This window comes from Trichoplusia ni, chromosome 8, assembly GCF_003590095.1.
Source record: "Trichoplusia ni isolate ovarian cell line Hi5 chromosome 8, tn1, whole genome shotgun sequence".
NCBI classification, from domain to species: domain Eukaryota; kingdom Metazoa; phylum Arthropoda; class Insecta; order Lepidoptera; family Noctuidae; genus Trichoplusia; species Trichoplusia ni.
In genome coordinates, this window is record NC_039485.1 from 14,786,801 (window position 1) to 15,020,821 (window position 234,021).

General features: G+C 36.1%; 18 protein-coding genes and 2 long non-coding RNA genes across 31 annotated transcripts; 8 read left to right on the plus strand and 12 right to left on the minus strand.

The window, feature by feature from the left end:
* Positions 1-12,160: 12,160 nt before the first annotated feature.
* LOC113496717 (cilia- and flagella-associated protein 161-like) lies at positions 12,161-14,171 on the minus strand. The gene is made up of 6 exons (XM_026876031.1): positions 14,006-14,171; positions 13,765-13,927; positions 13,182-13,420; positions 12,720-12,878; positions 12,420-12,509; positions 12,161-12,341 (listed from the first exon to the last, which is right to left on the minus strand). The coding sequence occupies exons 1-6, from the start codon at positions 14,090-14,092 to the stop codon at positions 12,246-12,248; spliced, it is 834 nt and encodes a 277-aa protein (XP_026731832.1). The 5' UTR covers positions 14,093-14,171; the 3' UTR covers positions 12,161-12,245.
* Positions 14,172-15,113: 942 nt separating this feature from the next.
* On the minus strand, positions 15,114-17,861 carry LOC113496508 (cilia- and flagella-associated protein 161). The gene is made up of 8 exons (XM_026875746.1): positions 17,707-17,861; positions 17,377-17,466; positions 17,149-17,221; positions 16,869-17,031; positions 16,409-16,493; positions 16,004-16,162; positions 15,597-15,686; positions 15,114-15,287 (listed from the first exon to the last, which is right to left on the minus strand). Exons 1-8 carry the CDS (start codon positions 17,764-17,766, stop codon positions 15,183-15,185), a joined length of 825 nt encoding a protein of 274 aa, XP_026731547.1. The 5' UTR covers positions 17,767-17,861; the 3' UTR covers positions 15,114-15,182.
* A 2,184-nt stretch (positions 17,862-20,045) lies between these two features.
* Positions 20,046-21,615, plus strand: LOC113496507 (cartilage-associated protein-like). The gene has a single exon (XM_026875745.1). The coding sequence runs from the start codon at positions 20,256-20,258 to the stop codon at positions 21,378-21,380; it is 1,125 nt and encodes a 374-aa protein (XP_026731546.1). The 5' UTR covers positions 20,046-20,255; the 3' UTR covers positions 21,381-21,615.
* A 1,495-nt stretch (positions 21,616-23,110) lies between these two features.
* On the plus strand, positions 23,111-28,871 carry LOC113496506 (zinc finger protein 532-like). The gene is made up of 3 exons (XM_026875743.1): positions 23,111-23,223; positions 24,138-24,284; positions 25,470-28,871. Exons 2-3 carry the CDS (start codon positions 24,160-24,162, stop codon positions 27,343-27,345), a joined length of 2,001 nt encoding a protein of 666 aa, XP_026731544.1. The 5' UTR covers positions 23,111-23,223; positions 24,138-24,159; the 3' UTR covers positions 27,346-28,871.
* A 257-nt stretch (positions 28,872-29,128) lies between these two features.
* On the minus strand, positions 29,129-31,872 carry LOC113496509 (E3 ubiquitin-protein ligase AIRP1-like). Its single transcript, XM_026875747.1, has 3 exons — positions 31,312-31,872; positions 31,084-31,232; positions 29,129-30,839 (listed from the first exon to the last, which is right to left on the minus strand). The coding sequence occupies exons 1-3, from the start codon at positions 31,424-31,426 to the stop codon at positions 30,612-30,614; spliced, it is 492 nt and encodes a 163-aa protein (XP_026731548.1). The 5' UTR covers positions 31,427-31,872; the 3' UTR covers positions 29,129-30,611.
* A 683-nt stretch (positions 31,873-32,555) lies between these two features.
* Positions 32,556-44,989, plus strand: LOC113496563 (patj homolog). The gene is made up of 17 exons (XM_026875822.1): positions 32,556-32,785; positions 32,871-32,961; positions 33,284-33,440; positions 33,591-33,763; positions 33,926-34,055; positions 35,678-35,790; positions 36,161-36,312; positions 38,194-38,342; positions 38,441-38,518; positions 38,909-39,110; positions 39,516-39,686; positions 40,143-40,294; positions 40,896-41,081; positions 41,406-41,554; positions 42,003-42,138; positions 42,502-42,668; positions 43,050-44,989. The coding sequence occupies exons 2-17, from the start codon at positions 32,872-32,874 to the stop codon at positions 43,197-43,199; spliced, it is 2,355 nt and encodes a 784-aa protein (XP_026731623.1). The 5' UTR covers positions 32,556-32,785; position 32,871; the 3' UTR covers positions 43,200-44,989.
* Positions 37,043-37,638, minus strand: LOC113496564. Its single transcript, XR_003400833.1, has 2 exons — positions 37,401-37,638; positions 37,043-37,300 (listed from the first exon to the last, which is right to left on the minus strand). It is a non-coding gene; the product is annotated as an uncharacterized LOC113496564 (long non-coding RNA).
* Positions 44,990-45,169: 180 nt separating the features above from the next.
* Positions 45,170-64,709, minus strand: LOC113496566 (long-chain-fatty-acid--CoA ligase ACSBG2-like). 4 transcript variants are annotated; one of them, XM_026875824.1, is made up of 16 exons: positions 64,575-64,709; positions 55,567-55,663; positions 54,490-54,694; positions 53,946-54,080; positions 52,659-52,860; positions 52,295-52,396; positions 51,148-51,297; positions 50,609-50,718; positions 49,816-49,956; positions 49,436-49,501; positions 47,951-48,169; positions 46,887-47,121; positions 46,469-46,609; positions 45,974-46,099; positions 45,612-45,732; positions 45,170-45,413 (listed from the first exon to the last, which is right to left on the minus strand). In XM_026875824.1, the coding sequence occupies exons 1-16, from the start codon at positions 64,605-64,607 to the stop codon at positions 45,337-45,339; spliced, it is 2,160 nt and encodes a 719-aa protein (XP_026731625.1). In that variant the 5' UTR covers positions 64,608-64,709; the 3' UTR covers positions 45,170-45,336. The 4 variants fall into 4 exon arrangements, with proteins under 4 accessions (XP_026731625.1, XP_026731628.1, XP_026731629.1 ...); XM_026875827.1 differs by lacking the exon at positions 64,575-64,709 and adding an exon at positions 64,113-64,368; XM_026875828.1 differs by lacking the exon at positions 64,575-64,709 and adding an exon at positions 61,768-61,840.
* Positions 64,710-68,657: 3,948 nt separating this feature from the next.
* LOC113496568 (Golgi phosphoprotein 3 homolog sauron) lies at positions 68,658-72,940 on the plus strand. The gene is made up of 5 exons (XM_026875829.1): positions 68,658-68,980; positions 69,068-69,215; positions 69,688-69,786; positions 70,297-70,472; positions 70,846-72,940. The coding sequence occupies exons 1-5, from the start codon at positions 68,795-68,797 to the stop codon at positions 71,092-71,094; spliced, it is 858 nt and encodes a 285-aa protein (XP_026731630.1). The 5' UTR covers positions 68,658-68,794; the 3' UTR covers positions 71,095-72,940.
* A 2,165-nt stretch (positions 72,941-75,105) lies between these two features.
* Positions 75,106-98,881, minus strand: LOC113496565 (C-Maf-inducing protein-like). Its single transcript, XM_026875823.1, has 14 exons — positions 97,770-98,881; positions 90,225-90,455; positions 81,731-81,859; positions 81,318-81,368; positions 81,143-81,214; positions 80,969-81,058; positions 79,418-79,656; positions 78,622-78,840; positions 78,179-78,449; positions 77,991-78,089; positions 77,748-77,903; positions 77,436-77,591; positions 77,044-77,188; positions 75,106-76,918 (listed from the first exon to the last, which is right to left on the minus strand). Exons 1-14 carry the CDS (start codon positions 98,430-98,432, stop codon positions 76,794-76,796), a joined length of 2,646 nt encoding a protein of 881 aa, XP_026731624.1. The 5' UTR covers positions 98,433-98,881; the 3' UTR covers positions 75,106-76,793.
* Positions 98,882-100,381: 1,500 nt separating this feature from the next.
* Positions 100,382-103,306, plus strand: LOC113496561 (phenoloxidase-activating factor 2-like). The gene is made up of 6 exons (XM_026875820.1): positions 100,382-101,376; positions 101,539-101,688; positions 101,769-101,866; positions 101,952-102,212; positions 102,571-102,772; positions 103,074-103,306. The coding sequence occupies exons 1-6, from the start codon at positions 100,639-100,641 to the stop codon at positions 103,233-103,235; spliced, it is 1,611 nt and encodes a 536-aa protein (XP_026731621.1). The 5' UTR covers positions 100,382-100,638; the 3' UTR covers positions 103,236-103,306.
* Positions 103,307-103,367: 61 nt separating this feature from the next.
* Positions 103,368-122,714, minus strand: LOC113496560 (zinc finger protein 423 homolog). The gene is made up of 8 exons (XM_026875818.1): positions 122,083-122,714; positions 113,238-113,455; positions 107,334-107,476; positions 106,205-106,412; positions 105,444-106,079; positions 105,066-105,359; positions 104,559-104,891; positions 103,368-104,420 (listed from the first exon to the last, which is right to left on the minus strand). The coding sequence occupies exons 1-8, from the start codon at positions 122,183-122,185 to the stop codon at positions 103,605-103,607; spliced, it is 2,751 nt and encodes a 916-aa protein (XP_026731619.1). The 5' UTR covers positions 122,186-122,714; the 3' UTR covers positions 103,368-103,604.
* An 18,126-nt stretch (positions 122,715-140,840) lies between these two features.
* Positions 140,841-160,467, minus strand: LOC113496794 (acidic leucine-rich nuclear phosphoprotein 32 family member B-like). Its single transcript, XM_026876117.1, has 4 exons — positions 160,428-160,467; positions 150,832-151,014; positions 148,300-148,362; positions 140,841-142,297 (listed from the first exon to the last, which is right to left on the minus strand). Exons 1-4 carry the CDS (start codon positions 160,465-160,467, stop codon positions 142,200-142,202), a joined length of 384 nt encoding a protein of 127 aa, XP_026731918.1. The 3' UTR covers positions 140,841-142,199.
* A 2,318-nt stretch (positions 160,468-162,785) lies between these two features.
* Positions 162,786-166,008, plus strand: LOC113496888 (F-box/LRR-repeat protein 14-like). Its single transcript, XM_026876273.1, has 3 exons — positions 162,786-162,955; positions 163,331-165,067; positions 165,207-166,008. The coding sequence occupies exons 1-3, from the start codon at positions 162,938-162,940 to the stop codon at positions 165,450-165,452; spliced, it is 2,001 nt and encodes a 666-aa protein (XP_026732074.1). The 5' UTR covers positions 162,786-162,937; the 3' UTR covers positions 165,453-166,008.
* A 137-nt stretch (positions 166,009-166,145) lies between these two features.
* Positions 166,146-175,607, minus strand: LOC113496886 (heat shock factor protein). Of its 8 annotated transcripts, XM_026876264.1 has the most exons (11): positions 175,355-175,606; positions 174,248-174,706; positions 173,692-173,895; positions 173,281-173,479; positions 172,600-173,206; positions 172,231-172,299; positions 171,695-171,800; positions 170,817-170,888; positions 170,445-170,523; positions 169,312-169,389; positions 166,146-168,633 (listed from the first exon to the last, which is right to left on the minus strand). In XM_026876264.1, exons 1-11 carry the CDS (start codon positions 175,457-175,459, stop codon positions 168,461-168,463), a joined length of 2,151 nt encoding a protein of 716 aa, XP_026732065.1. In that variant the 5' UTR covers positions 175,460-175,606; the 3' UTR covers positions 166,146-168,460. The 8 variants fall into 8 exon arrangements, with proteins under 8 accessions (XP_026732065.1, XP_026732066.1, XP_026732068.1 ...); XM_026876265.1 differs by lacking the exon at positions 172,231-172,299 and having other exon boundaries at positions 175,355-175,607; XM_026876267.1 differs by lacking the exon at positions 169,312-169,389.
* Positions 175,608-176,168: 561 nt separating this feature from the next.
* On the plus strand, positions 176,169-179,512 carry LOC113496889 (probable very-long-chain enoyl-CoA reductase art-1). Its single transcript, XM_026876274.1, has 5 exons — positions 176,169-176,419; positions 176,496-176,854; positions 176,980-177,196; positions 178,342-178,534; positions 179,086-179,512. The coding sequence occupies exons 1-5, from the start codon at positions 176,414-176,416 to the stop codon at positions 179,211-179,213; spliced, it is 903 nt and encodes a 300-aa protein (XP_026732075.1). The 5' UTR covers positions 176,169-176,413; the 3' UTR covers positions 179,214-179,512.
* Positions 179,513-179,557: 45 nt separating this feature from the next.
* LOC113496885 (cilia- and flagella-associated protein 57) lies at positions 179,558-187,852 on the minus strand. 2 transcript variants are annotated; one of them, XM_026876263.1, is made up of 22 exons: positions 187,669-187,852; positions 187,111-187,260; positions 186,689-186,968; positions 186,483-186,599; positions 186,131-186,288; positions 185,718-185,836; positions 185,535-185,640; positions 185,290-185,431; positions 184,986-185,190; positions 184,536-184,753; positions 184,204-184,352; positions 183,721-184,135; positions 183,238-183,378; positions 183,012-183,152; positions 182,780-182,923; positions 182,129-182,360; positions 181,707-181,900; positions 181,527-181,623; positions 180,865-181,034; positions 180,514-180,693; positions 180,028-180,222; positions 179,558-179,730 (listed from the first exon to the last, which is right to left on the minus strand). In XM_026876263.1, exons 1-22 carry the CDS (start codon positions 187,731-187,733, stop codon positions 179,611-179,613), a joined length of 3,738 nt encoding a protein of 1,245 aa, XP_026732064.1. In that variant the 5' UTR covers positions 187,734-187,852; the 3' UTR covers positions 179,558-179,610. The 2 variants fall into 2 exon arrangements, with proteins under 2 accessions (XP_026732064.1, XP_026732063.1); XM_026876262.1 differs by lacking the exon at positions 181,527-181,623 and adding an exon at positions 181,268-181,364 and having other exon boundaries at positions 187,669-187,850.
* A 4,532-nt stretch (positions 187,853-192,384) lies between these two features.
* Positions 192,385-212,693, plus strand: LOC113497037. Its single transcript, XM_026876473.1, has 5 exons — positions 192,385-192,812; positions 209,158-209,276; positions 209,530-209,671; positions 210,370-210,544; positions 210,837-212,693. Exons 1-5 carry the CDS (start codon positions 192,637-192,639, stop codon positions 211,680-211,682), a joined length of 1,458 nt encoding a protein of 485 aa, XP_026732274.1. The 5' UTR covers positions 192,385-192,636; the 3' UTR covers positions 211,683-212,693.
* Positions 204,615-206,186, minus strand: LOC113497038. The gene is made up of 3 exons (XR_003400865.1): positions 206,146-206,186; positions 205,833-206,038; positions 204,615-205,316 (listed from the first exon to the last, which is right to left on the minus strand). It is a non-coding gene; the product is annotated as an uncharacterized LOC113497038 (long non-coding RNA).
* Positions 212,694-212,740: 47 nt separating the features above from the next.
* Positions 212,741-219,769, minus strand: LOC113497036 (HEAT repeat-containing protein 3). The gene is made up of 8 exons (XM_026876472.1): positions 219,569-219,769; positions 219,128-219,379; positions 218,748-218,853; positions 218,124-218,639; positions 217,816-218,047; positions 217,258-217,525; positions 213,186-213,485; positions 212,741-212,944 (listed from the first exon to the last, which is right to left on the minus strand). Exons 1-8 carry the CDS (start codon positions 219,701-219,703, stop codon positions 212,834-212,836), a joined length of 1,920 nt encoding a protein of 639 aa, XP_026732273.1. The 5' UTR covers positions 219,704-219,769; the 3' UTR covers positions 212,741-212,833.
* Between the last annotated feature and the right edge of the window lie 14,252 nt (positions 219,770-234,021).

The window sequence follows — 234,021 nt, forward strand, 5'->3', positions numbered from 1 at the left end:
TGTGAGTTTTATAATCATCATTAAGATCGTTGTCTGTGCGCGTGCTGTTTAATTAATGGTATCAACAACTGTGTCTCTATTAAATACACAATCAGAGCAAATAGAGAAATGGAGTTGATATCGTGAGCGACGCGCGACGTTTAGCGTTTAATGTTTGCCGTGCATCTATCGCTCTCAACTATCATGTTCGATTTCATAGATATTTACCGACAATATGAATAATTCAGACGGATAGCGGCGTGAAAGAGTCTCAAAGGAAATACGAGCACCTACAGAGTTTAAAATAGACGTTGCTGTCTGTTGAGCTTCGCTTCAACGTCTCGGTCTGCTACATTTTCAAGCAAAGAAGGTTCATGCACAGTGCATACTTATATATGTTTTCTATACTTATCATTCATATTGATAACGATTTAGTTTACAAAATTTATGTAAACTTAGCATTTACTTCTAACGGTAGAGACAGATAAATTAATTTCAATTTCCTCCCTATTAAAAACTTGCGAAACCTCATTAGAGAATTGTCGATCAGTCAAAATTCTCAGTTTCTTGTTCAGGCTAACTGCAGAGGTGCGGTATTGATTCAATATAAAAAATAAATACTTTAATCATGTTGAGGTTCACTACTTTTGGGGTGGTAATGATAAATGCATCGCAATATAAGCAAAAATTATCAATTACGATCGTGTGAACATCTTTATACTCTTGAGTTTAGAAAAAAATGGATTCGACATTAAAAAAATAAAAAAGAGTTTTGCTTGCGACGGACATATTGCAAAAGTTTCTTCAAATCAGTCAACTTCTCTTTCCAAGAGCGAGCTAAGTCTCATTCAAGCCACGTAGTGCAGCTTTCATTCAAATGGACGTGTCGAGTTATCGCGGCATTTCAAATACTTTATCACGGAGTAGATCTGTTAAACCTTTCTGTAAATAGATTGATGATATTAAGGAAATACATCGCTGTACTAAACGATAAGGTAACCAACAAGCTCGTGAGATATAATCCTCTTAAAGTATTGATCCATATACTGAGAAAGGATGGAGTGAAGTAAAAAAAAACAAATTCGTGGGAAAACGTAGATTCCTACGTAACTACAGTCACACAACCGCTTATAAAGCGTGACGTCATCGTATCAAGGTGACTGTATAAATCAAATTAATTTGAAGAAAATACCGAATAAAAAAAAACATAGTCTAACATAATACTTTCAAGTAAACGTCACACACGTTCGCATGTCCCTGTCAGGACCAACCTAAGACTGTAACCAACATCCAGGCGAGCGACGTAGAGAGCAACAGCTAATCATATAGGTATAAACTATGGTATAATTTTAAACTTAAATTACAGACATTGGTAAAATAGCAAATTTGACACGGCTTTAACCCATATGTTACAATTTAAATGGCTTATGGTGAGCAATCCACTTCTGTTGCTGACTGTATTTGCATACATTAAGCGAAGATTAATAAGAGTCGTTAAGCTTATAGAACCCTGAAAAGCCTTATATAGAGACTTGGAAAATCAATATGTGTACTCACATTGAATGTGCTGAGTAGAGCACACATATTGTTATTTAAAGGGGATTCTGATGAGCTAATGAGTCCACGACAGTCCCTTGGGGGATCTGGCTACGAGATCTGATTATCCTGGTGGACTTCGTAAGGAAACCCTATAAAAGTATTAAAGCAATGGTTGTAATGAAATTGGTGTGTTTTTGGATTCCCCGACCATTTTGAAAACGGACCGTTACGTGTCCACTGTCCATCTTTCGCCAAGTTGTACTTCAGGAACCGTTATAGCTAGACAATTGAAATTTATACAGACGACAAGATATTTTGATTTGTATTGTGGCAAGAAATAATAAAACTCTAAATCCAGGTCAAGCAAAGATAGGTGCGGGTATAATTTGAAACTTAAACAATTTCATTACAAAATTTAGTAGATACAAAATACAAGTACATATAATGTACAAGTACTACCACAAACAGCAACATCTATTCATTTTATCGCAAACGCTTGGCTTCACACTAATCGTGATTACTTTTAACCGTCGTTTTAATGTACAGCTACACACACGCACATGATAATTCACGTGAAACTTAATTTACAATAGTGTCTCCACAATAGGAACATTCCGTAAAGCTGGCTTGATTAATTTAATTGCTGGCACCGCAGTAATGCGCCCAAACTATTACAACACACGCAACGCAACACACGAGTGCGAAGTCAGTATTACTTGAAACTAAATATTAGCTTTAATTCCCTCCGGCATAACAATCAAATATTTTTTTTAGCACTTGGAAAATTTGATGGCCGATTTTGTCAGACTGCCGTAATATTGTGACTTAATTTATAGCTTATTCAAGTTTTCTCGTAATTGAAAACTATTGGGTATAAAAATACAATTGAAAGTAGAGATTTTGTGCTTTTTCGTAATACAAGAGACTATCATCTTCTGCTGCAAATTACAGTGAAGGAAACTTGCACGTACCGTCACTTTCACGTACAAAAAACCTTGAAGTTTTATGAAAATGTCTTAAAGCTTAACAACTGAAACTGCTGAAACAAATGTATAAAACTTAAGTACCCATGTATATCATATTCAGTATGCATCAATAAGAAATAATTCTGTTTTTGTATTTATATTTGAAAAATTCCAAGCAATACTTTAATTTCTATTCCTAGAAAACAATTTAGTAAATTAAAACTTATTAAAAATACTTTGATCTTTGGTAATTACTACATTTAATTATTTACATGTTTACACGCTAAATATACAATGGCAAGCTTGTCCGCACAAACCACTTGTTGTGATTACAATATTACACCGCTCTCACCCGCAACGAACCTCCATTTTTATTACATATTGCTCAACGCCGACGTAACGCACATGGCAACTCGTACATTACAAAACCATTATGATATATGACCACTAAGCTAAGGGTAACGCTTCACCACAATCACCCCATCGCATGTCGTAATAAGTTTAAGCATTTTATGGTTATATGGCATCAGATAGTACTTGAAAACAGTGGTACGAAATGTAAACCCTAAATCTTGTTAAATTTATCCACTCTCCCGGTCAACAGGTCTCCAGAGCTGAAAGTTACACACTAAAGGCTCGATTTACACATGGATACCTGCGACTTTAAATAAAGTCGGTAACAGTTACAAAGTGGAAGAGCCAAGAATATTAAATTCGCTAGCATTTTAATCGCAACTTCAATAATCCACTGCTTGTTATTCTAATTAAATAACAGTAAACTTATATTGCCATATTAATGTTTGTTTTTTTTTTGTTTTGTGTTGCCAAAGGGCGCCTGTCAGCTGAGAATGGCGTTTCTATATAAGATTATAGGCTCTTTCCCGTGATTCCCCTCGGCTAGCGATCTTTTTAATTATTTTTACTCAGCTCCCCGCCGAGTTGGGAGACGGAGGAGCGATGGAGTGATCCTCTACAACGAACCGTTTTAGGAAACCGGTTCTTTATTAAATATGTAGCCAAGTTCTGCACTGAGAACTATGAATGAACCCGCTAAGATAGTCATTTTAAAATTGACTAAATTTCAATTATTTAAACGAGTAGAATGATATGTTTTCCATACAACTTCTAACCACTTTCTACCTATACTCGTACCTACAGAAAATCCTATACTGACTAACACCTGAATTATTTGACTCAAATGGCCTTTACTATGGTATCCGTCAAACATAAAGCTATTAATGGCAAAAACAAAAACACTTTTGACTTAGTAATGTGTAAAGAAAAGCAAGAGAATTATGACATTAATCGAAGGTTTGATTTTGGCTTTCATTCCGTTCCGAATGATACAATCAATTACTTATCCCTCTCTTTGTTCAGCACAGTCGCAACCCCGCGTGTATCGGCAATGTTTGACACAACGTGTATAATTTACGAGTGTCACACACGTTGAGAAGGGAGCTTGGGTTGGATGACATTCATCACGCCACGCGCTCGTCACACGTACATACAGCTGTAAATCAGAGCAATGACGTCACGTATTTGTTTAAAATTCAATCGTTTCAAACGGTCGTGTTCACATTTAATCTTTTTACTCCATGGAAATTTTACTGTACTGCGTATAGATGGTATCGTAGCTATATACCCGCAGGGACATAAAGGGAACAATGAAAATGTAAAGGAAGATAATATTGCTTTGAATAACAGGTGAATATCCCACTTAGTTATATTCTATTGCTAGCATCAAAACAATTTTCTCAATAACGGTTAAATAGCCAAAAATGCGAAATGTGTTATTGCTCGTCTTATAACCCTAAAATGCAAATCGAATCTATTTTCGCATGGGGGAATGTTTGCGTGTGGAAGTCTGAAATAAGCTTAGCGGAAAGTACGAAATTGGCTTGGATATGTCGATATTATTTAATGTAGCGTACCCCCGAGCTTGTTTGTCGAGTGGAAAATATTTATTACAGTTTACCTCAACTAAAGTATTTTCATCTGTTTTTCTTACAGAAAAGACACGCCCAAATTTTACGACACTTATTTGTTTTAGTCACACAGAAAGAGTAAAGGTATAAAATATTTAATTTAACATGCTTAGGAGGTATTCAGCTTCTATGGCGACCTTATTAACGTCAATAACTATTCTAATAATTAACCTTGTTTCAGGAATATCAATATTATGGCCTATGCTCTATCAAGACACCTTGTAGAAAACTAAACACACAGTGATGAGAGATTGTTATAACACATACAAATACTGTTGGCACAAAAAGACACACACCTGTCTAAAAAGTTCACTTGTTTATAATGAAGACCTGACTTGAACTCAGTTCAAAGTCAATTTGCATAAAAGGCGCGGAAATGAATAATATCGTTGATATTGAGAAACTTGGGAGGCAATGTTTTGAGCTACGCACACAGCTAATAACATCCGACAAGACGTTCGATATTTGCAATAGTGACAGGGTTGACAACGAATGAACTTGAAGGTATTAATCTGCTAAGAAAATAAATACTAACTTTTTTCAAAGTTTCTAATACGGTTCAGTCGTCTCAGTAACGTTGTTGCAATACAAATCGAATAAGTTGAATACAAAGTTTAATTATTAAATTTACTGCGCCGAACAATGTATGAACTAAGTATTAGAAACTGTACCATTAATAAAAGTTTCTCTATCAAATTATATCCGTACTCGTGTCACAACCCTACTACACAAGATCGTAACAGTTCGCTGTTTGCCAGAGGCTTCGCTCTCTTCCCTTCTATAATATGGCTCCTAATGCAAATATTTTGAAACTGAGCCATACGATTCAATAACATTCCCTAAATTAAATCCATTACTAATGAAATTTTCTTATATTAATCTAACTGAAGTAATTGAATAAGAAGATAAAACCTATGCATACAATATTACAAAGAATCACCGCTGTTTACGTTTGCACTCTGGGGAAATAATGATCGGAAAAACTGTCGGCAATCTCGCTCAATCTCTGTTATGTTGGGGCGCTTCAGCTACAGTTCACGTTTCCAACAAATTAATACAAGATGAGATCGTTTGAATGGTAAATGTTTCTAAGATAGGCACAAACAAATTCTCAGGATACATTGGCTTTAAAAGTAAATGACTTTATATAATCGTGCCCGTGATGGTAGTATTATGACGAAATATAGGAAGTTTCCCGTTGAAACCTCTTCTTAACGTGCGCTTAATTGCCTAATACTACTGCCGAGAAATTCAAGCTGAAGTTATCTCTGCGAAGCTTGATGTGGACGTTGAAAGGCATTCCTCATCCTCGTGTATGTCGGTACCTACACGCTAATGTTCGCAGACTTGTCTAATTTCGCTCTGCCTCACTTTGTTTTGCGTAACGCTCAGTAATTCTACTGAATATAAATGAAGTTTCCCTTGTTCTATGAATAACATTTTCTAAGAGCGCAATTTACATTTTATTTAAAGCTGTTGCTATGTATTGTATTCTAATATGGAACAACATTTTTAGTAGGAAGGGTGTGTAACCGCGATTTCTATAAACCTTGGTAAGTTGCTACGAAAGCACAAGCTCTCGCTGAGAGCAAAAATTACTGTTCTGAGTAATGCGCTGCTTTATTAACAGCTGAAAATATTGCTGAGTAGGGCGAGTGGTGAAGTGAACACGCCCATGATAAAACCGACAAGATTACCTGTGACATTTTTGAGGAAAATAATAAGAAGACATTTATCTTAGTAATGGTAGGAAAATGTGTTCTGCAAATTTCAAGAGGTACTTACCGTCGCGAGGCATATTTTGATTTTTACGAATATAAATGAACTTATATTAAATAAAAAATCAAATGAACTACATTCAAGGATAAATATGTACATTATAAGCCCATTGTCTATTTTGTACAGTCTAATAAATGTTTATCTGTTTAGTCGTTTCCGTTTATTTAATCCACCTGTTATTACTTTTCGTCGCATTAAATTCACTGAGTTCATTACCCTCATTGTCTTCAGAATACTTCGTCTTAGATGGATATTATAACTTTCTCTCGGGATAGGGAACAAAGTAAACGCCCGAACAATGTTGTGCCACGTGGCTAGGAGACCGCGTAATAAGTTTTAATGACGTCTAAAATTACTCTAAAGATGATCACCTGCATGCAAATTATGGTCGCGTTATTCAGTCATTTGAATTTTTATTTCAAAGGTCCTTCGTAAATTCTTATTCGAGGGGTGTACCTACTCAAATTTCCATCATGAAAAGGGAAAGTTAAAATATTTCTTTGCTTAGAGATAAATTAATTTTGTGTTTTAATGCTACGTCGTTTTTAGGTTTCGAAGTGGTTTGAAGTGTTGGTAATCCTGTTAGTAATTTACATATTTAGATAAAGTCTTTATGTGTGTTTGCATATACATAATTATAAGCGAATATTTAATTAAGAATGCTTGTTTGATTGTTACTTAGTACAAAGAAAATTAAGTTCTACTTAAACTTTTTTTGATCTCGATTACAGTCGGTCCACAATATTAATTAAATGGGAAGTAAAAAGATAATTGAGACCCTGTCGGGCACAGCCGAGAACGAAAAACATAAAACGGAAAACGAAGAATACCTACTGGTTTTCTTAAGAATAAACGTATATGTTTTCATAGAAAAGTTTGGTTTTCATAATAACCAGAATTCTCGACATGATAGGGGCTTATCAAATGTCGTAGACCAAAGACTATTAAAATACTCTGGTTTTGAAGAAAACTTACGGGTTCATCCAAGGTGTCAGCTACCTCCGTACCAAATTTCATCGAAATTGATCAAGCCGTTTGGACGTCAAGAGGTAACAAACACACACATACACTCAAATATTCTTATCATAATATAAGTATGATAATGGTAGCCTTAGACGTAACAATATAAATAATATCAGACTGTAAATAGTGTTGTATTTTAGTTTCAAAAAATATTTATACTCGTATTATACTTACTTAACGTGAATGCTATTAATATGTAGATATTATAACACCAGCACGATGCACTGGAACCAAGTAATGACTATTGTAATTGTAAAAAAAAACCTTCACTATTTTCAGTGCGTCTACAAACAAATGTTATTGTAAAACTCGATACTATGAATTATTCACGTGGGAAAGGTTACAGGGAACGAACAACTGAAACAACCAACGACTCTGAACAAAAACTTTACGGTTTCACTGAAGTCTAGAATCGAATCGAATAAACGAAATTCTTGGTACTCAAACTTTGATACATTACTCTGTTAATTAAAATCGTATCAAAGAAAATAGATGTCAAAAGTTATTACAGGGGGGATCAGAGAATTCGTATTTCTATTTTCAGTCAGTTTCGTTTTGACTTTTCAGTTTCACTAACTGAAATAGGCGAAGGTTGTGTAATAAATAAGGTATCTATGATTAAATATGAATAAGATAATATAATTTATGCTACGTTAGATGCCTCCCACTCGCGTCTGCCTTCAGAAAGCTGTAATGTTGAAAAATCAAGAGAAAACAATTATTTTCCAGTTTCATATTCCCGACACGTGTGTTTCAATCCATTTTTATTAACATATCTTAACATTTAATAAGACGGAACGAGGTACTTACGATTCGAGAATAAACATTTTATGTCACCGTTAATGTGCAAAGGGCAATAAGATAACCCAAACAGAGGCTTGACTGCTGTCGTTATGTGTACTTTAGAGAGCAGTGGGCATACCCCCATCTCCTAAGGTAAATGAGGAAGAGAGATGCCGCTCTACGCCGTGTATTGCACCATCCCGCTTTCACAACTGCTACAGTTTTGTTTTAAGAGGTTATGGTAGACCTCCAGTATCTGTTCTAGAACACCATGACGACTTTACTAATGTCGAAATTTCTAATAATTCAGCCATTCCAGAGCTTGTTGGTACATCTAAGAGTAACAGATCAATAATTTGAATTCGTCAAATACAACGCTTCTGCATAAAATATAGTAATTTGGCAATATGAATATTCAATATTTTTGGAAAGGTTTACAATCATACTTATTTCTATACATACTTATTATTTAGAGATATGAATGATATATTCAATGCCCCAAAATCTCAAAAAAAAAGGCTTTAATTTGATTTGATTCGACAGATGTTAAATAAATGAATGTCGATTTTCACTTTACTGTAACATATTATAGATGTACACGATTTGTCTGCAGCTGTCAACCAATGATCCGTGGATGAAGTGCTCTGTCGCCAATCGTCGCGATAAACCTTTGTTCTCGCGACGAGTTTTTAGAATTATTATCAAGGCTATTGTGTACGTTAATGAACGACATTCGCTGAAAACTGCCTGAACGGAGATTTCCGACTCTGCCGAGGTGAATATTAACGATAATTACAACTCTCTGGTGAGCGACGAAAGCGTCATAAGCACTTAGCTATCAATCAAGCGAACGCTCAACGCGATAATATTGTTATTTAAATTGGACAAATATCTTTTAAATGTCCTGAATTTTGTAAATTATAGCCAAATATTCTTGACATTTAACAAGCTTAATAAGATGATGGAAAATCTAATAACATTATCTAACCCGAGTTTAATAAAGCACAAATACCTATATATACCCCAACCATACCTTGTTAGATCAAACACTATATACTTGCTAGTCGTATCTCAGAAATTCTAGGAACAATATAAATCCATGAGATTATTATTACTAAGACCGTTTCTCGGAAAACTGGGTTTATTTCATGTGTTACGTTAAATAAGAAACTTTCACGTACCTACTAAAAATCACTTCTTATATGTAGGTACAACATGTACGGTTCTAATAAATTCGGAGAATTCTGAAATCGAGACAGTGTTCTGTTCTAGATTAAATTAATATAAATTATATTGTAAACATAAACAGTCAGAGGAGATAAATAATTGCAATGTATTGAAAAAAAAGAACGGAAAATCAGTTACTAATAAAAATAAAACATTGTCTTAGCGGCACGTAAACGGTATGTATTGTGAACATTACGCACGATAAAATAAGACAAAGCGCCCTATACCTAAACAAAGTGAAAAGTCAGCTACATTTGGGGTTGGTTATTGTAGTGTACCATAATTCAGTTGGAGGGTAGATAACTTCCAACGGTAAATATACTCGAGGGCCAGATACCGCCGCGGCTGCGAGACAAATGAAATAATCTTTGATAAAACTCGCTTGTTTCTGTTTGGGATTACACTTCTTCTCGCCAGCTCAAAATATTAATAACGTAAATTAAACGAAATTATTTATGTACGTTAATATAACTTTAGACAGGTTTAATCAACACAACGTTTTTATACGTATTTTGCTGTTGGTGAAATTAATATAATATGTTTAAAGATTTTAAACTAAAAACGGATTACATAAATATGCTCATTCAAAATAGAGCCAACGTGCTTTCGTACGTAAATGAACTACACTTGTTCCTACATTTCATTCACAACTGTCTGACTTGGAAAACATGTTCGCTATTATACTTTGAGTCCATACCGTAGTAATACCATTATAACTGATACGAAATAGGAGACAGCCCACTCAAACGAGTCGATTGTGAGTGCCGAGTATTCTCGAGAGGGTATCGTCACAAAGGGCATGTAATGTGTACAAGCAAACGGCGCAACAGTCGCGCCGCGCGCTGGGCGCGACGTGCCTTGCATGCTACCTGACTGACCTGGCAGGCCGCCGGCCGCCGGCCGCCCGGATGCGAGAACGTGGCGCCGCTCTTAAAGGAGATTAGTTTTCACTCCCCCTTTGCCTTTTCACGGCGCAGATAAGCACCTGCAACAAAAAGCTTTGCGGCTACTTACAAGCCTTCAACGCCATACCACAAAATCGTACACGACTCGGCTCACAATCTCCGTAAATAATGTGACAATAACGTAATAATTAGCAACGTATGTCGTAACTGCATTGAGTTCATTACGAATTCCGCATGCGTAAACTTACAACGCTACGTGGAGGCAGACTAATTAAATTTTCATAATACCTCAAACTCTTCTGCTCGACTTAACTAAATGAAGTTGTGCAGACTGTCGCCACATACAGATCCCTAATAATGTTTTATTTAATGAATACCATTAGGTTCTATTCACACAATATTTAAAGTAAAAGAAATCGAGTGATTTAAGGTTATGTAAAGTCTGATTGAATGATATCCTTTCCATCAAAACAATTTAATAAATCCTAGTCAAAATATTGGGATAAACATATATTTTATATAAATAAGACGGACTAAACCTACCTCGTAACTTATTCAAATGACATGTGGATGGGATAATGTATAAAAATATCGTTCGACGCTCTCCGATAAGCCTATTTTATAGATACCCTTCCAAATTTTATATCCCTTTCGACGACGTGTTTATCTTATACAAAGAATAAGACGAATAAGAGATACTAAACTGATTTTCAATAGAAGCTGAAGAGAATGGTCCTACTGAGGATTACAAGGTTCTTTCTCAACAGCTATCTATAGGTGGAATCTACAAAGTTAAAATAACAATCTCACTACGTAATAATTGTGTAATGGTTTATGCTCCACTGGTTGACGACCGAGCACTAACATCTATCAGCTTGTCACCCTTCAAGTTTATACTCTACTTAACTTTAAGAAGTTTTTAATGGTCCATCCCTCGGTACCAACGTAGCAGAGACAACACGATATCCAACTCTCGTGACATTTCAATACTAGTCAATTAAAAACATCCAACAGTAGAATACCAGACATGTAAAAATCAAGAAAGAAAATTTTATTCTTGGGATCAATTACGAACTCAACAGTCAAGTGAAAAGTAAATAACCTTTAGACTAGATAATGAAAAGAAATACGGATAGGGCTCAATGAACGAGTCGTTTTTTTTTTATGAAAACTTCAGCCATGTCCCACCGTTCAATAGAGCTTGGAATTCATTGAAATACGCTCATTATTGGAAGAGTGCACTTTATAAATTCACCGTCGTAACAGAATCTGAAGGAAGCAACGACTATTCCAATCTATTGGTGTATTTGATCTGCATTATTTATCAGTCTGGCGTGGAGGTCATTTATGCTTTTTTATTTTTAAGTAGGGGGATATTTATAGCGTTGGTTATCTTTATGTGGTCCAAGCTCTCGAGTTGTATATACTTTTACTTCCTTAGAACCTCTGAATGAAATTTGTAGACAAGGTATCTACTAGGGACATAATTTTTGCACATTAAACACAAGCAGACATGCCAGCAATAGAAAAGCACTTAGTTCAGACAAATCGTCTTAAAAATGGTTTAGCTACTAAAAAGTAGTATTTGCTTTAAACACAGATATCTCCAATATTCATGACAGTGGTATTTTGGAGCGATTCTTATAACGAAGGGTATGACTTATTCATGTTCTGGAAGGTAGACGCAATAAGTTCGAAGACTTCAGATGGCGAGCCGTATAATAAACGAGACAATAACGATCGCGGAGTGTCCATGACGACTACCCGTACCACTGATCATGCTCAGGGGGTATACCGACTCCTCACGTAGTGGACGTGCAACTGTTGAAAAGAGACAGAACACTACATGGCGTAGAGCGGTGTCTCCCTTCCACAATGTCAACAGTCTTAGTTTAAAAGATCTGTCAAAATCTAATACAGCATACAATAAAGTATAAAAATAATAATTTAAACGACGAACCTTAGATACAAATAATGTTCTCAACATAATTTATTTCAATTTAAAATACACGAGTAATTTCTAAAAAGTTTGTTTAAAATTTCATTTTGCAAACATCAAATTAAAGTGTGGCAATCGGTGTGTAGATTTGCCAAATATTATTCGGAAGTTCTCGTCCGTAAATGTCGAGGCAAGTCTTCAAATTAGGTGCTGCAAACTGTAATTAAATGCAAATCGTTATTTCCAAATATTCCTTTTCATGTCATACACAAATTTAACAACATTTACAACTCACTTTTCCATAAAAGCCCATAGCCCAACCGCTAAGGTTAATACCTAAATTAAGATTTGTCGCACAATGATTTATTACGACATCTGTGTTGACCTGAAAATAAAGACGTTACGTTAATTGAATTCCAACTCCGAGGATTCCGTATTTAATATCAAAGGAATATTATTTCAGAATTATTCTTAGTAGGTATCTTAACCTTGTAATACATTATTTACCACGAAAATTATTCGATCAAATAACTGTAATTATGTAAGTTTGTACTTGTGAAATTAATTCATGTTATAAAAGATTTTATATTTTTACCGTAATAGGCATTCCCTCCTGCTCGAACCTCGTGATATCGGGACGCTGGATGGGCAATACTCTCCAGCGGGTATTGGAAACAAAATGCTTGCTCAGATATAGAGGGAACATGTCACACAACCCCGGGATAGGGTTTGGATCATACCGTATATATAAAGGCTGAAAGACAACGCACATTTCACAAAAAAAACCTGCGTATCAGGTATATAAGGAGGGACAGAGCTTATTGACATGAATGGAATTTTCGTCCCTCACAATGTATAGTTCCTTTTTTCAAGATTAAATTTTTCCGGATCCTAGCAATTTTGTTTTCCTTATGTTTTGTTATCCTATGTTCTCTCTTATTGGATAAGCTGATTTTCATGGCGCAAAATGGAGTGTTTGTTAAAAATTCAACGAAATAAATGGTTTAAGTAACAATGACTCAAGATCTCATCTAAAAACGCACTTCTAAATATTAACCTGTTTATTGATGGACGATGATAATGTTAGAAGAAATTCTTGATTATATTTTAAAGGTTCCCCATCTCTGTTGCAGTAGTCGGCGCTAGTGATGACGAAAGTATGTCGTTCTGCCGCTTTTTGATTTGGGAGTCCAACGACCGAACAACCGTCTTCTAGTTCTTGCGAATACGTGATGTCATTTGAGGAAATCCTGCCACCCAACATAAGTCCCATCTTGCCTTCAGGTGGATCGTTTGCTAAAATCACAATGTAAAAGGTACGTGTAACAGTTCTTATGCGTTCATAGCAACATGCATAAGCGGGTACACATGTATATATTAACAGTATCATTCCCTTGTGTGTGGGAATATTTCGTCTCGCACTTCTGTTCATTAAATGTTTAGGCATAATCTTGTACCTGACTCATACTATGTACAATGTACTGTACCTACTTGTAAGTGTAGAATTGTTGTTATACTGTAAGCTACACTCTTTCTTGCATTCAAACCTATTAAACGGTTTTATGAGGCTTATATTTTTATGTTATACCTTACTAGGAAAGACTTCTGAATTAAATTGAATAACTAAGATATTTTTGTACCTGGCACATGTGGTGCATACAAAGCTATTTTAGCACCGAAAGGAATACTGCCTGAAGATTGTGTGAGAACAGTCGGCTTGCATAGATTTTCCGTCATTTTACGGAACCTAGCTAGCATAAGATCACCTTTTTTCATTTGTTCCAAGAATTTGTTTAACTTGTACTGTAAGTGTAAATAAATAAACGTTAATTATCGAACCCAAATAAGCAAAACACATAGGGTCAACAATACCCAAGTTACCTCCTCCAATGTAGCTGCTTCATACCAGTTCCCCAAACGAACTCTGTTGCAATATACAATACCTTTATCATCTTCTCTCTTCAACATACTTGTAAATAAATTATAACGAACACGAACGTAAAACTCCAAAGATCTTTCAAAATCAAACAACAATGACACAACAACGGAAAGTCATAGACTATCTAGATGTGGGCTACAAATAACGCATAAAGGTAGTCAATAATGAGGTTGTCCGATCAAGTGGCTTGAACATGTACATTTTCGCTTAGTATAATCCAATTCTTCCGAAGCTTGTTTCTGATACAACTGGGAAACAGGTGAACGAAATTGCCATTTAGGAAATGTTAATACACTTGTCAATGGAAGGTAACGATAACGTTGGCAACGCAAAGCATGTACTTGCGGCCGACGGGAAAAGACCCCAATTTCTACCATAATCGCGTCATTACTTTGTTTAAAACAGTTATCTATCCCTCTACCTTCTTCTGTATTATAAACACAATCGTTGCATTTTACATTTTCCCTCAAATGATACCGCTGTGTTACTTTTTACGAGCATCATAAAATTAAGCACGAGGAAACAATCCGTTTATGTGTATAATATATGAATAAACGCAAAAACGTGAACTAGGTGGAATGGGATGATGAAAATTTTGGAATGTAATACGAAAAAGCACATGTAATTAAACTTACTAGAAATTTTGAATCGATATACAGTTTTTGAACGCTAGTCTCGAAACACAATTCGATTACTTTCCCTCGTTTTCACTAACCTAACTGAATTTTTATCTGGCACGGACCTGGACCAGATATCTTATTACCTTCATTTATTAATCTAAGCTTAACCCGTTTACGTCAGTGTAGACGACAAAGAGACGATAGAGCCACTAACAAATACTAAAGTAGAGAGACTCAACTATTAGGTACACCTGGAGCAGGGTCCGAGATAATTAATTCACTTAAAACGAAAGGTAAATTAAATTAAACAGAAGTGTGCTAGCAACTATTTAATTAAAACAGAAGCGTAAATATAAAAAACTCTACAGGAAATATTAAAACCAACGAGTATTAAATTAAAAAAAGAACGTAACTTATATCCAATATAAAAAAAATAGATTTTTTACCGAAAAAATAAAACTGAATGTAGAAAATGCTGAAACGCAGGCATTTTTATATTTCAGTCTTTTGTCTTCGTCTCAACGTCGCTGACCAGAGTGAATACGTTTTCAGCGGTAAATCTTCCGTGAAGGTCTATGTAGTTTCGGCAAGTGACACCACACTCCTGCGTGATTAAAAATAAAAATGTATGTAAATCCTTTGACTTCTAACAAAATTTATCGTAATCAGACTATGTTTGATTTAGCGTTTGGAAGATTATAATTCAAAGTGAAAACTTGCTGACTTTGCTCTACATATATGTGATACGGCTAATTCTTCTCCTGAAAATTGGAAATTGGCTTCTTATAACTTTTTATTGTTTAAGAACTCAAAAGTTTCTGTATAATAAAAACAAAAGGACCCTGAAACTATTACACCTCCTCTTCAGGGCAGTCATGTAATTCGAAAATGAAACCCGTAGTCTTTTACTCACAGGTCCAAAGAATGTTTGCATCCAATTTTGATTCATAACACACAAACTCTTGTCTGCGACACAATTTTTTATAATAAGTCTGGCGCCAGTCTGAAAGTATAGCCCACAAGTATAACTGAATGGATATCAAGGAACATAAAAAGGCTAAATTTACTAAAAAATGTTTGAATAAAAAGAAGGAAATAGTTAATGAGTTAAACGATAAGGACGATGACTTGGTTACCTCTATTTAATCCGACAATTAGATAAAAAAATCGTGGATATTTCATTTTGCAAAAAAAAAACAGAAAATAAACATCGATCATAATCTACTCAAGAGACATTTAAATGCAATGTCATCATCCCTGTTGCTTTGAAAATGTATATTGAAGTGTCCAAAATTATTAATCTATGTTTTCGACCAATACCTTAACAGGGCTGCCCAGCATTTCAAGACGGTCACATGGCAGCAGGGGGACGGTTGTAAAGCGACAGTTGCTGTCTTTGACGGCACTCAGGCGTATCGGCATGCGCTCCGAGGGAGCTGGCGTACAGGACGGCGTGTACCGAACATACAGAGGTACTGCCTGAAAATTTATATAACACCATTTGCCAAAATTTAGCGACAAATATCACTAGACACGAAACTTCTAGCACTCATAGGTACTTACTTACCTTACAACAAATTAATTCCCAACCGCTAGCTTAAAAAACAAAATTGAAAATAAAGAGAAACAATTATTCACAAAACGAATAAAAACAAGAGGATTCCGTTCATACTACATCAAGCTTAAAAACCCTTAGGATAACTTAACAAATGAAATAAAATTAACCGTAGGATCTCCATAATTCTCAGCTCTTAACAGGAACTCATCACCGTAATCCATTTTCTCGCCGCGAATGCTTTCATCCTTAGCACTGTAAACAAACCGAAAGCAAAGTAAAATAAAACGGTTCGTATAATAATACAACAGACGCATATGGGTGTACTAGCTTACGCTTTTTACTCTTGAAACAATGACGCACTAGTTTTATGGACTGAAGTTACCTAAAAAAGTGAAATCTCTACAACCTTACTTTTGGATTCTGGGCCTGAGGTCAACTGTCACCTTTTAGTAGGTATTCCACTTGTGAACACAGACGACGCTCTACGCTGTGTCATGCTCTGTCACTCTATCGCAATTGCAATATATAACTCTCATTCGATGCTTACGTTTAATATTTATCTTACAACTAAGGACTTTGCAGCATTTTCAAATAATTGAAAAAATGTATTCTTAAATAATAGTCTACCTGATTATTACGAATGTATTTCGACAGCAAGGAGTGGTGATCGGTGACAGCGTCATTAGACAACCATCTGATATATTCTGCATGTAATCCACTTGTCGTTCTCTCACCAAAATGGACATTGCCAAGCCATACTGTCTCTTTCCATCGACAATCTGCGCTTTCGCTAATAAAATAAATATTAAGTACCTCTATTATCTATCTAAAACCAAAATATACTTGTTGAATAGCTATAACAAATGAACTTAGAGATCTATTTAATCAAAAGATTTCCTAATGGTACCTGGCATATCAGACGCGACTAATTGTACGTTAAATCCATACAAAACGTAAGTACCGCTAATTGCGAGAGGTCTCTGAAAAACATTGAACATTTTGAATTTACGATCCAAATATAATGTGTTATGATTAAAGCTGTAACTGCCATTTGAGAAGGAAATTAAGAAATCAAAACTGATAAATGAATCGTTTACCAACATTTGTTGAGTATTATTATTTTAGTAGATAATACCTCCTTTAGTAAATTGCTAAATAAAGTCCTTGACCTCTGAAGCAATAATTCACGCCGGTCACGTTTTCTTAAAAATAATTTGAATTCGTACTACAACAGAAACGTTAGCTATTAATATATAAGTCAGTTAATATAATAAAGGTACATAATATACACAAATTTACATAGGCCGTTGATAAGTTAATTATTACACTGTATTTGAACACAAATAAGTACTAAGATTAAATTATTTTAATAATGTTATTTTCGCCTTTTCTTAAAACTTTCAAGTTAGATACTTCTACTCTGTTTTTGTATTCCTAGGTTTTATTAGATAGATAGGTAACCCACCTCATTTTTTAGCCTTTCCTCACTCCAATTTCCAATGAGGACGGAATTATTGTAAGTCATTGTAAATAATAGAATTTTTCAACAGATCTATTCCTGAATTTACTATTGTATCATTTTCTTGGAAATCGTGTATTGTCATTCGGTTGTCAATTCAAGCCACCAGAGATACTAACCTTAAGCTATGCACCTCTTAGGCGTGGATAAAAGGTTGTATTAAAATAAAAAACTTAAGTAATATTTTATTGATTATGCTAGATCCATTGCCCAAATTCCCCTTTTTACAATTGCCGATGGATTTGACTCTACTCGTATTCTTCTAATCATTTTTCCAGCATAATAATTTTAGATGTACCTACGTATATTGTACGTGCTAGAAAATACTTAGAAAAATACCTCCGAATAGTGTTATTTTAATCCAATTTCCATTCCTTCATTGTCAATTATAAATAGCGGGATTTACCTAGGCTCAGTCGATTCGTATTGCTTTAGAATGTCTATAAAAACACAGCACTACCCTGCAGAGATGTGACCATAATAAACGAATAATACTGCCGTGCCTCATTATATATACCTATGATGTTTTAATAGTTATATTTACCCTTTTGTAGAAGCCTCGAAAATTACTTTTCGACTTGTAGGTACATATTAGAGGACCACGATGTCAACGAGGACCTTCATGTTCAATAATTTAACGGTAATTAGTAAGTAAGCAGATATGAACCAGCACAGAGCTATGAAGCACTAAAATAATTATTAGAAAATTATAGACTTCCATTCTATAAATAAAGTACCTACATTCAACAGGATCAAAATCACTAAGTAGGCAGTATCTAACATACAACAAAATAAATTTATTATAGGTAAAAGAAGAAGGTATTATTAGGTATAATCTAAAGCGAACTCCTTAAACTGTTTATAGTCAAATAAATAGCTAAAGTATCCCAATCCAGGTACAACAACAAACAAAGCAATATTTAATAACTAAGATACTCTCAACGCCACCTGTCTACAGAAATACTTCACTATTATCGTTATGGGGTCAATCTGTGAAAGTTAACATTTTCAGCAAGTACCTAGCTGAAAGCGACGACAGTGTTCTTTCAGTAGAACAGATGTCGTATCAGGAATTATTATCGCAAATCGTCACTAGTCTAAGGAGTTCTCGAACTTGTGGAAGTTACAATTTTTTTTTGTGAGTCTGTAGTTATTCAGAGCTTTACAAAATTGACCTTATGAACTTAATTATATATTTAAATTCTCATAACATAACATAGATAACAATTGTTAACTACACTGATAATAGCTATGACATACTTTTTAATTGTTCATGTTTAGAGTCTGACATACGAAACATGAGCCTGGAAAAAAGCGGCAAATTCAAAAAATCCAGCGCTGGTATCACTGTGTATAGTAAGAAAAATACATTTTGATATTTGATTTTACATCATGGATTAATAAATTATGGACAAATATTATTGTTGTTTTATATCATACGATTTTTAATGGCTCAACCGTTTTAAACATAGTATTTTTGTGTATATAATATCTACCCATTACTGTCCCACTGCAGGGCAAGGGCCTCTTCTCAGAATGAGGAGGGTCATTTTTGTATATAAGCATTCTGCAATTGTGAGGAGAAATAAATAAACATAGTTATTATAACATTATTTATTGTGATTCGTAATCAAAATCGGAATCTAAAAAACTACTTCAAGAGATTCGTCACTATCACTACTATCATCTTTTACATTTATAGTAAAACTTTCCAGTTGCGTTTCAAGAATGTTATCTTTTTCAATGTAGTTATTTTCGATTTTTATGACGTGTTCTATACAATTATTCCATTCTGCAACAAAAAAAAATATTATAAAATTATTAAAAAAATGTTAACATCTATATTTTCGGTTCCTGAAGAAATGCGAAAATATATAAAACATGGAATACATTTTCATAGATAACGAGATAAATGTTTCATGCAAATATGAATATGTAATAGGATTAAGCAAAGGATCAAGATAAACGTGTCGTGCTTACCAATGGCTTGCAAGATTGTAACCAAACATTGTTCTTTTACATTGAAAATCTGTTCATTGTCTTTATTTTTCACATCAAATTTATTAATCATATTGAATATTAGCTTTCTAGCCTCATTCTTAGTAGGAGTCTTCATATTTAATGGTTTAAAATAATTTCGCAGCAAAAAAGTAAACACGTTTTATGCAAATGACAATTCATGTACTGACATTTGACATATATTTTGGTGTGGCTATATGAAGAATGTCTAAAAATTGTCTAGCTCATGTTTTGCGTGTCAGACTCTAGCTACATACTAACGATCTGACATCATTCATCAAACAATTTGTGTGGTGCGTGGTGTGTGTTTTACTGTTGTGTTTTGTCTATGCTCATTTTAAATTGTCATTATTGTCAACGTTGCCGGTTGCCCTACAAACTACAACGAAAGTTAATTTTAAGGAAAGTAACACGAATTAACCACCATTAAGAAATCAGACTACATACCCTTGACGGTAAAAACATCGCTTAACAGAATGGCACCTAAAATACATTTTTTGTTAATAGTGCTTATTTCTTTTCAAAAGTTTGGCGACTGCCAAAAACCAGTTTCTCTGGATAAAATTTACCAACAAGGAGTCAAGGCCTACTCAGATGATAAATGGTCCAGGTGTATTGAGAAGTTTGAAGAAACCTTACATCTTTACAAACTATACAAATCTGTTGTTATAAATTGTAGGTTAAGGTGTAGCTCTGAAAAATACGAGTCTCAAGTTGACGAAAATATTGATGACCTACAAATATTTGAAAAGTACTTTAACAAAAGAGACTGTCTAAATAAATGTCAGGATAAAGAATTTCATGGTGTGAATCTAAACAAAACATTAGATGACTCTATTTTGCATGATTTGCAAGCAAAAAGGCCTTATGAATATCTTCATATATGTTATTTCCAAATGCACATGTTCCAGAAAGCTGCTTCTTCTGCATTTACATTTCTAATGGCTAATCCTGATGATGAGACAATGAAATCAAATGTACAGTACTACTTGGAGCAGCCCGAAGTTGATAAGAATGAGGTCATGGATATGGAAAGTGATGATTATGTAGTACAATATAATATAGCAAGAAAATCATACAACCTCAACAATTGGGCAGAAACTGTAGCTAGTTTTGAAGAAGTCTTAAAAGATTACTTTTCATCAGAGAACAACTGTCGAGTAGAATGTGAACGCCAGCCTGGTCAAGAATGGTCAACTGAATTTGTTATAACCATTTCTAACAACATTGCATCACTTCTACACTGTAGACAACAATGCCAAGACAAACTACAGAGTATGAATTATAATTCAGGAATTGAATTTATTGCTGATGTACTTAATTATCTACAAGTAGCCTATTATCACCTTGAAAAGCATGATGATGCGGCACAAGCTGTAGAAAGCTATTTGGCTCTTATCCCGAATGATGAAGACATGTTAGAAAATCTTAAACTGTTTTACAATCATGTCAACAAAGAATCTTTTACACAGAGATCTGAAGTAATACATTACAAGAAACGTGATGAATATGAAAAGAAACTGCTTAATATTTTTCATCAGGGAAATAAACATGACATTGATTTTAACTCCATTCTTAGCACTTATAAGTTTTTGAAATAGTGAGATATAACTAAAGTTCCTTAATATTTTTTAAGTCAAATGTTTTTGATACATTTACATTTTATAACATTTTTTCTAATTTTAACTTTGTAAAAGTTAAGGATAGTACAATATTTAAAGGAATCTAAATAGTACAACAGGTGCTATGAGCTAATGTAAGCTAAGAATAATGCTAACATTTACTAAAAGAGGTGCCATATAATTATATTTACCTACTTACTGTGTTAAAACCAAAGATTTTTTTTACATTTAATAAATTTTTACGTTTTAGAATGCATATTATTTCATGACATTACTCTGTTTCTTTTGTTCTGTTTCTGTTGGAAATAATATTGGATTAAAACTTGATTTTCTTATCCATATTATATAGATGAAGGTTGAAGCTATAAAAATATTTTTTTCGGTGTTGAAATATGTCTGCATCAAGATTCTTTAGCTGGTGGAGAGCATCTTAAATTATTTACAGATAGATACCTAAAATACAAATTCGACACGCGTAGGAGCACGTTAAGAGTTAACAGAGAGTGAGCCACTGGGCTTCATTCCGCAAAACAAAGCCCATTATACTTCGCTGAACCATATCCTCAGTATTGTGGAACGAATCCACTTCATAACTTTAAAATGAAAGACATTTTAATGTTCTTAAAACAATAATCTTGCGTTATAAACATAATTTCGCTCATGTAGCTGGTGAAGCACTACGTAATCGGTCCTTGGACAGACAGATATTACTTTTATAAGGACTAACTTAATTTCTTTCCATCTAACTTATTAATATGAAAGATGTCTCCACGCTTCGGTACATAGATTTGAGTACCCCTTTGTACAGAAAACGGTTCAAATCTATCAATAGTAGGTAATCGTCAGAAACGAAATTTCAGGTCAATTTCTTTTGTTAGACCCTTATTAATATTCGTAATGTAACATTATTCCAGAATGTCAACTATATCAATACAAGTTTTTATCAAAATGGGTTTATCCGTTTGAGCAGAACATTTTCATCTTTATAAGGCTTCAGGCTGGTGTAATAAAAATGATATGGCAACATTTTCCATAACTTCGTATTCAAAACAATAGGCCTCATACCCCAACCACGAAATGCGTATAAGCTACCTACTATAGCACTGATAGTCGAGTGGTTTAGGTCACCACGCCAAACCCTCGGTGCGCAGTTTAGATCCCCGCGCAGGGGCAAACGTTATGACATGTGAACCACGAATGCTTGTGCTGAAACTTGATTTTGTGGTAACTTGAATATTTGTGAATTCCCGTGACATAAGGGTTCATTTTATGAGTGCTTATGCGGAGTCTTTTTTAAACTAAGCCTTAAAAGCATATAAACGATTCTTTATCGTTTTCCCTGGTAGATGCCCCATCGCATTATAGATTAAAGTTCTCAACAAGACCTCTGCGTGTTGGACCTGTGGCCCCGTAATTTTTCAAAACGGAATAAAATCTCAATTTTTACATAAGAAAATTCAGATGGATTAGTGAGTGAAGTTAAAATATTGTATGTAAGAACAAAGTAGCATAACCTGTATAAAAAGCGGAACATTCTCATTCCAACTACATTTATACGTTTTAAGTCATGCATCTACGAAGCAGTTTAATTGTTTTCTGTTGATATTCATATTACCCTCTTACAAATCGATACTAGTATGAAAATTGAAAACTGTTTTTTTCCAACACTGGCTACACTAAAACTTTTTAGATGCTGGCGATACTTTGTGAAATTCATCCTTAGAACTCGTCAGAGGGCGTTTTAATTCGTTCTGTCAGTCAAGTTAGTCGTGAAATAAAATGATCATTCGTGATGAAAGACGAATAATATTTCTGGATTAAAGTAAGCAACTTTGATTTTCTTTTCTAGTAATAGTAACACTTTAACCATCATACGTTTTAAATCACTTCCGAAACTTCAACAATCAACTTAGAACCGCGTAACCACGTAGTGCATGTATTGCCATGTTACTTTAAGTAGGACCTAATTATATTCAACTACTGCGTCTAAATTTCATTATACATAGCTATTTACTTATTTAATTTAATTATTAATGGCAATGAAATCCCCTGGTTATCTAAACTTGTAAACAATATTCGATAAAGTTTTGAATTATCCTTAAATGTAATGAATAAACAATGTTTTTGTTATTTACTTATAGAATTAACTTTCACGATGTTGAATCAAGATACATAATGTTTTTTTTAAGTAATGATACAATACCAGCTTATTTAAAAGCCGGTTTATTTATGACAGCTTCTGTAAAAGCATTTCAAACTTGTTGCTTGAATAGACTGAAAGCAGTGAAACTTACTGCTTGAAATTGATAGATATAATATAATAGGTAGTTAATAATGGTGGTAGTAGTTAGTAGGTAATATGTAGTGTTTTGTAAAATTTATCATAGTAACTATAACTATTCGCTATAAAATAATTCAATCTAAATCGCAGAGAGCACCTTAAGTACAAATCTAAGTTAACTCTAGTCTGAAATCTACTAAGTTTCATTGTTACACACTGTACCTATAATGTTTTACAGGCATTAAAATCTTCTTTCAAAACATTTTGAATAATCATTCTGTACACAGTTACCTTGAAATATCTGATATTGATTTTAACAATTCGTTGTTTGACTCTTTTTGGTGAATTTAGGCTACCATTCGACCATTTAGACATTTACTTCAATGGTCCATATTTGTGTAAAAGTGCCAGATATTTGTCAGAAATTAAATTGTTGTATTTGTATTTTTTTTCAGATTTTCATCAGAAAAGATTACCATGGAGATTGTTAATGATAAATTCAGCATTAAAAATATTCTGTTTACTAAGGCTCTGCCAAATTATATTATACCAACACCGGTGAATGGCCACAAAGTATTTACATGTACTGATTGTGGGGACAAGTAAGTTAAAATAAGTAATTATGTAATATATTTCATATGAAGATAATTTTAGTAATCGAATATCACTCTCAATTAGTAAGTTAACGGACTAGTTGTGGCCTACACTTACAAAGTAATTTTACAGATTTTATGTCTGCCCGTGACCATGTTACTTGCATTGGTGTCGAAACGTCGGGAACTAAAATCTAAAATTAAACCGCGATAAAATCCGTAAAAGTATATTTTAATGTCTAACATTCGCGTAAACCTGAGAAACCACTGATAATGTTTTCTTGTTACTGCTCTTAGAAAAAAGTAGAAGAATCTACGTCCCATTTTATTTTTCATACAACGCCATCTAGTGTCGAACTAAGCAAAGCTTGTATTATAAGTACTAGACAACTGATAAATATATATATATACTTGTAAATACTTACATATTATACATAAATTAAACGCTAACAAAGAAAAAATGATCGTGCTCATCACAAAACCATTTGTCCTGGGTTGGAATCGAACCCTCGACTTCTGGTATTGCAGTCAGGGCCACTAACCACTAGACCAACAAGCCAGATATGTTTAAATCACGTAGGTCCTGTATTGTTATATCCGTCTTGCGCGAAAATAACTACTGATAATTAAGATAATTTTGTGTTATTTTTACCTGCCGCCTAGTTTATTGAATATAGCTGTTGCCCGCGACTTCGTCGCCGTGGGAAGAAGATATAAGTTATGATTTATACCTGCTCTGTATTTTTTTACATTTTCCATTGTATCTTCGCTCCTATTAGTCGCAGCGTGATGGTTTATAGCCTAAAGCCTTCCTCGATGAATGGTCTATTCAACACAAAAACATTTTTTTTAATTTGGACCAGTAGCTCCTGAGATTAGCGCGTTCAAACAAACAAACAAACTCAGCTTTATATATTAGTATAGATTAAGTGCTAAATTACAGATGACAGAGTTATGAATTACCTAGCTGAACCAGCAAATGTTGTCTTGCCATACTATTGAGTTCTAGGGAATAACAAAAAAAAGGCAGTATGAAAAAATATGTTTTCTAATTCTCAGACCTACCGAATATGTACCCAAAATTTCATCAATCGGGCCGCGAGAATTCTATAATTATATTAGATGCAATTGCCAAAAATAAATTTGTATGTGTACTTTTACGCATTCAATTTACCGTCGTTTTGTTTTTTTCAGATTTGTGTTCGAGTCCAGTTTCAAAGACCACATCAGTCGCAAATCTATGCAAATTTCATATATGTGTCGGTATTGTAATCAGTTTCGAATATTCTATAACAGATGCAATCTATTGTTTCATATAAGGTCACATGTGTTTAAAACTGCTACAATCAACGTAACCGACTTAAAAGTCGAACCGCTGCCTCTAAGTTTTTTCAACAAATATAATGATATCATAAACCGAACTCCAGCCACGAGTTTGAAATCCCCTCCACCTGTAGCGACATTGGCAACTAATTTGAGAGAAAAAATCACTGAAATCCAAACAACACTATCTCCGACAAGGCCGTATTGCTTCGAATGTAAAAGTAATTTAACTCAAACTGGTATTGGATACAAAGACCGCGCTACTCATTTTATGCAATATACCAATGAGGTTTATTCATGTCCTGTATGTTTATTCGCTTTGCCAAGCATTTGTGCCCTAAAGACACACTTGCGCCTGCATTTAAGATGTCCACCCTTTTTCTGCCCAGAGTGTGGAATCGAAATGACTGCCAAAAACATTAATTATCCATACCATCACGATTGTGAAGGTTTTAAAATGATGAGGGCAACAGCTAGAATAAGTTGTGCTGCGGGCAAATGTCGCAACTATCATCCGAATGATTTAAAAGATCACATGATTGAGTTTCATATGAAAAAAGTGTATAAATGTCCGTTATGCGTCGTCGCATGTTTCAGTGATAAAACAATGCAAAGACATTTAAGAACGCATAAGTCAACAGCTGCAACGAAAGCGCTTGTATTTTACCAATGTGAATTATGCCCTGGAAAATTTGTTATGCAAAATCACACTGATGTGCTTTTGAAAAACCATTTAACCCACAGTCAATATCCTTGTTGGCCTTGTGGAAGTAATTTCAAAGATGTGGCTGGCTTACTGTATCACTTCAAAAGGAAGCATAATAAACACGATTTAATAAGAAATGCATTAACCAATGTACTGTCTGAATATGAAATGTTTTCATCCAAACCAAGGAAAATTTATCGCGTAGTGAAAAGGTGTGACCAATGTCAGAGAGACTTTACGTATAAATGTAAATACGAAGGAATACATAATTTGCCTAACGAATGCCCATTTCAATGTTCATCCAACATGGAATTACACCGATTAGACGTTAGAGTAGATAAAGCGAATAGCAGTACTAAGATCACATGTCACCTGTGTAAGATGATAATCTCCCAAGATTGGTCAGAGGTAAAAAAACATTATGCAGTGATGCATAAAGAACATAAATGCTTGGACCCAAAAATAGTTCTAAAAAGGGTGAATCTGGAAAAATACGACTCTAACAAGATTGTATCCAAACCTAACATGAAAATAATTAGTAAAAAAATATGTAAGAAGAGTAAAAAGATGAAAAGAATTAAACCTAACCAATCGTTTGTTGACCTAGTTGATGTTTCTCTTGACAGTAATACGCAAGTCCTGAATACGGAATATGTATGTAACATATGTGAAGATAGTTTTGAAAATAAAATAGCTCTAGAAAAACATATGTCATTTCATAAGGATCCTTGCATGGCTTATCAATGCATGGAGTGCGGCCAGAGTTTTGTTGTGAAACCATCATTTTCTAAACATTTGTTATTAGAACATGGAATAAAAGATACTGAAAATTATATCACTACAAAACAATGCTACAATGAAAACGCTCTCATGAAATATCAATCGGACATAGTGACATCGATGGAGCCACTTGGTGAAAATCAATGTAAAATATGTCGGGAAGAGTTTCAAAACCCAGAGGACTTAGAAAAACATTTTCGTGTACATGGAATGGCGTTTTTAATGAAAAATACATTGAATAAGAATCAAACTATTTCTTGATTTTGAATAATCTGTAACGCATGTTTGCAATTTATTTGGGTTTTTTAGTACCTGCTATTTATCTCACTGTTTATGGGTTGGCATAAATGGTGAGATAAATTCCTTATCATTGTAAGCTCATGTTGGCCCACAGTTGGTCAAGTTATCGACATAATACTAATGGGCATGCCTGTTGACATGCCAAAATTAGAGATGAGAATTGTGGCTATCCGAAAGAAAGAGAAGAAACGCAGTTTCGGTCTATCTTTATTTCTTTAAATTTATATTCCGTGCTTGACATGAAAACTTGAGGAGCTCGTGGCTAAGCTATAACCGCATAAGTGATTCGATCACAGGTTAAGCTATGCTTGACGCGGTTGGTTCGTGGATGGGTGACCATCTTTGTCATAACGAGTTCCTCCGTGTTTCGGAAGGCACGTTAAGTTGTGGGTCCCGGCTGTTAATCCTACATCTTTGACAGTCGTTACAGATAGTCAGAAGCTGAAAAAGTCTGACAGCCAGTCTTACCAAGGGGTATCATGTTGCTCAGGTAACTGGGTTGAGGAGGTCAGATAGGCAGTCGCTCCTTGTAAAACACTGGTACTTAGCTGAAACCGGTTAGACTGGTAGCCGACCCCAACATAGTTGGGAAAAGGCTACGCCGATGATGCTTGACATGAAAACTGAGCGCCAATCATCTATGACGAAAGAGATAGCGCTAGACCGAAAGCATAGGTCATCTCTCTCACCCTTTTCAAACCAAATAAAGTCCATTAGTATATATTATGTCGATGGTCAAAGTTCTCTCTTTTCTTTTCTAAAGCTATCGATTATTTTTTGTGTATTTAATTTAGTTTTAAGAACCGTACATGGGATATGCTTAGTCTGTGTACCCGACATTACAAGAAAACTTTTTTTTCCTGAAATGGCTCGTTTATTTCCATTTAAAACGAATCTCGGTCAGGGCCAATAAATACTTAGGTATACCGTTTTAAATACTAGATTGCAACATAACTGTGTAGATCACGTGTAGATAGATAATATTACGACGCAGGACGTATTTGGATTTCCTATGACTACCTGTCACCTAATTTCACCTAAAGTACTTTGTGCACGACTCCTCAAAAAGGATGTAATATTTTCAAGGTTAATCTATGCAAGTAGCGTGTTACTACATCTACCATCATTTTGTATGTAAGAATGCTTACTACTATATTCATTTTTTAATAAAACATCTGCTATAAGAAGTCATTTTCCGGAGGATAGTCGTGTTTTACATCCTTTACTATGTGTCTTGAAAGCTGAGCTGCTGCAATTGTATGGATTGAAATTTTTAAGGTTAGATATACCTAGTTCTATTTGTACCAAATTAATATGTACTTAGATAATAAGCGATTCTATGTTTACTTGTGACTGATTATATAATATAATGTACATACTTGTTAATAGACAAATGTTTATTTGATTAATCTTAAGAAAACTTAACTCTTCTCACACATGTGAAAAAAGTGCTAAATATTTTATTACATGAGTGTGTTTTCCAGCTACATTTTGTTTTATTTTCAACACGACATCCAATAGCTTACTATTAAAAATTCTTGGGGTAGTGGTTGTTCGGTCCCCTACTACATCATTTGTTGAGATTTGACCACATATAGGTCTATATTTTGATTTGAATTAAACAACAGTGGATTGAAATTCAATTTTGTAATGTCTTTTATACAGCTATGTCAGGTTATAGACTTCGTAAATTTAGTAGTTGCAATAAAAAGGATTAAAAAGGATTCTGAAATAACAACATTCATACATTTATATTATCGTTTTTATTAGAATTCCAGACATCGAAGATTATTTACAAAACAAGAGGCAAGTAATGACGAAACTTATAAAAAACACTTAGTACACAGTTATTGAAACAACTTAAGAATACTTAAATTTAAGTTGAAGAGGTTTAAAGACTAGCCAACTGAAAAAAGAAGATTTTTATAGTGTTTAAAGTTGTATCATAACATACTTTTAAATAATCTTTGCTTTAGGTCATTGCGCAATGGTAAATTATATATTAATTGAATCTTGGTCATTTCGTATTTTTCATAAATTATTTAATGAGGCTGGTACAACAATGGCAAATTACGTAAGTTGTTCCAGACATGTTTACGTAATTCCTGTCATTGAGCTAAAACAACCATGAAGTAATTGATCATATAAAATAGACATACTTTTAAATAACACATTGAAAGATTTATAAGTAATTTGATTCCACACTGGTTACCTTTTACCAGATTATGTTTATCTAGTAATAGGTAACTAGTGTGAAGTTAAGGATAAAATAATAGTTAAACTGCAGTGAAGAAAGATAGTTCAGAAACCCAGATACCGATGTTTCACAAAGTGGACAGTAAGTGTAAGTATAAGATTGGGAATCAGAATCTCACAAAAAACAAGAATTTAATTTCATAAATATGGAAGTCTCAAAAGTCAGTAGAGAAAATGTAAATGTTAGGGTTTGTTCTACACATTTGACCATTAAATAAAAATTGAGTGCTACTCTAATAGCACTGTGTCAATTTATTGCCGAAGTAGTTACATTTGAAAGTGAATACCACAATGAGAGCAATACAGTAGGTAGAATTTCACTGAATATTTCATGAATGGAAGCAGACTTTGAAATTTACATTTGGCATTTTTTTTCTGCCAAAACCATTGGTATATTATACAAATCCAAATAAAAATTGACCATCACTGGTCAACCATATTCATTAACAGGTACACAAAATTAAATATTAGACTACTGTACTTCCTGAATGATAGATAATATTAAATGTTATGTAAAATTCATTTCAATAATAGTTACTTTTTTAGTTACTACATTAACTAATATCTATTACATTAAATGACTTTTATCCATCTGTTAACTTGTTAAAGCTAAAATGATCTAGATGTATAAATAATCTCAAGGTACATTATTTCGAGCATAAACAACATCCTAGTGGGCGGAGCTGCTTAAACTTAAGTTACATGTAATCCTTAAACTATTATCACTGTTAGATTGTATGTATAACATCACACCATGTTCCCAGAACGGATAGGCGGAAGTGTTTTGTTTACCCACATATATCAGTTGAATCATTAATGTTTGAGCAGAATAAAATTTGTAATAGGACATTGTTGCTTTAACTTACCAATGATACATAACACGCACAGAAACATTACAGACAATCATCATATCATTTACAATAAAATCTCATAAACATTAACAATAAAATTATACAAAGATGCAAAAAGATTCATTCTTTACTTAAATAAAGGGGGTGGTATGCACTACTTCCCTTTAACACTTGTCTACAAGTGGGACACTTTTTCTCAAGTTTTAGGTACTCTTGAAGACATTTCATACAGTAGACATGGCCACATTTTGTTGATGCTAGAGGATTTTTACCTAGCTCATCCCAACATATGGGACAACCACCAAACTTCTTTCCTGGTTTTGCAGCAAGTGGTGATGGTGAAGTACTCTGAAACAAGGTATTAGTTAGCATTGCGATTACTTTCATTTATTTTTATGTTAATCAGCACAATAATATTAAGAGACTTGATAAATAATTGAATTTTTAAACCAAAAAATTCCATGTGTAGTTAGATATCACAAATCTTTCAACAGATTAGCATTTTGGCTTAAACAATATAGTATCTAGATGATATACCATCCAGTGGTTTAATTTAAATTACTGGACTTTTCTAAATATTTAAGTTATTTACCTTTCTTTTTGGTGTTCTTTTCTTAAGCTTTGGCTTCTTACGACTAGGACTGGGAGTGTCTGGTATTACAGCAGGCACTCGCAAAGTTGGTTTCACATTAGCTGTTCTTGGTAAAATGCATGGGGAGTCAATTGAACCATCAGCTTCAACTGTAAAGATAATGTATCTATAATTAAATATAATCACAATGGAAAACTTATTTCATTAAGAAACCAGGTCTCAACTTACTGCAGAAAGAGTCATCTGTATCCAAGTCAATTATCATATTTGATGAACAACAATGGTTTGACCTCGCCAAAGTGAAAGAATTAGTCAAGTCAATAATGTCGTCTGATTTAGACATTTTTCAGCTGTTTGTTATTAGATTCTGCTGAAGATATTATGCCTCAATGTTGCAAAGTAAACTTAAATGCAATTTTATGCACCAATCTCAGAATGTGTACCGTAATATTATAAAGGTCGCGGGTAATACATTCTACAATAAGTTTACAACGGCCTTAGCAGTAATTAATGTAACAACTACCCTACGGAAAATTAGTTTTAATAGTCAATACGTTAATTGAATTCCACAATGGGAACTAAGTGGCAGGTACATTAGGATATGCAATAGCTTTGGAGTATTGTGGACGCTGTCGGGCATAACAAAATTAACAATTAATTAAAATAAACGTTTAAACTTTTTAAATAAGTATGTGATTTATATTTTGAATTTTTGACAACAACGATTTCGCGTCACGGTTCACCAGGTCAACTAGGTACGCCACTTTACGGTTCACCTACAAAGGCCACACTCCACAGACTATGCAATATATAGAGAATTCTATTTTTTTTGCTGGCATGTGAAATATCTTCGTACCTTAGCTTCGTACTGATTATTTTGAGCATACAAGATGAAAAAAATATGTTTATAACATTAAATAAATAAATAAATGCGGACAACATCACATACATTGTTCTGAACCCAAAGTAAGCGTGAAGCACTTGTGTTATGGAATTCAGATACAACGAAGGTACCACAAATACCCAGACCCGAGACAATCTAGAAATGTTAATTTTTACATTGACCCGACCGGGGATCGAACCCGGGACCTCAGAGCTAGCGACACCTTGAAACCGGTGCGTACGCCACTCGACCACGGAGGTCGTCACATTCAAATAACATTACCGTAAATATTCTGTCCGGTACAGACAGTGCTTTTAATTTTACTGTCTTTAGTTTGGAAGGAACGTTGTAAGTGTTGTAACGTTGTTTGCTATGATTGTTATGCCACAAAGGTCACCAATAGTCACCATTTAGGTGACAGAAAAAACATGTTTTGGAGCCTAGCATAAACAAAGACATTATATACTCTAGTAGAGTATAATGTCTTTGAGCATAAAATAATATGGGTCAAAAGTTTGGGCAGTCTGCATAATTATATTGATTATGCCATTCTGTGTAGTCTGTATACCTACTTTTTTATTAAAAATTTGTTTGGTTGGTATTTAGGATGTGAAGTGTAATGTCAGTCAGTAAAATCTGACATTTCCTTAATCTTCTTTGAGTAAATATTATTGCAATAAATAAAGGACAATTTATAGAAATAATCAAAGTATTGCAATCATTTTGGTTTTTGACATTTACAAATTCGGCATCGCTTTATTAATTGTAAAGTTAGGCATCAAATAATAATTGTGAAGAGCGCCTGGTGTATATTGACAAGTATGTTCAATGTTATCATACTTTCTGTTTTTTTAGATATTGTTAGTCATTAATTTTACATTTATTCCTATAATTTATTTTCTAGAATGCATCTTGGGGTAAATATATCGAATGCTTTGCAACAATTAGAGAGTGTAAAAGCAGCTGTAGATCAGAGTGATGACCCAAAGTTAAAGGTAAGTAAATTAGTAGAAATTATTTTAAAACCCTTTATAATTACAAAGGAATGCAACGAATGTTGATGGACATGTTTAAAAAATGAACAGAATTATCTTTTAATATGTTTAAATAGGTTTGAAGTATAAAAATATTTGCAAGGTTCAAATTTAATTTACATATTTAGTTTTCAATTATACCAAATCTGTTCCTCTTCCTCTGCATTAAGATACCGAAATAATTACTAAGTAATAGGCACTGCACCTGTTGTTTCAAAACACTTTCCTAGAAGCAAGCATTATAAATAGCAGCAGTTAGTTTTTTCCTATAATTTCTTTGCAGGCTGCAACAAATGATGATCTAAACATGCTGATTAATTTATTGGAAAGTCCTATACTTAAAAGTATAGCTACTTTACAAGATTCAGTGGGAATGCTAGCTACTCAGGTTGCACACCACCCATCAATTATTCCTGGCGACTTTGATATAACACCAGCAGGTAATTTATAACTGTTTTTATCTATCTAAGTTTGTGATATACAAAATCTTAAACAAAATAATTAAAAGAAAAATATATCTCTGATATGTTTTATTGAACTATTTAAATTTAAGGTTACTTAGTAGAAATATATTTTTTTGTTGTTTCTAGGTGACCTAGCTCTTCAAGCTCGGAATTTGTATGGAGGCCATGAAGGTGAGGAAGAGCAGCGGGTTCCCCAGGTGTCCCCACCACACAGCCTGGAGTTTGGTTCCAGTTCTGACAATGAAAGGATTCTAGGTCTTGATAGTGGCTCTGTTGACTCTAATATGTCTCCTAAAATGGTAATTTTATGTCACTGATATTTTCATTATTACCTTCATAAGTCACCTGTGTGATAACAATGTTTATGTCACTTTAAAGATTTTTGAAGAAGTTATTAAAAGAAACAATTTGTGCATTGTTGATCATTGACAGAATTTATAATTTTATCTTAAACTTTGCAGAACCATGGTTTGCTTGATTTGTCAAGGGCTGATGAAACTCTTGGATCAATGTCTCACAGTATTGTAGGGAGTGACTGGGCGCAAGTTGAAATCATCAACTTAGTTAATGATGGCACTGGATTAGGTTTTGGTAAATATTTTAATCAACCTATTAATGTGGTATGCATATTAATGTATAAGTATTTATACCAGGGACCGGACAACCCCACTTTAGAGTTAAGCCGTTTGACAGGGTAACCCGTACACGGGGTAACTCATATCGCAGTGTTACATTTTGTTCGAGTTACATCCTCGAAACCCAGCGAAATGGTTAACACCTTCATTATGGTAACCACGTGAAGGGGTTAACCCCTTCAATAACTTAACCCTTTGAAGTGGTTACCTTCACGAAAGGCTTTTATTCGTGTTACCCTGAATTACCCACTAAACTTGAGCTGCATACTTGCACCCTAGCGGCCCCTCATTGCTTACTAAGACTACAACTGATTTTCTTCTATCGCCGAGGCGTCGCGCCGCGACTCGCGCCTCTCGGACAAACTACCTACGCGCGAAACGTCGCGTCATGTCAGCATGATAAGAAAACCAGCCATATAGGTAACTAGCTGTTGCCCGCGACTTCGTCCGCGTGGTTAGAAGATATAAGTTAGGAATATTTGAACGAATGCCCTCGAAGATTAATATTTTTCCCCGTATTTGCCACATTTTCCATTAAATCTTCGCTCCTATTCGTTGCCGCGTAATTTTATATACCTAGCCTTAAACCTTCCTCAATTATTGGTCTATTGAACACAAAATGAGATAGAATTTTTAGATGAAATTATTTATAATAATTTAAAAAAATCGAATACAAGTTTTTTTTCATTTTTTGCATTTTCTGAGAAGATTTGACGGGTGAATTTTCGATTGAAAATTAGAGTGTTTTTTTATATTAATTCAAAATAAGGTGAAAAAATAAATATTTTTAATCAAATACATTACAGCGTATTTGGGACACAACCAGATAAAAATAAAAAACCACAATCTTGGTTTTTTGGATTTTTCACAAAAAATTTGAGGTTATGTGAAAAAAATGTAAACACAAAAGTTTTAGATCTTTTTATTTCCTACAACTTTGCCATTAGACTTTTTTCGATACGAATTTTAGTTTTGCCGGAAATCAAGAAAAACTTTTTACTCTTCAAACGTCACTCCCACCCCCTTCCCGACCTCAGATCGCCCGTAAATTATTTTTCCTTTCATATTTATAATATTCCCCTCCTTTTCTAATGGGTTTCATCCTACTATTTTTTTTTCGGTTTTAAAAATTATCGACCCTGGTCTACAAGTATAGACACGAAAAATATATATTACAACGTTTGAAATGTGCGACAAGCAAAATTAAACTGTAAGATCATATCCACAATGATTTTTATTCCATGTTTACAAGTCGCTCGGTAAATGCAACAATGTCGCCGCTGGGCGGTAAGATGTCACGTGCGCTCGTGGTTATACTATTTTCAAACTAATGTCTATGATAAAGAGTGCATATTACACTGTCTTACGTTGGATTGGGTTACCCTGTTACAGTGTTACAGGGTAGTGAAAGGGTAACCTGTTCAGAACAGGGTTCCAGTAATCCGTTCGAAGGTGTAACATATGTCATAGGGTTTTTTCTTGAAGCGCTTAAAAAAACCCCTTCAAAAACCCTTTCAATGAGTATCCGGCCGGTCCCTGATTTATACAAGGAGTACTCATTAATATGACGTGTTGTAGGTATAATTGGGGCAAGGACAAGTGGTGTTATAGTTAAAACCATACTAGCTGGAGGAGTTGCTGACAGAGATGGTCGTCTCAAATCTGGAGATCATATCTTGCAAATTGGAGATGTAAGTCTACTATTGTAAATTATTCTTTTTGTTTGGTGAACTAAAATCTGAGATAAAATGTACTTTTGCCAGCTACCTTTTTTTGCCAGCCTACCTAGCTACCTTTTTTGTTAGTGATGATAATTTGTATATACTCCGCTTATGTGATACGCGTTAATATAGTAAATAAGAAAGGCTTTGGGTGTTTTGATTTTTAAAACTGCAGGATTCATGATTGAGAAAATTTTATTACAAAAAATTGGTTGGTACCACTCCACCAGCGAATAAGGCCGTAGGCTTCAGCTAGCATATTTTCAAGTTTATCTGGAAACACCGCGACATTTAGCTTGGTTTCCTTGGTTGGAAGTGTAACCGGTGTGTGTGTGTGCAGGCGCACCTGATGGAGATGGGCTCGGAACAGGTGGCGGGCGTGCTGCGCGCGTCGGGGTCGCGCGTGCGCCTGGTGGTGGCGCGCGCCGCCGACCCCGCCGCGCCGCCGCCCCCGCCGCGCGCCGCGCCGCCCGCGCCGCTCGTGCCCGCCAGGTACGACACACAGACTACACATACACTCAACCAGCGGCGGCATAACCCATTGCGAGGCCCCGTGCGATGCTACGATGTACTTGCTACTTCAAAAAAACAAACAAGCTTTTTTTTTTTTAGATAGTCTTACTTATGAATTTGTTAACTAACTAACTTTATTCGAATTTGCCGTTAATGGACCAAATAATAGACATTATCGTTGGCTAATAGTCGTCTTGCCGAATCGTCCCATTGTATCCACCGTAGATTTTACATATAAATTTGCTCTCAACATAAAAACTTCTTACACGATAAGTTAACTCTTAATCCCGATGATGATCTATATTCACGAGACATAATAAACACGACCTTACTGTTTTCTACTGCGCTATTGTATTTATATACTAGCTGACCCGGCGAACTTCGTACCGCCTTAGCGTAGCTTTGATGCACTACTTTATTTTGTATAGTTGACCTATCTTAGGTATGCGTACCTATTCAATTTAAACTGGAATCTATAATATCCTCCATATATAAATTAATCCCTATTTCCCTGGTCTCGCCATATCTGAAAAGGACCTAATTTTATTAAATACAAAACAAAATATATATTTTCATAATAGTGTTTAGAGAATAGTTGTTCTGCCAACATTCTGTGCATTTCCATCATCAGTAATGGCATCCCGAAGATGAATGTATTCCTCGGAACGGAGTTTTGCCTGGTTCAACCTGATAAATGTCAATCGTTCAGTTTCAACTTTCACATTTTATAATTTTTTGAAAATAATACAAATAGTAAACCTATACAAATTTCGCATATCCTATTATAACTGAATGCAGCTCTGTGGGGATTAAACACAACATTTCTATGTTGATTTCGATTCCGTTGAAGTTCATTTCGCGCTTCGCGTTGCTCATCAGTTTGATTTGCTCGTAGATTTCTTTGACTTGCCGTATTTTGAGTTCTGCGGCCTAAATTTGTACGTTTGGTTGGTGGCATTGTTAAAAACTGAAAATAAAAAGCTCTCATATATTTTCTGTATAACCAAATTGTAATATTATGTAGTCACCAAAAGTTACCAAAAATCGATATGAAGCTGTCAACTTACCGTAATTAACAAACAAAAAGCTTCTTAGTCTTTATAACAAAACAAACTTTATCAAAAACTTAGAAAGCGGTTATGGATGTGATGCCACAGATTACCACAGTCTTTTTTTTTTTAACTGGCTTGGCTGTTCAGCCATTCGCCAATGACGCCAATGTCAAGTTAGGGAAACAGATACTACCACAGATTACTAAATAGGATATGCGAAATTTGTATAGGTTTACTATTTGTATTATTTTCAAAAAATTATAAAATAGTGCAATAGAATTTAATTAAGTAACCACGTTTCCGAACAAACGATGCTCTTTTAATATAGTCTATGGCTGTGAATGACGTTGACATTCGTAAAAAAAAATAATAAATGACATTCACAAAAATGACAATAGACGTAACGCGCGTTTTTTAAAATATGCAAAATTAAATGTATACTTTTCAATATCTCTGAGAGATTTTTTTCCGTAAGAACCATCCTTGGACTTCCACAAACATTTAAAAAAAAGAATTATCGAAATCGGTTCAGCAGTTCACACGTGATGCCATGACAACGCGAAACGGGTTTCATTTTTATATATATAGATTATGACGCAATGTGTTTATTCAAACTTTCCTTTTAATTACTTTTCCAAACAATCCTATGGAAAACACGAAAAACTGAATCAACACTTATTGTTAAGATGATGAAAATATGGGAGGATTTTTTTTTTGTTAAATTGCCCATAGTTGATTAATCAAATTTAAATTATCATGACAGTCCAATTTTGTATGTAAAGATATTAAAACTTTGCTTCATTCTTAGATTACTATCCGATCCTGAGGCGCTGGACCGCTACCTTTTGGACGCAGGCTTCGAGCAAGTGTTCCACACTCAACCAACACCGCTGGCTCACAACTCCAACGTATCCAGATTTGTGTTTGACCGCTCCATGACACCACCACCCGACACTGGTAAGATGATCATGACTTCACAGTTCACATAATTATCTGTACGAAATTATTATGATTGGTAATAAAACTTTACTTATACTGTGTTCTTATAACCGTAGATGCAGAATCGCCTGAGGTCGACAGATTTACGGTACAGTTGAAAAAAGACGAAAATGGTCTCGGAATAACAATAGCAGGTAATTTCCTAGATGTACATATTTGCAGAATGCTATAAAATAGCTGGTTCTGTTCTTCGCTCAATGAAATCGTTAAAATTAACTTATTTCCCTAGTCAGCTAACAGTGACAGATGTAAAGATTAAGTAGTCAATGAACGAGTCTGTTGTAACCAAGGTAATAGCCGTCACATAATTTACAAGGTTTAGGTAAAATATCAATAACATCTCAATACAAAACCTTACTATGCACCGGTGAATATAAGACTGCTCACCTGTTTACAATCACATTCCCAACTCCATAAAATAGAAACAAAGAAACATTTCTCACAACTTTAGGTATAGCAGTAAGGGCCACTAAACCAGGGCCAGTCAAAAATAAACATACATTGTATTCTACTGTAATTTGTAGGCTACGTATGCGAGAAGGAGGAGCTGTCAGGTATATTCGTGAAGTCTGTGACGCCGGGCAGCGCGGCGGCGCTCAGCGGCAAGGTGCGCGTCAACGACCGCATCGTGGCGGTGGACGGCGCCTCGCTCGCCGGCAAGTCCAACCAGAGGGCCGTCGACGCGCTCAAGCAGAGCGGCAATGTAGTCACTCTGGAGCTAGAAAGGTACTACTACGTCTACGATCAATGATTGCTTCATTTTTGACCTCGACGCAAAAAAACGCGTGTTTTAAGTGAACCGTGTGTGTCTCTATTTGGCATCGTAGCTCTGGAGTGGATGAAACGATTTAGATTTTTTCGTTTTTTTATTACTTGTTAGTGTTCTTGGTTAAGTCTGATGAAAATTCAAAATGGCTTCCACAAAATGGTGGCAGAGTAAATGATTTTCATACCTTTCCAAATATGGATATCACACAACACAGTAGAATAATTTGTAAAAAAATATACTCTATGCTAAATGTTCATTGGTAATAAATGAACGAGTTTGATACGTCGTTAGAAGTGAAGCGATCGAAGCGACCTCTATACGTAACATTTAATAATTTAGTTTTCTTGTCTTGCTTGTCACAGGTATCTCCGCGGTCCGAAGTTCGAGCAGCTGCAGCAGGCGATAGCGGCGGGCGAGTCTGCCGCGGCCGCGGCGCCGCCACACAACCCCTTCCTGCATATGCATCGGCCCGACTCGCTCACCTCACCTGAGCTTGACATACAGATGACGCCAATGACGCCCATACACAACTCGTGAGTAACTAAACACGAAAATCGCAACTATGAAATATTGCTTTTTTAGTATCCCAACGCTGCATGGTAGAATCTTATTCGTTTGTCTCTAGTTTCTTTTTCTGTTTTAAACGTATGGCCTAAAATGTAAGCTGATGACTGCACGGATAGCCGAGTAGTCGAGGTCACCACGCCAAACCCAATGTGCGCGTCGTGTCGCGGGTTCGATCCCCGCCTAGGATTGTGTGATCCACGAATGCTTGTCCTGAGTCTGAGTGTCTTTGTACATGTGATTTGTATTTTTGTGAAACCCCCGCCACACAAGGATTAAATTCCTTAATGCGGGGGAGTCCTTCTTTTAATATTAGTACAAAGCCAACTGGACCAAGAATTTCAAGAAGGTGAATCCCCAAAATCCGTATTCAATGCGATATCACATAACAAACTTTACCAATAAGTTTTCGACGATTATACCAGTATTGCCGCGGAGAGTGCAGTAGAGGAAGTGGTGAGTGGGTCTCCGCCGCCGCCGCCCGTACCGGCCGCGCCGCGCCCGCAGCCCGCCTTCGAGATGCCGCGCACGCAGGAACAGAAGGACGCCATCAAGAGGAAGTGGCAGGCTATACTGGGTAAAACTGGAATAAAAACTATTCAATTATTAGAAATAAAATCCGTTCATTTCCTAGCTGGTTTTACGAAATTAAAAGAGTCTCGTATTAATGGGCTAAATCAGATTGTAGCAGCTGCTGTTGTTGGCTCTGTTGTTATTGCGGCAGCAGAAATACGTGACAAACAGACGGACAGCGTGCACGTTGTGATGTGTGTGCTTTGCGTGAATTATTCGCTTGTAACCGGTGGGGATCGTACAACCATTTTTTTTTGGTATGACGGGTAATCCTTATGGACATCCGCTCCGTCAGAGGAGGGAACGGGTAGTGTCAGACTCTTACTGACTAAACCTAGCCGCCGGTGGCGTCAGCCGCACTGCACACCAGTACATTACAACGCGTGCCACCCGCGGGCACTCGCCGCTTGCGTCCGCCGTGATCCGGCGGCTCGCTTTCGCGTTTGTGTGTAGAGGCCTACTCATATAGTGTTTAAACGAATTCTGATCGGGTTTACATCACGACGCACGCTTTGTATTATGTATAGCCTATCTAACATTTTCCAAGCCAGTACTTTTTTACAAATGTTGTTTAAAATACAAGTTTGTTGTTTTGCGTATCGCAGGTTCGGACGTGGAGATCGTGGTGGGCGTGGTGGTCCGCGGCGGCGGCGGGCTGGGCATCTCGCTGGAGGGCACCGTGGACGTGGAGGGCGGGCGCGAGGTGCGGCCGCACCACTACGTGCGCAGCGTGCTGCCCGAGGGGCCCGTGGGCCGCGCCAGGGTGCACCGCCCCGGGGACGAGCTGCTCGGTGCGTACGTCACGGCCATGGCCACCACCATGAGATCGGAAGTCGTTGAAACGGGCTTCTGTATGCCGAAGTGTGGACAGATAGTGTCTAGGCCTAACACTGCAGTGCCGACGTGCAGACTATGCACATGATGCATGAAAGTAGAAAGTGGTTACGATTTTATTTCTCATGATAAATAGCATCTGCTGTAGCTGAATTTTAAGATCACTTTAAGGTTTTTTTATTGTCCCTGCTTCACCCGACTAATCCAACTTTAAAGCTAATTTTAGTCTTGAAATCTGATAATATTACAAAATATTTAATGTTTACCTATAATTTCCGTAGAGGTGAACGGTCACCGGCTGCTGGGCATGAACCACTTGGAGGTGGTGTCGATCCTAAAGGAGTTGTCTAGTGAGGTGTGCATGGTGTGCGCGCGGCCGCGCCCCGCACCCCCTATCGACCTCGCGCCGCCCGCCGCCACGCTGGTCAAGGTATGTTTTTAACCTAACCTTTAATATTAGCTAACTTTAAAAATATGGGTTTTACCATTGCATGTTTTTTCAATGTTACTTTACACGCCTTTGTATGCAGGTATCGCCTCGATAAACGATTTTCGAGATTTAAGATATCTTTTTACACATGGTGCAAATTTTCTAAAGATCTATTTATTCTTCGATTTGTTCTGTTCTTTTTATGGAGAAAATAATAATTTGAAGTAAGAAAATAATGTGTAATAATAAAAATATTTTCTTTTTTTAAACTACTACTAATAACTGTTCGTTGACTTATAAGCACTCCCCTTGTGGACGATTTGTGCCCCAATCCAGCTCGGGAAGTTCACGGTTCGGAAATCAATCGAATAATTTGTCATTTCATCATTGCCTTGACCCATCCCAAATTATTGTCTTAATGATTCAACATCTTTAAATATTCTTCTAGGCTAAATCTGATGGAAGCTTAGCTGGGGCTGGCGCCGAAGAGGGTGGGTCTCTATCTGCGGGAGGCAAAGTGCGCTCGCGCAGTCTAGAGCCTTTAACGGGATTGGCTATGTGGTCGTCCGAGCCACAAATTATAGGTAAGTACTAAATACTGATTCAGCGTGCGTGTATAACACAGAAACTAAGATTATCTGTCGATGTACCTATCTGTGCGGTAGACCAAATCATCAATGAAAAATCGGCGTCCGAATCTTATGAGTAAAATAAGCTGCTAACTATAATAATCTGTCATTCTTCTCATCTTAATTAATTATTTTCTTAAAAATCTTCAAATCTTTCATTCTCTTTAATAAATAAGAACAAGCTAAATGCTTCCAATTGCAATTCCAATTCCAAAGTTCAAAAATTGAAAATTCTCAATACAGTCTATAATCTGTCCTGGAAATCTTGGTATTGTGGACTCATCAAGAAGAAGTTTAATTGATACTCGTGTGGTACAGAGCTGGTGAAGGGTGAGCGTGGTCTCGGGTTCTCGATCCTGGACTACCAGGACCCGCTGCGGCCGTCGCACACGCTGGTGGTGATCCGCTCGCTGGTGCCCGGCGGCGTGGCGCAGCAGGACGGCAGGCTCATACCCGGGGACAGACTGCTCTTCGTTAATGATCAGGTCAGATATTATTTTCATTCTTTTAGTCTTTAATTTATGACATACTTATTTTAGTGCTGTTTTGATGTAAAAAATAAAACATATGTAGGGATGAAAAGACTAGGTGATAAACTGAGTGAGAGCGGGATAGTGTGAGAGAGAAGGAAAAATTGGGAAGAAATGGCGGAAAACGAATAGGAAAAAAGACGTATAAAGAATTTAAGGAATTGTTTTATAATTGATTTACGAAAATAAACGCATCTACGAGATTATTTAATTTCTGCTTGGTTATGATCTGCCGGGCCTATTTTGTCCGAAACAGAATTGTTTCAAGATTTTAGAAATAGAATTTAGCTTATGAAATTAACATCGATTTATTTCCATTCCTCTCTATGTACATAGAACTTGGAAGACGCAAGCCTCGAGCAAGCTGTAGCAGCATTGAAAGGCGCCCCGCGTGGCGTGGTCCGCATCGGCGTGGCCAAGCCGCTGCCGCTGGCCGACGCCCCGCCGCCGCTGCCGCCCACCGCGCCGCCCACTACACAACCCTAGGTAACCACTGCGCTATACACCGAGCGGGACTAGGCTGCTGTGTCTAAGGGGGAAAGGGTACGAGAGGAACTTACCCTTACCTACCAGGACTTACCCAAGGTGGCAGGCTCCTGGTTCCACACGGTCTATACTCGCAAATATCCCAAAACACACCTAACAACAGACTAAGTACTAAAACCATTCCTTGAATACATTCCATTGTAACCGTTGGTGATGTTGTATAAGTACTTTCCTATTTTTTTTCTTTATTTTTTATGAACGGTGAACATTTTGTCACCGATTGACGACTAATTATAATTGTGAAACTAAACAATCTGTCTTATTGTGCTTGTAATCTAAGACCCGGTCATGCACTTGAAGTTATAGAGTAGGAGGGATGAATAGTTACTAATTTTGTATAGCAATCCTACCGTTCATGGTATCGTGTGGGTTTATTTTTACATAAATACAGTTTCTATAAAGGTCATCAAAAACGATTAGCTTATTCTGCATTCTTATCTTGTAAATCCTATACAAAATTTTCTTTGCACTCTGTTTGATGGTGTACGAATAAAATCTCCTTTGACGTATATTTCGCATTTAATTGTACTTAGTATTCAGACGTTTGTGTGATGGTTTTATTATATATTCAATATTCTAGTACCTTTTAGCTGTTATTCAAACACTAATTTGTTGTAACAGCCGTTTGTGAACGAACGAGAATGAATTTTATGAATTAGTAAGTATTATTTTAAATGTTCAAACCTATCCTAATATTGACAATAGGGATTATGGCAGTGTAGAAAATAGTCCATCAGTTGGATAATAAAAACATAAAACATTTGTATTTTTTGTCGAATTAAGAAAAAGCCTTAACCAATAAGTGAGAATTCATAACTATGAAAAGTCCTGAATATGACACCAGGCAATGGACACTATAGGGTTTAGGTCTTTTAATCATTTCTATAATCGCTTAAATTTCATATTTTATTTACAAGCAACGATCTATAATTTAAATATGCAATAATCGATCTATTTGTGTAGAAAAATAACATTTTTATTGTACTTAATTACTTTAGGATTTCTAAACTGTGTATTTCCCGGTATTAATAGTAATTCGGCAATATTATTTTATCAAATAATAACAAGAATTTAATTTTATGTGATATCAGACAGATAAAAATAATAATGTTTAATAATGTTTGTTTAATAGCTAATGAAAATGAATTAAATGAAATAATATATAAAAAATGAGTTTGTACAGTAACAATTACTTGGCAACATTTTAATCGAATTTTTCAAACTAGTAACGTACGTGCCAAAATATAAAAAAAAAACATTTAAAAAACCTGACTTAAATAATGAAATCGTGACAATATTCTATAATACTGTGTGTTAGCTCTATTCAGTAATGGGTGCAAGTGTTGAATAAGTGAGGTGCGTTTTCTTTAACTCATGACTTATGTTTAAACTATAAAAGTAATAATTTATCAAATTCAGCTTTATTTCAAGTTTGAAAATAACGATATAAGTTTCGTGTCAATCCTTTTAGGTCAATTGTATTCTTAGTATCCCATTTTTTAAAAATACTACTAAAAAGTCTTTTTGTGCAAATTTAAACTTTTTGATTTGAGATCCTTTATATCTTTTTGGATAAAAAGAGTACTTATTTGTAGTGATTTTTTTGTTTATGGTAAGGGCTAACCCTATATCTTCAGGTTTAAATTAATCTGTTACACGTATTATAAGTAAATTGAATTTAATAATTTAATGTAATTTAAGATTATGATAAAATGTGTCTCACTGCAAAATGTTTATGAAATATATCAGAGTAATAGTATTTGTCGTTCATGTTAAATTGTTATCTTCCTTTAAATACATTTATTGTTCCAACAATCATAATATTACTCCTATATTTTGTATTATCATTAAGGGTCAAAATAAAACCTATATGTATAAATAAAGTTGTTTTTTCTTTTATTAAAACCACGTTTGATTTTATAAAATATATTTTTTGTAACAAAAATATAACCTATATACACCTTTCCGTAAAGTACTATCAATCACATTGATTCCGCGCTAGTCCCTAGTTGAGCAATAACAAATTAAGTTAACAATTATTTTCGTTGTCCCACGCCCTAATCTCTAAGCTTAAGTTTTAATCTTTATAAAAGTCTTCTATGATGTCTTTGTACTTCTCGTAGACTACGTTTCTCTTGATTTTCAATGTGGGTCCTGTAATAAAACAACAACAAGAATTTTAGTTTAGCTGAACTAGTAATTTTTCTTAAAGAAAAACAATGATCACCAATTTATGGTAAGCCCATATCTATCGGGACTATTGGGCTGCCAATGAAGGCTTATGGCAAGAAAAATATTAATTACGATATTTTTTCTATACGTTATGAAGGTTTGTGAAAAAAGTCAACATACCTAATTCTCCGGAGTTGACTGAGAAGTCTGAGGGCAGGATTGCGAATTTCTGGATCTTCTGTGCGTTCGATATGGCGTGCTTGTTGGCGCGAGCTAGGCCCTCTTCAATAGCTTTGTAAATCTGATCAAAAAAGTAAAACGATTTAGTATAGGACTGGTCTTTGTATATCATTTAATTTTGTCAGCCGACCGAACTGACCGGTTCTTCATCCATGGTATCATACAGAGGTGAATTCCCTTGGTAAATGTAATGTGTAATCCTGACATTTGTTCTCAAGGAGTCGAAGGTGTTTTTGTGAAATATTGAATTTTCCCAGAATATTAGTAAAAAATAATATAATTAGCAAAGTATGTCGACTTACCAAGGGGTCCTTCGTGCTCACGATTTGGCTGACTTTGGTAGCAGTGCTGCCGAGGCTGGCCACCCATTTACACGTCTCACTTTCAAGGTCGTCCAGTGGATCTCCAGTTTCCGAATTGACTTTAGACTGATGGATAAAAATAAATATTTTAATATTTTGGTTTATGATAAAGATCCAGAGTTACATGGCGTAAAGTCATGTCAATTCGATTTGTGAAGATTCTACCTTCAACTCGCCAGGTTGGATATAGGCAGTACCGTATTAAGTCGCGAGCCCTGTAGCAAATTCAACCAACGGGGCCTTTGATTTATTTGAGTTCTCAAATTTACCTGTTAGTTTTGCTGTCATACCAACTTCTGTATAGTGCAGTTTAAGAAGTACAAGCAATAACTTATATGGGCAACACTCATGCGTTGGAGCACGGGGCCCTCATATTGGCGGGGCGCGGTTATACGACATATACTTACGACAAATCGTACGAATAAGAAATCTCACCTTAAGCGTAAGCAGTATAGAGAGGAATTTGCGTCGGTCACCGATAAGCACCGCGTAGCCAACGTGCAGTAGCTCAGCCTGCACCGTCTGTTCGATCAGTACTGGGGCTACATTCTCACCGCCTGCCGTGATCAAAAGTTCCTGAAAAACAAACGATAAAAATCAAAATTAGGCATGACGCTTGTTGGTCCGAATGTTATCTAGCCATGTCTTTTCAGATAAGTGTATTCCCTTAACAAGAAACGTTGACTAAGAACAGCGTACAAGTAACCTTATTCTGAATTAAAGCCTTTAACGGCAACTGGAAACTGACTAAGGATAATCAAGCTCGCCTTTCTATTATTCGACAAGATATACCTAGCAGGGTTCTATTACTGTATATTTTTTCTTAACAAAAATAGTTGTCGAAATAGTTCACCTTTATTCTTCCAGTAATGTACAAGAGGTTGTTGCTATCCACCCTGCCGATGTCTCCAGAGTGCAACCATCCTTCATCGTCGATAGCCTCGTTAGTCTTAGCCTCGTCGTTCAGATATCCCATGAATACGTGGCGCCCGCGCATCATGATCTCTCCGGGACCGTTAGGGCTGGTCGAACCACCGAACATGGTCTCCGTGCCGTCAAGTAAAGCCCCGGCGGAGTCCAACGAAAATCTGAAGGAAAACAAGCACTTTAAAAACACTTTCGGTTTAGGTTTTCTGATCTGATTCTTTTTAAGCGACTTCTAGAAAATGAGGTTCTGAGTTCGATTATTTGTATGCATGTTAGTCCGCGATTATCTCGCGTTTGGCTGAAGCAATTTGGATGCGGTTTTCAGGAAGGTATTTACGAAATCAATTTCAAATATCAGTGTTTTAAGGCAATGAAGATTTTTAAGTAGGTACTTAAGGTAGCTACATTTGTATTTTAATTTTAAGAAAGATCCCCTATCTTTAATCTGAATTATTTACAACGGTCTTATTCGACAATTAAGCAGATACTCTTAATCTTCACGGTATTATTACTACAGTAGGTACTAATCATAAATTTTTGATAACATCAAAATGATCGAATAAAAAATAAAAAGATATGAATAATTTTGAATCTTGATAAAACTACTTTTATATCTCTATACTTTTTTATTATACACAATTAAAGCCGTATAATAAATTATTCTAGTGAATACTAGAATCAAGATATAAACATGATTATGTAATTAATGCATCAATATTTTGTATACAATATTGCATGGCTTCAAGACGTAAAAAAAAATATTGTTAGTATTGTATGTATTGCCATAAGCAAAATTCGTTTACGCAAAACGCACATTACTAAGAGATTATCCGCTGGATACAATAAAGCCCTATTGCTTTACTTAATTTTGATTAAGTTCAGAATAAAACTAACTAATAAATTTTAAATCTATTTTATAGGAATCTTAAGTAGGTAATGATGTTGTTTATATATATATGCGAATAAATCCCTTAATTCAGGTTTACTTACTTGGGGTATATGCTGAGTGTATGGGCACCAGAAGCCTCACTCATGCCGAATGCATCGACAATGGGTATGTCGAGAGAAAGGAAGAATTTCTTGATGTCAGGAGAGAGCGGAGCCGCGGCCGTCACGAAGGTCGTGCACTGGTCTAGTCCCAGAGAGTCGTGGACCTTTTTGAACACCAGCCTTTTTGCCATGTTGTAGCCGAAAGCTGAACCATCCACCCTGCCGACACGAGATTAATTGAAATAAACACAAATATTCCTAGGGTTTGTAGTTTTTTGTTCAGATTTGTGTGGGGTTGAATGCAAGGAAGTAAGTGTTTTAATGAACTATAATTGGTTTTTAAAGATTTAATTCTGCTTGATTGGCACTTTTGTAGAATCGCTAACCGCGATACAAAATAATAATGTTCAATAAAAGTGCCAAATATTACGGTACAAAGTGTAGCTGTTAGAAGTTAAATGGTTAAAAGGTATATTCGTTTTACAATTTATATTTGGTTCATCATTAAATCTATAATTGGATGTCAACGTTTATACAAACAAAATATTGTTCCATATCCGTTTTTAAATGAGTCATTTAAAATAATATCTAGGTTGGCTTACATTATTAGTGTGATTGTATAGCGTTTAGTGTATTTACACAAATAATTATAAGTCATGCCGGTGTATTTATCTTTAATTGAATTTGCTCTGTTCATCAACAATAGTTAAGTCAAGGACGTTTACATAATAAGGTATTATACAAGGCTGGGTCGCTCTAGACAATGGGTAACTACAACTACAAACTACTTAATTTTTATTACGTTCTTCAAGTGTTGATCAATTAGATAATAACTAAGGATTCACTGCATACCTATGAATAGGGTGTAAGAACTCAGCAATTTTACACAACTCATAATTTTGATGAGGAAATAGAACACAATTGAGCTCCAGTATTAAACTAGCCTTAGGGGCAATGACAAGGCATGTTGCAAACGAAGTTTGAAAACAGACTGGTCATTTTGATGACATAACTGTTTATTAACATGCGTTGGTTAATGTGAAAAGAATATCCTACGGAAAAAACCAAGTGTATAATCGTGTAACAAAATATGTAGGTATAAATAATGATACGGACTATTTATTACTTTGATAAAATTCTGAGTAATCTAGCCAAACGAATGTTATGAGTATAAAATAGTTTAAAAACGTGAATATTACATAAATATGCGAAGTGAACTTTGTGCTATTCAATGGATTTAATTACGTATTTCAACTACAAAATGAAACTTATTAACATACGCTAATTTCTGATTTAAACTAATGACTATCGAACTAAAAATACTTAAAAATGTTATGTGCGGAATAATAACAGTGTTTGCATTCTCCAAAGGCTAAATCGTATCTAATTTGAAATCAAACATGCTAATAGTTTTCTCAAACTCAAAACTAGGTGCTAAATACATAAGGTAGCATGCTGCAAGCTCGGGGGTCATTCCTTACATACCAAAATTGTATCATTTCATCGATCGTGAAGTCAATTGGCAGACTGTACATACCGCTCGATAGCGCACTGATTCAAAAATCATTTTATTAACATCAATCTATACCTACATTAGCATATTAAAAGCTGTCCCAAGATTATTAATGGCCATTTTCACTATCCGTTCTATCGTTGGGTATGGCTACTAGAGACAGAATTTTGACATAATTTTGAAAAAATTAAATAACTAGTATCCTAATAGCATTTAAATATGCGCACCTTAAAGCAAACAGCGTCGGATTGTTACTCAGACTTGCTTTAGCATCATAAATATCTAAATAATACCTATAGTTTAAAAACTGTAATATATATCAAAATAAAAAAAAAATAAGTTTTGGGCTTACCCATTAATCCTGGCTTGATGGTACTTGAGACCTTTGTCTTTAGCGCATAAAGCGATTCTTTTCTTGATAGCGCCGCTGGACGCGCCTACAGCCATGATCTTTTCATACATTTTCTCCCACACACGTGGAACGCCCAAGAATCTGGAAATAAGAAGAAGAATTCATTCAGATGCTTTATTGTAAAAAAAAATTGTATAAAATGTTAATATGACGTAGATAATGTAAATATATACCTATTTAGAAACCAATTTACAAACTTTTTGTTGAAATTGCGGCATGATTGTATTGTAATTTTATGTCAACTAGTTTCTCAGTGATCCGTCTACAATATTTGAAGGTCTACGATGTAATTTCGGAGGTATTAAAGTACCGGTAGATGTTATCATGTAATGACATGCTATGGAGCGTGTCGTCCCCAAATATTTACGATAACATTTAAATAATTTCAGCATTCAATTCTGTTTATACTCCTTCACTAGACCGTAAATCTAATTAACTTAGTACGGATGTATTGTTTCGTATAAATCATTTGGGTTCGTAATAAAATGTTATTGGTAGTAAATTTTTACTTTGCATTCCTGTAGACAATGTTTACAATGAAATCAAGATATTTTTAGGGAATACTGAAGATTTTACTAACGCGACTACATGAAAATTAAAAATATCTACTGTTATCAATTCTGTCGTTTCTTTCCTATCCGTAGCGTCAGAAAGGGACGACAACAGATATGAACAAACTTTGGAATTTCGAACTGTACCGAATAGTGCTTATTTAATATTTGGGTCACGTTACCTGGTGGGCCTGACTTCCTTCAGCGTCTCTACGATGCTGCCTTTAAGTGCATCCGGTTGCGCGAAGAACACTGGGATTGCGTTTGATAGAGTTGTGTAGATGTCCACCACCTGTTAAATAAAGTACCAAATATTTATTAGCATAATTATTATTAAAGTATCTAACCATCTATTCGGAACTATTAAAAAATGATAATTTTTTAAGTAAGATGATTATTGCCTAAGTCTATGATTAACCAAGTTTTATATCCGGGTCAGTTTTTTGTCTTTGTTTTAGCTTATAGACCACCCACCACAAAGATAAAGTCGCTACATAAAAAACGATAATTGGTTTAAGTGGTTCCTAAGATTCACGTGGAAATAATCGTCCTGTACATTCGTACATTAGAACTAATGAACTACTTAATATAATCATTGTTTAATGTAGGTATTAAAAGGATAAGGGTGATCTTAATTCTTGATTATTCTCTATCAGTCAACCATAACCAAATGATTGGGCATTGTAGCAAGTTCCAGTTGCTTTAGTTTTAGCATACAGACCTGAGCAGCCACGTGGCTGAGTGGTAAGAAGGAGATGATGCGGTCCTGCGCGGGCTTCAGGTCGCTGACTCGCTCGCTGATTGAGAAGGCGTCCCACGTCAGGCTGTCATGTGACAGCATCACCGCCTTCGGAGGACCCACTGTACCGGACTATGGACAACAGATGAATTATCAGCAGACATACACAAAAAGCCAGTCCTACTAATATTACGAACACGAAAGTTTGTATGTATGGATGTTTGGATGTTTGTTCCTCTTTGACGCACGACAGAACGGATTTAGACGATCTCAGATGCTTTATAACCAGGATTAAAACTTAGGTAATTTTTTTCCCGATTTCATTTTCCCATAGGATCATTTCGATTTGCAGCGGGCGGGCCCGCATACTATTTGCTATCTAGTTACATTCATGATAATTTAGGTACTTGTAGAGATGACACACTATCACTCGGAAATTTACGAAATTCCCATTATCAGATCAAACAGGATCTCCGACTAAAAAGTACCGTATTATCAATCGGTATCCAACCTAACCTATCAGTATTAATTGCAAACGTTATTATCTTAATAACACAAACACGTTAGGTATTTACGTCATGCATTTTATTTTGACTTAATAGATAGACATATAGATAATATTGGTAACTAAATCTGTCATGACTACAAGCAGATACAAATTGACTCAAACTTGCAGTGATAACAGCTGCCCATGTGGCATTACGAAGCACTTTTGATGGAGATCGAGAGGTTCTTATATATTAAGGTATTTACGTGAGAAACAGTATCTTTATTACTCATAACAGCAATTAACTCAAGCAAACTCTATGTCAAAACTAGTTTTCCCAAACTAAAAGATTTATAGATAATCATTTGGTGTTATTTCTGAGAATAGAAAGGACAGCATCTAAAATATCCAAAATCAACCTTTTTTATTCGGGCCAGAACATAATCCAGTTATACATTTCAGCCATATTGTCGAGAGCTGCACGCAAAAATTATTCTGGGGTCTTAATTATAATGGAATGGTAGTCGAATTCAAAATAGTTCGCATTCAATTTGCAACTTCAGGTGAGAACCTAACAAAGGCCCGGCGTGGTCACAGGTTGCAGGTGCAAACATTTTTACTAAAAAAAAAAGTAAAACTTACAGTGTAGACCAAGGTGCAGCACTCGTTGACGGATATACTCTTCAGGATGTTGTTCAGTTGCGTGTCGGGCTCTTTTTGACCCATTTCCAATAACTGATCCCACTACAACAACAAAACGCATTATTTTAATTATAGTAGCTTCCATACATTATCACCGTGGCCCCATTATATTTGAGAAAGCTGTGCCCCAATTCCGCCAATTACAATTGCTGATGATTGAATGGAAATTTGACTTAAATTAAGTTATTCGTATTGTCCGAAGCATTTTGGGAGGAAGAGAATGAATTTCGTCAATTGTATATAGTGGAATTAGAGGCCTGTACTATATCCACTTCTATAATTGTTAGGTTGGTAGAATTCTTACACTGTATACTCCAGGGACGGAGGTGTCGACATTCCCTTCCCATTGCACGAGCGCCTTCAGATGTGGCAACTTGTGGCGGATGGATAGGATTTTGTCTAGCTGCTTCTTGTCCTGCACGGCGCAGATGTTGGCGCGAGACGATGTGAGGCAGTGGTAACAAGCGTCTGCCGAATTCGTCGTGTAGATACCAGCCGCGTAACCACTGAGGACGATCACAGTTAAGTAAAATGTTTTTTTTTTAACAATAGTAACATATCACTGACCTCAAATAAAAAAAGTACTGAGCTAAACTTGATGAAATAATAAATACTTGACCAAATGAATGATTCATGTTCACAGAAAAAGAACGAAGAAAATTGGTCTATCCCGTCCGAAGTTAGGAGGTAACAAAAAAACCACATACAGACGAATTAAAAACCTCTTCCATTTTCAAGTCGGTTGAAAAAATACATAATTATCACTTTTTGACCTATCACTATCATTATGTTTTATTAGAAGTTCGTGATAATTAACGTCCCACTAGACGTCGCAAGGAAAGAATCTGCGAAGATTTTTTTATTTATTCATTCGGCATCCCCACTCTTTGAAGGGGATGCTAAATCATTGCAAAAATACAATATAAGTATTTAGGACCATGTAGTAATTTGTTTACTGCTTTTATATGTGGATGAACGAAACAACCTCTAAAAGAAATAGACGCAAAGACATCGATATTGATCCGGTTATGAAATAGTAATATCGAATAATGGCAGCAATAAACACGGGTGTTTTATATTTTCTTATCAAGCGAATATTGTAATGTCAAAGCTGATTTACAACAAAATGTAATCTTTTAACCCAGTTGGTATATGTAGTAGATACGCAATACGCGTCTATAAGTATTCAATTGAATAAAAAACAGTTGTGAAACAATAGGATTGTATTCGTTCTAATCACGTGTAAAGATCGTAATCATTGAATTAGTTTACTAGTGTCAGGGCAGTTATAAAAAAAACTTGTATTACATGGTTACCTTCGTAATCGCATTACCATATATAGGTACCATAAATTTTTCAGCTCACATCAAAAATTGCGTATGATAGTATTTTAACAACTTTATTTATTCCTCAATAATTTCTTGAATAAAAAATATAACTCCAGTTGCATTATAATAATATAGAGTGATTTTTTTTCCTTGTAAATGAAATACCTTATCTTATAATTTGTATCTACTAGACGGATGTTTTTTTCAATATCAGATTATCTTTTGATTGCGGCTAAATTTATACATATAAAGTGAGGACTCACCCTGCATGTATAGCTGCCAGGTCGGCGACAAACCATTGCTCCGAGTTGAAACCGAGAATGCATACCGAGTGGTATCTCTCTAGACCCAGTTTCAGGAAACCTTTCGCGACTGTGCGCACGCGCTCTTGGTACTGTCTAAAATAGAAAATATTTTATTAATCCATGACTAATTCCGATAAGTTACTAATTTAGGAAAAAATGACTAATCTTATGACAAATTCACACCTGTGATAATAACAAAAATTGTTTTATGTGACTCAAGATTAAGGAATCAAGGAGAAGGAAAACCGTTTAAATGCTAATGCACGCCACAAAACGTTCAATTGATAATCAAGTTTGTAATCCTCGAGATTAGTATCCCTCTGTGATATCAATAACTTTTAGGCAGGAAAACACGTTCAAGGAAGTCTACAGTCTTAATCATGCTCGTTGTACGTTAATTGGAAACTTGTATATTTAGTGAATCATACATACATGCACTCTTATCAAATTCCGATATATCGTTTATTTTTGAGTAGAGATATCTCGTTCGTTGTAAACTTACTTGTAGGTTATTTTGTGCCATTTTCCGTCAGCTTTTTTTGTGGCTAGCGCTGTGGCGTCGGGGTATCTGGCGACAGTCCTGTTGAGCAGGCCAGGCACTGAGATGGGGGGCTCCGAGGCTACACCTCGCGCCGCTACTCTTAACTTCACATGGCCACCGGGTACACACGACGTGTAATTTTCCACCGGTATTACTTGGTCCGGTCCTGAAAGTATATTTACAAGGTAATGCCATGCTTATATTATGTAAACATCGATCAGAGAATTATGTGCAACGCACACGTGCTCAGTACCTACATACGTGTAATATTAGTTTATTTGTAAATCACCTCATTCATGACTTGTTCTTAAATGCATTCTTTCTCAGTATATAATGTAGATTGAACTTGTTTCGTCACAATTTCCGAAGGGCAGGCAAATAATCGTTGTGGCCAATTGTTATTGTGTAGCTATTTATAAAATTACTTGTTATAATTAAATGATCGTCTTTCCTTGACGACAACATTGGACTCGTTTGCCTATTATCTACATTTAAACTAGCGTAAAACTTAATCATGGTTGTTAATGAATCATTATATCAATAAATCAGTGATTATTATCATCTCATTAGCGATAATTATTAGACACCGAAAAATTTCCTCGATAAGGCGGGCAGACCATGATACAATGCGTAGACTAGTATTTACGATTATAATAGCAGATGTTATTGAAACACTATTTACGGCAGAAGCCGGCTGCTTACCGCATTTCGGATAATCAGTCATTATGGCAAGATTTCTTGCAATAAATTGCCAGAACATGAAATTCAAAATAATAGTGCATTTTGTTTTTAAATGCCGACAACATCACATACATTGTTCCGAACCCAAAGTAAGTTACTAAAGCACTTGTGTTATGGAATTCAGATACAACGAAGGTACCACAAACACCCAACCCCGAGAGAATGTAGAAATGTGAATTTTTACATTGACTCGACCGGGGATCGAACCCGGGACCTCAGAGCAAGCGACACCTTGAAACCGGTGCGTACGCCACTCGACCACGGAGATTTAAAACATAAATAAGAATGAATATTTACCATTCATGTATTTTTCATGACTAATTCCATTGGGTACTTGCATTTTACTAACTTTAACTATTTCTTCGCCGTTTTCCACGATGACTGTCGTGTTGTTCTGAAAAAAGAATACCTAATTGATTAATTTGCCAACACGATCAGATACACTAATTACGGGAAAGATGTTAGAACAATTTAGAATATGATAAATTGTAAAATAAATAATAAAATCGATTGATTATACCGGCGATGACCTCGATAGATCAGACGTCAAAACTTGATAATTTTAAGCTTATACAACCTATGATGAATGTATTAAAACTAGCATCAATTGTTTGTCATTTCGAGCGTCTAAATCTGTAAACTCATGACAGGTATTTATATTTCCAAGATTTATAAAATATAATACAAGGTAAAATATAGGACGGAGTAACCTCGGGACGCTAAGATACAAACGTCTGTACTATATCACAAGGGGGCTAATTTTGATGTTAAAAGTTTCGATTTCGTTAGCGACAGAAATCCTGTAATTTCCTCCTTAACATTTTGGCAGACCAATGACGCGTTCATTGATGTGCTTATTGAAATACAATTTGATTCTGTCTCCTTATTCGATTTTAGACTTATTGCCTCTAATTTTATGTAATATTTTTTTTTTTAGGAGTCGGTTACAAACATACATACAGCCTACAAGTGATGCGAATTAAAGCGTGGTTTAAACTGTAAATATCTATCAAAACTGAAGTTCATGGTATGCGATAAAATGCAGCTACTGTGAGACCCTCCATTGTTGATAAAATATTATAGTTCTGTACCCTAAACATTGCATATTTTGAAGTTCTTAGGTAATAATTAAATACATTTGCAGAAACAATGGTCCCTGTTCACGTCAGTTGGAATGTTACTAACAAAATAAAAAATAGAGAAATAGCAAACTGGACACCTTTTTTAATAATAAAATACCTCGCACGTTTATTTTACGTTTATTCGTGTGAACGATAAATTATAATCTTTTTATATGATAATGATCAATCCACCGTTATCGAAATTCTTTACTTCAGCCGAATAATTTTAATTAGGGGTTTTTCTTGGTTTTGGTCTCTTTCTTTTGGTCAATACTTTTTTTCCTGTAGCTGTTTTTAATGAGCGTTTTAGCTATATCACGATGTTTCATGTGCCACCTGTCAAGTTTGTTAAATTTTGATAAGGAAATTAACCTCACTTAGTTCATTCACTCGATCAAAGCCCTTCGAATAAATTAACTATTTTTTATTCATGAAATATTAAAGGATTAAAAAGTTTTACACATTAAAATACTGATCTGTGTTTTTATTCTCGGCTTATTTTATTTGGGAAGTTTGTCGAATGTAGAGTCATTTGAATCAGAATTCGATGGATGTAACTTCCTACTTAGATAATATTTAGTTGTTTATAATAAGAAATAAATAAATGTTTTATTTCATATCAAAGTGTATTGTTATTCATAATAAAGCGCTTTCGATTTCGGAATTATCTCTACATAACGACTTAAAACGTAAACTAGGTGTTATGAGGCAGCTGTTTATAAACAATTACTTAACGAAAAGAGTAAACAATGTGGGTTTTGTATAGTTATTATAATAACAGTTGTATCACAAACGATGCAGGTGTATCAAACGAAAACATATTGTGCTAAAACATGTGTGAAAGTAGATAATAAAGGACATTAAAAACGTAACCACAATACAATGACGGTCTTTACACTGGACCTGTATTAATAGCCGTATTAATGTCTTGATGGTACTGCTTTATAATAAGAAATAAATACTATAATATTTATACCTAAGAAAATTATATTCATGGACTCGTATCTGGGTCCCGATTCCGCTATTTACAATGCCCGTTAAATAAATGGCACTTGGATTATATTTGACACTATTCCTATTCTCCTATGCATTTTGCCAACTTTGCAGATTTGGGGCCTGGATAAGAGATACATTTTAGAAGAAGAAATAACAAATATTTTGATCCTCATTACTTAAAATATTATTGTTTCTAAGTAGGCATATTTGTACTGCAACTAAATTAACAAAATAAATAAATAAGTAAGCCTTTATTGTTGTTCTAAAAATTAACAACACACGTTCCTGATTATAAATAATATTTCAAAAAACACATCGCTACACGATCAGTATCACTTCAAAGCTCATCTTCAGATAAAGGCTTCTAAAACTTAAACCAAGGTATCTAACATACAAAAACTAATTATACGGTTCTAGAATCAAGTTTTAAAAAAGAGAACTAAACAACCTTTTTTGTGTACTTGTAGTAATCGGGGGGCCAACTGCCACTATTCCGGGTGTGCGAGAGAGATGCCACTACGCAGTGTATTGCGTTGTCACGCTTCCTCAAACATATTAATATTACTTTAAGACATGGTGGTACAGTCTCTGGGCCCCAATTCTGCTACTTAATCGGGGCCCTGAAGTACGCAATGTTATATGTAAAACGTATTTTGTGGCATAAGTACGTATAATTTAGCTAGGTATTAACATTTTAATACCAACGTAATCTAAATGATTATATTTTAGCTTTTAATGACGTAGGTGTCGCTTAAGATACCGAAATGAATGAAACTCAAAAAAATTGATCGGATGACTTGGAGCGAATTGAAAACGTAGATTAAAATAATAAATCAATCAAAACATTATCTTAGATGAATGAAAATTTATCAAAAAAGTTATCTCTGTGCCTAAAAAGGCTTACTTTTATTTAGTAATTTTGTTTTCGTTTTGTTTGGCTAGGTTCGTTAGCAGTTTATATTTTGTGTCTAATTTTGTCTCCAAAAAATGTTTCCTCAATTTATTGCTGAGGTCCGCAATTTTCGTAAAGTTTGTCTCGTTTTACGAAACACAAATTTAAGGAAGACTTGTTCATGGAAACAAACAGGAGAACAGCATTTACATTTTCTGATTTTGTTGCTTAAATCTGTTCTTCTTGTCGTACGTTATCAAAAACCATGTAGTATAGTACATTTTATACCCAGTTATACTATGAACCTACGCTGTTGCAAGCCGCATCAATTACAATCAGGTAGGTATTTACATACCTACTAAACATTTTTGGGTCGGTTCAAGACCCGCCAAATGGTTGTTAATTATTTAATTATGTATTTCCTTTCCATACGTTATTTCAGGCATGCTATTCTATATTAAGACAGTCATTCTGAGTGATAAAAACTCTAAGGTGACTGGCACAATTTACATCGGAAGGTTAAATTCTTAATTTAGCTGTCTTGGATTTCGATTCCTAAGTTTAAAATGTTGCAAGCCAGATTTAACAACTTACATGAAGCACATGAAGACTTTAGTGTAATTGGCAAATGTACTAATATTCTGCGCACATCGATATTTATTTTTAATACTTATTTACATGCGTGGCAATAATAACACTGAAACAAATAGCATATTGTGCTAATGGATGCAAGAATGTATTTGCTTTTTTTTATTTAGTTCGCTGTCTTCACCCGTCCTAATTAAGGAAAGATTGAGAAGAGAGAGGGAAACCATGAAGGGATTGCTTCCAGCTGGTTTTTATGTAATTGTTATAAATAAGGCTCTTATTTTCAATTACTTCGAAATACAATACAACACAACAATAGCTATTGAAATCATGAAAGAGCGAAAACATTAGACTATTAATAAGCACGTTTTCGTAATGTATAGAAATTAACTATTAGAATTGGCTTTTTTATTCAAATTTTGTTCATACGTAATTTATATTTAGCTAAATAGCTAAGAAGATTATATTAATATTAGAAGTATTTATAGTATTATTATATTTAGGTTCACCTAAATATCGCAGGCGCTTAATGTTATGTCAAAGAGCAATAAATTCATAGATTTGCTACGATTTATCACAATTTCTATCTCTGATAAATCCATCGTACAACTTTAAAGGGGCCAATCTTTTGTGAGAAATTTACACGTTTTATTCTTAATGTTTACTTGCAATATAAAGCATTTATTTTTTATTTATTAGTAAAGCCGAATACTGAACCTCGATCCATTTTATGTCGACTCTATGTGTCATGCTGATTGTATGAAAATATCAAGTTGTTGAAAAATTGGATCTTAATTTGGAATCGAGATTTTCTTCCAACTCATGAATGTAGAGTAGAAAACTAAGAAATTAGTGCCTTTTCACTCACCTGTACAAGTATAGCCAGTAACAAAATTTAAATGCAAATTTTAGGTCGTCAGTTACCATTACGCTATTAAGTAAGACGTTTTCTGTCCTGTATAGTACGCAGAGCCCTTCGCGATTCGAGCCCTAAGCGATTCGAGTATATACTTAGTATAATACATTCTTCTTTTGTTTAGTAGAATTGGACGGCACAAAGTCCAATGAAAAACGTTGATAAATTGACAGTGATACAAAAAAATATACTGTACAAATTCAGATTATCTTATCAAATAACAAGTCTTGCCTCTTACCTAACATTGTTACCGGCGCTATGACTTTCAATTTCAGAACAAGGCTGAAATCACTGTATTATAATAAATACAGATTTTCAAGAAAACTGAAACTTTATATATTTCTAGCCTTTATATATTTCAGTGATTCTGTGACCTTAACTCCAGTATTTTTTAACTGAATATTTCCAAGTTTCAATTGTTCTATTTTAAAAACTTTTTTTAGAATTAACTTTATGGTTTAGCGTTCGTCATGATGACGACAATAAATACTTAAACGATGATCCTTTATCGTACGCATCGAAGATATCTAAGTCAATTGAATCCAAATCTGAAATGAATCATTAAGGAAACATCGATGGATAGGTACGGTAACAAGTATTAAGTATGAATAATGGAGCGTCGTTTGTTTTATGTGGAATAGTGCAACCAGAAGATAACTAAATTACCTATCATAATCGATATCAAAATAGATTAAATTCTATACTGAATAATAAACCTTGCGATATTTGATGTATGCGTCAGTGATTAGTCTTAATAGATGAATATCTGAAACAATGCGTATATAATGATATCACTTTCTGGAATAGCCGAAACGCTTCATGGTGACAAAGGTATGTTTGAATGAAGAAATAATCCGTAATTCATCACGGTAGGCTGCGCTTAAGACGGAAACAGTCCATTGAAGCAGCACGAACTTTCAGATAGGTGCCCATTATTTTTACACACCAACTGTGGCCGCACTTTGTACTTTTAATATCGATGTGACAATGGACTTTGAATTATGTAGAGTATCGTAAACCGATCTAAATTAAAAAAAAAATGATATTACCTTGCCGTTACCAACCTACTTTTCTTCTTTTATTTATGCCCAAACTTTCTCGGTACAGGGCAACGGCCTCCCTTCGTTCATTCTTAAACTCATTAGAGCTACTCTTTAGAACTTTTTACAAGCAATCAGATATTATCACATACCATTAAAAAACAATGGTTGCAAGTGATACAACTAGGTGCAGTAAAACTTTGTAGACCTGATCAAATAAAAGTAGAGTCTTAAAAACTGTTGAAAACATTGACAAATTGTAGAGAGCTATATTAGACAGACAAAAGAAAAAATAAATATAATTTTTCATAATATATGCCAGTACTGGTATTTATTTGCATGATAAATTTTTCATGGAATAATAATAAAATTTTGACAGCTTAAAATTAAGTAGGTACAAATAACGTCTCTCTCTTTTTTAAGGTGGCGATATTTGTCAGTTGTATACAGATTTATTATTCGTAAAGCCATGAAGGTGTCAGTAAGTACTTAGTTCGGCACAAAGTAAGACAAGATACCCGTAATAAAAATATATAAAATTATACAATAACTAAGTGTCATTAAGTGATTAAGTGTTATGTTAGACCGCACCTGCTTATTAGCAATGTATTTTCACATTTTCTTTTATATTTATTCGTGATTTGTAAGGTCCTTAAATCCTGAGCTGATATGTTCTGATATTTGAACGCGACGATTTTTTATAATCTCATTAAATCATTCAAACGATCAACGAAGAGCTCTTTTAAGAAGTTTAACGGATACAATTAACTTAAACAGCAACGATTTACAAAGGATAAGCCTTTTATCTATGACGAATTCAAAACATTTGGATCTATTATTTTCTATGATTAGATTGTTTACACATCATAGATAATTAAAAAACAAACATTCACTTTTTAAACCAAATGAATAATCATTATTAATTTGGCAGAGAAAGACGCTTACCTATTAAGCTGGCACCGTCCCGGCTATTCCAACAAAAACTAAACGATTTTACTGATCATTAGCATTAACCCGAAACACGCTATTGATAACCACATTCAATAAATTCGCAACTATACTAATCCTTACGTAACGTACCAGTTTCGTTGATTAGATAAACTAATGCAGGTGATAATTTCGATCCGACTTAATCATAGAGCCGTGGATTTGTTTTCAATGCATTAATCGCATTGATAATCGTATTAATCACTTGTATATATCCGTAAAATCGACATTTATATTTCAAAGAATAAATATCTACTAGGTATGATTACTTTTTATAACGGAAATCTAATATTTGTTGCGTCCTTGACATTCAACTCAGCCGCCAATATCCGACGATGCAGACATTTACAAATAATGGGCAAAAGACGTGTGCAGGGTTTTAAGAAGACGTATCATGTGCATGGCAGAAGAAATGGCCTGTTTAAAGAATTCACATTCACATTTCATACAGTCTCTTTAAGTGTATGAATGGAATTTGGTAAACATATCGAGCGATAACTAGGTATTTCAAGAATATCAAACATCACATCTCTACTTTGTACGTTTCTTCTTACTTCTAGATTTGTCTTTGAGACAAATGAGGGTTGCAACTTCTTCTAGAATTTGTGTTAAACTACATCGCAAGTGTCAGGTCTATTGGGACAGAGATTAAATTAGGAACGACTCCGAATTTGATACGAAATTGATATCAGCAACTTTTGAAAATGAACCATATTAAAATTAAAATTATAGTTATGAGTAAGTATTTCACGTTTTCTTTTACAATACTTGTGTATTTATTTTTGGTGTATGTGTAAGCATCTGTTCGAAAGAAATAATGATAAAACACGGATATACTTATTTGTTCCGAAACGTGTGACCGTCACTATCTTATCAGACAAAGATAAATTACAAAATGTTGAGCGCCATTTCGTTTTTAATTATTTTAACAATATTTTAGAATAAATAAAATATTTTTTTGTTTGTAATTAATTTGCATTAAGCAACCAAAAAGTTCGTAATGATAGTAAACTTCGATTTTAGTTATTTTAGTTTTCTCCACTTGAAATGAATACACATTTATAAATATTGACTCTAGCGATAGCTGAACATCATTAAGAATGTTAGTAACAGATGCGCTTATTAAGAATGTAAAAAAATAACCTTATCAAATACTTATTTTAATTTCTGTTGTTTTGAGACGGATAAGATTGTTCACGCGCAACCCAAATGACTCTACCTTATACCTTATATTCTCAATAATTCTCTTTTTTAACTCCCTACGCAAAACAACGGGTGTTATAATTTTGACGTGTCCGTCTGTCTATCTGTCTGCGATCTTGTTTTATATGAAAGGTGAAATGTTTGGTGAAACTTGGAAAGAACAACCGAATGTTTGCACATTTTTTTTTCGGCGAAGAAATAGTTAAGCGAGATAATTTAGCTGACTTATTGAGAGTTAATCCAGGTTTATAAATATTATAGTAACCCCTGTGTATACATGCTACGCTGATAACAGAGCGATAATGAGAACAGTTATCACTTATCAGCAATGGCGTGATACAGGAACGTAGGCTTGGCCGCGTGAAATGTTAAGTTTTAATCATACTGTGAACATGTGAACTGAGGGCATCAAATAGAAAAACATTTACATAAATGAGACGTAGCTCAACTTTATTAGTACGTAGTTTCTGATTAGTTTAATTAATTTTCGCTGCTTCACCCAACTTAGTTCAGTTAAACTGGTTTCTTGAACAATTAATTCTCATGCAATTACAACTCTACGTTGTCTCAAGTTTAACACTTATTTTACACCTATATTTTGTGAGAGCAATATTTTATTTCATAGAAGGAAAGAGGAAAAATATTTATTTTATGTTTTTATTATTCAACAATTTAACACGTTGGTTTGTGACGTAAAATTATTATACATATTGTTAAATTATAACTAGTTTTCAGATATCAATTGTTGAATAGTGGCTATAGTATGATAATTAGATATGCAAAACATCTCATGGCTATGTAAATTTAGGCAGACGACCGAGTAACGGTGTATCGGGTTATTGTGCGGCGGAGTTGTAAGTGTGTGTCAGATTTGGGCAACTTGCGCTATACAGCGGAACTTCAAACACTTTTTACTGCACTTATTTACAACGCGGAAGAACGAATACTCCTCACGAAATACAACTGACGTTACAACTGTATGAAATGTCAATAGTTTGCCACTACGTACGAATGTAGAGTTAGTAAACACATATTTTGATCATAAAATAAACTACCATATAGAGCAGTACCGACTTAAAAAATACGAAGAAAGAGCTTACCTAAAATATTAAAACTGTACTAATCTAGTCAAAATATTTGAACTAGGTGTCCTTCACTGCACTTTATAAATAGCTCTATTACACATAAATGTCATTGCACGGAATTAACAACTAAACTTGGTTGAAATCGACCGTAGTTCTGGAAAAATATAGAGATAACCGCGATCGACAGCTGACCCTGTGTAGGTCGTCGTGGAGACGGAAAATACATGGATGGTAGCGACCGAGGTGACGCGAGTGCCGACGCCAACTGGCGAGTTGCCCTACTGGTCATAGCGCGACCACGTACAGCTCGAGTATAAAGTTCACTTCACTGTTCGCGAAGACATGGTAAACACCTTCAATTTTCGCGGTTATTACGTTTTGTACATTTTTATTCGCCTAACCTACTAACGCCGCATTTATTTGGAAAGCATTAACAGTAGCAGGGACCGATTTATAAATTTTAAAAAAATAACTTACGGCTGCATGATTTTGCTGGAGGTCCTCGTCCATGGCGCGAAGTTCTATAACACTCGGTAGTACCACGGCACACGTGCTTGGAAGCGACCGCGCAGATGACTGAGTGCGCGTCGTTTACACTCGTGCGCTGTATTTCTCAACCGGCGCTGATAAACAACACTAGCTTTGGCTAATCAAAGGTGATTGCCACATTATTAATAAAATACCTATTCCCGTTTAAAGTAAAATAATACCTATCTAATCTTTTTTAATTCAGTACGACAATGCATTGAAATTACAGAGAAATGTATACGTCATCGAAGACAGTTGTATCAACTCAACTGTAAGTCATCATTCACTATTTGCGTAGATAGTACATAAGGCAATTTAAATCATAGATAGAACTAATGTAAAATGAAAATAATATGTAGACACGAAATAAATATTCGCATAACATTCAGTGGGTCCAGCGATCGATGATAGTGTTCTTGAGATAAACTCTTACCCTCTGGTATTGATTAAATCAACGCCAAACTCTGTTAGAGGTCGATGATAGCATCACGATCGGAAAGAGTAACTCTGTTATGGAAAAAAGATAAATTTTACTTTTAAATCGTCTTCGAAAACGAGGAGTTTCTTTGTTCAGCCGGAATTTTTCTGTTTTATAAGTTATATTTTCGATACTAAAGGGGGTCAAAATGTTACTTAATAATCAATTTAAAAAGTGCTTGTCGATCGAACGTCACATAGAACTATGTAACAAGTTGTATATCTAACCGGCATAAACAAATGTTTTGCACTTACCAAGTTCAAATTAAGGTCATCGGGCGCTCCGACTTAAGGGATATACAAGTTCATACTATCTTGAGATAATGTAAATTTATTTTATTGGATTACTTAACAATGATATGAATTACAGATGCGCAGGATTAACTTTACAGCAGAGATCATGTTTTTAAATAGCTTTTACACGTGTAAAGTAACCGCTTACAAAATACTGAAACAAAAAGGGTCTGTTTGAATAAAACATATTCATGAACTTCTATAATAATATTGTATATCTATCTATCTATTTAGTTTTTAGGAGTTTAGCTGTTTCTTGCCGATTCTTCACCATAAGAATTATATTTTGGACACATTATGGATACATGAACTCTTCTGTAACTTAAGTTAAGTTAAATTATGAGAATTTTACAAATGATAACTGAACTCTACAAGCCCAGAATTAATTGACGGGATTTAGATAACATAAAAATTTGAAATGACTGCTAACCAGAATTTTATGTAGAAAGAAAAGTCAATTCTTAAATACTTTCTGCAACACAGGTTGCTTAGTAGCCTATCTAGGAGAGCAGTACTACACCCACTTTGTTGTAGATACATTATATATATAAACTATGTTAAACTATCCAACTGTAATGTAATCACTGCAATACTTTTTCGTAAATAAAAACTTATTATTATTATTATTACTTTAGATAGCAGTCGAGAGCGACGCCATAGTTTGGTAACGCGGTTCCAGCCGCAAACTGCTTGTTAAAGCTAACTACATAAATTTGTAAAAAAAGAGACCTGCAATCAGCTTTTATTCCATCGAGTAGCTAAGCACGTTAACCGATGCTTGTCTATCGAGGTTTTACCTTGGACTTCGCCCTGGTACTGTCATGGTATTTAAGCGTAAAGCACTTTGTAATATTAATAATTAATAGGACATTAATATTACAAAGTGCTTTACGCTTATAACAAGTGTCTGGAAACCTCTGCTTGCAAGTCGATTCTAGTGCCTTATGAAGGAAACATGGCAATATGCAGCATATTTGCTACAAAATCATGCCATGTTCAATCAAAATTCAGAGTGTTGTATAACAATAATTCTTGTCGATGCCGTGCAACTCATCACTTTCTAATAGTTTGTCCGTTAGCGGTATCGAGTATTTTTTCTAATGCTTGGAGCAGTTCAACCTACTAAAGTTATGGACGAAATTTATACAGAGATTTTTTGGTATTGTATCTTTAGTGACCCTGAGCGCATGCTTCGAATGTTTCATTGGACTTCGTGAGACTTTACAAGCCTCCAAAAAGTTTAACACAGATAATGAAAGTATTGAAACCAACATAAGTTTGGGACATCTTCCTTGCGTACAAAGTCAAAAGCAATAAACCAGAGAGTAAGCAACACTCCTATGTGCATTATTGGATCTAAAATAGAAATTTGCAAATTTTTTTCTTATTTCGAACTTTCGAAGCAACAGTACATAAACGCTAGAAAAATGTTTGTTGTTTCACCTGTTTCAGGCCGACTGACTTTATAAAAAATACCTACTTTAAAAATATACTATGCATATAAATAGGTACATACCTACGTATTTGTATATTTATGTTAGGAACCAGCTGTTTCATTGAGTAGCATCTGAAAGCGACTGCTGTAATGTTTGGCTTTGAATATTTCAGCTGGATTATTATATACACACTGCGAAGTTCGATACGTTAGGTATATCGTCTTGGAAATCGCGCGCAGATATTATAACGTGGCATGTGGCCTCAATACCTTGAAAATCTATTACTATGCATCTGCGAAAGCTCGACATAATCTTATAATACGAGTAACTAACTCCGCATACATAAAAGCGAACGGGTAAATTTATTGGACTCAAAGAAGAAAATATGGATATTTTGACTTTGCTGTCTCACCGTCTACAATATAAATAACACTTTCATTTGTTTTTGAGAGATGTTTTTAATAGAAGTAATTAGGTATATCAATATATTGATAAAGTAAACATTCTTTGTATCACTAATTTCAGTTTTAGCGTTCTCTAAATCATGAATTTTCATAGTTTCGAGAATTGACTAGAACAAAACGTAAATAGCCTGTAACTGGTTAAATGAATTGTGCCACAATTACACTTTTATGTGGTTTTATCTTACTAATCCCGCCATAGGGGATTATATGGATATACCAACAACTGTCACTATGAAGTCATCAGAGGATCTAAAGAGAACGTAAGATTCCTCTTTGTAGGTTTATAATTTTGCTTTCTTTAACTGGCTCTATAAAGGTGTTTGCCAAAAATAGGCCAAAGTTTGAGATCGCAGCTGGTAGTGTGAGTTAGAGAATCTTACGTAAGATACATAGATACTCACCCATTGCTATTGTCTGACCATTTTACCTATACCTATCCTAATTTTTCCCATCAGGTAATTTTAACTTCATTTACATTTTGCCAACATTACGCTTACGATGTTGACGTCATTCACAGCGACTTTGCATTGTATATGAAACGAGTTAAGGTATCGTTTAACCATTATTTGCTGCCAGCGTCATTACTTTTGTACGCGTCTGATTCTCTTGGTTCTAGTAGCCGGCAGTGGCCAATTACCGACGATCTAGTGAAAGCCCCGTCACCTTAGACGTTTAGGAAAGCTTTTTTTTATGATCGGTAGTAAGTAAACAAAAACTTTGAGTAAGTACTTACTCGTTATCAGAGCGTTGATTTTTTTTTTCACAATTGAAGTAGGTACCTACTTTAAGAGGTTGTGATAGGCTCCAAGAATAAGAAGCGCCTGGATACTTCTTAAAGTGGTATAGGTAGGTGACCACGCCAAATCTAGTTGTGTGGTTAATAGTTTTTTATTTTTAAGAAAAAATATATTTGTTAAGTTGAAAGCAATAGGAACCCAACCGAACATTTCAATCACTCATATAAAGATGGAAGGTCTGTCTACTACAATTTTTAAAAGTTAGACCCTTATAGGGACAAATCCTGCTAGATACCTTTATATTCTTAACCCTGGAGTGTATACAATATAATGAATCACTTAGACATAATAAACATCGCTGTAAACTCATTCACGAAGTTTTAAAGAAAGTTTAGTATAGTATTGGCTATTCGTTGTTGAGAAAAGAGGTTCGAAACGTTTCGTTCTACGTACATGTTTCTAATTTACAGAAAAAATATGTACAATAAATTTCATAAATATAGTAAATTTATGAAACAGATTCACTATAAAAAGTAACTGATTTTCACTCCCTTATATTAAAAAATCAAAAACTTTATCATTTTTTCAAATGATTTCAGAACGAACGGAATGTCTTATTTCTTCGTCGGCCATGTTTTGCACAACAACATCACGTCGCATAGTAAACGTCAACTATTCGTTTACGAATTTCAGGAAATATCTAAATATTCGCCTTTATTAAATCCATTTGTTTTTATTTTGCAAATCTATTAAATGTTAAAATGAATCGATCTGAGGGGTTGGTGCAACGAAGAAACGTTAACGTTATTAAGGACAATGCAGAATTAAAGGAACACCACGACGTCGATGATAAGAAAAATGATAAAACTTATGATGACGGGGATTCAAAGGAAACACGATTGACACTAATGGAAGAAGTATTACTTTTAGGACTAAAGGACAAAGAGGTAAGCGAACGTATACTCGAGTGTTTGCGAAATACATAAAATTAATACACGTCGTGACTATTTCATCTATTATGATGATCATTTCAGGGTTACACATCATTTTGGAATGATTGCATATCCAGCGGCTTAAGAGGATGTATTTTAATTGAACTTGGTCTGAGAGGCCGCGTAGAATTAGAAAGAGCTGGTATGCGTAGAAAGGGATTGTTATCTAGAAAAGTAATAGTTAAATCAGGTAAGAGAAAGGTTTGATTATGTTTATATCACTTTATCATGTAAATGTTTTGAATGGCACACTTATAATATTAAAACTGCTTTAAATTTTTAAGAAGTCATTCACATTGTGTTTTTCATGTTTTATTGGCAATAAAAGTCATGTATTGGTGAAAAGAATGGTCTATGATTAAATTCTTTTTATGTCCTCCATTAGTAATGCTACAATCAGCCATAATTAAACTTGAGTTGGTGTGTTAATTTAAATTAAGTATATGGTTTTACCTACTACAATGTTATATACAATTATATTTAATATCAAGCAACATTGTGTAAATGAATCCTTTTATATAAAGAAAAACAAACAAGAAATAGCATTGTATACCTACTGCAATATAATAGAACAGCATTTTTTTTTGTTACAATTATGAATTACTGATTTGTGGCATGATGTATGTAATGAGTAACTTGTTCAAGTGTAAAACTTGTTACAGATACACCAACAGGTGATGTATTGCTAGATGAGGCCTTGAAACACATGAAAGAAACCGAACCACCGGAAACAGTTCAAAGCTGGATAGAGTATCTTAGTGGTTTGTATACTGCATTACTATTTTTTTTAGATTAAGGTTTGCTTTCAATTAAAACAAAGTCCCAAGTCAATATTCACCATAATTTAATAAGACCTCTCCTTTTGGGCTTGCTGTGAAACTCATCCTCTTGAAGTCATATTCAGTGTAAATGGCATAAAAAATTGTAATTAAGAAACAATCCTATGGTACACACCTATACTTTATGTGCTTAACTTAATTTTTTAAAGTAAACCTTGAAAAATACATTATTTCCCATTTTTATGTCACAGCAGTGTAATTAATTACAAAGTGCAAAGGTACAATGTTAAAGAGTAAATTAATTCCTATAATATTTATCAGGGGCACTTTTTATGTATTGTGTTAGGGAAGCGTATGGAAGGAAACCCATTCCAAATATTTTACCTTAAACTCATTTATTTTGAACAATATTGAAGTGGTTGCATTAACAAACCAATAAAATATGAATGAAAAGTGTCTAAATAATAATTATTTTTTCCTAAATTAACACAGGTGAGACATGGAATCCAATGAAACTTAAATATCAATTGAAAAATGTTCGTGAAAGGCTGGCAAAAAATCTTGTTGAAAAAGGAGTGCTAACAACAGAAAAGCAAAACTTTTTGTTGTTTGATATGACCACACACCCTTTGACTGATAATGTGGTCAAATGTCGCTTGGTTAAAAAGGTAAATAATTTAAATTTAACTTTAGTACAAACATGTATATTTTTAATGTAGTCTTCTTATCATTGTTCCTTGTATTGATAATAAACTAAATTGCTTTTAAAATATTTGATTGAATTAAGAGATACAATATAGATAACAAATCTAACATATGACATTAATCCATACATTGACATTTAGACAAATTATGAAAAAAATGTTGCAGTAACTTGAAATTTATGAATGTTGCTGACATTAAAGGCAAACAGGTAGTTTTTACAAAACAAAGTAGGCTCATTTATTGGTATCCAAAATATGTTAACATAGTTGTATGCATAAACAAAAGCAGGTGCAGAATAGTTAAAATATTGAGAATTCTATTTAATTTTTCTTTCAGGTACAAGAAGCAGCCCTTAGGCGCTCAATCACTGACGTCGCTCATGCGGATAAACGATCTCTTGCGCTACTGATGCTCGCCCACTCAGGTGATGTATTGGAAAACGCGTTCGCGCCTCTCTCAGACGAAGACTATGAGCTAGCGACGCGACGCGTGCGCGCACTTTTAGATCTAGACTTCGAAGCTGAAGCCATGCGACCAGATGCCTGCGAAATTATGTGGGCGGTGTTCGCGGCATTCACTAAATAGCGGTAACTCGTGTCGTCATCACTGTTGGCAACTAGAAAATGGTAAAATTTACGTTGAGTTTAACTTAGTACTTTATAGCCCATTTACTTTAAACCTAAAATAAATATAAGTTAATATTGTCATTTAATTTGTTTCTATCAAAAGTTAACAATAATTGACACTAATTTATAGGCCATTGCAATTTGATAATGATGATTCCCAGGGGAATAATTATACTGCAGTGTGTTACAGATGAAATGAACTTGTACAAAATCAATATATTTATTATCTATATTATTTTATTATAACCAGTATTAAATTATTTCATTTGGGTCATTCGAAACATTTTATCGGTGATATTCGGAGTAGTTTATTTAAATAGCATATTATTGCTACTTGTAACATTCTTAGTCATTCATAACATTGTCATATGATTTTACTTGATTTAAGCATAGTTTCTAAATTTATTTTATCTGATACTATATACCTACGGCATTATAGCACAAATGGAAACCTAACTAATTTGATGTTTAAAATAAATTTTGAAGATTTTTAAGTTTGTACAGCTGGATAAAAGTACACAAAACAATATGAAACCGACCAACGTATCTTACCAACAGCCTTTGTTAATGTAGTTGGAAATAAATTATTTCATGACTAAGCACCTAGATTATGGGAGGGAGGGCGGAATGCGTATTCAACCTGTTTTCTTGGGGACTTCTTAACTGTGAACCCGGCGACTTATAAGGCTGTAAATTATATGTGTCTGTTATCCTACTGTACCAGTTGACAAATGCTTACTTATTATTTTTAACAGTAAATATTACGTTATATAAAACTGTTTAAAAATTTTAGTTGATTTCTGTATATGTATGTTGATCTGCTTTTCAATAATTTGAAACTGTTTATTGTGTGTTTATAATCCTTATTAAAAGTGAAGCTCTTAATTGGTGTTACAAGATTGTTTATAAAGTTTATATTGATGTTATTTTTTTTTTTATAAATTGTGTGTGTGTCTTTTTCACAATATTTTATTGCGCACGAACCATGGTATGAACGCGAAAATTTGGTAAGATGTTATAACATGACGTGAATGTATGTGTGGGAGAAATCTTTCAAAATTATATCATGTTATTTAATCTATGGTAATTTTATAAGTCTTTTATGAAAAGGAAATTATTGTTTTGTTCTCAAGCAGTTTACTTAGTGTGTCCAATAATGTCGATGTATTGAATTTAACAGCTGGGTTTATTATACAAATAAACGTTTTGATTGTCAAATAGCTACGCAAATAATGAGATTTTATAGCCCAGTACTACTTTAAGATAGTTGGTTTGATTATCATTATTTTTAATATAAAGTTAGTTCATAATGTCAGTAAAATACACGAGTAAAGGGTATATCTAATATACAGTGTGTCATCAATAAATAGGACTGTTATTTACAATATTGTTAATGACAAGCTTATTGTGATTAAATTGCCTGTTTCATCTGAATCGGAACACGACAGCACCGTTTTGAAAAAAATACAAGAAAATCAATAAATATAATTACTGTGTTGTCATTTTAGTTAGGTAATTTATAAGTAGACGTAACACTAATCACTTCATTATGATTATGTTCTATTTGTTACATGGACTATGTATTTTACATACGATCCTTATTCTTAGCACCTAAGTTACTACTAGATTTTGGGTTTGTATATAATTACGGTATTATTTTGGTTTGTAAATAACCATAAAGCCGCGACTATTAAAGTAATAAATTCAAAAGTGATGGAGACATGTAAAAAAATAAGATAAAAAACTATGTATCATACACGTACTATAGTATTTAAAATTACTCAAATATATTCCTTAGTAAATAATTTTAGCATTTTTTACTATTTTTTTAATGGAATAATCGATTAATCGTTGCATTCTCCGAAGCTGATTTCCGTGACAATTCTCTGCTTTTTTCAGTATAGTCGCCCTAAGCATTGTGTGCTAACAGGTATACCTTTTGCCTCAGCATGAAGCATCAATCCCTGCAATAAATTAAGTTAAAGTTACTTCACCTGCATAATTATGCCACGGACGCGATCGTCGTGACAACACGCCGTGGTAGCAAGTCTTAAACAATGGCATTGCTTAGATTACCTAGACGTTGATTTGTTAAACTATATATAGTAAGTGTGACGCATCGCAGCCGGTGAATCTAAATGCGTAACTCATTTATTTATCATTTTGTTAAAGTTTAATCTTGATAGTATAGCTCGATTTATAACCAAAATCAAAATCAAAATCAAAAGTCATTTATTCAAATTAGGCTACTAAGTAGCACTTTTTGAAGGTCAAATTACATTGACAGCACCCAGTTTTGCCCACCCGTCACCGCTTCCTAAGTGCTTTTGCTGTGAGAGAAGAAACGGCGCAACAAACTCCCCAGCAGCACGCTGTCTTTCCATTTACAATATAATTATTAAAAAATATATCAAAATAAGTATGTAGGTGCCGTGCCAAATAAACAAAAATTTGAGGTCATGGTACCTAAGCCACTATGAACTTAAACTGTCAACTACTCGGCCAAGGTCAGCAGACCGACCAGCCACCGCAAGCAGCACCCGTTCACGAGTATGACGCAAGGGTCAGCCATCACCTCCCTCGCCATATTTGAGGGAAGGAGGTGACCCGACCCAAGACGCCACCGCAGGCAGTGACGACTAAGGGAGCATGACGTATCTGCTGCCGGCTAATAAAATAAAACTCAAAGAAAGAAATACCCCAAACGTTGATTTACCTGGCACAGCCCCGAACACGGAGGCGGCATAAATTGCTACGTCATTCAATCTTATAATTAATAAAATTATACATGTCAAAATTTCTAATAAAGAACATATACGTTTATGCGTATAATCATACTAAAAATAAAACAAAATAGGTAACACAATGTTACATACATAAAGTATGCCTATCAAATAACATAATAATCGTAATAACACGTCATACATTAATCCACACTAAAACCGTCCTGTGTTAATCACGGCGACCTGAAAAGATCTTATATTTTTCATATAAACGTCGATGAAACAATGGGCTTGGTTACACCATTTCAAATTCGGAACACTTGATTTGTTTGATACCTCGTAATCCAGAAAAAAATAAAAGATTTGTACAGTATTTCCCTTGAAGAAAATACTAGATCGATCCGAGCAAACTTGTGTCGGAAAGATTCATGCATCTATCTACTAGCTCATTTGGCTATACCATTTTTGAGGAAGCTCCAGTCCCGCACATTATGTATGTCTAACAAATAGTAAAACTACGCAAAAGAAACCTCAGCCTGCAAGTTTTGTATAAAAATGTCCACCTTGGTTCCACAAGATACAGTTGCGTAAAAAAATTTGGGCTTATATTATCTATTGTTGAGGAAATCCGTCCCTACATTGGCAAAATGGAGGATACATACGTAGTATAATGTCGACTTTCGGTTTTATGATATGCTGCGCAATTCGGTTATCTTAGGTACCTCAATAATGATTAGGTCGGTTTCCTAATCATTTAAAGATAACAAAATGACTAAGTCCAGGCCCAATTACCAAAAATCGATGCTGTTGTCCGTCTGTTAATATTTAGTTGTGTAAAAGTGAATTAATCTATTCTCGCTCGATAAAAAGCCACATAATGAAATGCGTATTTAAAGTTGGCCACTTCGTTTGCATGTTATGATGCTTGATAGACACCCACGGGGTAGAATGACCTATGTTCAAAACAGAATTCTCATTTAAAATCTCATTATTATAAAAAAAGGGAGTAAGTAGGTACACTCAACAAACGGGACTGTCCGTTACCGCGGCCCGGTACACAAAGGTCGAGGGACATGGGATTAAGTCAGCAAAAGTCTGATTGTACCCTTTCGCTCAACTTAATTCGGAAGGAGTTTTTTGATGATTTCGCATCCGAAAAATAAGAATGCAAGGTATAGGTTACTTTCACTGCCCTAATGTTATAAATAAGGAAAAAAAACGGTGGAGGGAAAATGAAACCAGCAGAATAAATTTTAATATTTTTTATTAAAAACTCACACTTCTGCCTTCGCACGGTGGATAAGTCTTGTATCTCTTTATGACATAATTTCAATAACAGTAATTCAGTACGCATCTCTTTAAACTATAACATACTTGTGCAAGATTTTGCGATTTCGTATTGTCAGAGCAAAACTATGATAGTCTATTAGTGAAACTAAGCGTTAAGTGAACATAATTTGTATTTTTATGTGATAATTAAGTGTTATCTAACGGCATCCGGCCTACAAATCCGGTCTATTACCACTGTTTCTAAATGTGCGTTGAAATTAGCTTATAGATACACCTAGTGACAGGAATAAAACTATAGACATAAACGAACATTAATGGGTCTATGGCCACTAAAATACCGACGCATTGAAACAGTATTCCTTAGGCCGGAAATCATGACTAAAGTAACCCTATTTGATTACATACGTATCTAACAGTGCATTTACTAGGCACCATTATTTGCGCAACGAATTAAGATAATTACATTAATATTTGGATATGGATTTCAATTCCACTGTCCCGACAGTAGACAAAGTAGTTCAAACATGCAACTACATACAATCTGACTCACGGGACAGAGAAATTGTAATAGATTTATGCAATAAACAGACAATGTAAGTTAATAAAAATCAATAAAATAAAACATTTCGACTCGCCACAATTATGCATACCTGCTGGTATTCTTTCTCACAGCCCAAAGACTCCTTACACTTTCTAAGATATAGGTAATATTTAAAGCATTATTTCTAACTACACTTATTAAAATACGTTCTGTACAATTTCCTCGGTTAAGAAATAAAATAGTGTTTGCAATAAATAAGCTTAACAAAATAGTGAGATGGCCCTCAAAAGCCCTAAAGCGTTTACATGGCAGACCTGTTAGAGACAAGAGATAGAGACAAGATTAGGTGCATGGAAAATAAATCATGCCCGCACAATTTATTTGTAGTGAAATTTTTCTTATCTGTACGAGTAAGCTCTAACTTAAACTAACTTTATATTTATAACAGAGGATAGTATTTATTTGCCTACATTGCAGTCGCTACCTCAAACGAATAAAGTAGCAAATTAAAATTTAAAATGTATCATCGTAGTCCTGTTGCAATTTCTGGCATTTGATTTCTACCTATGTATGTTTATTTTTAATTTAGTAACATTAATATCAATTTTAGGATTCAAAGATTTTATCTATAAATTTTAAATCTTATCTAGAATTTAACTGTTTCTATTTATAGTAGAGGATCAATATTATTAGAAAAGTTTCTGTATAACTTGAAAATGAACAACGGTTGACTTTGTGGTCTGTTGCGTTCTTCCCAATGCATCAGTCGCATCTCATTATTTTTGACAATATAGATGTTCAGAGGGTAATAACTATAAATTGTATCTACTTCTTAGTATTTCTCTAGTATGTTTATGTTTCCTTTAGCATTTTCAATTTATTTGTAGTAGGCATACAGTAACCTCACTAATTAATGATCCATCAAAGGTCATAGACAACAACATCTATAAAATGAAACTTAAAAATAATTGGGTCGCAATAAGATACTTTTGGTTCCTCGTGCATTTAAACTTATTTGAACATGTAATACTGGGATAAAGCGCTTTGAGATCGTATGTGAATTTATATGGTTGAGGAGGAGGGCGTCCGCGTCGGTGCCCGCTGTCACCAGGCCTCCGTGTACCTTATGTCGTACTCCTGCAAGTGAGGAAGACGCTGACGGAGAATCTCAAACGCCTCCGCCGATAATTTCGTGCTATTTAGGTTGAGGCGACGCAGATTTGAGAGGCCTAAAAAAAGGAAATACTTTAGTATATTTTATTCAGCCTGCCAAATTGAATGAAAACTGTATAGATAAGCATTCTGAATATTGAGTAGGTGATGTATATTGAGTCCAAAAATAACTGCATCGTACCTGATAAAGCCTCTATGCCTTTATCGGAGACGGGTGTTTCGCATAGGTTAAGAACCTGGAGCTTCGGAAGGTGCTCGGCAATCAGCTGCACACCACTGTCTCCGAACTTGGTCGCCCAAAGGTTTAGGTAGCGCAACGATGGAAGCTGCAGACATAAGTTAAAAATAGTTTTATCATTGTTTTTTTTAAATCTTGCGTTTTAATTGATGATAAATGTAAAGCCTACTTCTCAACAGAAATAGAATATATATTAAACAATTGGTAATTTTGCGGTTTGGTGACTATTAAAATAAATATCGGATAAAATTGAATGACGCAAATACTCTATTCTCGCCACATAAAACCTTTTCTTGGAGGTGCTTATCGTCATAATTGACATAACCATTACATACCTTAATGAGATGATGTGCGCAGGCGCTGGTGACGCTGGTGAAGGCAAGAGAGAGGCACTCTAGGTTGCCGAGGGCGCCCGCGTCCAGTAGCGCCGCGACGTCCGCGTCAGTCGCACGCACCGGCAGCGCCAGGCGGCGTGGACCGCCCTCCGCTTGCTGAGGAACGAACATCCGAATATGAACAAAGTATTTCTCAGCGTTCATGTATAAAATAAACATAAAAATTAATGATTAATAAAACAAAATAAACGATAGAGGCATTCTAAAACAATATTTATATTGAAGTTGGTGTATACAGTTGCACACACTCACCAATCTTTGTAGATTCTGCTGCCTCTCACACAAATCTTTATAATATTTCTGCCCTAGTTCAGATCCTTGCAGTGCAGCTATAATTTCTAACTGTGTTTGTTCTCCATTGGTTATTTCCCATTCCAAAAACAAACAGAGAGCCTCTATAGCTGCAGGCTGTGGACAAAGAACAATATCATTAGTTTGATTATCTAGGTGTCAGAAGACATTTCAAAAAATATCAGTTCAAGGAAAAAAACTTACGTGTGCAGTTAAAGCCACTAAAACCAAATCGGGCAGTTGCTTGCTCATACTTTGCAAAAAGCTTTTTCTTTTACAGCAACAGTTAAGAAGACTTCCTAGCTGTAAATAAAAAAAACATGAGATAAAATGTACAAAATCTCCGATTTCTACAGTTATTTAGATAATTTAAAAACAGTCATTATATTTACCATATCTCCCCAAATTAAGCACAGGTCCTCATGTGGTAGGGCTAACATAGGCTCTGAGGGTGCGGCTGCTCGGAGCCAAGAGGGTGGGCAGAGCCTGGCGGCCCGCGCGGGCGCCACGCAGGCGTGGGCGGCGCAGCGCGGGTCGTGCGCCAGCGCCTTCAGCAGCCCGCCCAGCCGCGCCGACACGCGGGGGCAGCTCAGCGCACCTGCGCACAGCGGTACCGGCTGTAGAATAGCTCCGACCACCACCAGCCAATCTTCATATTCGCACCTGAAGTTTAATGAGTAATGGTTATGGACTTTTCTAAGTCCTGTTGTTGGAGATGAATTTAGAGGATTTTTTACAACAACTTTACAAATGACTTGATATTGAAGATAGATGATAAATAATCGTCTGTCCCAAACATCTCCCTGTGTTGCCAACTAAAGCAGTTCCCACTTACATGTGTGCAAGAATATCAGCGAAGCAGAGGACTTCATCTTCAGCGTCATCGCAGACGTGTGGAGAGGCGGCGTTGCGGTAGTGGTCGTCGAGGGCGGCGAGCGCGACCGCGGCCAGGTTGGGGGCGGCGCGCGGGTACGGGCACGACGCGCGGCTGCCGTGAGTCACCTCCACGAAGCGCCGCACCAACGACCTGCCCGAGTTGTGTGCGCTCAGGGCACTGCGGGAAAGATATAAACTTACTCTTCTGATTCCAATCATTAGGTAAATAAACCTAATATACCTATGTTGTGTGCGATATTTTGTTCGTTAATCAGAAAGTATCTTAGGTCCATAAAAGAAGACAATGAGTTACGATATTTTACTTGGATAAAAACGGGTCACTGGCCAACAAGATATTGATGTATATTCTGGGAAATTTATCGAAAACAAATTTTAACATTCTGTGATAAACACACAATGAGAGCGGGTAGGAACATACCTATAGGTACTTATACTTGGGAACGGTTTCGTGGCATTATCGTAAAATGATTGACGTCATCTAAGTACTCGAATTGATTGGGTTTTGTGATTAATGGCCTTATTGTAACCAAATGAGGTTACGAGGCTAATATGATGATAGACAGGTTACTATTATGACGGCTTGTCTTTATTTTTTAATGAAATTGCATGGAGGATGTGGCTTTTCGATAACGTCGAGCGCTGATGTGCGCTTAAGTATTGGCCATAAAAAAAAATTTAGGATTTGGACATGTTTGCGTTACGGCTATGAACATCAGTATATCACTTTAATTTACCTGATATAATCTCTAACAAGTCGCCTTGCGTTAGGGGCTCTAGCGAAGTCAACGTTGCGCGTGAGCACTCGTCGCACGGGTGGCGCGAGTGCGGGCAGCGGGGCCGCGCGCGGGCGCCGCCGACACAGCCGCGCCAGCAGCGCACACAGCTCGCCCGTCGCGCACCGCTCCGCCAGCAACGGCGCCGCTGCACTCGTTGCATTCTCTGCCCACTCCTCCCAATCATCACTTTCTCTTTTCTGAAACAAACAACCGTTATGACAATCAATTGTCAATTTATTTTTTGTTCGTGTGACGTTCAACCGTGCGTCATGCAGTTAAAGTGGGAGCAAGTCTGTAGTTTTTTGTAGCATTCGAATTAACATTGCGTTATCGGAAAATGTACTTTTTTGAGGCCGTTTTACTTAAAGTGCTAGGCATGACTGACTAACAATACTACATTTTTTGGAATCTTATATTTAACTCCAGAATTGTGGTCTAAGAAGTCTTATTAACATTGTTTTATTGGTTAATGCACGTGCTTGCGCGTGGCAATAAAATCTTAAAAATAAATTACTTAAATTCTCATTACCAACTCTACGCTTTAAGATTTTATTAGTACTTATTTTTTAATTGCTTTCTTCCTTTATATCTAATCATATACGTAACAAATTCACACGTTCTCAAAAGAGTTTTAAATAAAATCTAAATTGATGAAAAATAGTAATACCTATTCATCGCGCCAAACAGCGGTTAAAATTGAATAGTGTTGCAGTAAATAAGCCCGGTAGGTAATGACGTGAACACATAACCTTGCCAATACGGTGAGACGTACATGTATGTAACATGCAGATATTTTAATGGTTTTAAAGCAATGACGTCAGGCTTACCTACTTTAAACGCTGAATAATAGACAAGAAGGTAAAAAATCACATTATAACCGCTTTGGGAAGTAATTTTACGGCTTGGCTTTTAAATTACTTTATAATTATTGTATTAAATATGAAATAATTATTTGAGAAAAGTTTAATTTTTTTTTTGTGAGCGAAATTAATTTCTTTAGTATGATGTGTGTATATATAAAAAGTGTAGCTCGTAGCATTTTTTCTATTCGTACCAAATGCACCAGGTAAATACACGGTCACACCACGTGTCGACGGCATGATTTACGATAAGAGGGTAGGACCAATCCATTTCTGCATAGCTCGACCGTCAAATGCTAGACTCATTCATTGTACAAACAGATTAATCAATATTTGTTGAACTGCCATTGTTATGACTGTTACAATGGAATATCAGTCGTAGCTGTTTGGTGTTAGATACCGAGTGCCTGCGTCAATCAATTACATGAACAGATCACGAATCACATTTCATGTTGCAGGTTCCAACAATGATAGTTTATATTCTCACCTACCTATCTATCTTGTTTACATGAAAATAGTGAATTCTCACTGGTATGTGACTTATTCTTACGTCCGCGAATAGAATTTTATTTGCGTCCTAATTTAGGCTTGGTTAACTACTACAACTTGTTCTCGAAAAACGTATTTTCTAAAAAAGTTGTTCATTTACCTCAGAGAGCAAGTCGGTGAGGATCTGCATGGGAGCGCGGGTCACACTCTCGTCTTGTAAGGGTGTGGTCATAACGAAGTCCACCATATTCTGAAACCGCAACAATTAAAATAACTAAAACGTTACCTAATTAATATACAACTATTACTATCTTAATTATGTGGTGTTATGTACCTTAAGCTCCTTTATAACTACTTCTTTTCTGACAGTCTTTGTAAGGAAATTTCTGTAGCGTATCATGTTTTTCTGGAAAATAAAGGCTAATTAGTATAGTTGTTTCACATTATTCTTATAATAAAGCAATTAGTTATGACCACAACAGGAAGGAAATATGTAAACGTGTACTCACCCTCCACATAATGGAGTGATACCATTGGTCCCGAGTATAGGCGTCGTTTGCCTGCAAAACAAATATCATCATGAGTTACATTGTTTAATGAGACTTTTATCGCTGGAGGTAAACTAGACAATACGTTATGTTTTATTTTAAACATGGCTTCCGTCATAGGGAATTAACCTAGTGTTGGGAAGGAAAATATTCCTAGCATTCAGATATGGTACTCAAAGAAGTGTATCCAGATTTGGAATAAATATTGATTGGTTGTCGCAAGCAGGGAGTGAAGCTGCAAGATATCATATTCATTAATAAAAAATTCTTTGATGACTGGTAGAACAGTATATGAGTACGCGTAGGGAACATAATATAGTGGAGATAAAGGTGGAGAGAAAAAGAGCGTAGTAGGTACTTTATTAAAAACCAACCTGCAGAAGCAGTGATCCATGCGGCATGACTATTCGGAGGCAGTACTTTCTGGCTGGATCCCAACGAGATATGCAATACACCTCCTGCATGCAGCTGTATGAGAGAGGGTTCTCCAAAAGCCCGGAAGGCTAGAACAAAAAAGAAACGAAAAATATGAGTTATTTTATGGCTAACTTTCTTATCTAAACTTAGGTTATATTATATAGCTGCAAAGTTTATTTATTTAAACGCGCTAATCGCAGGAACTACTAGTCGGATTTTAGATATTCTTTTAGTGTTTGATTGTCCATTCATTGAGAAGATGCCTGCACACTAAAACAATTATTCCGATTAAGAAGAATCTTAAATTGCATCTAAACATTTACGCGGACGAAGTCGCGCGCAACAGCTAGTAACTCGACAGGTGACACTACTGCATTTGTGAAAGAGAAACACCACTCTATGCTTTGTAGAGCGCAATCTCACTCTCTTGCAAGTTTTACTTTAGAAGTGGATTGGAGTGGCATTAGGCTTCAGTTAGAATACTGTGTTTCTGTCTTACACAATATGCAAATAGAACAGGAATGCGAAAAACGCCGCAATAATCAGTGAATAAGTATCCAATTAAATGTTCTTAATGGCTAACGGTATGACCTAATTAAACAAGTATTTAATGATTGAACTGTGAATGCATTAGGTGCTGATTCAATGCTAAAATTAACTTGTATGTGAGGCATTCGGTTTTTCAAGCTTAATACATTCCTATTTTCGATTGACGGACATTTGGGACACAAGGATCATACTATTCAGGTTATTCCATTAGTTCTCTGAACAGTTACAGCAAACTTTTTTAATACCATGTCATCATCCCTATTGGTACTTCGGCATGAGCAACCTAGGATTGAACCTACAACCTTGAGCATAAATTGCCGACCATTGAACCGTTGCTTATCAGACAACAAATATAATAAGAAAACGGAAACAGTTGCTTGTTATAGTTGTTATATCAGACTTGTTACATCCAAAATACTTTTAAAGAAAAAAAAAACAATAGCAAGGTTTGTTATTTTTTTAACGTAATGTTTGTGAATAAATAATTGATTTAAAACCGTGTGTCATTGAAAGCAGGAGTCTAGACCATTGAAGATACGAGACAGAACTCTACATTGCGCGTAGCTGTATCTCGCTTCTACGATGGTAAGACGTGAATGTATCTGATTGTACAGTGAATTATGTAAATTGTGTTTTGTTGGATAAAAGTGATAAAACCCTAAAGCATTCGAACATTCTGTGACACGAAAATTCGACGTTTTTCGGTGTAACTTTTCCCAGCGTACGCGTAGCAATGATTTAGCTCATTTTAATCGACTACCTTTGAACTTTTATCTTAGACTTATGATATTTTATGCGGGTATTGCAGTAGTTGTGAAAATCAAGTGTTTATAGTTCGTGGAATAATAAAATAACAAAAACCTTGATGGTTCAAAAACTGACTGCAAAGCGAATGTTACGATAAGTTCTTGTATAAATAGTTGAGTTAACGTTATTTACACTTTTTTGGGGAGTCTTGGTTATCATTGTAGCAGTCTTTTGTATCTTTCAGAACCATCCCAATTCTTTATTCTCTTATCCGTATAATCTGTTTACTTTCGTAAACAACGCACCTCTATAAATAAGATGCACCTGCTGCACGCCCGTAAATAATCAAAATCATAGCTCGATAGACGTTTTAAATCGGGCTGTAAATAGCAAGCAACCTATTTTCGTATGTTGTGTAGATTCGATATAGAGAATTGGGTCAACTATAGAGAAGGGCGCAGTCATCGCTTCGTGAAGAATAGTCGTAGGCGGGGCAGTGTACGGCTGCGGGTGTACGGGTGTACGGTGATGTATGACGTCGCGGAGCATTGCCCTGCGCGAGGCTCAGGGGCCGCGGCACTCTATGACGTCACGCGCCCATCCTTGCCCTGCCCTCCGCCACGCGCCAACACCGCGCTCGCGCTCGCGTTCGCCTGCAACCCTTTGTCTCCTTCCAGCTCTATTTCAGCCTTCATGTTTTTTAGCATTACTATAAAAAATCACGACCTCTTTCATTACCTTATTATCACAACAATAATATGAACATCATCTCTGCTTAGTTAACCTTGCCAAAGATATGAATTTGATAATTTGTCAATGTCAGTGCGTTTTGCCCTAGATATTTAGCACTTGTACGTAAAAACGTGTATGTGCCTATAGTACTGTAACCTTCAAAGTTCCATGATCTATTGGTATTCTTTTAGACGCTTGTTTTCCTGTGTTTCAAGCGGATGGGTGTACAATGTTAGTTTTAAGTTATGTTATGTACCGAACATCATCATCATCAACTCGTCTGAGTCCACAGAACATAGGCCTCTTCCATGGCAAGAGGATGAGTCTTCAGCTCTCCTTCTCCAATCCGCGCTTTACGAATATCATCGGCAAAAGGGTGACAGGTGAACTCTATATTCTATACAAACAATTTCATCAGGAATAAGTCTTGTAACTATGATGTGGACAATGTTACGATCCCATACAAATCTAATTTAAGTAATGACACCAACCAGTCTGATCGGAATAACAATAGCTTTTAATAAACTATGGCGTACAACAATGACATAACGATGCCTATGCCACTGTTCCAAGCAATATGGAATAACCTATTAATATCTAACCGCATAATCCAATTTTTATAAACATGTTTAAAAATATGTTGATTATGATTCCAAAAGCAATATAATATACCTATGTTAGTTAAATGTAAACGACCACTTTAAAATAATTAATAATGTTTGACGTCAATTGAGTTATTAATTATTATAATTAACATACTGACTATCTTACTGAAAAAATAATTGGTAAATAACTGGTTTCTACAATGGTTTTATGCTAATTTGTTCTTGAAATAGTTAATTATAAAACGGGTAAAATAGAACAATTTTAACATTCAAGTATATTTTTATTAGATCATTCGAATTTTTGATAGATATTCGATAGGACGGGGGAGAAAAGGAGATCCATTTCACTTAAGTTAATGTTTGTGGTATTTTTTTTATTTACGGAAAGTTTTTTTGTTGTCTCTAGATGTTCTAACCCTTACCCAATAAGTTAGTTATGCTTTTAAGTGAACATTCTTAATAAGGGTAATTACTCACTTTAAGCAACTTTAAGTAAACTTATAGAACGGGTATATTAAACCCAAAACTACAGAGAATATATATTTAAGATCATAAGTTTCTTCCTCTGCCTGACATGATATTTTTGTCTTCTACTTGATATTTTTGCCTTTCATTAATAGAATAGCTATTAATGAAAGGCAAAAATATCAAGTACCGTACAAATATTCTAAATACTATAAAACTATTAAAAAATCGTTTCTTAACCTCGATCTTGTATTTCCATTATTAAAATTTGTTGTCATATCGGCGACAGATTACATAATTTATGACACTTCAACTGTCTGGCTATAAAGGCTCATGAGATAAAGCCTGGTAACGGACAGACACCACAGAGAAAGAGTAATATTTTTGCGTTTACACCCTTTGAGGCACGGAATCCTAAAAAGGTCGAAAGTTGAACCTTTTTCGATTCCTTCGAAGAGTACAAAAATGTAAATGCATAAAAGCGGCCCATATTGTGACATACAAAATATACGATAAGTGTCGAACATAGTAGGTACCTACTTAGTGTATAACTAAAACAATAAATCATAATGATTACTGGATGACGTGCGTAAGCCACGTTACTGTAACTCTTGTGTAACAGTTTTAATAGAACAATAGGGATTGTCACGTGACGCCTAACACCCGTATTTTTAACAACTAGTTTGGGTCCCAGACCTAGGCAGCAGATCCTGATCTTCTAACCTCTCTTCTTTTTATAATATCTGGGTAAATTATCAAGGTTTTTTTCGGGTTAAAAAAAAATCCTTATTACTGAGGGCCAGCTGTGTGTGTTCTTTACTATCACCAGGCTGATTCCATGAGCTGTAACAGCTAGGCAGTCGAAATTTTTACAGATGACGTATTTCTAATGCTGCTATAACAGAAAATAAATTCGATTGATCGGGGCAATCCCCGCTCAATAGCAAGGTTGTTAATTGTTACTGGGTGACAAATAAAGACGCACCAAAAAAATTGTTTCATGTTTAGGTGATTTGTGCGAAAGAGTCATTGACGCAAGTCTGACTCGCACAGTACCGGGTTTTTATTGTAGAAATTCCTTAATGTTTTAGGAACCTTTAGTTTTATTATAACTTTCCTGCATTTTTCTCTCTAGGCTATTTTACCTTGTATATGGTGGCTATAACAACATACTTAGTGATTTGCCTTCTATTTTTGCTTTAATACGAAAATAAATAAAATCTCGCTCTACCAGGAATATTATTTGATTTGATTACCTATATTATTTTACCGATATGGTTATCAGTCAACTACGTCAATTCTGAATAATGCGAGGCAAAACATTTTTCACGCTTCGTCGTGGAAAATATAGCAAACAGCTTATTAAATATAAATGTTGAATATTTTATCGAGAACTTTTCTTCAATACTTTGTAAAGGTTGCGGTCTTTTTCATTGCTTTAAGAGAAACCCGAATGACATCTTTAATTGAATCATTAGAAGTGTTAACAGTGTTGATATGGATTTCGTTAATTCCAAGAGTCTGGGGAAAGCGTTGACGTTTGTTGTGAAATGTTTAGTCTAACCACGGTGACCCCTGACATTAGCGTAGAAATCGCGTCAGACGCTTCCGCCTTCACTGCAGGCAAACTACGAATGCAGATGTTCCATTATAAAATAATCCGGCAGTACAACAAACGATTATTCAATTTTGTTCTATATTTTCAGATGACGACAAAAAGAAAACATTTTTCCTATATTCCGAATTTTTCGTAATAAAATAATCCGGCAGCACAACAGATTATTATTATTATCTGTTCCATATTTTCATATGACTTCAAAACAAAAAAAAACTATTTTTATAATTCGAATTTCGAAAGTTAGCGCGGTTTTACCCAAAGTAAAAAAAAGGTATTTAAATAATTTTAACAAGAAGTCTTCCTCATTCAAAATAACACATTAAATTTTTCGCTTTTATGGATAATTAAATAATAATTAACTACTGGCCATTAAAGATAATAAGTGTATTTGTCTTTAATTGAAGCAATGCAGAGCTCGTAACTATTTTAATAGATTTTAACTTGAATAACAATTTACACCGACCTTATAACTCATTTATGGAGCAATATAACAACTCTTGGTTACCTAAAAGGCTACCGATTAGCATCGAATTTGGATACCGAATGCAAATGTGTTCTGCGTATAAATGACGTCAAAGGCGAACTGTTTTCAACAGCAAAAGCCGTTTATGTAGGTAAATGTAAACATGCATGTTTTCTTTCTCCTGGGCAAGTTTGGCGGTCCGTTCTAGTTTATAAAGATATTAGTGAGATATGAATATAATCCGTAGGGTTATAATGCAGCGCTGCGCATTACATAATGCTGTGAACGTTTATACATATCGGTAGCCGGACGTTAATATAAAAGTGGTGACGCACGAGCGCTCTCTTATCTCCGACTGACCTCGTGGAAGGGTTCGGGACGAAGCTGCAATCGTCTAATTTAAACACCAAACGTCATAATAGTGATTATTTTTATTAATACCCGTAACGATGTCGAGATTTTTGTGTGATAAAAGTCCAAAGTATCCGTCATAATATGGACAACAGTCTGCGTTTCATATGGTTCTATTATTATCTTTCAACTCTATGTAAATGTACGAAACTGTAAATATGAATGCTTGTGATTTGGTTCCTAATCAATGTTTTTAACATAAACGAAATGTTGTTTACGATTTTGGTGCGTAAAATATTTATTTTACGAAACGTTTTTGTAAATAGCTCACAAATATTGATTGCAAACAACGCAACAAGGAGCAGTATAGTCGTTACTATAGAGAACAATAAACACTTACGATCGGTGAAGTATATGTTTGTGTTATATATAGCCGCAGGCCTCCTGAGTGATACACGCGATAGATATCTGATACCACTGCTACTTGTCAAACTACGATAGCAAAAGGTGAGCTGTTTTATTATGAATCGCGATTAAACAAGATACGTCAAACGTTTGACTGCGAGCCGATGACAAGAGCAAAGACATGTGACAGTCTTTTGTTAATTTAATTGTTAATTAGTTACCTATCGTAATTCTAATGTTAATTACCGGCAGTATGACGTCACTACAATTTAAATGAGTTTAAAATAGTATGTTGATTGTAGAAATACATATTTTTAAAGGCAACTTATCGTACTGTTTAACATTTATTTCTAGATACGTATGCAGAGATATGGGCCTTAATAATGGTACATAGATATAAAAAAAAAACTAATGATTCTACTTGATAAGTTGAACTTGATATACGTAGAGTTTAACTAAATATTTCGTTCCATAGTAAGAATATTAAATGTAATACCAATTGGCAATTCGTATTTATCGAGGCTTATTGAAGAACTAATATAATATTAGATACTCTTTTCCAGTGAGACTATTTTAAAAATACAATATTGCGGAACGAACTGTCATTTATTATGATTTTCAGGTATAAAAACTTCATGGTCTGATTAAGAGTTCTAATACTATTTAGTAAAACAAAAACCACAAGATCCGGGCCACTATCATTTAAAATGTATATGGATAGGTAAATTAGTTTCAGTTCATTATTTCTATAATTAGATACCTATATGATTATGGTTTTCCCTTGAAGCTGGGTAAAACCAAGAAAAGGGAAATAGTTTATTACCTATTAAATACTACATCAAATGCAAATTGTAGAACATCATTTCTAAAATCTATTAAAGTGTTTTTTTAGGATAATCATGATACAGCATGTTTGTATCAACGTAAATATTTTATTTTTATTTATTTAATATATTTAAAAATCATTGCTCAAACCTTTTCTATATGGAAAGAGGTCAGTGCCCAACAGTGGGACTACATATTAGTTTATGAGTTGTAGACGAAAGAAAGTAATTTTTACTCGCATTGTTTTTTAAAATTACTTATTATTTGCATATTAACATATATGAAAACAATTAAGAGTTTTCAATTGACTTTCGAATTACAAAGTTAAAGACAAGAATAACATTTGATATTCAAAACGTTACCAACCAAAACAGTGTCGTTTAATAGTTAGCAATATTTAAAAACTTCAGTAACAATTCTAATTCGATACTCGGTAACTATTATTCGATTTTTATTTGTTAAAACGAACACCATTCATATAAGGCAAACGGGAAAGTGTAATTGATATTAACCGCAAAACATACACTGCATTGATGTCACAGACTAATGTCACATATGTGAATCGATTAAAATTTCTTAATTACTACGCATAAATACGTCCGATGAGTAATCGTTGACGTATATTTGCACAGATGTGAAGAAGATTACAAGCTATTTAAACATGACATTCGATTGCCATACTCCTTGTATGGAAAAACAACTTCTGCACAAGAATAAGAAGAGTTCAATATGTTTCACCGTAGGTATGTTTCGCGCACATTTAATTTACTGTATGTTCATTGTATCTTTCATGTAATTTAGATAAGACTACTATCACTAATCACGCTACTACGACTCAAATATGACAACATTTCTTCATAGGAAATGAGGAAAATAAAACCTCTTATTTTGAGGAGTCAAAACTAATCCGTTCCATATGGACCGCGGATTAAAAGGTGACGGCGCCAATCGTACACGCAATGACCGAAAACCGGAAAGTTGACAAAAGAGGTTTTTTATTACGTAAATATTTAAGACACATGTTTATTATGTTAGTCATTGACCCGTCACGCTATCATTAATGACACAGCGTTAATACGTCAGTGTGAGTCCGGTTATTTTGGAGGTAAACAAATTACAAATTACCATATTGCAAAAGTGTCACCCGAGGTCTGGACAATTCTATTTTTTATTTAAAAACTAGCTGACCCAGCGAACGTTGTTTTGCCGAATATTTTTTTTTAGTTGTATGTATTTTTAATGCCACATTATAAAAAAAATAAAAACAAACAATTTCGTCCAAAAAATAAAATATTTTTTTTAGTGTCTTGCCTTATCACTTAGGGGTATGAAAAATAGATGTTGGTCGATTCTCAGACCTACTGAATACGCATATAAAATTTGGTGAAAATCGGTTAAGCCGTTTCGGAGGAGTACGGTAATTTACATCGTGACACGGGAATTTTATATATTAGAAGATAACTGTAAGCATCTTTAAACGTGTCCAGTTATGAACAGTAAAATCCCAAACTGTTTTAAATAGATTATGATACGTAATATCAAATCGTGGTACAGTATTTGTTCCAGGGACAAAGTTTCCCACCACAGTGACGTACATACAGCGTAACAATTGATCGATATCTGATTCCAAAGTGCGCAAATAACGGATCTTAGAATTTACGTAGATATTTGTAAACAAGGACTTATCTTACCGTTTTAGATATAATATGTTGTTCTTCGAGGCATAGTACGTGGGTTTCCCACCGCCTGAGGAACTTTGCAGCCAGGATTTTGTCGACGACGGTCCTGGTGTGTTGGAAGCAGCAGACTCGGAGGGAGCCCTCCGTGGCCAGTTTGTAGCGAGGCCCGGGAGGCGGGGCTGGGGTGCCGGTGCTGCTGGAGTCCAGCCCGGCTGAGCCAGCACAGCACTCCGGACTAGAACCCTATACAACAAAAAATACAAGTTCATTAATAAAGACATATCGACGTCAAATTTAACAGCTGTTTTTCAAAAACCTACAGATGTTGATATTCTGCAAATGGATATCAAGTTCTTGCATAGAAGACACAGCCTTCCTACTACGTGTACCTGATTATTTAATGGTGTCCCAATCATTATATAACGTCACACCTGTATCGACACACCCACATTACTCAATGTTTACTCATAAGTAGCTAGGCCTGAGGAAAAACTAATGCCATTTTGGGGGCAGACACTGTGTAAAGAGTATGTATAGTTAGAGGTTTTTATACTGCAAATGTGTAAAATAAATAAGGAAAGTTTAAGAGAAAGTTATGATACAACATGTACAGTCGGAATCAAAAGTCTGTTACCATAATATTAACTTTTTTAGAATATCCGCAAATTTTCAAACGCAAGTTGCGAGTACAAAACGTTTCTTCCTTAGTTTATTAAAACCCCAGTAAACAACGGATTTTTCTGGTTCATTGACTTTTCTTTGTGACTATACTAATATGTTTGCATGTGAACGCTTTACGCAATATGACCTTATAAGCTGTGCTCATGGCAGATGGTCACAGGTACAATCACAGCCGTAAGTGATTTAAAAATCTGCGTCAGAGTTCGCATTCTTATTCTCAACATGCGTTTGTGACGTAAATAGTAATAACATGCATGCAATAAGCAGTTAATCTAAAACCAACACCTACGTGCAAAATATAATTTAAAAGGAAATAAACATTTTATGGTTGTAGATGTTTACCTATTCTTTAGAACTAAACAGTAACTTTAACTTTTAGTCTGTCCAGCGAAAGCGTTAAGGGTACAAGCTATTATTTGTTATTTGTCACAATAATTAGGGCCTGTCGCCTATCCTAAAATGAGAAATTTCACTTGTAGAAGGGAACAACTAAAGTAAAAGTAAAAGCAGTAAAAACTCAACTTCATTATTTTTATGGGACTTGCTCGCTATGCTCGCCGTCATTGCATTCATGTAAGCTAACAAAGAAAGCAACGAAAACAACCGAAACATTTAAGCTCGGTGTCTTCCAGGGGAAACGATTAACAGGCTTGAAACCCGCAAAAAACAGAAATGAAAAAAAAGGAGTAATAAAAATTATCAAATGTAGGTAATTTTCCGTCACCGTTTTACAACTGCAATTAATGGGTTCCAGAATTTAAACCAACTCTAAGGTGCTGGGGCTGTAAATAGAATCCTAAACTTAGTATTAATTTACTAACTTCTATTTTTAGAATACCGGGAAGCCGGTAAAGTGAAAAGTAAATATTATTAATTTTTGTTTGGCTAAACTTGTTTTCGCTGACCGGGGAAAAAACTGTTGGGTGTGTTTCCCCGTCAATTTTTCATGAAAGGTGGTAAACAAGCTTGTTTTATGGCTTTTTTAATAAACAGTCCGGGAAATGAAGTGAAGAAGGAACCATTTTCAGGGTTCATGTTTGTGTTAAATCTCTTTACCTACACCTCCTTTCCCCTTGTCCCTAATTTTGAATGCTAAAATCGATTGCGGTAATCGATTTAATGATACTCCAAATTATTTTTGCACCAAATCCCTATCTATATTAATTTACTGCATTTAAAAGAATACACTCTATAAATATCAATTTTATAGAATCCTAGGCTATTCCTGTTTTATTATTAAATTGTCTATTAGTTGAGAGTTATTACATACCAGTTGTCTTACCAGTTTAAAGAATTAAAAATATAGTCACTCTATAAAAGACAATGCAACTAGCGAAGATTATCCTCATAGTCAAAATCCGTTTTACATCACGATACGTCAGAAGCACGAATTTTAAAATTATAAAATAAAATAAAACGTAAAAACAAAGCATTTCGATTCCCGTTTAACGTACTCGCTATGTAACTACAAATAATAATTTCATATAGTTAGTCCAACAAACTACGTCAGAAAGAACCTTGTACGTTAATTTTTAATGCAGATAAGAATATATTATGCTTTAACTTATGAAATTCATAACTGCGTATAAAATGGCACCATTCGATTGTATTTGTTTATACTTTCTCCGTTTATTTATGTATACCTATTGTATTTGCAGTGGAATTGATTTTCCACTAGTCATAAGGTGATAAGGAATAGGCAACTTCGTATTACATACCATAGAACTAAACTGAATGCTGTATAAAAGCCGGGCGTGCGCTCAAAATCAATCTAGGCTAAAATTAGATATTGCTACAAGCAACCATCTTCAAAGATATGGGTATATATTTGTAAAAATATATAAATAGATATAGGAGTGCAGTTTAACGATTATTTGATTGGGACTACGTTTTTGAAGTTGCCATCGTTGTGAAAGAGGGATAGCGCAATACATGAGGTAGAGTGGCATCTCTCTTTAAAGCAGCCCTTGTGATAGACCCTGAAAAATAGTCAATGTTTATGTAGAAACTTATTGTAGCCTTAAGTCAATATTGCATTGAGAATTTTTTTTTTTTGGTAAATCCGCATTATGTCTATTTATGGGAATACACATATGGGTAGATTCCCAGTACAGTTATACACTATATGTATACCCCCAAAATATGTTATTTTAGAGATAAATTAAAAATAAACGTGCAGACACACGTTTCAAATACAGTCAAAAGGAAAATATTTTAGGTAGGTAATGCGAACTTAAACGGTCAAAAGTGTAATAGCTATATATAAGTAGGTATATTATGCCATAAATCTGTAATTTTGTTTTATGTTAATGTTTACACAGTACTATTTTAGCCCACTATTTGGAGCGTCTAGCCCAAAACAACAGTTTTTGTGTTTACACGTGCAGCTCTATTAATCTGATTATGTTTGGCCTCTACGCTGTTAAGATTCGATCAGTATATAAAGGATCTCATAATACTCTGATTTAATATCATTTGATGGATCATTTATAGATTTGTTTTCTCTCTAAGTTACTCAAATCCTTGATGAAAAGTATTTAAAAGGATGAAAGGACGCGCTTTAGTTATTTTATATTAAAACCGAAATATATATTTTTATCAAATATAATATTAATATTTATATACTACAAAATACCATTGATATAAACTCAACAGTTTGATAACTTAAAGCGAGTCTACTACGTCATTCGGATTGTCTGAATCAATCCTGTTTATTAGTGAATTGATGGAAGACGTTATGCTCTAAATATAAACTTTAATTTATGTAGAGTGTGCCACGCTCAAAGAAAGTTAGACGGTTAAACATTTATCTCTGATTGTTTTTATCTTATCTGGTGCAACATTTGAACGCGGAGTGGGTCGGTGGTGCTGTGGCGCATGGCATGACCCACATAGTGGTCGCTGTTCGATGACGTCATTGCGAAAATTTGGGTCATGAGGGCGCGCTTTCCGAGGCACCACTGCGCGCTCCTACGTTTGAGGAGTTCGACCCGAATGTAGAACACTGTGCACAGACGCCAAGCTTTAATCACAATGCAGGCAACAGTATTCAATTGTATAAAATTAAATGTTATATAATTTGTCAAGATCAAAGTTCCAAATTAAGTTGACATGAAAAATTTGTGTTTTTCGGTATTTAATGTTATTCGACCTTCAATTTTAAAGCGACTATTAAGTAGATATCTTTTCGGTTCTTTGGCTCATGTATTAATGCTAATAAGTACATCAAATGAATACTGAATGAAAATGTGTATGAACTCTGCATGATCTATTCATATCTGGAGGTTTTGATCATGATGTGGAAAGTTATTAGTAATTTTTCATAAAACCAATTTTGTTATTTTCTGCATTTGTTTTAAGGATTGATTTAAACTTTAGTTCGTTACCTGTACATACCCTTTAGGCCTAAGAAATCATTATTCTTCGTATGGTTTTTTGTTTGACAGTGCCCAAATCTTCTGTTCCTATTTACATCAATCCGCATAGTCTAGTTCACTGTTCAGCCTTTCTCTTTCACGGTACCGGGTAACGATTTGTCATCGCAACGTGTTGTCACTTTAAAAAGGTTAAGACTTGACGTATTAAGAAACTCGCCTCTGAATCACATCCGGGCATCCCATGTTTATACTACGAGAACATCAATTTTAAAGTCCGTGAACTTATTCTTACAACCGGTACCGCCGCTAAGGAGTTTAATCATTACATTATGACTGCAGACAGCTTAATGACGTCTTTGGGAATCAAGTAAAAGAGGAAAACGGAAACATGTTCACAAAGTGATTCATTAGAGACAAGAGTCATGAATAGTCAAAAATGGGGTTCGATGAAGCGTGCTCGCAGTCGCGTAATGCTGCGGTCAATAATTATAAGGAAGTTTAATACTGAATCATGTTAGGTGGTATGTAATTCTAATTAAGTGGTTTTCAAGAAATACCACAGCACTCGAATTTCTTATCGTTCGACCGACACCAATCGTAAAAGGAAGTGTTGAGTCCTATTTGAAGAATCCAAAGAGGATTCTTCAATTGGCAGAATACTAAGAGGATAATTATTATCCTCCTAATGTTCTGCATATTTCGATGTGTAATTATGCTTTATCTTGTACCTTTATAATTCAAACAACATGAACAATTGTATTGCTATTTTTTTACTGTGTTAATAAAGTTCAGAACTATCAGTAAATCATTCTTCCTATTAAAGAAGCAAAAAAAAATACAATTTGAAAATTAGGGTAATTATTCTACACACGTCTTATGACCTAACATAGTAATATTTGAAAATATATATTTCCAAAACAAAGTTCCCTTCGCTATTTCTGTAGAAGCTAGCTTTCAAGTTCATTAAAGGTGTAAGTCAACCTCGTTAGCTGAAGTAACATTACTTAGATATATTGTCCCTTAGGTTGGTGTAATATAAGTGTATTGTATCCTCGTGTTCATGCGGCGAGCTCTATATTTATGTTGAAATAGTTTCAATTGCTGTAATATTACCTACGCACAAGGCTACATTAACTAAACTCATAACAACTCCCGTCAATGGAGTCTAACGAGATAAGTAAATGTAGATGTAGATACAGTTTTGTTCTGACTACGCATGATAAAAAAAGCTGTACAAAAACAGTTGAGTCCATTCTTTTGTTGTCGCTTTGTGACGCAAAATGACTGGTCAAGAAAAAATGAACGTGGGGTCGAACCAATCGATAGTGTACGGTGAGGAGCGGCGCCTCGTGAGAGCCATGAGGTGACCGCGTGCTCTAGCCTGTAGGCACCTACCTACCTACTATAGCTCCCTACTCCTAAGTGTGGTGCCACTCAACCGGAGCTAAGGACACTGTCGCCTAATTGATCAGTTCAACACTTGTACCAAAATACGCTTCACGTGCCTGTCTACGTAAATGATGAGGAAATTTTTCACTTACTAGATATTGCTTTGCTGATATCGGTTTATTGCTAGTTTTTTATTAAATATTTGGACATATCTATTTTGCTACTGCCTAATTCATTTGTTATGTATATCCACTATTTAAAAATATATCAGTTTCGAAAATTTCGTGTATGTCCATACTGTTGAGCCTATAATATGGAGGTTATTTACCTTATTGTAAATAGTTACAAATAGAGCCACTAATGGAAACAATCTAGTAACCACAGGCCTATCACATTTACATGAGGCGAATGAAAACATGACACGTTTGTATCACGCTTCGGCCTGCCCGGCTATTTCTAGGAGCAGAGATACAGGCCATTTCGATAAAAGCAAAAAATAAAAAGATTTTCTAACATTTTCCTATTGCCAATTTAGGACTTTTGAATGGCCTCATTCTGTTCTGATCATATATAATTCTCTTCTTATATTTTCCTCTTCTGAAATGGAAATCCAAAATGTTTTTTTTTGTCGACAACAATGGCATGAAATATTTCTAGCATAGTGGATTTTGCCTGAAGATTATTGAAGATGCCCTATACCGTAAGTTACGAGTGGCGTGTCTGTTTTGTTATTTTCTTTAAGATGTTTGCCTCTACCACTGTCTTATGGCTGAGAAGATCTATGAGGATCCTCTAGGGTATAGTCAGATCGTCTCATAGTTTTAGTTACTGAACATATCAATCACTTATACCGATCATTCACGTTTTTATTAGATGACAATCCATCGTCGCATGCATGCAATTCATAACTATTGCATACGACCCGTGAAGCAATACGAGTTAGTAATAAAATAACAATAACAAACACAATTTATTATCTGTTTGATAAAAGAAGACTGTCACTTGTGTGGCTTCAGATAAGATATTTGTCCGATTTTTTTGGCACTTATTTCTTGACTTACATGAAATACTTTTTAATAGCTACTATCTGTTAACTTATAGGATTAGTATTGCCACTAACAGTTGTAAACCCGGATAGTACGTTTTCCGTGACGTGTTTTTTGCCTGTTTGCTGGAGTTCTGCGTTGTTAGTGCCAGATTAGGATTTGGAAACAGCTGTGCGTCCGAATATTGTTTCCATACATCCATGTTACCATAGAGTGGTAACTATGACGTCAACACGATTTATCCAATAATGTTCAGAGTTTTAATGACGTGTGATTGGGAAGGCCATGAGATGTGTTTAAGATAAAGTTAATTGCTTTTCTGCATGAATTAAAATCAATTACCGGTGGTACCTTAATTCTGGAGTATTTTATAAACGTAACACGCAATATTTGTGTTTTGCTAGACCTAGGCTATTTTAAAATAGTTATAGGCTAGTTTTTAGTAGGATTTATTATCGACTCATTTAAAACCACATTAATACATATGCATATTTTGGAATAGGGTAAATGAGTTATGGACTAGCCAAGTTTTACGACTTGTGCATTTTTAGGATATTATCCTTATAACATTCAGTTGGTTTGTATTCATACAATTGCAAGTTACTTCTGTATGTAAGTTTCACATCTAGGTAATGCGTTTTTACGAGATAAGGCTTTGCGATGTGGTTTAGAAAACCGCGAAAGCTGAACTGTGTTACAAGTACTAGTGTATCACATGGCTAGCGGGCTACTCTACTCGAGGTATTTTTCATTTCAACGCAAACATACTTGTCAATTACTCAAATAAATTCCAAAATTATTTATTAACGTAATACGACTATTTAACAATTCTAAGTGTATACATGTACGTAAAATTTTGACGTATGTAGAAAAAATGCTTTGTTTTCGACGAGGTGCGTGCGTCTACAGTACGCAAATACTTGCTTGTGTTCGTACTTAGGTGTTATGTAAATAATCAGCCTCCTTGCCGTAAATGTATGACTTTTGATAAGAACGTTTGCAGGTAGTATTTTTTTGCGTTTTATAAACATGGTGTAATGTGATATAGATTTTTGTGTACTTACGAAATATTCAGCGGAGCTCTGGTCGGCCAGTGAGGGTGAGAGCAGACAGCCCGGAGAGGGCGGCGCGGTGGCGGCCGGCGGCGGCGGCGCCAGCGACAGCAGCTCGCCCGCCGACGCCGACATGCTGCCCGCAGCGGCCAGGCTGCGCAGCCGGTCCGCCAGGTCCGTGTGCCCGCCGTTGCAGTTGCTGACGTTGCCTTCCTTCTCATCTTTGGTGCTCAGGTTATTAATGATCCGTGGCCGGCGCAGCTTCCGAGAGGCTGCACGCCACCGCCTCAGGCGGCAGGCAGCGTTATTCAGCACGTCGTCAGTATCACGACATTGTGGTGGCTCTTCTTCGGATTGCGTAGCTTCTTCTCCGTCGATTTGCTCATCTATGAAGGGCAGCGTCTGACCCAGGGCTGAAGGAGAAGGCTCTCCATCACTAAGAGCTATGCTGGGTGGTGTTAAAAAATCTCTTAAAGCAAAAGCAAGCCTCTGATCAGCGTTAAGTCCCATCGGTGTACTATTCGCTACTTGTTCGGTTGACACATACCGACTCTCATCGATTTTGCCGTCTTTGGCATCAGTCTTTAAGGCACCATTTTCATTGGAATTCAAATCCACATTAATTTCTTGATTATACGAAGGCATTTTGAATAGTTGGCAGTTAATAAAATTCATTTAATGATTCTGCATAAGCGCTGTGGGTACTTAAAATAAGAATTGCACTTGTCTAACGTTCCGAACAGACTACCTCTTATCCCGGCACTCGAGTGAACCAAAACAACATGGACAACAATCCGCACATTTTTATCATTTACGTGGACGAACACTAATTAAACTTTTCATATTTACTGTAGATTTAAACAGGCACAGTTAATTAAAACGTTTCGAAACGTTAACTTACTGAGTTAAAAATGATTTTAAATCCTAAAGGGACATCACTCAAATCAGTCATAATTAAAACTCGCGGCAATAATAAACTATAGTATGGATTGCATTCACAATCGGCCTCGAATTACACAAGCAGTGTACGCAAACTGAGCGGAGCACTACTGGCTGGCGCTATCATCCTAAGCTATACATATACGTGACGTTCTCGACACTACACTTCTTGTTTGTATTGACGTATGGTCGGCTTGCGCAAAGCCGTTCCCTGCCGCAGTGGCGCCCTCCACGTGCGGCGGTCGATACTGTCAACTCCGCCAGCGCCATCTACATGAGTTCACGAGTTACAGTGCGCCGTCGTTTAAACAAGTCTATCAGACGTGATTCGTGAATCAGTACAGGGCATTTACGCAAGGTGGCAGTTACACATTGATAATACCTAAAACCTAACCATGAATCAAAGTACAGAATCATATGAATCAGAATATTATAACCTACTGGTCGATAAAGAAAACTTGTCATGGAAAATAGCATTACGTTTTGGAAACCACACAGAAGCTGATTAAACTTTTTGTAAACATAAAACGGAACTGTTTATCATTATTATCATTTTCTTGGAAAATTGTAACGATTTTATTTTCAAATTGAAATGGATCTACGTTGATATTTACATTTTAAATAAGACATCCCTATTCCACTCTTTTTTGAAAAATGAAATTTATTATTTTAAATTTATCTACGCAAATGATATACAAATACCATTGTTATGTACTTTATACAGACCTATTAGCAATTTAAAAGTACGGATCTCCAATTCTGCTATTTAAAAGTCATTTAAATGATTATGATGCAACTCATTCGGTTTTCCAGCCATTCCATTTTACATCGGTATTCTCCTAACATCCCATTTTACATCGGTATTCTCCTTAGAAACACTCAATGTCATAACAATGAACTTCCAATAAAAATGTTGGTAAAATCGTTTGGAGTATAGGACTAGCGCCAAAGTTAATCCAATTTCCATTAATTCATCGGAAATTTATGATAAATAGCGAAATTAAGGCCTTCAACAAAAACAATTTCTTTATTCTATTTTTATCGTCGCAATAATGTAGCTCTTTTTAGTTTGATAATGGGTTATTCATTAAATCCAACGTAATGGTCAAAATATATTTGTTAACCGACCTTGCATGGATGAGTATGGCCAACAAAATCTATTTTGACACACTGGAATTTTGGAATGAGTTCACTGTCACTCTTTATTCGTTCAAAATGCAAGAAGCAGGTATTTAAACAAACCTTTTATTGTTAGTCTACTGCGTTTAACATACTCATAGTTGCAAATTCAGTTAATGTGCATCACCGGTGAGTGGCCTGTCTGAAAAATGTCGGTCCATTTGAGTTGAACCCGCCACGGTCTCATAACTATGCGTGCTAATATGACTTACTTAGTTGACAATGCAACATGCATGTCTAAAGGGCAAATAGTAGGTATTAAAATATTTTACCGAATCGTACATTCTGAATAATCCTTTCGTATCTAAAATGGTCTCTTTTCTCCGATTTTATAATGCTGTCACGTGAATTAATGACCTCATACAATAAAAAAACAAAATAATGAAGAAGACAAAAATGACATATTTGTACTTACATCATGTATTACGAGGTTGATGATGTTTCAATCTTTTGTTACAGTTCCATTCTGGGATACTTACGTTACAATTGAAATGAGGTGAGATTACAATGATTTACTCTTTAAATGACGACATTTGCCGGTCAACAAAACATTAGTAATTCACATTTTGTTGATTGCAACAATTTGTCGCTATATGATCATGCGCATTACACCATGAAGGCTGCCATTGTTAGGGGAATACCATCGATTGTAATTTTAAGGTTGTATTTAATGTTGAGCTCATCATCACCTTCAACCATATTAATCTGGGATCAGTCGCGGTGAACGGTGTTCGTTTATTTAAGCGTTTTTTACTGTTTATTCATGTGTCTGTGGATTTTAACAGCATGCCTGGGGTTGCTACCCGCTAACCCCTCGCCTATCGTGGTGGTTCCCGGTGTTCCAGCACCAATAATTGTACCTACAGCTGCACCGGCAACTGCAGCGACAGCTGTGACGACAACTACGGCAGCCGTCACCACGACAACTACGGCAGCCGCCACCACGACAACTACGACAACCACCGCCCGGCCTGTGACTATTCCGCCCACTACGGCGCCAACGATGGCACCGACGACGGCGTCGACAGCGGCTCCTACAGCGGCTCCTACAGCGGCACCAACAGCGGCGCCGACGGCTGCTCCCACCGTGGCGCCGACTGCAGGTGCAGTGCTTTTAAACTTAAAAATTTGTTCCGATCCTGACGTTGTTTGTGTATTTAATCCTGATGAAACCACTGCAGGCCCGCTCCCGATCGATCCACGCCTTGGCACCACTCCGGCACCTTCGGCGGCGTTAAATATGCCACCTATTACGGGATACAGTGCACAAATACCGAAGTACGACTCCGCTGTCAAGTTCCCTAGGCAACGCAGAAGCGTAGGCAGTAAAAATATTGACAATATAAAAGATTTTCTAGACCGTCTAAATACTCATGAAGAAATATTTGCAAGTCATAATATTGTGAAAAGACAAAGTTGTTCATGTGTACCAACGGGAACTTGTGTTCGCGGCGGTAGCACCTCAGGCGCTGGTATGATAGACATCAGGATCGTAACGCCAGTAAGTAACTTTTTAAGTCGTTATGACTTTGACCTCACTATTACATTCCATTTACTTTAGAGCCTTAATTTTTATTTATTTTGAGCTGAAACGGTAGATCATCCCACGTCAGGGCTCTGACCGAAAATACTTTAATAATTTCTACAATGGATGGACTTTTAGGTCGCGGTTCAGTGTGCAGCCGGTCAAGAGTACTGTTGTGGTACCACTACAACGACTACCCAAGTCGCTTGTGGTACGCTGCAGACTGTTCCCGCCACGGCTATCACTCCAGCAGCTGGACAGGCTAACTTTGGAGAATTCCCTTGGCAGGTAAGCATAAAAATGAAACACGCCTTTTTAATATCAATATTGACGGATTTCGATATTTCTGAGTAATTACTTTTTTACAGGCACTTATATTGACTAAACAAAATGATTACATTGGCGGAGGGGTACTTGTGGACCAGTTGAATGTTTTGACTGTCACTCATAGGCTAGCGGCATATGTGTAAGTATATCCGTATACCATATTTGATAAGAACCAAAAAGCAGTTTTTGTATAAAATAAAATGAAATGTAATTCTGAATGATAGTGTTTCAGGGACAGCTCCTAACGTTAAAGTTCGTTTGGGTGAATGGGATGCTGCTGGTACTTACGAACCCGTTCCCTTCCAAGAGTACACAATCGCCAAAGTGTTCAGTCATCCATCATACAACGCCAATACTCTTCAGTATGACATCATGGTGCTGAGGTTATCAGCCGCAGTACCATTTACGCCTAGTGCTGGAGCTGCTACTACCATCAACAGGGCTTGCCTTCCACCTTCATCCACGACTACTTACACAGGACAGAGGTAAGTTATTTTGCTCAAAACTGCAAAGTTTTGATCCCAAACAATTTCCAATATCAATATTATCAAAATTTTCATTTACATACACTGATAATTATTCTGTTTTTGTAAATTGGGCCCCGCTATTTACAATAGCCGATTAATGTATGAAAATAGGACGAAAATGGCACTATTCGTATTCTTACCTTTTTTTTTTCAAAAAATATAATCGGAAATTCAGTACGGGGCGGAATGCTTATGGTGGTCAATATGAATGGTCAATAAAACGAATTTCCAAGGAATTGGGGCCCTGAATGCTTTCATTAATGATTTATTTCTATCCCCGTAACCCCGTAACTCCGTAACTATATTACTTTTGTAGATGTTGGGTTTCCGGATGGGGTAAGAACATGTTTGGTCTACAAGGCCAGTATCAACAGATACTGAAGAAGGTTGATGTGCCCATAGTAGCTCCTGCGGCTTGTCAAACTCAGATGCAGACGGCGAGGCTGGGAGCGACCTACGTGCTAGACACTACGTCGTTTATCTGCGCTGGTGGAGAAGCCAACAAGGACTCCTGTACAGTAAGCACGCGTTCACCTACTATTTCGTTACGCTTTGTTTGTCTATATTTTGTTTCTTTGGATTCATCGTAAAATCAGAGCTAAATTTCAATAATTTATTAGTTAAATATAATAAAATGTAGATTTTTACATAAAACGCGTTATAGTTTTTTGAAAATAATAAAATTAGTATTGATTGGAACGGACGAAAATCAAGCTAATTTACCAGCTTTAAACGAGATGTTATTTAAAGTAATATAATGTATTTCATAAGCTACCTTTAATAGCTACCTTTAATAATTAAACTTTATTTTTATTTTAGGGCGACGGTGGGTCAGGTCTGGTGTGCCAAGTCAACGGACAGTGGGTGGTAGTGGGTCTGGTCGCCTGGGGCCTAGGCTGTGCAAATGCTAACGTTCCTGGAGCTTACGTCAATGTAGCAGGTCTGTTACCCTGGATACAACAACAAATTGCTGCCGCTTAATAAGGTTTCCTTTATTTCATTTCTAGAATTTTTACTTGTACTCTATAATAAACAGGTCTCCCACAAATAAACGCTTTGAGTTTTTTTAATGACTGTGAATAAGAAACACTTAATTTTTGAAGCTTAACATAATATATTAAGTTAACAGTTAATACAAATAGCCATGTAAACATTATAAAACATACTTCTAGCCAACATAAACGATAGGTACGAACTACTTACTGGAAATACAGCGTTCTGAACGCAAAACTTTAACGACTAACCTTTAACGAACCTAACCACTTATAATAGCTCGTACGGACGTAATCTAGTATTGCAGCGGGGTCCAGGCCCGCGTCAGGGACGACATTTACTTATGTGCTAGCCTCGTCACTCTTCATCTGGCTTCTCTTGCTTCACTACGGGTGCAGGCGACGGCGGTGCGGCGACGGCGGGAGGGGGCTGTGCGGGCGGCGGTGACGATACTTCTATGTATTCGTCCGTCCCGCGTTCCTCTTTTATCTCTGGCTCACGCTTTACTTCTGCTTGTGGTGGAGATGTTCGTGGCTCTGGTGGCGCTAGAGCTGCCCAAGCCGTGGCAGCACCTCGGGCATATGCTTCGTAAAAAGCTCTCTGTGCTATCTCTGCTTCTTCTAAGTGAACAAAGGCATGGTTATCTAATTCAGCTCGGAAGAAGAACTTTAGGCCGCAACGTGCGCAGTCGTAAGGCCGAGGTGCAGCTGCGTGTTCGGGTAGATGGCGTTGCAGACCCGCCGCGCTTGTAAATACGGCTGAACATAGGTAACACGTGAACGCACCTATACCCGCAAACGTGTGTTCAATAAGATGTGCTTGAAGACGAGTCGGAGAGCCGAGGGCTCGTCGACACAGACGACAGTCATGGTCTGCTGGGGGAGGTGGACGCGGTGCAGCATGTCGCGCGTAACAAGCGGAACAAGCGCGGGCACCTTCTCCCGCCTCTCCTTCTGGCAAAGCTCGGAGACATATGGCGCATCTCTGTTCATCTTCGCCTGGCCGAAGGTGGAAACGGGCATGCAGGCGCGCCTCCGCCTCAGAGGCCAATGTTTGTCGGCACACAACACACGGTGCAGGTAAAGCAGGATGGTGCCGCGCCATGTGTCCGAGAAAAGATTCCTCAGAAAGCAGCCGAGCGCGACATCTTGAACATGTGTCACCAGATATCACCTGCAAAAAAACAACATCTTGGTTAACACAACTTAATAATTAGCTGAATTTTGTGCTAGTAGGCGAATGTTGAAAAATGCCTTGTTTTGAAAAATTCGGAATGAAAGACATAATTATTATTTAATCATGTTTCGTTACCTTGCAATGAGTCAGCTTGTGCTCTGCGAGAACCGCAGCTGACGGCAGCACTTCATCACAAATCAGACACTTATGGCGAGCTGCGGCAGCGCCAGAATGAGCACGTGTGTGGGCTTCGAGTTCCGCACGACTGCGAGTACGTTCCCCGCAGTAAGCGCACTGCAACGCTACAGCTCCGTTCTTCCGCCGTCGCTCTTCCCCTGCAGCCACTACAGCTGTTGTAACGCCGCCGTTTTCAGCTCCAGGAGTGCATGGCGACCGAGCATCATCGCCTCCATCGCCACCGTTACTGGTTTCCATTCTTTTCGGTCTGTTTATTTCTCCATTCAAAACCTGATAAAATGTGAAATGTTAGTGTCTTGTCTTTAAGTATCATTTTTCAGACGTGATAGTACAAACATCACGCCAAAAATTGAGATAAGCAACTTGTTAGTCTAAGGAGCGCAATGAAATGTGAAAACATCACCTATAGAGTAATACTAAGTAAAATATAAGGGTAATATGTACCTGTTGTTGAATCGCATGATGCGCCTGCATATGTCTTTCAAGAAGGTACTGCACAGCAAACGCGTCATTGCATGCCGGTACCGGGCATCTGTAGGCGCGATGTGGTCGCGGAGTCCTTGCTGAGACGCCGCTGCCCAGCAAGGCACCGCAGGCGCAGCGCGGCGCTGTGGCAGCGTGGCGCGTGCGGACATGAGCCGCACCTTCAGCTTCGGAGCGGAGGGCACCGGCGCCCGCGCCACACGAACGACAAACCCAAACTTTGTTTTCTCCACTATGCGCCACCGCGAAGTGTACCTATGAAAAATACATAATATTATATTTCACGTTATGAGTAAAACTAACAAAATGACCTAAAAAATATAACAAAATAAAAATTACCTGAATTGCAACTTTTGAGTCAAAGATTTCTTTGCAAAGGGCGCAACGGTATAGATGATGGGCGTGCAGTTCCAGCAAATGTTTCTGAAGATCATCCGGAGTAGAAAAGCTTCTAGCGCAACTGTGACAAGTGTATTCGCACGAGACAGCTAAATAATGAGCAGTGAGATGACGTTCAGAGGCAGCGGCATCGGCAAATGTAGCGCCGCAGTGGACGCAAGGAGCTGGGCTCGATCGTCCCAGCTCACCTCCTTCTTCGAGATGGCCTTTCAAATGAGCTCGGAACGCCTCAAAATCTGGTAGCGCAGCGTCACATTGATTGCAAAGCAATGTGCTCGGGGAAAGAGTTGTTTGTGGTGTTCCAGAACCAGAGCGTGGACGTTTTACTGGTGGAGCATCTTCAGTTGCTCGGCGACTCAGATCAGTCGGTACCGGTTGATCAACTTGAACGGGTCCTTCACCATTTAGCAAGGCTGAGTGCGCCGCACGCACATGCAGTTGCAACTGCTCCATGCTTGTGAAGGTGTCTCGCGTGCAGTAGATGCAGGCGAGGAGTGTAGGCGGGGGTTGGGAAGCCACTCGTCGCGGAGGTGTCATGGCTGCAGCATCGACGCCATGTGCGGTTGCCATGTGAGCCTGTAATTAATTTTTTCTTTGTTAAAATTTCACGCTTAATGATAATAGCTGTATAATACAGCTGTTATCATTAAATGAAATCATAATATTTCTGGAATAAGATTTCTTTTTTCAGGTATGCATACCTGTAGCAGGTCAGGGCGTCGGAAGGCGTCCCCGCAGCGCAGGCAGCGCAGGGCCCTGCGTCTGTCGGGCTCGCGGCCCTCGCGGTCCCTCTTGTGACCTTGCATGTGTGACGTCAGCGCGGCGGCCGTGTTGTACCCACGGTTACACACAGTGCACTGGAACGGCTTCTGGTTGTCGTGTGTCTTCATGTGAATCTTTAAATGGTCACTGAAACGATAAAATTTTATCAATATCTCAGAAATGACGAAGTACCAAAATGAGAAACAATACCTATTAACAGTAACTTGTGACATTTTGGGATGATGTCTTATTAAGGTATAAATTTTAGTGTTAAGTTGAAAGATATGTATGAATACTTAAAACATCCGTATAAGGATTTTAAAATTGAGATAAATCGTCTTTGTGTGACCGAGCTGAGACGACAATTTGTCATATGAGACATAAGTACCCACATAAAGCACGTACCAAACAGAACTAACAAAGGGGCTTTTCACGCAAACTACAGAATAGAGGCGTTCGCCCAAACACCTCCGCTAATGGCCGCGCTCGCCGTACCTGTTTAGGTATGGGCCATTATTTCATTTTTGTGAGACCCTCGACGTCATTTGTCAGCGCATCATCTCTTTTCACTAGTCGGCGGTTCGTTGGGCCGACAAATTGCATGGAATTAGTCACGTGGTCGCGGTAAGGTGACGAAAAAGGTGACACGTCGCCTTTGGAGCAAGAGCCCCGTCACTAGCGGTGATTAATCTTTCAGGGACGCCTTTGTCATCCACGCATCTTCTGAGCATTCTTTTATGTGTATATTAATCTTCAATAGCTTTGGATTAGGCGCATTAGCATTCGCTTTTTGTAGACATATTTAAATACTTATTCCTTGGAATATATTTGGTTGGTTACCACGCGTTGGAATAAATTGGATCTAGTAGTGAAAAAATAGCTCTTAGGTTACGTTATAAATACATAAATTTAGAGTAAGCTGTGATGTCCCCACATTTATTATACATTGGTAAAAGACTCGCTTTCTTGTATTGTGCTATACTGAATTAAATTCAGTTAGACGGACTTAGCCCACCTCACTCCTCCAGTTTCGTGGTGAGTCAAGTCTGAAATTTCAATATTGTTTACCTCCTGGAGAAGGCGGACTCGCAGTGCGCACACCGATACTTGCGGTCGCCGGTGTGTAGCTTGACGTGGCGGTCACGAGAACGCTTGTGCTTGAACAGTCGCGAGCAAAATTCGCAACGGAACGGCATCTGATCCGAATGTGTCTGAAACAATAGCATTAACACATAAAAAATATGTTTTACACATATTTTGATGATTACATGAGTTTTCAGTTCATTTGTTATTGAGCAGTTCGGAGGCGTTAATGAATACAGTTATGCACAAAAATATTTTTATCTCATTTTGTGTATCTGCTTTTGAAGCATCGTCTGTCAACATTGAAACAATCTATTCAGTTTTTTGCTGCTTTGTTGATCCAACCTTTAAACAACAACAAAAATCTCGCAGTCTTTTGTGCTTGAAAATGACGTGCATTGCCAGCCTATCTAATCGTGACCAAACTGCTGGGGTTTAAACATTGTAACAACATTATTAATATTTAGAGCTATTAAAATGTGTACACATTAAGTCACACAATAATCGAATCGAAATAACTCCGGGTGCGTTGATCACAAAAACTATCGTGAGAACCGTCTGGGAACAATGGCTTGGCTACCGACTACCGTTGCTGGTGCGTGAGTTGGAGAGCTTACAGGCGGCATTTTGTGTCAATAGAGAGTAAAAAACACGAAGGACCCAGTAAGCTTCGCCGCATCGTGACGTTCAAGTGAGATATCAATTATTGGGAACCGCTGCTTCATCGTATCGCCCCGATCGATTACGTCTGATAGTCGTTCGATTAATTATCCGCATATCGGGTATCTTGATCTGAGTTGGAACGCAGATTCATAGAATGGCTGAGCCAATGTTCTGTTTAATATAAAAATGCAATTAGAGCTAGGACTTATTTACTCATTACCGAAAATTTTAATTGTAACTGTCCGTCGCAAATAAATGCAAAATGAAGTTTTGAGGGCATCGTTACCGTAGACTAGGCTATTACCTTACTACATCAATAATAAGAAAGTTTCTATTATTTTATGGTGTGTACCAGTTGGAATAACTATTCTGTTCACAACAACGTATCCGAAGCTGTAGTATAACGAATCGATACGTGAAATCGATAACATTCCTGCGCAGGAGCAGCTTGCTTATCACACTGAGATGGATTTGATCGGTAACGCTCGCCGCCTCTGCGAACAACACGTTTTAAGCTACGTCTTCTCCTAACGGTATTAGAGAAGAACAAATAAAACGAGGATGAATGTGACGGATTCGCACGCCACGGGTTCCGTACTGTTGTCAAGGTTTGATACCTCATAGTATCTATTAACTAAGGCAATCTGATTTCCGTGAGGCGGGTTATTAAAAAAAAAACAGAAAAACTTTATTGCTTTGATGGAGATTGACAAAACCTTCTCCTTTAACTTTATGAGATATTTTGATGTGACATGCAGACATCACGTGCTTCATTGCAACTTCTGTAACAAAGGATCTAAAAGGATGTTTTGTAAAAATCTATGACCGGAATACTTTAAAAAACGGAAAAAAATAAACCGTTCGTAAACAATTTGTCAGTTGAGTGACGATGATATAAAACCTCGGATCGGAAGACGGATAAATGACGTGGATATATTTGGTATGCTTCCGACGGAACCCAAAAATAGGTACCTCATGCGCAGGCTAGACTGGTTATGAAACATGGACCGTTACCGGCACGCAGTTCGCAGATTTCGCGCACAATAACCTCGTCACTTAGGTGCTACTTCGCTTTAATGGGACAAACTCTGTTGACACAGTGTATTGGCGGATACCTTAACGACCTCTTTCAACAGTATTACTGTCGAATCGTAATAAACATGAGAGGAAACAAACTTTTATACGCAGAAAAATAATTAAGTTTACACTCAAAGGAAGCACAATTTGCAATAAAACATATTCAAAGGAAGCCAATCCTTTCCTTAAAGTTGTGTGTGATAAATAAATGTGAATGTTGTTCATTGCTTACTTTTCATCAGTTTTTGATTTTGGTAATCGAAATCATTATTTTATAGTTTGAATCAAGAAAATAGTCTGTAGCCGATAATTACTTATAAAAGACAAAGTAAGTATTGGAAAATTCAAGCCAAAAAGGTTCTCAAGTTGAACCAAATCTTGTATCGACATGACGAAATACGTTGAGTTGTAAAAAGCGACTATTATTGGGCTCACTGAAAAGATTATTCATGAGTTAGGACATAATGAGGATGGTAATGTGGCGCTTGTGAATAGCATGCGAGACATAATGACAGCCGTCGGCCTTCGCACCACCGTGAACTGGAGCTGGGCCGTCACATAATAGACTCCCAAACTGACAGCCAGTTCACGCTTTTACTAATTGACCACCTCGGCGACGTTCATTGAGAACAACGCTAAACAAATGTTACGAATGATTGACTCATTCCTATTCGGCGTTTACATTTTGCATTAAATATTCTTACAAAACAATAACATTGAATTTTAAACAAAACTACTGTCTACGTTTTTGGAACTGGCTTATGCAAAAATTATACAAGAACTGGATCTACATACACGTGTATTACTGTGTGCAATATAATTCGTGTGTTAAGTATTAAGATTTTTTAGTAAATTCCTTTATTAACTATCGTACTGAAATTACCGAGCGACTAAAAAGGATTTTTCAAGGATTTCGGCATTCCAGTTTCGGATTATTTCCTTTACATAATTGGAATCTAATGACTTGCTATCATTTTTACTATTACGAATAACCGAGAGGCTTGGACCACAGGACTGGAATACGGGTCAAAGTGGAAACTGACTGTCAACAATTGGTAAATTGATGAAAAGTCGTATTATGATTATGTAATCAATAGTCTTACTTACAAAGATAAAGTAAAAATTCATTTTAAGTATATGTATTGATTGAAAAAAGAGTCATTAGTATGCCTCGTATGGCCTGCAATTAACCCAAGTCACCAAGTAGCAATCGTGTGTTTCTCTGCTTCGACTGCGGCGCCTACACGACTATCACGGCTGGTAATCCTCAGATTGATAAGTGCCGCATATCCTGGTGCTACTAACAGCAATTATGAGCACGGAGTCCGGCTAATTGGGCTAAGTGGGCTCGCATCCGCCGCCGCACCGCTTTCTTCTTATGTCGAGTGTTTTACTATTATTTTATGACGACAATAAAAGTCTAACTTAACCACCTTATGGATAAATAGATACCTGTTGTGTCGACAAACGTGTTACATCATTAACTATAATCGAATAGTTCAATTAAGAGCGGTAGTTGTTACTATGTTAAATTTCAGATCAAGATCAATGTTGTGATCACTAGCCTTCATTTATTAAAACGATTATGAACGCCTTTATCATCACTGAGTTCTGTATTTTTCACGCTACTAAAAAAGCACACTTAGGTTCATTACTACTTATGTTGTTAATTGCATTGATTAAAACTTAAGGCAGTTACTTACAATTAAATTCTGGTCACATAAACTAGTGACGCGACTCACAAGTGATATTTAAATCACATGTTGTGATTAGCGGTGAGTGACGTGCGAATTTTACCGCGAAGCGCCCGCGCAGGCAACACATCGGTACGGCAACACATAAACATAGCAGCGGCATGTTTACTCCACTCACTTAATTGGAGCAATCGGCCCCTGACAGAATTAATAAATTTGATCGTCCGTGCACGATAAATCGCGCCCCGCTCCGGCCCGCGCTACAGCGCCCATGCCCACGCACTCACTTAAGAGGAAGCTACCCTCGACGCAGGCCAATTAGACGCTCTCCAGATTGACAATCGATTCATCTTGAGCGAGCTTTTTATGAGACTCTGTTTTATCGCTTGACAATATTACTTTTTGCAAGCTCTGAATGCTTTGCATTGCCAGATGAGTGATAGCTCGCGCTCATAAAAACATGTTTATATGTTTTTGCGAAATATTGGCCCTTGTCATCGTGATACTTCGTGCGAGAATTCAATAAGCGAAACGATGTAGGTTCGCCGCGGGGGCTCGGCCCCTGGGTGCACCGCGGAGCCCTGCTGCTCTGCCGCGTGCTGCTCCCACCACGACACTACACAACGCTTATGGTAAAAAGACACGCGAATGGTATGTATCACGGCTCGTTATTCCAACTGCTAACAAATACCGTGAGAGCGGTCGACATTACGCTCCTAATGGTGGTGGGCTTTCCGAGTAAAGCGCACCAAGAACATTTTAAACTAGTTTGAGTTCAACTTGATAGCCAATAAAAGCTTTGGAATGGGCAGTGACCGGCTACTGAGCGACATTTGAGATGAATAACAGCCGTCATCGCGGTTCACATGACCAGGTGCAGGGCGCCCTCGAGGTCACTCTATAAGACAACAGAACCCATAACCTCCGGTAAATTTAACTCGTCAGGTTTTACAGCATGTAGCCTATTAGCAAATAAACAACGTCTTATCACTCTTGTGCCTATAGAATAAGCTAAGCGTCCTGTCGTGCGACGAGCTACTCCTTCACTTCTCATGCAGAAAACTGTTTGGATTTACGATAAAAAATCTTAATATTCTTGTGAATCACAAGTTCTCAGAAACAGAAGCTCTATATCGTTGGTGCTCATGCCTACTGCTAATAAAGATGTAAATCTCTCTGAGTGGTCTAATTTTCTTATACATTTAAATAACGACTTACCAGAGAACACATGTGCATAAATAAATTAAGTAGATTTAATATAAAATAATGTAATTATAACAACAATAAAAAATGTTTTGTAGTACTCTATAAATGCAAATGATTCTCATATATCTGCGGTACCTATCTGTAGCGATGGGTGTAAGGTCGTATCTACAGGACTAAGGTTTACGATCCCATTACCTCCATCAAGTGCAATACATATCAGACAAGTTAATAAAGCTGGACGGCCAAGCACTGTTACAAGCTATCAATTGTGTTTCAGCATTAAAGCAATATTTTCACAAGACGTTTTACTGCTTTACGATTTCTCCGGAGGCGCAACGAGAACAAGACGAATGGCAGGTATGCGTGGACTCTGTAATTGATTTATTCTTATAATGATCGCCTTTCCCAAGCAGCGGCGCGATGATAAAGGTGTGGCGAGCTAGGCTAGGGAGTTGTTATCGCAAGCCTATTTCCGGCCGTCACCGCGCTGCTGTCGCGGCTTGCGACGCGATCATCGCGCGATACATTTGTCGGCGCACACCCGACACCAGCCGCGGTCGCCGCGATGCGCTGATCGATATCGACGCGAGCGCAACACGCCAATTGCATACCGATAATCTAATGAAATCCTTTCTCGATATTTCTCTCTCATATCTTAAATTTACGTGAGCGGGACCTCCCCTAATTTTAATTTTGAACAAGGTGTCGGTTTTGCCACTTGATGTGTACGTGCTGATCTATATCCGTATGTAGGCGAGCTGCTCGCGGCGGCATGCAAAGTGACGTTTCTATTTGTCCTATCTCAGCTAGATCTGTCTCGGCGTGTGTCGTAATCGTAACGCGGCGAGATCGGCGCGACACAAAGGAGCCGAGATGTACGGCCGGCATAATGGCCGCGCACGTCACAGCCCTCAGCTCGCCACGCCGTACTGCAGCCCGAGCGATGCATATCTACGCACCGGCTCTGTAAATGGGCTGTTTTGGGTATCTACTTGCTAATGAAGCGAAGTCTTCATGCATGGCGAAACTGGGCTGTGGATTCACAGATATGACCGCCGTAGCAGTCGTATTGTCTGCAAAGCTGTTAGCTACGTTACTTTATGGAAATGAGAACGCGCACGTATATTACTCGTCTCAAATGGATCTTGCGTTAAACCAGAATGCTTGTAATTGTATGTCACTGAGCATAACGACCATTCTGAGGATGGGTTGCTAAAGGTAATGTGCAATGGAGCATCATTATAAATACCTGTTCATGTTTCTTGAGATAAGAAAGCCTCGGGAAGGCTTTATCGCAAAACTGGCATTGGTAAGGCGTGTGCTCGGTGGCTCCTAGTGTGAAGGGCGGCTCGGCCTCGGCGTCGGCCGCGTCGGCGGAGGTCGGCGTGGACGCCGGCGACGGCGACGGCTCCGGCGTCGACGACGGCCAAGAGCTGCCCGCCGTGCTGCCCACGCTGCCCAGCGCCTCTGTGGCAATACACAATGATACGTTACAATCATCTTCAGCTTTCGAAAGTATCTAATGTGATTGCCTGAGATTCTAGTATCTAATTGAAAATAAGTTTTACGGTTAGTTTAAACGTATACAGACAAATATATTTCAATTACGATATAGCAAGCGCATTAATTTAACAGTGTGAATTAGAACAGCGATTTTTATCAATCTAACTACCTTTATTTGTGGTTGCTAACGCAGTAGAGGTAGTACAATAAAATATTGAATCTGCTTCGATAAAAAATGTTCAATAAAAAGAGATTTACATTTGCCGGCCCTAATTGTAGCTCAAGTGTAGAATTTATTACTCCTCCATTACCTAACTACGAATGGCAAAAGTCGTTACCTGTCAAATTCTAAAGAATAATAATGTCAATGCTAAGATTTTCCAAGGTGTATAAAGCACATTACGGCAGACAGTCGCATCTCGGCTCGCGGATAAAGCTATCATAAATATCGGTAAGGCCCCATATTTCGGTGTTAGGGCTAGAGGCAATATGTCTGCGGAGCACCTCGGAGTGGCGTGAAATATAAACAAATTGAATGGGCCGCGATGAGGAGCGCCATCAGCGCAAATGATGAGTAATGTCGGAAGCAAGCGAGGCGAGCGCCGCCGTGCGTCAAGCGAAGCGTACGGCGAGCCTCAAGCCCACCCTTACCGGTAATAACGTCTATCTGCATTGCTGCCTTTATTATAACGAAATATATAAATATATTGAAATAAATTTGGAAGTAAATATTTGGTCCATTTTCAATTGGCGATGAACAGCTTCCTTTTAAGAAGAGTGGCAATTCTCGTAATCACAATTAAATCATTTATTTTTTTCTACGAGTACCGCCTATAAAACGAACTGTTTATAATGAGCACAAGATCATTTAATTCACTAAGTAAGTAGATGCTTAGTGTAATGCCTAATGATTTATCATGACTCTACGCAATTTATTTCATTTTTTGCAATATAACGTTACTTTTACGACTTATTTCCCTTCCATACGAACGCATTTAATAAGAGGAACTATTTATATCAATCTGTCGCCTTCACGCCCCGGACGTGGGTAACGACTTCTACTAATGGCAAAAATAATGGTAGCTGTAGAATAAACAATATTATTAAATTTAATTTACAAGGAGCATTGTTTTAAAAAAACCCTATAAGCAAGTTAAAATCGACTAATATTTTAGGATTCTAGAACAAATCAGACTACCGGAGCCGTAACATGCTTTCTACGGTATAGAAGCTAATTATTAACAAAGCAATTGGCATGGTTAAACAGCTACCTATCGAGGTCAATCAAAGCATCTTTGGTACGAAGTCGCAAGACATAACGGGACTCGTGCAATTTGAGCAGCGCTCGGTGGAAGTGGCCGCGCGTCGGTCACTGAGGATAGCCGTAATTAGCAGCGATTGCAGGCAATTCCACGGCGGGTGACGGTGGCGCCGCCGCCGGCGACCGGTGGGCGGCGGAAGCACACTTCCTAATTGCGCCGTCTACGAGACACCTCGACCGGCGCCTCGGTAATCAACGCCAATCGCTAGCTGACATGGAAAACCGACAAACCACTTTATACCGTTCTTAGACCTTGCATTGGATTTCACTAATGCGATGTCAAGCTCGTCACATTTGGGTTTCAAGATCCTTAAAATATGAAGGACATAGGAGACTAGGATGAGGGTTATAAGTATTAGGTATATAAATAACAATACATTTCTGAATGAAAGCTAAGAGTAAATTATTTGAATTATTATTAATTTAGATTACCTAAAAGACACCAAGAATCCTTTCTACAGGTAACCATCAAAAGTGAAATTTATTTCATCAGAAAATATAATTGGGAAATTTTGAGGTAAGTTCATTTAAATATTGAATAATCATTTCTGCTTACTTCTGATATCATTAAAATAACAATTGAAAAACAGGATGTTACTATCGAGGTCTCCAACTTTAAACAGAAATATTTCAAAACTATTAAAACGTATCTAAAACCAAAATTGATAAGAAATTAAATTAAAATAGACAAAGAGTTTACTAATATTCTTAAAGAATAAGCTTGAACACAACAATTTATAAAACTTCTAAAAGTTTAATCACAAAACCAGATGCATTACACAGCCGTTACATAAGACATAAAGTCATCAAGTACCGTGATTGATTCTGATTTGTTTGCACGCAATTTTCAGGCTGATTACTTGAAACGACACGGATAGGAGATTAACGAGTTGATTAAAGTTTAATTGCTGCGGCAACATAAGTGGCTGCTTGCCGGCGACCATTCATTTACATTAAGATAGCTGAATGATTTTTTTATGATCCTGTATCATGCTGCATCCTAGACAACCGGTTTGGGTGAACTTGGTTTGCTTGATAAAAAGATTTGTGATTTTTGATATGTTGCGGACTAAGGCTATAATTGTAACTGAAATAGTTTAAAAAATACTGAGGAGACATTAATAATTGTGAAGTGCCATACATTGATAATGGCACAAAATAATAAATACATAAATATAAAACTAAAAATTCATGCCTACGAGCGGCACTTTCCTTTTTAAATATTAACTTAATTTGTGTCAAGAGCCTTAAACGGCAACTTCTTTGAGCCCTTTAGTATCTTTAAATACACTACAATAGCAACCAGGTTTCATTATTTTTATTTCTTATATTTTATAGCTTTACATTTTTCGTCATAAGCCAGCCGTTAATGTTATAAAACTGTAAACTATAAATACTGGCACAATGACGTCACACACGCGGAATGGAAAAGTTTAGCTCGTTGAATAGAAACTGAGTTGTCAACTAAAGAATTAAAAGTTAATTAATGAATTTGTAATAAGTATTTCGTTGATGGAATAGCTCTTTGGAGCTCACATTACCAGTAAAAACTAGTAGTAAATATATTTTTGGTGTCCTGAAATCAAATAGATGTTCTTGACGACGTCCACATATCATCAGGGTCATGAAAATTGACGAAAAAGTTTTCATACCTATCGAAGGTTCCAAATTTAACTAAAAAAAAGAAGTCAAGTCAAGAAAAAAACTTTTATGCTCTTAATCTTTTACACGTTAATTAATTGTTTTATTCCATAAAAGGAATGCATTGGTTTTATTTATTTTTTATTAGTTCCTAATGCCACCTTGCATGATGGAATGTATTATGACAGAAAATATATGTGCAATAAAAACGTTTTATTTTATTTTCGGTTAACATTTAATTTTTATGTTTTTTTAAATGGCATAATTTTATGTTTAGGTGTCAAAGTGTAATGGCCGCCGCACACGACGACGCAAAAGTTCTGAAGCGTTTTTCATGTATTTGTATAAGCATAATAATTCTATTGTAAATATGTACTAACAAAAATAAATAAATCGACGGAGAAATGTAATATAGCTCGCAGTATTATTGGACATTTTAAACGAATGGCATTTGATGTAAAACTTTTGTACAGGTAGGTACTAAACTTGTCTACCGAAAAATGTAAATAAGGTTGCAATTTACTAAATTTCCAATATGTAATGGTGTAATATCGCAGGTTTAAGAAGAAAGAAGCATTTACGGATTACACAAACTCATGTCGTGTTGTGTCGTGTCGTGGGGAGTACCACATGCACAAACCCACCAGGTTTCAGTGAAATAGTGTCGTAAAGATAAAGGACTCGTTCAGGCGCAAGATGTCTTTTTAAGTAAGTCTATTTTAAAATAGACCAGGGCCCCAATTCTGCTATTTACAGCGGCCGATGAATGAATGAAATTTGGCCCAAAATGACAATTTTCGTATTCTCTTAAGCATTTTTCTACGCAATAATTGGAAATTCAGTGCAGGACGGTATACTCAAGGTAAATACAATCGACTTTCAATTATTGAATTGGTAAAATGCTTAAGAGAATAGGAATAATTTCAAATTTATTCCAATTGCCATTCATTTATCCGACATTGTAAAATAGCAGAATCGGGGCCCAGGCAAGTGCTAGAGAGACTCGCGATACCGACGCTTCCGCACAAACAGCCAAAAAAAAACTGGTCATCCATCAAATTTATGATTGCATTATTTTTTAAATTCACCATCTTAATAAAAATGTCTCACCAAAACGTTTGTAAGTTACAGCATGGTGATAGACGGAAAGATAGACAGCGGGGCCTTTGTAACACGGCTCCGTTTTTACTCTTTGGGTGAGGAACCATAATAAGCACCCCATCATCAACGTGGAAGACATCATATTTTGTCCCGCCAGATACTGAGAGCGCTGTGCAGAGTTGACGGCCGTGACAGGATGTCTTGCTCTGACGAAATTCGGAAAAGCAAATTATTGAGCACAAAACAGATAAACTTAACAAGTAAAAGGAAAAAAATAAATAGCAATATGATCGTAAATAAAATTATAACATTAACTACAATCCAATTGTGGTCTTATCACATCTTAGTACTTCATGAAATATTGTATTCTTTTCATAAACATATATTAACTCACAATCTTTGATTTCTTCGCCAAAAGTCAATTAAGAAGAAAGTTCTTAATACTTTCAAAAACAAAATATTTCACTAACTATATAACGATAACAAAATCTTGTATGAATGGGTGGAATTTATTTGTACGCCATTCAAAATTTTACTACGTTTTCAAACATATATTGATTTCCCTATAAACTTATACGTTATAGATTAACACACATTTTATTGTGAACCAACGGTTCTTAATGACAAAAGATATTTTCATAAGACTGTACTTTATTAACACGCTTTGTTCGTTTTATGGGTTGTAAATGAGTTTCCCGTATAGTAACAGATTTTAACAATCAATATATGTTAGTAAACTTTAAGAAACGAAAGGTAAGGCCTTAGGCATGTAAGTAATGTTCGTACGTATCATAATTACGAGAATATTAATGCGAAAGTATGTGAGTGTCTATGTGTGTAAATTTGTAACCTGTTAACGCTCAAACAGCTGAACTGATTTCTATGAAATTTGGCATGTAAGGTAGCTAAAGTGTCCGGTACCTACCGGACACTTTGGACTGAAACATAGGCTTTAACCCTACTGCATAAAAAAGGTATAATGTTTTAAGCGATAAAATAAAGTTACGTTCACACTAAGATGCCATAATTGCCAGCTCTTGAAAAAAGAAGATATTCAGAAGACTGTTGACACAAATGCACTAAAAGTGTAGACCATTCGAGAACTCGGCAGCCTCAGTGACCGTTTGTAAATGAGGAACGGTCAACCAATCCTGAAGAGTGCGATTCGGGATTACTCCAGCTGTCAAACTGCAAAGACTTGGCTATGAGCATCCGTCATCAAAACGTGTACCTACAGTACAAATTCCGTAAAATGAAATGAAGTGTGAGTACGGTTTATGCTACATTACAACAGAATTCCTAAAATTTTGCTAATTTTGATAAGTGACATCAGAAGCTTGTGTAAATATGCACCTGGCAAATGACTATCTCCAAACGTGACGATAGCATAATTGCATGAAGTTGGTAGTTAAGGTTTTGGTGAACTCATGACAAATACAAAGAAAAACTTCACGTAGGAATGGCGACAACAAATTAATCTGCTAACAAATAAATGTGTTGTTCGTATCTTTCTGCTCTTATTGCTGAAACAATGTATTCTTAAATTATAAAAATGTTTTAATATTACATACAACCCTTGCACCCAGGGAGCATTTCCACTTTCGTTGTTGTTAGTAGAAAACGCGCTCACTACGATTTGTCACTTGATCGCCTATTAAATTTTGGGGCTCCGTACCCAAAAAGTAAAAAACGAAACCCTTATACCATAGGGTCCCAGGTTATAGGTATCCATGTTGTATCTTATGAACCGTGATAGCTAGAAAACTGAAAATTTCGCACGTGTTACCGCTATAACAGCAACTCTTAAAAGTTAATTATTACTTATTAAAATAAATACAACTTTTTTAGCTTTTATCCCTTTGTGGTGCGAGTCCGACTTGACAGTTTTTTTGTATTGGAGCGTTTTCTATCAGCACTAACGATCGTCAAATCGATCGTCGTGTTTTAGCCAAGTAGCATTTTGACAATCGTTCGTAATCCTAACGAGAAAATGTTGCGTCAAATGTGGTTTAAACGTTATGCGTTGGATACAATATTTTCATGAACGACTTTCCTTGAAAATTCAAGTATCCTTCGTCTTTTATGAACAGGACAGGAAGGTATATTACAGGATGAAGTAAAACGCAATCGCGAGCCTTTGGCAATGTGTGGGCGGTTACAGGATGACAAAAAGGAAGCTGTTGCTATAAAATGAAAAATATATTATATTTCTTGGCAAATTGATTTGACACACATTGCAGAACCTCCCACGTCCTCTCCGCTCATTACCGTAGATTTGAACACGCAGTAAGGTGATGTTTTACATGCATATGCACTATATGATATTACCTTGTTAGCTATCTTAATTTGAATATTATAATAGTAAATATGCTAAAAAGAGTCCTTTCTATGGTATACACTTATATTTTATTTATTTGTTTTTGTATACTTGAATCTATTATTACTAGTAGCTTCATCGTAATGCGACATACAATAAAGTATTGCATAAGTTCACTCCAATCATAAGTAAGACTAACAATTTTAGGGGTAAACTATAATTTACCTCGATAGATTTCCTGTCTAACTTTTGCCCAATTATTGTAAGGACCTCTTTTGTTACCAAATGACTTGAGCTGACGTTTTAAAAGGTTTCCACATAACGTCAATTGCAAAGGTTGCAAAAGGTTTTATATTTAATCCACTTTAGTGTTTTAGATAACTAAACTAAATATGCTGGAAATTAGGTATATATAATATGGTTTCTTCTAGAAAGGGCCGTCGACACTTAATAAAATCGGTTCTCAAGGATTAATTCCTTCAAGCAACTATAAGTAACTAAATTAATATTCAGTTTCTATTCTATTTCTTTCTGTACCTACTTACACTTATAAGACTTTAGTTATTGAAGTATTAGATAGAAAATTATTACAAATAAGGTAACCACACTTGTAAATCAGGGACTAATAGGTCCGTGTCCTATTATTCTCTTCTGTTCAGTTTCAGTGTTACCTTCATTGAGGAATTACGACCAATTTAATTACAATAGAAAATTTACAACCCGAGCTTTCCCGTCAACAAACAATAGCAACAGTATCTACCAAAAACTAACAACTAATTATTATATAACTTTTTTCTTTAGAAAACAGTTATTATTGTCACCCGTGAGAATTTAGTAGGTATGGATTTTATTGCGAACATTAACACTTAACTTTCGTCTCAACGACAGAACGAGTAATTAATTAAATAGGAAAAGCTATATCGTAGCTGTTTCTTTAGAAACAATATTATTTTCAGGTGGTTTACGACGCCTATGAAGCATGTTACTTGGGAAATGAAACGGCTTTTGCTGTTCGCGACATTCACTCAGCCACTAAAGGATCTATAGTCATTAAATTCTCTCTAAAGCTGTTTTTCTATACCAATAGTATAAAAAAACTTTCAAATCAATAAAATACCGCGAATCAGTCATTGGTAAAAGTATATTGAATCACTTAATCATATTCTGTTTCATGATTCATTTGTATCAGATTTATTCGGTAAAATTACAATAACATCATTCTGTTTAATTGCATTTTTTGATAGTACTGGCCCGAATTAGGACATACGCTTACGCTTTGTCTCTTTATTCATATCAAATTAAAATAACTACTAACGTCATAAAATATTTCTTAAGTTTATTTCTTCTAAATTATCATTTAACAGATCAAGTTATAAAGGGTTGTAACTCTCTCATAATTAAAATGTTAAAACGCTACTTTAAAAAGTGTAAACGTCGATTTTGCCTAATTGCTTGATTCTACATTATTAATTATCATAATATCATGTTCAAACGATAATACAGTTAAAAAATGTACTATTTCTAAGAAATTAAAAAAAAATGCTTGTCTAATTGTTGGCAATCGAATCTTAATTATTAAGAAAAGAAAAAATTCAGGTTATGATTTTGTTATGGGTATGTAATAAAATAATTAAGGATACATTAATAAAATCAAAGTTTTAAAACAACAGCCCTAAACAGATCTTATATGTATTAACACTGACCGAATATTTAGATAATATGGAGTGCTAAGTAGAGTTTAATTAAAAAGGAAGTCAAACGAAAACGATTTGTTTAAAAATACTGGAATTATTGTATTTATCTGGAAATCATCAAACGAGCATTCCACTAAAACACCAATGTAACTTAAGAAATAATAATTAGAGTAGCAGATTGAATCTTATAAGTAAAGTAGTAGCGCAAAACTCATTCAAAATCAGTAAACAACGGATTATGACATAAGGCTTACAAGCAATCCAAGGTAAATATAAATATAGATTTACGCGTAAGTTAGTTTTAACTAAACATGTTTATTTAGTTTGAGCGTAAAACGCAATCCAAGGTTTATGTTTCCTTTGCTATAAGAGCTGCTTTAGCTCTATGAATACATAAGTTAGAGGATGTTAATAAACATAAAACGATAAGACATATCAATGTCACTGCCACCCAATTTTCAGTAATTAGTGCAACTAGAATTTCCCGCAAAATTGTATATTAAAAATAAGTCCTAACCTTTTATGTCCTCTGAAGTGACGTCGTGGTTTTCTTTGTTCGCTTGGATTTTCTCAATGAGGTGCTCCAGCCTACTACTGTTGCCCTTGAATAGCATGATCATATCTCCAGGGAAGCTCTGCGCGACTAGATCCTGCACGGAAGTGTTCGGGCGCGTAACTCGCGTCTGGCTGGTCCGCGGAGGCCGCTGATTGCCGCAGGTGCATCGGTTCCAGTTTATTTTGGAATTTTTTGCGGGTGCATTTATGCGAGTGCGAATTAATGCGCGGCGCGTGTCCGACAGGTGCCACTAATTGAAGGGGCGCCCGTCGCGGGCTGCGCTTCGTGAGCTTGCTCCACGCCAATTATTTGGGTGCCTGCTGCCGATCGGCTTAATTAGCGACGATCATTTGTGGCACGCACCTATATTCCCGATTACAGGTGGTTATGAACCCGGAGGTAAATGTCGTCCGTATCGACGAAATGATATAATGATGGGGTAGAGTTACGTTGGTAGACGAACTCGTGTCTTGGTGCAGTGATGCAACGGAACGCGCGGCGAGAGCGGCGTGTGGTGCGCGACTGGCAGCAGCGGCGCTCCGGTGGGCGAGCCGCGCCCGGCCAGCTCCGAGGTGCTGCACCCTGCGCCCCGCCTGCCCGGCGCCCGCCCCGCCCACACAACCTCCCCCCTACTAGCACCCACTCCCCCTTTCTAGTCAACACACTATGGTCAAAGTGGTCAAATACCACATTTTTTGTACGATGATACACGACAATTAGCCGTAATCATAAGTTTTCACGAAGAATTAACAAAAATAGTAACTGGCTCTACATTTTACTGTTTACAGTTTTAAATAAGAGCTATGTTTTATTTCCAAAAAAAACCTCGAGTCTATAATAAGGTAATTACTTCGTAACCAACTAAAATATACACAACTTCGAAACCTTATCATAGTATTTTGAAGCCAATCTCAAAGCAGCAGATAATTGTCATAGAGGACGTATCTGGTGGTACAAGTTCAATGAATCCCTAACGTATTTGCGCGTCACATTTGACGTGTAATACATTTGTGTGACAGTCGCAAATATGCCGCACGACGGATACGGCTCGAGTAATGAGTCGAATGACAGGAAGATGACGCTAAAAGCTTTTCACATGTAGAGCGCTCGGCTATGGAAAACTGGTTTTAGATTTTCCTCGTTCCACCCACGGACGTGGGCGCGGCCAATGGGCGCCGGCGCCCCGCGCGCCCTCGCTCTCCGCGCCGCTCCACTAAACTTTGCTGAACACAATGCACTCAGCCAAATGCTCTATGTACATTTTTTTCCTCTTCATTACAGACGCCGCTATTAGACAAACGCGCCGCCTTTGTTATTGACTTAATAACTTCGTATTATTAAGAAGAGGTAAGTGCCTTCTATTTCATTATAATAAGCTCCTTTTATTTATAACGTATAGAGTTCGGATATAACTTTATTATAATGTGGATTATGATATGATTTAAAACGAGAGCTCGTGATGGTCACCGGGCGTCCGCGGATCGCTCCTCAGGGGGCGATACGGCCGGGCGGTGTCCGCGACGTTGCCTTTTAGTTGTGCATATATTAGTGGGATTACACGCAGACACCGCAGCTGTGGCAATTTAACGGATCAACTGGACAAGACTCTGCTTGAGGACCGCGATTTGTAGCCAGATGAAATCTAACGAGACAATGTTAGTCTACCACTTTTTCTTTGAGAAATAATTAAAAATCAATTAAGTAATTCTAGTCTTCCATTATTTTTTTGATATATGAATAAGTGCACTCAAATTAATCGAAACTATGTTTTTAGTTATCCCAGTAGTGTGATTTCTCTACTTATTATCCGACCCGGCTATTATCAAACAGGCAGATGAAATGGTTCAGTCGGCAATGTGATTTAGAATGTACCTTTGTTAATTTCTCGATCACTTATAATGCAAGCAGAGGCAGCAATAAGCTGAGGTATAATGCATCTAGTCACTAAATAATTTAAACTGAAAAACTGTCTAATGAATCGTAAAAGGTAGGTTATAAACTGGAAAATGAGGTTCAATATCAAGAAATTAGGCAACTGTTCATAGCCCTAAACAGCTACGAAACACTGTAAACATAGAAACCAAGTTGGTTCAATAAAGTCATGCATTTCACGTGGATTACAGAACTTGACAAATTAATGAACATTAAATATGTAGGAGACGTTCGCGGAATAGGATTGACATGGAGTTGTCGGGTGCCCGTCGCGGGATAGCGTCGCGTCGCCCGAGCCCCGATACAAAAGGGTTAAACATTAATACTTAAGAGGGACGCACCTCACTCCTGACGCGCCCGATTATACTGTCACGCGATATACTGAACCAAATCTCCAAACCTGAATAAAGCATTGTGAAAAAGTTTAAAGTCTTATCTACGTCTGCATGTGAACGCCAGCCTTGATGAGGGTCCGAAAATTTTCAGCTCTAAAGTCCTCTGCTAATACTGTAATACAGTGTTGTCATAATGAATATGACAATAAAATGAGTTTTTGAAGTATTTTTAAACAGTCCTGTGACTCTTTCGAAAGGTTCGACTTTCACTCCATACCTACCTCTTGTAATAAACGAGCGAAAATATTCCGGGTAATTTTCTTTTCATTGAGATGAATGAAACAAAGCAAAAAACTTTGTGCTACAATTTCCTAGCTATTGTTTTTGAAGGCGTAGATAAATGTACAATGACAATAATACAAATTCCCAAGTGTTGGGAACTAAACGCGGCAACACGGACATCTTAAATATTTGATGTGGACCGTGAGCGAGCACGCCCCTTTCTTCCAACTAACTCCGATGTAGGGTTAAATATCAGAGAGATTTTGGATATTTGAACGTTACGAGGTGTCGTGACATCTATCCGCTATCGCCTCATTAAACTTTTAAGCTTTGTTTACTCAACGGCTGGATACTTTATCGCAGTAAAGATTATTTCGCTTTTGGATGGCTACGGTTTTCGTTACACTGTTTATTTCGCAGTCTCGTCTCAGGAAATATTTCTAATGGAAGTATTACCTATAGTTAAGTTAATTTGTACTAGATATTTTCTCCCTATACATAGTATTATTGTATGTATTACGGAAGTACCAGTGTACTTCCGTAATACATCACTTATATTTGAGATATTGTAAAAGGTGTCTAAAATACTTTTCTAATAATTACAGTCATCCGGGCCGAAGGTGTCATACTCATTTATGACATATCGTTTCCTAAAGGTACTTTACTATATTTCACCAAAACCACAAAACAATAAATTTGCACCTTAAAAACCAAAACAAATAAGTCAACAATCAAAATATGAATAACAACAAAAGCACGAGAAAAAAAAGAATCTTTTTTGCATCTGCTTTTAAATATATATTTTCGAGCGTGACGTTGCGTTGTCAACAAACACCCAGATATTTTTTGTGAGTACCTGTGTCTCTAGGGGCGCGGGCTCGCGGCGCGGCCCATACGTCTGTTCACGTCCTAATAAATCAACGGGACAGCCGTCATTCCGATGGATTAGGCACGTCGAGCACGTCCCTATTCTCCCCTTTACGTCACTTTTTGCGTGATACGTCTTTCATACAACTCTATTACGAGCTTATTTCTATAATAGCTATTGTATGGGAAATTATGATAGAACCTTTCCATTTTTTATCGTGTATAAGTCTAAATGGAAATTCAGAAGGTATTGGAAAAATGCTATTCATAGAGAAACTTAAAAAAGATAATCTTCATTTAAGTTTCACTCTCTTATATTGAACCTACCCATAAAGCTCTGACATATACATATGTTCTACTACCTACTAGCAAGTCACAACTTAATTGTAAAAAGGCAGCAACGTGATTATCTAAAAACTTTCACCCTTTACCGTATCCTGATCTAAATTCTTAACACAAAAGAAATTTCACGGAACATTTAGGGATTAATTTGAAACCGTTCAATAGCCACGGTGGAGTAATAGGCCACACAGGACAAACATATCGATAGGGGTGACGTTTTTTGGTAGATTGTGGAGATAGAGGCGGCTAGGCAGGGTGGTCTGACGCGCTTGCGATACGCCACTTCACCCAACAAAAGTTTTTTGTCCCAAATTAGAAGTTTGTTCAGAATATGACGCGTCTAGTAATTGCGTATGGGTTAATGTACATTTGCCCCCATTTGTGCCTTCTGATCCAAGAATTTAAGAAAGAACTTCGATGAGTAATTTTTTTTTAATAAATCTCGACGCTTATTTAACTTGGTAAGTTTTAAAATTAATTAGGTACCTACTTTCATTTCAATATTGCTTCCATAGCAAATATTAAAGCTTAAAAATGTAGAGTCACTTGAACGTTCAAAGTAAAATTACTAATAAATCCAGTTTTAAATTTCATTTGGGTGACGAAACCCGCTAGCCGTTTGCGACGAGATTCCAACACGAGCGTGTAATGTCGGTAATAAACACTCGTCCACAAAATGTGACCGCTTTGATATCATCAAGAGCTTGTCGTGATCCCCACAATCGTTTATGACACTTTACTCACACGGATTCACACGTTACCCATAATAACATAAACAATTATAACGTATGGCGTACAAAGAGATTGCGCTACTGAAGATAAAAAGACCACTGGAGTCAATAAACAAATATGAGAACATAATCTTTAAGAAAGAGACAGAACATAGATCATTACTGGAATTGTTGTTACAGTTTACAATCACAACCTTTGTTCAAAGGACCTCAGCCAAAATCCCTGGCTAGACAATAAACAAATGACAGTTGAATAGTTAACGATAGCGGCGTCACGTCCTGCGGCGATGGTATCCCTGACGCGGCTCTCTGTGAGCGCTACATCTCACACGAAATGGGTCAATTAAGACGTGGGAGTGGAACCATACGTGACCGTAACGCCTGATCTCGGTACGCGATATGACGCAGTGCTACGTTTCACGCCTTTAACATCGTAAACTGCTGCTTACCACGATCTCATATCTGTGACACCGTCGTGCGTAGTGCGCATGATTAACTATACCTACCTACTTCGCGAATTAAATCCGCAGATCTGTGCTAGATATACCTAAAGCATTTCAACATTTAAGCCCTACTCTCACTTCCCCTAATTGCTTTTCTGCAGTTCTGCTAATGGCGATCTATTGTAAACATTTCGATTAGTTCAATGGAATGAATGAGTGTTGGGCGTGAAGCCCAAATCACTTCCTATTTCGGAAACAATAAATCACGGAATGGTTTGGTGCACATCCCTATCTGATCGTCAAATATATATCTATTGCGTAAGGAACACCAAAATTTCGATACTAAAACAGGCAATAGCATCTTGCCAACGTTACGCTTTTTGTGATTTGAGTAGGAGAGTAATTTTTCAACCGCAACGTTTTTGTGTTAGTTACAAATAAGGTAGTGTTCCGTGGGAAACTGTTCCGCAGTAACTGTGCAAGAAGACACTTAGTCGGGCGGCATGAGCGTGAGCGCGGTGGAACGAACCGAAGCCCATGCGCAGCTTGGTGACCACCGCGAGGCCTCTGCGCCTACTACGCCGAGGTCACATCGGCGCCCGAACTACTGTGACCAAGATTACTGGTCTTTAATAAAATATCTTTAAAAGATAACAATAAGTCAAAGCCTCATAACGTCTTAATCTTCTCTCGGAATTTGAAAATGAAGACTTCTTTTCAAATAATAAAAACTATTATAATATTATTTTATTAGATACTTTTATGTAAGTATTTAGACAACATCAGGTAATCAACAAGCAAACATTAAAGATTAAATCAATCAATAAATCTTCGACGTTCCAAAAAAACACTTCCTTGTTGCACTTTTTGCATCTGAACAATAGACTCTTCTTTAAGTAGTAACGTTTATAAGGGAAATAGTCTGAGTAATGCCTAAGGCATAGTCACAGTAGTGACAATAAGTATTCTGCGAGAAAACAGTTGTCTGGTCAGGCGCGGTGCGGTCGTGAGACACAATTGTCACGGCGCACCGCGTCGCAAGACTTTTTACCACCTTGGTGAGTTATGGCATGTTAGTGCACGACCCTCGGTATTACCACGGTCTGCCTACTTATCAAGTACCTACTATAATCATGTAAATATTTCATAGCAACATATTACCCGACCTTTTTGCTTGACTTCAGAAGATCTATTAAGATCGCCATTGAAAGTGTCCTTCGTGTTAAATAGGGGTATCGAAGAGAATAACATTATAACTGACAACTACAATCGATCATAGAATGTCATTTAATGCCATTTCTCCTTGCAAAATTTTGGCAATATCTGATCTCCTTTCGTACGTGATTTTAAACACTTTACACAATTCAAAGGCTTCCTAGTTTCCTTAAGAGTTTTTCCTTAACCATCTTAATATGTGATAATTATTTTGTAATACTCACATGAATTAAAAAAGGCATTAGTGCAATCCAACAGTCATACCACTACGACACCAAGACAACCAAGGGGGTTTCAATTCACACCCTACCTTAAAACAAGAAGGAAAAGCCGTTAAATTGTTTTGATCACACTTCCATATTAGACGTCAGGGCAGGCCAGTCGGCACGTAGCACCAGCTCAGGGCAGGTGGTGATGCTGCGGTCGCGTTGGCACCTGCGCGGCACGCTTCATGCACACCGATGGCAACGCACCTACCGACGTGATTACAAGCCACTGTTGTTCATAAACATGATGGAAAAAAAGAGGTGTAAGCAAGTGATTCATACTTGACCTTGTATGAAAGTTCAAAAATAAAAATATTACTGGTCTTAGGTTATTGACGTGATGGTAATTCAGTTAGGTTCTAGTAAAGTTATGTTTTAGTAGGTACTTAATTATGCATCTAAGTCATTGGCTTCCAGCCTTTACTGAAATCTGATGAGAATATCACCATCCATCGCCATCAATTTTTAAAAACCAAAGAAAATCCAAGAACGAACCTTTTTATTTGATCCTTTTTCTTTACAGCCCTGTTTTACTAACCACAAGCTAAGGAATCCAACAATAAATTCCTTTAAACAACTTAAGCTAAGACAAAGTGTTGAGAACAATAGAAAACAACTGAAGACTATTCAGAGAGTAAGTTATTTGCATAATAGGGGGCTAAGAACCTCTTGGAGTCGTACAGGAAGCCTCGCCCTCGTAACTGGCCGGCAGTGGCCCGTGCGTCCGGCCGTCCGAGATCTCGCGACTAGATGGACTTCCGCCTTTTAACTGTTCTTACGAGGCCCGGCCAGATTCATTCATTCATTCTAAAGTGTTCGGACAACATAAATTACCCCTGATTTATGTTGTCGCTACAAATTAATAGCAGATTTTAATAGCTGTTCAGTTAAAAGACGTAATTGCAAAAAAGAGATATAAGATTTCGTATCTATGCGTCATTAATTACATAAATAGTAAACAAACATAAAAAGTCCACGAAAACAGGTTTTCGCTCTTAAAGCGTCATATTATTTTCTGTTAACAAAAACTAACTACAAATAAGAAACCTACTTACTTACGCACAGAATATCTCATCAAAATGAACTAAAAGAGACGAATAGTTGTTTGTTAATTGGATTTGCGTCTTCGGCTTATAGAATGCCAAACTATAAACTAAGCGAGAACCGGCAGAAGCAATGAGCGAACGTCCAAACAATAACAACAATAGACGTAGGGCCGCTCTTACAGGAAATGCCGGGAGAGCCGAAGATGAGGCTCTCCGCTAACTGGCACGCACAATGGCAATAACAAACAAAGGACTAACGATCAAACATACACACAATCCAACTCTGTAAACATGTTCTGTCCTCAAAACTGTTTATGTTACAGCAGCTTGTAAACCAAAACTAAATTAAGTAATCGATTACCAACTAATATCATTGAACGGACCTTCAACAGTAATCGCAGCTATTACAGGTGGAAAAAAACCACCGACACGAAATACTCAATTTAACACCATCCATTTAGCTGTGAGGAGGTTTAGCCGTGAAAAAAGTGCGGAAGTGAGTCTGATTGCCACGCAGAGTACATAATGGCACGCTAGCCGATAACTGATTACATTTAAATTGTTTCACAGAGCCTATAAGTTGGGGGTGAAAGGAGATTAGTTGCGCACGCGTCGATGAAGACGTCGCCGCACCGTTTAGCCGATCACCTGCTCAATGATTGTTCGCGCCGCATCCACCTGGCTAAAACGCTCTGTGGTCGCCGAATAGAATCATTACGTCTTCATTTGATTTTGTATTTCGAATAGATTACTAATCTGTAGACGATAGTAAGGTGTAGACAACAATCGCATGGTTTTTTAATACATGCACGTATTGAACGTTAATAATGTCTGTGATAGTCTAGTTGTGATTCATCCAAGTAGGAGTTACTAGCCGACACTTGACTATTCACAATCAAGCGCACATTTTGACATGGACCACCTCATTTCACTACAGTTAGGTAAATTACGGCAATCCTTTGTTTCCGCTGCCTTAAGTCCTGAAAAATCTACCAAAGCTATTGAGATCCAGCGATCGTACTGTTGAGTGCATGGTTAATTCCTTTAATTATTCCAAAATTCACCGTTAACGAGATTAAAGTTTTGTTGGTGACGACTTGTAGGTGTTGAGACGTAATGGCATCGCGGTTCTCGCTACCAATGACTCACACATACATAAGCCCCTTTACACACGTTCCGACAACAAGATAGCGTCAGGCGGCTTTTTGACTATGATGTATGTGGCAAAATTCGACAGTTTACATCCCATTGGTCAATTCCGTAGCTTTTGGTCCCTACACCAATTTTGAAATTTGACATGTACAGACATATTTTGACAACCTGTCCTATTATAAGACTCTCAGTAAGATGGGCTGGCAGTTGATGTTAGGCAATCAATGTTAAATAATATTTAACGGAATGCAGGTGTGGAAGCAAATAAACTTAAAATATGTGCTAAAAGGTTGAAAATACTAAACTCGATCCCGGCAACCGGAACGTATGAAAACTCTCTAACAGTTGCACGTAATCAACATAATCGTTTCAAAACTCAGACTCCCATTCTAAGAAGTTCACCGTTATAAGCGTGAATTATTAATATTAGCTTCAATTTAAATTCAGTTTCTCGTATTTAACTTCAAAGAAAAAAGTTCATCTCAGGAAATTGAATGATAAATCTTATCTATCATCTGCAAAGTCAATTTTGGATACAATGTGGATATTTTATGAGTTAACAAAGGTTGTATGCGCTGATTTTATACCATTGAACTATGTAATCATGACTAGCATTTGGCGGTGGTCAGAAAGGCATTGAAATTCATAATTATTTGGTGTTCCCATGAAACGTTTTAAAAATGAGTCTAAGTGGCTCGTAAACCATATGTTACGTTGAAACCGCAACGTTACGAGGTGGTTACTTGTTCGTGCTCAAATCTTGGCCTTAATTGCTTAAATGCACGTAATCTAGGTACCTACCAGCTGCAATGTCAAAGCCTTGCTTGGGGACTGTGATGTTATGAGACAAAAATTATGATAGCAAAATAAAAAAAGAACCAACAGACTCTACTAAAACAAAACTAATACCAAGTATGGAGTTAAAGTTGAAGTTGAAGTTTTTTTTTTTGATTTTCCATACACAATACCTTAAAAACCTCTGACAAGTACGTTTTTAAAAAACGAAGTAAATTCTATTTCTAGGATATTTTTTTTTACAAAATGTTTACAGAAATGCATATAAGCCATGTAAACATGTAAGCCTTAATAAGATACATTATATGTAGATACAACACCCGATTGAACAAAACTGTTTTAGTTATAACTTAGCGCTAAACAAATTATGTCATAGCTTTTTTCGAAAGAACTTCAAGTGGAACTTCGACATTTGGGTGGTCTCGCGGGCGATTAATTTCACGCACTTTAGTGACCATTATGGATCCCGACCTCTAACTCCAAGTCAAATATAATTTAGATTAGAGCTACACCAACCAGTTCATGGATTACTTATTAGTTTATTACAATCATAATAGTTTAGCGATAAATTACGATTTTGGAAGAATGGACACCAATTTATGTTAAAATTATTTATGAGTCAGAATTGGACTCTTTATTCGCTAGCTTAATAGAAATAGTATCATTGGACTACCAAGTCAAAGATCGTAGATTCAAATCCCAGCACATTCGAAATCATGTGCATTTCACATAGTAATTATCACTCGCCAGGTATAGGAAAATATTGTAAGGTAATCAGCATTCTGACCGTCTTTCAGAGTGTGGTAAAAAACGTCAGAGTCCTAAGGCTGTTTAAAAACTCTGACACCAGGTTGTACATGAGTACTTATAGCTAGACCAAACAAAAGAAGTAACTAAAAGTAATGAAAATCCTGAAATGTCCAGAAATATCAAGTCTCAGTCCTGACGCTTATTAAAGTGTAATTTGTCTGAACTTCTAAAGGTGCTGATATTTTGATAATTTTTTTGTAGTAAAAAATAGTATGCTACGATTTCTGCCCAGTTTTTGTTGAAGGTCTTGGTAATCTCGGTGGTCTGTGATAAGTTTTTAAACCAAAAACTTCATTTGTTTTTAAATTCATTTTTTTTGAAGTCTAACATTTGACGAACATTAAACGAAGAGCACAATACTCGTTAGACAAGTGGGTGCATTGACCAACAGTCACCTGGTGTAGAGTCACATGGGTGCTGGGTGGGTGCTCGCGTGGGTGCAAGGGGCGGGGCACGGACCGCCCATCGCGACGCCCAGCGCGCCACGCCCAACTGCAACTATCTTTATAGATTTTGAACTTTGTTCTTACAAAGTTAAATTTGTAACGAACATACAGGTGATGGATTACAGAATTTAAAAGTGTTATATTCTAGATTGTGAAGATTACGAAGTTATATTATGTCAGAAAGATGTCTAAGTACCTACTCAACTGTAGTGTAGAAGAAGCGGGAATGTTTGTTTGTTTTTTTTTTATAAATATTGTCGATTGATTCGATTCCAGGCAAACCAAAAGTATTGCTAATAGTTTACTAAAACTGATGTCCAATTACATTGTCGCATGAGCCATAGCCATAAAAAAACATTTTTGGAAGCCATAGAGCTGGCCGAATTACCGAATCACTTAAATGTATTGAAATGTGGCGTGACTTTGACTTGTCACGTCAAAACATTTGAGCGTTTTGATCAGTCTCAGCGATCGGAAAAATAAAACTCATCCCAGAAACCCATACCTGTCTGGAAAATAATATCTAGGTAATCTGACCTTGAACTCAATTCTTTCATACTTTATTGAACATAAAAAGTTTTTGAGGCCTCATCGAAAAAGGGGAGCTTCCCCTCTTTTAAAAAGGTAATGGAGCAGAAAATATAGCATTTCCTCACAATCAGATAAAGGGGGAAAAGCGCGTACATTTACAGAATTTTATAATCTTAAACAAGGCAGTTAAACTTCGTATAGACATCAACCAATGCTAGCAAACTGTTACCTATACAGTATATGCATATTTTATAATTAGTTATATATAACCCATCATATCATAAGAGCCTAGTTCCATATTATGATATATGCATTGATCGTTGACTGGACGACAAAAGAAGTGACATCGAAATGTGGCCAAGTTCAACTGTCAGTCCTGAAAGGTGATATATTTGTAGCCTAATGTGTCTTAGCCAGTTCTCATTTACGAATGAGGTGATGCTAGTTTCTACCAGTTATTTTTTTTTTCGAAATATTTCACTTTGGTCTTGGATTTGGAGAACTTGTGAACGCTATTATGTGATTCGTGATTCATAGAAGCACGGGACTTGGAACACTGTTCGAAGATTTTTTATTTTTAAAATTTTTGCATATTTTCAACGATACCACATTATAACTACAACGCAAAAGTTATAAAAAAAAGAGATTTAAAAAAAATCTCGCGAACAGGTATTTAAGTTCCCTATTAAAAATAAGAGGAATCAAATAGAATCGTCCAAGTGCGAGTCGGATTGGCAAAACAGAGTGTTTCGTACATATCAGTAAAAGGAGATTTTAAACAAAAATGGTCCCTCATTATATTTTTTACTGCACTGATCTTGCTTAGCTTTATATCTTTGTAATATAGGCAGCAAAAGAAAACCGTTTATGAAAACCTCTACTATATCTCTATCACTGTTCATGAGATGCAGCCTGGTGACAGACGGATAAACAGCCAGAGGACTGCGGAGCCTTAGAAAAGCGTACTAATGCGTAAACCTAAGAAGCCAGCTACCTATTTTTGCTTTTGGTACTGTCAATGTATTTACTAAAGCCCTCATCTAACCTTAACAATCGGCAATTCTACCAATGCAACGAGAGTGGCAATACGAAAGGCCGTAATAACCAAGTAAGTGGTTTAAGTTACATTTTTGACTCTACCTTTTTGATGTTTAAAGAACTAAAAGTAAAGAATACGCAGCGCTAGTGAAGCGCTTCAAAAACAACCGTCGTGGTCGTATTTCTACTACCAACGCCAGAGAATGAAGTTAACACCCCAAAAGTTTCCTCGCCACTAGCAAAGTCACTTTGTTGCTAAGTTAATTCCATACTTTTCCGGTAGATGTCAGTATTCACTGTGTGAGTTTCCGAAAGCTCCCACCCTTGTTTAGTACCTCCCCTCAATTTTCACTTTTCTCCCTCCCGTCGACAGAGTGCGCTACAGATACCGTTCTTAACAAACACGAATGTTCTTTTTGAAAATTCAAGAGATTCGAGCAACACAACTCACTGACCTTATAAAGTTTTTATTAATAGACATGTTAGTACCTATTTATAATTCCAAGTAGATTTACATAACAATAAAGATAAAGCAATACAATTTAAATAAAGTGATGATAATCAAGTAAATTCAGTTAGTAAAGTGGCGAGATCCTCTAGCGGTGTGCGGCGGCGGTAGGCCGCGGCGAGATGAAGGCCTTGCTGATAACATCACCGAGCTTTGCAACACGTCGCCGCCGCCGCGCGCCACGCGCCTTGCATCAAATAACTGATAAAATAGGTACGCACATCTTTAATTTCATCTGCATCTTACAAGTATTTAATTTTGATTAGTTCTTTTAATTAATTAGCGGTAAATAGTAGTGCGAGTAACGCGGACGCGACCTCGCGATTCCCACGCCTCCGCTTTCCCCGGCGACCGGCGGCGCGACCCCGCCGCGACACCATTGTCACTCACCGGCCACTCAACTGTTATCGCCTTTACGTATTAGCATACTGCTGTGATCATTCAAGCAATATTTTATAGAGTTACAATCGGCATTCGAGTTCCGCTCTTGATCACTGAACACACCTACACGCAAACGATGACCGCTCAAGGTGAAAATTGATGTCTGCTTCAATTTCATGGCTTTTGTGTAGCTTGACAAATATCTAGGTGGAGTATTCTTCGCTTTAATTGGATATTTAGACTATATTAATTCGAATTGTTATAATAATGAGCGGTTTCTGCCTAGATGTTGTTTATCTTTAACTGTAAATTGCATTGCTATTTTAACACAAGTACCCATTATTTTCATGACTTTTTGTCATAAAAAGTCAAATCATAGGATACATTAAGGTAAAGAACGAATATTGTGAAAAGGTTTGGGTTCTAGTTAATCTCAGCAACATGTCCATGTGTGAGTAATAATCTTCAGTAACATCCATAACACTCATCAATTTATAAAAACAAATCTTATTAACTTGAAATTGACTTTGAAAGTTTGCCAAGGTTTCGTATTCGGGAGTCCGGTATCTCTGTCCATGCATAGTTAAGTGCATCTGTGTCAAGTGTTGACGCAATATCGGAGTTTCCCCTGGGACTGAAGGCTGTCGAGGCTGTCGATTTAAGTTGTTGGGCGAGGCGTGGGCGGCGGTCGCGAACAATCATGAGCCAGTGATGTTCACACGCTGCAGACCTGTTCATGCATAGGTAAAGAGGCCGAAGCTCGTGTCCGCTCTCCCCGGAGGCAGGAGAGGAGGCGAGAGCCTTGAGATATTACTTCTTTCGTTACCGTCACAACTTTTGGTTACTGCTTTATTTTATGAACATTTTATATGCAAAACGTTTTGGTAAACTACTGAACTACTGTTTTTTTATTTTTGTATTAGTATTTTAGGTAACGAAAGACCACGGAAAACAAGTCAGCCGTATCAAAAAACTATAAAAGTTATATTTTATGATTACTGTGTTTCTATGCAGAATTTCCAGCAAGTATTTATTTTATACGTAAAAGCTAAAAAAAATAGCCTTAATAGGGAAACAACTTTTCCTTCTTTCTACTAAATAACACCCAAAACTGTATCTTTGCTTGAAATATTTTTATAATTATTTAGCTTCGTATGTTTGGTATGCAGTGGGCAAGGTGGCCGGCTGTGGGCTGTCAACAACGGCATGTTAAAGTTTAATTGGAGAGAGACGCCATCAGCCGGCGGGGACCGCACCTAGATTGACCCAGGATCGCTCTCGAGAATCTATCAGTACGTAAACAATCATGAGCATTATCTTCGAGAATTTATTTAAATAAAGTGATTCATAATTTTATGCTTTACAACTTTGGAGAGGTAATTTCCAAAAGATATAGATGATTTAAATGCAACGGGAATCGAAGAAAACAGTGTGAAAAAATGCATAAGATGTATTCAGATTTTTAAACTATATAAATTACTATTGTATTTAGTACGAATAAACAATAGAGCTAAGAAATACCTTGGATTTTTTCATAAAATAAAATTCAAAACTTTCATAAAAAAATGCCGCTAATCTAAAGTTGGTTAAGCATTTTTACTAAAGCAAGATTAAATAAATTGATGTTTACCCGAAAATAATTATTTATCGCTATAAATGTATCCTTCAAATCGGTAAGTTATTGTTGCATTTAATATTTAATGATAATGAAAATTATAATAAACAATTGGTCAGTGCTTAGGGTAAAAATTCAAATCCAGCCAGATTGTTTTAAGTCAATTAAGCCTTCGGTGTAAGACACGTGTTATTCAATTAATTGTTTTAGTCAATTTTGTCAATTCAATGTGTTGAAAGAGCACACACATCATTCCATACGTACTACAAAATGTCTAAGAAACTAGTATTTATATATCAATACTTGACCGACTTGATTGTCTAGACTTCTTCTCTTTAATTAAACTATGAGTATGCATAATTTGATGTGCTTAGTAGGAGGTTTGTTTTTACCATCTGAGACGGCCCCGGACCGCCCTGACCCGCCTGTGCCACATTATCGTTCTTCGATCTCCAAGCACCGAACGCATAAATGCCGGGACCCATTCATCCGCGCAATTCACCATAGAAACAATAAGCGTACCCTTCGCCGCGCCCGGCTGAAAGACTACAAAACGCAAAAAAATAAATTATTTTGTACGTACTTCTTGGGAACCCTTTATTAATGGCGAGGGCAATCGAATGCTTTAAACATTGCAATCGAATACGAGTCGGCGGCAGCGGGGTGAATGGTGGCGCACAATGAGGAGCGGGCTGCGGCGCGGGCGGCTAGGTGTCGTATGTCGGCCGCGCGTCGCCCGCGCCGCACCGCGCCGCCGCACCTCTTACCACCGACATACGATATCGCCTTTTTATTTCATAATTCCTATACAATAGAATCCCTGCAAAGGCGTAGGGTGAAGACAATGATCCCGGAGGTAAAAACCGCTCGGAAACCCTTTATATTCAATTTATTGTCTCAAAATAAAATCGGGTGCAAATTAAAATATGTATTGAGCCCTGCGACCGGTATCGCCAAGGTTTTTGTAACCGTCCTTTTATGTTTAACCATAATGCTAGATAATACACACGTATGATGAACAGCTATAGGTCGCGGCAGGGAGAACATGTACAGAGCACGAACACAGATGCTATGCGCAATCGACATAAATAAGGAGGATGTAAAAACAAAGGGTGTGGACGAAGACTATGGAAACTATTTGTGTTCCGGTTATAGCCATATCACAATTCTGTTGTACTCTGCTTCATACGGTTAATGAGATAAGAGTCGAAAACAACTCGTCAGAGCCGCTAATAAATTGTGGGGGGCTTATCGAGGTTGGCGATCCGGTGTAATGTGTGTGTTTGGGTAATCAGATGTGAGCCTTCCAACTTTTAATTCCCTGAGATCGGCTGGCGCGGGGTGGCGTGGGGTCCGGCGCCAACGCCGATATCGCATATAAAAAGGTTGCGGATCGCTCGCTCCTCCATCCGGCGATTGGCTAGGCGGCGCCCGCTGCTCCCCAGGGCCCTATACGAGAAGCGAAATGGGCCCCAGAACACCCATAAGAGAGCGACCCCGCCCGCCACGGCCGAATAATTAGGGCTCTTTGTTTAGATAGCGGCAATTTTATTTGGGAGAGAGCGGGCGCTGGGGACGTCTTCGGCCATTCCAACCGCCTGATATTAATAAGAAACGTGTGTGCCGTTGCCGAATAACAGCCATCGCTGAATGAAAATGCTGCTCCGATTTCATTTTCCTCAGCTTGAACATTGTTTCTTTAAATTCTTTTAATTAAGATCAATACACGTACAATGGATCCGAAAACATTTTGCTCAAAAAAGATGCACGTGTTTCGTATTGTTAGTCAAAGTTATGAAAGTGTGAATTACAACGACCACAAGTTTATAGCAAAGAAAGGGGGAACGTTGACAGTGCCAGGCAATATCACATAAATAATGCAGCCAACAAAATTGGGATTTTGATTTGTTTTCTTTCCAAGTTTTATTTGTCTTTAGTCGGAATGGGGAACACAAAGGTTTAGTTTTCACCTTCACTTGATTCTCCTCGATCAATTTAAACTTCTTTGTCTATTGTTGTTAACGAAGTGGAAAATTAAATAGCTTTTGCTAAGTTTACAAAATGAATTTTACTGCGACTAAATAATTAGTGTCACCTTCATCTTAAACCACCATATAAATAAATCAATATCTACTGCCCTTGATAAATAATGATGAAACAACTTTTTGGCTTTTCCGTTCTCCGAAGAGGCCAAACTCTTTACAAGGTATCGGAAAAAGCGTTAGGTCGTTGATAATTGCTTTATTTTTGTGTTGTAGTTTTAAGCTCTATGTAATTTATTGGTTGCTAAGCGACAAAGTTCTTAAATAAAAAGAAAAAAAACTACGTGATGTCACAAACGTCAACTAGACATGCAGATTAAACTTGAAATTGAAGAACAACTGTAGAAGCTGTGAAAGCAGAACTGTATGTACTGGAATCCGGAGAATACGAGGGGTGTTCGTTGTATTGAGCCCACTCAATAACACTATAACTGGGTTATCTATTAAAATAACAGATTTTTGAATTTTAATGTAAGAAATGGTTAAGGTTACTTGTCTTGTCAAACATGTATTACCATTAAGAGAATGAAATTGAAATTGAAGATAAAAGGTGTCCCGGCACGGCAGGTTGGTGCTCCGGCCACTGCATATTGTAGAGGTATGCATAGCAGTCGGAGGGCAGGCTGCGGCGCGTGTTCCGCGGGGGCCTCCACTCGCTCGCCTTTGTCTCGTCCCCGCAAACTTGCCATAAATGTTAATATGGGATCTTCTCACATTTGAATATCTATTTCTTCGCGAGGCCGGTTCGTTAACGCGGCCTTGAATTTTAAATTTTATCGCCGCACCGGGAGCGCCGCAGATGAGGTGCGCGCCTACGTGATCTCCCCGAGAAAATAACCGAGGGAAACTTCTTTTTGTTTGTCTCCTTTATTTTTTGTAAAGTGAAATAGATGATTTTGGGAAACTTAGAGTATGGTGCCACAAAAGTTTGCTAAATAGCGTCTTTGAACAGTCAGAATTTTGTTAAAAAAATGTGTTTTTCAACCTACTTCAAATACGAGGAAGTTCTTCAATCGTGTACCTATATTCCGTTTCTTTTTTATGTTTATGAAAATCAGGAGTTCCGACTGGCTAAACCAATCTTGTAATTTTTTTTTATTGAACTTGAATAAGCTGTCATATGGCTCATGTAGCGTGAATTTGTTCCGATCAATTTCACGAAGTTCGGCTCAGTAGTAGTAGTATTCGAAGTCGGTTAATGTTATTGTTGTTAAAAATATTATTAACAATGATTTGTAACCTGATTTTACTCGTACTCGAATCATCCATGCGAACTTATAATGTAGTGGTTAATTAGATGTCTCACAATGGATAACACTTGAGCCATTCGTAACTACGAATCCGGTACAGCGCGCTTAATTACTAATTTTCTTGTTTCTGTTTCGTAACTGTCACGTCGGGAGTCACACATGTACATTGTACCAGGGAAACGTACTGACGTGAAAAGCTCTTCAACTCCTGATTAAAGTTACGAGAAATAGCGATATTCTCTTAGCAATATTCTAACTAGTAGTCTTTCTACTTCATTTATTTTGTAGGTTAATAAAACTTTATCTGAATATAATTCGCAAGTGCCTGACATTAAAAAAAAGTTACATAAATTTTAGAGCGCGTTACTTGTCTGTCTATATTTTAACAACGTTCGCAGGTCCATTAGCCGGCAAGCGCGGCGGCTGTTCGTTGTCGCGAGTCGGTGACGATCGGAAAGTTTAGCTGCGAGCATTTTAATGCGCCCCCACCTCCCTGTCTGACCCTCAATTATTGAAAATGCATTTCTGTCCGCGCCCTGCGCCCGCTGCACCATGCCAACGCCACATTGCAAATGCACATTTTAAACTGCACCTGATTGCAGAGTCGTGTTACTATCCACGGCTAAAAGTCGTCCTGTCGCTTTATTTAAACCGAAAATTGACTTTATTATAGGAGCCGGTTATAACTCGGAGAGCACGTCAGAGCGACGCGCTGATTGTTTTATCGAAACAATAAAGACTTTCACTAATGGTATATCAGATGTACAGCGTTAGGCTTCTGGTTGTTTTCATTTGCATGAGTGAGTTTTGCAACTATTTACAGAAAATAGAGTGTTTGCTCCCTACAAATATAGGTCAGCACTATCACAAAATACATGGGTATAGTGGGTAGAAACCATGTATTTGAGACAAAAAAACAGTCTTGACTTAGCTGCTTAGGTGTAACATCATCGAAAAAATAGATCCAATTTAAACCCAAGAAAATATGTATATTAGATTTCCCAAACCTATATCTAGTAATAGATATCAAATAAAGTCCAAATTTACCAAATCTTAAAAAACATATTTTAAAATTATTTTAAAAAAGAAGAGACAAAACCTTGAAACAAACTTATTTGTAGATCTTTATCATTTTTCATTCTTAATTAAATAAAACTGTTCCAAATCGATTACAAAACGGCATGTTAAAATAAATCATCATCATAGTAATGGATCGAACGAGTCCTAAAGCGAGAGGCCCCCTTTCATCGGGTACTAAGTGACGAACGGTGTACACAATTTCGGGCGTCCGTTTTAATTGTAAGTTCGGAACGACCACCGTCCGCAATGCAATTTTAGCTTCCACATTTTCCGTTAGAAATGTATTTGCTCTCACGAGATCCCCTTTTAGAACTTTTTTAAATACCTTCCTGAATTTTGGACTTGAGTTTTGATTTTTAAGCAGAATATGAGCTTGCTTTTTCGTAGGAATTTTTGGATTGAATAGAATTTGCGACATAATCGCAAATTCTTTTCTTTTCATAACTATTGGTATACTAAACTTAATAGACTGTCTTTAACTTAGGTTTCAGCGAAATATTCTGATTCCTTATGATACCCGTGCTTCACTTGTATATTCATAAATTTTACAGCAGTGTCAATAAAGTCCATTGCTATAAAAGCTGTGTGGGAGGTCGGGAGTCCGGCCGCGCCCGGCCGCGGCGCGTGGCGGCCGTCAGTCGCTTCCGCAAACTGCGTGTAGCAAACATCGGCGCCGCTAGTCGTAGCCGGTTTACTGTCGCCTAGAGGGAAACTACGATTCCTCTGAGCGAGAGTATCTGCTCCTCAACTTTATGTTCATTTTATCTTTTCGGCTGTATTGCGAAGCGGGGACTTCGGCAAAGGCCCTCTAGGGCTCCGTTAACGCCGGCCGGCCCTATCACCTCCGACTTCAACACTTTTTTACACGCCTCTATTCAAATATTAATATGCGACCTCCATTCCGTAGTTGTCTCCTAAGTTAAATTTTATTCTTACGACAGGTTTATTACGAGCTTCGCCTACTTTAAATATCACAGAATATTAAGTACTTGGTTGTTATTATAAGTAATTACTTTTGACTTACCCGATTCGAAACTATCCATGCTCTCTGATTTAATGTCAGCCACATCTGAAACAATAGTAGTCAATTATGTGTACTTCGTTTTATATTGGAGTCATTAAAATAGAAATAACTGAAAGAAAACGTTCTTAAGGACCAGTTACAATAACGTGATTTATTGTAGTATAAACTTAAGTTATTTTATTTTCCTCTTTTAAGGTAATTATTGATAATCAATGGTAGTTTTATAATACTAATTGATTGATTGTAAAATTGATCGTAGCAAAAAATAACGATACTTATTTACAAACACCACCTAAAACTCGATCACCATTACACGCATACCACCTATAAATCCAAAAATCATTGATAGAAAATTCGTTTAAATACACCTCACACCTGCAAAGATTCTCATAAAAGTAAATTTCGGGTGTTATAGAAGTTTAAAAAGATTTTGTTTCAGTTAGAGGGTGGCAACACTGGCCACCGCAGGGAAGTTGGCGTGCAGTGCCCGAGGCGCGGTCCGCGGTCGAGAGCTCTAATCCACTTTGGCGCCGTATCGAGTGCCGGTATCCCACCCGAGACACTTTTGCCTCTGTTTTAAATTTGGATAGGTGATCCAGTTTAAAGTTCCTCTCTAATTTTCTAGTGTAGTCCCTTCGAATGTTTTGCGAATGCGAATGGTATTGGAATCACTGAATGTGGTTTTTCGATTTCTGTTTATACCATACTATTAGAGAAACTTTTTTACTGATAAACTCATTTAGAAAATAATTGAAATTTCAGAGATTGCTCTACTTGGAAAAAAAATTTTTGATGCCAAAACAGATGGACATAACAATTATGTAAAAATTTGATCTGTATTAAATTATATCTTGACTAAAAATGTAACCATATACAACGTTATATAAATTATGAATTTTACATAAGAACTAAGTAGATATCCGGAGTCCGGTCAGCCGGTCCGTCCCTAGCTGTGTCCGGCCCGGGGGACTTCGTTACTGTCGAGTGCCGAGCTATGCAACCGCTTTCACGATGACCCCGCCCTGGACTAAGGAACAAAACGAACTACGAACAAGTCAGGTCAATGTGACAACTTGATGAATGCAATTCAGGGACGTTGACGGGACCAATTCACGTTCAAAGTTTTCTACACTAGTTTTTGCCGTTGCGTTGCTTGCTTTTAAGTAATATATGTTATGAAGTTCTAAAATAAAAGACACAGTTAAACGCTTACGGTATAAACACGGTTTTATAGATCTTCGTTACAAATCTATGAAACAGTGTTTCTCATAGCTTTCTTTGAAACTCTCCAGTGACATAATCGCGAGCTCGTTCACAATTTAATCAAGTCGTCAGTGTAATGTTAACATAATGGCACTAAAAGTAGTATGTCAGCTAAGTAAGTAGATAATAGAGGCGAGCACGGGGGTGCTTGCAACATTAATGGGCAGAGGCGCCGCTCACCGCCGCGATTGGATCTTGTGAATTAGTAAGGGCATGCGGGACGCCGACTCCTTGCCGATGCTAAATTAATCTCCGTGAGAGTGTGTAACTTGCACTAAGTGTCCCCGCGCTCCGCACTCTAATTGATCGATTAGCTTATTATTGTGACGTGCGGTTAATTCGAGCGGAGCTTGTATTCATTAACACACCTAATGGAATCATTTGGGTCCGATGACCTTATGATTGTTATGATAAGTATAGTTATAGGAATTTTATATTTAGCAAAAAAAATACATATAATATTTTACTTATGTGTTCGACTGCAAAAAATGTTTCATAACAGATAATATGTAGTAGTAATTGATTTCAATCTGCCGACTGACTGTTAACATACCAATGCTGCAAATCATAAAAGTCATGCTACCATCGATCAGACATAAGTGAGTATGAGTGAGAACCGCGATGTGTAGTGGGTCACGTCGTTAGTCGTCAGCGACACCGTGAGCGCAAGATATTAATACATCCCGGCGGAGTGGGCGCGGCCGGGCGGTCGGAGGCTCTAAGGCTGCCGCTAGATTTCCCGTGGGGGCACGTTAATTTTCTGCCGCCTTGAGCATAGTGCCCCCCGGGGGCGCGCTACCTTTCGCGTAGCCATTCAGACTGAAGGTGTTATTCCGGTAACGCCGCGGACTGATGCCGATATGCCCCTCAAGAGAAAACTTTTTCACGTAGCACTGAATAAGAATAACAAACGCATGCAATAGTTCGTGACCTTTGTTTGTCTAACGCCATTTGTTTATTTATCACAATAAAATGCTCGAGCCGTGGCCATTTACAGTAAATTAAAATATATAAAGGTAAAAAAAAGAAAACTTAGTATAAAAGCAAAGAAAAAATCGCTTTTTCAATAGGTCAACCTCTCCTAAACAGATATTTGCGGTTTTCTTGAAAGTTACCAAAGTTTTATTCGAGACAAATGCACCAAATAAAAAACAAACAAATGTACCTACTTTATTAATACCTATCGATAATCAAGAGGCACTTCGTATTCCTAATTAGGCACAGTAATGTCCCTGTGTCCCAGCCAGGAGCCCTTTATTTCCCGAAGGGTTGCGCAAAAATGTATACCTATCACACAGGCACACTAAGATTTCGGGAGCGATTACTTATAATATCATAGTTTATGTGAGCAAAACGAGATTATTCAAGTTATTTAAATTAAGATTATGTAGATACTGTATTAAAGACTAAAGCTTGAAGCTTGAGAGCTACGGGTAAATTCTTTTTCACGACGATTTACAACAACAAAAATTGTTACACAAACAACCTGACTGTAACCTACCTGACTCACTGATAATGTAAAATTGATAGCAATAAAATATTGCATTAAAACTTTGTTTTTTAAATCAATGGCACGTGTAAAATATGCAGAAACTCTTAGTTTGTAGTACATCATTAAAAGTTTCACCAACAGGTTTGTGTACGTAACAATGCGTTGACATAAAACTTTTGCTTTCACGGGCAATGGAAAACAATTCACTTTTTTAATACATCGTAAAGATTAGTTTCATTACATGTATCACTATGCACATAAGACTCTATAGGATGTCAAAAATCTTTATAAACCAAATTATTATTTTAAATCTTTATCATCAAATATTTAAAAGTACTAAAGTTACACACAGTACGTTTCATAGAGCATAATCGATGTCGGATGTCAATTCACGAAAAGTTAACCCTCAACGGAAAATGTTTTATACATGAAAAGATTACCAAAAAATATTTTTATAATAAAACTGAAATATAGGTATGTGTAGTGCCCGGGGGAGGTAGAGCGGCAATCAGTTCGTCTGCCCCGGGAGGCTGCATTAATCACGATCCGCCGCCGCCGCGCCCGTGCCGCGCCCGCGCCGCGCCGAGCCGACGCGTACTACACAATACACACAAGCCGCTAAACTGCACTAATTGCTATTTAGAACCTGCTGGACACCTAATTTATCGGTGATTGGTCGTGGAATTATAATGATTTTTCGACCATTTTTTTTCGTTGTCTTGGTAACATATAACTCTTTCCGTTATCTTAAAGAGACCAGTTTAATTAATGAGGACAGAAATGGTAAAACTATATAACTATCCATGTATAATACTGTCGTGTAGGTGTACAGTTTCACACAGGTACATTCTGTAAGTGTGTGCGAGGCCGGGTCGAGGAGTATTCCCAGGAGACGGAAGGAAGTGTGGCCGGAGAACGCCACCTGGGACCCGGGCACGGGCCGGGGGAGGCACAAGTAACAGACGTAAACGATGAATGCTTTTGTATCATCAACGGAGAGAGTAACAACTTGGCCGATGACAAAACGATATCCACGATGTGGATTAAAATCTTGCCCCCTGTGTAAACAACAAACACTTTTAGTAATTAAGCATTGAAACAACGAGCTCAGGTCGCGGGTCATCCCCTCGTGGCTGTTGATAATATCTAAATGCCTAATGGCTGCTGGGCCTGTGACGAATGTATCGGGGCTCACCCCGCGCCACCCCGCGCCCGCCCGCTCCTCCACTATGTGATAATTCCAAACGCTGCGGCCGCGCCACCTGGGATCATACAGAGCCGCACTCTAATCACGCGCCTCATTTTTATTTAATGATTATTCTTTTATTCTACTCAATAAACGGCATTTTCATTTTGCTTTTATTGCTGTTAATTTCATCGATAACATTGAGCTCAGATGGGTTTGAATAATTCCAATTTCTGCGTAACAAGTTAATCATAAATGTCTAGAATTCGGGTTTAACTTTGCGAACAATTTGGGATTGTTGACACAACAGCAGCGAGGCACGCGGCGCGGTGTCGCCGGCACGCGCCTCGGCGCCGCGTGGCATTCCGAATGCACCCCCGTTGTCGAACATCGGCATTTAATTAGCCACATGCCGGCCGAGAAACCGTCCTATAACAGGCCAACATAACTCGCATTGTTGACCGTCTAACTTGACAAAATAACTAACTGTGTAACCCAACATCAAAACGTTTCAAAATTCATCTACATCATCGAGTAATTATGATCGAATAATTGTGACTCTACAAAAATATCTAAGAAGGATGTATTCCGGATATGTGTGCATATGCACTGGCAATATGTGAGTGCATTTACACTTCAAGTCTGAAATACCAGTGGAAGTCGGATTCAGTTAAAAATATGGTGTCGTGTGGAGTGCGGTCCCTGCGGCAGTGTCCCACGGGAGCGAGCCCGCGCGCCCAACTTCGGGCTCAGCGGCGGCGCCCCCGCGAGCCTCGTCCCGCCCCCCGCGCCCCGCGCTCCACCCCTCACCCCCGCAGAGAATACATTTGCGCAACACGAGTGTTGGCCTAACAACGACTGCGACACCGGGAACCACTCACTGGGAAAAATTACTCATTTTCCGATTCTGCCTGCCGGAGATAGTTGGCGTCTTTAATAAAACAAAGCCTCAAGCAACAGAACTGTTTATCCCTTCATGTTCCTGTTTCAAATATTTTTCCAGTTTCATAACACACCGTAAAGGATTTGCCGTACCTTTGAACAATGAGTAATTTACTTATTATTTCCAAGGGTGCCGAGGAGGAAGGGCCCATTGTTTGTCACACGTTAGTTTTCTTATTATTCGATTGTTTTACCTGAATGTATAGCTACATAACGTGCAAATTGCATCCATAGAATAGTGCAAGTCTCAAACATTGCCGTTTCCCTTAAATAGAATATTGCTTTGTTTATTGTTTTCTAAATATAAATCTCGTCTGTGCCCGAAGCCTGCCAGCACTAAGTACGTATTGTAAAACAAGTAATAACGCAGAATTTGTACTGTCACACTTTTCTTGATTACAGATAAGGACAGAAAATTCAAAGTTGTATAGGTAATTCCCGGCCCTTCCTACAAAGACTTTCTTACGACTAGGTACGTAAAATAAAAGCTAAATTATCGGGGTGGTATAAAATTAAAACGTCAACGCCGCGGTATGGCCCACTGTTTTAAAAACTTCTAAGTCATAAAAGATAAAGTGAAGGTAGCGTCGGTCGATGATGGGGCGCGGTGGCCAATTTATTTATAATCTCTGGTGCAGAATTGGCTACGAATTAGCATGTAAATATTTGAGGTCCAAGGAGCCGGGTGGAGATTTATCGCGAATGGCGCGAGATAAGCGAGGACGATGTCGTAAAGCACGGGCGGGGACTCGCCGCGGCGCACCACACCCTTTGACGAAGTTGTAAAAAGAGCATTAAACCGCAGTAAAAACGCATCGGCCGCGGCAACCGCCTCAACCGCGTGAGCGATGCTGGGCCCGAGTCTTACTTTACTGGCCTTCTTATGAATTTCAATGAGATTTAGTCGTAATGAACCCCGCTCAGAGGTCTTTGCGATATTAAATAGTGTACTCTTATCTTAACTCCGAAAAGTTCGAGATAAATTATTCATTATTTACTCACATTAAATCTTTATCGTATCTTATATAACAGAAATAAATTCAGTCCTTATTTTATAATAATCTCTACATACTTTGCCATGATTATTAAGTATTAAACTTACAACAGTTCTCATAATGTATTAAAAACTTGTCAATGAGAGGGAAAAAGGTTATAATATCTCACCTGGCACATCTTCAGACTCGTAGAGTTCAGCCTTCGTGTTATTGGTTTCTTCTTGCTCACCGGCTGCAACAATATTAAATGACAATAAAATAAAATAAAATTATTGTGCGCCTAGAGTACGTACGAAGAATTACGTAAAAGTTTGATACCTGAATTTCTTGAATTGTGACTAAAAGGAGTAAGTACTTATATTTTTCAAGGGTCGACTTTTTTTGATATTCTCATGAAATTTAGAATAATAGTTAACAGAACTAACCAAATTGAACGAGCACTTTTGTGTATAGTGTAGACACACCCTCTAGAGTAGAAGATCAAACTAAAATTCGCTGTTGTTCTTTATTAAGATACGCTCACTGTACAAGGAAAAGTGACAAGTTTTTTGGCTCATTTGTTCAACACACGTCCACGGAGCGTGTCGGGTGCGTGGGTTGGGTGCCCGACGAGTACATGTGTCGGAGGAGAACGAGCCACTTGACGACAAACGCTACCAAACTTCTAATTCCCTAAGCTTAGACATTTTTTTATCAAGCAAGCTTCAAACTATCTTTCCACCTCAAGTTTTTTTAGTAAGTACTGTTATTTCTAAGATTGATTGATATTTACAATATTGTTTTAAAAAAAAAGAAAACACAGAATTTGATTTGATCTTATTTAAAATGTACAAAATCAGGCCGCACATCGTTCGATCTTTCTGAATTCTAATGTGAACCATTCATTATACATGTACTCAACAATCATAAAACCCTTCGCGTCGAGCGACGAGCGACGTATCCGTCACCTGGGGCCGCGTATGACAAGCCGAAAGTAAAGACGATAATGTAAATGCATCGAACTCGAGTATTTTTCTACGTTTTTCACAATTTAAGGGACGACTGATGTCTTAGAGAGTGAAGAGACTTCAAACAAATAGGTCTTTTGAGCATCACAATGTTCGAGAATCGCTGTTTAGAATTTTAAGTGATCTGCGGCTCAGCGGGCGGCTGACTAATCTGACGATGGATGGGACTCGATAAACGCGACCAGTGAATAGTGCGGAGCTTCAAATGCATCTGACACGTGACTAACTGCTGGGTGCGGACGCTTCCACTACTAACTATAAATTATTTGCATGTGTGCCAACTGCGTATAAAATTCATTTTACTAAGCTATTACATGTTTATAGAGATAGGTCATTACTGTATTAACCGTAGGGAATAAATGTTTATTTTAATAAGTATTTCTCTAGAGGCCTTATAGCAGTGAACGTATGAGAATTCATTACAGATAGCAAATATTACAAACAGTAATTAACTTTGGATCATCATTCACACATGACTTTGTAAATAATGGATCAGGAGTCATTTTCGAAGCAGAAATTTGGTAATGATTGCGAAATAAAAATAACGAGGACTAAAAATAAGTAATGATTTCGTCATAATTACATTATACATATAATTTCGTCATTATACATATAATTTAGTTATCGAGGTTACGATAAAAAACATACTTCAGCCAAAAACGCCAATAAGCTACCTGATAACTTAATGCCTAATTTCAGAATTGATACTTCGCATGCTCGGCACCCCTGCACAGTGTCGTGTGTCATTCGCAGACGGACATCGTGTTGCACCCAATGCGGCGCTCATACGTCATCCGTTATCTGTGCCCCTACGTCAGTGTCAGCTGAAACTGCACGCACTTGCCATATCCTGGTGCCGCTTCGACGAACGTTCTGCTCGTGTACTCATTTCGAGTTGGACGTATGCATCAACTGTTAACCCGGACATGTAGTCTATCATCTTTATCTGTTCGATTTAAACGTGTTCATTATGTTTTAGCACAGCGCGGGATAATATCGAAACGATTAGTGCTAGTTACAAACTTCACCAGTTACAAAGTGTTTTTATCTTACTCTTAATATACATAATTTATGTACACAAGTAGCGTGTCACGTTGTTTGTCCGCGATGGATTCCTACTTTCCGGATTTCAATCAAACCAATAATTTATGACAGCAACAACGTTCATATCCTCGATCCTCATAAGCATTTGTTTTATAACGGCAACAGTGTCCAGCTATCATGAGATACAGCCTGGTGATGGTCCGATGCAGAGTCAGACGGACAAACAGCGGAGCCTCACAACATTTCTGTTATTACTCTTCAGGTACGGAACCATAAAAATTTATACGAAGCTCAATAAGGAAAGGTATATATTCTTTGAAATTGTACTGCTGGAAAAACACTAATCATTCAACCTTTAATATTCATATGCCATCTAATATATAAAATTCCCGTGTCACGATGTTAGTTACCGTACTCCTCCGAAACGGCTTAACCGATTTTTACCAAATTCTATAACCGTATTCAGTAGGTCTGAGAATAGAACAACATCTAAGTGATAAGGATTGCTCAAACTAAAAATATTTTATTTTTGGATGGAATTCTTTGTTTTTTTTTTTATAATGTGGCATTAAAAATACATACAACTAGAAAAAAAAATCGGCAAAACAACTTTTGCTGGGTCAGCTAGTATTCATATATAATATGCCTACCTTCAAAATTATCGTCAGCATTGGCGTCATCATTGTCATCGTCTTTTTTTTCCTCGTTACTGCCTTCCTCTTGCTGCTCTCCATCTTCACCCACATCTTCATCACCCTCGAGTCCTGGTTCACTAGATATTCTCTTACGTCCATCAGCTGCAGTACCATCTTCATTCCATTCCTCTTCTTCCGCTAAAAACAAACGATTGTATCAAATATTTGTCTTCATGCATATTAGTATGGGATGTCCTTTTATTAAATTAAAAAAATCTTCCATTGAAACTAGGCTCGTTAGTAGCACTTTTTGTAGTAGCAAATTTACAATATACTGCACTTTGATCACCAAGTGATACCACGTTGAAATGCTTTAATTTTCCTAAAGCAACATCAATACAACACCTGCTATTAGAACAAAATGCTGTTAGTATGAACCCAGGTAATCGTCTATAAGGCGCAACTATGGGTTTGAGTGAGATAATTGGCACCTTTTGTCGCTTTATCGCAACATACCTTTAACCTTTTTGGTACAGAACCTTTTAACAGTTTGCTGTCGCTGGTAGCTGCCATTAACTTACATTTGTGTTAGTGCCCAATTTCAAACTAATAGTCGTTTTGACAATTTCGGGGGATTTTCTTGTTTTGTGACGATATTGTACGCTTTGCAATAATAGCTAAGCATTGAGCGGACACCGGGTGGGAAACCTGCTACACGTTGCTCTATCTACAATTATGGTAATCTTATAGTGTATCTCCAATTTCAGTAAACGACTCGGGTGATAGTAATGATAATGTTAAAACAAGACCCACCGAAATACTATTACGGGATTTCGTAACAAACTGAGTATGTCATATATTTTAATTTGGAGAAAGTTTACAGAGCTGACCTGGAAGATCGTTGAGCTAGAATTTTCTTTTTTCTTTCTAAACTGTTTAAGAGAAGTTACGCATCAATGTGTTAAATATTATACACGGTGATTTTTTAGTCGTCTTACAAAAGCAGCCCCATTCATGTATCCGACGTAAAATACCCCTAGGCGCGATTATTATTTTTTTATCATCAACTAAAATAATAATTACGAAGAAAAATTAAACAAGAGAAATTTGAAATATCCACCTCCCCGCACCCCTCACCATTGTTACAAGGCTCGGACTCTAAAAAACTACGAATTGCATCATAATATTAAATAAAAATTGCATTTTAAATTTATTCAAATCTCATAAATACCTATTTTTTTATCATGAACGTGTTCTAGTCATTGGATACATGAACTTTGTAAGACGACTAAAAAATCACGGTGTGTATAGGAGCTTAAAAAAAATTTTCTTTTTGTTTGTCTAATTCAGTTGACTCTACTTTTCTAGTCAATGTTTAGGTTCTGAGTAAACATTACTTACGAATCGAATTGTTTTTTCTTTAAGTTTAAACAACAATACGTAAATTGACAATAGTGAAAAGGAATTAGTTCGTCGGCATAATTAGCAGGGCATCATGGCAGTGGCAGGGAAATGGCGTGATTGCGCCCCGTCGAGCCGAGCCGCACCCCGCGCTCGACACACAACACTCCGAATTATACAATTAAACTCAAAGCTGTGGACATTACTGAAAAATTCACGCTCCCGGTTTGTTTTAAATAAAACTATTTTAAGCACGGAATAGGGGAGTTCCTTATACGGGATTGAGACACAAGGCGATAACATATATGTAGAATGAAAAGTTACGATTGTAGTAGATAGATAGTAAGATTGTAGTAGTACTCAAGCCTGAAGAGGCATGTGCCCATGAGTAGGACGTATGGTAGACTGACACAATTATATTACATTATAAATATTAGATTGTACCAAATATTATTTAGGCAATACAAAGACCCAAGTGATACGGAGTCATAACATAAATAAATCAGTTCAGTACGTTCATATTTAGATGAGCTGAGGCTAGAGAAGCGTAGTTGCGGTCCCTGGGGACCCAGCCCGGCCTTCTGGCTCGGGGGAATGTCCATCGATTCATCAAAAGCAGGCCAGAGGCAAAATCCTAGCAATGCCACGGAACCCGCACCACCCCCGACGCTGTGCTACCCACTACATACTACCTACCAAATATTTGATGCTGTATTGTCATATATATCTAGATATTCGAGATATTAATGTGTAGCACATTCCTTGAGTTTTGTGCAGAAATAAAATTTTAATGCTAAATATTTTGGTACAGACACAGTTGATTGTTACTGTTTTGTTTGAGTTTTGAATTTTCTGGTTAGAGATGAGTAGAAGAAATCCTAAAATGTGTTACTGCAGTTACTATTCTCGTCCTTTTTTTAACCGATTACAAAAAGGAGGAGGATTCTCCATTCATCTGTATTTTTTCTTTTCATTTTTGTTACTCCAAAATTTCGAAATGAATGTACAATTTTGTTTATACTTTTTCTTGTAAGTTGAAAGGACACATCAAAATGAATCATTCATAAAGTTTGCCTCAGTAGCTTTTTAAGTCTATTGTACGATTTTACTCTACTATTTTTCTGAACTAAGAATAAAATTATAAAACACGTTTTCTATTATGAATGTTTGCCAACATATTCATATAGAATAGCGAGGCATGTCGGGCACAGAACCGTCTTAGCACCATCGCGATAGCCCATCATAACTCGAGCTCGCAATGTGCCGCGCGGGAACCATTCAGCACCAAGGAGGCGCCGCGCCGCGCCGATACTGCCGCCAATTCAATTTTCTTACTAACCGTATTGCTATTGCTTATTACAGCTTCCCACAGTACTCCAAATGGCTAAAAAGTTTCTGATTCAGTTTATTTGAACTCAAAATATATGCAAAATAAAAATAAAACTTCAATGCTTCTTTAAAATTAATATTTGTGTTGTGTATGCGGAAATATTTCCCGGAGGATTAAGCAGGGGTGCTGAGGCGGTGGTGATGTTACTACTTTTACCTTATAAAGCCGGAGTAAAACAAAAGCTTATGTTTATATTTAAGCTTCACGTTATACCGAAATTATATCATTAATCTACTATTAAAAAAAAAATGTTCAGCTCATTCTCATCCAAAAACAAACATTAATTGTTATTAATCCTCCTTTTTATGAAGACGAGAACGTTTTTAATTGTTAGACTTCTTTTGAGTGTTTCAATAATACAGCGAAAACAAAACGATTTCAAAGGACATATGACGTTGAACTCCTTTAATGAAATCTTAATTTTAATTTCGAACGGTGTTAGGCAATACTTTTCATGACGTAGGGAAATAGTTTCACTCGAAGTAAAGCCTCTACAAACGGCACTACATTAGTAGGTACCACACCTAATAATTTTGATTAAGTACTCGGGGAGCACAAAGGAATAATAACAATCCCATCTCGGCGTAAGTCATTGTAGTTTCGCTCAGTTGTATATCCTTGGAAACTGTAATTTTAATGTGTTCGGAGGCGTCGGTATGATGTCGAGTGGGAATAGCTGAGTAGCTGAGGTCCCTGAGGTGGTCGCCGCCCGGCGCCGGCCGGCCAGGAGCTGTCCTACCCGACGAGCGCCGAGCGCCGAGCGACGCTACATCGTTAACTAATGTACACCCAACATCTACAATGTATACTTACTATTTTATGTATTATGCATGTCTGTTTCCGTAATCGAAATATCTGAATGTCCGACCAGCGTTTTTGAACAGAGAATAATCAGCTGAAAGACTCAAGTTTTAGTTCAAATGTAAAAAAAAATGTGAGCGCTGATGCGCGATTTAGATTGAGAGTGGAGATAGTACCGGATAATAAGTACAAAAAATACGAATCGGGTATTCCATTTCTTGTCAAAATCTTATGAAATCTTTAAATAAATGAAATTGTTACAATAGAAGTGAAGTGAAGATAGGTAAGGGTTAGCTATCAATTAAAAGTCGAACGTCTCAGCTGGTGTTTTCCTTGGAGAGCGAGGCTTGCGGAGCGCGGGCGGCGGGGCGGGGGCGCAGTCCCCTGGGAGCAGGCGGCACGCGGCTGCCTGGGCCAGGCCTCGCGGGACGCCGCGTGGGCGGCGGGCGAGAACTTCGCTTCCACTGGGACTTGGCCCCCACTACCCACCACCTAGTCCCCGCTCGCTGCTCACAACGACGCCACCGTGATATTTTTAACAGATACTGTTATGCGCGACTCTCACAAAATTGTTAGTAAGCCACGTGAGTACAGTCAACTTCATTCTGATTCCAGAGCGTTTAGATAATTTTATATCGAATGAGAATGGAATCCGGTCAAGTGCGAGTCGAACTCACGACACGAAGGGCGACATTCTTATAGGCTTAAATATCTATGAAGTGCATACAGGCAACAAATTTATGACTCCACTGATGCCACCGATTAGATAACGAAATAGCCACGATCTTAATTTTTAGTATTTGTATGTGTAGACAGCGGAACTACATAATCTGCGAAAACTTAAACTGTCTAGTCTAGCTATCACAGTTCAAGAGATGCAGACTGGCGACGAATGGATGAACAGACAGCAGAGCCTTCCTTTCTGTTTGCACTCTTTGGGTACAAAACCCGAAAAAATTTACACATAACATTAAAATGGACGGGAATAAAGCTTGAGTTGTCATAACAGTATACATTCGAAAAATGTAAGCTCAGGTCATGATTAAATATCGAAACCGGAAAAAAGCCTGTATTCTTTCATAATTATTAGATATCAAATCGCTCATCGGAATCTTATAGTTTTAACAAATTTACTTTTTATCAATACTTAACAGTTAATTTAAAGTTGGCCTTCTTTAGCGTTTCTACTGTTTATGGTATGCTGACAAACAGTGATCACATCACATAATATCCACAGACAAGGCATTATACAGAGCGACTTTTCTCATTACGTAACCAAGGATTGTTTATAAATTAAGACTTTGTGTCACTAAAGCCCTAAGTCTTAATCATTTAAAGATGTATCCAATACGTTAAGCTCACAATAATATTATTTTTACAACTCAAATTTCGAAGCAGGACGAGCTTACGATACACGTGATTATAAAAATACTGTAAGTGAAACACACACAAAGATATTAAAAACCCACATAATGTGATCCATATTATATCCAACATTATTATTGTTACCTTTTATGGATTTTTACGCGAAACAGGTGAGTGATTTATGACAGTCGACTGGGATTTGAAAAAAGAATTCCTCGCCATGTTAACAGATTGCATTAATGTTTTACATTTTTTGTTTTACTTTTCCAATGCGCGAACTTTATTATATAAAACATAATAACAGTTTCATTTCATTTCAAACAAATTCCATGAGGAATGGAAGCGTGGTTACATAAATTACTACATCATAGAGTACGTCTAATTTAATTATGATAAGGATGTGATACTGGACACGCCAACTGTTTTATTTACAAATCTTTTTATACCATTAGTTGTTCACGACGACTTTTAAAATTGTGTTGGTATTTAGACATATCAGTTAGTTATAAGGCTTATTAGGCTAGACATCGATTAGGTATCTCACCGATCCGTTAGCTGTAGATGAGAGGTCAACATCAACATAAAACTGTTATGATATGGCTTTAGCGTATTTCCCAGTGGCACAGGGGAGGTGCGCGCCACCCAGGGGAAATTTCCCGGCGACTCTCTGCGGGGCCTCTACAAGTTTTATGGACGCGCAACACCTAGGGCTGCTACAAAACCTGGACCTACTACGAACAAAATAATAATAAAAACAGTTGAAAATTCTGTCGATGAAATCTTCACGTTTTTGGCAACCCTGTTAACATACGCTATTCTTTTATGAATTGTTTGCTTTTTTATCAATTCTTCAGTTGTTTTAATCCATATTTTCAGTCAGTATTTTAGTACTGCTCGGTAGCCCTGGCTCCCCTCACCTCACACCCTGACGAGGCCATCAACTTCTTATCGTCAAACATAACGGAGCTAAAGGCATTAACTGCAGAGGAACTGAGCCAGATTAATTTGAGCGTGATTTTAAATTCCTATTGATGATCTCTGAAGATTTCAGACTCATTTCGTATTGCTTGATAAAGGGAAATGCTTTTATTAACAATGCTTGTGCCTAAATTCGGATACTGATAATGGAGTAAAACCATATTTAAACAATTTGGTTGCACATTTTGAATCTAGTACGGAGAAACAATAAGCAAAAAGATTTCTTTCTTAGAAATTTTCTCATTTGTCACATACATTGTAATAAATTTCGCATTTTTTTTGTTCGGTACTGCGAGAATAGTTTCAAATTAACTCAAAACGTTTAACTAATCAAATAAAAGGACACAAAAAAACTTAAAAACTCATTAAAGTCACGTTCAAAATGAAGTTAGCCCCAACTGCATTAGATTAGTCTAAACAGCAGCATATATAAGCCCAGTAAAAAAGTTGACGTACAAAGCCAAATTGACTTAACCCTCTTCAAAAGGCTTACAAATACGTCCATCCAAAGCTTTTACCTCGAATAAAACATTCATACGTTTTATTGTGATCTTTACACCTTCCACCCCCGATCAATCCGTTATGTTGCCGTACATAATGTATTGCGTAATTACATATTATGCCTACGACGGCCCTCTAAATATGTAGGGAACACTGAATTTTGAATGGACTGAATCTTTAAATGAGTTGGAGATTATGGATTGGGGATATTATTTACTTTAAATGCAACAGTGTTTATGATGTAAAATAATACCAAAATACGTTATCATTTTACTAAAGATAACAACATATTTTTATTTCTCATCTCAGTCCATTTCAGATTCATATCCAATTCGTTATGTTTTTAAACGAATGAGCTTAAGGCAAATAATAATTAACACGTACACTACAATAACTTAATTGCCAGAGCCTATCTAAATCCAGACATAAGTAACGTAATCCAGTACGTATAAAACAAAATGTCCCTTACTTATCATCCATAAACAAGCAGACACATAATAGTCCTTTAAAACTGGAGCAGGTAGAAAACGACTCTGAGTAAACAATTCAAGATACAGCAATACGTTTTTATTGTATGCCTGGGACAGGGAAGGATTAACATTTTCGCTGGATGTAAAATTTTAATTCCTCCGCATGAGGGACGGTGCGCTGAAATTGACGTGTTATTGGACCCTAGCGAGGGCAGCGGCCAACCTGCCAACGGTCACAGTATATACAGATCAAATCAAAAGAAAATCGAGAACAAACAACGAAATTCACAAGTAAGTGAAACAAAAATGTTTTTTTTTTACCATACAGTAGTAAAGATACTGTTTTGTTTTTGTAGTTTGTTACTCAGTAGAGGTGGGACACGATTCATAGCTACTGCATAAGGTCATACATTGTGATTGTGTAACAGTGTAAGCAACAATGAAAACGCAACATATAGTGCTTTATACGTATAAGAACTGTAGAGCTAGTATTGCATTAGGTATCCCAGGAGCCAGCCGGAGAGTCGCAGCATCCTCGCGGTCCCCACGGGACGCATTACGAAAGTACTAGACGCCAGTAGATCGATACATAAAGTTACTACATTACATAGCTGTTAGTTCTGCAACAAATAACATTGTGTTCTCTACACGCTAAATTGTAAAGCTTGCTTATTCTGAAACATTGAACTACAATTTTAGCTTATGAATTGTCACACACAAGTTACAATGAGTCATTTTTGATGATAAATTTCTAATAACTAATATATCACTTAGAGAGAATTCATATATTGAGATTCGATCACTATAGATTTTTTTTCCGATCCTTCACTGATTCAAAAGTTCCTGAAACAGGCGTCCTTGAAATAAAACCTATTTAGTTATTATCAATAATATGCGCTTACACGTAGCACCTGTACTACGATTAGTTATTATACTCGTAATCCATCTCGACTTGTAATTCGAGGCTTTAATTTTCGATTGTAATGCCAGCTAGGCCAGCACTGCGTCAGTGATGATAGTGGATCATCAGTAAGCCGGTGTCCGTGGCAGGAGATTCATTGGCGCGCTAGCGGCAAGCGGCGACCGCGACCAGTCACTGATAAAACGTTGATATTAGGGCGCCGCGACCGCACTGGCCCGCGGAGCGTACATCAAACGGACCGCCGCCCTCTCATTGATGCCACGCTATTAATTGTTTGCCCGTACTTCCTAACTGGACGTTTATTTTATATGAATTTCACAATTTTCCTTTTTTCGTACAGTTTTGTGTTTTTTCTTAACTTGCAGGAGCCATTGTAAATATAATTAAATGCAGTTATTTTAGTACGTTATAGATTTATCCTGATAGTATATGTTAATTTTTTAAATAATTCCCCCCCCCCTTCCCAACACTCACACATTTAAAACAGGTTTTACAACCGTTTTACTCATTTTATTTGAATGGCCTCGTAGGTCCTTAACGAAACAATTGTCTTTAATGTTTTTTTACACTATAAACTATCTCTTAATCTCTTTATATCTAATGTTTGCAAATAAACTTGACAAGAGAATTTATCCAGGAGCTTTTTATAATGACGGATATTCTAATACAAAGTAATTGAACTCGATGAAAAGAAATTGATTTCGTTATTCATTCATCTCATCCTCATCTTATGACACAAGAGGAATAATTCCCGACGTCATCAAGCCATCGTTGGTAAAGCTAATAAGGCGAAAATTTGAGGAATTTATTTGAAACTTCTTTTTGATTGAGAAAAATCATTAATGTACATTTACGCATGTTAAATGGAGTTTAAGTTACATTATCATATCTCAAAAAGATCGTAGCTGTATAGTTTCATAAATTGTTATGTGACCGATGTTCATCAAAACGAGCAATATCCCCATTCATTGTAACGTTTACATGAAAAAACTTTATGATATTAAGTATGTCATATTGTGATAGTCTTACATGATGCGTACATACTTACGTAAAAAAGTTTAGAACTTCTCATTAAGTATTTTTTTTTTTACGGAAATAATCGATTGACTCTTACTATTGTAAGCCCATAAAAAAGATACATGATTAACTAGAAACTAGGGGTTGTGTAAACATCAAAACATGATATTATGAACATCTGTAAAAATCTGTTTTATAAATTGAGAGTTAGTTTAAGCAAACTGCCTATAAGTACTTAACTATAATATCTAAGTAATTTCCAAATTCCTTAATTATAACATACCTTTTACAGTAAGAATTGTGTAGTTGTGTATTTTGTATTTGAGCTCGGGAGATTGAGTTAATGCTATCTTTATTTTACTTCTTAATTAAATTATTTATTTAAGAGCTACTAGTGGCCTAACATTACGTAAATCATCTAAGTATATATTTTACAAAATAATTAAATACAAGAACAATTAGTAAGTAGCAAATAAGCAAGTTTAAAAATAATAAAACTAAGAGGAAAATAACAGGCAGGCATACAGTGGAATTGGCAGATTTTCCATCGACGAGTAAATCCAAATCAAAATACATATTTGTTTAGCTAACTTAAGATCTTTTGTGTCACTATCACAAATATTTACAACGTAAATAAGACGTTTTCAGAATATCAAATAAACTAACCTACCCTTAAAATTGATCACGCTCTTTGGTGGAATTATTGAAATGCTACAGTACGAACTATATTAACTTATTTTTCAAATGTTTTCAAGATAAAACTTACGTTTAAGAGACCTCGGCTTAGCCTGCTTCCTTCGAGACATGATCCTTCACTTTGGAAGCAAAATAAAAGCAGTATTCAATCCATTTCACTGTCAACAATCACTCTGAACTTTCTTAACACTATTACGTATGTTTATTACAAATTGGCGGTAAAGTTTATCGGGAGAGTAAAAGTGTGTGTAGTCGGGAGTCGGCCGGGGCACGTGCCGAACGCGCGGATCTCCCCGCGTACTGAACTTACTGGCGCCCAACAAGTGACAATAACAATATTGTAACCTTGCGCGCAAACTCATAAGACATGTGCTGTGCACACCAATATTTATGCCGATTTGAAAGATTTTGGAAATAGTACATTGAAAGTTTGAAAGTACATTGGTATCTCATGTTTATAGATAGTTCGTAATGGAAAGCGTTTGTTAATTTTACTTTTAACAGGTCTAGAAAAATATAGGGTATGTTATGATGGAACAAGAAATAAAAGTTTTTACGATGAAATTGTACAATTTTATGAATTTATACGACATAGTGACAGTTTTAATGTATTTTGAATTAACGCATTAGAAATTAAGGGACAAGGGTAATAAGAACGACTAATTAATTAAAAGTAGTTTTGTTTTCATTGTTTGGATAACTTGATTCTAGTTTTTATTTACAGTTATTGTTTAAAAAGACCAACTTCTACTTAAGATCACGTCGATAGTCGCTCAGTATCTGCAAGAGACAAGGAGTTGTCACAATACCAATAAATGTCAATTAACCATCAAAATATAATATTACGGGTACGCAGTGAATGTCCGTCTTTACCTTTACTTTTTTTGTAATATAATTTACCTATTCAGATGTTCCTTTGCAGTGCATGGTAGATATATATTTTTAGCGTTTTTAAACAAATTATAGATAAAGAAAAAAAGTGTATCAATTTTGAGTAAAACTCGCGATATTGATATATTAAAAAAATCGTCACCACCCTTTTATGAACGTTAATTAAAATATGTTGTTATCACCTATTGTTGTTACCGCCACATTAATCGTCTGCAATAGATGAAAAGGCCGTTGTTGTTGTTGTTATAGCGGTAACAAAAATTTAAGAAGCCAACCTTCGTCTTAGTAGTCAAAAAATTAATTGTAGTTTAATTTCATTGTGTTCTACCAACTTTAAAAAATTGTGAAATTTATATTGATTGTACATGACATCAGTAGGTATATTTAATCAAAAAAGGAACGGCTAGGCTAGTTATGCCGCTTCTCCTTTTTTTTTTTTCGGGGTGAAACGCTAATGTCTTCAACCCACGTCGAGGGCACGGCGTGGGGATATGTCGGACTTCCACCGACTAAAAACACCCCGGGCCCCTTCTACTGCTTTAGCCAGAGTCACGGGATCGCTCGCGCATACTCTGCGCGACTCTGGCTTCTCCTGCCGCAAAGGCACTTATGAAGCGGTAAAGGGTGGGTGAATCTGGGTGCTGTCCTTTGTCATTCAAAAAGTGCTACTAGTAAGCTAATTCGAATAAATGACATGATGCCGCCCCCCCCCCCCTTCTAAGGTCGGCACTACCAGGATCCAATGGAAAGAGATACCTACGGACCATTGCTCGGGAGATAAATGCATGGAGATACCGCAAAGCCGATCACCAAGTTCTGGAAATAACTTACTTCGATTGAAAAACAATTGAATTCATTTGATATAATAAAAATCTGTTTCAGACCCGTCCAGTGTGCTGAGGGGGATAAATGTATGATTTTGAATGCATGGTATGTTATTCAAAAAGGTAAGATAGGAATGATTATATTATCTTGTGCGACCCCCTTAAAAAGTTATCTGCTAGTTCCATTTTGAACTTGGAAAATAAAAAAAGATAGGAAAAACGTTCCTACATAATAAATACTGCATGCCCCCAGTTGCTGCTATAACAGCAAATACTAAAAATAAAGACCCAGGTTTAGCAACGCTTGTTAAATTTTGTTTGCCAATCTGTTTTTCTTCTGTCCCATTGGCAGGGAACCTGTGTCGCAAGACTGACTCGCGCTTGACCGTTTTTTACAATTGCCTTCATTTTCAAGCCCTCAACAGTTCTGATTAAGTGCCAGTAAGAAATTAACAATTACTTACCAAAGTAAAAGAATTGCTAACAAAATGTCTCAGACCGAATGGGAATTTTTGTTTATCTTTTTTTATCTATATCAGTTTAAAGTCACGCAATTTTTTTATTGAAAAAAAATTGCTGCAAACTTATTTAAAATTGAAATCATCAACACGTGCAACAATATTTTATTAAAAAAAAATGCCTTTTAAGGCAGATTGAAACCAGACTGTGAAACGAAACGTCAAATCATATAAAAACGTACCTGTTACTGTCAAAGTCAGGTGTTAAGCGCAAGTGTCAGATGTCAATATCAAAAGAGTCAAAAACACGGAAATAATTTGGATTTCAGTACATTCACAAATGTGACCATAAAATTGTCTTTATATAAAGAATAAAATTTCACTTATTGTAGTAAAAAGAAGAACTAATGGAGCTTCCATATGAGGTATGTACTGGACTTTTAAGAGTAAAACATCTGTGTTTTATCAAATTGATTAAAATTCTCTTTGTTCGTCTTTTCACGTCGTTTTTTCACGTCGTTTTTTCACGTGATATCGATTTTTTCTTTGTCTCTTGGGATGCCCCAAAGTTGTACTATACTTTTGCGACATTTTTTTTTACCTTACTATACAAACATATGAATAATTGAATGAAGTAAAACAGTGATAATAAGAATCAAAAACCTCCACTGCTCAAAATACTGGACTGAATTGGGGAAAATGAGTATCAAAAATTTACCCATTAAATTTACCTTCCCTTTGAATCAGTTTGGTCACCATATTTTACTGTCCATTTACAAATATTTTGTAATTATTTCCAGGTTTTGGTTTATCTTTTTAAGTACTTGCCAAAATCTGATAGAAAAGCAGCTAGTGAGACTTGTCGTGCCTGGTACCTAGCAGCAAATGATCAAAGCTTTTTGAAGAATAAAGTAGCTGTATTTTACAAAACACCTTTGACTGATGAACTGGTCTCACCCCTGAATATATTTGAGGAATCACCTATCATATATTATAATTATTTATTCAATGAAGTGGAAATATCAAATAAGCAAAATGATTTCTGGAACAAAATGGGTGAACACATCAAATGTTTGACCCTAAGAAACTGTGATATTTGTGAAAAAGTATTTGTGTTTATTTTACAAAAATGTACAAATATAGAAACATTAAATGTACAAAGCTGCAAGGAACTCTTTATGTCCGGACGCCTGTTAGAGGGTAAAACAGAAGGATTTTTAACACATAATTTAGAAAACTTAAAGTCATTAAGCTTATCAGGCAATCAGTACTTGACGGATGCACTATTTCATAGATTTATATCTGCTGCTCCTGCTTTGGAAGAATTGAATTTATCTGCATGCTCCCTCCAGTTTCATCTTGGCTTGGTTAAAAAGTTTTACCCACCAAGTACCAATATTTTTCAGAATCCGTCAGAAAGTGTTTTGACATTCTATTTCCTATTGCAACTGATCATCAGTAGAGCCGAAAAGATAAAACGATTGCAATTTTCTTGTACCCTGATTGATGGAGCAGCACTCAAATCTTTATCAGAAGTAGAAAATTTAAAGTTGGAATCATTACAAGTACATTCCTGTGATCAACTCACCAACACAGGCATATTAGCTCTAACATCTTATCAAACTTCTCTCAGAGAACTTGATATTGGCCTGTGCACTAGGGTGACTGATCAATCCCTTGTACATATTTGCAACAATCTAGTCAATTTAGAATACCTCAACATTCAAAGATGTAGAGCCGTCACTGATCTGGGTATAAGTGAACTACATAAGCTAACAAAATTAAAATCACTAAATATATCACAATGCGAGCTGTTGACTAAGGAGGGTCTGGAAAGTGGCATCTGTAAAGAAGAGAACAAACGGCTTGAGGAACTTGACATCAATTCATTGAATTTAGATCAAACTGGTCTCATCATGATTTCGGAACGCCTACCCAACTTACGCTCGTTAAACTTGAGCTACTGTTTTAATGCAGTAACTGACACATCTATTCAAGTCATTTTCAAGAATCAACTCTTACTTCAAACCTTGAAAATGAGTCACTGCGATAAGGTCTCTGATGCTGGGTTGACTGGTATGGGAAAAGTTGAAGCAGAGACTGGAGAAGATCGTCCTATAATGTCTAATTACGATGATGCACATGCGACGCCTAGAATACATCTAGGATCAAGAGCTGAAGAAGAAATAGTTCGCGACGCTAGACGGAAACGAGATGTTATGCGTATGTGTGAAAATCTATCAATGGATTCATACACAGGTTACTCGTTAGCTCGAATTAAAAGCCTTAAAGAATTAGACATTGGAGGATGCAACAGAATAACAGACGTGAGCCTGACCTATGCATTTAACTTTAGGGAACTAGTAGTTCTAAACCTGAGTAGGTGTCAACAAATTACACATGTAGGGATAGAGCATTTAGTCAAGAACTGTCCCAGCATTGAGTATATCAACCTGACAGATTGTTATAATTTGAATGATGAAGCTGTGAATGAAATAGTAAGAGACTTGAAGAGATTAAAACAACTTGAACTGCGGGTAAGTGGAAAAGAATTGAAAAATAGTTTGGCGACATCGCGATCGTGAAATAGCACTTTAGATGTCAAGTCATTTTGCATAACATACATCTATTTTATCTTTATATCCGTCGTAATAACGACGTTTATCTCTATTTCAGGGTTGTAATCAGCTTACAGATAAGACATTGGAGGCTGTAAGGATGCACTGTGGAAAACTTCAGTTTTTGGATGTGCAAGGCTGTCGCAACATGTCACCTGAGCTTGCATGTTCAATCGGATCTTTACCTTCACTGCATACTGTACTGATGTCCAAGCCAGGGCCATATATCGCTGATGGTCAGAAAAACAGAGCTCCCGCGCCAGCATTTTTACCTGCACTAATGAGAAAATTACGCTTACATTAGATTCCTTGACAACAACGCTATTCAATAGTTCTGCGTTGAACATTGTCAGTTCAACTATTAAAATGTTGCAAGTCGATGACTGATTCGTTACCATTGTACCAATATTATGAAACAATTGTTCTCCAAGTAGGAAGTAACTGGATCTGGATTATCTGAACAATACGTCGACATCTTGCAAGCGTAATTATCTTTAGTATCACTTTTACTGCCGACTGAGCGCCTCAAGGTCAATGTTGTTACAGACTAACGTGTAATTTTATTTATTTAACTGTGTATAGTGGCTCTAAGCCAAATTAAAACGTTAGAAAGTTAGCGCTAACAGTGGACATGTATGTTGACAATGATGTTCACAAATAGATTCGGTATTATTATATTATGTGGTTAATGTTTATGTTAAATTATTATCTTAATATTACAATCAACAATGTTTACATTTGAAATTTTAATTTAGATGTGTTCCTAAATAGGAATTAATCGCTGCTGTGATAACATTTTATATCTTATCTCTATTAAGTACAAATCCGAAAGCTATGAAATAAAGAGTTTTAACAACTTACAAGTTGGTTTTATTTACTATAAAAATAGTCAAAAGCATCAAAGCCAGTTCTGGTATCTAAAACAAAGTATCCTTTAGATACCTTGTGAACAGTGAATAAACTAGTGCAGGTGTTACTTAACAAATAAAATTCTTAGTAGGTTTCAATATTTTATTACATTGAATTTAAAAATAACTTATATTAAACATAGATAATGTATTCTTACATACTTGATTTACCTTAATCTTACCAAACTTTGTTCATAAACATATTTAATGTTATAATACAATGGCTGTAGAAAATAAAATTAATTGTAACTAAAACTATTGTGGTTGTATATATACCGGCTAAATAATAAATTTGTTGATATATGTAGTTCTGCAGACTATAAGGAAAGTACTAAATTACAGTATTACCTACTTAACAATGAGTTTTCAGTTTGTTACAGTGGTCTAAAAATAAAAGGGTTTGTTGTAAAAATAAAATGTTAGAATACAGACTATACAAGATGTACAATTTCAAACATCTGATTATTTAATATGGATGAATGTAACACAAAATGTTGCTGCTGTGCATGCATATCAGAAAATGCACGTTAATAATACTTAAAAAATTTCCAGCGTTTTGGTACTGTGTATTCTACCTCAAATTGAGATAATTGGTTAATTAACACCCTAAAATTAAGACTTACATAACATTATATATTTATAAATGATTTATATACTTGGAACTAATATATACAAAGTATATAATCTGTCAACAAAGAGGAAAACATATAATAGCATTTATACACATGAGCGAATTATTAAAACCTTTTTTTCTAATTTTGTATATATATATTAAATATCCCTGTTCATTGGATCAACAATTGCAGTTACACTGCTTTAAATAATAAACAAAAATGGTTTATTTGTACCAAAGTAAACCTCACAAGTGTCTCTAAAGCAAACAAAAAGGCCGAGGGATATTTGTCAAACACATCGACAGGCAAAAGGATATGTCTGCTAAATGTATTGCTCATAAGTACAATTAAGTCTTAATTGAGCTACTCGCGTTACCACCCGCTATTAAAAATGGTAAACCCTCTTATAACTGTAGGATAAATGCGCTGCCACAGTTTCGGCTTTTAATAGTAGTCCTGATCTTGTGACTTTTTAGTGGCAGCTTTTATGAAACAATAGCTAAATATTTGCAATGGTGCCACTGGTCTTTGCGTATTAATGCCGCGCGTCTTCATAACACTAGTGTTTCAAATCAAAAATATTTTGATAATATTGTGCACGTAACGTAAGAATATTTCAACATTTTTAAACTATTTTTTATAAAAACATTGAGCCAAGTTTTCTTTACATTAAAAATGTTCCTATTTATTCACTATTGAAAAGTTCATATTATTTTAGACATTGTTTCTCAATCTTTAATAAGGCACCAAAGCAATTGTAGCGACCATCACATGCTCGACTATTACTAACTAACATTTGTGGAATTGTCATAGTGTAATTGATGTTATGCATTACGCAAATGAGTTTAAGGAACCTTTGCCGCGGGAAAGGCATAATTAACTACTATTAAACAGTGAGAACAATATAAAGAGGCAGACCTCTCTTTTGAAGCTTTTCTATTGCAATTGTGGAAAAAAGACGGGCACTTGGAGGCGTAATTTTTCACAACGGCAACAGCAGCACTAAGCCAGAAAGGTATTAGTTACACGAGAATTTTTTAACTGTACATAATTAATACAGACGTAAAATAGGTAACTACAGTTTATTTGTAACAAAAAGCTTTGCCCGCGACGTTCCCAGTTCGTGTCAATATCTTATAGATGGACGAAATACTTACAACTAGATTTTTTGGTTACTTTTTTTTTCAAAATGGCTACCTATCTTATCAAAGCAAAATATAATCAATCACAATGTATAATTTGATTTTTCAAAGTAATTGTAATGAACATGACAACGTAATATCCCATTTGTTTTATATCTTCGTATTCAAATGTTACAAAAATAGTTAAATAAAATCAGTTCAATAACTTTGAAACTAAAAAATAATTTAAATTGACGAATAAAACTGTATTTAATACAATATATACTATGGTTATTAGGATCAGTGCAGATCAAGAGGAGTGCTGAACTAGGCGAACTCAAATAACAATAAAATATTAACTATGTTGGCAAATTGGACACTAATTACATATTTATAAATTGCTTAAAGCAATACGCGTGAGCGCGAGGCGGAGCGAGTATATGCTGCTAATAACTTTTGCACTGCATAAAGTAAATACTTTGATGCTACTAAAGTAATCTCTATTCCACGCAACTCTTGTTCTATACCGATCCTTCTGCTTGTGTGTTTTATACGTAGACTACACTAATCAGTTTTCAAAATCAGACCACACGTAAGTATTACCGAAGCAAAAATACCTAGAATTTGTAAGTTAGACGAGGTCTCGTCGGTTCGTGTCCTAGGCTGTCCTTAGGGTTTCAAGGTGAAAGAGGGCGACCGTATCTGCATCTGCGGCGTGTTAAGCGTGGAGCTGCTGGGCGACACACACGGCTCCTGAGAGTTATCGCACTCCAGATCTGGTATGCTAATATCCTCAAAGTCTGGAATATTCCCTGTATACGAGATTAGCTGATTCCCTTCAACTGAAAGTTGCCCAAAAAAATAGTATTAATATTTTTAGTTCGATTTAAGACCGACTGCAGTTAACTACATACTAATTCATTATCATAACCTAAAAAAAGAAATATGGTATAATCATGTATAACAATAATTATAAATGTGTAATAAATCAACATTATATGTATAGTCAACCATGCGGCTAATAAAAAGCATTCTTTAACTAGGTACTCAATACATAAACATAATAGTTAATAAATCTTAATTTTACAAATAAACTTTGAGAGCAATATCATACCTAAACATAATGCTAACTTATAGTAAAAAACTACGTAAGATTTAAATATACATACAACCCACGCCCAAAGTGTATAAACAAAATGGAACAAAAAAATTAAACTCTATGAAAATGCAGGTTTCGAGGGTAATAGGACTTCAAAGCGCGTAAAACAAATGAATCAAACATAATTATATACGCTTTATCATATGAAAAAACAATATAGTACTAACATAACATTCAAAAATCGATGCTGAAGGATTAAAACATAATTGCCTCTGAAAAAAAAAATAGGCAGCAAAATGTACTTAAAATGATCTTCCGATCCAGTTTCACAAGAGAAATTGATTACTACAGTTAATTCGTGCAAAATGCTATAATTAAAACATCTACTTTTGAGTTAGGTATGCGTAAAATGAATTACTACCAGTGTCCTCTGAAAACAGGTTCTGGACGCGAGAGTCATCACCGCTTACATTCGAAATCTCACCTTTCTGCTTCTTTGCTTTAATTAACAATAAAATATAAATTACAGATAACACATTACACAACATTCCTATAAACTACAGTGTCTTGCTTAAAGTGATCGTAACAACTATAATAGGTCGCGGCAAAAATGATGCATCTTTGGATATAAAACCACATTACAGCTGTTTACATCCTCTTTTTTTTTATTATAACATAAGTTTCTGAATTACTTTAACTCATGTAACATAATTTATACAACGCAGTAGTAAAATCAGAAAGTATAATTCTTAGAAAAATATATTCCTGGTAGAAAATATTTTGATGTGATATGACATTCTTAAACATAATTTTGTTGTGCTTAGGTGCGTTTCAATTAATTGAGTTGACCTAGAAGTCTGGAGTTCTAACGAGGTCACATTTGTCGCGACAGACTGTACCTATCCGAAGCACTGACCGAAACCACGACTATGTTAACCCTTTACCAAAAATACGTAATCCAACACGTCAAGTGGCCGTGACGCGGTCAGCGTTGCAAAAAATCTTGAAAGATGAAGTAGCAACAGGCTACTTTGCAGGGGAGGCCTCGCTGTTACCGATCAGCCAATCAAAATCAATCATCGGATACTGTTTGGTTGTAGTATCTACAATTAACATAAACTTGAAATATAACTCTGAAAATACATGCAGGTATGTAGGCCTTTCAGATCGCAATGATTAGTTGATGGAGTTGTGCATATGCCTTTCTGTTTGGGTGATGCTGTAGGTAGGTACACACGCTTGATCTTATTACATTATGTCAAACCAAAACGGCATACACTCTGGACATAGATTATGTTCAACTGTGTCTATTGCTAAGTACCTACAAGCTCCATTAGTATGTATGTGTTGCAGTTGTGTAAGCGAATAAGTTATCGCGTCGTGTCTGTAGGCGAGTGATTCAATATGCGTTATGAGTGAAATAGCAACCTTCGAGATACACACAGCAATACGGGCAGTAGGGAGAATGTTTAATTTGAACAGATTCTCAGCTTCTTTTGGGATGTCATTTGAAAAGATACGTTAAATGGGACTATATTCTAAGGGGTAACTTACCATTGCTAGCCGCAGATTTCGCCCTGTCGTCCATTGCGTTATAGGGAAGGCCGTAGAATGGATCATCGGATCCAAACAACTGGAAAACGTTAAATCATTAATAACTGTGAAAGGCCTCACAGACCAACATACCAAATACCGAACAGAACTACATACGATGATAAACAAATAAATGACGGATATACCAAAATAAAAAAAAGGTCTCAAACTACAAGTTCCAGCAACGTCTTAGCCAAAAGAAATTGTAGCTGCAGTAATTAAACCATCAGTTCTGTGCTGTGGAAGTAATGGACGGCTTTTACTCAATAGAATATCCATAATTTCATATTTATGTAGCATCTGTAAGACCTGTCGATTAAATATAACTATTACATAATTATTTGTTGTAGGCTGACAGGTAGGAATAGCGAGAGACATCGTAGGTAATAGTCTTGCATCAGCGCTCTATGGACAATACAAAAATATTTTTATGCATTTTATCCATGAATTACAATTAATTAAACCTAGATAAACTGTTCCTATCTAAATTTATAATTCTATTTAATGATCGGTGTAAAACTAAACCCTAGATGGACAATTACCCAAGCATAGTCACAAAATGTATCATTACATAAACTCGGGATCGTTCCAAGTGAACCGGTCTGTATTACGAAGTCATACGTCTGTGTGCGAGAGAATGGTGAGTGCCGTGCCGCACAAGGCTCTACACGCGGTCTCAACACGTTGCCTGCAACGTGACTTTAGCAGTGCTACCAACCTAACAAATATAAATATCAATGTTTACACTGCGCTTCACAGTAAGCTAGTGTGCGTGTGCGGAATACTATTTATGTGAGATTTTTATGGTCGCGTTCTTTTTGTCGTCGAATTTGCAAAATAAATACAAAATGTAATGGAATGAATGATAAGTAGATTTATCTTTCCTGCAAAGTTACACTTTTAAGATAAGCATATGACAGTACTATACGAATATGATATTATGTTATGATAAATTCGCATATTTAAAATATATTGGATCTATCAAAATATGTATATGAAAAACAAAAAGTCCTATTAAAAAAACTACTTGATGGCTAATATAGAGACATGCTTAAAAAAAACAGTTTAACAAGTTAAAAAAAAACTGAAAAAATTAACATATTCTACAAAAATAAATAATGTATCAACGATTATCATAATTTATATAAAACATTGTCTATTCAATGATCTTGAAACATGTGAGTGATTTATTCAAATAAAAATATACATACCCCTAGTAATGTGTTGGTGTCAAACGCGTAAGAATCGCTTCGTAGCAGGTCCCTTAAGGATTCAAGGTCAGTTTGCATAGATTCCAGATGGTCATCGATATCATGCCTGGAAAGTTGTAAACCATTACTGAAATTTTACTGGTACAATGGATAATTCTTTATACAACATGTGATACAGGCCTATGCATAATTCCAATATCATATTGATTTTACTCAGACAAGTTTAAAGCATTCTACAGCTTATTAGTAACCAGACAAGTACATTTTGGAATAAGGTATCACTATAACTTACCTGTTACTCAATTTATTAAAAAAAATCTATAATTGAACTAAAATAAAGGAACTTAAAAAATTGGTTAACCATAGCTAACGTGATTTTAGGAATTATTTACAATTACCAAAGCAAAATATTTGTAATTTGTTAGTTTCATATAGATACTTATTGAAGCGTAATAAAACGAAATTCAATAAATATTTATAGAATTCTCGTAATCCATGGTTAGGATTACTGTATTATTATCATGATTTTCACATACTTGTTTGAATTTGTTCCAAAGAGAGAAGTATATTCCTCCCGATTTTTGCTGATGTTATCTCTCCTATTCCTGAATATTAATAGGAGCATTATTACCTTACAAAACATGAACGAAAAACCCTGACACTTGCAAGTAACTTTCCTTACCATACCACAAGTAAAACGCCTACTTAGTTTAATTTCAATGGCACTTCAAGTGGTATTACAAAATCTCTGAAGGATTTTTTTAACCATATTTATACTTTTATAGTTAATACTGAACTCTACTAACGACACTTAAGCAAGGTCGTAAGAAATAAAAAGTGAACAAACCAAAAAAAAGAACAGAAAAAAGTAAAACGAAAAAAAATATGAAAATAGTTGTAAGCACCTTGATTGGAACCTGTTAACATTTGTATTGTTGTTGACAGTTGCGAGAGTCATGTTGTTCCAGTCAAAGTCGTCCTGAAGTTCTGTTTTGATGTCAGCCAGGTTCAATGTGTTGTTCTCAGCTGCCTTGTTGCCTTTCTTTGCCTTCTCCTTCTTGGACCTTTGTGCATCAGCTAATCTCTCCAATTTAATGTTAATACCACCCAGCATTTTGTCTTTTGAGGAAGTTATAAGGGACTCATCAACCAGCTCTTGTAGTGCATTTTGCATGTTGATATCTTCGGCAGCCACAACACCAGCGTCACTCACTGAATCATCACTTGCAAATATTTCTGCTGGTAACTTCAAATCAGCTGATGGGTTTATTGTGTTGTAGTTCTCTGGTGAGAGCAGACTTTTGCTTGAGGATGTGACTGTGCTTCTGTTGCCTACATTATTGCGGGCTTTGGAGTTTGATGGTATGTTGTGGCCTTCAATTTTGATGACAACTGGTAATGGTGAGCCCATTACATTGTTGGCCACTTGTTCTGTTGTAGTTTGGTCTAGCGTGGATGTCACTGGTGTTGGGGATGCTGATGTGATTATGGGGTATACAAGTCTACTTGCTCCTGAAAATATTTTTTTAATTAATGTTTGGTTATTTTTACATAGTATATCACTAAGAATGGAAATGAATAAGTACCTGTTTCATTGTCCTCTCCATCTTCCATAGTGACATGGTACATGGATGAGGCAGGATCAGCAGGGCTGCGGCTTGTGGTGGGGTTGGTCATGTTTGGCATGTCCACCGTTATATAGTCTGCGGCAGATATAGGCTCCTGATTGTTCTCATTGTGTAGGATATCATCATGTGCCAATTCATGAATAGTGGGTCCATCCTCCTGAGAAGAAACAAGATCATTATAAATTAACAATATTGCAATATGTTCTAATTCAACAATTTCCTAAATAGTTGTTATATGTGAGTTAACACACTTATGAGTTATGGTGTAACAAGAGCTATCTTTTTGCATTTGGGGAAAAATTACTTTATTGCTAACCCTACAGCAAAAGCAAGACTACATTCACAATTTAGTTAATATAAAATACTTACCAGGTTATCTTCACTTAACTCTTCTAAATTTGCATCTTTGTCCAGTTTCATATTCTTTAATCTCCCAGGATAAGAGCCATCTGTACCAGAATTATGAGCGGCACTGTTTATCATTAACTGATAAGGCCTCTTCACACCAACATTGTTCCCACTGGCATTTGGTGGTCTGGTTGGCTGTACTAGGGACATCAGGAATTGTATGAGCTGAAAACATATAAGAAAATTTATATATGAATTGATAAACAATCATTAATGAGCAAAAATTTAATGTTTATGTATTTAATAGCAATAAATTATAACACAACTTAAGTGCAAACAAATTTTAATGAACTATTTGTACAAAATGTAAAGAATACTTTGAAATTGGAGTCATTGATGTTCAGTGACCCGGGAGTCCTGATATCCAGACTTTTTGTATTAAAGTTACGACAGCACTTTATTGCATTTGACTAAGTTAAATTGTTATGTAACTTAATACAATAGACAGTCTTTTGATGCTGACTATGCCTCATAGACCACATCCCTTATCAAGTGTTATTTATAATGTATTACTCACATTGTTCACAATTTGTTGTTGTTTTATGTGTTTCTGTCTTAAAATGGCCACTTCCCTCCACAAAGCTTCATTTTCTTGTTTCATGGCACTAAACTTTGCATCCAGACTCTCCTGTTTCCCCTTCATTTGTTTCACATCAGTTAAAACTTTGTTCATCAGCTCTGGCTTCAGAAGAACTTTTTCACCATTTTCATTACTAGTTACTATTGATTTAGGGTTGGCAATCTTCCTTTTAATGTGCTCTAAGAGATATGCATGACCTTTCATAAAACAGGGATGTGAAAATTCAATTTCATCCTTCTCATATCGTAAGCCACCATTTTCAACAGAAGTGATCTTGTGAAATCCATACATATTTAACTGCCGTATAAAACTTGCCATATTGTTGTGTTTATAGTAAAGAGGCAAAAGCTCTCTTGCTATGTCAGCTTGATTTTTTATAACAAATGTTTTTCCACTCTGTAATGTAAATGTACATACATAAGTATGTTGGGTCTAGACATATTCCTGAACAATACTACCATTGAGATACATGTATTACAAGGAACTGTTAATACTACAACCAAGTACTTATTACCGTACCATACACTAACTTTCAATAAACAATGACAATGTTTAATGAAAGTCTATACTGGTAACAGCTAGAACCCAAAACGCATTTATGATAACTTTTTTTATTACCAAGAACCTTATTTTAATGAAATGACAATCATACAATTCTTGTATTTTACATATTAAAAACATTTGCTAAATTGCTATATCTATAGCAAAATACCTACAAAAAAACAACATAACAAACTAGAGTCAATAACAGCTGAATGTGAAACATATGTTGTCGTACAAAAATGATAGTAAGGCCTAAATTAATCAGTTGTGTTTATTAATTCACATCAGACACCAAAAGCATGGTAGAAAACGTGACCTGTAAACTATTTATTTATTAAGTTTCGCTTCTCGGAATATCTGTCACTTGCGACATTTTTAGGTTGTTTTCGTAATTACTTTCTACTCGGAAATACATCATTAATACGGTTTGGAGTCCTTTCAATGATCGGGAACATTATAGTAGAAACTTTTTGTAAGTTAAAATAACATAAAAACACTCACTGGGCTCCAGGAAATCAGATGGTTAGTCTCTGTATCATTGACCATTTTCCATAGTTTTCCGAGGAAAGCGGGCACACTGGCCCCAATTTCTACAACTGAACGCATGTTTAACTCAGTTGGTTATTCAACACTGTATAAAATTACCGTTTAAAGTACTCTTTCAATATTTTTTAGAAATATTTTGTTATTACACTCAAGAATATGATTCTCAAATCGCCATTTTAAATATTAACTCACACCAATACGGTAAATTATTGCACACATACAAAATTCAAAGAGCTCTTTATGATCATACGATCCTACGCAACACACACACATTTATAAGTTTAGTGCCAACGTTATAAAAATGAATGCGTTCAGTTTTAATAAATTTCCAATAAGTCGTCAAATACATTAAAATCTAAACTTACGAAGATAAAACACCTTTTGGATAAGTAACTTATATTGTGTTATAGAAATTTAGAAGGGTCATCATATTATTATCAATGATGGCTAGGCTTTTTCAATTTGCACTTCGAACCTCGAAGTTCATGGCAGCTGTAATGTAGATATTTCATTCGCCAGTTTATTTCTTTAAATCAAAGATAAAAATCGATCAAACAATTTTATTTTCTATCTATTGAAAGTATTTTTTCAGCAAGGACCACTTTAATTTTTTTAAGGTTGGTTAGGTTGTTTTTTTAATCAATCTTTTGTCTAAATAATTATCACAATAATTTATTCAACTTATTTGCGATGATAAGACTTTTGTTTGAAGACAATATTTTTTAAATAAATAAAACGCAAGGTAAGGTGACGTTGTTGGTATTTGAAGTTGTCGGTCTCGGTGTCATTCTGTCGATTGTTTGTCGGTGCCCGTAATCTTTCGCGTATCGCTAATCGTACAGAGCGCATTATTTATAGGGCATCTAGTATATCCGTTGAAGGATTTAGTAAGATATCTTTGGGTTTGTTATAAAAACCTATATATTTCAATTAAATTGGAATTATCTAGTCAGACTGTTCTTCACTGAGAGTAATATTGATCAGGTTTCTGAATACTACACATAAGCCGACAACATGGAGGTAAGAACAATTTTAATGAATAATACTATTAACTATCAGATAATTATTGCATCCGTTATTAAATACAATGTTGTAGATTGAAATCCTGAATGCTTCTGGATCTAAACCTTTGGGGAAGATAGTCGTCAATGAAGGTACTACCATTAAGAATGTGAAAGACAAGATTTATCAGACCGTAAAGAAATCCTTAGCTCCTAACCGTCAGGCAATAAGGTTAGATGCTAAAGGAAAAACTCTAAAGGATGAAGAAACACTGGGTGCCCTTAATATCCGAGATGGAGCAAAACTATATGTCAAAGACCTAGGACCTCAAATATCATGGACTACCGTGTTTCTGGCTGAATATGCTGGACCCTTGCTAATTTATCTATGGGTTTACAAAAGACCATGGATTCTGTTTGGAACTACAACTGAAGAACCTGGAATTGTGGCATCGTAAGTATCATACATATTTAATGACTTAAAAATGCATAATTGTTTAATTTATCCACTGTCTCCATAATTTGAGGAAGTTATATATTTTTGGGACAAACTTTAATTTGTATATTTTAATTTTTCAGTGTTGCAACAGCATGCTGGTCCTTCCACTATGCCAAGCGGTTGCTGGAGACCATATTTGTCCACAAGTTCTCTCATGGCACTATGCCTTTACGCAACCTCTTCAGGAACTGTGCTTACTACTGGCTGTTTACTTTGTATGTTGCTTACCACATCAACCATCCCCTTTACACTCCGCCTTGCAACACCTGCTTCTACGTAGGACTCTGTGGATTTATCGTAAGTCAAACTTTTTTAATTTATTTATACATTTGATTTCTTTTTAAAACCATATGATGTTCTTGCCTGTTATATCTACCCATTTTATTTAAAGCCTTTCACAATCATCTATTTATGCAGTAAGTATGTAACAATCATAGTATGATTTATATAACTAACTTCATTGTTTTCACTTCATACTTTTCTTATTTATATAATACCTAGTTGTGTTCAACCCTACCTAGTTTTGTTGTTGTATAGTAAAATAAAAAGTAAGTGATATCGAAGTAATATAGTAATTGTAACATATGACAAAATTTTCAAAAGAGGTGGTCATTCTAACTATCATAATGTATAGGACTGTTTAAACTGTTCCGTTAACAACATGTAATTTTAAAATCAATATTGCATCATGCAGGGCTGTCCAACAGTTTTCTGCTGACTTAAATAATTGTTAATATCATTCTTAATAAATAAAAATCGGCTAAGTTTTTTCGTAAGAGTAACAACACATGTATCTTCCATGATTTCACTTAATTATCGCGTGAATGGCATAAATTCCTTTATAAATAAACACGCCGCATGCGAACATATTATAAGCTACTTGAATAAGTTTTGTTGTAGTCATTGCTAACTCACAACCTCTAACCTTGTATGCGGCGCAAAGTCCAATCTTTCGACATCGACGACTTTGGCATTTTTAACAACGTAAATACTTGTCAAGCACTCATCATTGAGTAGCAATTGATTGAGATATGCAAGAATATAACTGTTATTCGATTCTAGTTTTTTATAGAACATGAATTCCTTATATACTAACCACCTATAACACACCTTTACCAATAATGAAAATTGAAATATTTTGTCATCAGTTTCATAAGGGACAATCATTTCAATAAGGGATGAATCTAAAATATTAAATAATAGTGGCTCATTCTCGTAATAAGTAGGTATAGGTAACATTTAGAAAGAGATCTGATTAGAAATGCGTACATAATTAGGTTTAATGAGTTATAATCTACAAAAATACAGTTAATTTGATACAGTCTACTTTTGAATGCGATATTGTTACGGCAGAACGAAATTTACGCAAGTAAACCACTATGCGCGGCTAGTAAAGAATAATACACACGTTTTATATATACACATAATATTAATGATTTCAGTTTTGTGAGCTGGGTAACTTGAGCACCCATATACTGCTGTCCAACCTGCGTCCGCCTGGCACCAAAGTGAGGAAGATCCCGATGCCCGACAACAACCCCTTCTCTCAGCTCTTCAACTTGGTCTCCTGTCCAAACTACACTTACGAGATCGGGTCATGGCTATTCTTCACTATCATGACCAAATGTGCTCCAGGTATGGCTTTGAAATAAATTTTATTTTGCATAGAAGAGATCTGGAAGCTGGTATAAATATACTAGTGTATGCTTGTAGATCAAAGGTTGAAATAATTATGTTTAAGTCGCGGGGCAATTCTTTATCTTGAATGGCAAAAGTATCACACCTAAGGTTAGATTTAGTTTCGGCCAAAATTCAATTACTAATCGATTTATCTTTTTATCACTATGATACTATCTGGAATTACATATTAATACAACAGACTGACGACTTGTCAACGTACATTTATTATGTAATGTTCATGAAAAAATAAAAGAACTATAATTAAATTTCGTAAACTGGAACGATATTGAAAGTTAAAACATAATGAATACGCATCATGAACTTTACTTGCGTTGTATGCAATTAACATAAATTCATTAAGCATGAGAATCATTTATGAATATTAAACGAAGTATACATTTACAAAAGTACGTGAATTACGTAACTTTTATATAATTGATTTTTTTTCTCTAAGGTTTTTGTTCAAATTTGGACTCGATGTCATAATCATTTGTTTTTTCTTTCAGCTGGTTTGTTTGCTGCCGCCGGTTGCTATCAGATGTCCGTTTGGGCGATTCTCAAGCACAAAAACTACCAGAAGGAATTCAGCAACTACCCCAAGGGACGTAAAGCAATCTTGCCTTTTATTCTTTAAATACTCAATTATTATAACTTATGAGCGACTGCTCGATACTAGACGAGGGATCTTAGTCACAATATTCCACATCTTAGTTTAATGGTCTGGTGTTAGATTGGGATCAAATGGGTGATGGCTTGTATTTATAGCATGAAATGGATGTTTTAGTTAAGAAATATTAATTAATTACACTTCGAAAAAAAAATGTTTTCTGTTATAAAATATGGTTAATTTAGTTCTATCTAATGTTATTATTTAAGACGACGCAATAACAAACTTTATGTTTGTCTAATAAAAGATTTTATAGAATATCCTCATTTTTTAAATCTTTCTTTTTAGGATTAAGTGAAAATTTTATTTACATGTTTTATTTATTATTTATTATTCAGGAGCATAACATTAACTATAAACACATTTACTTGTTTTCCGACGAATTAGGGTTATAGAACTGGTTTTCGGGATCTTCAAAACATCTGACTTTAGCCAGTAAACGTTCATTTTCTTCTTTCAATGCTTGTATGACGCCTTCTCGTTCCTGCAAATTAATTGCAATGTCAGTAGTCTATTATATAGATGTATCATACTTATGGTCTGTCTGAGAACTAAATTACTTTTTTTTTTTACTTTTTTTCCTGACATTAAATTGCTTAGAAAAAAAACTTAGATGAAAATAATGGAAAGTTTAGGAAGGTCCCGTATATATATGTTTTCATTCAGACCGACAAATCTAAACAATAAACAAAATTACTATTAAAATCGACATTATTGATGAAGCTTTTTTATGATAGAGAGGTATTGATATAAAAATATTTATCGACAATTGAAATCTTACCTCAATCTTTTGCTGGAACTTCTCATCAAGTTTGTCGCGGTCTTCGGTGACATGTTTCAGCTTAGCGCGCGCTGTTGCCGGCGGTATATACCGCGCAGATAGACCCAAGATGGACTCCATTTGAAAGCAACGAGTTCGAGTTGATTTCAGTTCAGTGCGGAGGTTATTGATCTCGGCCAACAGAGCACAGTTCTCCTGAGAATATATTTAGAGCATTAATGCTTCTTTTAAAAAAGCTTTGTTTATGTTTTTGCCTGACTGCAGGTATTTATTACTATTGAGGGTATGGTATAGCCCATTTTGTTCTGGGGACCTGACGGGGTCAGACGAAACGACACGTCAATGTATTACTCCTTGCTTTAAGGTTATTATATTTCTTAACCTTAACCTTACGTAAGTGGATTTGGTTCTGTAAATCTGACACTATCAAGTGTTCATGGGTTTTTTACCTATTATGCAAAAAATAACACTATTTTGTATTCTTACGTCCATAATCTTGCCGATGTCGCTCTTAGACCCGCCTAAGGCCTTCGACAGCTGGAGTTTGAGGCCAGCCACTTGCTTCTCGAGGTGGTCTCGCTGTCTGTTGAACTCTCGGACCGCTTCATCGTCAGCGATGCGGCTTCGGACAAAGTCTATGTCTTCTACGTATTTGTGGAATAACGTCTGTGAAGGATTATTTAGATGTAGTCGACTTTTTAAATCTTTCGAGTTTCGAGCGTTAAGGTTATAGCTGTCCAATTCATATAGATATATGTAACCATGACAGTATTTATTAATGAAGGTATGGGCGCCAATTTAAAAAAAATGCTAATGTAAAATTACAATAATATTTACCTTGACCGCCAACTTCAATTTCGAGGGATCCTGAAATTCAGCAGTCATATTGTGTAGATCGATTTTTATCTTTTTGAGCGTATTTCTTAAGGTCAAGTTTCTATCGGCTTCTGACAAAAAGTCCTTTTTCGCAGACCCCAATTTCTCATTGAGTTGTTGAATTTTAAGTTCTGGAAATAAATATTTTTTATTTTATACAGTATTCTAAATTAAAAACGTTTTGAAGCTAAATTACACTCAAAACAAAAATCGAAAATACCAAAAAAAAACTATTTTCTATGCGAGTTTCTTATGACAAGTAAAAGTAAGTGATTCTACTGTGCACGCAAAATAAAGCAAACGTGACTCTACATTATCAACGAAAAAAATTACAACTGAAGAAGGTAGAACAGTAATATTTTACCACGGTAAGCTTTTTTCTTAAGAAGACTTTCCAAAGAAACTTCCAAATCTAGAATGCGCACTTTTTTTGCTTTTATATCACGTTCTAACGGGTCTATCTGTTATAAGAAGTTAAGGATTTTTTAATAAACTTGCAAAATAACATATCTACAGCTGTAACTTTTTTCTTACGAGCTAATGAGTAAATAATGCCAACATCGCCTACAGCATAAAAGCATACTTGTATTAGATCTAAACGATGTAAGCCCATGGTATCATACCAAGTTCATGTTTAACATTCAAGAGTTTTAACTCTTCATTTTCCATATCATTTATTTGATGCGCTAACTCTCGAATCTGTCGTTCTTTTGGCTCAATCTATATTATACATAGATATTTTGTTATCTTTTTGATAAATTCTTAAATATCTCATTAATTAAATGATATTGCAAGAGATTTACCTGATTTTTGAGTTCTGTTATCTTGAAATTTAGTACAAATTTGTACTTTTCCAGTTCCTGCTTCTTCCGTTTTAATTCATATATTCTTTTTTCCTTGTCTTGTATTGAACTGTCTCTCTCTCCGATTTCTTTCTTCAGATCGGCCACGTCACGTTCCAGAGTTGAAATTACTTTTTGGAACTGTTTGTGCTCGGCTATAAAATGAAATAAAAAGTAAGTATATTTTGCCGTGTAGACAAGTGGGATCATGATGGTCTTAAGGTAGCGGAGGCTGGGATTGGAGATGGAGAATTGAAGATTGAATTCAATGGTTTGCTAAAAAGGCCTATGTCCAGCTGTGGACTAAGACAAGATGGTGATGATAATAATATAAGTATTTCAAATAGCCGATTTATTCCCTATGAAGAGAACTATGTTGATACCTTTAAGTTGCGAAATTTGATGCTTAAATTCATCAATATCCTTATGTGCTGTAATGAGTTTCTTCTTCATGAGGCCAGTCTCTCCTTTCAGCCTGACATTGGCATCCTTTTCCTCTTTCAACTGAACTTCGTACGCCGTTCGGATCTCAATAATTTCACGGTCCGCGTCTTCTTCGATTGAGGTTTTAATAGTTTCGTGTTCCTTCTTTTCCATATCAGCTTGTTCTTGCAACTATTTATGGAAAGAAATTGTTAGGTTTTCATGTATAAAGAGAAGTTTACGATCTAGATTAAAACTTATAATAATTAAGTAAGTTTAATACCGAATAGTAAATCGCGTACCCAAGGCCAGTTTATTAACATAGTAACATATTACACAGCAAAGGTTAGTGGGGCGCCCTGAAATACGTAGGGTGTTACGGTTTAAAGGTGAATCGAGCTCAGTCCCTAGAGCATTGTTATTATAAGTAAGCCATTACTAATGGAAACAAAAATAGGCGGTCTATGATTTAATGACGAAAAATAAATAAAAAGCCACAAAAATGTATAAAATGACATCAGTCTCATTTGGCACTTGTTTTGTTCCTACGGCTTTGATGCCTTTGAACATTGGGCATCCTCCTCATTACGAGAACCTTTCCTTGTTCTTACCTCTTGAAGCATGAGATCCTTTTCTTCCAATTTAGCTTCAAACATACTATGCATTTCTCTCAGCGCTTGACGTTTGCTTTCAGACAGATCATCCAGTCTCTCTTCATAGTCTTTACGCATTCTTGCTGTTTTGTCTTCGAGACTCTGTAATCAATCGGAGTAAAATAGTTGCTAAAGTACAAAAGCATATTGTTCCCAGGTGCTATTACTAAGAACAAGGGGAATTTCTCACCTGATATCTGTCATACTCACTAATGAGCCTGACATTGAAATCGGCTTCCAAAGACTGCAAAGTTCTCTCGTGGCCCGATCGTAATTTGGAGATATCTTGTTGAATCATTCCTATTTCGTGTGTATGCTCGTTTTCCATTTGCTGTCAAGGTAAATTGACATGTTAATTAAATTCGAATTAACAATTAATTAGTTTTCTGTGAATTCCGTTGGGTACGAAAACCTACTTCGTTCTTTTCCTTGAGCTCTTCGATCGCAGCGCAATAACCTTCGTGAACCTCTTTGAGTTTTTCGGCTTGTGTTGCCTCGGCTTGCCGCAGCTGGTACGTGTGCTCCGTTTCTAGTTCACTCATTCGCGTGCTCAGCAACTAAACAAACAATTGATCAATTAGCAGTACCTACTCTATTAATGCGGTCGCTGATAAAAGCGTGGGTAATACTTGCTTCACAAAATTAATTCGCGATAAGTAGGTTTATCGACACCTACTGTGAGTATTTCTCATAAGTACGAACAAAGGCTATCTGTTACTCTTAACAGTATTAACAAGTATGTAATTACACGAAATTATCCAATGTATAGCTCAGTCATACGAGTATATACCTAGTTAAAGCATAAAGATTTGTGACGGATAACAATGACTGAAAAGAAAATATTGTAAAATAAAGAATGAAAACAATTGTAAATATTGTGGTACAGCTGAATAACTAACATTTATGTTATTTATTTTCTCCTGCAGATCTTTTTTGCTAATCAGAATTTCCTTCGAGTAAGCAAAGTCTTTGTCGAGAGCTATGGCTCTCCCATCAGCATTTGTCAATCTCCATAGGCAAATGGAAGAGTCCTCAGCCACAGATACTAGGGTTTGGTCATCGTAGGACAACGCAATGGCTGTTACTCTTTTGTTATGCATGTGAAATTCGTTAAATATGGCTCTGTCTAATAGAGGCAGTTGTACAGACGTCACGCCACCCTCACCGCCGGAGATGAACAGCATCAAGTCAGATCTAGATAGTAGAATAGTGTCCAGCGAACATCCGATCAGGGGCAGGTTTCGTCTAATCGTATTTGAACCGATTTCTTTGATTTCTCCGTCTGATCCAACACCGTACGTTGTTTTACCAATCCTAGAAAAAGGTTTATATCATTCAAAACGATCATAAAATCCTATCCTTTGGTTTGGATATTGGCTTACCCATTTACTGCACAAGAGCTAAATTGGTTGGTTTTTAGAATGACTTCGCCGACTCTCTGCCCGGTGACCATGCTCCATTCGTAAACAGCCCCTTCAGTGCCGCATGATACCATTGTTAAATCATTCGCTGACCACGCCAAACATGTAATCTATTCAGACATGACAAGATAATTAAAACTAACAAAGAAACGAATGTAGGAGCCACACATAGCCGTATAACAGATCTTGCAATCAGATCAGACGTAAATGACGAAATGCCAAAGCATAATCATTAAGCACATTTTTCAGATACATGGCATTTGCTAAATCCTTAACAATTAAAAATATCTCACCCTGCCGTTATGTCCTTTTAAATTGAAGACATTCTGAAATGACACCGACGAAAAAATTTGTATCACTTGTCCATTAACTGCTGCGAAAATTTGTCCGTTGGTGCTAAACTTCGCATTTTTACAGTTTCTTATGGGGAACTCGCGCATCACTTCAAAGTCGTCTATTAGCACTACCATGAACCGTAGTTTATCAGAAAATCCAACAATTGCAAACAGACCTGGTTAAATAAAGTTTCGAATAATTATGCGATTCCGGATAGTTATTTTTTGTGTCGCAGTGGTTTTTATATTAGTACCTGCTCAGATGTAAAAAAATATTTATCGAGCATTAATCTCAAAGCCGGACTCATTAATAGGCTCCAGGGAGTAGCACCTCGTTTTCATAATGAGCTCTAAGTGCTCATAGCAATCACAATTTACGAAGTAAAAATCATTTAAAATGTATCTTACCAGTTGGATGCAGAGATACACAGTGGATCTCCTCCTGATACAATTTGATCATCTCTACGTCATCAGTCATGTAGTTCCAAATCCTTATACTCTTGTCAAATTCTCCTGACGTCATGAAAATTGGTTTCCATGCACACATTGACAGCGCATTAATTTTGCCGTAATGCATAGCTGGGCCAAGCTCCATGAATGGTATCTCGGGATTCTATAATAATATAAAAGCAGAAGTTCAGTTCATCAATGACAATTGCTGTCTTCTAGTGGATATGAGTTCGAATCGATGTAGTATATTTAGTTAACTAACCTGTAGCATGTGCTGTCCAAACAGCTTGACATAATACAGTTGTTTCCTTAATGTTGTGATAAGTAAAGTTTCTTGATTAGGGTCTATCGTTATGTGTTGGATTTCGTCCAGCGTCGACCACAAAGGATGTTCTCGGGTATGTCTTAACGAAAAGATTTCTAATATGAATAGGGCCACTTATTTTATAGGAAACAGGATAGAGAATAAAGGAAACTCATCCCAAAATGTTAATAGGATATGCGTACTTATAAGACTTTTTCGAGATTCTGAAAACATTCCTCTTTCTCCAATGGTGAAGTGTCTCTTTCTCAAACATATGCACAAAGCCGGGTCCACAACCAAAAACAAATCCTGAAACAAATTAAATAGAAAATAGGTCCATTATTTAAAGAAACCTAATTATTTGTGTTAGAACTGGCATAATATACCTTTAGAAAAATTAACAAAGGATGTGACCGGGTAAGTTTCTTCTTCCACATGAGTGTCACTTGTTGAATCTTGTTTACTAGACCCCATACTGCTTTTATCACCTTCTTGTTGCTCTAGCCTGTGAATCGCAAAAAATATATGTAAGCAAGCTCTGTATATATTACATTATATACAGAGTATATATTATAGTGTGGAATTACGTCCGCAAGCACAGCTGCACTCACCGTATTCGAAGGCTATGGGACTTCAATCCCACAAAAACGAAGAGACTCCCAAAACACGGAAGCGCTATTATTTATTTATAAATGCAACATTAAAAAAGTCGAGGAAGTCCAGGAAGTTGTTGCTTTTCGGTAGAACTTGTGATATTTAACTTGGCAGTAAATATAACTACCTACATAATTTTACTTACTCAGTTTCAACTTTCTTCAAGGACATTTCCGTGACTTCAGCAGCTTTAAATACGCAGTTCTGACGCAGTTCTCCGTTTTCCACCATCATGATCATTCCGTTGTCCGTCCCGAACATAATGCGGTCCGGCGTCAACCACATGCAGCTTGTTATGTTAGTCTAACCACACGTGGAACAAACCAATTACGTTATTTACCGCGGCGGTAGGATATATGCGATAATTTTGTGTTGTGTGGGCGAAGGACAGACGTTCATACAATGACACTTTAAACATAATATGTTATACATATCTACTTATCAAGACGAGCAGTGTAAGTGTGTAAGTGTGCTTAGATTAGAAGAAGAGCAATTACATTTTCAGCCTTGCACCATCCCCACTGGCGCCAAACTGTTTCGGAGACGTTCATAATGCGGAAAGTATACGGCCCTGTTATGACGACTAGGGTGGCATCGGAGGGATTGCATTGTACCTAGCAAAAGGCGAAGATTGTTTTATAAAGTTTGTTTGTATCAATTAGTTTACTGTGGATTAAATGTTGTTTATAGATGCAAAACTTACACTTTCCACAATGCCCTGCCCACTTGGATTTTGGGCTTTTGCGTGACTTTCCACTTTACCCTTGTCCCAATTATAATAGTACAGATACCAATCTGGCTCTCCAGTTATGGCTACCAGATATTTGGAGTCGTATGTAAACTGTATGCAGGCAAACTCTCTGGCTTGAGAGTGTTCGAAGGGCACTGTCAGGATCTTTCGTCGTTTGTATGTAGTTAGATCGTATATTGTTATTATAGGTTTCTGGCCCTCTTCGGCGATTTCGTTTAAAGCTAGCCATCGTCTGCGGAAATAGTACGAAAAATGTTACGTAAAGAAACAAGGTGGGGCCATGGTAGACCAAGACATCTTCAGCATTTCTAACAGAGAAAAAGATTCCGGTCTAAGAGATGACACAAACATTCTTCATTCTTATTTTCACTTACCGATTAGGAGCAAGAACCAATGACTTGATAGGCTTATGTTTATCCTGTAGTCTGATAAACTTCTGTTTCTTCTGAAGATGATTGTGGATTACAATTACTCCACCAGCCGGGTAAATAATCTCAGATTCAGACAAATAATGAGCATTGTGCCTGTGGAACAATTATTCTCATTATAGTAAACAAGTGAAATACTTATAAGTGCAACCCCATTCCACATCGCTGGATGGTAAATACATAAGATGTGGTGAATAATCAAATAGATAGCATAGCTTTACAAAACCAATTGTGCCTCGTATTTTTCTAAAGAGAAATCACAAAAATATTAAGTAAATTATAAAGACATTCTAAGTTTGTTTAATAATCCAGGTACCTAATTGTTTAAACAGACACAAAATAAATTAAACAATGCGTTGTTAATAACCTAAGCTATGTCTATTTGCTCAAAGAATCTATTGTTATCTTGTCTTGCGGCAAGCTGACAAATATTTGTAGTTTATTATGTAATATAAACATATTTATTATCCATAAATCCCGCACGTCCGTGTCTTAAATACTCACTGGATGTCTGTTCGCAGTCCGTAGAATATACGAGCAGAAATATGAGGAGGCGACGCAACTGCCATAGTCACTTAAAATGATAAAAAATATATAATTGCAAAACCGACTTGCAACCATAAAAGTTATACGAAACTGAATTATAAACAAGTCAAACTGCAACGGTTGTCATGGATACCGGTCTAAGGAAACATGGTATTGATCAATTTTTGCAAAATGACTTGTGGTTGAATAACGTTTTTGTTTGCACCTATTTCATGAAACTATTGTAAATAATACAAGTATGATTTGGAGGTTTTCTATCCAAAAATCTTCGATTCAAAGTATGTGTATACTCCTTTTAGTTACCTTCAATAGCTAGACGTTGTGTAACTTTCCATTTAGAAATATATATTAAAAAAGCGTACAATATTTTTGTCGCTTTTCGTAAATTATAATGTAGAAATATTTCTATGATTGCGTACAAAAGAAACTGCGCATTCACCGTTTAGCTGAGCACGGTTTGATTGGACCTCAATGTCGTCCGTAGTGGCGCATCCTCTCTGCAATTTCCGAGATAAGTCGCGGCTTCCTCTGCCGGCGCTGCCAATACAAATCATATTTACTTACCTCTTTCTTCATACAATACTTCCTCAACCGTATATTTCAAGGCCTTTTCACATACTACCAAATGTGTAGTTCCCTGCACTGGCTAAATATAAATGCAGTGTGTGCTATTCTTGAAACAAAACTTCAAACAGCACACAACTGACATTTCAAGTTTCGTTACTCATAAATACCTTATTTATTATAATTTGAGAAGGTAACTTTTGTTACCAGCAAAACAAATACATACAATCATAGACTCATCACATTAACTTTAAATGCAAAAGTATTTGTATGTATGTGTATTAATTGTTGTTTCTTCGCGAAGAAACGGCGGTACGATTTCGATGAAATTTTTGTGCTAAGGTAGCTGATACATTGGATTAACATATACTTGCTGACTTCGATATAGGAGGTTATGATTCTCTTCGTTGTATCCAGGCAGGAAAAGCCGCGAGTAACAACAAGCTATCAATGTATTACACACTGACTTAAATAACAATAGGTCAGTCTTGTGTCTAATAATAAACTAAAACTTATTCCTAATTACATATTGTCGTTTGTTTTATTTTGACGTGAGTGTGTCGTTGATCGCACATTCTCAAGCCAGATGCATACCTACATACCAAACTGGATTTATATTATTGTTGCCCTTTCGGACGTCAACCCGGTAACGAATTAAAACCTTTTGATGTTCAGTCATTTCTTTCTTTTTTAATTTGTACTTTGTTACACCTCTGAACAAAATACTTTTTGTGTTCTAACAGCGAGACCGCACCACAAAGCAAAAAGCTTTTTTCTTCTAAATCAAAATCAATTTTTTTTTTATTTCAAGTAGGCCGTTTTCCAGGCACTTTCAAAACGTTAAGGTGATGACTCTAGTTGCGTGGTTCCAAAGTGTCACTCTTATGGAGACACTTCCACAACAAGAGTGTCGCAATAGACTTATATTAGTGGTAGGCCTCAAGAAAGTAAAGTTATTACACATCCTCTTTATCATTTTATGAAAACCTATTAACAGTATGCATTACAAAGAAACAGTCAGTAAAGCTTTATTTCATTAAAAATACACATAAGCATTATTTTATTGCGATTGCGTAATACAGACTTACGAATTACTCACAACATTGCGACCCTTTCTTGGCTTCGGTGGTTTTCATGGTTAGGAAAAACACAGAGCTGAGAGCCTCATGAATATGTTGTTGTGTCCAAATAAATATCTTTCAATGGATAACCCCCTCAGGAGGGACTGTTTCACTCTGCAGATATCTTATTGACAGCATCAATCACTGCACCGGGAATCTACGTGGATGTTAGTTAGTTTAATTTATTGATACACTTATTGGTTTTACACCAGCATTACTAATAACCCTAGTATTTTCATTTGTAGAGCGAACAGTAGGTGTAAGACAAGACCTAATAAATCAAAGAATTTGATTGGCACACTTGCAATGTTAATTTCGCGCTCTGATTTCGTAACACAGTTTTATTTGTCGAGTTTGCAAGTATGTAGGTGGTTGCTAATTTATCTTTGTTTCTGCTACACACTTGTTCCGGTTAATTAGTTGAGTCAAACTGTTTATTCCGAGATTTTGAGTCTATTGGACAGAGCCTGTCGGTGGGATGTTTCATAATATATACCAACCTCTTTTTCAGGATCTTTTCTAGAAGTGTACTAGGTCAGTGGGTTATAGAAATATTTATATCGTGCAGAAACTGAGTTCGAGTTCGCAATCTGATTTGTGAAACAATATTATCCTAGTTTTGAATATCGTTAGTGGAATCCAATGACAGCATGTTATTTTACAGCTCATAAACTATTTTAATTACCGTTTTCCTCATCTGTAAACCAATAAATTGTATTTCTGAAATACGCGTTATCTTTCTAACAGCTTCCTAAAAGCTATCAACATCAAATTAGTATTATTTTATCAATGAGGAGATCATTTTACCCATGCCTTACATTAAACCTATTAAACGGCATAACTACCTCCTGTGGTGATTCCCCATAAGTGGAAAAACATGTACAAAAAAAGAAGAATTCTCGTATTGGAATTACCAAATAATTATACGAAAAAAGTTTATAGTTTTAAACCAACCTCTATAAAACAGATGTTGTACATACGTTTCGTACATTTTACGGAAAATTTCTGTTTAATAAACAATAGGTAATTATTGTTACATTAGTGGTCTTCACCACAAATTGATTGCGATTCCATTGCATTACAATGCTAAGAAAGTAGATAACCGTTCATTAACGAGTGACCCAGTCAATTAGTAAGCGATATTGGTCACGATGTTGCAATACAAGACAATTCTATTCTTCCTGATAGAACTCTCCAAACTGTCCCGACTTTTGGTGTATAATGTAGAGGTTTATTTGAAATCGAGTTTCCTTGATAGAAAGCAAAAAGGGGGTCTACAACCATCTCTTAAAATAACCGCTCTACATTAAAATTATATATGACATCTCGCTTTTATAACTGCAACTATCTTACGGTATAAGAGTACTTTAAATGAACGTTATGAGAGAATATTTCCAATTTATATTTAAGAATTTAAGAAACGTTTTTAAATACCTCGAACAAGATATTTTTAGTGACTCTACCTTCTCATTCTCAGAACTGATTAGGTATAAAAATAAAGGTTAACAAAGAAATCGTACCTAATTATTTCACATTACGTTTGTTCAAAGTGCAGGCATCAAACAAAGAACAAAAACAGTCGGTGAGTAAGGGGTCATTTTGTTGCTGGCAGGCGGCCAATATTGTAACATTTTACTTGGTTAATAATAAAAACTAATCGTCCACGTCATTAGCCGGCTTTTGTTTTTCGATCGTACCTTGCAGGTGATCGATAAACTGCAGATTCGTTCTACTACTAAACATAGGTGAAAAATTTTTTTAAAACGTCATCAAGTCGAGACATCGACATTCTGTTTTGGATAGGCTGAAATATGCAAACAGCCTCAATAAAAAACTTAAAACTTTATTTCTTATTTGAATTTAACTCCGTCAGTGATTTACTAGATTTACCTCCTATTAAACGAGTTTCTCGTAGATTGTACCCACTTTGAACTGGGCAAGTGTCTAGTCTGCACGGTCAATAAACTGAAATTCAGCATGAGCGTGATAAACTGCACTCTACCTTGGCGCTCTCGATAACTAAGTCAAAACAGCGTAACTACTTGAATAAACGAAATGTATGTATACTAAGGTACGTATAGTCAAGTTTCTTTTCTTTATTTTCGTGGCAGGTGAGATGGATCGATATTACAAAGGCGGTTTCCATTTGTGGTGGTATTTTAGTTACGGTGGGCCGAAGCTCGCGTGCCGCCGGACGGCGACCGTCCATCACTGAAATAGTCCAAGTTAATTATAAACGATGTAGCATGGACAAGCTTCAAATGTGCTATGTCATAATATCAGCGCTTTTTATTATTCGAAGAGGACGTAGAAACAGACAAAATTTTCACAATTTAATATTCAAGTAACGATGTTAAATGTCAGTCACAGTAACCTGCATGAGAAAACGAATGTGTGTATGAGAATACAAGTCAGTTATTATTTTTCATATCTTCCTTGTTTTATTATACAATTATCCAGTTGCCAATGCTAAGTTAAAATCAATAATTCATGGCATTATTAAGTTTTCTTGGTGACGCGACCTTCGCGCGATGCGGGTGACGCGCTCTGCATGGATGGCGTCATCGTTGGCAAACATAGTCCACTGTGTACATTTGGTAAACCATTTTTATGGAAAAACTACCGAGTTTAAAATGTGATAACTTAGTTGACGGGTTATTATAAATATGACGAAATTATAAATTTGTAACAGCAACCCTAGGATATTTGGAAAAGTTTTAATCAATAAAAAATATTAAGACATGATCTAACAAGATGAGAAGCGTGAGAAAGTGTGTGGATACTTAATATTGCTTAAAAATATTTGATATCACGCAAACGTCTTGCTTACTAATTGGTTCAACGGCTAGACTATCGTACGATGTTTCAGTCGACTTTCTTTTCGCGGATGTTCGGTTAACGGGTGTGCAGTGAAGCACAGTTGTCGGTGTAGCGACGTGCTCGATGACCGGTGGTGGTGCGGCGTGGTACTCGGCCGCTGGGTGGCGCGCGCGTCGGCCCGCGGCCCGCGCTAGTGTGCCACAGCGCGCGACGCCGAGCGCCGCGACGACCGATCTCTAGTCCCACAACACCGCGCGAACGCGAAAACAAACACCGTAATTATCTCCCCGCGATAAAACCATACAACGCGCTATCAGTTCTTGATAACTCACCAGTGTGATAACTGATAAAGTGAGTGGTTGACGCCTTTCGTACTGTGTATTATGTAAAACCAAAAAGTGAATTTCCTGGAGACGCAATTATGGCAGCGGCGACTGAACCCCGTAAGACGGTGTCGATCTACGACTACCCGGAACATCTGAATCCTTTCCATGAGGATGACAATCACAACAAGATTCGGTTCTGGACCATCGGCAAGCGGCTCAGCAGATCCAACAGCATCAGCTTCTCAGGACTGAAAGACCTCAAGAATTCATGGTGAGTAAATAAAATATAACATTGTCATAAACTTCTGTGCATAATACGTACTGATATCAGCTGCCTACATAAGTTACAACCTTGAAAATTCGATTCTTGTTAATACTAAATTATGATTTCTCCGTTACGTGTCCAGAGGTTATTGGAACTTCAATAATAAAAGATGTTTCATTACTAATAGAGATCAGTACGTACGTAAGTTGCGCAAACCGATCAATTTCAGTAACTTTCCAAGACCATTAGTTACTTACATCATAAGCGTACACATAACAAGAAATAGGTCCTTAATTAGGTTTTTAAATAAGTAGATAAATTTCAAAGACCCCTTTGCATTCAATAAAGAATGACAATAAGAAATGGCACGCGGTTCTTTGGATGTTTGATGTTTATTTTTGTACACGCAAGTAGATACGTATACATATTATATACATACATCTATGTATACATAATACATGACAATCAACTTTGTCAGCAGGTTGAGTTTTATTAACATTGAATAGGATATCCACCTTGAGACCCGGATACCGTCAGGTGTACCCGGGTTTGTTTGCACTGGCTATCATACTTTGCAAGCAGGCACTAAATATAGAGTTTTGGTCATATGCAAATTTATGTTAGGTGTATCATGATTCATTACGAAATACAAACATGATAAGCTGACTGGGCTTTTATGCTTTTAGATGTAAGCTGTTTTATGTTCGAAACGTCACATTTTTTTAAGTTAATGCAACTCTTTGCTCTGAGTTGTTCTTTCCGTTTCAGTAGTATTTTGCGGGAAATTTTCTTCGCTGTTCCTCTTTTTTTGATGTCACCTTCGAGTCCGGTCTAATTATACCAAATTCTTCTCATGTAATTGTGTATAATTTGAAGTTAACTACGGTATTTAGTAAGACGCGTCACTGTTGATGGTCATATTGGATCGCGTGATTTTATGAATCAGTGTTTTTAAGACAGGTTGGAATGTTCTCTGTAAATTGTGAGATAAGTATTTGGAATGAATGGAATAAAACACGTAGCACTCACTTCAAATGAAAAATTGAAAAAGAAATGTTTGGGGTCTAAAGAAGCTAGAAGGAAAATATTCATTTAAGTCTGTATGTCATCATTCTCTTTAAAATCATTAGTCTATCTTCCGAAGGCGGTGTGATGATACTAGCAGATATGCAACGTATGTGGCAAGTTAAAAGGCTTGGAAAGAAATGGGGTAGGTCTTTGTACAGCTATGAGTTGGGGTTAGCGATAAAAACAAAAATAGTTTTTTTTTCGGTTCTATTTCTTTTACTTTTGTCGAAGAAACGAGTCACGTCTATACAGTAAATAATAGATACACAAGTTCATTTAAAATACAAAAATACATATTTAAAAAATCTTCTTAAAATTTCACAGGCGTCAAGTGCTGAATATTTAATAACACATTTATTTGCATAACTGCTTAGACCTCTCCTTGTGATGTTAATAAAATGTCTGAACGTAAGAATTCTCATAATAACAATAAAGTAAAATAACGAGATCTTCTTTTTTCATTCAAAATACAAATGCGGCATAATGTAAAAAGTAGAGACGTGCCGAAAAAGATAGACAACATACAGATTGTCTTGTCTCTTTTGCAAGCTTTATATAGTTAGCTCACAATTGGGTGAATGCTATGTTGTGTACTTTAGATTTGAGACAAAAAAAGAAGGGAAATCAAAGGGATCCCTAAAGTTCCCGGTATTTTCCAACAGAGCGCAGTTCTAATCGTAACGCGACGTTTATAGCGACACATAACTTTTTGACGTATTATATTATATGACGTCCCTTTCTGTATTTAGAGTCCCTTTTAAAATACATTTTTAAAACCTGAAGAACTCAAACTTTAACTCATCAGTAGAGGCACAAGCAGTGCATCCAGAAGTCATAGGTTCAAGCCATGATTAAGTTCAGTTTTCATTATTCAATAAGATATATCTGATTTGCTGCGTTTAATGTGTCATTAATAATAAAAAATCACATTTTTTTTTCTCAATTGTGTGGTCTATAGCATGTTAATATTACGGGATAGTGGCAGAGTGTATACAGAGCGGTAGGCTAGTAAAGTTACTTAAAAAAGGTTAATCTCTCTGATTTGATTAAAAAAATACTCAATTTCTCGGTCAATACCAGTTTGATATTAACATTTATAACGTTTTTCAACTACCGTAATTAGGTACTACATTTATGCAATTATAAACGATAATTACATTAGTTTAGGGACTATGATTCATTGAATACTTAAAAAAATCCTAATACAAGACAGCATAATGAAAAACTTGTGTTGATACGAGGTTATCAAAAGACTATCTGTCACTATTTTACTACCGTAAAGTGAAAGGGACGTCATGATTTAAGGGTGGCATAATGACGTTTGAGTGTTCGCTTTTGACAGCTTGCTTCTTAGAGAGCGCTGCTAGAGCGGTAAAGGACAGACAAATCTGGATGCCGTCTATTGAATTTCAAACTTGCAAAAAACGCTTTTAACATAAAGTTTTAAAATGGCATTTAGTCTGCCTCAGACACCAGGCACATGCTACATATTAAAATTATGAAGGTAGAGCACACATTGACACACTTATAGATTAGAAATATTTATCAATGCCTGTCACGCCAGTCTGCAAAAGATCAATAATTTTAACAGATTCGCTAACAATGACGTGTCGCGTACTTAAATATATATGTTTTTTTATTATTTTTCTTTAGTCACTCATATCTTGTGGAGATCAAGGGCAGACTGATTTACATAATAATATACAACCATGAGCGATTGTTATTCTTACTGAGAAATCCTGATCCTTCGCTAATAACTTAATGCGGAAAATATGTTAAGATAAATGAAGTGTGTATGTTGATAATCACCTCGATGTGTAGATACTTAAAGCCGTTTTAGACGGTGCGAAAAATAATAACATGCAAGTTGCGGTACATTGACGTCAATGAGTAGTCACTTCTGTTGCTATTGCCGTATCACTCAGCAATGTATTACAAATTGTATGACATTTCTTGCATCGTGTAAATAAGCCTTTAGGGCTCAAATGTACGGAAATGTCATTTCCTTTCGAAAAGTCACGTGACTTAGATGTGTCATCTTCATACACTCGATTTTTTATTGAAATTGAAGATTGTAGAAATATCGTTTGCTTAGTGGGGCTTTGACTGACCCTCTGACCTCTTGAAAACAGAACGAGCACGTAGTACATTTCTATTTAATAATTATTCTATTTCAAGCATTACAATCTAGGTTTTAAAATCTTTTACTGGTTGAATGCCTAAAATAATAATGGCATTGAAAATGTCTCGTTAGTTCTAGTCTGGCACCGAATTTGCAACCTCATGCTGCTTGGGCAGTCACAGTCATGATTAACAACTGTCTAATAGATGACGATACAAATGTTATACAAGACAATTCAATAATTACAAGACTGTCGACTAAATATTAAGAGAGCAACATGTTTGTTTCACTTTATCAACTGCTGTGAATAATGCAATTGTCGTCACATGTTTATTTATAGTATTGAAGTCACTATACCTCCTTGTCGATATTGAGCAAACGTGATTGACATCTAATTTACTACCTCGTAAAGTTGATCGGAATGGTAATTGTGGGTGTATAAATATGTAAGAACGTAGGAACTATCTGGATTTTGCGTTTTGTGTATTGAACTTGTGAAATCTTGGGGATTACCGTCAAGTCATGTAGTAATGTCTTCGGAATGGTGTAAGCGTGACAGCGTGCTTTGTAGAATAGCATAGCTCTTCAAGTAACAAAATAGTAGGCTCAAAGAAGTATTAGTAAAACTTTGTAATCAGTTTTAGATAAGTTCTAGAATAATATTGTTTTAAGCATAAAAACCTACTTAACCAAACTTTATGTTTTTCTATGGGATAAATAATAATAAAATAGCTATTATTTATCTCATACAAATGTTTAATGAAAAAATAATCTACAAAATTGATTCATCCAGACCAACGTTTCGAAGTAAAAACAACAAAAATACAGACAAATTGAGAACCTCCCTCTTTTGAACTCGGTCTAAAATGCCACTTATCTACACCTGCATTTCGCGGTATATTTGGAAAAGGTGAGTCATATCCCCTGATTATAACATTTTAGAAACAAGATTATAACAGTGACAGAGATATAGATCAATCAACTAGATAGCGTTTGAGTAAAACATACAAGTAATAAGTACTTACTGGTAGATAACACCATCATTTTCACAATGGCCCATTGATATTTACGTCTCAATACTCAAGAGAATTATGAATGTATTATTCATATCTATACTATGTGCAATATATAAGTCTAGGTTATACTCGATGTAAATTACCTTTACTATTATGAGAACTAGGGATACTAAAAGTTGTAGCACGATTATAAGAGCTACTTTAATTTTAATAAGAGACGACGCTCTTCACCTTTTAATGCTGTCTCGCTTTAACTGCTCCAAAGCTTTGTGTGTGAATATAATATGTATTTTCTTAAATAAAGTGTTTTAATCATCAAGGGATTTCACAACTTTCTAGTCACATGCACAGAGCACCCAGATTTTGGCAAACATTCGAGGATTACACAAATGCACATGTCGCGCTCCATGGGTTTCGCGTGGTGACCTCAACTGCTCGGCTATCTGTGCAGTCAAATATCATAAGTTTGTAATATCCTGTGCTAATATTTAGCTACTCCGCATGAGAATACGATTTACTTAAATAAAGCACATAGTTCTATCAAATCTGCACTGTCGCTTCTTTCATATTGCATGAATAATTTCATTCTGATCTAAAATTATATCAATCGTATGATGCCATATGATGCAGAAATAAGATTACGGAGATTTTATCTTGGCATATAAGTGTGTTACGATGCATAGTACCTACAAGATATTGCAAATGTATTTATTAAGTCTAATTATGACTATTCACTTGGAAATGGCAGAATAATACGTGATTTTACCAATTGCTTTTTTATATCAATTCACATGCGGCACCAAATAATATGTCTTTGGTAAAATCTACAAGAGTGTCAAACACGCAGTCAAGGTTTTTGTCAAATTCTTTATTTAAAAACATTTGGCCCAAAATCTAAAGACAAGCTTTGCATCAATCATTGCATACGCCACCTAAACACACGTGTGGGCTTGTATAATATATGTAATTATTATACAAACCAAATTTGCATATAATGTCTATGCGTTAGAACTAAACCCGTTTGTTTCATACTCAGTACTTGGCTGTGATCCAAGTTCTTCGACGGATTAGGTTTATTTAACGCTGTGATTATTCTGGACAGGATATTTGATAAGCAAGTGCTATAATAACTGTTTATAGTAACACGGGTTGAACCTTGACCTCCGGTGCGGTTGTGTGAGAGAGAAACTGTTCTACGCCTTGTAGAGCACTGTCCCGCTTCCTCAACTGTTACTCTTATAGGATTAGTTGTAGAATCACGAGGAAAAAATGAAAACTATTTTATTGTGTCTTCGGTATAGCGTTGTGTATTGTTTATTTGATAAACTACGGCATTCAACAAAGCATATTATATATATTAGAATGTTCCTGATTTTCCCACTTTTGCTGTACCCGACAGGGTCCATAATGAGCTGTGAACTCAATAAATAATTATCCACCTACGTAACGTTATGGTATGCAATAAAGAATTGAAGCATAGAATATAAATATTTGCAATATTTCATTATTTTTATAAAACAGATTCATAAATGATACTGTTGAATTCCTAGCAAATTTCAGTAAAAAAAATACCGATAGTTACTAGGTCCTTAAAAGCATTTTCGGAAATGTTGCAAGCAAAAAACCCAACTCGTTCAAATTGCAATTTACAGGGTTTTATAAATGGTTTTCAGAGATTATTCGTTACCTAAGCAAGAAATGGGACAGAACTTTTATTAAGTTAAATTATTTCGATGATTTTCTTTTATTGATTTTTTGACAAAAGTATTAGTTTTTCATTGGGAAGTATCGATTCACACGGAGATCATGGAGTATGAACTTTCTTATATTGTTTCTTTTGCCTTCCGCGGTCAATTGTCACGTGATCGTAAATACAACTACGCTGTTCACCTTACTATGAACAATCACATTAATAAAGTCTCGTCTAACACAACAAGGTGAAATTCCAACCAATCATAATAATGTTTGCGTGACATAAGTTGAGGCAAATCGCACTATAATAGACGAACTACGACGTCCATTAAATTAAAATATTGCTACATAGAGACAACCTATTTAGAAAAAATCAGGATCTTGCGATTTATTTTATGAGCCATACAATGAAATGACATTCTTATTATCATCTTCTTTATGTTTCTAAGAACCACACGCAATTAATGAGATGAAATCATTTATTCTGCAAATAGGATAGACGTCATCACTTTTACATATCTTTTTTTAAGGTAACTGAAGTCGACATTTCCTAACTGGCTACCCTAAGAAGAAAGGTCGAAACAAACTCAGAGATCATCTTTGGCTGTATGGGCTTAGATCCCTTTGCCATTTCCATGAGGCATAAATTAAAAAAATAGAGATCATCACCTCTTTAAAGTCAAGAAAATGTAGTTTTCCATAATGAATATATGTATAATAAATAAATGCAATGCTTTAAATGGACTTACTTTTGGAAGAGGGAGCTAGATCAATTTGAGCAATCATGAAATAAAAAGACGCAATAACAATAACAAAAATAAACAATACACTATAATATTGCAATTGGAGAATACAGGATAAAATGGCAACATTAATTGTATCCTACATTCTCAAATTACGTTCCCATATATTTTCCAATTAATTCAGACAGATAGTTATCCTAGGTATAGCTTAACCTTGGTTACTAGAGCGTTCTCCGCAATTTATTTTTATTAGTAACACGCTTTTTGTAATATAATACGAAGGAAATATCTATCTAATGTATGCACATCACGAAGCTGCAACGTACAAACAGCGGTCTGGATGAATAAAACAAAACTTCTCTTGCTAAAACCTGCCTACATTATATTTCCTACTAGCTGTTGCCCGCGACTTCGTCCGCGTGGTAAGAAGATATAAGTTAGGAATTTTTGAACGGAAGCCCTTGAGGATGAATAAGTTTCCCCGTTTTTTCCACATTTTCCATTGTATATTCGCTCCTATTAGTCGCAGCGTGATTCCTCGATGAATGGTCCATTCAACACCAAAAGATTTTTTCAATTTGAACCAGTAGTTCCTGAGATTAGCGCGTTCAAACAAACAAAAGAACACTTCAGCTTTATTTATTAGTATAGATGACATAGTACAAGTATTACGTAGATATTTATTTTTAGTTTTATTGGTTCGAAGTTGCGACACGTAATCATTGTAGAGTTAAGGTGTGATTTTGGAATAAATGGACTAAAATGTCATTTTGGGAGAAGTTGCGTTATCTTTTAGAAAAAATTGTGTCGAGAACGAATAAATGATTAAATTAGTTGATGTTTTTAAATTTAATATCTTATCTTATATTCCACAACAACAAGACAAAATGTAAAAATAAATGCAGACAGACTCTACTTACTTTAAATAGTCTGAAACGATGCCTAATATGCTTAAGTATATTTATTATACAACAGTTTATTTTAATTAAACAATATATGGCATATAAACATATTAATGATATTTAGATACCTATGTTTATCTATTCTTCGTATTTTACTGTACAAATTATATTCGAAAACAATTTTTTTCATTTACAACCTCAATTCTTTCTTGTGAATTGACTAGATTTTTTAAGATAGTTATCACATTTTCTTTACCCACAAGAAACATTGCAATAGGCAATGTTTACCTTCTTTTATCTGTTTGGTAGTTGTTCCTCGTAAAACTTGTCACTTCTATCTTAAATGATGATGCACTACGTGTATTAATTAGTTACTTATGAGGATGTTTACTTAGCATGCTACAGGCTTCTTATAACTTTGTATTGTCCTATAGAAATACGTTGTTATTTCCACGATGATAATTAACATGAATGACAAACATGTGCTAAACTGTTAATTAAAACTACATTTAAGACAGGAATACACTTGTATTAGCAATGATAGGAGTTACAGAATAGAGCTGTTATTTTGTCGCCGTTGAACTCTTAATTCATTACTTCCAATCCAGGGGACAATAAACGTCGTAGACTCGAACCCCAGCACCAATTATTTTCTCATTCATGTGTGTATTAAAAAACATACATAGATTTGTATGCACGAGGAACAGGTTCGATCCCAAAGTAGGCAAAGTACCCATGACATTTATTGTAAAGAAAGACCTGCATTCCAAATGTTGGAATCTGAAAACGCTAACCCTCAGTGAGCTACTGTGATGAACAATACTCAACCCTTCCCTATACGGGAAGACGACTGGGCCCAGCAGTGAGGCGTATGATTAGTATTGTCTGGTATTATTTCATAAAGCGACCAAAAAAAATATTAAACGACAAAGAAAAACATAGTAAATAAATCGGTGCACCTGAGAATTTAATATCTAAGGGTAATAACCGATGGCCAATAATTATATTCATTATCTGTAAGGGGGACTTTACAGTTTTAATCTCGTATAAAATGGCGCGTGGTATTTGAAGTGTAGGCGAAGTTTTGGAATATCTATATACCTATGCGTTGTTACAGTACGTCTGAAAGTAAAATAGTCAGCATGAGAATGAACGGCGAATAAAAACTGGTTTGTTTCAGTACAATACATTAGTAATTACAAAAAGTATTTATTTAATTACTTTTATAATCAGTGCTACTGAGGAAACGGTTTTTTAATTACCAATCTACGCCACAAAGCTACTTTAAACACCGCAAACATTCCGTCATTCAGTGCAACGAATAACTTCTTATAACTGAATTCAGTTCAAGTAAAACACTCGAGATCGCATACTGATCAAGATTACTTTATACTTACAACCTACTTGTTTGTAATTATTTGTTTATATGTATGTGACGAAATATCCAAATTCTACTAATATTATAAACGCGAAAGTTTGTATGTATGGATGTTTGTTCCTTTCACGCAAAAACCAATGAACGGACTTAAACGAAAATTGGTACACACATAGTTTATAACCAGGATTGTGTTTTTATCCCAATTTTATGTTCCCGTGAGATCATTTTCAAGTTTCTAATTGACAATTGAATTTCTAGAGCCAAAAAACTTTACTAACTCGGTACGTCGAACCGTTAAATTGTTGTACCTAATTAATAAAGATTGAACAGTAAACTCTCACTGCTGGTCATTTCTTAAATGGTGATTGTAAGCAATTGCGCTTTCTTCGAGTTTGAATCGTGGTTATTTTCCTAAGACTGCCATTGGTGATTTAGCATTTTTTAGTAACTGAATACATCTTTGCAAAAGACTCATGCTTATGGAGTCGACATTGCAAGCCCATAAAAACGAATCAAATTCAAGTCGTTAAACCGACGAGATTTGTAATACCGTAAACATCATAACAAAAAACGTAAATACAACCCTATATTGCACATAGACACAGCCTAGACAAACTTCGTTATGACAGGGTCATTACTTAGTGCTACCACACAGCAATATTTGCATTTACAATTTGTACATCGCTACAGGCATTGGCGACAAGTTTCTGCAATTTACAGCAGAGAATGTCAAATTAAGTTACGACATTACATTCAGCGCATGTCACATCGAAATTACGCTAAACAAATATTGTTTTAACTGCAAATAAATGCTATAAGCATTGTTTATTTGACACTATTGCAAATCATGAAATGTGTAGTGTTTGTTCGTATACAATAATGTTGCCGTATGTCATTGACCTACTTAGATCAGTTATATGTAAGTATGAATTAAGTACACTTGATTGTTCAACATCTTTGTTATTTCATAATTATTTTTTATCCGATGTGACCCTTTGTATCGGGCAATACATAAAGCTCGTTGTTTTAATAGTACAGTGGTGGTCTAATATGAGATACACGGAGTTTCTGCTTGTTTAAAAAAAATATCAATTCTGGAGTATTATGGTGTTTTTGTACAGAAATTAAGCCCGGCTTGCACAGCATGGCAAAACATGGAAACTTAAAGTTTAATAATACGATCTATCCATTACAACAAAAAAAAAACATAACTAAAACCTTTTTCGCTCTACCTTTACTCTACATTTTCACAGACTTATAATCACCTGTACTTCCATACCTTTCAATCACAATAAAATAAAATATACCTAACCACTTATATTACTAAAGTACTTGTATCAAATGGAATGCAATATCAACAATATGCAACAAAATGCGGCTAAGGTGAATCACACGTCCACTTGAAGTGTGAAAAAAGGTTGAAACGCAAAACTAGGCCACATGTAGTTCAGTATGTTAGGATGGTTAGAGCAACACTAAAGCCGTTAATTTTCTTAATGCTCACGAAGGTTACATCCTTGGTTAGGGAGCAATAACATCTATGTAGCACCGTTATAACTCGGGTATACGATAAGATTATATGAAAGATACATTACACAATAATTAATCTAACACAATTGAAGAAATCTCTTTTAAATTATGTCAGAGTCTATTTTTACAGACGAGACTTTTGTTTCGAAAAAATCGTGACCCAAATAGGTTATTTCAGTGAATAATTAAATTCTTATTACAAGATGATTACTTTTTATGCAATAATCAATTACTACAGTACCTAAGTGTCTAATGTAACAATTTTTTATTTCGTAATGGATATAAAATCTGCTGTAAACTTATTTAGACTGAAATGACTTTACAAATTATTTAATATATAAAAATGAACTGATTATTACTTTAACCTCGCAAGTACATTTTCTTTGAACGACCTTAGGTACCTAAGTACTTATAATTTTACAGTGGTATGAAGATAAACGAGTTTAGAATAGGATTTTTCCTGTTTAATAAGCGTAGTGCACACCTAGCTGGCTTTAATAATACTTATTAGTGTGAAAATTAATCTTGTAGTTGGTAGTGTGACCATGCATTGTGGTGCGTACACTTAGTGCATTAGTGCAGGTATCGTCCAGCCAGAGTCGCGCAGAGCATACGCGATCCCGTGACTCTGGGTTAAGCAGTAGACGGAGACCGCGGTGTTTCAAGTCTGCGTAAAGTCCGACGTTTCCCCATACCGTGACTTCGACATGGGTTAGGGTCATTTGCGAATCACCCAGATAAAGGGCATGTATGGTAAAGAAGGTGGAACACGGCGATGTAATGGTGACGATAGAATGAAAGATCAATTGCCTAGGGGGATGAATTTGTAATAAAGCGGGAGAGTTCGAGCGATTTTTTCACAGTATGGTACAAATTATATCCGAACCTCCAAAGTCTATGTTAAGAGGAAATAATTTGAATTTCACTCCATTAGGCACTATAAACACCGTTTCTCACGATCATCGATGTTTTGACTATTCATGCTTAAAAGGACATGGCCGGAAATTGTATGAACCTGTGCCCCAGCATGTACACGAATAAAATCTACGTCAATTAATAGTAAACATCGTCAGAAACAAGAATTAAAAAGATTTATTTTGCTCAGCAGTCGCTGACAAGAGTTATGAAGGTTGAAAGTTAAGTAAGGTTAGGTTGAAAGTTAAACTATGGTTAAAGCACTTTTATGTTCCTGGTATATAAATATTTAATCTAGACATTTAATATTCATAATACAATCACTTGAACACTGAAAGCAGCATTATTTTTCAATTTGAGTAAATCTAATTGATTGGAAGTTAGAACAATATTATTCAACTGATAACATTTTGGATAAGACAGCAAATAAAAGAAATTAAATTGTTGAAACATTTAATTTTAATAAAACATTACAAAACGCGGCTGGTGAAAAGACAGCTTTTTGGTATCTCGTCCATACCAAGTACCAAAGAATTGTCATAATGTGAGCACAACATCCAACAGTCCGGTTGCCAGATACACAATTACACCAATAACTTAAGATACCATTTCTAAGTTGGTCTTCAAATGAGGGAAGCTCGTCATATAAAAAATACGTGTAATATTCGCGCCTGGAGGTATGTATCGATTTAATACGTCCTCTTAATAGAAGAGGATGATTTCCTTCAATTTCAAGTGCTGCGAAAGTATTTGATAAACTTGAGTTCTCCAATAATAACTCCCATTCATTAGAATCCGCATAAAGCTTATTATAAAACAACAAGGCTGATTTAATTAAGGTAGGCACTAAATAACCTGCACTTTGCTGAAATCCATCAAATATGCATCGCTTAGATGTATTAGCACAACATCTATAATTAGGTAGGGCAATTGATGAAACATCTTGACCTGGGCCAAGATGAAGTTGTGGAGCAAGTGGTGGAGGAAGTTGTGGAGGAGGTGGTGGAGGAATTGGTATTTGGATATTTTGATCAGGTTGGTGATCTTCTAATTATTCTTTCTGGTGATCAGTAATAATTCTTTAGCTCACTTCGCTGTTAGCTCTCATGTAACAACCATGACATAAAAAGTTGGCTGCTCTAACCTGAAAAAAAAAGATGAAGCTAATACCACTCACACTTGACAATCAATAGCTTGACTTTCTATATATGTAAACTCAAATGTATGTACATAACAATATTATTACTTTATTGCCAACATCAAACCAAGACACATATTACAAAATAAAATACCCCATCTCATCTCTGTCAATCAAACAGATATTCATACAGTTTTTACCAATATATAGAGTGATTAATGTGGAAGGTGAAAGTATATAATACATCCATATTATAGCATAGAAATACAGAAAGTTCCGAAGATTTGTAAAATCCATGTGGAGTCAGAGTAAATCACTAGTTATCTAAATAAGGCAAGTAAAGACTTGTCCTAACTGATTCTTAATTGAAAATATTCCTCATTAATAATAATTAATATTTAATCAGCATTAAATATTACATCATAGTAGCATTAGAACTTCAATAAGTTTAAATTATTTAATGTGATTGACTATAATATTAAAACTGTAACAATTATTCACATTTAAAAACGTATTCCTTACATGTCATCATGAAAGTACTGCCACAGAGATACAACTGAGGCGAGAGGGCTTCCCTCCAGAATTTCGTGTCTTTTGGCACGTGTAACTGATTTACCACAGCCACAACAAACATTGATATGACCGAGTTGTCTTTCCCTGGAGTTCGTTGCAGGACATCTTGATATCTTGTCATAACACGCACCACAGACATGGCTATGAGATGATAACTGTGAAGGTAAAATAAGTATATTTATTAGTCTTGAAATTGTAGATAGGTATTTGAATAATATGAATGCTGTAGGTATAAAAAAGATTTAATGATGCTACAACATACCTCGAATGTTAACCACTCCGATAAAAGAACAGTCATATCGGGAGGTAATGATGATAAAACATGTCTCCTGATACGTTCTCCGATTGTGATCCGGTTGTAAAAGGGCCATTTTCCTTAAGTATACACAGTACGACTAGTTAGTGGAGCACTCGCGTGGGGCTACGACATATTATAAAACATATCATAAACGAAAAACAAACCGGCGCAATGACTGTTTATTGTTTACAAATTATGTGAGAATGTGATTTGACATTGACATTAGACGCTCGATATTCATCACTTCAATGTTGTCAGCACAAAAGTGACTATCTTCCTTTGTACGCGAACTTAGTTTTATTTAATTAATAATATTTATGGTTTCATTTATTTAAATAAATCAGTAAGCTTAAAAAAAATATATGTGTTATGTAAGTTATGATTAATTATGAACATTTACATTTTAAACTCGATGTCTATAGTGACGGACTTTCCCTACTTTGTTCTTTGTGAATATTATATGGCAACATTAAGGGTACTTTTGAGTGGAGTACAAACGAAGAAAATCTTTTTATTGTATGTTTTTTTCTCCCGCTGCTACAGTACATTGAGCTATTTTCAAAATTCCTTATTCGTTTTTTTATAATTATTGGTTTTATTTTGGTTCTTGTACACTCTGGGGCAGAATCCGGCCAAGTCCTTTAACGATGAAAGCGCGTGATGCGTTACTGAAACTAACTAGCATTGATCAAATAATTGTTTATTGCTAAATCACGTACAAAAATACATGCGGGTCCAAACTCATGCACAATGTAGTACAATTTAACTCCATTTGTGGTCACAAAAGAACTTTATAACATAATTGCCTTGTGAATTGTGCCTTAGGATTTATAGTCAATCACTGTTTGGTGGTTGGTAGCTACTTATCGGTATACAAAACTGCAATTGAGAGATGTTGATCTTTCCTTGCCAATGTTATTGGTATAACTCACGATTAGCAATCATTCATGTATGTACGCTGCACTCAAATGTACCTACACTGGAGCAAATTTACACAGATAAAATTATCTGAAATCACCTTTATACAACCTTCCGATTAATAACAGGTATAGGTAATAACTAAAGGCACAAAACCTAGGTTTACCTATGCAGTAAAAAGTGTTAGCGTGAATACTTTTTATATAAATTAACCTAAAAAAAGTTGACGCAGTGACTTGATTGATTACGTTCTGAAGTGAAGGGTCACAGAATTACTGCAGTTGTATTTTGTTTGTATTCCAATCGCTATTTTAGCAGCCTTCATGAAAGAGACGTTTTGTTAAATTATTAAGTTGTATCTTAATAATAAGTTTGATGACATAGTATACACTTTTAGGTATAGACATGCACATTGCGTCCAGCACATTCATGAGTAATGCGCTATCAAGCTGTCGTATGTCGAGATAAGACGAAGGGTTTGCGAAACAAATGAAACAGATGTTTTTCTCCTACGTAAACCTGATTCTAGAAAGAACAAAACGATGAAGAAATAATCCAATCTACTTTGGTTTATCTGATGTGGTTTATTTCAAGCCTTTATTAAGACAATAGATTTATATCACACAGAACGTTTGTTGATGCTCAAGAGTAAATAGATAAACGATAGATCGATTTTATTGTTGTAATCTTTGACCCTAACACGAAACCACGTGATCGTCATTAAACGCACGTGGCTTTAAGAACATGTGAACGGAGTGTCATTGTAAAATAATACTTCGAAGATTTCTGATGAATGCTCAATAGCAGAAAATCCGTACTTCCATACTAATATTATAAATGCGAAAGTATCTGCCCATCAGTCTCGCAAAAATACTAAACCGAATGTAATGAAATTTTGTGGAAGAATAGACTAGGGCCTGAGAAAATGGCTACATTTTAATGAAAATAAAAACATAGGATTTAAAATGGAGTTATTGGGGTCTTAGTTTATATGTAAATTTTCATTGGAATGGACCATTGAAATCTTGTTTATTACAAATAATGTAATATTCGCGTAGTAGGTACCGCCGAAGTCTGTCTTTATTTTTCTGTAAAATTAAGTCCACGCGGACAAAGCTCGGACAACAGATTGTATCTACTTAATATTATTAAATCGAATCATCACAAGGGGATCCACTTAAGATCAAGTACAGGTCATGTAAATCTCGCTTTATCTGAACGACCTAGGAGATTTAATGAGTTACAGACTCACAGTCTGTTTACACGAAAGATAGCGAACGAATGATTGAATTGTTTATAAAATTGAACACTAACAATCTGTGATCGGGTCGCAGTATGTCGAGGTTATTTATCGTTAATATCCATAAAATAATCCGTATAATCATCTTATATGCCATGTTATTTATAAAGCAATCAAATAATACACTCATGGAGTGTTTATTAATTTTAAGAACATGGTAAATCACACAGTCTTCGATGTTCAGTGATATTATTATCCAATTAGATATCGCAATAAAAATCTTGTTAACGAAATCATGAACTCGTAAATCTCCTTCCTATTACTGTAGCTGGATAGCAAGCGTCAATAAAACCAATTTTCTTTTGTTTAATATATCTCCTCTTCAACGTTCAAGGACAAAGACTTTGAAAGACAACCTTTTCTTCCCGAGTCCTCCTTTAGCGTGTATCCAAGCAATAAGGTACAATGGCCGAAGTCGGTGGGCGTGCGGCCGCTCGTCGTCACGGCACAATTGTGACCGCTCAAGTGGAATCAAGTGCACTAAACTTCCATTACCTTTGTCAGTGTTGCGCCTACAGACATCCGTTAACAGCACTGTGAGAACTTCTGACATACTATGACGACTGTATCATTTAGAGTAGCTACTGTTAGCATACGATAGTCTGATTCCCACACTAGAATGATATCTGAGTTCGGAGAAATTGTTAGGCCAGTGGAAATTCTACTAAAACCTACTAAATGTCTCATCAACTCATCTAATAGGTAGTGTAGATATTTGCAGATTTTTTTATTAAAAGTACCATTATTTTGTGTTTCAGGGCCTTCCGATCGTTTATGAAAAAAGGAAAGAAAGGACAACAGGCGCCTTCAACTTATAAGTCGAACAACACTTTAAATGGAGACTCCTCACCTATTATGTACAGAAGAGCATTGCAATGTAAGTGTAAACTAGCTTGTTAGTCAACATAAAATAAGAAGAATAAAAATAAACAACAATTACAAAATACTTTATTTTTCGAAGCCACAAAATCATAAATCTCGAAATCATTTACTTTTACTTCTATCTATCAATCAATTAGGACTATCGAGGTCCACTGCTGGACAACGCCTCCCCTCTCTTCTGCTTAAGAACCTCTATACCTATTAAAACAACACACGAGAGTATAGATTGAAATTAACACCCATTACAGATTCAGCAGCCGCACGCAGCACGGTGGGATCTCCTGAGAAATCGGATCGCTACGTATACGGAGGATCCATAACTCCGTTACCTCGCTCCCGGTTTCAGGAGCGATTACGCAGCACCAGCCACTACGAAGTCCAATCTCTAAGGTAACAAAACTACTTTCATATCTTGTCGGCGTAGCGGTCCGACAAGATATGAAAGAGTTGACTTCCAGTAACTGTAAAGGTAGACTCGTTTTAATACTAAGCGTATATCATTGATAAGATATTATCTGATGACTGCATGGATGACTTAGTAGTATAGGCCGAACCTGTCGGTCGTGACGCGTAGCAGTTTCGACCCCCGCATAGGGCAAGCGTTAACGAAAACCACAAGCGCTCGTTCCGAGTCTGGGTGACTGTGACTTTGTGTCGTAAATTTGAGAAATACCCTGCAATAACTGCGACAGTAGTTTTTAAGGAAATTAATATCACAACTACCCACTTTACGGGATATAATATATTAATATATGAACTTAGATATCTTTTGGTAGAACTAATAGAGAGATCTGATACTAAAACAAATACAAGGTTACCTAAGAGGAAAACATAAGGCTTATTGACTTACGTCTTGAAACAAGCTAGAATTTTGCATAGGTATTCAATAGATACAATCAATTACTACAATCTTACTCAATTTTCCTTATAAGAGTAAAACTAAAAAAACGATGAAGAAAGCTTTAACCCTAAAAACAATATGAGACAGCACGGAATTTATTTTTTCTGCCAAGTATTAACAATGTAATACATAATAGGTACTGATTAAATCATTTTCGAGAACAATGCAGTGAATATTTAATTTGCAGTGCAACGCCGCGTTTGGCCCGCAGTGAGGTCACGGGGTCACGTTTAAGCGTGGAAAGCACCAACCCATTCGACGAGGATCCCGTCCCGCCTGTTCGAGCGTCGCGGCGTAAGAAAAAGCGGGCGCCCTTGCCACCAGGACCGGTCATAACCAGCCCCGAGACTGCAGACACCACAGTAAGCCTAATCTTATGAATTAGTTCTGTTCAAATAAACAAACATAAGAACGTAAAGCCAGGATAAGTTTTGATTGAAAGGTACCTGATAGTCACTGGACCTTAACATCACACTAATTTATATTTATCAATGCTCAGTAAGCGGTAAAACTGATTAGATATCCTACACTGACTTAGTTTCCTTTATTTCCAAATCACGAAGGACATTATAAATTAAGATATCGTAATTAAACACAATGGAACGCTAAATAAGTTCGCCCACCGTTTTCTAAGAAATTTTCATTATTTTTCAGGTGTCCAGTGTCACCTCAGACCTGCAAGTAAGCGAGTCCGAAGACAGCAAATTAAATAACACTAACGGAGATTTAGACTTAGAAGAAGATATGCATTTGAATATCGAACTTAAAATAGTGGAAGATGAAGACGACAAAGAGAAAAGAATAAAAATAGAAGAAGCTGAACAAATAACACATAATAATGTAAACAGTAATGAAGAAGTGCAAGTCGCTGCGACTACAGAACAAAAAGTGGAAAATGTCCAAAACGAGGTCGAGAAACAAACCAACGGCGATGACCATAGCGACGATGCGACACTCAGAAACAGCACTTCAGAAGAAGACATACTTAACTCATCAGCATTTCGTAAAATAGACATTGTAAAATACAGACGTAATTCCAGCGTCAATGAAGACGATATACGACTACGACGAGGCAATTTAGAAGACTTCCAGTCATTATCAAACAAAAGGAGCAAGAGTCTTACAAACACCTCGGACACGACATTCACGACGTACGATATAAACTTGAATGAAAGCAGAACGAACCTCGACACCAACGGAAACGAAGAACCTAAAAAAGTTGTGTGTAAAGTCTACGACGAGAATGATCGAAAGAAAAGCATTGAAACTATTTCGAGTACGGAAAAGGAATTCCTTGAAATTGATAGAGCGACAAGAGAGCTCGAAAGAGAAATTAATAAACTCAATTCTGCTCTGCATGAGGATGACATACCAAGCGTAGACTGTCGTCTTTCGGTCTCGGAAATCAAAAGGAGGTTTGACAAGAATGACGTGTCTTCACCAAATCCAATACCAAAGCCTAGAAGAAGTCACTATGGCGGCGGCTCCAGTACCCCATAGAAAAACATAAAATATATCGGAGTCTGGACTGTCGAAAATTATTTATTTACATTTAATGTAGTGTACGAATGTGTGCACAGATTAGATTTCCAAATTTGAAAGTATTCTAATGAAGTTAAGTGAGAATAAAAGCATGCGAATAAAATATTATAATTTGTTTCAAGATAATAAACTGAGAGATATGGTAAAACGATTTTTCAACGAAATTTATTTAAAAATATATATATATTTGCAAGTTGTCTGGATATAACGAAGTTTTATAATAAAGGCAAACGTGTAGGTACAATAGAAAATAATAAATAAGTATAATGTGTTGTAACATGTGATGTTTAGGTAATAGAGGATTAGATGTAATCGGATCTCAGTCATTAAGGGAGTTTGCAATACGTTACTATCGAGTTGCATAGCACATGCTTAACTACTTCGTTATACTAATGGCCGAATACTCAAACACAACATTATATATTTTCAAGTCTCATGTTGTCCATGTTACTCTCACGCATAAAGTAGAGACATTACAACATTTTTCGTAGTCTTTGAGTATTCGGCGTCACTCTAGATCCCTAGTGCCTTTGTTAAATAGTACGTACTTTATTTGATAACAATCATATTTATACGTAAATGACAGCCTTAACTAGAACCTTATTATATGTTCTGCCATAAAATATTTTAAATATTTAGCGGCGTAGGATAGGTTTAATTGTGATAACTATTTTAGAACAATAAATATGCTTATCATCATGATAACCACAAATCAAGGAATAGTTAAGAATGTAGTAAATTATAGATGTTTTGCATCTAAAAATACAAATTTATAGTCTATTATTTTATGTGTAACAAGAGTTTATTATAGAGATATCTATGTATGTAGATGCCATTGTGACGAACAATCGGTAACAATATATTGTCACTGCATTTGTGTGCTTGATTCCTAACTATTTATACAAATGTTCACATCGGGATTAGTTGTTAGTCCAGTCATTGTTGTTTAATAAATTATTATTCTATTAACATTGGGTAATTATTTTCCTTGTAATGTGATGTCATTAAAACTTCAATTTGGGGTAATAAAATATATGTATCAATAAAGATATCAACGTACATTCAAAATATAGGTACAACATTAACATTTGTTATAACTTGTCTTACACTTACAACCTACTTAATCTGTCCTTCTTGTACTTTATGAATCTCGGTAAATTTGACGAAGCTGTGCTGACGAGGACCTTGTATTCTTTTGGGAGCCTTTTCTGCTGTCTTATCTAGAAATAGAAGAGAATGGATGTTTAAATCGTCAAAGGAATACATTGATAAATCGATACGTATCGATATTAAGTCAAAATTCGGCTCGAGTTCAACTTAAAAATTTGGATTATAAATTGACACTCAGAGAGATAAAAGTTTTAAGAAGACGATATTTATATCGATAAGTAACATGTGGTTTTAATTATGTTCATGACTATTTCAATTTAAAGGATTTTTTCTGAAGTTCGTTAGCATTACCTTATTCTTGAATATTGGCGCCAATGAAGTCAACTTCTCAACCAGATTTACTTTAGCCGCCAAAATGTCAGTTTCATCTTCAGAGTATAAATCCACTAAAGTGTCAACTGCTTCAGCCAACACCCACACCTCATTCTCTTTGTGAGCTTGTTCGAGTATAAATTCAGTGATTACAACAATGACATTTGAAGTCACATCATTTAAGTTGTTAACTAACAATAAAGCCAAGATTCCAATCATTCTAATTAGGTTGGCTCTTATTTCAGGGACTTGACATACTTTAATACCATTGAGCATTATCTGAAACAAAAGGTAAAAAGTTCGGATATTTACAATCGGGTATTTAGTCTGAACGGCCCAAAGTGAATGGCCCGCGGGCCATTCGACCGTAAACAAAAAACCTCTACGTTGCAATGGACCGGTGATAAAAAAAATCAGTGTCATAAAATATGTCATGTACATTCGGGATCAAAAGATAAAACGTTAAAATAAAAGATTTTAGATTTGTTCTAGATTTATATTAACTTCTTAAAAAAAAACAATCAAGATCAGGTAAAATCAGTCTTACAAAAATAATAATAATCAAACAATAACAACATTCGAAAAATCAGCCTTATTTTTTAAAAAAAGTAAAAATAGAAACAATTAACTTTTAAACTATAAAAAATCTTACAATATATGCTTTAATCAAATAAATTAACATACCAAACTCTGTGTTCAATGGCTAGCGATATTGTATAGGAATATAATTATTTATAAAATGTTTACAAAACATTATTTACTTATTTATTAATTTTAAAATCAGTCTTATTTAAAAAAACAAATTAACTAAGCATAAAACATAACGATTAAACAATAAAAACATTTGGATAATATAGCCTTATATCAAATAAAAAGTGAAAATATAAATAATTAACTTTTGAACAATAAAAAATCTTATAATACGTACAAATCAGTCTTATTGAATCAAATAAATCAGCATAAAACTATGAGTTAAACCAGAGATATTGTTAGTATAGGGACGTTATTGTTTTTTATGCCTTAGAATTTTAGTTTTTCTAAACAATGTCCTATACTTATCTGCCCATTCAATAGTTCCTGCACTGTAGTTTGTATTTTCCAATTTCTTACTAAAGTATCCGGTTTCCTTTTTGAAATTTTGATTCCACCGGGTTGTCTCAACTGTTCCGAATAAAATTGGACATCCTTATTTAATCCTTGCAGAAGTTGTCCAATGTTTGGTTTGACTTTTATGATTTTTTTAATTTTATGGTTCCATGACTCTACAATGTTGTTCGTTTTGTGATATTCATTATACGTACACCAAATATTCGAAAGCACCTTGTCTTCTAGCCACGTATTAACAAAATAATCATTGAATTTCGTAAAATTTTCACTGCTTGGACTTTCTGCCATAATGTAAAGCCATCCATCTTCGACGAAATGTTTAGGAATGTGTGATAATGCTGCACACAACTTTATATGAGCCTTCCCTGTTTGTGTCTTATCTAAATTTAAAGTCTTTGCTCTACGCCACAAGCACTGGTTAAAGTGAAAATTACACCCTGTTATTTAAACGTCAGGAAAAATATTCTGTAATGCTACTATAATGGCTACTTCAAAATCCATAGTGGCATAAGTTGGTTCCCATTCAGGTACCTGACTTTTTATTATTTCAAATAATATCTGATATGTGTCGAGCTTCTTATCAGGCAGTAACGCATACAAAATAGGAATCACATTGACAAAATAATTCTTCTGTGCTTCCGATGTCAGCATGAATGGTAAAAAGTTGATAAAATGCCTTCGGGCAGATCTTAAACGTTCCATCAAAGAAAAATCGTCTTGACTGCCTCAAATGGCCAATAAAATCCTTATGTCCAAATATTAATATACGTTTATCTCTGTCTTGATAATCAGCAAACAGCAAAAATAAATATTTTTCTGGTATAATAAGCTCTGCTGCTTTACTAAAGCAAAGTCTTCTGGCTCCAATGGAGTTGTTTCGTTTCTGATACAGATGTTTACTTACATTTTCAAACTTCGGCAAATTATGTATTCCTTTTTGTTTAAGTATTTCCATGTGCTCACTAAATATTTGAGGAATTGGAATGCTTACATCGTGTTGAACTGTATTTGTACACTTTTCCATCTGTTGTTTTATTTCCCTTGTTTCTAAGTTTTTCGGTTCATGGTTATGTGATGTTTCATGTAAAACTATAAGAGGGTCCCTTTTTGTTTTTATAGAAGCACTGCAAGTATTTTTCTTTGCACAACGCCAAAGTTCTGTGCTGTCTTTGTTCTGCCTTTTCCAGTTATATTCATACCCTCCTCTAAATAAAAGGCGACCACCTTTTCTCGATGTACCTTCACGTGTTGACACACATTGTGACGTGGAAGCCTGTGCACCATCCATTTTTTTAATATTCTTAAATAAAAATAATAAACGATGAGCATTGAAAATGTGTGATGAGTAAAAACATAGATATGTATGTATGTATATCGTCCTCGTAGAGCGAAAAGTAACTAAGTGACACTTTTAGGTAAAATGAGTTATTAATGCCATGCTTATCACGACTTTTTTCTTATTTTTTCTATCTAACCGCCATAATTCTAATGGACGTTATCGGAAAGTTTCCTAATATAAAAAATAACTAAATAACTAAAAAATATATAAAATTTGTATTAAGATTATATTAAATAAAATATGTTGGTGATTTCTTATATGAATTATGCTTCCCGAGGAGAAAACGTAATCGTACATAATTAGTTATTACTCACATATTAAAAGCAAATTGTCAGAATATTTAGATCAAAAAGTCATTAAGTGACCTTAAACAAGGTCACTTCATGAATTTTCGACCTAAATTAAGTCAATGTTTCTACATTGACTTACTTAAAATAATTTAAATTCAACTAACTAAATCGGTTTAGTGATATGATTTTCAAGCAATATTTACCTAAAGGATCTTAAGTTAGCTCTAACACCGAAAGGAATAAAGTGAAAAATAAGTAACTTGAATTTTAATTAATTCCTCATTAGAAAACGAAGTTATATAAAACATATTATGTTTTAACTACTAATTATGACAAATAAGAGAAAACTATAGATGAATGTTACTTACATTAATTCAAAAGGTTTTTATCACATCAATTTAAAAAGTTATGAATTTATATTTTTTTCATAACTTTAGACGTCAATATCTCAAAAGTAGTCTTTTGTAATTTCGCTCTACGGGGACGATACGAGTATGTATAATAAAAACTTACCAGAATTCAACACTTCACCAGATTTTTGAAAAAACAACCATTGGATTATTAAAAACTCACTTTTGCAACACACTCAATTCACTGGTTATAATTATGGTACAACATTTATGGATAATTGCAAAATAGATAGTGAGTATTAGACCGCATATGCACATAGCTATTTACGATTCCCATGACGTCACAGATAAGCATCCCGCTTGTGATTGGTTGACAAGAAAGGGTCACTGTTGCGCTAGCTACCTGAGGCCTACATGGCCTCCGGTAACCGGTTCAGATGATCATTTAAAATAATTTAATAATAATAATTAAATTTGATATATTAAAATGTAATTATAATATTTCCTTGATGTTAATGAATGCTGTATGCGACTGTCCCTTTAGATAAATGTTTAAGTTTTTTCATCGACGGTCCTTTGGAACGTAGACGATTTTTGTTTACGTTCGAATGGCCCGCGTGCCATTCACTTTGGGCCGTTCAGACTAAATACCCTACAATCAATGCAAAACTGTATAGTACACTATGTAAAACAGGTATGTCAGTTACTGCTTAAACATTAAAAAAGCACATTATATCATAGTTCATTTAAATGTTCGCAACACTAAAGTTAGCTACTTGTCTGTGATATCACATGTTAGGAGCTCCACCATGATCATTTATTGTTTTTCATACACCTAAAATTTAGTTTTATTATAATGTATGTATTTTTCTTCACTGGAAATTCTCTTAAAATAATTTATGAGGCTTAACAATAGTATCAAAGCTTATAATAATGAATTAATGAGCTCTTATTTCTCAACTCACCTCAATATCAGACAAAGCCAGGTCACTAAATACACTACTGTCGCTTGTATTTCCATTTTCTCTAAACTTAATCTTGTCCAAAGCGGCTCTCATAACTGCAGTCGCCGACTCGGAAAGGTTAACATTGTCTGTATCTTGTTTGAAAACTAGTTTGCCAACGTCAACCCAAATCTTGTACACACCATTCACACCACCAATGTTCTCAATAGGGATGGTTGATAGTAAATTGTTAATACACAGTAGAGCGCGCGTTTGTAGTGTAAGAAGTCTGAAACATTGTAAATTGATTTGACTTAACATTGCTGTAAGTTTTGCATTGACATGACATAACTAGCATAAGAAAACGCAATCTGTTGTTCTTTTTTCAATCAACCACATTGGTTCAGCATTATGCATTAATTAATTAATGATCTGAGATAAATAATTGTAAATCACATGCATTTATGTAGGGCCAAAACTTTATGTCATTGACATAATTTCTCTCTTAAAAGTAGGTACATATATGGCTTATGTACAATTTTTGAAAAAGGTAACCTTAGAAATGTCTTAATGACATACCTTTTGTAAATCAATTGAGATCCTTCATATTCTTTCAATATTAATAAAACATTTTGTGCTGGCAATTGGGTCCTCGCCCAAACTTTTTCAAATACCTCCAAAGATATTAAAGCCTCCATCACTTCAGGAGGAAGCTTGTCTTCAGCAAGAACACTCTCATCACCATTTTCACAAATATCTTCTTCCCCATCATCACTTTCTGATGAATCATTTCCTAGTGGCTCATCATTATCTAAAATAACAGTTCATTTAATAAATCATGTATTGTTATACTACCAAACAAAAAGTATTTATATTATAGTATTTACCTTCACACGAACAAATGTTTGCAATTATTTCAATGGCACTCTGTTGTGCTGTCAATATTTCTAACACAGATTTCAATTGGCTCTCCAACTGCTGTGCTGCTTTGCCCTTGGGAGGCTCCACTTTGCCACTATCATCACTCAATGGCACACTACTGGACAACTGACTACAAATGAGGCGGTGATCAACAGACAATGTTGTCCCTAATATAGACACAATCTCACTAATAACACCTGGAGGTAATGTTGTTTTATTACCGCAAGTATTTATTATAACTCCTGCAGACAGTGTTTTTAATAGCAGTACAGTTGGATCATTTCCTTCTAATCTTAAAAGAGTTTCTAACTGCCTCTCGGCATTTGTTTTTATTTTAGACATTGCTGTAGGATTATCTTCTACGACTACAAACAAACACTGTAGGACAGCTATTGCTATGTCACTGTTGAAAGTTCCAAGGTCTAAGTAACGAGGTAGTATGTCTAATATTCTTGACTGGCCTAAATATTTGATAGCTAAATCTGTAAAAAGTAATAAGATATTAATTTCAATAATCTAACAAATTAGAATAGACCAATTACATTTTTTTATACTTTTTTTTAATTTAATTAATACAAAGTTTAGCTTACCTGAACTCTCACAGAGGTTTAAAAGTAAATTGACACATTGAATAAAGGTGTCAATATCTTCATCTTTTGTTTTAGAACCAGGATCTGGCACCCAGCTTTCAGCATGCTGGAATATTTAAACAGTTGTTAATTCAAACAAATGGAACACTGTTTAATCACTAGTATCATATAAAAGATTTAGTAGAATGAGTAAAAATAGGTGTATGCTGTTAAACTTTATAATAAATATTCAACTGACTTCCTCTCAGCCTTTTTGTTATCACTGTGTTTGTATGACTGTGTGTGTGTGTGTGTGTGTGTGTGTGTGTGTGTGTGCATGGTAGACTTAGTTATAACTTTGGAAGTCATTTTTACAAGAGTAATTCATACTATATCCTTACCTCATGGAAAAAGCAAGTCACAGGAGTCATAATATCTTGTTCCATCATAGCATCACACACATCCATGGCCACTGTAGACAGGTTTCTGAGAGTGCCTGCGGTTGCATTCCTCACAGAACTTGCTTGGTCCAGCAACAAAGGAGCTGCTGCCTTCACCAGCCCTCGAGCCATTACCTGTGGTACATTCTCGGGATTTTCTATCATAAGAGCTAAGGTTTGTAGCCCACAATACTTTTCCTCTACATCAGCTGCCTGAAATTAAAGAGAAATTGAGAAAGGTTATTTCTAATTACTTCGTAAGTTCATTGTCCTTTAACAGGGCAGGTCAAAAGAGTCGTTAGCTATAAATATCCAGTTTAATTTAGTTGTTATTCTTAATTAAATATGAAGTAACGAAATTTGTTGATACTCATAACACGAAAGCTAGAAGTCCTGACTAACCTGCAACTGGTCTAATATAGTTTGCAAAGCATTTTCTTTGCTGTCAACGGGTAACTGTTCTTCTTCATCACTTGTATTATCTACAGGTTCACTTCGCCTAACTCTAGAAGGTTTCGTTTTTCTTACTTTTCCCATTTTTAAAATAATATAACCTTCAAAATTCACATGCACACGCCACAACCAAAGTGTAAATAAATGTCATTTTCAAATGTCAACACTTGACGGTAATGCCACAGATTCACTATTGCAAGCGTTTTGTTGCAAGTTTAAAAGAAAGCTCAGCCTCTACAGCACTTTTAATTTATTTATGTACACCAAATAATAGCAAACTAAAAGATTTCTCTTTTCTTTACCAATGACTATTTAACAATGTGATTTGCTGTTGTGTGTATTTTAAAATTTAGGAAGAATAACTGGAGAAAACATAACAATATTGACTTAGGTTTACTTAATTAAACTGTTTTATAATTAAAAATTTAGATAAAGGACTACTTATACCTATTTTCAACACTTTTTAATATACATTGTAAACTGTACAAGACTAACTGCCACACTAAACTTATAAAGCACAATGAAGAAGAATGACAGCCCAGAAGGATGGCAGCATGGCAACGTTAAATAGCAATGCAATTTTTTTAAGCAAAAACGGACTAGCCTTCTGTTCACAGCCGAAGTCGATCAAGCGCGAGTTCTTAAAATTAAATGTGATTGGTAAAGTAAAGCAAGATAATATATTTAGTATAAATTAAGTTCTACTGGTACAGTACACCAGTTATCGCCAATGATCTACCTTGAAACCAATATTTGATGGCGGTTTTGACTGAGTATTTAAATTAAAAGATAAACTGCTTTCATAAGCCGAGGGGACCAGTATTTTTAAAGATAACAAGAAGTAAAATAATGCAATAAATAAAAATAAACAAATTGATTTTAACAGCCGTGTTCAATAAATTATTTAGTCCTTTCGTAAAACGTTACGCATCACATAACGTCAACTAATGTTGTATAAACAAAATTTAGTTTTATTTTATATCTTCTCAGCATTATAATTAGGTAGGTACGGACGGATGACTATATGTTAAAAATGCTAACCTAAATCTATACTAAAACATACCATTAAGTGGTTAAGCATTTCATTAAGATTTAACGAGTAAAGCTCTCATGAAAGCAAAATTTACTTAGAGTGAGTTTCGGTTCCCATTCGGTAAGTAAACAGAAAACACCAATTCCCCGCTCCATCTCGTTTAGTGAATGCTGATTGATTCGATCCACAGGGGTGGCGACTGGCGAAAATACGACGGTAATTGAGTTTTAACGTCGAATCATCAATCATTCAGATAATGGAATTACTTATTTGTCGCATACACAGAACACGAGTCTTGCCGGTCTTCAGGTCGTCTTATCTGTAATTTAAATTTAAAAATAAGTGGGTTAATAGGTATATGTAGATGTAGCATTCCCTATGTAGGAACTTATGCTTTACTTCAGTGTGGGGTCCAAACGTTGCGTGGTTCGTGCCTGATGAACTTCAATGCTTTGCCACGCTCTAGCCAAAAGCGGGAGACATTGCACAGCGATTCAGGTTTACTCAGTAAGAGTCTAGATATTACCCAATTTCTCCCTCCAGGAGGTAGGTTTCAGTAAGGATACCTTACTACAAAAAGTTTCATTGCTAATAAGACGATTTACAAGAATACTGAAAAAAAGAGAATTGATAGCAAAGACATCCTTCCGTTTTTCTTCAACAAAATCAGCAAGGATTACTAACGACTTTTGAAATAAATTGCGAGGATGTTATTCGACGCACTCAACGACAAGGGTATCCTTACACGAATACTCCATTTGATAGATCTATATAAACGTCTGAGAGGGAATAGGATGAGCAAACATTGGACCGACCGCCCGGCGCCACGCTGCTATAAGGTAGGAACAAGTAAGGAAACAACCATCCATCCAAGGAAACGCATTAAATTTGATACATACAGCCTTCCCTTATTCCTAGAAAAACGTAATAAAACTTTCAAATGCGAATAATACATTTTCAGTCTTAAGCAGTAGGTAGTCCCTATGTGTATAAGAATATTGACTCTCTATGCTGGAGTTTGATGATATGCAACTGTAACTTATTTAAAAAATCGAGGTAATTGGCTCCTATATGAAAACATCTCAATAACAGCATCAAAAATAACAGGATAATCGCATTGCTTTAGGAGAGTGCATCGGCTATCTATGGAATTTTGCCATTTTATGGTTGACCATAACTATACCTACACGTGGTAGCAGCGGCAGCTGATATGGATTTCTGTCAAGCTTTCCTTTGATTTGTTTTTTTTTTCATTCGTCTAAACTTAGGATTTTATAAGAGTTCTCATTCTTTGCTAAAGACCTCCGTGTTGTTTGGTACCAACGTGTTTGTATAACCGGTGGTCTGGTGCGCTAACATTGTTCTAATGATTAAGTAGTTAAAAGCATTCGTGCATGAAACACGTGTTTACATAGAGATTAACTGAAGAAATAAAACCCGAAGACCGTCGGTTAACTAATCTCATTAAAACGTCTTCCTGTGTAGCATTTCTGTAGGTAGCAAGTAAATAAAATAATTACAGTTGGTTCATGATTATTTTTCGTGTGATTTTTGTCCACTAGTCGCCTAGCCCTTTCAATAGATTTCCAAGTCTTTCTGTGGATCAAGGGTGTTTCCAGAGTAGGGTTATAAAATGCTTAAACGGATCTAAATGATAAAATTTACTTAATAACTGGACAGATATTTGCAACAAAAATTCGATGTTATTATCATGTTTATCATAGCGACAACAGAAATACATCATCTGTGATAGTTTCAACATCGGTGACAGACGGACGGGCAGATAGCGGATCCTCAACTATTTGATTCTGAACTCAATAAAAAAAAAAAACAAAAACCTTAAGCACAGCTCTACCTAGTACAAAACATTAAACAAATCTACACACATTCATAACTAGTTTGTATAAAAGTTTGCGAGGAGCATTAAATTAATATTATTATCATCATTTATCTATAGTTCTTCCTTTAAAAGAATACCGCTAATTAAAGCCATTATGAACAAAAAATAACAACCGCCATTTTTTATAAAAAGCGAAACTTAATTTACGATTTTCACATAATAGAGGACCTTGAATAAATTCAATAGTTCAATCTTAATCTGTAATAACTCATTGATGGAATTTTTATTTCACATATATGTAAAATTAAAGCGTAGCTAATAAAAGGTTTGGGCGCGAGGCAGATGCGGCGGTTCCTTTGTACGCGGCCGACCGCCTCATTTACATATGTTTCAAAATCTGGCCGCGCGGGACGGACTTGTCGACTCCCCGCTAGTGCTGTCTGACTTAACACCTGTCGACAATTTCAATTTAAATAAATCTCATTACATAGCGGCATCATTATTTTTTCCATTAAATAAAATCAAGTGATCTTGATGTATGATGTTTGGTTATGCATAATTGCATTTTAATGAACAAGTTATGATGTGCATAATATTTACATATAGCAGGACTAGATGGGTGAGTGATTTTGTCGTTTCGTCATAATCAGACATGACTTGTCCAAAGGATTAAGAGTGTATATTGGTAACCTTTCGACCTTTATCTTTTGTTTAGTGAGATACATAACCTAACAGGTACCTATCTATAGTATCTATCTACTATGGTTAGTAAGAAAGAGAGGTTAGTATTTTGTAACTTCCACTTTAAACTTGTGATTCCGAGTAATAATTTACCACTATACGGGTCTGTAAATTTGGACTATAGGGTTTTACTCTTGTTAGTAAATAATATTTCAAACTGCCTATGTAAATATATAAACATATTAAATAAAATCATCGTTTTACCGAGCAGGTTGTAGTCGATATGTTATTGACTTCACTAGGGTGCAGCGAGCGGGCGCGGCGCGGCGCCCAGTAGCCGCCTCTCGAGCTTTCTTCATAAATCAAAAAGTTGTATTTGTGTCTTATCGGCGGATAATCGGCGGCTGCTACCGCACTGCCGAAGCCGCTCCACCCCTCCCCCTGTTCACCGCTATCGCCCCGTTGGACATTAACTTTTTGTCGAATTTTAATGGGAATTAAACATAACGAACCGATCTATAATCATTTGGTCCTCCACCACTATCGACCATTCTCGGCCCCGCTAAATGGAAGCTATTAAAGGATTTTAGTGAAATAGATAACGAGGAGTAATAACTAGAAAACCGTGACTTAAGTAGTTTGGAATGTGAGGATGTCTATGAAAGTTGAAACATGGCTTTGTTTCCGAAGATTAAAAAAAATAATGGTTTATAGTAAGCTGACCTATCCAGTCCGACTGTTTTGGTTAATTTAGTTCAACTTAATAAGAAATCGGAGCTTAGACGGCTACCTATAGGTTTCATCTTTTTAGACATTTTATCCTTTTATACGTAAGTTTTTCAGCTCGTTAAATCTACTAAGATGGTTTACTTAATCGCCGTGTGTGACGAATTACTGGAAGATTAGTATCAATATAAGTATAACTAAATCTTGATGTAATAGTGAATTAGCAAAAAAAAGTGCAATGCATGGACGGGCAATTAAGTGTAGCATAAAGTGATGAGCGTGGTATATGCGTGGCGGCGCGCTGCGATGGCGGCGCGGCGGCGGCGGCGTGGCGGCGGCGGCCGCTCGTGTCAGCACATCTACTTCGCCTAATTGCACCCCTGCAGCGTGATGGATGATCCGCAGCAGGCCGGCCGCGCCCCCCCGCTCTCGCCTCCCTCTCCGCACCCCGCGCCCTCACCCCACGGACACAAGGGTTGTTCCCAGAAATTCCATTATCATCCGACTGGCCTCGTGGGCCGCTTCATTTAACATTGACAACGCGCCGACTGCTACAATCGTCCATTGTATTGGGAACAGGAGTTTCTGAGATTCCACAATTTGGTAGGTCAAATTACTTAGAAACTTTAAACCCAAAGAAGTAAGCTAACTTTTTATAACACATGCCAAAACAAATTGGGCCAGTTATTTGAATAGAGTAGTGGTGATCGTAGACAAACGGTTTTGTCGGAACATCCAATGACTTAATTGTTTCTTATTTTAACATTTATATTAATTTCAAGATCATTCTGCAGCGCTTAATTGCCAGCCAAACTATTTATTACACTGGCAATGAGTCAGCACGATATTTTAGTGCCTACTATCGGCAATTTTATTTACAAACATTTTAATGTTATTTATGTTCACTATAAAACAAACCGAAGAGGCTTTTTATTAAAATCCCGTTTATGTAAGTGTACGGTTTTTATTCCTGATTCTCATAATCGATGAGACATTCGACCCCTAATCGCTATTTTAATGTTTTCGGTTTTATGTTCTTCAAAGAAACAACAAAGGGCTCTATAGAAATCCATGATTTATAAACGTCGTAAAGAAATGTTTCATGGTACACATTAAAATACCTGTACAAAAACAGGACGTCAAGCTACCCACATAGGAATAATTTCTAGTAACATTATACTGGACCGAAGATAACTGAAACAAATATTATATTTCATATCACATAATTAAATTGATTAGAATAAACAAACAACGAGGCTCGACGTGCGGGTCGGAAATGAACGCGTTGCATTGCGTGTTGAATAGCTTTGTTTGTTGGCATGGTATGTTCAGCACTATAAAGGGGTGATCAAGAAGTATTGATTACGAGGTTCTCGACAGAAATCGACCCTTTTCCGGCGTATCGAATAGAACGGAAGCGAAAAAAGATCAATATTTGGACAGAAATGATTATAACGCACACGACCGGACGCGAATAAGCTCACTGGCGCTAATAAAACGTGAAGAACAGGATGCGATTTTCGACGGAATCTTGTTACCCGCTCTGTTCTCAGAGCTCTCTTGTCACAACAAAGTTCAGTTTTTTACTCAATTCCTATTCGATTGAATTGAATCGGATATCGAGCTCTGCGGTTCAACATTTTGTATGCCTCGAGCGAATTCACATTGAATCGGCATCGCGCACTTCCGCATCACAATCCGATCCCGAAGCCATTGAACACGATCCCATGTTTATTTTTGTTGTGCCTCTATACCTGAGAGGTATTATAATGGACGAAGAAAACTAGCAATACATGAAGATAAATCTTACCGTTTACGTAATTTACCTTAATGTACCTTTATTTCTACAGTATTTAGATCCTGGAAAATCTTTCGTACTTTAAGAACGTTTTCATAGAACATTAACTAAATAGAAAAAACATTTTTAGTAGGATTCAGAAGGCTCATACGCTCATCTGTTATTTATTTATCCACGTACCTAATTCCTGAAATCAAGTTACTTGTTAAAATAAATAGATACGTTTACGTTTTAGTTCATTCTTAACTTTATTTACGTTGAGGCCATAATAAATTCTTCTCTTATTTACACCACTACGGCATTGATTCCGTAGCTATTTACACAAGTTGATAGATAAAGAGCGATAAGAAAGCGGTGATCTTGTCATGAGAAAGAAAACTAAACAAATAAAAGACCCCGCTCTCAGGTCGGTCGGCTGTGTAACACCGGGGGTAGCTTTGCTTGATAACGCAAACAACGAGATACTAAAATTAGATACTTTGTAAGTTGAAAACTTTATTGAAATACCGCTTTGTTTGTCGGGCTGCGCTTGAAAGTAAGATTCTGTTTAAATTGTTGTAATAATATTAGACACAAGATTAGATTAGGCAGGCACATTTCAAACTAAACTAAACGCGGTGGCTTTCCTTGGTAGACGTTTAAACGCGTTTTATGAGGCTCGAGTTATTATCAGCGTAGATTTTAAAAGCTCACGCCGTTTAAATACCAAGAACCATATTGTGGCGATATAGGTCTACATTTGCAACATAGTAGTTAGTGTAAGAATTTAGAAACTTCCTAGAAAGTGGCCTCACGTCGGCGTCGTCGGTCAGCGGCGACTGAGCACAAATTCAAACCTGTAATTTGAATATGGAAGGCGGTGCGGCCGACTACGGGGCGACGGAGCTACGCTGCCTCATTAAAGAAACTACGTGAAACTAGCCCACTCCAAAACCATACTAGATATGATATATCGATAAAATACCAAGGCTTAGAAACCTGCTAAATGCTTAATCAACAAACTAAGGTATCTAAACACGTCATCAGTTAGAGTAATGTCAGTGCTTGGTTGCTATTTAAAACATCAAACAATTGACGTTCTATCGACTGTCGGCGACAAGTACATTAACGGGCTAGTTGTAATTGAAGAGGGCACATTCTACGAATGTCGGAAATAGCGCTTCCGAGTAACTCTTACATCGGATCTCTTGTCGCCCGTCCCGTGTTTATTTATACAACTCCTGTAATCTGATGGCAACCGCCGGCTGCGATCGTATCACTCCTACTAGAATAACTGTCTTAGCATCAAAGAAGGTCAAGCTGTTTTGTAATGTTGAGCTTTTAAAAGCGTTTCTAAACTTTAAATCGGGATCGAAGGTTTTAAACTTAAAGTGAATCAATCGGCGCTTGCGCATTGATGTCTTATGCGTTGATTTTTACTTCTCAGTATTTTCGTTTTTGTGCTGAGTTAATAAAATACTGGTCGTTAAAATTATCGGTTTTTGTACCAAGCTTTAGCATTAATTCGATATAAAAAAGGCAGGTTCACGAAATTTTGAATAACCTTTTGTTTTATGTCCTATTGTCATTATTGCCTGCTCGGGGATCTACCTGCGAAGTATGCGCTTAAATTATTCAGAAGAATTGAATGAATTTTATAAGCTCTAGGAAACAAAGACGTATTTAAGCTGTTTTTTTTTCTACAACTATTTTTTTGAAGGCAGGGAAACGACGGAGATTTTGCAGTGCTGCAAAACATCAAATTTAAATATCCGACTTCCATACCTTTAGTACCAACAATATACTTATTACGAGTACCTATGTTTGTTCCGATCTGGTTTTAAAATCAATATTATGAAAAGTACGGATACAGGTAGGGAAAAATGTTTACATCGATTAAAAGTACCTCAACATTGACAAAGATAGAATTATTCATTGTTGACATTACTGATTACCTACTAGTGATTAGGATTGTTCTAGATACTTGCTCATCAACAGCATTGCAATAAGGTTTGTGCCAATTTGAGCTTTGGGCTGGTCCCAGAGCCACCCTGGGCCAACCACGTCCATTTAAAGTATGACTGGTAATAATTCTGGATGTAGTGGAAATGGAACGATGCTCTACACGTGCGTATGGCAGTATCTCTTTTCCACAACCGTACGAGTTTTACTTTAGGTCTTGGTAGTAGGCCCCCTGGCTCACGGCATCGTCGGCGGCAGACCGGCAGTGGTCGCGGTTCGGCGCGGCGCGGCGAGATCAAAGCTCGAGTCAGCTCGTTGCGGGTCGACGCACGCGGCTCTCGTTCGGCCCGCGTCACGTCCCGCGCGCCGCCCTCACTCGCCCGACTTCAACAACTCAACACAATTATTTTTTTGAACGCGGGAGTCGTTCGAATACGCTAGGGATTTATTCCTCATGTCGGCGTTTTACAAACATTCAAATCGGATTGCACAGAACTTGCAGACTTCAAATATTGTCGATATTTAATTCGTACAGACATGTTCTCTACGGAAATCGAATTCAAAGGGCTACTACAAGTATGCAGACTCATTGAGCTACGTATCGACTAATTAACCTAACCTTTTTTTTTACTTTCCCGAAGTTGCACTTCGTATCTACTCTACTATCCGAATCGCACAAAAATGCGTCTCCATTCTCCACAAATTAATAAAACTTTTTGAGATACCTACCTCGTCCTAAGCGCTCTAAAAAACTTTACTAAACTCATAACTAAGTACAAAACCTAATATTTAAACCGGTTATTGTTAACCAGCGACGTAGGTATCTCCTACAGACGCAAAAAATATGTTTACTGAAGGATAATACGAAATACAAACTATGCGATATGTAACTGACCTTGCTGTTGACGAAATATGATCAAATAGGTAGGTACCTACCTAAGATGGTCTTATAAACTTTTATTTATCAAATACCTGCTCTACGTTAGTTCACAATTCAATCTAATGACTTCTGGTTTATTATTACCTATTAATTATTAGTCATGTCCACAAATTTGCGTAAACAAAAATAAAATATGTAATACCTATCCTGTAATATTAATTTACGTAATAGGTATGTTACGTGAAGTGTGTACTGCGTAACTTGGTGCATAAAGTCAAAATAAAACTAATTAAATAAACTCAACATTAACACGCGACTCATGTGTGAGACCCGTTAACTTCCCCCAGCTCAAAAGCGAGTTCCTCCTAATCCCCTTATAACATAAATTGTAGGAAACAAAAAATAAAACGTAAGTAGTTATAAAATCAAAGCTCGGCGTGCGTTCGCCGTGGCGTGTCTGACGGCCATCGTAACGCAACGGGTTGAATTAATTAGTAGTGCACTGCTCGGCGGCCGAGCCACTCACTGTCTTTATAACATAATTTGCACTTCGTGCGGCGAGATCAAAGCCGAGGCCGTTCGATGGCGGCGCCTTTGATCACGACGCGCCTTTGACTGCCGCCGCCTTCGCCGACCACGCCTCGAAATAGTCAATTTGTCGCTGGTTTTTTCATAAGTCGGACTCGCGGTACTTTTACACACACCAAACATCACAAGATGTGGACTAATTATGTGTAACAGTGTTATTGTGCCTTTAGATAATAGTCGAATTCTTGTGTACACTTGCTTTTTACACAGAATCGTATTTAATAGGTAGGTTTCTAGCTATAAAGAAATATTGGTGTAGCATTTTTGCGGTATGTTTAGAGCGGTTGTCAAAGATAATAGAAATAGACTAAGTTTGTTATCTCTCGCTGCAAGTTATCTAGCAGGTAATACGAAGTATCAAATTGTTTGTATTAGTCCATAACAAAACCATTCATTGATAAGTTCTGCCTTAGTTACTTAACGTGGATGTCTTATCTGAATATTTCTTTATTAATGATACTTTTATTGGTATTTCAGACTTGTTTACTTAAAGCCTTAGGTACAATCACGTGACTATATTTATCACACTACATTTCTATGATAAACTTATAGATTTATAAATCTAGTATACTCACTTTTACAGTGTCGATAAATAACAAACATTAACTTTAAGTATTATTACAAGAAAACTTTTTGCTGTAGGTTTAATAATCCAAGATACAACAAATTTCTATTACTTACCTTACTTTAAATACTTACCAATTTTATAAAAGAAAAAAAAAAGCAAATACTGATATAAGATTAATTAAAATTGTTAGCAATGTAATACTGTTTTATGTGTAAACCAGTCGTTATTTTCAGGTAGAACGTAAAGCCGACAAAGAGATGAAATATGGTGGTAATCAAGTTGATAGCGCTGGCGCAGACTACTGGCCCGAGATCCTATCGGAAAGCTCATTTAGTTTTGGCCGTCGGAATTGCTGACATACTGTGAAAAACAAAAGATTTTATATCCAGCAAAACATCGAAATGGGTCCAGTTAAAAATGGCAGACAATGGCACTTGGCTGGCATTTAGTAGGTATTAAGTTGTTAGTAGCAAAATTAAAAATACATTGAAAGATAAGATACCGCAAAAGTAAAAAATTTGTTTGACTTTTTGTGTGCTTTTTCTAAGCTTGTTTAGCAGGCTTTTGTTAGGTACCTCATAGTAATAATTATTTAAGATTTTATTAAAACCCGCCTACGGTGTTTATGTATGTATGTAGGTATAATATTTTTAAGAGATACCTATGGCGGAGGGCCGTCTAACGCGGCAAGGCAGCGGAAAGATCAAAGTCACAACTTTGTATCGTATCGTCGGCGTCGGGCGGCAGCGAGCGCAGACCCTGCGCTCTTATTTTTTTTCTCAACAACTTAGCGCACGTTCTCGTTTACAAAGATCTGCATTCAAAAAGCTCATAGTAAAATTATTAGGCAATGTTTCTTTACGGAAATGCGTTGTAAAGCGAGTTATCTTAAAATGGGACTCGAAAAGCAAATTTCATTATCTCGGCTCATGGCACTGTAAAAAACCTAGCTATCTTTGTAGTGCGTAAAGTATTCCACATACATTTATGGGCGTGAGCTCTTCTCGAGTCGAAGCGCGGCATTTGTTTTTTGCTGTCGCCCCTTTCATAGTCAACTTCCGGAATCATAACATAGATACGATCCTCACTTGAGTACCTAGTTCTCGGACCTCACTTCTTTTTAATTTACGAAGCCTAGCACAATACAACCAACATTTGGCCCCAGGTAACTTCCATTACTTCCATTACTTCCAATACGTAGGTATAAACAAAAACCACGACCCAACGTGATGAATCAGTTCTGAAATCATTATCGGAACGTAGGCAGCAAACAAATCAAGCATTACTATTACAGCTGCCAGTAAGACCGGTTCCATTCAATTTAAAAAAGTTTCCTCTTTACTGAACTACAATGCAACAACAGTCATTAATTGTATTGAAATAAAATCTCCTTTGATCGTTGGGCTCAAAACTGTGTGAATGTTAACTGCAAAACTTTTTGTTACCTATTTGCAGTTGCAAAGAGGAACTTGCCAAACGATGATGGCACGTGACGCAATAGCCCGGCGGCGGCGCGTTTGATGTCCGCTTTGTATCCAGTAAATCCAGTAATGGATCGGCGGGCAGGCAGAGTTGTCGCTTGTGATGTTGCCGCTCAAGAGCGTGCCGACAAAGGGACCCGCGGTAGCACAAAGCTATTGATATCATTTAAATCCCTTTGATAATCACCGACGCATTTACATCCCCTTCAAAATTTAATGCGTTACTAGTGCATAAAGCCGTCCTACAATGTGCACATGCTTATAAAATAAGTTTCTGTCTCCCTGTTATTAAAGGTTTTTTTTTAAACTGAAGTACTCATTTTTATTAGGGAGATATTTCGCTTGAAATTAATTAAAGATCCCTTAACTTTGCGAGAAATTCATCAATTATTTTATCATAGCTAAATTACAACACGTTATTCACTTCATCCACTCATAAATACAATCTACAGCGACCGACAACCGACATCGACTGCGCTTACCTTCTAATAATCACACTTTGTAGCTATTAATTCGGGATCAGTTTTTAAGCGTCGGCACATAAGAGAACAGGTTTCGTTGTAGGTGAATGTAAAGAAAAAGAAGCGTTCACGCCGTAAAGTATAAGGGGATAAAAGGAGATACGTAATCGTATGTTATTATTTCTTTGAAGTACCGAGCCGACAGACGATACCGTGTCTACTACAAATTGCATCTGCGCCGTGTTTTGCTGCCTTCGGCATCGCGGGCGCGTCGGCGCGCTCAGTGCCCGAACCCGGCCGGTCACTCGCGCGCATCGCGTCATTTTGTCTTTGCTTCAACAATAAAAACAAATACTATATTCATTCTCCAGTACCTGTAGCTACTTACTATATAACATTCAAGTTTTTAATTGCATTAGTTACATGTCCGGTATCAATATAAGATTTAAAAATATACCTATTTGTGTGTGAGAAAACTGGTGATCGCTACAATCTAAAATCTAAGTAGGGAGGCAAACAATAACTTGAGTATTATGACCTTGTAGACATTAAAGCTTTGCTTTGAAGAGTTGCGACATCAAATAGATCCTTTTTGTAACTTTTTCTGCCGATAGATAATTAGGCAATTTTACACAAAAAGCTGAAGATTTGAAGAGTGTGATGAAAATACATGAGTGGGCATTGCCCACGCGACGCGATAGAAGTCGAGCGACCACATCTGGCGACGTGCCAGCCGACTGAATAGCAGAAATAACGCCACTATCAACATTCCAGGTCACTTCGTGAGATTATCTTTTTATTAGATGCGTATACAAAGTCTTGATTTCCTTACTAATAATACCAACAAACAATATACAGCAACAGAAAAGTCCAAAGGGCGAATCACCTTATCATTATAAATACGAAGTCCTGGAACTGACCCTTCAATTGTATTAAGTAGTTTCAATTAAAAGCCGCGGTTATCGATGATATTGAAAATGGTCTGGCAGTGCCATCAACACTATTTCGTGGAACACGCCACCCACGTAGAGCCTGCGCGCGAGACCCCCCGACCGCTGTGTATGGTCATCTTATTGTAACTTTATCCGCCGATAGACGTGTTTTCGAGAAAACCTAAAACTCACAAACTGTGATTCACTTCTAGCAACCAACGACCCGACTCTCCAAACTCTTTAAAGCCTTACAAAATATAGATGCTGCAATAGGTAGGTGGAGATACCTCAATAAAAGTTCATTATATAATATCTAATGAATGCGAGACTACAATTTTACATCTTCGTGAAGATTTCTTTATTACGGACATAAAACTGACATAAAACAGTGTTTGTTGTTAGTCAGTTTTGGAATACGACCTCATCTTGGTCGACGATAACTTTTCGACAATAAACCTAACACGAAGAGGCCGTAAAATTCTAATTTGAAACGTTCTTCCAGTGCCACATCCCTGGCCGGCACCCCACGGACAGGCGCGGGCGGTCGCACCCTCCACCCTAGCCCTAGTCACACTGCCCAACTTACACTATTGTACCAACCAAGTTCCTGTGACTCATTTTAGAAAAGGACACTATGGTGCAGTAGTTGTGTGTTTTACTTGCAATGGATTTATTGAGAAATATTTAAAATAAAAGATTGCATGCAAATTCAACAATTCGAGCAGTGTGACCATCATTTTTGTCAGAAAAACTTATTAATCTTTCGAAAACCAGGACATCTAGCCGTAGACTGGATGTGCGACTTATATAATTTACTTAAAAGTGGAAGCTTGTAACGGCTCGAGGTTTACCACTAACCGAGTACCTACTACATACCTACCTTAATCTTTTTTGTAATCGCTCACCCAGGGTCATCGACCGCATGGAGGCTGCCATTGCCAACGTAGCGGATGCGCGTTCACCTTTCACTCTATTACTGCCCTATAGGTATTTACCTACTGCTCACTTTCTTTACTAAGTAAAAGTTGTCGTAAATAAGAGCTTATCCATTTCAGGGAAAGTACTTTGTGAATTTATCGGAAATCTAAGTTCGTGTAAAACAGTTTCTTTCAAAATGCAAAAGCTTAAAATCGAGATTGTTTAAGTTTGAAACTATTACAACTAACTTTTAGATCAGATAGGTCGCTGACGGTGAGTACTCGTACTACTCGTGGCTTTCTGTTCCCTCCAACATTTTATGGAACCTTTCACATCACATGGCATTAGTCATACACTACTGTCGCTATTTGCAGTTTAGAAAATATTGGGTCCTTACTACTCTATTACGCTGGAAGGGGTAGAAGGGCGGTTATGTTTTTCGTTAAGTGTCAATTAAATAAGACATTGTACTTCTAGCAAACCAAGAGCAAACCGTTGTTTTGCAATCCTTTTCAATTGTGAGAGCAATGTTCGTTTGTTAGAATATTTGACTGT

Bases quoted from the DNA above. Each gene is read 5' to 3' on its own strand.
- LOC113496717 (XM_026876031.1), bottom strand. From the start codon at position 14,092: ATGTTGAAGAGAGAAGATGATAAAGGTATTGTATATTGCAACAGAGTT. The intron at 12,879-13,181 runs GTTAATATTTAG...GTTGTCTTTCAG, and splicing joins CATCGTCCATCAATAAACAG to CCTTTATATATACGGTATGA. The intron at 12,510-12,719 runs GTAAAAATATAA...CTTTATTTTCAG, and splicing joins AGGAGGGAATGCCTATTACG to GTCAACACAGATGTCGTAAT.
- LOC113496508 (XM_026875746.1), bottom strand. From the start codon at position 17,766: ATGACTTACAATAATTCCGTCCTCATTGGAAATTGGAGTGAGGAAAGG. The intron at 16,494-16,868 runs GTAGACTATTAT...GTTTGTTTACAG, and splicing joins AATACATTCGTAATAATCAG to TGCTAAGGATGAAAGCATTC. The intron at 15,687-16,003 runs GTATTGGTCGAA...CTATACTTTCAG, and splicing joins TGCTGGGCAGCCCTGTTAAG to ACTGGCGCCAGACTTATTAT.
- LOC113496507 (XM_026875745.1), top strand. From the start codon at position 20,256: ATGGCACCTAAAATACATTTTTTGTTAATAGTGCTTATTTCTTTTCAA.
- LOC113496506 (XM_026875743.1), top strand. From the start codon at position 24,160: ATGGAGATTGTTAATGATAAATTCAGCATTAAAAATATTCTGTTTACT. The intron at 24,285-25,469 runs GTAAGTTAAAAT...TGTTTTTTTCAG, and splicing joins TGTACTGATTGTGGGGACAA to ATTTGTGTTCGAGTCCAGTT.
- LOC113496509 (XM_026875747.1), bottom strand. From the start codon at position 31,426: ATGTCTAAATCAGACGACATTATTGACTTGACTAATTCTTTCACTTTG. The intron at 31,233-31,311 runs GTAAGTTGAGAC...TTATCTTTACAG, and splicing joins TACAGATGACTCTTTCTGCA to TTGAAGCTGATGGTTCAATT. The intron at 30,840-31,083 runs GTAAATAACTTA...ACCTTGTTTCAG, and splicing joins AAAGAACACCAAAAAGAAAG to AGTACTTCACCATCACCACT.
- LOC113496563 (XM_026875822.1), top strand. From the start codon at position 32,872: ATGCATCTTGGGGTAAATATATCGAATGCTTTGCAACAATTAGAGAGT. The intron at 39,111-39,515 runs GTACTACTACGT...TGCTTGTCACAG, and splicing joins GTCACTCTGGAGCTAGAAAG to GTATCTCCGCGGTCCGAAGT. The intron at 41,555-42,002 runs GTATGTTTTTAA...ATATTCTTCTAG, and splicing joins CCGCCGCCACGCTGGTCAAG to GCTAAATCTGATGGAAGCTT.
- LOC113496566 (XM_026875824.1), bottom strand. From the start codon at position 64,607: ATGGACGAGGACCTCCAGCAAAATCATGCAGCC. The intron at 51,298-52,294 runs GTAAGTTTTACT...TGTTGTCCATAG, and splicing joins GCTGCACCTTGGTCTACACT to TCCGGTACAGTGGGTCCTCC. The intron at 46,100-46,468 runs GTGAGATTTCTT...TTTATCCATCAG, and splicing joins CTATACTGCTTACGCTTAAG to TCTAAAGTCAATTCGGAAAC.
- LOC113496568 (XM_026875829.1), top strand. From the start codon at position 68,795: ATGAATCGATCTGAGGGGTTGGTGCAACGAAGAAACGTTAACGTTATT. The intron at 69,787-70,296 runs GTTTGTATACTG...AAATTAACACAG, and splicing joins CTGGATAGAGTATCTTAGTG to GTGAGACATGGAATCCAATG. The intron at 70,473-70,845 runs GTAAATAATTTA...TTTTTCTTTCAG, and splicing joins AATGTCGCTTGGTTAAAAAG to GTACAAGAAGCAGCCCTTAG.
- LOC113496565 (XM_026875823.1), bottom strand. From the start codon at position 98,432: ATGAATTTTATTAACTGCCAACTATTCAAAATGCCTTCGTATAATCAA. The intron at 77,904-77,990 runs GTAAGTTTTTTT...CTTTGTCCACAG, and splicing joins TAGTGGCTTTAACTGCACAC to CCTGCAGCTATAGAGGCTCT. The intron at 76,919-77,043 runs GTACGATGCAGT...TCCTTTTTTTAG, and splicing joins AGGCATAGAGGCTTTATCAG to GCCTCTCAAATCTGCGTCGC.
- LOC113496561 (XM_026875820.1), top strand. From the start codon at position 100,639: ATGTGTCTGTGGATTTTAACAGCATGCCTGGGGTTGCTACCCGCTAAC. The intron at 101,377-101,538 runs GTAAGTAACTTT...ATGGACTTTTAG, and splicing joins ACATCAGGATCGTAACGCCA to GTCGCGGTTCAGTGTGCAGC. The intron at 101,689-101,768 runs GTAAGCATAAAA...ACTTTTTTACAG, and splicing joins TTGGAGAATTCCCTTGGCAG to GCACTTATATTGACTAAACA.
- LOC113496560 (XM_026875818.1), bottom strand. From the start codon at position 122,185: ATGATCATGCTATTCAAGGGCAACAGTAGTAGGCTGGAGCACCTCATT. The intron at 106,080-106,204 runs GTATGCATACCT...AATTAATTACAG, and splicing joins GACGCCCTGACCTGCTACAG to GCTCACATGGCAACCGCACA. The intron at 104,892-105,065 runs GTACATATTACC...ACATTTTATCAG, and splicing joins ATCATGCGATTCAACAACAG to GTTTTGAATGGAGAAATAAA.
- LOC113496794 (XM_026876117.1), bottom strand. From the start codon at position 160,467: ATGTCTCGAAGGAAGCAGGCTAAGCCGAGGTCTCTTAAAC. The intron at 151,015-160,427 runs GTAAGTTTTATC...GTTTGTTTTTAG, and splicing joins TAAGCCGAGGTCTCTTAAAC to CGGAAGAAGAGGAATGGAAT. The intron at 148,363-150,831 runs GTAGGCATATTA...ATATTGTTGCAG, and splicing joins TGCTGACGATAATTTTGAAG to CCGGTGAGCAAGAAGAAACC.
- LOC113496888 (XM_026876273.1), top strand. The intron at 165,068-165,206 runs GTAAGTGGAAAA...TCTCTATTTCAG, and splicing joins TAAAACAACTTGAACTGCGG to GGTTGTAATCAGCTTACAGA.
- LOC113496886 (XM_026876264.1), bottom strand. From the start codon at position 175,459: ATGCGTTCAGTTGTAGAAATTGGGGCCAGTGTGCCCGCTTTCCTCGGA. The intron at 174,707-175,354 runs GTGAGTGTTTTT...TTTACATTACAG, and splicing joins ATCTGATTTCCTGGAGCCCA to AGTGGAAAAACATTTGTTAT. The intron at 172,300-172,599 runs GTGCTTACAACT...ATTAATATTCAG, and splicing joins GTTAACAGGTTCCAATCAAG to GAATAGGAGAGATAACATCA.
- LOC113496889 (XM_026876274.1), top strand. The intron at 176,855-176,979 runs GTAAGTATCATA...TTAATTTTTCAG, and splicing joins GAACCTGGAATTGTGGCATC to TGTTGCAACAGCATGCTGGT. The intron at 178,535-179,085 runs GTATGGCTTTGA...TTTTTCTTTCAG, and splicing joins CATGACCAAATGTGCTCCAG to CTGGTTTGTTTGCTGCCGCC.
- LOC113496885 (XM_026876263.1), bottom strand. From the start codon at position 187,733: ATGGCAGTTGCGTCGCCTCCTCATATTTCTGCTCGTATATTCTACGGA. The intron at 183,379-183,720 runs GTTAGTTATTCA...TTGTTTGTTTAG, and splicing joins AGAAAATAAATAACATAAAT to TTGCTGAGCACGCGAATGAG. The intron at 181,624-181,706 runs GTAAATCTCTTG...TGTATAATATAG, and splicing joins TAACAGAACTCAAAAATCAG to ATTGAGCCAAAAGAACGACA.
- LOC113497037 (XM_026876473.1), top strand. From the start codon at position 192,637: ATGGCAGCGGCGACTGAACCCCGTAAGACGGTGTCGATCTACGACTAC. The intron at 192,813-209,157 runs GTGAGTAAATAA...TTTGTGTTTCAG, and splicing joins AAAGACCTCAAGAATTCATG to GGCCTTCCGATCGTTTATGA. The intron at 209,277-209,529 runs GTAAGTGTAAAC...CACCCATTACAG, and splicing joins GTACAGAAGAGCATTGCAAT to ATTCAGCAGCCGCACGCAGC.
- LOC113497036 (XM_026876472.1), bottom strand. From the start codon at position 219,703: ATGGGAAAAGTAAGAAAAACGAAACCTTCTAGAGTTAGGCGAAGTGAA. The intron at 219,380-219,568 runs GTTAGTCAGGAC...CTTTAATTTCAG, and splicing joins CTATATTAGACCAGTTGCAG to GCAGCTGATGTAGAGGAAAA. The intron at 218,048-218,123 runs GTAAATACTATA...CTGTTATTTTAG, and splicing joins AAACATTTGTTCGTGTGAAG to ATAATGATGAGCCACTAGGA.